The sequence below is a fragment of the Alosa pseudoharengus genome, unplaced genomic scaffold (genome assembly GCF_046254945.1).
Source record: "Alosa pseudoharengus isolate Yale_2024_CS ecotype anadromous, Long Island Sound unplaced genomic scaffold, YU_APseudo_1.1 YU_APseudo_1.1_scf_21, whole genome shotgun sequence".
Taxonomy (NCBI): domain Eukaryota; kingdom Metazoa; phylum Chordata; class Actinopteri; order Clupeiformes; family Clupeidae; genus Alosa; species Alosa pseudoharengus.
In genome coordinates, this window is record NW_027468674.1 from 2,932,974 (window position 1) to 3,221,331 (window position 288,358).

Here is a 288,358-nt window from a genome sequence, read left to right on the forward strand (position 1 = left end):
GCTACATACATAATCATGCAAGACTGGCTTTAATAGTGACTCTGGGTTTGAATTCTGTGATCTGCCTTTAGCAGAGACAGAGACTTCAGTACCACACATAGTGTCTGTATGGTACTGAAGCAAATTTATATTTACAACGTAGCCGGTTGTATATATCAATAAATGTATATTATGAGCGCCTGGTAAAAAAGAAAGTCTATTCCATGCATGTTAGGCAAATGACAAAGAAATAAAAATATATCACCAATGGCATCTATGCCTACCTCAAATTCATTCACTAACAGATTAACCTTCTTTTTGTAAAATTAGGTCCTTGGCTCCTTGCCCTATCACACTATATTAATGAAAGCATATAAAAACAAATCATATTGCTTAATGAAATATGAGCATTTCTACTTACAGAACCCCTTGTTTGGTCAAAAATGTTCAAAGTCCAGTTTAGATGCTGTTTAGAATATTACACGCTTACGTAACACTGTGTACGGCAGTTGCTCATACCTGTGTTCAATGGCAGGGAGATCATGCAAGCAGTCCGGCAGGCAAGCAAGATGTTAGGCAGGCAGACATGCAGGCAGGAGGGCAGGAAGGGCAGAGAGGCAGGGAGGGAAGTACAGCAGGCAGGCAAGCAGATGGTACGCAGTGATGTAGATCAAGCAGTTCAATAGTCCAAAGGGAAGGGGATATTCCAAAGGGTATTCCAAAAGGTGTTTTAAATTAAATGTTCTAAATGTTCAACTCTAAAGCTTCGAAAAGGTCAAGCGTTTAAATCATAATGCGTCAAGATTCAAACTATCAAGATACAAGTTTCAAGCTATAAGCTTACAAGCTACAAACTTCAAACTTCAAGCTGTAAAAAACTATTTGTGTCCAGCATCTTCCATTGTCTAACTAAGACTGACTAAACCACATGGAAGACGCCATCTTGAAGTGAACAGGACCATGTCAAAATAAAAGCTCCATACAAGCTAATGAATCTCAAGCAAACTAAGAGTCTTTCAGTTCAATAGGGTTTAAAATTCAAATTGGCTCCTACACCCCTAATGAAATATGTGCATTACAGAACCCCTAATGAAATATGAGCATTTCCACTTACAGAACCCCTAATAAAAAAATGTGCATTACAGAACCCCTAATGAAATATGAGCATTTCTACTTACAGAACCCCTAATGAAATATGTGCATTTCTACTTACAGAACCCCTAATGAAATATGAGCATTTCCACTTACAGAACCCCTCCCCCCCACTTCCTGTCCAGGGACAGTTTTTTGGTCATTACTTTTGTTTTTCCTTGAGATCTTGAGATAGCTGTGAAACAAGAGCTGCAGGTTTTGCGGTTCACCTGTGTTGGCATCAGATCCTCATCTGTGTTGGCATGAGATCCTCACCTGTGTTGGCATACCAAAGTGAGACATCAGATCCTCATCTGTGTTGGCATACCAAAGTGAGACATCAGATCCACAGTAGGGCTGGGCGATATGGCTGAAAACTGTATCACGATATAAGTATTTCATATCGGTCGATATCGATAATTATTGATTTTTTTTAAATCTATTTCAGATAAGGACCAGAAGGGGAAAAAAAGTTCAATTTAAACACTTTTATTTTAAACTGAACCTTCCTCTGATTTGAATCACCTCAGTTATCAATCAAAGCAAACAGGGAAAAGAAATAGCAACACAATCATGAAAAACACTCAAATAAATAATTGTGCACATAAGTCTGAATGAGCAGCACTGGTTGAAGCCTGGAAATATTGTAAACAAAGTAATTTGCTAGTTTATCATAGTAAGTCTACTGGTTAGACTGTTCAGTTTCCCCACGTGTGTTTAAGTTTCAAATGAATACTTTTTCTCTTTGGGACAGGCCCGTTTGAGTCTTGGAAAATACTTTTCCATTTGCATCGGGATTAAGTTGATTAGAATTTAGCAGTCGATTTGAATGCAACAGTTTTGAACAAATTCGTGCAGCGTGCTAATGATGCTAACCGGATTTAATAGCAATTCAGTCGTCTTGCACGATTGTGAATGTTTGGATTACATGCGCATGCTGAGGAGGGATGCACCTAGAGAGAGAGAGAGAGAGAGAGAGAGAGAGAGAGAGAGAGCACGGGGCAAGGACTCATTGATAGTCTGTGTTGAGGTAGGCCTACTTCTATCGTCTACTCTGGTAGAGTTGCACATACTAGCTACAATGCAAAATATATTTAGCCTATTTATTTATGGACAACGTAAGGCGGGAGGTATGTGTTGCTTTTAATTATCGAATGTTCTATCGAACGCATTTTTATTGATATCGATTACATGTCTATTGCGATACATATCGCTATCGTTTTATCGCCCAGCCCTATATGCAAATTAATTCACTGATACTAATTTTGCCCCCACTCTAAGGCATTTTGTTTACCAATATGAGTCCAATTGTCACATCCATAACGCTGGAACTGCCCAGTAATATATAATAAGCTATATACGAAGATGACCCACAGTAACCCAAAGTTGCTCTGAAGTCAAAGTAGAAAGTGTAATAGAATTGACATATGTAAGTCATAGTAGTCCCTTGTAATAGAATTGACATATGTAAGTCATAGTAGTCCCTGATAGAATTGGGCAGAGTGGGCAGAGCCAGCTTTCCTTACCAGCCTGTCTAGTCGCCCAGCATCCTTCTTCTTTGTGCTTCCTCCCCAGCATACCACAGCATAGAAGAGGACGCTGGCAACAACAGACTGGTAAAACATCCTGAGGAGCTTACTGCAGACATTGAAGGAACGCAGCCTCCTCAGGAAGTACAGCCTGCTCTGCCCTTTCTTGTAGAGTGCGTCAGTGTTGGCTGACCAGTCCAGTTCATTGTCCAGTTGTAAGCCCAGATACTTGTGTTACCACCTCCACATTGACCCCATCAATGGAGACTGGTAGCAGAGCGGGCTTTGACCTGCGGAAATCCACCACCATCTCCTTGGTGTTGGCGTTTATATCCTCGTCTCTCTTGATTCATTTGTTATAGAGGCTGGTATTGTTATCCCAGTCTCTCTACTGTATTGAAAACTGCAGGTGTCAGTCTACAGCTTCATTAGCATAGATCAATTGATATTCTTAGAAGCAGCTGCCATTGAAACTTTTGTGGTGGATTTCTATGACTTAACGGATGCATGTATGGTTTTTATAAACTTTGATAGTACTGCAATTATTATGAGACTTCAAGGCCTGTACACATCTTAAACAGACCAGACCAGCAGTCAAGGAGTGGGGTGAAGGAGTTCACAGTGACACCTGGCTAGATGGTCGAGGTGAAGGAGTTCACAGTGAACTAGATGGCCGAGAGCGAGAGGATGATGTAATTGGATGATGTAATGGTGGTAACAGCAAGGCCAAGTAACAGGTGGCAAGATAAGAAGCCCTGTTACAACTGGAAAAAAACAGAATCTGGGAAAAACCCAGAAGAAGACAGTTTTGCATATCATTTATGCATGATGAGACAATGGGTTCCACCAATAGTCGTAACCTTGGTGGATGCTGATAGGCCAACAGGTGTCTTTCGAGGGAGGCGAGAAGGCCCAACTTCAAGGTTAAGGAGTATAAAAGATAGGCCGCAGCCATTTTGATTTCAGATCTCATCGGGGGCGCCAGCTGATGACATCTCACATCACCCTATTGCTTGACACCTGGTCTGGACATCGTTTAGGCTGGACTATCATTGCAATACGGTGAATAAAGATCAACAGTCTTCAGAGATCTTCTGTCTGCATTGTCTCCTTCGGACGCTTTGTTCCAGAGTGCTAATTAGTAAGTAGTTAAGTGATAAATTGTTTATTGGATTCGGAAGTGGACCGGTTTTTCCACGACAGATCTGGAGGTTCCAACCGAGATTTGACACAGGATTCATCAGGAAAGCAGTTCTGCCCCGGGTGAAGCAGGTCACGGCAGCCGTTTCCCCAAGGGCCCACAGGTAGGCAATTTTGCTTACATTAGGGGGAGCCAGGCTGTTGTGACTTGTGGGTAGCCTGGGACTGAATTGTTTACTGAATCCTCAAAAGAATAGTGGAGACATAGGAGGGAGATTGAGTTACACTGTTGGTCTTTAAAAGCGCATGCGTTTTATGATGATATGGTATTTTTCTTTATGCGATAGATAAGTCAGAATAATGAGAGTATTCTGAAGCATTTGAAGGTCAAAGGGAACAGACTGATCTGTAAGGTATTTTTTTGTGATTTATGATATATGGTATTCCTCTATGCGATAGAGAAGTCAGAATAGGGTTATTCTGAAACCTTTGAAGGTCAAAGGGAACAGACAGTGCGACTGATCTGTAAGGGTTTTTGTGTTTATAATGTTATGGTATTCCTCTATATGGTAGAGAAGTCAGAATAGGGTTATTCTGAATCCCGTTTGAGGTTAACCCTCATGTTATCCTTGGGGTCAATTTGACCCCAAACAACGTTTAACATCATAAAATATATGGTTCACTTTTTTTTTTTTGCTTCATGTTTTATGACTTTTCCTCAATTGAAGGGTACAACAGAGTTAGCATGAAATTTGTACAATAATTTGTTTTCAATGTCCTGTACAAATATTTTGTACATTGATGTTCCTTGGGGTCAGTTTGACCCCAGCTGTATGAAACATGGGCTACATGAATATTTGACACATTATGGATATTATTATTTGAATAGTATGGGAACATATTGTTATTATCATTATTACATACACAAGTACATATTACATATAAGTCATTTTGGGAGGACTGTATAAGTCAAAAGGGGAAGCAACAGCAAGCCTTTGGGCTGCTGACACTGGATGGGCAATATTGCCAGCCAGGGTTCCAAGGTTCATAAAGGGGTGTAGGGGGGTGGGATTGTTTTGTAGGGCTTTTGATGGTGGTTATTACACTCTTGTTAAGTACCTGTCACAAAAAAACTGGGTAACAATATGAATTATAATCATTTTCTGAGGGTTTATTTAGCTGGGGTCAAATTGACCCCAAGGATCATGAGTGTCGGTAAGATTTGAGGATAACACAAGGGTTAAAGGGAGCAGATAGCACAGCTAAACTGTAAGTTTTTTTTTAGTGGTGTGTGTGTGTTTTTCTTTTTTTCTTCTGCTTTGTGCGTGTGATACTACTCCCTCTGCGCTGCAGAGTAGAGGGAGGAAAAGAGGCAACTAGGCCATAAATTAACCTGGCAGTAGTTAAGTTGGCTAGAGTGGGAAAAGGAACAATATATAATACATAATATACAAAAATATCAGACAGATAGATACACTTTAGAATAGACTGGAATGAGCTGCTATCACTGGACAAAGTATTAGCCAGTGATATGCAGACAGATAGAAACATTTTAGAAATAGACTGAAATGAGCTGATATCGCTGGACAAACAGATGAGCCAGAAAATATCAGACAGATAGAAACACTTTAGAATAGACTGGAATGAGCTGCTATCACTGGACAAAATATTAGCCAGTGATATGCAGACAGATAGAAACATTTTAGAAAATAGACTGAAATGAGCTGATATTGCTGGACAAACAGATGAGCCAGAAAATATCAGACAGATAGATACACTTTAGAATAGACTGGAATGAGCTGCTATCACTGGACAAAGTATTAGCCAGTGATATGCAGACAGATAGAAACATTTTAGAAATAGACTGAAATGAGCTGATATCGCTGGACAAAAAGATGAGCCAGAGATGTCAGAGAGATAGAAACATTTTAGAAAATAGAATGACATGAGCTGATATCGCTGGACAAACAGATGAGCCAGTGATATGCAGACAGATAGAAACATTTTAGAATAAACTGGAATGAGCTGATATCGCTGGACAAACACATGAGCCAGCGATGTTCAGACAGATAGAAACTATTTAGAAATAGAATGACATGAGCTGATATCGCTGGACAAAAACATGAGCCAGCGATATACAGACAGATAGAAACATTTTAGAATAGAATAACATGAGCTGAATATCACTTGGGCACAAAATCCGAGCCAGTGATAATCAGACAGATAGCACCCCTCAGAACAAGGTTTTAAAATGTTATTTGTTATGTGAAAAATACTGAGTGTGTGACAATCTCTGTTTGTTTTATTATGTGGGCACGGGCCTACAATAGATGCCAGGAGCACACAGACGTACACTTGTGATTGAGGAGACCGCCGCGGGACAGAGAGAAGTTCGGTTGAAGGAGATCGGAATAAAAGTGGATCATTACAGATAGCAATTGGGATACTGATCAAGGAATTGCACAGGATACATACGTTGGACATAAATGCTTTGATAAAAGTATTCACATGCCTCTCAATAGAGACGCCTGAGCCTCTGAGTAATGAGGAAGGCCTTTTCCCCTACAGTCCCTCTAAGTCCTCCTTACACCCAGAGAAGGACAGAGAAGAAGGTAAGGAGGCAGAGAAGAAGGTAAGGAGGCAGAGCAGAGTACAGAGGTTTTGGAAGACGAATCGGAGCTCACAGTGGGAAGTGATTGGGAGACATAGGTTTGTAAGAAATTCTCCCCCTGTAAGGAAACATGGAAGACTCATACTAGGTTAAAACTTAGAAGAAACATCACTATAAAATCTTACAGTGTGCCTTGCTATAATAAATGTTGTCACATATAAAACAAAATCAAAAGGTTGTGATGCACATGGCAAAATGTATACACTTTTGTAGAACAATATACTCACAACAATAAAGAAATATAGTTATAACACTGTTAGAAGATTCATGTATACACGTTAGTAGAGCAATATATTCACATCAATAAGAAAATAGTTAGAACACTGTTATAAGGTTTATGTATACACCTCAATAGAGCAATGCACCCACATTAATGAAGAACTAGAGAGTAACCTGTTAGAAGTTGATAACTTGTGTAAAACTGAAATAAGTAAATAAAATAAAGAAAGAGAAATAATTGTATGAAGTAATATTTGCACAGACATTAAGCCCACAGGTGGGGGCCAGACTCAGCAGAAGACCTTGGCTCAACGCCCAGATCTGGGCTTGCTGCCCAGATCTTGGCTCACTGCCCAGTAGAGATGCGCGGTTCGCGGTTACAGCCGCGGACTCCGCGGTTAAACCGCGGATCGGGCGGATGACGTGAAGAAATATAATATTTTAATTAAATTCGGGCGGGTGGCGGTTGAACCAATCAAATGAAAAAAATATAGCCTATACATTGTTAAATTGTGTTACCTACATCCGAAAAAAACAAGCACACTTTGAAATAGTCAAATTTTCATCAGGCAGTTTGGCCTAGTTGCTTCTATGCATGCTGCTTTGTTTATCTATCAGAGACGGTGTTGCGGAATTGGTGTATTCCGATGTTTCACTGAGCAACCCCTCACGCACGCACACACACACACACACACACACACACACACACACTAAAGGTAACAAAGTTTAAATTAAGTAGCCTATCGTAGCCTAACAGCATGTTTTTCTCTCCAGTGTGCAATAAGAAAGTAGAATAGGCTACAGTGCAAGTTGACCGATGATTCATCTCCCATGTCGTCTCGTTGCAGAGCCTTGGTAGGCCACTAAGCAAATCTGCAACCTATGAGCCCAGCTGCCAGTATTGGAGGAGGCCTAAACATCTCGTAGATGAGACTGACTGGGTTATTTTGTTTCGATATTATATATAAAACACATAGTCATTTTAGCCTACCATTCAGGGAATAGGCATTTAAAAGGGAGACAGATTATGGTGTGATATGACTCAGAACTGACATCGGGCAATGGCAGTGCGAGATGTTCAGAACGTAAGAGCTAAAACTTCTACAAGCTCAGTAACATCCACAGCTGAAAAAAGAAGGTAAGAAAAATAATCGGAAAACTTAGATGTGTAAGGCAAGCAAGCAAGTTGTTACTAAAAATGTAAACATGCACGTTGCACTGCTGTGCGGTGGGTTACAGTGCGTAAAGTAGCCTATTAATGTTAGTAGGCTAAATAGCAGCATGTTGAAATGATGTGCTAAATTGCGTTTTTTATTACAATGATACAATTGTAGGCTACAGGCTGCGTTTTATTTGGAGACTTTTGCGAGACAGAGACTGAGTTTGCTGCTGATATTCTGGGGATAGGCTACAACATAGCAAATGTAGGACTTTAGCCTTTTAATATATTTGCTGCATTGGATCAGTCTTTCTAGAACAGGCAAGAGCTTTCTAGCCTCACGTCGGCAGCACCGCATCACCCATATACATTAAAACAACCAGCGGATGGCGGGCGGGTGCGGATTTGAAAATTGGTCAAAAAACGTTGGTGCGGATGGATGGCGGATGGATGATAAGTTTTGCTATGCGGTTACGGTTGAAATAATAGCCCATCCGCGCATCTCTACTGCCCAGACCTGGCTGACTGCCCAGAAGAGACAAGAGATAAGAAGTCTTACACACACAGGTAGGCCAGAGCAACATTCTCACACACACAGGAACAGCAAAAAACTAGGATTAAGTGAAATAAGAAGTAAGAACAAAATTGTTTCTGTTAATTGTAAATTAGAAAAATAACAAACATCACCAGAGAACAGAGGATCAAGCTACTAACACAGGGTTGAGACAACAGTCAGAGTAGGGTACATCACATTGGAAGTAGATAGGTTAGGACTACTTAAGCACAGGGAAGAGAAAAGGAACAACCACATAGATTAAGATAGCAGTGGCCTATAACCGTTTCCCATATTAACACACAGAATAAGAAAAAGCCAAACATCTTATCCAACAAGCAAACTACAGGGATATATGGCACAAGGAGGACATGAAGTGATCTGGACCATAAACATTACCCAGCATAGAGAAGAGGGGTGTTATATAAACTTTGACACTGGACAACACATGGAATTCCAAGGCAAGAGGTTGCAACTCCCAACACACTGTAGAGAGTGGTGGGGCCTTGTTGAAGTAGTAATTGATACACTTGGTGACATAGACCCTGGCACGCATTTGCAGGAGAATCAGGAGTGGCCACAAACCTGAGCAATAGCCTGAGACGCACATAATAGTGAAAAGTCAGAGGAAGAGTGGGTGGTTAAAATCCAAAAGGAGGGCGTAAGCGCCACAGACAAATAGGGGGCAGCGGTTCCAGGACAGAGAGTGCTGCTTCCAGCTCACTGTGAAACTTGGGTAGACTTGAGGGACGCCATACTATACACAGTCGGTGACCTACGCCCATATACACCAGAAGATAACCAGCCAGTGTGCATCATACCTAGCTTCGACGAACAAGAGGCACACCTCCGAGACTGGGAACTGGGTTGGTACCTGGAGTGGGAACAATCTAGTAATATAGAAGACCAAAACCAACGCCAGGTGCACCGGGAAGACGACGACTCGGAAGAGGATCTGTTTTATATCAACGAGGAGGTTCAGAACATTCACTTGAAAGACCACAACTATTCAAAAGACTAAACCCACAGGAGGGAGAAGGGTTGTGAATAATGGCGACGGGAGAAGATGACACCATTGGAGGAAGTCTTGAAAGAGAACAGGATTGCCAGAGATAGAATCAAGGAGGTCAGCAAGAAATGGGAAGAAAGGACACGGACGCACCACACCCCCTGGGCATACAATGGAACATTTGATTTAAGCACAATAGCCAAATGCAGGAGAAGGTCCTGAACCATAAAAATCATGACAAGAGGCCCGCAAGACAAAAGAAAAGAGAAGAAGAACTATTGACCTTGGAAGCTTTCATGAAAATAGCCGAGCAGAAAAGGAAGGAGAAGGGTGACCGGGATAGGGTGTCGCCCCTAACAACAACCATAAAGAAAAAGCAAGAAGAGGGAAAAATGAAGACAAGTTAACAAAGGCAAGCATCCCCGAACCAGGCTCCAGATCCAAGGGCCCTGCCTATGGAGGAACTACGCCCACCTCCATATGGAGAAAGGGACAGACTGTATCCCGAGATACCATAACTGAAAGAAGATACAAAGGAAATGGGCCAACAGAAAGAAGGATAACCGGGCCCTGCAATCCAAGCGGCCCTAGTCACAATGGGAGGAGATCGCATGGAGGTGTGGGAAGAAATAAAGAAAATAATGGAGAGGCAACAGGACTCCCCATCAGGAGCATCACCAAGACCAACAGCGCCCCTCTTCAGCCCTGGGACCCCTGAGCTTGCCCCGAGGGGTGAAGAGACCGGAAGGGCATTGAGGGAAACAGAGATAGACCAAAGGAGTTCGGGAAGGATACAGAGGACCGAAACAGAAGTGGCCAAAAGGTGGGAAGAAGCACTTCAAAGTGAAGACGAGGTGGCAACAAACCATAGGTGTGCTCTGTAAAGGCTGCAGCATGATTGGGGAGAAGGGTTAACCCACACCAGTACTCCCAAAGGACAGGAACAGAATAAAAACACAGGGATAGAAAATAAGAGATCATGAACAAAACAGAGGGATGATCCAGGAGCATCAGAGAATGATGGAGGAAGAGCAGGTTGCAGCCATTCAAAGAGAAGCTGAGATACAACGTGAGCGCTGGAGCGAGAGGAAAGCACTTGAAGCAAAACGACTTATATATAAACTGACAAAGACAGAAGGCAATGAGTAAGGAAAAGAAGAACTGGTAGCCAGAGCTTGGGAGAAAATGGGAGAGGCTATGAAATGGATATAAGAAAGAGTAAGCATGTGGGAATCTGAAAAGCACCAGAAATACAAGGTCAACTTCTTGAAGCTCATGTAAGAACAGAGGGAGAAATTAGAAGGAGTCATAGAGGAGATGAGCCTTGAGGAGAAGCATGAAGAAGAAAGGGCGAAGGCAGAGCTTCTGGAACAAGAGAAGGAGAAGCATTGGAGGTGGACAAGAAGGGAAGAAATAGAGGAGGAAAGGCTAATTAGCCTAGCAGCTGAAAGGACTAAATTGGAAGAGCGGAAAGGGAGAACTAATGAAACTCTGGAGAAAATATATGAGTGTGTCCAAAATATTAGAAATGAAAGCCAAGAAGAGGAGTGCTTAGTAAAATTCCACATAGAAGAGTCCGAATCGGAGTGGGACACAAACGAAAGCGAAGGGCCCAGCGATGAGGAATGAGGAATACGATTTGGGAATAGATCAGGACATAGCCTATTACCCCGTGGAATCAATCCAGAGGCAACCACGAACGCCAGAGCAGGCCCAGACACAGACAACAGAACTAAATCTACTAGGCCGAGGGGCAATAGGTGGAGGGTACAACAGGCACTTCAAAGGTGCACAAGGAGTGCGATCCCACCAGGGCCGAAGGATGGAATGCCGCGGAAAAGGAATGACGATGCTCTCAGTAATGATCCCACCCAGTATGATCACCACAGGACTCTTGGGGCTAAGCAGAGTAAAGAAAGGCGTCGAGAAAGGCCTGGAGGAAATCCGGAGAGGAATGAAGAAAGGGCTAAATGAGATTGAAGGAGAAGTAAAAAAGAGTTTGAAAGAAAACAAAAGAGAGCTGGAGAAGATAGAGAAAGAAGAGAAAAAGAAAAAAGAACAGATGAGAAAGGAACGAGAGAATGCAAAAAGAGGCCCATGAAGATTCAGATGAAGAAGAAACACATGTCATGGCACCAATAAGAATAAAAGAGAAAAAATCATACTACCAGCCGTGAACTCACTCAGACGTGAGTGGTCTCTTGGCAAGGCTCCCAGTGTTACACGAGATGGATTTCAACGATAGAAAACCAGACACAAGGACGAACCTTGGCAGTAGGGGACATAAAATATGTGCTCAGTTGTTACTGGGAAAATCTGAGAAAAAATTAGGGTATCTGATGGCAGACAGCAGCCTGGACGCAAAGGACTTTGATAGCTATCGACCCCGAATATGGAGGGCCTTGAGGGCGGCCTACCCAAACCAGTACAGCCCCACGGCCGTCTACGTAAAGAAGCTTAAAGATGATGACAATCCCGCAGCTTTTGTGGAGAGGGCGGCCCAAGATTGGACAGCCAGCATGGAACAACGACCAGAGGAATCATATGCATCCACAATACAATTCAGACAGGCCGTTATGGACACCCTGCCGAGACCAGTAAAGGCACAGTTAGAAAATGACTGGCGCTTGGGTTGCATGACTAAAGATGAATTCAGACTAGCAGTGGCACACTATGTAACACTCCACAGGCAAGGAGAAGATAAAAAGGAACAACAAGAAAAGGAGGTCTTGCGAAAACTCACTCAAATGCAGTTCCAAGAGACAAAAAGCGCAAAAAAGGCCGCTACCCAAGCCCCAATGATGCTGGCCGCAGACCCGGTGCTAGGGGGGCAGGCTCTTGCCCCACAGCAACAATCAACACAAATGGTACAGCAGCCTGTGGCAACACCAGTGGTACAGCAACAGGGGATGATACAGCCACAACAAATGCCACCAGTGACATTTCAACCAGTGATGTATGGGCCTATACAACAACAGAGACAACAATGGTACCCACAGAACAAAGGCCGAGGTGGGCCCCACTGAGGGGGATTTGGGCCAGGAAGAGGAGGCTATGGAAGAGAACGACAACGTACTCAACAAATCAAGGACCAGGTAGCTTCCAGTGCTGGGTGTGCGGAGGAGTAAGACACATCTCCAGGGACTGCCTGACTAGAACTGGTAGACAAGGCAACCAAGGGGGACCAGCACCACCACCACAAGGGCAGATACGACAGAGTGGTCAGGCCCCTCAATATGGAGGAGCTCTGTCACAAGGCCAAGCCCAGTCTGGCAACCAGGTGACCCATTATAGGGGAGGCCCGCCGCAGGGTCAGACTAAGTCTGCCCAGGTCTCCCCCTATGAGGGAGCCTACAATTGACAAGGCCCGGAAAAACCAGGGGAGGGTCAGTTCCCCGCCCTGATGAGGGGAGCTGACGCAAAACCGATGCTGCAAGTTCTAATACAGGGCGGAGAGGTTAAATGTTTAGTGGACATGGGAGCAACGTACACTTATCTTCACCCAAAAGATGCCCAACACCTCCCCAGGTCTTCAGGAAAATTTAGGAAGACGGTGGGTTTCGCGGGAAAAACGCAGCTTATTCCAATAACAGCCCCAGTATCAATTCAAATAGAAGACAAGGAAATTAGGATACCAGTGTTAATAGCGGACACGCCTGTCAACCTGCTGGGGCGGGACGTGTTGTGCAATCTAAGACTCCAAATTGAATGCTCCCCGTCAAGAGTGCAGATGTTAGCAACCCAGATGGCTATGATGACACATGGCCCCCCACAAAACCACGTCCAGCAAGTTTACTGGATCAGTCAGTTGGAACCAGACCTGGAACAAGAGCTGTACAACAAACTGCAGACCAAATAAGCAACCTCCATGGCCATCTACGAGCACCATGATGTCCCTTTAACTGCACAATTAAGTTTGACCAGACGCCAAATGAAGAAAGAGAGGAAAATGTGGAACAGAAAAGTGGCTGGAAACACATTCCGCTGGACATACACCCAGTAATAGTGGCTGAAGAAGGAGTGGTTGCTGATGTAAAGTTCATGGAAGGAGGGAATATGGGAGCATTCTTTGACATGCCTGGAACAATGCCCCACATCACTTTAAGAGTGGCAGAAGGACACAGAACAAGAGAGATGGCTCAGTGATGCTCAAGCCTCGATGTGCCAAATGGAAGGGGACAACAAATGATTGGGTCCAAATAGCCACTGAGACAGAAGACGGTCCAATGTACAAAGTAAAGCTAAGCAACCCAATTACTGTATGGGGCATCCCACAAATAATCGAGCTCATAAATGCAGGACTCCAGGAACAGAGGGGCATACCTTATGCCAAAAGGATGCCCCTATGGAAATGCATTCGGTTATACAAGCTGTTCCCAGGAGCAGGACAACAATGCTGGGACAAAACGCGACACAAACCTTTTGACAGCAATGATATAGACTGGGACACATACATGCAGCACCTTTCATGATGTTTTAAAGAGACTGATGCACCACCTGACGGCACACGCCTCAGACTTAAACCCAGAAAAGACTGAAGAGAAGCAGAAAAGAGGCCAAAGTCAAGAAACAGCCCTGGAAGAAGCCCTCAATATACCGTATGTCAAACCCTGTCTATATGGCAATCCCTATTGCATGCATGGCCTGATGGCAGGAATAGGGTAGCGATGCTGGGACAAAAAGAATCATGTGCCCTTTAGCAGGTTTGACCCAGACGGGGACAGATATGTGATACAATGCATGGATCGTGAAGCAGAAGAGAGGCTTGTGGAGCCAAAACAAGCAGCCTGGAAAATGATGATGCTGCAGGAGGCAACGGAAACGGATGAGGAGCACGTGGAAAGAATATTAGCCATAGTACCATCCGTGGTGTGGAGATGGAGACATAGGACTGGTTAAGTCAGCAAGTCAGCAAGCCCCGTAGAAGTAAAATTGAAACCAGGAGAAACTTTGCCATTCCAGCCACAATACCCACTCTCAGCAGAAGCAGTTGAAGGAATTAAGGAAATGATTGAAGACCTTCTGCAAGTAGGAGTCCTAGAAGAAGTCCCAAGCGCAAGGTGCAACACGCCTATTTTCTCTATACGAAAGGCAGATTGAGTGAGATGGAGAATGATCCAAGATCTCAGGCCGGTGAATGCATGCATTGAGGACTATCCGGCGGACATACCACATGCTAACATGTTACTACATACATCCCGTCTGACGCTACCACGTTTTCCGTCATAGATTTAACGCAAGCTTACTTCTCCATTAGAGTGGCACCAGTGAGCGAGGAACTTTTTGCATTCCAATATTTTGGGGAAAACTTATCAATACAATCGTTTGCCTAAGGACCTCAAATTAAAAAGCTAATAACCTAAAGCGCATCACGTGTCAGAGCACGATCCTGCAATATTTCGATGACGTTTTGATATGTTCCCTGGATGGAGAAACTTGTGAAAAAAGGACACAGTCCATGTGTTAACCGTTCTGGGGGGTATAAAGTGTCAAGAAAAAACTGCAATTCGCCCAGTCCAAGGTGATCTATTTAGGTGGACACAAGGGAATTGCCCCAGAGCATATTGAGACCATCACAAAGGTACCAAGACCAACCACGGCAAAACAGATGATGTCGTTCAGTGGCCTCATAGGATTCAGTAGTGACTGGGTAGAGTGCTATGAACAGAACAGAACATAGCCCCACTCCGAGCTATGATCATGAATGCAGAAACCAACAATCTGAAGAACCGCCTCACCTGGACAATGGATAGAAATGAAGCATTTGAGCGCATCAAGGGAGAACTGCAGCAAGCACCTGCTCTTGCACTGCCGGACTATGGAAAACCATTCCACCTGTATGTGTCAGTGAAGAAAGGGGAGGGAAAGGACGCATACATGACAGCTATTTATTGCAGACACAGTGTCATGGGAGAAGCAAACAAGCAATTGCGTACTATAGCTCTTAACTGGAGGCAGTGGCTCAGGGTTATCCACCATGCTTTCAGGAACTTGAGGCAGTGTATTCAGCATATGTCAAGGCCTCAAGCATTATCATGGGATGGTCAGTGATCATACACACCAGTCATGCAATAGCCCAGTTAGTTGAACAAGGAAAGTTTTGCCTGACACCCCAGAGACAGCTCAGATATTACAATCTGTCCCTTTGCCCTGATGTCAGCTTAAGGACATGTGACACAGCAGGAAAACTAGCAGATCTTGTTACCCTCGACTATGAGGGTGTACCACACAACTGTGTAGCAGACTCAGTAGCCTTCTGTAAGCTTAGGAAGCATCAAGAGAGTGAGCTACTGGGGGATGGGATAACATACTTTGTAGATGCTGTAGTCATAATTATGACAAAACACACGCAGGGTTCAGTGTAGTGCAAACATTGTAATAAAAAAAAAAAAAAAAAAAATCATTACAGTCATGTGCGAGCCCGGTACACAACCGTGTTCAGCTCAACTAGCGGAGCTTAAAGCATTAACAGCAGCATGCTCACTAGCGGAAGGACAGGAGGCAACCATATATATTGACAGTGCATACGCCCACAATGTTTGCCATGTGCATGGCGCGCAATGGAAACAAAGAGGTTTCAAGAAATCGGATGGAAGCCCTATCCAACATTTGGAACAAATCCAACTATTGCTGGCTGCTATGATGCGACCAAAACAGCTAGCCATATGCAAATGCAAAGCACACTGTAAGGGGCAGGACCACATTACCGTAGGTAATGCTAAGGCAGATGAGGTAGCAAAGGAAGCTGCCTTAGAGGCAAGAAGGCTTAATACAATCCCAAAACCCCCTCAGGAGAATGAACCACATACAGTGCTGTTCAACAGGTCAAACTTGGATGGTGGCCCCAAAATTGGCTCCTCGATCTCCTAATAGATCAGCCATATTGTGTTTCTCACAGTGCAAGGGAGGATGTGAGGCAGCAGATTCTTGGCAGAGGATTCTGGGCACCATTGCTTCAGGATCGCATTGCTTATGTGTTGAGGTCACATTTGTGCAATAAGCAACTCAAGGAAAGGCATAAAAACAGGCATAGGGCCAAGACCCCTGGGACACATTCCACTCCCAGAAGGTCCATTCAAACATCTGGTAATGGATTACATTGACATGAGAAAAACAGTCAATTCATACAAACATGTTCCAGTGATAGTATATTGATACTCAAGGTGGGTGGAAGCCTGCCCAAGCAGGATGAAAAGACTGTGATTCGTTTTCTGGCAAGAGAAGTGATCCCCAGGTTCGGAATTCCAGAAATAATTAGCAGTAATAATGGTAGAGCTTGAGCGCAGATCCAAATTTGCCAAATCTAAATTGGGTAGATGCATTGCCAATTGCATTAATGATAATGTGAAAAAATCGCACCATGCACCTAACGCCGCATGAAATGGTGACTGGAAGAGTGATTCCTACTCTGTGAATTAGTGACGGAAACCCTTGCTAGAACTATTGGAGCAGAAAGTGAGCAGTTATACTAAACAACTTTCCCAAGTTCACAGGGCAATTTTCAATGAGCGGAAGAAGAGAAAGGAGATTGGAGAGGGGGTCAGAAGAAGGACCCATTCAGGGCAATGTCACAGAGAAGAACGGAGGAGCCAGACGATGATCAGGGGAACCAAGGACCGCCGGGACCCCCACCAGACTCCCCTGGGGTGGATGATGGTGGTGGGGAATCCGGGGGAGAATCAAGTACGAGTAGGGGTACGGCAAGGAGGATACTGCCAGCTCCTGATACTGGCCCTAGGTGTGATGTGCCTAGGGGGCATGGTGTTTTCTCTCCCCTATCTGTTCCTGCAGGTGCTGTTGATGATGGGGTCGAGCCAGGCCCAAACGGGAGGAGGCGGACACTTCCACCCAGAACTGAGGCCACTTCCGAACCCCAGGTATCTGAGACAATGCCAGCTGCCCTGAGAGACAGCCATCCCTGTAACGAGCCTAGAAGTCACTGCAGCTGGCTGTACAGTCGACTCCAAAAAACCCTACAATGATGGCTACACCAAAGAAGCGACGGGACCAGAAGAAGGAAGGAAAGTGACAACACCGCCGCTGTTGCACCAGTAGAGGGACGCAATCGACTGGGGAATCTGGTACTCTTTTGACCTTCCTAATGACAGACCAGCCGCTACAGAGGACTTCATAGGATGGTAATAGAGAACAAGACAATGGGGACAGAGTCATTTTGTACGTACATCCCTGGAACAGATGAAGACATTGAGGGTGTTATAAAGGCAATGGATAGACTTAAGATCCTGAACACTGAAGCTCATGGAAGTTCGGGAAAAGAATAGAAGAATATAACATTAGATGTAGGTGATGTGTCAGGTATTTTTTAGTCCAGTGACTCAGTGGCTGAAAAACAACTTTAAGTCAATGGGAGCACTGATTGTGGCTCACAAGACTGTGGCCAAACAATTGATGGTCGTGGAAAATGAGTATGAAGAAATGTACCCAAACACACGTGGACATGAAAATCAAATAATGTTGGAGGGGCTCCAGACTTGTTTGATCCACCGGTTTGGCAAGAATAGGGTGGGGCATGCGAGAAGCCCACAACTATCCACAATAATACATAGATGCTATGTCTACGCACACACACACACACACAATTACTGATAGGTAACTCACAAGACATGTACCTGCACGCCCAGGTGACAGAGAAAAGGATAGAAGTCATGGGCTGTGACCTGATACGAATAGTCGCCTCAAAAGAGCATAAAGGGATAAGGGAAAGGTAAGATGGATGTTGATGTATGGCTAATGAATACTTATTATGCGTAGATGAAACATAGAATTGTGGAGGATTAGCCCTCACCTGCAAGGCCATCCAGAAGAGTTGGATAGTACTGATTGCTTGAAATTTATATTACATGCTCTCACCCCAGCCTGCCCTATGCTAGCCCCGGCCCGCCAAAAGGCGTGGCGGAGTTTGTGGCTCAGGCAGTGCCCAATGACGGGTAAGACCCCATTTTGGTCAGCAGGGGCAACCTAAGGCAGGGGACTGACGGCCCGGCTCCATAAGTGTGGCGTACACTTGCGACCGGTGACGTCCACCCAGCCCGGAAGGGGCATGAGTGTGATATCTGGGAGATATCTAAGGGGGGGGGGTGATGCTACGGGAGAACAGGGGGGTGGGAAATGTAAGGAAAATAATCAACCTAAAACAATATATAATCAATATATATATATATATATACTTTACTTACAAATATGTGAGGAGAAAACGGATTGGCAGATTGGGGACAAATACGATCATGATGTTGTTATGTAACTCCGAATCGTCACGATGGCCGTTGCATGAAAATTATGTTTATGCTCAAAGTGACTGACATATTGGTCGGCTTTGGGGACAAATCCGTCTTGGGTCCTAGCCATTGTCATAACAAAAAAATTGGTCTTTCTGTCACCCGTTCTGGGCGTCCAGGTTTGATAATTTAGCAATAGTACACATATTTGAGAGTACTAGTGCATAATCATTTAAATAGATTAGGTAGTGATACATTACGGTTTGCATTTATATACAGTTTTTTTACAATTACACATATGATAATGAAAATTGTACAATCATCACTTATGAAGGGTGCTAACCATATACAAGGTTCCATAGCAAATGCTCACGCATGTCTGGATGAAGATGCCTTGACAATGTATTAGGTCACGACATATCATTTATGCTGGCTGTAGAGTGAGGCTAATTTAGCCTCAAAGGAGGGAATATGTGGTGGATTTCTATGACTTAACGGATGCATGTATGGTTTTTATAAACTTTGATAGTACTGCAATTATTATGAGACTTCAAGGCCTGTACACATCTTAAACAGACCAGACCAGCAGTCAAGGAGTGGGTTGAAGGAGTTCACATTGACACCTGGCTAGATGGTCGAGGTGAAGGAGTTCACAGTGAACTAGATGGCCGAGAGCGAGAGGATGATGTAATTGGATGATGTAATGGTGGTAACAGCAAGGCCAAGTAACAGGTGGCAAGATAAGAAGCCCTGTTACAACTGGAAAAAAACAGAATCTGGGAAAAACCCAGAAGAAGACAGTTTTGCATATAATTTATGCATGATGAGACAATGGGTTCCACCAATAGTCGTAACCTTGGTGGATGCTGATAGGCCAACAGGTGTCTTTCGAGGGAGGCGAGAAGGCCCAACTTCAAGGTTAAGGAGTATAAAAGATAGGCCGCAGCCATTTTGATTTCAGATCTCATCGGGGGCGCCAGCTGATGACATCTCACATCACCCTATTGCTTGACACCTGGTCTGGACATCGTTTAGGCTGGACTATCATTGCAATACGGTGAATAAAGATCAACAGTCTTCAGAGATCTTCTGTCTGCATTGTCTCCTTCGGACGCTTTGTTCCAGAGTGCTAATTAGTAAGTAGTTAAGTGATAAATTGTTCATTGGATTCGGAAGTGGACCGGTTTTTCCACGACACTTTCTTTCCCAACAGTGAGTTTTTAAATTATGGATCTACACACCTCAAGCACGTCTTGACTCTTTATAAACAAACCTCAAAGCAAAAGTGACATTTCGTAAGGGTCAATTTGTTGTTAGACTATGTGATGACACCATTTTATTGAAATTCCCCTTGGGGATCAATAAAGTATCTATCTATCTATCTTTTACTGTAGGCCTGTAGGAAATAAAGTTCAAACATGTGATCAACCCGGAAAAAGTTGTCAGGTAGCCTATGTTTCGGTTCCGGTGATTATTTGTGAAATTGTGCAAACGACAGCCTTTTCAAGGCATTTCAAGGAAGGAGTGGTAGCATGCAAGCTCCCTAATTGACCCAGTACAGAAGGCATCAATAAATTGTTGGGGAGGGTTATGCGTTTTTTCTCAATCACTTTGGAGGGTCATAGAAAAAAATTCTTGCTGGCGAGGGAGAGTCACGTCTTTTTTGACTAACGCTCCCAAAACTCCTCCGGTGGCCCCTTAAATAAATAACGAACAGTCCCTTCGCAGCAGGATTTTCAGACAACTTTTAAGGACAGCACAAAGATATTCAAAAGAGGCATAGTCACCATAGGATGACTGTTGACACTGAAAAGAAGCTTTGAAGGGTTCAATTAGGGTAGTGTTATAATTTACTGAGTCAAGCCAGTCAAAGTCAGTTAAAAGTAAGAAATCAAGTTTGTGTGTATGTAGAGATAAGATTGTTGATTAACAAAGACTTTTTTAGTGAGTGAGTGTGTGTGTGTGTGTGTGTCTGTGTGTGTGTGTGTGTCCACAGAGTCCATGTAGCACCATAAACACTAAGGGTGATGACTTTGTACCCAAGATTGTATTTTATTGGTGGGCTAATTATGGCAAGTTAAACATTATTTCAGGTTACATCGCAAACACTTTCTCAGATTGTATTTTATTGGTGGGCAAGTTAAACATTATTTCAGGTTACATCGCAAACACTTTCTCAGAAAGCAGTAACAGTGTACCTCATACTAAGGTTGCCAACCGTCCCAAAATGCCCGGGACATCCCATATTGTGGGTGATTTTGATTTGTCCCGACAGGGACAGCTCCAGTCCCCATTTTCAATAGCCTCGTTGGCCCTGTCAAGTTGTAAATGGCCAATAGAAGGCTACTGTAAATGCACCTGGAACAAAGTGTCCAGTGCCGCTGCTACGTGCATCTCACACATACACACGTAGCACCGTGATAGAGGGGACACCACAATTTAGCAAGAAAAGCTTTGCTGCAAACTGCTTTTCACTCTTTTTAAAAAACGATTACTATGTCAAAATGCAGCAAAATCTTACATAAGTATGATACTTTCTGGGTCCTCTCTCAGTCTCCATTATGCAGCAGGGCATCAATCAACTATCTATCTATCTATCTTTTACTGTAGGCCTTTACTATTCAGATTAGATTAGATTAGATTCAACTTTATTGTCATTGCACAAGGAAGGACACCAAGTACAATGAAATGCAGTTTAGCATCTAACCAGTAGTGCAACAGTGCTTATGACAGTGCTTAAAAGGACATAAAAACACAGAATGCAGTATGATCATGTTAGTCCATTATTAAGGTGTATTAGTAAATAATGTTCACAGAGTTCTGAGGGATCCCAGTCTATAGACAGAATGCAGTATGATCATATATAGTGCAATGTTGAGTTGCATTAATAAAGTGCATAGAGTTATGAGGAATTAGACAGTCCAGAGTCCATCATTAGGATACAAGGATATAAGGAAGTTTATTGTCACATGCATATAGTTACTGGAAGTAAGAAATGCAGTGAAATTATGTCTGGTGTCAGCCTGTTTGTGCATTTATGGGGGGGGGGGGGGGTTAGTAGATTAAGTGGCAAGGGCTGCATAAGAAAGGTGGGGGAGGATTGGGATTGGGGGGGCACCAACAAGGAGCACCCAAGAGCAGCAGGGGCAAGGAAAAACTCCCTTACCAAGGAAGAAACCTTGGGCAGATCCACGGCTCAAGGGGCTAACCCAACTGCCAAGGGTCTTGGTGTGTGTGTTGGGGGGATGACAGGGGAGATGGGATAGTGTGCTGTGTATGTGGGGAGAGGGCAGTGTGCAATATGTGTGTTGGAGAAGCTTCCTCATGAGACAATGTGCTGTGTATTGGGGGGGGGGGGCAGTGTGCTGTAATTATGTTGGGGATGTGTGTTGGAGAAGCTTCCTGATGAAATAATGTGCTGTGTATGTAGGGGAGAGGGGGGGGGCAGTGTACTGCAAGTATGGTGAAGGGACTTACTATTGCAAGCAGAGTAGTGGAGACAGAATGCAGTATGATCATATATAGTGCAATGTTGAGTTGCATTAATAAAGTGCATAGAGTTCTGAGGAATCAGACAGTCCATAGTCCATCATTAGTGGAGACAGAATGCAGTATGATCATATACTGTAAAGTGCATTGTTGAGTTTATTAATAAAGTGCAGAGTGGTCAGAGGTAGTCAGACAGACCAAAGTCCATGTGCAAAAGGAGACAGGACTGAGCGGGGTGGGGCAGGGGCTAGTGTTGAGTCTTGGTGTTGAGCAGCGTTATGGTGTTGAGCAGCGTTATGGTGTTGTGGTGTTGAGCAGTGTTATGGTGTTGTGGTGTTGAGCAGCGTTATGGTGTTGTGGTGTTGATCAGCGTTATGGTGCTATGGTGTTGAGCAGCGTTATGGTGTTATGGTGTCGAGCAGCGTTATGGTGTTGAGCAGCGTTATGGTGTGGAGCAGCGTTATGGTGTTATGGTGTTGAGCAGCGTTATGGTGTTGTGGTGTGGAGCAGTGTTATGGTGTTGAGCAGCGTTATGGTGTTGAGTAGCGTTATGGTGTTATGATGTTGAGCAGCGTTATGCAGCATTATGGTGTTGAGCAGCGTTATGGTGTTGAGCAGCGTTATGGTGTTATGGTGTTGAGCAGCGTTATGGTGTGGAGCAGCGTTATGGTGTTATGGTGTTGAGCAGCGTTATGGTGTTGTGGTGTGGAGCAGTGTTATGGTGTTGAGCAGCGTTATGGCGTTGAGCAGCGTTATGGTGTTATGGTGTTGAGCAGCGTTATGCAGTGTTATGGTGTTGAGCAGCGTTATGGTGTTGAGCAGCGTTATGGTGTTGTGTGGAGCAGCGTTATGGTGTTGAGCAGCATTATGGTGTGCTCCTTGATGATATTGTGTGCATGTCCATGACTGGGGTGTGTGTGCTCCTTGATGATATTGTGTGCACGTCACAGACACCGTGAGCGATGAAGGTCAGTGATGGCCGGGAGTGATGTGCCAAAGATTCTTTGAGCAGTTTTTTTTTTTTTTTTAAATCAGATCTGGGCAAAATTTGAAGTCTGACCTGGTCACTTGACCCCATACAGTGACTGCATCGTTAATGACTTGATTGGCCAACATATTTTAAACACACAGCAAATGACAGCAAATGCGCATTTCATATATCTTATATGGAATTTCCACACATGAATTTGGGCCCCCCTTGGTGTAGCGCCCCTATGCGCTGCATTAAGTTGCACCCTTTTTGCGCCACCGATTTTATCCACTAGTATCCCTAGTATAGTATTTTAGTATTTTATCCACTAATAGTTATCCACTGATGTGAGCTAATGAGCTGAATACTTCAGGTCTGAATGTCGATTTTCACTCGCCACAACATTTCACTCGCCACAACATTTTGATGACCCACATAGCACCTCTTAGGGCCGAGTGAGTGGGTGGGAATGAGTACGGTAAAGAAAATCGGGTAGCATATTATTGGCAATAAATGCTCCCGGTATGGGCCAAAACAAATTTTGTCCAAATTTATACACACTTCTTACTACTGAAATTGTAGACCTACGGTTCATCAATCAAATATGATTTTGAATTATTATGACCGCCGCGCAGCGAAGCGGCGGTCATATAGGTTTAGTCAGAATTTTTTTTTTTTTTTTCTTTTTTTTTTTCGCATGCCCAAATTTCCGTCAATGAGTCCCGGGACACTGAAAGACCGGGGTACACGAAACTTGGTGGGCATGTAACCCCACATGGATAGCATGGAACCATCGTTTTTCATTTTGATCTGTAGCCCCCCCGCTGGACTGGACCCCCCGAAAGGAGGGTAGGACAGACACAGTTTTCTGTGAATATCTCGAAAACCGTAGGGTTTAGGAGGACCATTTTTTTTTTGTATGTTGATCTCAAGGGGCCATGTCAACCCATTCCATAACCACTCATTTCATGTATAGCGCCACCTAGTTAAACACAAAAAAGTAAAAATGAGGTGTTGTAATTGAAGGTATCTGTGACCTAACATAGTCAAAACTGCACGAAATTGGAAGTGTAGGATCATTATGACACCCTCTGTATGCACGCCAAATTTTGTGGAATTCCGTTCATGGGGGGCCACACAATAAATTAATTTATGTTACTATACACCAACTGGCCTGTAGGTGGCCGGAGACAGTTTTCTGTGAATATCTCGAGAACCGTAGGGCCTAGGAGGTCCACCTTTTTTATGTATGTTGGTCTTAAGGGGGCATGTCAACCCATCCCATTACCACTTATTTCATGTATAGCGCCACCTAGTTAAAAATTAAAAAGCAAACAATTAGGTGTTTTCATCACAATATCTCTGGCTGACAAGGTCAAAACTGCACGAAATTAAGTGTAGGATCATTATGACACCCTCCGAATGCATGCCAAGTTTTGTGTACTTTCGTTCATGGGGGGCCTTACAATAAAATAATTTATGTGTACATTTAGTGACGTACACCAACAAGGATTCCCGGGACACTGAAAGACCGGGGTACACAAAACTTGGTGGGCATGTACCCCCACATGGATAGCATGGAACCGTCATTTTTCGTTTTGCTCTGTAGCCCCCCCGCTGGACTGGACCCCCCGAAAGGAGGGTAGGGCAGACACAGTTCTCTGTGAATATCTTGAGAATTGTAGGGCCTAGGATGACCATTTTTTTCCGTATGTTTGCCTCCAGGGGTCATGTTAACCCATTTCATGTGCACACATGTGCACAAACAGACACACACACACACACACACACACACATACATTCACAGTTATCATACGTATGACACACTCACACAGTAGACATATGTACGCTTGCATGCACAGGCACATACGCAGACACACACACAAACACACACACACACACACACACCCACACACACACTCACACACACTCACACACACCCACACACATAACATAAACATAACACAAACAATCAAGAATTTCTCAGAATTATGAACAGGCAAGATGGAGGTGGGGTTGTATAAAATTAATTTTACATGTGAAATCTATGAACTAATCATGTTTTGGTACTTGTTGTCTAGCAGATACCAGTGAGAATTGAGTGTGGATAATGCAATTTAGTGAGACAGTTAGAATAGGCCTTTCAGCGTGATTTATTTTTGTGGAAAAAATGTGCTGGACTGGGCGGCGGTCATATTTTGTACCGCTCTGCGGTACATCTAGTTAAGAAACATCTTAGTTTTCGAATTTTCCAGTTGGTCCTTTTATGATAATGACGTTTGGACATTAACCAACAGAGAGGAGTTAAACATTTAACAGCCTTGCAGTGAACATAAACTGCCTGTTGCTCTGCTTTGGTTGCACAACTGATCAGGAACTGGCAGGTGTAGGCTAGAGCAGAAAACATTGACACAGGACTGTAAACTCTCCTTTTGGATGGTAGAAGGTAGATTAAGGAACAATGGCATTTGGAGTCAAAAAATTCGCATCAATCCCTAAGAAGTTTTTTACGTATTCAACACCAAAAGAATTGCAAGTCCAAAGTAAGACAGTTGGAGCAGTCTATCGCATCATCCAGGCTGTAGTACTATTCTATGTATTCGGGTGAGTGCACCCGAATATCAGACAATCTCCACTGCATTGGCCTATATATTTTCACAATTATTTACATGTATTTTTCTTGGAGACGTTTAATCTAACTTGATATTGTATGTGTGTGTGTGCCTGAAACTGTTCCATCTGTTTTACGCATACTGCAGGTATGTCTGCATATGGGAGAAAGGTTACCAAGTCAAAGACTCCGTTCTCAGTTCAGTTGCCACCAAGGTGAAGGGAATTGCTAAGACGAACACAACTGACCTTGGCTTCCGGATTTGGGATGTTGCGGACTTCGTCATTCCTCCACAGGTAGGCTACTATCGAGATATTCCAAAGCACTGTAAGAACAGCCACATCCTTCACTTTGAAGACACCATCTGTCCCTGGTGTTCAGAGTCTAAGCTACATGTAACATCTAACCTAGAAAGTGGTTTTCAATAATACTGTAGGTCTATGCAATATCAATAATCATACTGTAAGTATATTTTTTTTAACTAATAGCTGTAGATGTTCTTAGCTGTACAGCGTAGCACTGTAAAATCTCTATATTCAACCAGACTCCATGTATATCTAGTCAGCACCAGTGAGTGACACAGGTCAACCAATCAATGAATCAATGTATTTACAAGTCCCATTAGTCATCATTGCTTTGCAATGGGCTAATTGTCAATACAATATCCTGCCCCGATCTATGGACTTCTATGGAAAGTAATGATTTTTGGAACATTATGTAGGCCATATATAGCTGACATTACAACAGTTGTCACAGCCATACGTTTAGGCTAAATCTTTCTTATAATTATTGTCTAATTGTCATGATAAGAGAGTAGTATTAAAAATGTCACAAGTATACAAATTTATATATTTAAGTAGGGGGGGGTGTTATTTCATGAAAATGTTCAGATTCAACTTTAGCCCAGATTTTCTAATGCTCCCATGTCTTGGGAATACATTGATGTGAAAAAATTTCAAATCAAGCCCGAAAACCCCCCCCTACCCTGAAAATTACTTTTTCAACCCTGAAAATTTGTGTTTTTTGCCAACTTTCAAAGTACATAGTGGATTTATGTTCATGCTGGGTCCTTTAAAGGTATTTCATGTGGCATGCAATGCCGTAAGAGCACTTTGCACTACAAAGGGTATAGTGTCAAGGTCATATTTTAGGTCAAAGGTCACAAAAATGGCTCAAAATGCCTATTTTTTTGCAAAAAAACACACAATATTCTAACATTTTGTTAAGTTCAATGTAGAGAAATGTTCATTATGGGCCCTTTGATGGTCTTTCATGTGGTATGTCATGCCATGAGAATAGTTTGCATTATAAAATATCCTATTACAAGGTCATATTAAAGGTCAAAGGTCACCCAAAATGATCCAGAATTACATTCAATAAGAAACATTAAGCAGAGATCATTACAATGCACAATGTAAAACAAAGTTGACCTCAGTCATAATGTTCTGCATGGTTCACTTCAGCTTGAGCAGTGGAGATGTTTTACGAGCAGATTTACGCAAATGCTGATAACTTCTCTATCACTGTCATTGCTGTCAGTGTCCGTGGCAACGTGTACTTTTCTCCTTTTGGACTGGAGTTGCTCAGTTGCAGGGTTGTATGTATCATAAAAGTCCTTTTAGGCAAGTCCCTCCACTCGGCGGCCATATTGCAACGCTTTTTGGGCACTCATTGGGCATCCTATTCGGCAGAAATGCGCGTGCGCAAGGCTTCATGACACCAACCTTGCTCCAGCGGCGAGTTCACAACACATGATTGGCTCAATGTATTCACATCACACCACATGATTGGCTCAATGTATTCACATGTCGACGTTTTGCCGAGGAAGGGGTGGGATATGTGTAGACAACAGCCATGTTGGCGTTACAAACTAGCCCCATGCATTTCTATGGAGGATTTTTTGAGTGCTGTGTCTCCTCATTAGAAAGTCTCTGGTATCATCTGCTGTATTTACCTGCTCTGAGATACTATCAGTAGATTCAGTGGTGGTCTCTATGGTTGTCTCCCCCATAGCTTCTTCGTATGTTGACCCAACCAATGCTGTATCAGCCTTCTTCCGTTCCTCTTCCTTGTTCTGCATGGCCTGCAGGGCCTTTTCCCTCGCATTCTTTCGTTCCATTGTTCGCTCCCACTTTCTATCAACCTGCTCCTCACAGTAACCTTTGCGACCATTACGCATGGAATGCAAGAACTGTAATTTCTCATCCCCCATCTTGATCCCAAAAAGGTTTTCTTGGGACACTCGTGCCGATTTGTTCTCACAAAAAATGTCAACAGATTTTCCATATCCCCATTGTACTCCTTCATGTCAGTTTTCCATTTCTCACTTTGTTTGGACTATGGCCAATTCATATTGGCGAGGAAGCGGGCATAACGGCTTCTACACACAGTTGCGTTCCATCAATTGGGTGTTCCGGACGGTAGCTATGCAAATTACTTGAAGTATAACCTTTTAAAACAGAGGCGAGAATCTTTGCCGCCATAGACCTGGTTCGCAGGACTTTACCGGCCCTTGCAGGGCGAAGAAGATACATCATGCATTCAATGATATCCTTCTTACGGGGCAAGACACCATGAGGGAGGTCAGATTCTTCCATATAGGCCACATCTTCAAGTTCCTTCTTGGATTTTGACCTTGTTCCATGAATACAAATCGCCATTGTTAATTTGTTCGTCAGTACTGGACATGCCAAACTTCAATTATGGTGAATGTGGGTTTTGTCACTGAATAAAAGCCACATCACATGAGACTGTTTTTTAGAAACAAAATATCTTAAGTTGTATGACACTTAACTTTTTCTGCCAGTACTGTGACACATTTCGACGAGAATCATGATTTGATAAAGTGTGGGAATGTTATTGATTTTTTGGGGGAAAAAGGCATTTCGGTGACCTTTCACCTACAATATGACCTTGACATTAGACTTTTCATTGTGCAAAGTACTCTTACGATATAACATGACACATGTGAGATCATTAAATGGTCCAACATGATAATATTTGTCGGTTGTAATAGGCCAGAAGTGGAAAAGTTGTGAAATATGGCAAAAAACACGCATTTTCAGGGTTAAAAAAGTAATTTTGGGGGTAGGGGGGGGGTTTTGGAAGAAAATTTCAAAAAAATTACACAGGAGTGCTTAAAACATCTTGTTGCATCAGGAAATCAGGGCTATTGTGGTATTTGGTATTAACACCCCCCCCTAATTTAAGGAAACTTATGTGTTATTGTTTTTTTTTAGCAATGTAGCAATGCATTCTGGGTAATTTATAGCCATGCATGGCACCCTTATAGCCTGGCGAGCCAGACCCACATTATAATGTAGAGTCTGGGCACTCACCGTTCGCAGTGCTCAGTCCGAGGGTCGGGATAATCAGTTGTCTTTCAAATTCCCTCTGCACGCAATAGGACGCAATAGGATATTTGTTTTCAAGTAGCAGGGAATTCAAGCCAACCCGTTGCAACTCTGCCATCAATCATTATGTTAAGCCCAACAAACGACTCTATACACGATTTCAATGCCAGATTTAGTTTCGATTTCTAGAGCTCACAAATCAACGGAGAGTTGCTAGACTAGCCCTGGCAGCAAATGTAATTTGTAGATTTCTAGGCTAGTGCCGTTAGTCAGTCGTTAGTCAACGTGACGTGACATTCGTTTGCTTGAAAGTTATCCAAGACACGGAGCTAACTCATAGGAGGCAGTATTTCTGTACTAACAAGTAAGTTCACAGTTTGTGGCTTTATATTTTGCCATCCCTAGCGAGAAATATGAACTTTTAAATCTAAAAAGTAACCAAAACATTTTTGTAACCAAAAAATACATCTAAAGTCTAGGGCTGTCAAAATAACTGATTAATTTCGATTAATTAATTTGAGAAAAAATAACTGATTAAAAAAATTTGTGCAGATTAATCGATTCCATATGACCTTTGACCCCGAGCCATTCTAGTCAGTAAAAATTAGACTGTAAAATGAAGGAGAGAGAAGAAAACGTGCTGCCTGGATCATTGATTGGAACATTTACTTTTAAAAAACGGCCTGATGGTGTTGATAAAAAATAAAGTGTTGAAAATAAAGTCCTCTGCAATGAAATGCCTTGTATGTGAAAAAAAACTTCCCGAAGCACTTTTGAATTTATTTCCTCAGCATATTAGGTCATATCATAGATTATTATGGCAATTATTTGAACAGTGAAAATAATAATAAAAGAGTTTTTGAACTTTAATGTCACTAATGCTGATTATTCAATGATTTATTTGAATTTAAATATTTAAAATACTTTCACTGCAAAAATTATATATGCGATTAATTTAGATTAATTAATCACAGAGTATGTAATTAATTAGATTAATTTTTTTAATCGATTGACAGCCCTAAAGTCATGTGCGAGCTATGAATGCTATAACAAACAGATTCAAACCCAGATATCAAAATTTGTCTGGCCCACCACCTTGTCTCAGTGTTGGCCCCAGGCGCGTAGCAAGCGTGGGGGATGTGGGTGTTATAACGTACACACTTTTGCTGGAGCACTATTCCATCCCCCACACTTTTTGTCAGATTAAAATGAAAGTAAAAATAAACGCTCCCGTAAAGAGTTGGAACCGTATCTACAACGCACACACAAAGAGACACAAATAGGTCTGTTGATTTTATTGAACGGTCATCCAGCCAATCACATCAAGTTAGCCAGTGAAGAACCTGACGGCTCTGATCAAATTCAAAGTGTGCATCTTTCAACATGTGCTGCTGCTGGGTCTGCATTATAACATCTGCAGTGAGCAGATTTCAGATTTACAATATTGAAATGATAATTGTTACCGCATTATGCTAATTTAGTAAACCAAAATTCACTGTCTGACTGACAGTTTTTGTCACAATGTATAAATGCAGGGAGTCAAAGTGAAAGCGGGGGTGCGCGCACCAAGGCACTTGTTTGTGCAGAAAGACCTTTGGCTACTGTACTCAGAGCATTATGCTTTCTCTGTCTATGATCTGCAGCTTTTCTCAAACTATGGGCCTCCTCAACAATTAACCTACTGGTCCACGTAGCCGAGAAATTAAGTTATGGTGCTTCACACGTCTGATCTGATTTCACTGTCAATGTGTGTGTCGTAGTGCTACGTCTTAAATACGATCGCGTTCCATTTAGAACATCTTATTTTGATCTTACAAACGGAGGCGTCAAGACACATTTGAGTTCTACATCTGAGAACTAAGATTTCCAGCATGTAGAACTCAAATAGAACGCTTAGAGCGCTCATGCAATGTGTGTGTCCCTGCAGCAAGTGAAACTGGAGGTAACGTGGGCAAGAAGCAACAATAGTTTAAACAACAACGTGGCTTCCTGTGGAATCAATGGAAAAAGCATATAGACTGCTAATCATGATCTTTAAATTGACATTAATTAAGCTGGCTATATGCAACACAATTTATTTATATTCCCTTTGTTTGGGTAGACTTCAAACGTTTTTGAATTTGAGCTTACAGTTCTGTCACTATTCTGTGTCCTTTACATTTATTTAATAGGTATTAGTGATACCTCGAAATTAGGCTGCTGTCTGTTAGGGCAATTTATTGTAGCCTGCTAACCCATATGCACAAAACATAATTTCTGAAATGATTTTTTGATTTATAACATGAGATATAGTGTCAAATAGTGAAGTGATAGCAGGTAGATCATGTAGGCCTACATGTCACATGAGCCACACATATGAGGGGCGCTGCTTCTTCTGTCCCTCCCAAACTGCATTTAAATGGTGTGTTTAGCAATCAGAAGCAACCCCTGGTTGGCCCAGTTCCCCGACCCAACAATGACCCAGTCACTGATAACTGACACAAGGAATTTGCTCTGGCCCAGGCCTGGCCCACACACTGTAAAATGCCTCTCATTGTTTCTGTTAGCCCAGATCTGGACCACGCACTATATAACTGTTTATCACCCGGAGAGAAGAAATACTCTTTTCTTAATGTGACCCTAGCAACCACCATAGCAACCAACACGATTACCCTTGCAGCCAGCTTAGCAACCACTTTATTTATGCGTTTTGGCCCATTGGATGTTGCGTTAATGCAGATAACTTTTGATCCGTGTGCCAGATTTTCAAAAATAAGGTACTGTTGCAATCCTTTTGGCAAACAGCACTTTATCAAGCCCACTCTTGCAGTTCCTTGGAGATGCTATTCTAGTTTACCTAATTCTTTTTATTTTCGGGAGTCAGTTAGTTATTAAACAACACAGTAAACTATGACCACACGTACGGGGGTTTAAAAACTGAGATTATTCCTTCGTATTGCAAAATAATTCCATCCACATGGATTCAACAGCTGTTTTTTCGCATGGATGAAAGGCCAAAATGCATAAACACATATATAAATACCCGGCTACCAATCGACGTGGCCCAGGTTATTATGTCAGAGACTTGTCTGGCCATAAACTGTAGGCTATATTTAATATGAACTTTGATTATAAAAACCAAAGGGTTCCACATTTCAAGTGGATTGCCAACACTGCATTTCATTCCTGATTTTATACTGCCACCTAGTGTCTAATCTTGCCCATATCATTGATTGATGTGTTCAGCCTTCAACAGCTGTTTTGGTGTACTGTGTGGATAGACTTATTTTGCAATACGAAGGAATCTGTTTATAAACACCTGTGTGGAATTATCAAATTTATGTGTTGTCACAAATACTTACTCCAATAAGAAAATCAAAACCAAAATCATGTAAGTAAAGACTGTTAAGTGTTGTTATCTCATTGACGCCTGTATAAGGGGGTGGAGGATGTGATTTTTTTGAGCTGATACATTTGCCTAAATAAAAGGCCTTAAATTGGAAGTATTTTAGCTTTGAGATTCTCTTTTAACGCTTCAAGGTAGATCTTGCCTTTGTTCAGGACGAGGTCAGTGATCTTAGGCTCAACAAGGTTGGTGACCACTGCTATACTGTAGATAGACCTCTGAAGTTCACCTACAATAAGGAACCATAGCTGTCATTTTTGCCCATATAAGGAGATTCCAGGTGTTATTTGGATCCAGGCCCGGGGTGGGTAATCGGGAGAATCGGGAGAATTCCCGGTGGGCCGCTTCACTTTTGGGCCGGTCGAGGAAAAAAATATTGACATTTGTCACGTTAGTCTAACTTCTCTTAAAGTAGGCTACACGTTCCTCATTCTGTGCATGGCACCGTTGCCTCTGCATGGGTTGTAGCCTACCGTGTGAGGGAGTTCTCCCCTCCCAAAGAGAGTTGGTTGGGTCCATATAGCCCGTCTTTTCCAAAAAAGTTTTCTCAGATACGGATAGCCGGGCCGGCCCTACAGTAGCCATAAGCGTCAGGAAGGATGGATGGTAGAAAGAGGCCAGGAGGGACTGAAACGGCCAGGTAGATGCTGCTAAATGTGCCAAGCTTCTAGATTAGGCCTACAGACAAAAGTGGCAACTGGTAAAGAGAGATAGCTATAGGCAATGATTATTAGCAGTTATTGGGCTAATATTGGACGTTTGTAACGTTGTCAAGCTATTTGCAAGCAACATATTACATTTCTTAAAATATTAGCCTTTTGTATCCGATTCATAGACTTTGCAGTATGCAAATATTAATAACAAAACTGAAGTTTGATCGATCTGTGTAGGCCTATGCGGTAAAAATTGTAGCCTCTGAGCAGCAGATCAACCAGTCGACCACTGAAAATGATGAGCCCGAAATTAGTGATAAGGAGGCCATGACTACAGGGACAAGTAGAGAGGATAAATTAAATTTATTTAATGTAAGAAAGAGCCAAATATGTATGCTACATGATGAACCTATATGCCTTGTTTGCTTAAAAGAGGGTGTAGTAAAGGAGTAGGCTAAATCACCAAACAACAATATAGCCTACCCATGCAAAAAACATGTAGCCTAAACATTAGTTCAATATGCGTCTTTGTGGAAGCGTGGAATAGGCTACATTTCAAAGGCTTTCTTTCTTTCTGTCTTTCTTTCTGTTTTTGTTAACTTGTGGAATAGTGGAATATTTTTGTTAACTTCTCAGTTGAAGTGAATTAATATAACCTTTACACATTTGTTTAACCATGGTACTAATAAAAACTACAGGATAGTAAGAGCTGAAATGTTGCTTCATTTATCCAATTTCCACCACTATGGAAAACGTGGGCCGGTCTTGGGCCTGAAACTCCCGGGCTGAAAAGTGGCCCCACTCCGGCCCTGTTTGGATCTAACCACCTATGGCAAGCTCTGGTGTAGCAAGAATCTAATCTTAACGTACGGAAAGTCACATTATCCACTTGAAGGTAGAGGGCAAAAGTGTGTAGCAAAATGTCTGCATTTCTGATTTGTTCGTCCCCACAAAAGTTTAACAGATAATTCAAAATCCCCATGTTATTTTCCCATTGGATCTCCTATGGGCAGATATGGCATCTTTGGTTCCTTTAGTAGGCAGACTTCAGAGGTCTATGACAAACCAGTGACAGGTGAATGTAACATGTCATACAGCAAGCCCACCACGGGCATAACACAGAAAATCCCCTGTGACAACTATATAGACAAAACCATAGACCATAGGCTTGTTAGCAACACAACAGCTGATCTCACTTTTTTTCCCCCTCAGGAGCAGAACTCATTCTTTGTGCTGACAAACCTGATTGTGACCCGGAACCAAACACAGACCCACTGTGCAGAGGTACTGTAATAGAACCAAACACAGACCCACTGTGCAGAGGTACTGTAATAGAACCAAACACAGACCCACTGTGCAGAGGTACTGTAATAGAACCAAACACAGACCCACTGTGCAGAGGTACTGTAAAGGCAGAGATGACTGTTTTTATGTAGTAAATATCCAAAAAGGCATGTGTACTACTGTGCTGTAAAAGCCATTGTGAAATAGACAATGAGCATGTAATGAAGGTTGATACATGTATGTTCTAAAAACACCGGAGAAGTTTCCAACCTGAGGGGTATTTCACAAAGGCAGAATTAAGACATCCAAGATACTGTAAGTGATAAAGCGAGGTTTGTCATAGCGTTGTCTGGTCATCCTAGCTCAACTCGTTTCACTAATACCAATCCAGGATGAGTAGGAGTGACTATGTCAAGCCAGGTGCAAGTAATTCAGGATGTGTGGGTGTTCTCGTTTCTGCTCTAAAGTGCCCACGGTTGGAATAGAAAAGACGCGGAAAATAGTGTAATTCACACAAAGTGAACAACTGCTTTTGATATAGACTAACAATGAAGTAAAGTTGTTCTTTTTGGAATGGGGAATGATGGCTATTTCTGTAAAACAGCAGTAGTAGGCGTGGTAGACCAACTGAATGCAAATGTACGTACGTATGCACCCACGTGTGAGTGCTTCCTTGGCTGCACATAGTATGATATACCTTAATATTATAGTTGAAAACACCTTTAAAAACTTGCCCCTCCACTTCCAATCAACTACAGGCTATTCTTCAAACGTCTATCAACAAAAGAAGCAAACAACGAGTACCTAGGCCTATGTTAATAATTATAAGGCTATCACAATTAAAATAATAACCATATGGTATTAGGCAGACAATCTGTTTTGTTTTGCGAACAAACACATTTAGCAAATAGTAAATAAATGGAATAAAGCTCCTTAAAAATTAGCACGGAGGTCTGATTTGAATGACAGCTAACTGAACTAATAACACAACATCAATACCATTAGAATTAACTTAGCTTGGCTGTTGCAGAGAATAAATCCCCATGGTAACTTATGTGCCATCTCTTTTGTGAACCCAAGTCAAGGCTAAATTCATCCAGGATAACCAAAAAATCCCAGCTTAATCCCTTATCCCTTTAAATGCCTGCTCAACCGTTTGGTAGAGCACACTTTAAGACACCATGGGCTGTATTTTGGGCACCAGCGCATGGCGTAAAGTTAGTTTTTCACCCGGGCAAAGTTGAATTCGGTATTTTGCATGTTTATTTTTTAAGCATTGCGCCCAGGGGTGTGGCAATTGGGTCATTCCACGCCAACTCAGCCACCCATGTACATGACACCTCTCAGATTTTGCTGAAAAGCGGTGAAAATATGCCTTATGTTACCAAACTGAGGAATCTGAAGTTTCAGGTCAATATCTCAAACGGTTTGCCCGTGGCGTCCATTTGAAATTCGGGTGCCACGGCCCTAATTGACACATTGGAATTTCACATTTCATCCTTTGCCATTTTTGGAAGCCCATAATGTATGTTCTAATAGTGAGGGCTGGAAACTGGTGTGGTAGGTCATTGTAGCCTGTACTACACAATTATGGAGGCAGAATCAACATTCCTTACTGTTTGGATGAGAGGTGGGTCACCAAAGTCCTAAAAAATGTTGACAGCATGTGTGATTTTTTACTTTTTGGGTGGCCGTAGCACCACGATTAATGATCATATTTATTCTAAACAGGATTATTTGTTATATTTGGGAACTTTGCTCTTGCCAAAATTAATTTGAGGGTTATGGTACCACTGATGGGGGTTTTATGGGGGTCCAAAAACCCTCTCCGGCAAAGGTGACTTTTTTGGAACCCCATATTTGGACCCCCAAATGACCATGTGGGCACTTGATGATCCTAATGGGATTTATACCAGATAAAGATACATATTTGTTCTTTCTTTTAATGAAATAACATTTTTGACTATGAAGCTCCATAATATGAATTTTATTCTTCATAATGCACCATTTTGGACATTGTTTCCAGAAGTCTGGAATGTAAATCAGGGAGAATTTAGTGATGATAAAGCATGAAAATAGTGGAAATAACTTAGTATTATGCTCAGTGATGGCAAACAATTAAATGCTGAGATACTGTCACAGATTAACCCCTTATCCCCCATGAAAGAGACCCTCCATCAAACTTTCAAACTAAATAACAAGAATGTTACATAGTGTAAGAACACTACAAATAAAAGAGTTTTTCCTTGCCCCTGTCACTCTCCAAATAAAATTAAATTGAAAATTAAATAGTGTCTATAGTATTATCCAAGAAATTGTGGAAGCAGTGGCATCATTTTGTCATGGTAATTTTGGTCAAGTTTGTAACAAATATGCTTGTAAGTAACTTAAAAGGCTGCTTATTATCACTTACAAGCTGCATGTTAACAGTTAGTTAATGTTATTAAAGGATAACAACAGTTAACTAACTGTTAGTAATGAATTGTTAACTGCTTATTATGCACTGTTAATACCTAATAAGCACATGTTATTCTAAAGCGTTACCCATTTTACCAGCCACTCTTCTCAAAAAAGTGTTTAGTGCTATAGGCCCTAGTCTGCTATCAATCTTAAATAATTCTCTTTCCTCAGGGTGTGTCCCTGACCTTTTCAAGACAGCCAGTGTCCAGCCCCTCCTAAAAAAACCTGGCCTTGATCCTTCCATTCTAAAAAACTTTCGTCCAATCTCTAAATTGCCCTTTATCTCCAAAATTCTGGAAAAGGTGGTCCTGATGCAACTTTCTGAAGTGTTAAAGGGCAATAGCATCCTGGAGAAATTTCAGTCAGGTTTTCATCCTATGCATAGCACTGAAACTGCTCTTATCAGGGTAACCAATGATCTACTAATGGCAGCTGATTCTGGTGAGCACTCTGTTTTGGTGTTGCTGGATCTCACCGCTGCTTTTGATACCATTGATCATGCTATTTTAATTAGAAGACTAAGAGAATGGGTTGGCATAACGGGTCCTGCTTTGGACTGGTTCATATCCTATTTATCCAACAGGACATTTTTTGTTTCAATAGGTAATTTGCTTCCTCTACCTCAGCTATTATTTGCGGTGTTCCCCAAGGTTCAATTTTAGGACCAATATTGTTTTCCCTGTATATGTTACCTCTAGGCAACATAATTTGCCGCCATAACATATCATTTCACTGCTATGCTGATAACACACAGCTGTACCTCTCAGTCAAACCAAACATGCTTAACAAGCTAACTGTACTGCAGGATTGCATAGCTGATGTGAAAGACTGGATGTCTCAGAATTTCCTACAGCTTAACTCTGACAAAACAGAAGTCCTTTTCATTGGCCCTGACAAAGTCTATAATCAAGCTAACACTTTTCTTGGAAATTTAGCCTCAAATAACAAGACTACTTCTAGAAACTTAGGGGGTTTATTTGATACAGATTTAAAATTTGACCAACATGTAAAACTCCTTGTGCAGTCCTGTTATTATCAACTGAGAAACATTTCCAAAATCAGATCAATGCTTTCTTTAAAGGACACAGAGAGAATTATACATGCATTTGTCTCATCTAGACTTGATTACTGCAACGCCTTATTCACCTGTTTAAATCGTCATTCCATCTCTCGTTTACAAACTGTTCAGAATTCAGCAGCCAGACTTGACAAAGTCTAAATTTAGGGAACACATCACCCCAGTTCTGGCCAATCTTCACTGGTTGCCAGTGAGTTTTAGGATTGATTTTAAAATCCTCCTTATAACCTATAAAGCATTACATGGTTTGGCACCTGACTATTTAACAGATTTATTAACCCCCTACTGTCCAGCTCAGCCCCTCAGATCCTCCAGCCTGGGACTTTTAGTTGTTCCAGAAAGTAAACTGTCAACTAGGGGTGACCGATCATTTGCAGTTAGAGCACCCAAGCTTTGGAACAGCCTCCCTTATAACATCAAATCTGCACCATTTGTGGCTGTTTTCAAATCTAGTCCAAAGACCCACTTATATAAAATTGCTTTCCTTAAATAGTGAATGATTCCACTCATGTCTCTGCTAATTTATTATCATTATTATCATTTCTGTTTGTTTATTTTGTCTTGGGTACTATACTGTTCGCTGCGCGGCGGTCATAATAATATGCACATGAATTGACACTAGTTAAACTCACTTCAACATGTTTTTTGCTATCATTTAACCCGCCATGGGCAATGCTAAAGGCACTGTTACAAACAGTGCAGCGTGCAAGACTAGGACCTGTCATTATTATGACCGCCGCGCAGCGAAGCGGCGGTCATATAGGTTTAGTCAGATTTTTTTTTTTTTTTTTTTTTTCGCATGCCCAAATTTCCGTCAATGATTCCCGGGACACTGAAAGACACGAAACTTGGTGGCCATGTAACCCCATATGGATAGCATGGAACCATCGTTTTTCGTTTTGATCTGTAGCCCCCCCGCTGGACTGGACCCCCCGAAAGGAGGGTAGGGCAGACACAGTTTTCTGTAAATATCTCGAAAACCGTAGGGTTTAGGAGGACCATTTTTTTTTTGTATGTTGATCTAAAGGGGCCATGTCAACCCATTTCATAACCACTCATTTCATGTATAGCGCCACCTAGTTAAACACAAAAAAGTAAAAATAAAGTGTTGTAATCGCAGGTATCTGTGACCTAACATAGTCAAAACTGCACGCAATTGGAAGTGTAGGATCATTATGACACCATCTGTATGCACGCCAAATTTCGTGGAATTCCGTTCATGGGGGGGCCACACAATAAATTAATTTATGTTACTATACACCAACTGGCCTGTAGGTGGCCGGACACAGTTTTCTGTGAATATCTCGAGAACCGTAGGGCCTAGGAGGTCCACCTTTTTAAGTGTGCTTGCTGCAAAGCAGCACACTTATTGTTCTTCTTAAGTTTTATTATTGCATTGCATATAAATGCAATGGACTATTATCACTGTTCTTCTTATTATCTGTTATTATTCTTCTTCCGACCAAATTTGACGTTTAATGACAATAAAACCACTGAACCGTTTGACGTCATTCAAACACTCCTACAAAGGTCTTGTAACGGACAATTGTACAATGACATTTTTACATTTGTGAACTTTATACTTTTTGAGATATTTACGATAAAAGAGCAATAAATTCCCATTGACTTAACATTGACCGCCTTGGCGGCAACTTTTAGCATTATGACATGACCTGCAGCTGAACGCAATTATCAACAGCTGAACGCGAGCTACCACTGGAGCTGTGAATCTTCTGAACGTCTTCGCCTGCTGTACCGTGGTCACTTTATTTGCTCGAGGCACATCTCTCTAATTACAGACAAGGTAAGTGTTTCGGTATTTATATCGTCAAACATTATGTAACGTTAGCGTTATATGCATGAAATGATGGGTCACAAATAACTAAACTAACGTTATAACGTTAGGTAACGTTAACGTTAGTGAAATAGTTGACGTTAGCACCTTGCTACGTTGATATGTATTATGTAAGGAAACCCACTGTTAATCAACGTTAATATGTCGTCAACTTTACAGTGACCTATTAGCTGTAGGTTTCGATAGCTAACGACAATCAAACGTAACGTTACATTTGTTCATTAGGCCTACTAACCAGCAGTGTTTTAACTAGAACGTTAACGCAAACCTAGATTATGAATGCATTGGTGCTTTATTAATACTCCTGTGGAAAGGGACCTTATGAAAGCCATGAATAGGCTACTGTTAGGAAATGGACAATACGACTAAAGTCTTGTTAAAACACACAACAGAAGTTGAGCTAATTTATAATGTTTGTGTTGTCAACACAGGCTACAATGTTTACTTGGCCTACTCATTTCTGCATTGTTCTGGTCTATAAATTAAAGTGTAGCCGGGCACGTGAATCAAACTTTTCAGTTGTAGTGCATTGTAATCTGTAGGGAAAAATGTGGCTGACAGACCTAGCAAGCTGTTTAAGTTATAGCAGTTGGTTATCAAGATACTTAGTATCAGAATGATCTGTCCTTACTCATATGATTATCAACAGCAACAACAGACCCTTTGCCTGCAAAGTTTTCTAAGCTGTTTACGTTTTATATTTAAAAAAATATGATTAGCTTCTATCACCTATACTAAAACTGAAAACAATAAAACACAGAATTCTGCTTTGTTTGCAATTTAATATTATAGGCTAGTATTTAAGTAGCTTGATGGTGCAACAATTGTATTGTAGGCCTACTCTACCTTTTTTTAATTGTCCTAGAATTGTTGAGAGAATTGTTTAAAAAGCTTAAACTGTTTACCATGTTAGTCGTTAGGTTATAATGTGTCAGCCTAATGTAATGTAACAACTTCACTTAAATACCTTAGTTGTATTGAACAATTGTACAATTGCAGACATTCCTTGTTTTGGTATAACTGTTAAACTTGTTTGCTTTTGCCTTTTAGGTTCCAGACCAGACCAGACCAGTGGTGATGACCGTGTATGACATTATGTGTGTGCCTGTCTGTGTGCACACCTGTCAACCATACATCTCTGACAATGTTGCTAGCAACATACCTACTAACATACATTCTTACAAACATGTGACCATATCTCAACATATCTGTGCACATACCATTTAACCATACTGAGACTTATCTGAGATCTACACTGAGACATTCTGAGAACTATATTGTTGTGTGAGTACTATACTCACTAACTATATGGAACATGTATACCTGTGAAATCATATTTGCCAACCATTCATACCTTTGAATCATACCTGTGCTGTAACATCTGTGGAACATAGCTGTGCTGTTAGACCTCTCTTTTTAGACCTGAGCTGTGCTGTGTGAAAAATAAGATTCTAACCTAAGTTCTGTTTAAAACTGATCATCTGAAGGGCTGACTCTTTTATTCTTCAGTGTATATATCACCATCAAATTTGACCTAATACCATTAACTGAGGCCTGTAGCTGTTGCTGCCAGTTCAGAGTTACCACTGATAAATAGATCTGTCTTAGGATAATATGATTGGCATTATCAAGTATATATATACACAACTGTGATTTTACTTCAAGCTTACATTGGTAAGTGTTCATTAGTGTATACTGAGTATCATTCTGCTGTATTAAAACAAAGAATGTTGATCAATATTGAATTGACCATTTATTTTTACTGACTGTCATATACTCTAAGCTAACATCTAACCAAGTAAGTGGTTTTCAAGAATACTGTAAGACTGTGTAATCTGAATAATCATACTGTAAGTAATATAATGTTATACGCAGCAGCTTTTTTGCATTTACATGCAATGGTAATTCCCTGGAATTGCATTTTCTAGTTATTATTATTATATTTCCCGTCTCCCTAATTTTTTGTCAGCTCTAGCGCCTAGGCCCTTTGAGGCAGAGACACCGTTCCAACTTTAAAACGTCCGGTCAGTACCGGTGTAAGTTGGTCGCGAAGATGACGTCAGGTGGGCGTGTCGTTCGTCCGCCATATTGGAGTGAACAGAAAGCGAAACTAAATTTTCACAGGTCACAAATTTGGTCCGAACGCCACGAAACTTGACGTACATTATCCTTGGACCAAGCCTAAATGTCATGATGGGAGAGTATTATTAAAAATGTTACAAGTATGCAAATTCATATGTTTACGGGAAATTAGGTTTTACTGGGTTGTTTTGTTGTAAAGACATGCAAGGCATTCTGGGCCATGTAATAGACAAACAGTGTTCGGCAGCGTTAACTTGATTTCCTGTATTAATATGAATAGGTGTTTCTGTAAACCTAGGGACAATACACAGCTATCTCTGTTACAAAAACGAGCTGGTAATCGCTCATTGAAAAGGGAACTATGATAAAAAGATTGTTTTCCTAAAAGCATGGAGTTGACGAAAGAATAAACAAGCAATGTCACCAGAGCCCGTCTACGGAGAGCCTTGGCACTTCCTATTAAGCCCCATTGCATCGAAGTTGGTTGCAGTTCCATTAAAATTCCACTGGGGGTGATCGCAGGCGAGTGCAGGTTGAATGGGGGTCTATGGAGCTAGACGGCTAAATGTATCTCTTTCACCTGCTTGTCGTGGAAGAATCGTAGATTTTATTGTAGTTTATGCAAGTTCAATATATATTTTAGATCTAAAGTTGAATGAACGAGTAGTTATGTCCTTTTCATTTCTTACAGGTTGGGTCGTTGTTGCCCATATCACGCTAGCATTGTGCTAATGAATGACGTCATCAACATAGTTGAAAGGCTTTTTAAAAGACTTACGTGACTTCAAAAAATATAACAATCAACAGTGTGTATTTTCTTTGCCTCTCCTAGCGAATGCAACATTCAAATTACTACTCAAAAAATTATATCCAGAGAAAAGTTGATATTGAGGGGTAAAGCTCCATAGACCTCCATGCATTCTGCACTCGCCTGCGAGCGCCCTCAAGTGGAATCTGAGGAGGAACTGCACCCAGTCCAGAAACCGGAAGTAACCAGACAGTGCCAATTCTCTTCCTATTAGACATTCTCTGATGTCACGTTAATGTTAAATAGCCTACCTATCTGAACGCTAGGTGGCAACGTTGTATTACATTTCACTAATGTAGCCTACTTGAAATATGGTGTGAGATTCACAAGTAAGGAAGGTGCAAATATTATGTAATTTATCATGGGAAATTATTGGAAATGTTATTTCTTGTTTATTCTAATTGCAAACCACACACATCCATTCGGAATCACACGTACACATTTAATACTGAAAGACTATCATTTCGTTTATTTGATGTTGCCTTAGCAACACAGCCTTCAGAGCAAAGATTCTAGAACAGGGCTTCAGAGTAGTGATGGGCAAATGAAGCTTTGGTGAACCACTAAACCACAGCAGTGTGAAGCTAGCAACACTAATGAAAAAATCCAATATGGCTGCCACATGTAGATTTTTCAACATAAAAGTCCTTACCCAAACCAGTATATGTAACCAAAAATGTTGGTTTGCTAAGGACTTTTATGTTTTTGCTTTTCAGCTAGTGTCCAGCTAGGTTCACACTGCTGTGGTTCAGTGGTTCACCAAAGCTTTATTTGCCCATCACTACTTCAGAGAGACACGTTTTGAGTTTGTGACCAAGAACCTAAAATATCGGTTTCCATGTGCTGGATGGTGTGCGTCCTTTATGAAAGTAAGTGTTTTATACAGTTAACATTACAGACATAATGAGTCATGTTGTAGTGGTCAACATAAATGTGCCCCTTCTGTTATTAGAATGCTAAGCGGAGAAGCAGAGATTTAGTATCATTAATTTCTTGTGTGGCTAGCTAGCTATAGGGAGGAGATGTAGTGCTATACTGCTAATTGGGATTTATGTTGTTTAGCGTAATGCCATGGTCATTTGATATGAGATGCTTGCACTCGTAACTTCGTCACGTGTAACTTTAGGACTGCTATTTTTTTTTTACTAAATTCACGAAGCACTTTAGCCCTAAAAGTAGGGATGGGTCGCTCGACTCACTGTCCCGACACACGTCCCGAGCTTTCGAAACACTACTGCTTCGAAACAGTGCTCCGGAGCCTAGCTTGAAATGAGGCCGTCACGTGACCTATGGAAACGAAGCTTCGTTACCTCACTGACACGTCATGCCGGTTTCAAAACACAGCGCGCGCTGTGGTCTATCTCGTTAATGCATTAAATAATTATAATGTATCAATGTCTATAACATTTTATGTGCATGTGTATTGTTGTTCATAATAATAACAATAATAAAACCATGATGACCATGTTGTTTGAGTGTCGATTAACACTTTGCGGACTCAACCATCACTCAATAAAGAATAATAGTCCTTCCTCAATCACAGTACTGTTTGCTGCTTGTAGACGCTGTCTGACTAGATTATTCACGCTAATAATTAATTATGGAAAATGCACGCAAGAGACCCCGTTCTCTGGTGTGGGAACATTTCAGTCTGGAAAGTCCCACAAAAGTAGTATGTGGTATATGTGATCAAAGTTTGTCTTATTCCAACAACACATCTTCAATGCTTCGCCATCTACGTGCAAAACATCCACAAACTGTGGCAGACGACGATAGGCCTACTCCAACTACAGAGGCCCAGTCTGTACCAACTGAAGGTAACATTTCTTTATCCATATTATTTAGTTAAAGTTATTAATGATGATAATTACACAAAATAAGTTAAACACTCTTAATAAAAGACAAATAAAATAGTTACTATAAAATAGTTTTTTGCATTTAGGACTGACCTCAAACAAACAATTTAGATTGAACATATTAGGCTATTGCCTATTATAGTCTACCTACTGTATCTGAACTCCATTGTATAGGCCACATATTTTGTATAGTACGCCTACACCGTGAACATGCACTGTGAGTACACACAATGTGAACTGAGTGTGAACTTCATTTATGAAAAGCTGACATGTTACTTTAGCTCACTTGGTTAAACACTGCTTGGGTTCTGCTAATATGTATGTGTATTGTGTATCTTTAGGACGGAAGAAAGAGCTTGATGATGCCCTACTCAACATGATAGTTAAAGATCTCCAGCCTTTCTCTATTGTTGAAGATGAGGGTTTCAGAGCATTAGTGAAGAAGCTGGATCCGACCTACACTCTGCCATCCAGGAAAACACTAAAGGCAATGATGAGTGAGAAGTATGCAGTGGAGAAAGAAAAGGCAGTGGCACAATTACACAACATCCCTGCTGTCTGTCTCACTGCAGACATGTGAACTTCTTTGATGATGGACTCATATCTGGGAGTCACCTGCCACTACACAGATGCCAACACAAATCTGGGATCAGTTCTCCTGGGAGTGGCAAAATTTCCTAAAGCCCACACCGCTGACAACATCAAAGAGGCTTTGTCCCATCTCATCACTGACTGGGGACTCACTGGAATGGTGACTACATTAGTGACCGACAATGCGGCCAACATGGTAGCAGCCACTGAAAAGCTGGGGCTACGCCATCTACCATGCTTTGCCCATACTCTTAACCTCATTGTGAAAAAGGCAGTTGAAGAACATGAGGCATTGACAGAAATTTGAACCAGAGCAAGGAGGGTGGTAACATATTTTAGGAGTAGTTCAAAGGCCAATGATAAACTTATCCTTGCACAGGAAAGGATGGGTAGGCAGCCCCTGAAGCTTGTGCAGGAAGTTGAAACTAGATGGAATAGCACCCATGACATGCTGCAAAGACTCCTTGACCTCCGAGAGCCTGTTGGTGCTGCCTTGGCCAGTCTATCTAGTGACATCATGCCACTTTCAAGTGTTGACTTTGAGGTCATCTCACAAAGCCTGGAAGTGCTGGCACCCTTTAAACATGCCACAACAGAGCTCTCTGAGGAGAAGAGGGTGTCAGCGTCCAAAGTTATTCCCATAATTAGAATGATTCAGCACAAAGTGGCTGAAAAAACAGGCCTGTCAACCAACCCAGCAGCTGTATCATTAGGGATGGCTCTGCAGCAGTACACCATCAGGCGATGTCGGAATGTGGAGTCAATCCGTATTTTGGCTCTAGCGATGTTGCTGGACCCCCGCTTCAAGACCCTTGGGTTTGGCAATCAAGACAATGCCCGTGAAGCTGAACGGCTGTTGACAGGTGAATGTACTACAATAATCCGGTCAATCAGTCAGTCTACATCACAAGCAGAACCATCAACCTCTCAGGGAGGCCAGAATCCAGCTTCCACAGGAAACCTTTGGGAGCTCTTGGACAGCCGGGTCAGTGAGACCCAGAAGACCCAGAGCTGCAATGCAAACGCCACTATAGAGGTCAAGAGGTATCTAAATGATGCATATCTCCTCCGAACAGACCCTCTAAAATACTGGCAAGCCCATAAGGCTGTGTATCCCCACCTGTATGCCCTGGCCAGTAAATATCTGTCTCTTACTGGCACATCTGTTCCATGTGAGCGCATATTTTCTAAGGCTGGGGATGTGATCAGTAAAAAAAGAAGCCGGTTGAGCCCCAGCACAGCAGAGCAAATTATATTCTTAAATAAAAATATGGCATAACAACATGTGTATTTGAGTATTTGTGAATTTCTGTTTCCAAACAATGTGTGTGTATAATGTTGTGTAGTCAGGAACCCAAACACTTTCATTCTTGTGCATTACTTTTTCACTATTTTTATCCATAGTGCAGGCCTAATTGAATAATATTAGACATGAAGAACAGCCAAGCAAACAGTGCAATGAAACCTCAACAAACTTGGTGTCAATAAAATGACACATAATGTAATATGTATGTATCTTTAAATGATGTGGCCATACAAAACATCTGGATGATGCTGGTTGTGTATGATTTTTATTGACCACCAGATGGCGATGTGGAGTAGAGTGTCAAAAGCATCGAAGCTTCAAACCAGTTTGGCAGTAGAAGCGTCACTGCTTCAAAAGCCTCGCTCGGCACATCTCTACCTAAAAGTAGCACCTACGTCTGTGACAGCTTAAAAGAAGTGGCAATGACTCCTAACGCGATGTTTTGAAATGCGTCTACTATTGTCTACAGGAGCTTCCAATCGCGAGGGAACTTGCATTGTAGGCATAACTAAGGGATGCAATAACACCACCAACAACCAAAACTAGCCTACTCATTGTCAACATGTACATGAAATGTAACGTTTCATGTGAATCAAATTAAAATGTTTTCTTTGCAAACGTAGGCATAGGCGTATGGTGACAGATTAATTTAATAATGCTGCTGTGTGAATCACGGTAAGCGTGAATGAAGTGGCCACTTCTTAATGGGACCCACTGTATGGAAGTGGGCTAAGTAAAATAAAGATGTTTTAAGATAAGGTTAATCAGAATTCTACGATATGCCCGCTTGACAACGGCAGAGATAGAACTGGCCTTTGGCCATAGCAACCATCTATTTAGAACGACTGGGCTTCATAGCAACCAAAGATCTGAGCTGTGTTGCAATGTGAGGCAAAGTATAGAAAGGTGATGAAACATACAGAGACAGGTCAAGAAATATAGTGCAGTGTAGACAGTAGTATACAGTTGATTTACAGATGGTGGTTTAGAGTAATATGAAGTATTCCTTTATTCTGAGATAGGCTACATCAATAGGCTCTCAAAACAACCCCAGTCTCACAAAACAATCCCAAACAGACATAAGGTCTTTATAGAGCAAATCTATATAGATTATTTGTCAAATAAACCAGTAAAACATAATTTGTGGGATGGAATATATAACATTCACACTCATAGCTCATATTTTTTTTTTAAATAAATCAGTGAAAAAGTATCCTGACAAACAAGCAGCTTTTTAATGCCTTGGTCATATTTCATAATTTCAATTCTTCTGTAGGTTACCTGATAGCCCAGTTTGAGAGGCGCAAGACGCGTGACATTATTTATTTTTGCAGCCAATCACTGCTGTCATTTTATTTTATTGATTTGATCTCAGTCATAGAACCTAAATTCAAAGGCAGGCCAAAGGTAAAATCCAACAAATCGCATTCAACCCGCAAGCCAATAGTTGAATAGCCCTCTCCTAGAGCTTTTGAGATATTGCCACTGCTCCAACATTGAAAGGCACTGTTACAATGCCTGGATCAAGCCAGGTTCAGCATAGCGTATGCCACTGTCCGCTCACGTTGCTGACCGGACCAGGGCAAGCACACTTTCGCAGTTCCCGCCGGAAATGCAGTCTAGTTTATGTATGTTGGTCTTAAGGGGGCATGTCAACCCATCCCATTACCACTTATTTCATGTATAGCGCCACCTAGTTAAAAATTAAAAAGCAAAAAATTAGGTGTTTTCATCACAATATCTCTGGCTGACAAGGTCAAAACTGCACGAAATTAAAAGTGTAGGATCATTATGACACCCTCTATGCCAAGTTTTGTGTACTTTCGTTCATGGGGGGCCTTACAATAAAATCATTTATGTGTACATTTAGTGACGTACACCAACAAGGATTCCCGGGACACTGAAAGACCGGGGTACACAAAACTTGGTGGGCATGTACCCCCACATGGATAGCATGGAACCGTCATTTTTCGTTTTGATCTGTAGCCCCCCCGCTGGACTGGACCCCCGAAAGGAGGGTAGGGCAGACACAGTTCACAGTTCCCTAGGATGACCATTTTTTTCCGTATGTTTGCCTCCAGGGGTTATGTTAACCCATTTCATGTGCACACATGTGCACAAACAGATACACACACACACACACACACACATACATTCACAGTAATCATACGTATGACACATACTCACACAGTAGACATATGTACGCTTGCATGCACAGGCACATTCGCAGGCACACACACAAGCACGCACACACACACACTCACACACACACACACCCACACACATAACATAAACATACTGTAACACAAACAATCAAGAATTTCTCAGAATTATGAACAGGCAAGAAGATGGAGGTGGGGTTGTATAAAATGAATTTTACATGTGAAAACTATGAACTAATCATGTTTTGGTACTTGTTGTCTAGCAGATACCAGTGAGAATTGAGTGTGGATAATGCTAGACAGTTAGAATCATATAGGCCTTTCAGCGTGATTTCTTTTTTGTGGAAAAAATGTGCTGGACTGGGCGGCGGTCATATTTTGTACCGCTCTGCGGTACATCTAGTTTTTTACTAGGGTACACTTTGAAATGGGTCTTACATTTTCCTTTTTTGGGGGCACTGACTCTGCCATGACGCTCCTGTTCCTAGATACACTAAACTGATTAGGTTCGGGAGAAAAGAGATAAAAAGCCCGCCTATACACTGAAAACTGATTCCGGTTTATTTAGCGAAACAGGCCAATCAGGATGCTCTCTGTCTTGGATGCGCCCAGGCACACACGCACCACCCCTCTCTCTCCCCCCTGTCGTGTGCGCGCTACACTCAGATGCACACGCACCACCCCTCTCTCTCCCCCCTGTCGTGTGCGCGCTACACTCAGATGCACACGCACCACCCCTCTCTCTCCCCCCTGTCGTGTGCGCGCTACACTCAGATGCACACGCCATTTCAAGTCTCGGTCTGGCGTGTGAGCTCTTGATCTAGATTCCGGGAGATTTGATCTAATTTGCGGGCATCAGGGAGGCGCCCCGCATCAATATGCGGGAGACTTCCCGAACTTCCGGGAGACTTGGGACGTCTGTAAATTTGAATAGACTTTTGACGAGTGACGATGCACTTTAGAATGTCATGATAGGGCCCATAATGTTATAGGCTTCATTGAATAGCCTAATGATCGTCAAATTTCAAGATTAATTTCGGTTTTTGTATTTTGATGTTTTGAAACGATTAGGAAAACGGAAAACAACTTGATTCTCGTTTTTCGATTTTGTATTTTAAAACGCAAATAAAAAAATCCTTTGTTTTTTGTTTTGTTCATTTTCATTTTCGAAACGGAATTCGATTGGCCAGAAGATCCACTGACCGTAGTGCTATCCAATTGTGTGTAGAAGTCCGGAATCATACAGAGTAAACATTGGTCTAGTGTTATCCAATTGCGTGCAGTGAGATTTTCAAATGCATGCTTGGTGCCGCCCCTCTAGTTGGGCCATTACATTGTTCGTGGCCAGACCCTTAATCTTTCTAGATTATCAGGGTCTGGATTTTCCAGACTACTTGTACTCTGCACAAAGACAATAAAGTTGAATCTAATCTAATCTAAATATAAGGTGACTACTCTGTCCACTCAGATCCCGAGCACAGCATCTATTTGCTCCTCAGACAAGGACTGCAATGAAGGAATAGAACATTCGAGAAGTAATGGTAAGCGAGAGTGTGTTTTTTTTTCTTTAATTTATGGCAGAATATTACTGTATTAATGTGCTTTTATCGTGTGTGGTATATGGTAGTAACCTCTACAGAGGCATTTGTTTTGGCTCCTTCACTTTCCACAGGTATGCAGACAGGTAAATGTGTGAACTTCAATCGCACAGTTAAAACATGTGAGATCTTTGCCTGGTGTCCCTTGGAAAGGGGCGATGAACCACCCAAGTAAGCTTGTTTGTGTCATATCATCTTTGAATGAGGGGAACAGATATGTATTCTTTTGTGTAGTCAGAACTGCAGGGGAAGTGAGAGGTTTGTTGTTGCTGTTGATGTCATGTTTGAAACCTGATGGCTATGTCTTCATGTTGCTCTAGACCTCCAGTGTTAGCAGCTGCAGGAAACTTCACAGTGCTGGTGAATAACAACATCCGATTTCCAAGGTTCCACTTTACCAAGTACGTCTTTTAACTCACTTTAAGTAGTGGAGCTTATTTCACAGAGCTAGGGGGAAATAAATGTTTCTCTTGCTCCGGATCAGGAAACCCCTTAGCAAAAATAAGTTTATGGAAGTGTCTTGTTAATCTACTTATTTTGAACTAAGTACATGCATATACTGTAGCTTACTTTTTGTTAACTGATCAGAGATACACTAAATTGAATTATACTTGGCTTATACTGATTAGTATACATAAAGGTTTAAGTATATCTAGCCTATACTTGGTACTTATACTTAAAAATACTTAATATACTTATACTGATGGAAAAGTCTAAGTATGTTTACTTGTATTTGTAATGAAATAGTTTTAGTAAGCCTAATATCTGTTTTGATTTGCATTGAGCTATTAGGCGAACTGAAATAAAACCATGATATATCTAGGTATAGTGAAGGGTATGTGATGATGTGGGGCTATTTTAATTCCAAAGGCCAAGGGAATTTTATCAGGATGCATAGTATTCTGGATCCATGAAGTAACTGGCCTTTAAAGGGACACCAGGCAACGTTTTCGTGTTAATTAATCATCTTCATAAGTCGGTATATGATTAAATGACTCATTGCCCGCCCCTACTGCCTGTAGGAAGAATATCCCGCTTACAAGTTCAGTGTATCGTACCCGCCGACCTTAAGTCTCACAAAGTCTTAGACATCGCGAGAAGCAGGATCAGTTTACGTCCTGCATCCACAGCACAGAGGCAGGCTAACGAAATGCTAGCTATTGTTGCAAAATGTGTGTATAATGGCAGAGCCGGCAAAGAAGCAGCGAAAACCCTTGATGGAAGATGCAAAGAAAAGGAAAAGAACTTCAGACCGAGCGAGGGCTCGCACACATATGGACACGTACAGACGCTAGGGGGAGTTTCGTTTAGCATCAGGTTTGCCTGGTGTCCCTTTGAAAATAAAAATCTGTCTTCCTCTATGGGAATTTAACATAGAGGGTTCCTTACTTATGCCCCCTGTATTTATTTGTGATACATGATTCATTCACAAAGATGGAATTGCAGCACTCAAAGTGTCCTTAACACTTTATGTGTTAAACAATATTGCGTTTTTAGCTTTTTTTAAAATTACGAAAATAGACTCTAACACAACTTATGTGCGATTTTGGGAACTCTATGATGAATAGAACTGAAATAGATGATGATCGAAAACTCATGAAAACGCACAATCTGCACATTTTGTATGGACATTTTATCATAACTCGGCTTTTAATGGTTGCGGCTTTGGGTCGAATCAGTGACGCATGCAAGTCAGGTCAAAACCAGGCCATTTATTTTTGTGGGTTTATCACTAGGTGGCAGCCTCGCCAGGTCTCGCTAGGCTCAAACAGCGCATATTTCATAAAAGACGCTATATCTTCATTTCTAGAAAAAAACAGGGATTTTGATGAAAACTAGCCACTGTTTAGCTTGGGATTTCTCAGGAACGGAGGCATGTATAAATAAACGGTTTACTTAAATGAGCGATTTGTAGGATTGTTACCGAACGTTCTGTAGGCAAAAAATCAAAACACTGGTGAACGTTCTCAAGACTACCAGACGCTAGCCTCTTCTGGGTTGCCAGATGTAGCCTAATAGTAAGTATAAGTATATACAGCGGAGAAAATAAGTATTGAACACGTCAACATTTTTTTCAGTAAGTATACTTCCAGAGAGGCTATTCGCATAAAATGTTCTACAGACATTAGTATTAACTTAGGTGATCCACACATATTAAAAAATCCAAACATTAATTTCCCTAAGTAGAGTTATGAGTAAAAAAGTGGAATGGCACAGGGAAAAAGTATTGAACACACTAAGAAAAAACAGTACACAAAGGCAAGGAATGGCAAGGAACGAGCTGGAATCTATACATAGTTAGAGAGTAATTATCCCTCCTATCTGTGCAAATTAATATAAGCTGGGTTAGTACATATTGATGAGCTATAAAAAGATTTTTCGTTACTAAGTTGTCACACAAGAAACATGTCATGATGGGTAAAAGCAAAGAGCTCTTCCAAGACCTTTGCAACATTATTGTTGCAAAACATATCAATGGAACTGGTTACAGATGCATTTCAAAACTTCAGAATCATCCAGTAAGCAGTATTGGAGCCATTATCTGAAAGTGGAAGGAACATCACTGCATCATCAATCGGCCATGCACAGGATCTCCTCAAAGATTTCTGACCAGAAAGTCAGAAGGATAGTCAGAAGTGTAGCCTAAGAGCCAAGGACCACTCCAGAAAGACTTGGAGGCAGCAGGTTCAATTGTTACAGAGCAAATCATAGGTAATGCACTCCACCGCCATGGCCTATGCAAACTCACCCCACATGACTGAAGAAAAACATGTCGAAGCTCATTGAAAGTTTGCTACACAACATTTGGACAAGCCTATGAAATACTGAGAGAATGTATTCTGGTCAGGTGAGAGCAAAATTTAACTCTTTGGATGTCATACTAGACAACATATTTGGAGGAGAAATGGCACTGTGCATCACCCTAAAAATACCATATCAACAGTCAAGTTTGGAGGTGGAGGCATCACGGTGTGGGGCTGTTTTTCATCTCATGGTACTGGCAGACTTCATACAGTTGAAGAAATGATGAATGGAGCCATTTTTTCTGGGAGAATCTTGCCATCCACCAGAACAATGAGGATGAGACATGGCTAGACCTTCCAGCAGGACAATGATCCAAAGCATTCAGCAAAGGAAACTCTCAATTGGTTTCAGAGAAAGGAAATTCAGGCCCTGACTTAAATCCAATTGAACAGTTTTGGAAGTTACCTAAAGATCAGGATTTACAAGAGGGACCCTTGGAATCTTCAATATTAAAAGACTATCTGTTTAAAAGAATGGGCCAAAATCACACCTCAATACTGCGACTGATTAGTTTCGTCATAGAGGAAATGCCTTGAAGCTCATTACAAATAAAGGGTTTTCCACAAAGTATTTAAGAAATTTCAGTAGGCCTGTTCAATACTTTTTTCCTGTGGCATTCCACTTTTTTACTCATAACTCTACTTATGAACATTAATGTTTGGATTTTTTTATATGTGTGGATTACCTAAGTTAATACTAATGTCGGGTGAAAATGTCATGCAAATAGCCTCACTGGAAGTATACTTACTGAAAAAAATGTTGACGTGTTCAATATTTATTTTCCCCGCTGTATACTCTTTTGATCCCGTGAGGGAAATTTGGTCTCTGCATTTATCTCAATCTGTGAATTAGTGAAACACACTGCACACAGTGAACACACAGTGAGGTGAAGCACACACTAATCCCGGCGCAATGAGCTGCCTGCAACAGCGGCGCTCGGGGAGCAGTGAGGGGTTAGGTGCCTTGCTCAAGGGCACTTGAGCCGTGGCCTACTGGTTGGGGTTCGAACCGGCAACCCTCCGGTTACAAGTCCGAAGCGCTAACCAGTGGGCCACGGCTGCCCTAATGAAGACTTAGCTAACGTTAGTTTGCTGGAACTCTGGGCCAAAGCTCCCAAAAACAACGCGGCACTCAAAGTGTTAAAGGTTGGATTTTCCTCATTAATTTTAATTAAGGCATTAAGATCAATTTCCAAAAGATGATTTTGTTATTCCTTTTTTTATTCAACTTTAGCATGGGTTCCTTAACTTATGCACTGCAGTGAACAAGTGTACCACAAGTACATTTATACTAATAAACTTATTACCTAAAGTAAACTTGGGAATTATGATCATACACTTCCTTGGGTATTTGTGGGGATGATATGAGCCAACAATAGTTACTGTTTTAGCTCTTGAAAATGAAGGTTAGTTGAAGTAGACTAAAATGTCCTGAATCTGATGATGCACCTAGAGACATTTGGTAAATACATTTTTCAATGTTTTATATTTAAGAAACCAGATAATTCAACTACAGGGTTGTTCACACAGTATTAAGCATGTGGAAAATAATGCATCATGTTGTCTTTGTGATTGCAGAAGGAATGTCCTTCCACATATAAACAGCTCCTACTTGAACCAGTGTGTCTTTAACCGCTCTACTGACCCAGAATGCCCGATCTTCAGGCTCAAAGACATTGTGGAAGAGGCAGGGGAGGACTTCCAGAAAATGGCGATTCATGTAACGTTATGAATTTAGACATTTTTATTCTATAAGAATAAGATTCTATAAGGGCAAGAAGGGAAGGAAGGGGGGCAATATAAATGGCTATTAAATTGCTTTGGACAAAAGCACCTGTCAAATATCATAAACTTACACATAGATGAATTGCCAGTGAACTGAATGGGAAGTCAGTGACTTGTTCTTTCATAACAAAAGTGATAGCCACCTATTAGAGATGTGCTGGTATCACTTCTGTCATTCATATCAAAATATTTTGTACAGAATATACACAATTGCAAGGACCTAACTACACCACCATATTAAGTACAATTTCAGTGAGTTTCAATCTATCACTGTCAGGATCCTGCAGGGACTGGCTGACTTTGTGCCACCCTAGTAGCCTGACGAGCCAGACCCACATTAAAATGTATGGTCTGGGAACTCACCGTTTGCAGTGCTCAGTCCGAGGGGCGGGATAATCGGTTGTCTTTCAAATTCCCTCTGCACGCAATAGACCTCTGAAGTTCGCCTACAAAAAAGAACCAAAACGGCCATCTTTGCTCATATAAGGAGATCTGGTTGTTAATTGAAGCTAACTACCTATGGCAAGTTGCATTGCAAGTTAGCTCTGGGGTAGCAAAAATCTAAGTGTGCCGCCTTCACGTACCGGAGATCACAGTATCCACTCGAAGGTAGAGGACAAAAGTGTGTTCAGGAAAACGTCTGCATTTCAGAGTTTTTCATCCCCGCGAGAGTTTAATAGGTGCGATAATTCAAAATCCCCATGTTATTTTCCCATAGGAAAAATCGCCTGGCTCTAAAAGAGGCCCAGAGACTCGGAGTATATCAGTAACCATAAATAGCTTAGTGCTGTGAACAACAGCATTCTACCTTAGTTGAATATTCCATTACAGTTAATCATATAGGCTACTGCAATTTAATACCATTGTTAGCTGTGTTTATATTGCCATCATGCCATATCAGTGTAAAATGTAGCTCAAATGATACTGATGATGATGATAATACTAATAAAAAGACTTTCCCAAAAGTATTAGCAGGGAGTCCCAAAAGTATATTTTGTTCAAAATGTGTGAACTCTGAACTCTGTGTTTTTGCATACAGAGCTCAAGTTGTGAACAAGCAATATACTATAAAGTTCTCAAACTATGAGAGTTTTCTGAAGTGCCGGCATCTGAAATGACACTTTCACTCACCTGATGAGAACTTTGTGAACTCTTTGTATGAACATTTGAACGAGTGAATAAAAAATAGAAATAATTATCTCAGAAAGTCCCAGAAATATGACTTGAATAGAAGTTAGTTAGTTATTAACAATTAATTGATAAACCTTTAGAATACTTTGAGTACTGATGCAGTCAGCATAGGCCTCTTACATTGTTTACAGGTAGGCCTACATTTCATTCCATTTTCGATGGCAAACGCAAAACAGCGCCAAAACAACCACCAGTGGACAAAAAGAATATTACATGTATACTGTTAAGACTCGCCATGGAGAATGAATGGGGGAAATTACAGAGGTTATAGTTTGACGATGTCGTACTCCCATGCGGGCCAGATGCTATATACCACGGACATGTTTTGGGGGGGCCACCCAAAATTAGGTGGCGGGCCGTAGTTTGGGGACCACTGGTCTAGATTTTTAGGCTACCACCCTAGTGGCCATTCTTAATTATATTGTTCTGTGTCATGTAGTCACTCAATGTTCTATAAAAACATTGAGTGACATGGGTTGGTTCCACAGGTGGGTCTCCTTGTATGTCTTACTGAGGTCTGCAATGTTCTAATATCAATTTGATTGAAATAATTATGATTAATTCACATGAAGGTCTTTTTCAGGAGCACATTATGAATGAATGCCTTTCACAAGTAACCTCTGTCTTGTTAGGGTGGAGTGATGGCATTTCATATCAAATGGGACTGTGATCTGGACTGGGCAGACAGATGGTGTGTGCCACGATACAAATTCCGGCGTATTGACACAGACAACACAGTTGTACCAGGATATAATTTCAGGTATGGGTTCCATAGTTTGTGAATTCAATGACAATAGGTGAGTTTCCATTAACCCTAATAAATGTGCAAATCCAAAATGCGAAAAGAAAAACGAGTAATGGAAACATGCGAATGGAAACCTTAAAAATATTGCAATAAAGTTTTTACATTCGCATGAGGTGGTTTTTCAGGCATATCAAGCAGGTTACACTTTACTTGACAGTGTCAACATAAGAGTGACATGACACTGTCATGAACGTGTCATAAACAAGTCAAAAAACAAGTCATAATTGTTTATGACATAACGATTCTGTTATTAAGTGACATTCGGTTTTTGTCATAACAAGTTAAAGTAAAATTCTGGTATTTAGCACTGAGTCCCTTTTCTGGTTTGTTTTAGATGAACTACAGTGGTGGACACAGTGGTGGACTTTTCTGACTAGTTTTGAATCGCCTTTACTGCTTCAGAGTGGCTGCAACAGGCATGCACAAACATGTCCTAAAACAACCCTTAACGTTCGTTTTCAAAAGTGCAACTCACCGAGTGGTTAGTGGTGTTCGTTGATTATTAAGATATATAGAAGAAATATATCAATGTATGATTTCCAGCCGTCTTATTTGCTATTGTGGAACTATTTTCTCAGACACCTCACAACCGCGTATAGAAAAGCTATAGCCTTTTTCACAACAGCGACACCTCTTTTCAGGAGAATATTGCAACTAGTGTCGCGACCACCACGTGCGAGTATAAATGGTTACGGCGCTCCCGTGACGTCACATTGTCGCGCTACAGGTCGGGAATGGCGACTATGCAGAGGCCTTAATGCATCCAGGGACTCTTCCTCTTGCCTGAAACGCCTCAGCTCTTTCCGAGCGACAAGAGATGGTGACGGTCATTAAGTAAATTAATGAGCCCTTTTGGTTGAGATGGTACATAGCAGCAGATCTGTCTGTCCACACAAGGACATGCTTGCCCTGTATAAAGGGGAAGAGAGCCCTAAGGGCGAAATGCACTGCCCACAGCTCCAGAACACTGATGTGCCTCATGTTCCTTCGGGGCTCGCAGAGACCACTCACGGTTCTGCCTTCCCAAACTGCTCCCCAGCCTGTCTGGGAGGTATCTATTGACACAAGTGTTCTAGGCTGCCCAAGAGAAGTTCTTGTACATGCATATGTAACCTGCGTTGTGTTGAACCTGCGCGATTCAGCCCTGCACACGCCCGGACTCGAACCCGCAAAACAGCAGCACGTCGGATCGGGAGGCGAGCGCGCTAACAATTGAGCCAATAGCCCAGGCTACTGGCTCGCATGCCAGCAGCACCCTTGAGGCGTCAGGGAGTGAGGTTTACCAACGTTCCATAAGCACAGGTAAGCTAGCTGGCATCCATTACACTCACCCCCCTACACCTCACTCCCGATCCGGGTCATGGCACCAATGTAACCTGCGTTGTGTTGAACCTGCGCAATTCAGCCCTGCACACGCCCGGACTCAAACCCGCGAAACAGCAGCACCTCGGATCGGGAGGCGAGCGCGCCAACAATTGAGCCAATAGCCCAGGCTACTGGCTCGCATGCCAGCAGCACTCTTGAGGCGTCGAGGAGTGAGGTTTACCAACGTTCCACAAGCACAGGTAAGCTAGCTGGCATCCGTTACACATCCTGGTCATGAGGGCAGAGCTTGCAGACATGACTTGCAGTGCTGCAGAGATCTGGCTCTGAAGAAACTGTGTGGGAACACCATCATTGCTGCAAGAGATCATCCCCAGGATTCTCTAAAAGCAAATCAAATCTAATGTTTATTGAGGCAAATAGCTTGTAGGACTGCCAGAACTCTTGCTACCCTTTAAGGGGTAAGAGTGGCCCTCCTTGTGAGGGGGTTCAGGTGGAGCCCTAAAAGACTGCCTCTTGAATCGGTTGAAGGTTTATTTTCTTCAAGTTCACCCTCTTAGCTGAAGGACTGAACATGGTACCGTCCAGTGTCTGTGTACTACATGACCTGTACCTAAAAAGTGTATTTTAAATGGGTAAGGCTATTTGTACCCCTGGTACAATTAGCAGTGTATGCTATTCGTACCCTGGTGCAATTAGAAGTGAATTCTATTCGTACCCCGGTGCATTTATTCTGGCATATTGATCACACAATGTAATAATAATAAAAAAAACAAGCAACATGTTTTTTGTTGTTACGTAACAGGGTGTGAATAGCTCAGCTGTGTAATAGACACTCTGAATAAGGTATGCTGTTTGAATCAATGTATAGTTAGAAATGGATGCTATTCGTACCCTGGTGTATATAGTACTGTATGCTATTTACACCCTGGTGCATGAACTAGCTAATTGTTGCAATCAAAACTTCCGTTTGAGAACTGATTTCTTGTTCAAATTGCGCGCCTTCTCTCCAGAGACGTTGGTACACATGCACACTCACTCTGCCAAAACACATTACACAGTAATCGAACCCCAGTCTCCCACATGCTAACCTATGTCTGTGACCACTGCACTATCTGTTTCCACAAGTGGACTGCGTTTGCTGAACGTCATATTGACGAAATTTCTGTTAACTAACAAAATTACGGTTGTATGTGTTCACTGAACCAAGATTATGAAAATAAAACACAACTTTTCAATCTAAAACTTAATCTGAACAGATATTAGTGCCGAAACCTTTCAGAATTCTTCACTTTCTGCTGACGAAAAAATGAATGTCCGCCATGTTTTTTGTGTACGTGAGCAACGTCTTTTTGTTGTTATGTCACAGGGTGTGAATAGCTCAGCTGTGTGGCCAAGGCTATTCGTACCAGGGGTGTAAATAGACACTCCGATTTTAAATTGGCAGTGGTGATCCACTTCCTTAGCATCTTGATGGGTAAGATTTGATGTACGTGCTGAAGCGCCGGAGGTCTTTACTTCAACAATGGTGCCCTTCTGAAATGGTGTTGCTATTTCCTCTGCCATAGCATTTGCCTGGACTGAGGGCCTTACTGTTATAGGGACCCTAAAACAATATTGAAGCTGAAATTGGAGCCTGTAACTCCAGTGGGTGGGGCTGTGGCAACGTAGGTGGGAGAAGGATCAGTCACTGCATGGGGATGTTCACCCATGCCCAGACCACTGAGCACACTCCTCAAACGGCAAGCCAACATCAGCATTCCACATCTCATGGACATGGGCATTCCACATCTTACGTTCTACAGTAAAGGCGAAAGTACTCCTCGCAAAGAACGAATGTCAAAGGAAAGACCACTTTGAATCCTCAGGGACCCAAGGCAACTGCACGATAACGTGGCGGATTACTGGCTTCTAAGGAAATCATACTCACCGGTCTCAGATGAGGCAAAGAGGAAGAGGCGTGTCCCCGGATGCATTCTATTGCTGCGGGACAGCCTCCAAGTCAGTCACATGACTGTGTTGATATAATGGTCACGAGGATAGATAGAAGGATGGCATCATTCAAGGTCACATTTGTGCTTTTACGAATTTCAGCAAATATCGCTTTTATTTTGTGCAACACTATAATGAAAGCTCAGTTAGTGTCGCCTACATTTCACACCTGATTAAGCTGTTCCTCTTCTCACAGGTTTGCAGAATATCAAAATACGAACCAAAGGACCAGAACTTTAATCAAAGGATATGGAATTCGCTTTAACATTATGGTATTTGGAATGGTAAGAGCGCTTTGCTGTTGTGGTGATCACTAAAGAGCAGAATCTTTTGGATGTTATATTCTATAATACAATTTAAACTTTAATTTTATGCAGGCTGGGCAAATTTATATCTTTTGGATGTTATATATTTTATAATACAATTTAAACTTTAATTTTATTCCAGGCTGGGAAATTTAGTATTATTCCAACACTGGTCCACATAGGGTCTGGTTTGGGTCTCCTCGGCTTGGTAAGTGTTGCAGTCAACACACACACACGCACACACACACACACACAAATTGTCTTTCACTCCGGGAAATGAAAACAGCTTCATCAAACCTGGTGACAGAGCCATCTAGAAGCTACCGCTCTGGCAGTGACAGTGTGGGTTTGGAATGATTTGTTACATTTTATAATTGTAACGAGGTACAATGCAGCACATAAAAAAATGTATCGGGGTAAAAGTATTAAACTCATCGAAAATATGTACTGAAGTAAAAGTCGAAGTAGGAAAAATAATACTCCAGTAGAGTACAGATACAGCCTTTTAGTACTTAAGTACAGTAGTTCTACTTCTATACATCTCTGCCTACAGACCTACATACTGTACGCAACGCAGACCAACAGACCTACATGCACAACGCCCACAGACTAACAGACCTATATACACAACACCTATAGACCTACATGCACAACGCCCACAGACTAACAGACCTACATGCACAACGCCCACAGACTAACAGACCTATATACACAACACCTATAGACCTACATACACAATGCCCACAGACCTACATGCACAACGCCCACAGACTAACAGACCTACATGCACAACGCCCACAGACTAACAGACCTATATACACAACACCTATAGACCTACATGCACAACGCCCACAGACCAACAGACCTACATGCACAACGCTCACAGACTAACAGACCTATATACACAACACCTATAGACCTACATACACAATGCCCACAGACCTACATGCACAACGCCCACAGACTAACAGACCTACATGCACAACGCCCACAGACTAACAGACCTACATGCACAACACCTATAGACCTACATGCACAACGCCCACAGACCAACAGACCTACATGCACAACGCTCACAGACTAACAGACCTATATACACAACACCTATAGACCTACATGCACAACGCCCACAGACTAACAGACCTATATACACAACACCTATAGACCTACATGCACAACGCCCACAAACTAACAGACCTACATACACAATGCCCACAGACCTACATACACAATGCCCACAGACCTACATGCACAATGCCCACAGACTAACAGACCTATATACACAACGCCCACATCACAAAATAATACACAATGTGGGAGACCTCACAAAATGAGTCCCCAACTCTGGGACCAAGCCTGCACAGTCTGGCTGGTCTCACCAGCAGGTGGCAGTATTGCTCTGCCACTGATGCAGTGTAAAGAGTCTACATGCCGCAAATTACAAAATATTCCCGCCAATCTGGCAGATGCAAATTTTTTGTTTAAGTGAGTTTATTTTAATTTCTTCTTATCTGCAGGGCACATTGGTTTGTGATTTGATTGTCTTTCGTTGCTTGGCAAAACGGAAACAATACAAAGAACAGATAACATCAATGGTAAGCTGACAACTTTGGGCTGGTGAATGTGTTGATCTGTAATAATACAATTAAATAAAATTATTTAAATGGAGGCCCAATTTCACACTGATTTGATGATCATTTTAACAGTGTATTGCACATCTTTGAAATCCTTCACATGTGTAATATCTACCCATTCACAGTTTCAGAAGGAGTCCACCTCTTACAAGGAGCAGGTTCCACTAGACGAGCCCACTGAAATGAAAGAAAATGAGTCTTAAATTCTTATGCATACGCCCCATTTCTGAACTGACCACATTTCAGCCCTCTAGGTCACTTGAGATGACTTTTTTACACAACTGAGCCCTAGCATCAGGTCTTGTGAAGCTGTGTGCAAAAGTAGATCAATATAGAATGAAAACTACTTACTTTAGACCAATATATGCCAATTTTGTAAAATGCCCTATGAAAACTCCCCATAGGACTTTGGTTATCCAAAATGCATACTGACAATCAAATGCTTACTGTATATATGAACCCCTTTGTGTAGAAGCATAATCTTGGTCTTGAATGAAAGGTAACACATTGACTTTTCATGCTTGTATTTGGATTATACTTTAGTGGTTCTGATATGGAATGACTACACTAAATATGGAATAATTCCAAAAAATTATAAATCTTTATAATTTCTATTTTTAATTAAATTGGTGGACTATACATCTGCATAACTAATATTGGATCAAATGACATGAATATTCAATTTCTATGGATTCTTCTGAATATTTCGAGACCCAATATTCAGGCATGCAAACTGGTCAGGGGTGAAAAAGGTGAGAAGGGCACGCGAAGTGACAATAGTGCATAGCTTCCACGGAGTATGAAATGGCCCAAAACCAGAGATTTACAAAGAAAACAAACTATAAAATCACTAAAAAAATTGTTGTGGCCAAAAATATCATATGTATAATAAAAATCAGTGAATATAAAAAAAGTGTCTTCTTCTCCTATTTCTCCTTAAGTGTGAGGGGCCCGTTGCACTGTTTGGCAGCATGCTTCAGCATGGCCCTCCTCTCCTCCTAAGCAATCTACATGAGTTTTCTTTCTTTCTTTTTTCTCTGTGCCTGAAGTTCAGACATTTCTGAAGATTTCAGGCCTATTGGACATGAAGACATAGTAGGCATAGTATTAGAATAAAGATGATAAGTTTGAATATTTGTTGAACCAAACCAGGTGAAACTTGCTTGAGACACACACTATTTCAGACTAACATTATATAAAATAGGGTAGACTAGACTAATTTGTAAAATCGATTTGAAATGTTTTAACTTCCTATGGAATGGGCATTTTTGTGTCTAGACCAGGTCTTGTGAAGCCGTGTGCAAAAGTAGATCAAAATAAAATGAAAAATGAGTCATTTAGACCATTATTTGCTAAGGTATGCTCATGCGTTTTGTAAAATGCCCAATGGAAACTCCCCATAGGACTTTTGGTTACCCAAAATGCATACTGACAATAAAAGCCTTACTGTGTGGTTTCTGGACTATTTGGATTGTTTGTCAGAGGTTCTGATGGAATGACTACACCAGTGTTTTTCAACCACTGTGCCAGGGCACACTAGTGTGCCGTGAGAGATCATCAGGTGTGCCGCAGAAAATTACCCAAATGTCACTCACTGGTGCAGAAAAGCAACTGTTGTATCAAAGAATTTATAACCACATGCTCTCATTGATTGTATGATTGCACTATTAGTGGTATGCAGGCATTGTACAACGGGGGCCCCATATCCAGTATTCACAGAATCATCACATATCCAGTTCATAACAACAATTAAATTAGATATAGTCACCTACAAATGAAACAGAGGGCGCTTGTTTTATTGAGCAGGTCTTGCATAGAAGCCATAATAAGGCCATATCTGTGTATTATTTGAAGTTTTAGGCTATGGTATGTTTATTTTTTTCTTCACAGGATGTTAGTGTGCCGTGGGACATTTTAAGTGTCAAAAGTGTGCCGTGGCACAAAAAAGGTTGAAAAACACTGGACTACACTATGGAATAATTACAGAAATGTCTTTGCATTTTCTTTGTTGGTTCAATGGGTGTGGATAAGATGGATTATACATCTGCACAACAAATATTGGATAAAATAATGGATAGAAATATGGATTCCTGTGACTATTTCAACATAGCAATATAGTGCAATTGATTTATAATGTTGGGGGAAAGGGGGGTGGGTGTGTTGTGGAGGGCACACTGTTTCATAACAAGTGTTATCCTGCAGCCTAGGTTACTTACAGATTGTGGCATTGTGCTAGTTAGTTTGTTTAACCAACCAATAAAGTTGTGTTGTGTGAATAGTGTTCACACTACATGTTAAACTGTAGTCTACCCTATAGGCACAGGCTACTTCAGATCAGGTCACTGAACGTTTCTTAAAGACATGTCAATCAACACTGATTTTGTCTCTGAGCAAGATCAGTATAGCAAAGATCAGTATAGCAAAGGCTAATGTGAATAATTAAAGAGTTAAATGTGAATAATTAAAGAGTTAAACGTTTTGCACAGCCCAGTTTAGGAGACATTTAACTTTTTAGGTTATTCACATTTATAATGTTGGGGGAAAGGGGGGTGGGTGTGTTGTGGACAGTGTTGGGGGTAATGCGTTACAAAAGTAATGTAATTACTGTAATATATTGCTGTTTGCGGTAACGCGGTAATGTAAGGCATTACAAAAAAAAAATTGGGTAATATTTACTCGGTACAAACTTCAGTAACGCGCGTTACAATGCAGTTTAACCCAAAATTAAGCGCTTGTTTTGTTTTGATACATATTCGCAAACACCACGCAAGAACAACAGAGGAGAAAAAATCCGCGCAAAATAGTAGAACGTTATCTCCTGATACTGGTTGAATATGACTGTGGCTGCAGCAGACTCGCAGGCGAACTCTATTTGCGGGATGGACATAAGCCTACGCTCATTATTTTCAGCTTGTCATAGACAAGGCTATGAAGAACATAATAGTTAGTGCACTTTGTGTGCGAAACTGAAACATCTCTCAGCTCGCGAAATAGCACAAGTAAATTAATGAAACATCTAAAGTAGTGCCACGCTAATCTTTTTGATTCTTGATAAAACACAAACTATGCTGTTGTGCATGTCAGCTTTGTGCTGTGAACTTAAATTGAAGAGAATAAAGGGATAGAAATGCAGAAAAAGATTGTGTAGCCTGGCAGTGCCACCGCTCCCACCACGCGCATCACGCACTTTGCGTTGGGCACCAAAGGACAGAGGGGGCACCCAAATGTAACCAATGAATAGTAGCTTTACTGCAAACTGCGTTTCACTCTTCATCAATAACGTTTACAATGTCAAAATGCACTAACACGATGTTACATGCAAGTTTGATACCTTTTGGGTTCCCTCAATCACCACCTAGTACTAGAATTGGAGGGTCTTCAATCATTCGTTTTCCAAGCATTTAGGCTACTGTACATGAAGCACATGATTCAATTTCCAAAGCAATGAAGGTTGCTTAAAACAACTTAACATTGTGCATATTATTGTTAATATTGTGCTATCAATGTAACTCAAACAAATAAGGCTTGTAAACAAGAGCTGGCAAAAGGGCATTATGACAACGTAAAGATCAATGCTCTTAAAGTGACAGTGCACCATTTATAAGTAAAACAGCATTTCTTCAGAAATTAATGTTTAAAAATACACAGTAATGGTCTGTAAATAATAGGCTTTACTTTAGGTGTTTGAGTTATCATTTAAATGTCACTCACTCAAAGCCACTCACTTAGGGCACCGAAATGGCCAGCAGGCCACCATCTTGACATGTCTTTATTAAAGGAACCGTATGTAAAAATTGTATTTCAATTAATCATAAAATTGCCATGATATGTCACTAGACATTAAGAAATCATGTTCATTTCAAATACTTATATCACTGACAACAGTAGTCTGGCCAGGATATTGTCATTTAAAAAGTGAAGTTGCAGCCCTCAACTGATGTTGATGTTGTCATGTTGTGTTTTGGCCTAATGCGCTACCCTCCACCAATCTACTAATCACAAAGTCAGTAGTGTTTCGTCATCCGGTTGCCAACTCTGCCAGTCAGAGGGGAGGGGAAGGGGATACACCGCTCTACAGTAATTTGAAAGTGATTGTAGTACCCGTTTTGGCCACAATCTTACATACGGTTCCTTTAAGCTTTGATTTACAATATAGTAGGCTCTCTATTGATTTTAATGAGTAGGCCTAGGCCTTAAAGTTACAGTATTTCTATCACAATTTACCAGACTTTGACCTTTTGTCGGTTTTTAACAAAATTCTGACTATGATTGTTCCTTGTATTGCATTATGAGCACTGCGCCTATTGCATTCTACTGTTGCCTTAAGCCTAGCTCAGTCATTATGCTATACCACATCTCCCTCCATTGGAAGAGCAAGCTGCATTGAGCATAATAAACTGCTTTTAGAATGGCAAATCCATATTTCTAGATATTTTGGTGAAAGTAACTTAAAAGTAATGCAATAGTAGTGTAATGCCTTACAATTCAGAGACAGTAATATTATAATGTAACAAATTACTTTGAAATGACAGTAATAAGTAATGCATAGTACATTACGTTTTTGAAGTAACTTGCCCAACACTGGTTGTGGAGGGCACACTGTTTCATAACAAGTGTTATCCTGCAGCCTAGGTTACTTACAGATTGTGGCATTGTGCTAGTTAGTTTGTTTAACCAACCAATAAAGTTGTGTTGTGTGAATAGTGTTCACACTACATGTTAAACTGTAGCCTACCCTATAGGCACAGGCTACTTCAGATCAGGTCACTGAACGTTTCTTAAAGACATGTCAATCAACACTGATTTAGTCTCTGAGCAAGATCAGTATAGCAAAGATCAGTATAGCAAAGGCTAATGTGAATAATTAAAGAGTTAAATGTGAATAATTAAAGAGTTAAACGTTTTGCACAGCCCAGTTTAGGAGACATTTAACTCTTTAGGTTATTCACATTAGCCTTTGCTCTGATAAGGTCTGTGTATTTGCTTCACCTTTTGCCGATCTAGACCAAGTCCAGCACGTAACCTATTCATCAAATTAACTCCTTGTGTCTATATTTCTGTCTCCTATCGCTAACTTTAACAACATTAAAACAAAACCGCCAATGCTACGTTGCTACACTAATCTCAACGTCTTTTGCTAACAGAAGTTGAAAGTTTCAACTAGCCCACCTGTGACATCTCTAGGCACCTCTCCTCGCCGTGCTCACATTCCAGCTGACACTTCAGACGCATCTAGGCCTATCTGCGCTCACAAAAGGAGGCTATACCTGCGCGAGTGTTCTGTTCACGTTGCCTCTGCAGCAACAAGCTTCCACTGATGTTTAGTAAACGCACATAGCCTAACATTCGTTGCTGACATTTTTAATGGCGCTCTGGCAACACCAAGATGTGTTTGCGTCTGCACAATAGTAAACTCAGCTCACGTTGACCCCCCCCCCCTAAATATTTTCTCATCGGTTCTGCACAAACCACATAAGTCAGTCATTTTGGATTCAAAATGGCGAATTTCGCCGAAAGGTGAGGAGTTTGCATGTCTGCAATATGCTATATCTAGCATATTGCTAAGGATATACACTGCAGCTAGAAGGTAGGGAAGCACCAAAAGCGGAGGGGGTGGGAAGATTAATCTGACAATGTAAAGCACTACACACATTTTACATGACAAAAATTGTCATGTATTGATTACCAAGAGTCCAAACTTTCAAATCATGTATAATAGGACTATACTACATAACAATCTGAAGCAGGGGTGGAGCCAGACATTTAAAACATTGGGGGCTTAGCCCAGTGTCACACACAGGAAGGCTAGGGGGTCCCCCCATCAGAACATTTTGAAAAATAACCTCTTAAATAATGACTTCTAGTGAATTCTGTGTAAACAAATGGACACATTGAGACTACAAATGTGAGACTCAAGGTATATCTGACTGGCACTTTGGGTCTTTCAAGGGGGGTCTATAGGCATAGCCTATCTGATCAGCATGCACTTAGTTAATTAAGCATTTTTTATGAGTTATGGTTTGTATATTATAATATTAAGTGACACATACACGTAAGATAGCTAAATTAAAATGGACAGATTTGTCACAATCACTGCACGGCCCGAGCCTGATATGGGCAACAAAGCCAAACGTCGAAAATATGGGGAATATATTGGGAACCCATGCACTAGAGAGTGAGAGTAGGCCTATATGCGCTCTGTGTCTGAACTGTCTGTACACGTCCGCAATTGATTACGTTCCTCAAATGGAGAACACATCAATCCCATGGTATTTTTCAGGAACTTTCCTGCCAGGTTTATGACGTAAACTGCTACATCTCGGCTCTGGCATTGCCTAAACTCATTGTGTGGGAAATCAGATTATCTGTCAATATTGGGCTTTGAAAATAAGGGATATTTGCTCAGTAATAGTAGCCTACATTTTGTAACATTTATAGAGAAACCAAGGGGAAGTTAAATTATAAATTAGAATCGTTGGAAATTGAAAACATATACAAAAAAAAGATTCGGGGCTTTTGAAAAAAGATTCGGCTCCGCCAATGATCTGAAGTATAAAAATTATTTTGAATGGTGGGGGGAAGTGGCGGAGGGGGGTAAATGACACGGTACTGGAACATGTGCTGCATAACAGGTTTTAAAGGTGCCATGTGTAAGAATTGAGGTAAAAAATCCAAAAATGAGCTACACGCATCAAAAGAATGAGAAGAAATAAGGGCAATGTCATCATTAAAAAAATGACAAGGTATAGTGCTGCAGAGATATCAATCTGAATTAGCATGCTAAATTACTAGCCACAGCCCGACAGGTGTCATAATACCAGCTTCGGCCATGGGAGGCGGTATGCGGGCAACATAACCGCCAGCCAAACTGCAATACACGTTTCTCGGTTGTTACTCTAGGGTAGACCAACTCACTTTCTGGAGGTATACTGCCCCCATCTTTTATGGAATGTGGAGTATGAATTGATTTTTTGGCGGACATTACACATGGCACCTTTAAGGAGTCCTCTTCCCAGGAGACTTTGTGCACATCCCTGGTGCTGAACAAAAAAGGTTGAGTTTTTTAGGTAAAAGGTTCGCACACTACTTGGTACTCTTCACTTGCAAACACAGGCTTGGTACATGATCAGGTGATTTAGATCATGTACCAAGCCTGTGTTTGCAAGTGAATCTGAGGAAGACTGCAAGGTCGAAACGTCATGTGCCAAATGAGAAAATAAACTCAACAAAAGAGTACCAAGGAGTGTGCGAATCTTTTTCCTAAAAAAACTCGACCTTTAAGGAGTCCACCTCTTACAAGGATCAGGTTCCACAACACAAGCCCACTGAGATGGAGTCTTAAGTATAACTGGGAAGGGGCCTAATCCTGCGCATGCTTTATATAAACACCTCAGATATGTTTCAACATATTAAATATTGATTGATATTAATTGATTTTGTTAATAGAGTGCTGCAGTTCACTGGGTGTTTGACTAGGACCACTATTACTGAGTTAAGTTGTTGGCTGACTAGGATAAAGCACTCAGGTTAAGTTGTTCACTAGGACACTATGAAACACTCAGGTTAAGTTGTTGACTAGGACAACTTTATATTATATTATATTATGTTTGTGACTATAGTCAGGTAGCCAACAGTAATCAGTGGCAGAACATGTGTGCGATTATGGTCAGGTAGCCAACAGTAATCAGTGGCAGATTATGTTTGCGATTATAGTCAGGTAGCCAACAGTAATCAGTGGCAGATTATGTTTGCGATTATAGTCAGTAATCAGTGGCAGGTTATGTTTGCGATTATAGTCAGGTAGCCAACAGTAATCAGTGGCAGATTATGTTTGCGATTATAGTCAGTAATCAGTGGCAGTTTATGTTTGCGATTATAGTCAGTAATCAGTGGCAGTTTATGTTTGCGATTATAGTCAGTAATCAGTGGCAGATTATGTGTGTGATTATAGTCAGGTAGGCAACAGTAATCAGGTCAAATGTAGTGGAATAAGAGCAGAGGTGTGAAGTAGGGGATGAATGATGGGAGGCGTCTGTTTCATATTGTTGCTGCCTCGCTACCCTTGAGCTAAAGCACTTTCATCAGCATCTTTATGTTCCTAGTACATATTAAGGGGTACAGCATCTTTATAGTCCTAGTACATATTAAGGGGTACAGTGTATTTATAGTCCTAGTACATATTGAGGGGTACAGGTTCTTTATATTCATATTAAGGGGTACAGGCCCTTTATACAGTAGTCCTAGTACATATTAAGGGGTACGGGCCCTTTATACAGTAGTCCTAGTACATATTAAGGGGTACAGGCCCTTTATACAGTAGTCCTAGTACATATTAAGGGGTACAGGCTCTTCATATTCATATTAAGGGGTACAGGCCCTTTATAGTCCTAGTACATATTGTAATTATGTTATTGGTAGTCGGAGGAGGAGTTAAACACACACAACTCGCGATTTTCTTTTCACAGTTTATTAACAAGAATTAATCAGTACACCACTACCTCCCACACACAGCCACCCCGCATTCATACAACCCGCTTAAACTAGCCCTCTCTATGGCTGAATTAAACTAGGAGAAGGGACTGACCATTAACCCCGGCCGGGGGCTAAACTCAAAGCGCACACACACACAGTAGGCTACAATAGACTGCGATAATGAGGCGATCAGTAGACTGAGCTAGATCACAGGGTCCTATGACCGGCTTCGAGAAAGCACTGGTTTAGTCCGTACAGCAGCTCCAGCCTGGAGTGTTATGAGACTGACCGTAAGTGTCCAGAGATAATCCAGAGTCCGCAAGTAATCCACAGAGTTTGCAAGTATCCACAGTGTTCGCAAGTAATCCACAGTTTCCGCAAGTAATCCACAATGTCTGGTGTGCTGCGGAGTGCCCCGTCCGGCCGCACTAATCAACACGCCGAGAGTCTCTTCGTGTCCAAATTCAGCCTCTATCAAATTCAGCCTCTATCTCCCCCTTTCCAGCAACAATCACATGCTCCCAACAAGCCACAGGTGTCCCGTCTCACCTGCAGCCTGCTGCCATTAATCCACATGGTGGGGGCGTAGCGGTCGTGGCCAGTAAACGCCATTCACTATATTAACTCATTGAATGCCAAGCTGTTTTCGGGAGCCAGCAATCTAGACCATTGTTGATGATTTTTGTACAGCCACAAATTCTGTGTTATAGCTATGAACACATACAATGGCTCGTTTAAAATGTGAGACTTTAAGCTCTCGGTGGGTGCAAACCGTGTATTTCTACACGCCTCTGTTCCTGAGAAATCCCAAGGTAAACAGTGGCTAGTTTTCATCAAAATCGCTGTTTTTTTCTAGAAATGGAGATATAACGTCTTTCATGAAATAGGAAGTGTTGCCTGTTACTTAAGCCCTCCTTACACTGACAGACTTTTGGAAAGATTTGCAAAGATTTGGAAAAGATTTGTGAAAGACTACAGTCTCAGACCCTCTCACATCTAAAGACAAGTAATAGAGTTTTAAGTCACAGACTATGATTTTGCAATGACTAGGGATCTTGCAGGGTCACTATTTACAAGACTGCAACTAGATTCCTTTAAATTATTACCCATTGTGCAATAGATAAACAGGAACTGAAATGATAGCATACTAAACTCAAAGTCGTATTTTCATGTTTCTGGAGCATTGTTTCATGCGTGACATCCCTAACAGATATGGAGTTGTTCTGTCACGTGGAAGAGCCGACTAAATATGTATAAGAAATGGCTGCATGGAATGGCATAAGAATAACAATTAATCATATAGGCTACAGCTGTCACCTACTTTGCCCCTTACTGTTTACTGTTGAGGTCACTATTGGTTTTTATAGTTCACGTCACTATTTGCATGAGCCACGACTAGAAAGACTTACGATAATATCAAACATGTTTGATATTGCGGTAACAACAAAACTAGAAAAGGACTGACTTAAAACCGCTAAGACTTAAGACTTAACAATCTAGTTGACGGGAGCACGCCGCGATTCCAGCACAACTCCCATGATTTCTGTCTGACTTTGGAAGTTGCCGACATCTTGGCCTGTCCCCTGCACTCCGAAATCTGGCGCTAGTTAGCCGATGCTACCAACAGGTTTTCATTGGGGTGCCTCGGGCATCGGGCTAGCGATGCAAATAAATCACTGTTTTACACCATTTATGAAGCTCAAAGTAGCTCCACACTTCATTGGTAGACTTCCGAGGGCCCTGACATTTAAAACGAGACATTAGGCTTGTTCGAGATGAACTGTGTCTGACTTTGTCTGACTTTCTACGTCAACGTGATCTTCAGAGGCTAGCCGGGAGGAGCTACAACAGAGGGCAGCTCATCCCAGACAGACAGGCTACAGTCTGCCTGACGTGACTCGCGAGAGATATCGCGGAATGTTCTTTGCAATAAATACAGCATAACTTTCATTCTTACTCATTAAAATGAGCATGATGATTGACGAAATAAATTCTCATGATGTAGTTTAAATAAACCACTGTTGTCATACAGTTAACAGGCCTGCATTGTAGCACATAAATTCAATATCCCTATATGTGTGTCTATCTATGTAACCAACCAACAGCAGAAAATAACAGAATATCCAAACGTTTCAGTTGGCTAGCCTACCATTGTTGCAGAAATCACATGTAAGAAGGTATCCCTTCGATTTCAGTTCATTTTTGCATATTCCAACATAAGGAAGCAGCATGAGACACCCGTCAAAATCGTCATGAGGAGATTCCTCCCAAATTGCCCTATCACGTCTTTGAACTGAGGTCATGAGGACGGGTTTCTGGTCGTGCAGACCGTGGAAGGCAACTGCAAGATCTGTCTGCAGGCTAAGACTCACGCGACATGGTGGTAAGTCCCTCCCCAGCTGACAGAAGTCGGACAGAATTTCTAACCAGCAAGAATTGCGTCCATCCCAGTATGCATTGTGTTCAACCCTGCATGCATCACATCAAGTCAGATCTGCACAGATCTGCATGAAGTCGAACAAGCCTATTGAGCACTTTGAAAAAGGACTGGTAGTTTATTTACAAGACGATTTATACAGACAGTACCTTCACAAAGTTTTCCGGGCGCCGCCATCTTGAAATCTCGCGTGTCACAGGAAGTTGATTGACGAGAAACTGAACTCACAATAGTAATGTTGACAGAAGACGTGCTGTACACGTGAAGGAGTGACCGGTACATGTGCATATAGCCTACGGACTGCAGCTTCAGCTGACATAATGGAGGATAAGACGAAGACAGGATGGTTCATGTGCATATAGCCTACGGACTGCAGCTTCAGCTGACATAATGGAGGATAAGACGAAGACAGGATGGTTCATGTCACGTATCAGCTGTAGTTTCGCTCTTTCTCGTCAATCAACTTCCCATGACAAGCGAGATTTCAAGGAAAACGTTGTGAAGGTACCGTCTGTATAAATCGTCTTGTAAAAACACTACCTGTGCTTTTTCAAAGTTCTCAATGTCTCGTTTTAAATGTCAGGGCCCTCGGAAGTCTACCAATGAAGTGTGGAGCTACTTTAAGCCTTGTAAATGGTGTAAAAAACAGTGATTTATTTGCATCGCTAGCCCGATGCCCGAGGCACCCCCATTGAAATCCTGTTGGTAGCATCGACTAACTAGCGCCAGATTTTGGAGTGCAGGGGTCAAGCCGAGATGAGCTATGAGACAAAAGTTCACCTTCGGTATCATGTTTCAACACACTTAGGTCAATCCTTCTCCTTTAAGAGAGCCATATTGTATGGTTAAAGACAGAGTAGGCCTAGATAGTTAAAAGTTGAATGTAGATAGTGTAATGGATGTTGACAGACATAAAGTTGAATGGGTGTTAAAAGGCAGCTTGTTTAATGGATGTTGATAGATAGTTTAGGAATTTGTATCGGTGTTATGTACAGCAGTCTCTGAGCATTCTTTAATATTCACGTGATCAACACAGTTGCGTACAGCTCACCTTTTTCAGCGAATGCAATGAATCATTTCCGGGTCAATAAAAAAACGTAAATACCTGTGGAAACCCTGAGTTGTCCTCTTTCTGCTGCACTTCGTTTGGAAGACTGTCGACGGAAAACGACTGCGCTAGAGAAGTAAGTATGGCGACATACTCTTTCTACATTGAACATTTAGTAAGGTTTTTTTGCATATTTTGCTAGTATTGAGTCTAAGGAACAAGATTTTTTTTGTCTTCAAATGTTCACGATCCATTTTCACACTTAGATGACATCATCCTTTATATAATGCATAATTAAGACTGGGACTACTATCACTTGGGGGTCAAATGTGAGAACTGGTAAAGGGAGTATTCTGCCTAATAAAATTTGGGTGCTGATTCTGAATATCATATTTACTTAGCTGATTTTTTAAACCTGCTAATTAGCATTTGCGGCCTAAAACTGGCCTCCATAGGCAACATAGAACGGGTGAATAGGGTAAACAATTTAACTCCTTGATATTCTTATGAAACTTTACTAGTTGATTATTTATGTAGAGACAATATTTTTTTGCATTACAAGTTTTCTGAAAATATATGTTTATGCATGTTATTTAACAATATCTCATATCAATATCAACTATGCACTAATTTGCATACATTTCAATTACAGACATCTGAATATTGGATAGTTAACATTGAATGTAGTCACGTTCAGGTTTGCCTTCAGAACTTTTTCTGGATTCAGAGCCTTAAAAGAATGGCTTGTTCAAGCACCAGTCCTAGGTTATGCCGATTTCAGTTGTCCCTTTATCTTAGAGATGGATGCCATGCAGGATTGCCATGCAGGATTGGGGGCAGTTCTGTCACAGGAGAAGGATGAGTTACAGCGACCAATAGCCTTTGCTAGCCGGGGCTTGCGGCCAAGTGAGAGGAACATGTCAAATTACAGTATAGTGCAATGAAACTCAAACTCCTTGCAGTCAAGTGGGCAATCGCAGAAAAGTATCTCCTGGGCAACACGTTCACCGTGTACACTGACAACAGTCCCCTCCAATACCTGCAGTCAGCGAAACTGGGCACTCTGGAACATTGCTGGGTTTCTCAGCTTGCCCTCCTTATTACAACATCAAATATTGTCCTGGGACACCTAATTGCAATGCCGATACCCTTTCTAGGATTCCCACAAGCCCCAGTAACACTTTGCGATCTGTGTCACATGGCCTGGACGCCCCCCTGCCGCTTGCCATAGCCAACATGCAAGCCTCGACTGCACCTATCCTAGACTCTTGGATGACCTGGTCGAACCAAAAGAGACCTGAAAGGGACTGATCCCTGTATTTCGAGATACCTCAAAACACGTCCCTGTGTTTTGGTGACAGGGACGACCACATACCCGTTAAGACAAGTGGAGTGGTCCCAGATACAGGAAGTGGATGGGACCTTGTACCGAGCGATTTAGACTCCTCCTTCCAGGGATCCAGTGTTGCAGCTTTTACTGCCAAAGGTGTTGTGAGTCGAAGTGCTCACTAGCCTACACAACAACCACGGCCATCTGGGGGTGGAAAGGACCACAGATTTGATATGACAGAGGTGCTACTGGCCCCAGATGTGGCATGAGGTGCAAAAGTGGTGTTCTGAGTGTGAGCACTGTGCTTGCTAAAGCAAGACAACCCAAGCCAGAACCTTCTTTGGAAATATGTTAGCCACTAAGCCTTTGTAGATAATCTCCACTGACTTTACTCTCTTGGATTGGGCTAGCACAGGACAAAAGAATGTTCTGGTAGTCACAAATGTTTTCTCAAAGTTTACCCAGGCCTTTCCCACCCCTGATCAGAGAGCTTCCACCGTAGCTAAGATTCTAACTGAGAGATGATTCTATTTGTATGGCGTGCCAAGGAGAATACACTCTGATCAGGAGTGCAGCTTTGAGGGGGAGCTGTTGAAGCACCTGTGTGACACCTACAGCATAACAAAGACTAGAACCACTACTTATCATCCAAAGGAGAATGGTTAATGTGAATGTTTCAACAGGACACTTCATGACTTGCTCAGGACCTTACCCCCTGAAAAGAAGCGTAAATGGCCCCAGTTGCTCCCTCAGCTCCTGTTCACCTATAATACCACCATGTACCAGTCCACACAGCACTCCCCATACGAACTGATGTTCGATCAGAAGCCACAGTTACCAGTCGACCACCTACTTGGAAATACTGGAGGTGACCACAGGGACAGTCCACCGACTGATTGGGTGGTGCAACATCAAGAGTACCTGACTTCTGTCTATGCTAGTGCTAGGAGACACTTAGAAGAGGCTGCGGCATATCGTAGGCATGGTGGTCCTAACACTGTAGTCCTCTTCAAAGTGGTTGTATGCACATCCCACCTCACTGAGGCCAGGTGCAGGACAAAAAAGCTTATCAAGGAAAGAAGAGTAGTTGTCCGCACACTGCAATCATAAAGCAACGTTTCAACCCACCAGGGTTATCATCAGGCCTGATGAAGACCCTGGTGGGTCGAAACGTTGCGTTATGTTTTTAACATTTAACATAAAATGTAGTTCTTCTGGGAGATTGCAGTGTGCAGTCCTGACACTGTACCCATATTACCACCTGGCACTCTAGTCTTTTTCTAGTGGGCAGTGGTAGTGTAGTGGTTAAGGAGCTGGGCTAGCGTGCAGTAGCCTGAAAGTTGTCGGTTCAATTCCCGACTTTCACTGTTATACCCTTGAGCAAGGCACTTAACCCCAAGTTGCTCCGGGGACAATGTGATCCCTTGTAATATAGCTGACATACAGTATGTAAGTGACTTTGGTCAAGAAGTGTCTGCTAAATATAATGTACATGTAAACTCTTTTGCAAGAACCATTTTCACGGTCGCCACAAAATCCAGGATGCATGGGTGTCTACCAAGTACGAAATTGTGGAGTGTCTTGATGGAATTGGCACACACTATAAGATCAGGCCGTATGGGGAAGAGGGCCCCCTTAAGACGTTCCACTCATAATACTGCCGGACAGCATTCAAACCCCTTCCACCTCCCACAGTCTGTTTCACATGAGTTCTCTGCCAGTGTAGCAGAAATAAATATTCTCCCCGTCCCCTTCAGGCCTTGACAGTAGATAGGTATGCTACCAGGATGGTGAACTTTAAAGCCAGGTGTGTATGCAGAAAGGCTGACCTGCAGCGCTGGCGCACACGCCCACCCATGGGTGTTTGTGGTTGTTGTTGTTGGAAGAACATGGCTTTATTCTGTCCTGTATGGACTAATAGGCTATATCTATATTTTCATGATGACAATTAATGGAAATGCAGTATAGCCATGACGTTAATAGCATAGAATGGTAGATTAGTAAAGTGCAGTGACTGAATATCTGTGTTTAAACATCTCTGATATCTTTGTGGCCCCAGACTGATTTAATGTTGTATTTATCATCAAAAAATGACCCTTTGGAAAGAAAAGGTTGCCGACCCCTGTTTTAAACCAAGTTTTCTAGGCTGTGAATAAATAAAAGTGCCAAGTTCTTCAAAAGGCAGCTTTGACATTTGCATCTATCATGCTGCTTTGTGCACTAATCAGTGAAAGGAAATAAACTACATACTTTGATATTTGTTTTTCATAATATATTTAATATAATCTATTAATAGTAATAAAATAACAAATGTTTGTTACACTGTATGTTCTTTATATAGAAAATGCCCCGTGCTCTGAACTACACAGAGGATGATTTATGGCTGGCCTTGCTGGCCCTGGAGGAGGGAGGGAGCCTCCGTAAGGTGGCGGCCGAATACGGCGTGCCCCACACCACCCTGCAAGACTGGAGGAAGGACAAGTATGCCCACCTCCCCCACCCCAACCGGGCATTGCTGCCCAGTGAGGAGGAGGCCCTGATCAGCTACATATTCTGGATGGCAGCACACGCCTTGTAAATAAATGTACATGAGCGCCTGGTCAAAAAGAAAGTCTATTTCTTTTGTTAGGCAAAAGACAAATAAATAAAAATATGTATTCGTTTGGAAGACTGTCAACGGAAAAATATATACCAATAGCATCTATGCCTACCTCAAATTCATTCAGTAACAGATTCATTCACTAACTTTCACTAACCCCTTGGGGATCAATAAAGTATCTATCTATCTATCTATCTATCTATCTATCTATCTATCTATTTAATCTTCTTTTTGTAAAATGAGATCTTTGGCTCCTTGCCACTATATTAATGAAAGTGAAACAAATCATATTGCTTAATGAAATATGAGCATTTCTACTTACAGAACCCCTAATGAAATATGAGCATTTCTACTTACAGAACACCCCCCCCCACACACACACACACACACACACTTCCTGTCCAGGGACAGTTTTTTGGTCATTACTTTTGTTTTTCCTTGAGATAGCTGTGAAACAAGAGCTGCAGGTTTTGTAGCTCACCTGTGTTGGCATGAGATCCTCATCTGTGTTGGCATACCAAAGTGAGACATCATACTGTATCCTCACCTGTGTTGGCATACCAAAGTGAGATATCAGATCCTCACCTGTGTTGGCATACCAAAGTGAGATATCAGATCCTCACCTGTGTTGGCATACCAAAGTGAGACATCATATCCTCACCTGTGTTGCCATGAGATCCTCACCTGCAGTGGTGGAATGTAACGAAGTACAAATACTTCGTTACTGTACTTAAGTACATATTCCACGTATTTGTACTTTACTTAAGTAGAATTTATAGTGCATACTTTTGACTTTTACTTCGTTACATTTTACAGCAATTATCTGTACTTTTACTCCGCTACATTTCTACAACACCATCGTTCCTTTTTACGATACATTTTATGATCAGATTTTTTTTCTCTCTGACAAACACGTTTGTTTTACCAGGGGGCGGGGTTGCTACCACAGATTCTGGAGCGCTACGTGCCCAGCTTCTAAATCTTTGAAACATAAGCTTCTAGTCTAGACCAGGCAAAGCGTGAGCTTGTAGCCATCTGCATTCGGTAGGCTATATTCACCAGACCCATGGCTACACTGGACATGCAACTGTGTTCTGTGCCTTTCTCTGTCTGTTATCTGCAGCGTTAGGGCCTCCTCTCCGATGAGATTGCTATCCGCGGATCAGCGAAGTTACAGGCTATGCCCATGCTTCTGTCACACGTCTGATCATTTGCGCCACAAATGAATGGTGGACTATAGAACCGCTGGCAGAAAAAAACGTAGCATTTTCCAGATTAGGAAATATTTCTTAATTGTGTGTGATCAAATAAAGAGGCATAGCCTACAATTGGGGGGGGTAGAAATGTGAGCGCTCATTCAATGTCTATGTGCGTCTGCGCAAGTGAAACTGAACCTAATCATAAAGACACCTTTCTCAGCAACTTTTCTGTTCAATCAGCAGAATTGGCATTACGATCCACCCGACGTTTCCCTGGTCTACCCCGTTAAACTTCAGGCTCTCGTGTTTTGCTGAATGATATATTCAGCAGATCACCCTAGTAGATAACCAGAATTACAGTCTCTAGAATTGTAGGTCAGAATGTAAACTGGGCCACAGATGGTAAGCACAATTGCATTAGCTTAAAACTATCTAGTCGAATATAGCCTAACCTAAAACTAGCTTAGGCCTAATTAAAATGCCACAGCCCATACTATTTTTTCTTTTAGAATATAGATATTAAGAGAATAAATCATTATGCAAATACTTTTACTTTTAATACTTAAAGTACATTTAAAAGCAGGTACTTCTTACTTTTACTTAAGTAGGGTTGTCATTGTGGTACTTTTACTTTTACTAAAGTAAATATTTCTCTGTGTATTTGTACTTTTACTTAAGTACTGAGATTCAGTACTTCCTCCACCACTGCTCACCTGTGTTGGCATCAGATCATCACCTGTGTTGGCATACCAAAGTGAGACATCAGATCATCACCTGTGTTGGCATACCAAAGTGAGACATCAGATCCTCACCTGTGTTGGCATACCAAAGTGAGACATGAGATCCTCACCTGTGTTGGCATGAGATCCTCACCTGTGTTGGCATATAGTGAGACACCAGATCCTCACCTGTGTTGGCATACCAAAGTGAGACATCAGATCCTCATCTGTGTTGGCATACCAAAGTGAGACATCAGATCCACAGTCACAGAGAAGAAGTACAATCAAGATACAGAGTTTAATTTGTCTGTATACAGGAGAGAGGCACACACAAAGCACAATGCAATTCAGAATAAGCGTCTCTGGATTGACACAGGATTATCCAGGGTTTAAGTGCACAACAGATTGTGGCAAAAGGATAATCATACAGTGAAAGAAGCAGAGGTAGGAGACACCCAGACCAGGGATGGATAACAGTACGGGGTCTACCAGGGAGAGAGTGATAGAGTGCGATCAGGGATGGATAACAGAACGAGGTCTACCGGGGAGAGAGTGATATAGTGAGATCAGGGATGGATAACAGAAAGAGGTCTACCGGGGAGAGAGTGATAGAGTGCGATCAGGGATGGATAACAGAACGAGGTCTACCGGGCCCAGGCTCAGGGGCCCAAGGGCTCAGGGGGCCCTGAAGTTCAAGCCTTTGTTCTGATGAATGAAAACATGTTCTATCATAGTAGCTCAAAATTGATCAGAAATGACTGCTTTGCTCTTTTTTTGGTTCTTCCCCTACCTCACTTACGCACTCATCCTCGTCCTCTAACAGAGTTTATTCTGTCCATTCTCAGACTTACGCACTCATCCTCATCCTCTAACAGAGTTTATTCTGTCCATTCTCAGACTTTCTCATATATAAGTATATATAAGTATATATACTTTTTTGATCCCGTGAGGGAAATTTGGTCTCTGCATTTAACCCAGTGTTTCTCAAACTTTTTTTCTGGGGACCCACTTTTTAAAAATGATAGACTATCACGACCCAACTCGTGACTGTGGTAGTTAACAAACTAGATCAGTGGTTCTCAAACTTTTTTTTTCATTCCCCACTTTGATCAAGGGGGCATTCTCGAGCCCCACCTGTCCCTCATCACTCTAAGAAAGTGGTAGGTCAAGCTTAAAATTGTCAAATTTATTGAAATAATGACAAGTTCTAAATATATCCTCTTCAACAGAGTTAAAATCAGCTGGTGCTGCAGATATAATAATAAATAAATACATAACACACATATTTCTGTTTTCCAGCAACATATTAGGAAGCATAGGCCATTTTACAGCATTGTAGCCTACAATATTCAATGAAATACCAACATGCTGCATTAAATGGATCTATAATCCAGTCATACTGAGCACTGCTGGTTGGGAAATATTTTTGAAATAAACTTTGCAGGGATGTGATGTAGGCCTACTGTTTAATACATTGGATCACAAGAGTGCCTCCCAATCAGACGTTTCAGCGATTTCGCTCAGAAATCTCAAAGGCATAATAGGCTACTGTCGTGATCGAGGCGCCTGTCCCATACTCAAGTTTTTTTGGTGAATGCAGTAATCTTATTTGCTAGGTGAGGTAGGTGTTTGTCTTTGCCTTGTAACTGGACATTTAACTCAAATGTATCGCTAAGATAGGCCTATATCAAATATATCGCTAAGATAGGCCAGCTTCGTCAAGAAATGTTCATTAGTGAACGTGCTTGCAGATTCAAACATGCGCCCTTCTTCCAAGAAGAGGCGACTCGGAGCTCAAACATGCACGACAGCACTTTACCTCGGGAAAGCCACCTTGCCTCGCTGTGAGTTCAGCTACCATCTCTTCGCAAAGTGCGGAGAATAGACGCGCTTTTAAGGGCCGGGTTTTGATGAAATTCACCACTCTCACAACAACGTTCAAAATCTCATGTAGGTCGGGACTAACTAAACTGCCTTGACACGAGCGCTTCCCTGTGAATAACACAGTGCGTCCATTGCGCATCGGGTGCTACCTGGGCCCAGATTATTATAAAAAAAAAAAAAAAAAAAAAAAAATCCTGTTTTTCACGTCAGTTCGCGCCCCACCTGGCATGTCTCCGCGACCCACAGTTTGAGAAACGCTGATTTAACCCAATCGGTGAATTAGTGAAACACAAACAGCACACAGTGAGGTGAAGCACACACTAATCCCGGCGCCTGCTACAATGGCGGCGCTCGGGGAGCAGTGAGGGGTTAGGTGCCTTGCTCAAGGGCACTTCAACCGCGGCCCACTGGTCGGGGCTCGAAACGGCAACCCTCCGGTAACAAGTCCAGAGTGCTAACCAGTGGGCCACGGCTGCCCTCATTCCCCCCTTTAACAACCTGTTTGCTCTCTGAATTGGCTTATATTGATTGTGTCACATAATTTGAAACATGCTTTTATGGTTTCAAAGTCACAAAGTTCTTTTTGTAATTAGCCTTACCAAAGAGGTTAGGTTTGCATTGCTTTTCAAAGTCAGCAGATTTTCAATCTGGAATATCTGTCAGTCAAGGTTTTGCCCATATCACTCCCTGCTTTGATGAACCTTTCTGCCCAGAGATTCTGTGCTCCTTGGGGCCCTTGTCTTAGTTTTTACTTACTCAACAAAATGTACATTGTACATTGGTTTATCATTCCCCTCATAATCCTGTGCAGGCTTATCGGAAGGACATGATACCCCCATAAAAGGCTACCTGTGAACATGTTAAAAATTACCAGGGAGAGAGTGATAGAGTGCGATCAGGGATGGATAACAGAACGAGGTCTACCGGGGAGAGAGTGATATAGTGAGATCAGGGATGGATAACAGAAAGAGGTCTACCGGGGAGAGAGTGATAGAATGCGATCAGGGATGGATAACAGAACGAGGTCTACCGGGCCCAGGCTCAGGGGCCCAAGGGCTCAGGGGGCCCTGAAGTTCAAGCCTTTGTTCTGATGAATGAAAACATGTTCTATCATAGTAGCTCAAAATTGATCAGAAATGACTGCTTTGCTCTTTTTTTGGTTCTTCCCCTACCTCACTTACGCACTCATCCTCGTCCTCTAACAGAGTTTATTCTGTCCATTCTCAGACTTACGCACTCATCCTCATCCTCTAACAGAGTTTATTCTGTCCATTCTCAGACTTTCTCATATATAAGTATATATAAGTATATATACTTTTTTGATCCCGTGAGGGAAATTTGGTCTCTGCATTTAACCCAGTGTTTCTCAAACTTTTTTTCTGGGGACCCACTTTTTAAAAATGATAGACTATCACGACCCAACTCGTGACTGTGGTAGTTAACAAACTAGATCAGTGGTTCTCAAACTTTTTTTTTCATTCCCCACTTTGATCAAGGGGGCATTCTCGAGCCCCACCTGTCCCTCATCACTCTAAGAAAGTGGTAGGTCAAGCTTAAAATTGTCAAATTTATTGAAATAATGACAAGTTCTAAATATATCCTCTTCAACAGAGTTAAAATCAGCTGGTGCTGCAGATATAATAATAAATAAATACATAACACACATATTTCTGTTTTCCAGCAAGATATTAGGAAGCATAGGCCATTTTACAGCATTGTAGCCTACAATATTCAATGAAATACCAACATGCTGCATTAAATGGATCTATAATCCAGTCATACTGAGCACTGCTGGTTGGGAAATATTTTTGAAATAAACTTTGCAGGGATGTGATGTAGGCCTACTGTTTAATACATTGGATCACAAGAGTGCCTCCCAATCAGACGTTTCAGCGATTTCGCTCAGAAATCTCAAAGGCATAATAGGCTACTGTCGTGATCGAGGCACCTGTCCCATACTCAAGTTTTTTTGGTGAATGCAGTAATCTTATTTGCTAGGTGAGGTAGGTGTTTGTCTGTTTTTCACATCAGTTCGCGCCCCACCTGGCATGTCTCCGCGACCCACAGTTTGAGAAACGCTGATTTAACCCAATCGGTGAATTAGTGAAACACAAACAGCACACAGTGAGGTGAAGCACACACTAATCCCGGCGCCTGCTACAATGGCGGCGCTCGGGGAGCAGTGAGGGGTTAGGTGCCTTGCTCAAGGGCACTTCAACCGCGGCCCACTGGTCGGGGCTCGAAACGGCAACCCTCCGGTTACAAGTCCAGAGTGCTAACCAGTGGGCCACGGCTGCCCTCATTCCCCCCTTTAACAACCTGTTTGCTCTCTGAATTGGCTTATATTGATTGTGTCACATAATTTGAAACATGCTTTTATGGTTTCAAAGTCACAAAGTTCTTTTTGTAATTAGCCTTACCAAAGAGGTTAGGTTTGCATTGCTTTTCAAAGTCAGCAGATTTTCAATCTGGAATATCTGTCAGTCAAGGTTTTGCCCATATCACTCCCTGCTTTGATGAACCTTTCTGCCCAGAGATTCTGTGCTCCTTGGGGCCCTTGTCTTAGTTTTTACTTACTCAACAAAATGTACATTGTACATTGGTTTATCATTCCCCTCATAATCCTGTGCAGGCTTATCGGAAGGACATGATACCCCCATAAAAGGCTACCTGTGAACATGTTAAAAATTAACAGTAATATATAATACGCTGTATACAGAGATGACCCACAGTAACCCAAAGTTGCTCTGAAGTCAAAGTAGAAAGTGTAAAAGAATTGACATATGTAAGTCAAAGTAGTCCCTTGTAATATAATTGGCATATGGAAGTCATAGTAGTCCCTAATAGAATTGGCATATGTAAGTCAAAGAAGTCCCCAATAAGTCATAGTAGTCCCTAATAGAATTGGCATATGTAAGTCACTGTATGAAAAGTGACTGCTACATGTAAATGTTCTAACTGTATGAGGTAAGCAGGGGGCCCTTTCCATGCCTGTGCCCAGTGGCTCATAATCCGTCCATGACCCAGGCATCATTCTGCCATGGCTTAAGCACCTTTCCATCTGCGCGTTCTGGAGGGCTGTATTACTGCAAGGTTGAGCGCCACTACAAGGTGAAACAGCATATTGCTCGATGTCGGCAGTAGTTCTTAATACATGTAGGTTACACAGAATGTCACAAATTAACATTACAGTATCAAATTTGGTGCTTAATATGCTGATACAGCTTCATGTTTTCCCCCATTGCAGTGTCACACAGTGGCATATTTCCCGACATTACCTTGTCCATGACGCTACGTTGTTAAATAGCCATGCCCTACTGGTTAGGGCTTGTAACCAAACCGTTCGATCCCTGACCCAATAGGGAAAATGTGGGCGGGGGAAGTGGTTGAGCACTGCTCTCCCATGCCCACATCCACGGCTGAAGTGCCCTTGAGCAAGGCACCTAACCCTTCACTGCTCCCCGAGCGCCGCTGTTGTTGCAGGCAGCTTACTGCGCCGGGATTAGTGTGTGCTTCACCTCACTGTGTGTACACTGTGTGCTGTGTGTGTTTGACTAATTCACGGATTGGGATAAATGCAGAGATCAAATTTCCCTCACAGGGTCAAAAGAGTATATACTTAAACCCCGTTATAATCACATACTTTGGATATTGGAGCTTACCGACTGTGCATCTTCAGTTTTAACTTAAAGGGAAACTTGGCAGGATTTCCCCCTCTGCTGGAAAAATTGTGCATTATGCTATTTCAAACTGTGGAAAAAGGTAACGATAAAGCACATGGATTTGTTTACAAGCTAGCAAAACGGTTAGCATAAGTTTGGCAGACAATGTGGATGTTACAAGGTAAGAAACACGATTTAAAACTAGTTTCTTGTTTCTCACTTATCTTTTCGGGACGGTAGTCTCAATGTTGCAAGGTTGGTTTTCCGCCTGGGGACGCTAGGGGCAGCGGGAAAAGTCACCATTTTCACCGGAACAGGTCATTTAACCATCCAAATGATTTCTAAACGGGTTTATTACGTTGAAATAGTTGCCAAGTTCCCCTTTAACGTGAAGTCATAATCCCATAGCCTACTTCCTTTGAATCTGTCCATTTCTTGTCTGCACTATTGTCGAGCAGCGTTTAAATAGATAGATAGATATGTTTAAGCATAACTGATGGATAGCAGGCCTATAGCCTATATTGTCGTTTACGTGGGTTCAATTTGTTCCTGCTGCTCATTGTCAAAACTCGAAATCGAAAGCATGACAGAGGAAGAGGGCACCAGACTAGGCCTACTTCAGTTGTTAGCCCACATTCAGAACCAAGAAACTGACATCTGGAGTCTTTCTCAGGTGTGTGTGCTCCTTTCGTGAGACAGAAAGAAAAGCTGAATAGGCTATCCCTCCTGCATGCAGGCTTTAGCGGGCGGGAGCGGGACATCATGTTACAGATGCGGGCGGGAGCGGGACTAAAAATGACACATTAATGCGGGAGCGTGACTAAAAATTACACATTAATGCGGGAGCGTGACTAAAAATGACACATTAATGCAGGAGCGGGACAGAATATTGCGGGAGCGGGACTGAAAAATCAGTAGCACTTCAGCCGTGCCTACTGGTCGGGGTTCGAACCGGCAACACTCCGGTTACAAGTCCGAAACACTAACCAGTAGGCCACGGCTGCCTAATATGGACATATAAGAGAATAATGTATAATGTAGACAAGGTAATATAAAAAACTATATCAGTGAAAGAATAGGTTGAGGTAATAGGGTCACAGCCATGGTCAAATATTGACTATAAGGTATTAAGCATCAATTACAGCCACAGTCCAGGAGGGAGGAAGGGGTTGTGCATATGTGCTAATATAGCATGTAAACAGTGTGGCAGTAAAACAGTAGACTAGTGGACAGTACATACGGAGAAGGTGGAGAGGCAGACAGAAGAAGTCTTCAGTATCTCTCCTCTACGCTTAATTGAAGCATTGAACAGTTTAATGGCCCTGGGGACAAATGACTTCCTCAGTCTGTCAGTTGTGCATGACAGTGAGCGAAGTCTCCAGCTGATCAAGCTCTTCTGTTTTGTAATAGTGCTGTGGAGTGGATGACATCCATTGTCCAAGAGGTTGATCAGTTTGTACAGGGTCCTTTTTATCTGATATTGAAGTGATGCACTCCAGTTCAGCTCCCACTACAGAGCCAGCTTTCCTTACCAGCCTGTCTAGTCGCCCAGCATCCTTCTTCTTTGTGCTTCCTCCACAGCATACCACAACATAGAAGAGGATGCTGGTATCAACAGACTGGTAGAACATCCTGAGGAGCTTACTGCAGACATTGAAGGACCACAGCCTCCTCAGGAAGTACAGCCTGCTCTGCCCTTTCTTGTAGAGTGCATCAGTATTGGCTGACCAGTCCAGTTGATTGTCCAGTTGTAAGCCCAGATACTTGTAGGTATTTACCACCTCCACATTGACCCCATCAATGGAGACTGGTAGCAGAGCGGGCTTTGACCTGCGGAAATCCACCACCATCTCCTTGGTGTTGGAGTTTATATCCTCCTCTCTCTTGATTCATTTGTTATAGAGGCTGGTATTGTTATCCCAGTCTCTCTGCTGTATTGAAAACTGCAGGTGTCAGTCTACAGCTTCATTAGCATAGATCAATTGATATTCTGAGAAGCAGCTGCCATTGAAACTTTCTTTCTCAACAGTGAGTTTTTAAATTATGGATCTACACACCTCAAGCACGTCTTGACTCTTTATAAACAAACCTCAAAGCAAAAGTGACATTTCGTAAGGGTAAATTTGTTGTTAGACTATGTGATGACACCATTTTATTGAAATTCCCCTTGGGGATCAATAAAGTATCTATCTATCTATCTATCTATCTATCTTTTACTGTAGGCCATCACTATTCAGATTAGATTAGATTAGATTCAACTTTATTGTCATTGCACAAGGACACCAAGTACAACGAAATGCAGTTAAGCATCTAACCAGTAGTGCAATCATAAAAGTGCTTAAAAAGACATAAAAACACAGAATGCAGTATGAACATGTTAGTCCATTATTAAGGTGTATTAGAATGTTCACAGAGTTTTGAGGAATCAGACAGTCTATAGACAGAATGCAGTATGGTCATATATAGTGCATTATTGAGTGCATTAATAAAGTGCATAGTGGTCAGAGGTAGACAGACAGACCAAAGTCCATGTGCAAAAGGAGACAGGACTGAGCGGGGTGGGGCAGGGGCTAGAGACAGGTCTTGGTGTTGAGCAGCGTTATGGTGTTGTGAACAAAACTGTTTCTGAGCCTGCTGGTGCGACTCCTCAGGCTCCTGTAACGTCCCCTGGATGAGAGGATGGAGAATAGTCCATGACTGGGGTGTGTGTGCTCCTTGATGATATTGTGTGCACGTCACAGACAGCGTGAGTGATGAAGGTCAGTGCACTGCAAAAACTGCTTATCTAACAAAATCTCACCAAGTGTTATTAATCTTATATCAAGATAAAAAAAACTAGTTGGTATTGTTTTCAGTATAAAGAGACTTACCTAGCGCTTCCTTGTGAAAACATTTGACTTAATTTAAAAAAAGTTTGACTTATTTTAAGACATCTCACCCTGAAAACAAGCAAATTTGGCTGCCAGTGCGTTAAGCAAATGTGTCCTAAAAACAAGCAAATTTGGCGGCCAGTGCGTTGAGCAAATTTGTCTTGATAAGACTCCTTAAAATAAGTCAAAATCTTCTTAAATTAAGTCAAAATGTTCTTTTGAGAGGGCGCTAGGTAAGTCTTTTCATACTAAAAACAATACCAAATAGATTTTTTAATCTTAATATAAGATTAATAACACTTGGTTAGATTTCATTTTTTGCAGTGTGATGGCCGGAAGTGATGTGCCAATGATTCTTTGAGCAGTTGTTTTTTTGTTGAAAAAATGAGATCTGGGCAAAATTTGATGTCTGACCTGGTCACTTGACCCCAAAAAAATCAGTCATACATACTGCATCATTGATGACTTGATTGGTCAACATGTTTTAAACACAGCAAATGACAGCAAATGCGCACTTTCATCACTGATTCTTGAGATAAGGGACAAAAGTACTTTTGAAAAGTGACAAACAAAAAATCAATACTACATTAATTTGAATTGGATATCATCATAAACATAGATCTCATCTATCATGCCTGAAAAGGAACAGGTTTTTTATTAACCACTTTTTATAAAAATTGACATTTACTGACTTAGTAACTTGTCATTTGTCAACTCCGTCGGACACATGAAAATATGTTTTTTGTGTGTTTGATCAATTCAACAACACTCTAAAGTCTTTAAGTGTGTAGAAATGGTGTGCCTTAGCAAGGTTTAGTGATAAATTGCATTATATACACTTTTAATATCATTTTACATTGTTTTGAAATAAGCCATTTTAAATTATCATAATTTAGTTTACTATTTTTTAATTTTTAATATATACAATTAGTGGTTTTGTGCACACAAGACACTGATGTACAATTGTACATTAGTAAAGCAGTACTCTGATGTGCATGCTTTCACAAACTTTTGTGAACAATCTTAGCACTTTAAACATTGACTGTTTTGAAGTGCATGTAGGCAATATTGTATAAAAATAATAATAATTGTGATATCATTACAATTTGATGGGGGGGTGGGTTCATGTAGGTGGGCCCTATGACCCCAAAGTATGCTTTGACTGGGCCTCAGGTCAAAGAAGTTTGAGAAAGGCTGATGTAGACGACAAAGCAGCAAGGAGGCGTCGTGTTATCATTTAAACAAGTTTTATAACAAGGTCGATGAGGGTGGGAAAAATCGTACATTTCTGTGCAAACTTTGCCCACACTTCAGTCACATTGTCTTTTAAGAAAATGCAGTCCATTTTTCGGTTCCAGCAGCCAACAACCTCAGAACTGACCCTTCAGGCCTCTCAGGAGGCGCTGGCCTTTAACCGCAGCCAGAAGAGAGTCAGCAGAAATTTGATTGCCTTTAAAAAATCTGACTTCTTAAAAAATCTTAAACTGGCTGCAATACGTGATTATTTCTGAGATTCTGATACGTTTTTAACCATGACCTATACACAGTTCTGGTTTGAAAATGTATCTCTTAAAATAATCACTTTATGCCGTCAGCTTAAGATGGCTTACTAGCAACTAACTAATTACCCTAGCAACAACCTAGAAACCACCCCTGTAATGTCAACCTAGCGACCACCATAGCAACCAGCATAGCAACCACGTTATTTATGCGTTTTAGCTTATTGGATGTTGCGTTAATGCAGATAACTTTTGATCCGTGTGCCCGATTTTCATAAATGAGGTACGGTCGGAATCCTTGGATGAGGCCGAGTTCCATGCCACTGATCAAACCCACTCTTGCAGTTCCTCGGAACCGCAATTCTAGTTAGTGGGTTTGATCCAGCAAGCCCACAGCAGTGGGTTTGATCCAGCAAGCCATGCTGTGGGCTTGCGGAGCAAGCCCACTATTGTTCTTCTTAAGTTTTCTTATTATTATTAGTGGGTTTGATCCAGCAAGACCACAGCATGGCTGAAATGGCTATTGTTCTTCTTAAGTTTTCTTATTAGTGGGTTTGATCCAGCAAGCCCACTATTGTTCTTCTTAAGTTTACTTATTATTAGTGGGTTTGATCCAGCAAGCCCACTATTGTTCTTCTTAAGTTTACTTTATTAGTGGGTTTGATCCAGCAAGACCACAGCATGGCTTTGCCATGCTGTGGGCTTGCGGAGCAAGCCCACTATTGTTCTTCTTAAGTTTTCTTATTATTAGTGGGTTTGATCCAGCAAGCCCATGCTGTGGGCTTGCGGAGCAAGCCCACTATTGTTCTTCTTAAGTTTACTTTATTAGTGGGTTTGATCCAGCAAGCCCACTATTGTTCTTCTTAAGTTTACTTATTAGTGGGTTTGATCCAGCAAGACCACAGCATGGCTGAAATGGCTATTGTTCTTCTTAAGTTTTCTTATTAGTGGGTTTGATCCAGCAAGCCCACTATTGTTCTTCTTAAGTTTACTTATTATTAGTGGGTTTGATCCAGCAAGCCCACTATTGTTCTTCTTAAGTTTACTTTATTAGTGGGTTTGATCCAGCAAGACCACAGCATGGCTTTGCCATGCTGTGGGCTTGCGGAGCAAGCCCACTATTGTTCTTCTTAAGTTTTCTTATTATTAGTGGGTTTGATCCAGCAAGCCCATGCTGTGGGCTTGCGGAGCAAGCCCACTATTGTTCTTCTTAAGTTTACTTTATTAGTGGGTTTGATCCAGCAAGCCCACTATTGTTCTTCTTAAGTTTACTTATTATTATTATATCTTCCTATTCACCCACTTTTTGGCCGAACTACTGCTCCTAGACCGTTTGAGCTATCGACGCGGTTCGAACTCCAAAAATTCAGGCCCGAACCGGTGTAACTTGCTTGTTGATTTCGTGTCGCTGGCCCTTGTCGTTTTCGCGGTATTCACGTTTTTCTGCGTTTTTTGGGCCCATTGAAATGAATGGCGGAATGTTCAGAATTCAAATTTCGATTGTGACATCACAGCTCTAATTGCTTAAGCTTGCACCTGGAAGAGTTCTAAGCCACCTGGCAGAGCTCTAATGGGCTGGGCTGGGCTGTCTGTGTATATGAAGGTGTGTGCATGTAACTTTTGACCAGTATGTCCGATTTTCATGAATGAGGTACCGTTGGAATCCTTGAATGAAGCCCAGTTTAATGCCTTGCCAGCACTAAGTGTAAAGGTAATGTAAAAAAAGATGAGACAGCGCGAAGCGCTGTCTCATCTTTTTTTTAAAGCCAAACCATGTTGATACAGGTCATTAAAAAAAATATATATATATATTTTCCAAATCCATTCAGCCCAGTTCAATGCCTTGCCAGCACCAGTTGTAAAGGTCATGTAAAAAAAGATGAGACAGCGCTTCGCTGTAAAGGTGTAAAGGTCATGTAAAAAAAGCCAAACCATGTTCATATAGGTCATTAAAAAAATAAATAAAGTATTTCACCAATCCATTCAGCCCAGTCCTATACCCAGCTAGCTCTATTTGAACTTAGTCATGTGTACAGTTGTATAGATTATTACATTGAGAAACACACTTACATATAGATATCATGCATATCCACGCAGCATTACTAATCAAGTTACTCATCGTTGCCCAGCAAGAAGTCCACAATCAATTCAATTGTCTTGCCACGATCTGTGGAGCTTACAGACAACGTTATATTACTATAGGTTCTGTATGCTATTTAAAGCCCACCTAACGCTGAGTCCCTTCTAGACGGTGTGTTGCAATGCATTCTGGGTGCTGTGCTGTGATTCGACGGCTCGTCACCTGACCCACCAAACAACAACTCTCTGGGATGTGGCAAATATCGCGTAAAAACCTTGTTGCCAGAACAACAGGGAAAAGGCAACAGGATAGCAGCAGGAAAGATACACAGGATACACACGGAATTTTGATGGACGTCCTTATCAGTCTATGGTCTAACTTATAAACGTGTCGGGTCAACGTCAACGATAAGTAAGTTAGGCTAACGTAAACGTTAGCTATTTGCTGTTGTCATATGCTAGTGCTATATGCTTTAGGCTACGTGATGGCCATTTATCACACTAATTTTAGGTACTACTTTTACAAGGTCTGTAGTTCTGTCAAAATGTATCTTATCGTTGAACAGACTACAAGGTTATCTTCCTTAGACTTCGTAGATGTAGTTACTACAATTTGGAAGCGAATTTCGAAGTGTAAATATGGTTTTAGTGTGTAAACAGACCAACCGCGATTTTGCAATGAAGTTAATGGAGCCTTTTATGTAGGGCTTCTAGGCTACTTTCACGAAGTCTGTAGTTCTGTCAAAATGTATCGTATCGTTGAACAGACTACAAGGTTATCTTCCTTAGACTTCGTAGATGTAGTTACTACAATTTGGAAGCGAATTTCGAAGTGTAAATATGGTTTTAGTGTGTAAACAGACCAACCGCGATTTTGCAATGAAGTGAATATGGAGCCTTTTATGTAGGACTACTAGGCTACTTTCACGAAGTCTGTAGTTCTGTCAAAATTGATCTTATCTATGAACAGACTACATGGTTATCTTCTTTAGACTTTGTAGATGTAGTTATTACAGTTTGGAAGCGACATTCGAAGTGCAAATATGGTTTAAATGTGTAAACAAGACGCCTGATGTTTAATATATGTTAATGAATGGGCACAGTATTATTGTGTACAGTATTGGGCTATCAGTAGTATGTAAACAGTTCATGTGTTATGTGATTTACATAAACTAACAACAGAAATGTTAAAAGCTGGTATTGTGTTTCCTGAATTCTTACATTCAGGCATTCAAATGAAATGTAATTAAATAGCATATCAATCATGCAACAATGCAAAAACAATGAAACTAGTGTAGGCCTAATTATATTTTACATTAGTAAAGCAGTACTCTGATGTGCATGCTTTCACAAACTGTTGTAAACAATCTTAGCACTTTAAACATTGACTGTTTTGAAGTGCATGTAGGCAATATAGTATAAAAATAATAATTGTGATATCATTACAATTTGATAGGGGTTGGGAGGAGGGGGTGGGTTCATGTAGGTGGGCCCTATGACCCCAAAGTATGCCTTGACTGGGCCTCAGGTCAAAGAAGTTTGAGAAATGCTGATGTAGACAACAAAGCAGCAAGGAGGTGTCGTGTGATCATTTAAACAAGTTTTATGACAAGGTCGATGAGGGTGGGAAAAATCGTACATTTCTGTGCAAACTTTGCCCGCACTTCAGTCACATTGTCTTTTAAGAAAATGCAGTCCTTTTTTCGGTTCCAGCAGCCAACAACCTCAGAACTGACCCTTCAGGCCTCTCAGCAGGCGCTGGCCTTTAACCGCAGCCAGAAGAGAGTCAGCAGAAATTTGATTGCCTTTAAAAAATCTGACTTCTTAAAAAATCTTAAACTGGCTGCATTGCGTGATTATTTCTGAGATTCTGATACGTTTTTAACCATGACCTATACACAGTTCTGGTTTGAAAATGTATCTCTTAAAATAATCACTTTATGCAGTCAGCTTAAGATGGCTTACTAGCAACTAACTAATTACCCTAGCAACAACCTAGAAACCACCCCTGTAATGTCAACCTAGCGACCACCATAGCAACCGGCATAGCAACCATGTTATTTATGCGTTTTAGCTTATTGGATGTTGCGTTAATGCAGACAACTTTTGATCCGTGTGCCCGATTTTCATAAATGAGGTACCGTTGGAATCCTTGGATGAGGCCGAGTTCCGTGCCACTGATCAAACCCACTCTTGCAGTTCCTCGGAACCGCAATTCTAGTTATTATTATTATTATATCTTCCTATTCACCCACTTTTTGGCCGAACTACTGCTCCTAGACCGTTTGAGCTATCGACGCGGTTCGAACTCCAAAAATTCAGGCCCGAACCGGTGTAACTTGCTTGTTGATTTCGTGTCGCTGGCCCTTGTCGTTTTCGCGGTATTCACGTTTTTCTGCGTTTTTTGGGCCCATTGAAATGAATGGCGGAATGTTCAGAATTCAAATTTCGATTGTGACATCACAGCTCTAATTGCTTAAGCTTGCACCTGGAAGAGTTCTAAGCCACCTGGCAGAGCTCTAATGGGCTGGGCTGGGCTGTCTGTGTATATGAAGGTGTGTGCATGTAACTTTTGACACGTATGTCCGATTTTCATAAATGAGGTACCGTTGGAATCCTTGGACGAGGCCGAGTTCCATGCCCCTGATCAAACCCACTCTTGCAGTTCCTCGGAACCGCAATTCTAGTTTATTTATTATTCCTGTTCACCCACTTTTTGGCCGAACTACTGCTCCTAGACCGTTTGAGCTATCGACGCGGTTCGAACTCCAAAAATTCAGGCCCGAACCGGTGTAACTTGCTTGTTGATTTCGTGTCGCTGGCACTTGTCGTTTTCGCGGTATTCCCGTTTTTCTGCGTTTTTGGGCCCCATTGAAATGAATGGCGGAATGTTCAAGGATTCTAATTCGATTGTGACATCACAGCTCTAATTGCTTAAGCTTGCACCTGGAAGAGTTCTAAGCCACCTGGCAGAGCTCTAATGGGCTGGGCTGGGCTGTCTGTGTATATGAAGGTGTGTGCATGTAACTTTTGACCCGTATGTCCGATTTTCATGAATGAGGTACCGTTGGAATCCTTGAATGAAGCCCAGTTCAATGCCTTGCCAGCACTAAGTGTAAAGGTAATGTAAAAAAAGATGAGACAGCGCGAAGCGCTGTCTCATCTTTTTTTTAAAGCCAAACCATGTTGATACAGGTCATTAAAAAATATATATATATATTTTCCAAATCCATTCAGCCCAGTTCAATGCCTTGCCAGCACTTCGCGCTGTCTCCTCTTTTTTTTAAAGCCAAACCATGTTCATATAGGTCATTAAAAAAATAAATAAATAAAGTATTTCACCAATCCATTCAGCCCAGTCCTATACCCAGCTAACTCCATTTGAACTTAGTCATGTGTACAGTTGTATAGATTATTACATTGAGAAACACACTTTCATACAGATATCATGCATATCCACGCAGCATTACTAATCATGTTACTCATCGTTGCCCAGCAAGAAGTCCACAATCAATTCAATTGTCTTGCCACGATCTGTGGAGCTTACAGACAACGTTATATTACTATAGGTTCTGTATGCTATTTAAAGCCGACCTAACGCTGAGTCCCTTCTAGACGGTGTGTTGCAATGCATTCTGGGTGCTGTGCTGTGATTCGACGGCTCGTCACCTGACCCACCAAACAACAACTCTCTGGGATGTGGCAAATATCGCGTAAAAACCTTGTTGCCGGAACAACAGGGAAAAGGCAACAGGATAGCAGCACGAAAGATACACAGGATACACACGGAATTTTGATGGACGTCCTTATCAGTCTATGGTCTAACTTATAAACGTGTCGGGTCAACGTCAACGATAAGTAAGTTAGGCTAACGTAAACGTTAGCTATTTGCTGTTGCAGGGCTGCCAACTTTTCAAAAAACCTTGGAGTGAGATTTGGTGGGGCCAACCAAAATTTTGGTGCGTAAATTTTTGTTTGGCTCATTCAGCATTATACCGTACAGTTAAAAAAAACGTATACATCAGTGGTTCTCAGGTGTAGGGACCAGGCATGGACAGATTATGAGCTTTCGGGCCCCTGGGCCCAGATGTATTAAGGGCTCCCCACTAATTGTCGCATATGTGGAAGGGGGGTTTGGGGGTACTCCCCCAGAATTTTTTAAATTTGTTTAACTCATTGAATGCCAAGCTGTTTTCGGGAGCTTTGTCCTAGAGTGCCAGCAATCTAGACCATTGCTGATGATTTGTGTACAGCCACAGCATATTCTGTGTTATAGCTATGAACACGTACAATAGCTCGATTAAAAGGTGAGACTTTAAGCTCTCAGTGCGTGCAAACCGTGTATTTCTACACGCCTCCGTTCCTGAGAAATCCCAAGCTAAACAGTGGCTAGTTTTCATCAAAATCGCTGTTTTTTTCTAGAAATGGAGATAAACGTCTTTCATGAAATATGAAGTGTTGCCTGTTACTTACTCGTGTAAACATTCCAGGAAGTGATCAGTGAGACCTGGCGAGACTGCCACCTCGTGATAGACCCACGAAAATGGCCTGGTTTTGACCTGACGTGCATGCGTCACTGATTCGACCCAAAGCGGCAACCGAGTTATGATAAAATGTCCAGATAAAATGTCCAGATTGTCCGTTTTCATGAGTTTCACGATCGTCATATAGTTCATTTCTATTCATCACAGAGTTCCCAAAATCACATATAAGGTGTATTAGAGTGTCTAGTTTCGTAATTAAAAAAAAAAGCTAAAAACGTAATATTACGTTTTTGGCACTCAACGCATGGGAAGGAAAAACGTAATATTACGTTTTTGGCACTCAATGAGTTAATGTGATTTCCTGTATTCTGGTGCATTTTGGGGATGGGCAATACTAAATTCAATCAGATTCATAGCCTACATCCTGATGTGTTGATATTGAGGCAATGATTCCATGCAAAGGCTTGGGCTTCAGGGCCCCCTGACACCTTGGGCCCCTGGGTCTGGGCCCGGAAGGCCCGTGCAGTAATCCATCCCTGGGACCAGGGTCCCAGAGTTATATGAACATTGGTATCAAAGGGATCTAGCCTACTACTAGGACCATGGGCGTCGGAGGCATTGTGAAAGTGGGTTGGACATTTCAATGTGGGGTATGGGGGTCCTCCCCCAGAATTTTTTTTTTGGACTAGATGCAATTTCCTGAATTTTGGTACATTTTAACAGGTTATTTAGATACTTCTATATAACAAAATAAAGCCAGCCTACGAAATTAATAAAAAGTAAATCATGCATAATTTAAAAATAACTCAATAGGCTACTTGGCTACGCAATAAGGTTTCCATTACAGCACCGCGGACGTTCAATGAACGCATGAAAGCGGATGGTTTGTTTGAAATCCCGACACTCTTTCAACTACATGGAACGTAATAGTGATCATCAAATACCTCCCCAGATTTCAGTGCCCATCAGTCCCAACATTTAACAATAAAATCAAACAGTCCAAAAGTAAATTAAATATCAAACTAAACCGAAAATGTCATGCTTTTGAAGGCCTACCAGTATGCCGCTCCAAAAAACGCATGTCTCAAAATAAAACTCGCATAAGAAATAAAGGGCTATCTCGAATACAATCCTGCTCTTAAAGGCCTGTACTTTGTCTTAAGACCCCGGCCATAATTTTGAGGATTTACAGTATCTAAGTAGACAAACTGGCTTCAGATATCCAACAGAGTGAATAGAGATTGTGCAGTCTTAGCTGTGGTTAGTGACGTGATGCTGTTAATGGGGAGTTTTACATAGCCTAGCGTAAACCTATAGGTTATTATTTATTTGGCGTACCTATAAGGCTTTTTACCTTATCAAAAGTGAGGGGGACGACTGATCTCTTCAACACTGCGGGAGATTTGGCGCTTGTCACTGTGTGTGTGACAGAAGCGGAATGGGAGAATGCGTGTAACAAAAAAAGTTTATGATCGATTTACGCGCAAATGGGAGAATCCAATGAAAATGACAATGAAGCACTAAACAGATGCTGAAAACAGCACTGGTATTTCGCACGGCAAAAGTGTGTGTGTGTGTGTGTGTGGGGGGGGGTCCAAACTAACAATTTTAAAAAGTGGGTGGGTGTTTTGTAAGAATTTAAGAAGTGTTTGTATATTTTAACTTTTAAATGCATCAATCAGGTGCACTTTCAAAATAAATTCAGAGGTCAGACTTGCTTATTTTTATGGAAATATTTGTGCTGTAGCCTAAGCTATTTTGCACTTCAGAATTATAACCATGCACACACAGGTGGAATAGTTATAGTGATATTGCAATAAGTTCACAACCACAAAAACATGCTACATTTCACAGTTCAGAAATGTTCAAAAATGTGTGTACATTTCAGCACTCCATGAAATTATGCAGAAGTGGTCCCCTGTTATTCAGCTAGTTTATTTAAGATAATATATTGGTCATTGTAATGGCCATAGCCTATAGCCTACATGCTATTCCTTTTTCAGGATGTACCCATATCTGCATGATGTGAATGTTTGCATATGGCTTATGTCAGGCTCTATATCAATATTTGTGTCTCATTATTTGATTTTCTTCATATTTTTGTATTAATGTCACTAGGAAGCATGCCAATATAAATATATTCATTTATCTGTAATGGGATTGTCTGGAACCTGACAATATAAGAACCATGATAGTGGGATAATCTATGGCTGAGCAATTTACAAAAATGTATGTAGGCCTACTGACAAATAGTTTACATTAGAATACATTATAATTTCGCCCCAATGAGGCTATGTAGAAATATGTTGCAATTTCAAAACCGGATTACTCAGGAACCACTTATTGCACAGAGGCATGCTTTATATCCTCGTATTCGGTAAGTTTGCTGTTTATTGTGAAATAGGGGTTTCCACGTGTTGTGTGAAGGGTTAGTGAAATATTAAACCGAGAGTAATGGGTAAATGCAAATATGATTAGCCTAAATTGCACGTCGGTTCAATGTTAATTCTCTCGCGAACCTTTTATCACAGCAACTTGGCGCTAATATCATTGGAAAGCTTAGATTCCGCACGTTCACATGATGTGTGATATCATATGTATTAGTTTAGTTTAGTTGAACCTCATCTGCCAGGTATTTGACCTACCAGGTTGACACTTCAGCGTGAAAAATACTCAATAATACTTAAAGCATACCTGAAGCCGGGGAAATGCGGGGGGGATGCGCCTGGGATGGCTTCTAAAGTAGCATCGCAAATGAGAGAACATTTTGAAAATTCCACAGACAGGGGGTGCTCTTGAACCCTCTCACCGTCTCTGAAACCATAACCGTGGCTCAAAAGGTAGATCTACAGATAGGCTAAAGTCATTTTTCAGGCATCTGACCGACCGGGTTGACACTTCAGCGTGAGAAATCGGGGGTGTGGCGTGTGAGCGTGTGAAACTAATCAAATGCGTGTGTCTCACGGCCAATGCGTGAGAGTTGGCACCTATGCTGTTGTCATATGCTAGTGCTATATGCTTTAGGCTACGTGATGGCCATTTATCACACTAATTTTAGGTACTACTTTTACGAGGTCTGTAGTTCTGTCAAAATGTATCTTATCGTTGAACAGACTACAAGGTTATCTTCCTTAGACTTCGTAGATGTAGTTACTACAATTTGAAAGCGAATTTCGAAGTGTAAATATGGTTTTAGTGTGTAAACAGACCAACCGCGATTTTGCAATGAAGTTAATGGAGCCTTTTATGTAGGGCTTCTAGGCTACTTTCACGAAGTCTGTAGTTCTGTAGTTCTGTCAAAATGTATCTTATCTATGAACAGACTACAAGGTTATCTTCCTTAGACTTCGTAGATGTAGTTACTACAATTTGGAAGCGAATTTCGAAGTGTAAATATGGTTTTAGTGTGTAAACAGACCAACCGCGATTTTGCAATGAAGTTAATGGAGCCTTTTATGTAGGACTACTAGGCTACTTTCACGAAGTCTGTAGTTCTGTCAAAATTGATCTTATCTATGAACAGACTACATGGTTATCTTCTTTAGACTTTGTAGATGTAGTTATTACAGTTTGGAAGCGAAATTCGAAGTGCAAATATGGTTTAAATGTGTAAACAAGACGCCTGATGTTTAATATATGTTAATGAATGGGCACAGTATTATTGTGTACAGTAATGGGCTATCAGTAGTATGTAAACAGTTCATGTGTTATGTGATTTACATAAACTAACAACAGAAATGTTAAAAGCTGGTATTGTGTTTCCTGAATTCTTACATTCAGGCATTCAAATGAAATGTAATTAAATAGCATATCAATCATGCAACAATGCAAAAACAATGAAACTAGTGTAGGCCTAATTATATTTTACATTAGTAAAGCAGTACTCTGATGTGCATGCTTTCACAAACTTTTGTAAACAATCTTAGCACTTTAAACATTGACTGTTTTGAAGTGCATGTAGGCAATATAGTATAAAAATAATAATTGTGATATCATTACAATTTGATAGGGGTTGGGAGGAGGGGGTGGGTTCATGTAGGTGGGCCCTATGACCCCAAAGTATGCCTTGACTGGGCCTCAGGTCAAAGAAGTTTGAGAAATGCTGATGTAGACGACAAAGCAGCAAGGAGTCGTCGTGTGATCATTTAAACAAGTTTTATGACAAGGTCGATGAGGGTGGGAAAAATCGTACATTTCTGTGCAAACTTTGCCCGCACTTCAGTCACATTGTCTTTTAAGAAAATGCAGTCCATTTTTCGGTTCCAGCAGCCAACAACCTCAGAACTGACCCTTCAGGCCTCTCAGGAGGCGCTGGCCTTTAACCGCAGCCAGAAGAGAGTCAGCAGAAATTTGATTGCCTTTAAAAAATCTGACTTCTTAAAAAATCTTAAACTGGCTGCATTACGTGATTATTTCTGAGATTCTGATACGTTTTTAACCATGACCTATACACAGTTCTGGTTTGAAAATGTATCTCTTAAAATAATCACTTTATGCAGTCAGCTTAAGATGGCTTACTAGCAACTAACTAATTACCCTAGCAACAACCTAGAAACCACCCCTGTAATGTCAACCTAGCGACCACCATAGCAACCAGCATAGCAACCATGTTATTTGCGTTTTAGCTTATTCCTTGCAATCCTTGGATGAGGCCGAGTTCCATGCCACTAATCAAACCCACTCTTGCAGTTCCTCGGAACCGCAATTCTAGTTTGTGTTGCTCTTTTGTTAATTTCTTAACCTTTTCTTTCAATGCTTTTATCTCCCTTGCGTGTCTTTTCCTGGTTTTTCTCCTCTCTCTCTCTCAGCTGCAAGGGCACGCTGGGTTGAAGTAGGCTCCTCAACAGCCTGGTCCAGAGGACATTCTGGTGGGGTGTCTATTTCATTTAGCCATCTATTCTGCATAGCTCTGGACCTTTTCTTTGCTTTCCTCCAATACTAATTGCGGTGCCTTTTTGCTCTGGGTCCTAATTCTACTACTTGTTTTACTTTTTTGTTTTGGACCCTGTCCTTCCATCTCTGTCTCTCCTTTTCTAACTGCTGTTAACTGTCCCTTCTGCTTTCTGGGTCACTGTTAATTCTTCCTCTCCCTTTTCTCTGGTCCTGTTTCTTTGTTTTTGCTCCTGTCTGCCTAGATTACAGATAAAATCAATACTTTTTCTGAGTTATTATTATAAGTTATTTGGCATTTGGGTATATTAAGATGTTTTAAGTCAATCAACATGCATACTTAGATCATATTATCATGTTATGTAGTCGTTATACATTACTTAATGAGTATTTGGGAGCACTTTTCCACTCCGTCAGCTTACATGTCAACACCGTCAGACAAAATATCTGACAGAGTTGACGTCTGACGGAGTTGACAGAACAACATGTTTTTTTTAACTTAATCATGTGTAGTAGATGGTAGCCATTTTGATTTTCCTCAGTTGCCACTAAACTAAGCCAAAATACCAACTTTTATTTCAAACTTCTTGATTGAATTCAGCTCTACTTTGAAGACAGTGTTGACACATAAAAGCTGTGATCACAGGGATTTCAACTTTCAACGCTGAATATTTATTTTTTTAAAAAACACTTATGAGACCATGTGTTGGACTGCTGCATCCATCAACAGAAAGAAGTCAAAGGGGGTCCTCAGGGTTAAAGGTGACCAAAATATGCCTGATTTATTTCAAATTTGAAAAATATCTGACGGAGTTGACATGAATTGAGGACAGATTTTGAAAGGCTGTTGTTAATGTATAAAATAATGCAATGTTCACGTTAAGTATTTTGTGATTGTGATTTTAAGCCATCCAATTAACCTCATAATCATATTTGTGCATTTTGGGCATTTTAAAACACTTTATTTTTGCAGTTTGATACTGTAGCCTCTGCGGAGGACGAGTTCATTTGCATGGGCTTTCATAGTACAGTGCCGGTATTTTATGAAATTACTATGAAATAATATAAATATAGCCAAAACTAAAAGTCTAAACATACACAATTATTTTATATCCAACTTTTAAAGCATTTTTAAATGAAATAATTAATTGTTTTTTTAAAGGAAATTGCAACATTTTGATGGGGGACATGTTTTGTCCCTTATATGGAATTTCCCACATGACTTTGGGCCCCCTGGTGTAGCACCCCTATGCGCTGCAGTAAGTTGCACACTGATTTTCTGTAATAGTTATCCACTAATCTGAGCTAATGAGCTGTAAATTGCACACTGATTTTCTGTAATAGTTATCCACTAATCTGAGCTAATGAGCTGTAAGTTCCACACTGATTTTCTGTAATAGTTATCCACTAATCTGAGCTAATGAGCTGTAAGTTGCACACTGATTTTCTGTAATAGTTATCCACTAATCTGAGCTAATGAGCTGAATACTTCAGGAGAATAAAGATGAGAATGTCGTTTTTCAACTCACCACAACATTTTAATGACCCACATAGCACCACTTAGGGCCGAGTGAGTGGGTGGGAATAGGGCACACACCAGCCCAGTACTACTAAACTCTGAGCACGTAAAGAAAACCGGGTAGCCTATTCTTGGCAATAAATGCTCCCGGTATGGGCCAAAACAAATTTTGTCCAAATGTATACACACTTCTTACTACTGAAATTGTAGACCTACAGTTCATCAATCAAATATGATTTTGAATTATTAAGAAACATCTTAGTTTTTGAATTTTCCAATTGGTCCTTTTATGATAATGACGTTTGGACATTAACCAACAGATAGGAGGAGTTAAACATTTAACAGCCTTGCAGTGAACATAAACTGCCTGTTGCTCTGCTTCGGTTGCACAACTGATCAGGCACTGGCAGGTGTAGGCTAGAGCAGAAAACATTGACACAGGACTGTAAACTCTCCTTTTGGATGGTAGAAGGTAGATGAAGGAACAATGGCATGTGGAGTCAAAAAAGTCGCTATGCAGTTTTTTACGTATTCAACACCAAAAAAATTGCAAATCCAAAGTAAGAGAGTTGGAGCAGTCTATCGCATCATCCAGGCTGGAGTACTCTTCTATGTATTGGGGTGAGTGTTTCTTGGGTATTAGACACTCCATTCCATTGGCCTATATATTTTCACAATTATTTACATGTATTTACTAGGGATCGACCGATATATCGGCCGGCCGATATATCGGGCCGATATTTGCGTTTTTTACGTGTAGCCTATCGGCATCAGCCGATAAGCAGCTTTGTTCACCGATAGTTTTTCCCCCAGCATTATTTACATACAGGCGTCCACAGGCAGCTCTGTGTTGCTGGAGACGCTGCAATTCACGTGCAGACTGCCCCTCCCCCACGAGCAGAGAGCTGAAAGCCTGCTCTTCAAGACAACAGTAAACTTTAAACTTTCAAAGCATCTTTTAACTGTTTGACTTGAAAGCTGAAATATTGCCATATACTTTGAAGGTGGAAGCAAGTTTGTGGGTCCAAATGGAAAATGCGAATAATATAGGCAGCCTACTTTATTTAATGCTTAATGCCTCGTTTATAAAACTACTTGCCATTGTATTTAGGTAGCTGCAAATAGCTAAGTTGTAGGCTAGGTTATCCATATGCATGTAGCTAGCTGTTACAAACACTGATCATATGTAATGCCAACGTTATTCCGTGGTATTTGTGGGAGTTTTATTCAGCGAGGCTGAGTGTTGGACGCGTGTGGTGTGTGTGTGTGTGTGTCTTCCTCCCTGAATGCCCCTCTTCTATAAAACTGCTTGCCATTGTATTTAGGGAGCTGCAAATAGCTAAGTTGTAGGCTATCCGTATGCATGGGGTAGCGGTGGTCAATCATATGATTAAGTAATGCCTACGTTGTTCCGAGATATTTGTGGGAGTTTTGGACGCGTGTGGTGTGTGCGTCTCCCTCCCCCTCTCCCTACGAGCGGGGCGGAGTTGCCATCGCAGTGATATCAGAGCTTTAACTAGAAAATGCAATTCCAGGGAATTACCATTGCATGTAAATGCAAAAAAACTGCTGTGTATAACATTATATTACTTACAGTATGATTATTCAGATTACACAGTCTTACAGTCTTCTTGAAAACCACTTACTTGGTTAGATGTTAGTTTAGAGTATATGACAGTCAGTAAAAATAAATGGTCAATTCAATATTGATCAACATTCTTTGTTTTAATACAGCAGAATGATACTCAGAATACACTAATGAACACTTACCAATGTAAGCTTGAAGTAAAAATCACAGTTGTGTGTATATACTGTATATATATATATATACAGAACTTGATAATGCCAATCATATTATCCTAAGACAGATCTATTTATCAGTGGTAACTCTGAACTGGCAGCAACAGCTAGAGGCCTCAGTTAATGGTATTAGGTCAAATTTGATGATGATATATACACTGAAGAATAAAAGAGTCAGCCCTTCAGATGATCAGTTTTAGACAAAACTTAGGTTAGAATCTTATTTTTCACACAGCACAGCTCAGGTCTAAAAAGAGAGGTCTAACAGCACAGCTATGTTTCACAGATGTTACAGCACAGGAATGATTCAAAGGTATGAATGGTTGACATATGATTCACGTACATGTTCCATATAGTTAGTGAGTATAGTCCTCACACAACAATATAGTTCTCAGAATGTCTCAGTGTAGATCTCATATAAGTCTCAGTATGGTTAAATGGTATGTGCACAGATATGGTTACATGTTTGTAAGAATGTATGTTAGTATGTTGCTAGTAACATTGTCAGAGATGTATGGTTGACAGGTGTGCACACAGACAGGCACACACGTAGTGTCATACACGGTTATCACCACTGGTCTGGTCTGGAACCTAAAAGACAAAAGCAAACAAGTTTAACAGTTATGCCAAAACAATACAAGGAATGTCTGCAATTGTCCTAACAGTAGCCTATTCATGGCTTTCATAAGGTCCCTTTCCACAGGAGTATAATCAAGCACCAAATGCATTCATAATATAGGTGCTTGATTGTATACACCTGTGGAAAGGGACCTGATGAAACCCATCAATAGACGAACTATGATAGCATACCGTGATAGTGTTTACTTAGGCTACAGTGCGTAAGAATCAGGAGCATAGAATGAAAACGTAGTCATGGCCTATTTGATACACAAACAAGCGGTGTACAACGTTAAAAATTTGGTAAAATTAAAACAGTAACATATTTGTTAGCTTTAACTAAATGTGAACGGTAGAAGCTAACGTTATGACCATCAACAATGAGTAACGTTATTCATGCCATGAATGAAACATCAGGTCCCTTCACACAATATAGCCTAATCAAGCACCATGTAGTCTGCATTCATAATCTATTCTAGGTGCTTGATTCTATAAACCTGTGGAAAGTGACCTGATGTTGAATAGAACCAGAGCCATTAGTATGCCTATCTGTAATCCTACGTTAACGTTCTAGCAGAGAAGACAGACGGGCTCTGGTTATAGTTAAAACGCTACTGGTTAGCCTAATAACAAATGTAACGTTAGTGCGTTACATTTGATTGTCGTTAGCTATCGAAGCCTACAGCTAACCGGTCACTGTAAAGTTGACAACATATTTACGTTGATTAACAGTGGGTTTCCTTAAATAACATCAACATAGGTGCTAACGTTAACTATTTCACTAACGTTAACGTTACATAACGTTAACGTGACCTAACGTTATAACGTTAGTTTAGCTATTTGTGACCCATCATTTCATACAACTTAACGTTACATAACATAATATTTGACGACATAAATGACTCCAATACCAAAAACCAGAACACTTACCTTGTCTATAATTAGAGAAATGTGCCTCTGAATGAGAGTTTTACGAGCAAATAAAGTGACCACGGCACAGCAGGCGAAGACGTTCAGAAGATTCACAGCTCCTCCAGTGGTAGTAGGCCTAGTAGCTCGCGTTCAGCTGTTGATTTTCTTCAGCTGCAGGACACGTCATAATGCTAAAAGTTGCCGCCAAGGCGGTCAATGTTAACTCTATGAGAATTTCTTGCTCTTTTATCATAAATATCTAAAAAAGTATAAAGTTCACAAATGTGAAAAAACATAGAACAAATCTCCGTTACAAGAGCTTTGTAGGAGTGGTTGAATGACGTCGAACGGTTCAGTGGTTTTAGAGCCTTTGAACGTCAAATTTAGTCGGAAGAAGAATAACAATAATATTAAGAAGGACAGCGATAATAGTCCATTGCATTTACATGCAATGCAATAATGAGAGTCGTGTTATATGTAGTTGAATATAATTCGTGTTAACGTTTATCATGTACCAGACATAGGCCTACCGTGTATGCCTTGCTTGTTTAGAGCCGTTTGCTAACGTTATCATTATCAATCCAGTTCAATGGTGGTTCGTCAGCTACCAAACAGAAGTTTGTGTGTGCGTCTGGTCTGTCACTCAGTGGGACACACGCATCACAGCGATATGAGAGTGCTGCGCTACCTGAAGGAGAGATTTTAAAACTGAGAGATATGTTTTTATACCTTTTGACGTTGATGCCGTTTAGAACAGAAAAATTTGACACCACGTTATTTTCCTCTGCTGATTTATGTTCTGTGGTTGACAAATCTGGCAGCTTTTTTTAAAAATATAGACATAGAAAAATTGAAACCATGCAGTCTTAAATTACAAATCAAGCACTTTATTTCAATAGCTAATTTTCAGGCTTATTGTTTTCTTAAATTATTTAAATGTGTTGACAAAGGACATTTTGTGATGACCTGAATTATGTCTTATAATATGTCAGCAAGCAATGCATCATCAAGACTGTGTTGTAAGATGTTGATGAAAGCATTTTGCACAGTTAACCATATTCAGTGCACCCATCCATAAGTTCAATGTTCCTTTTTTAAATTGAGACTTATAACATTTGTTATCATCATTTGTGTAATTATGTGTCATTTGTATGATGTAAATTGAGGGAGCAAAATAAAAGCAGTATCGGCTCCAAATATCGGCTCAAGAAAATCGGCAGCCTGTATCGGTCATCGGCTTAGGCTGATGGAAAAAAATCGGTACCGGTATCAGCACTAAAAAATCCATATCGGTCGATCCCTAGTATTTACCTTGGAGACATTAAATCTAACTTGATATTGTGTGTGTGTGTGTGTGTGTGTGTGCCTTGAAACTGTTCCATCTGTTTTACGCATACTGCAGGTATGTCTGCATATGGAAGAAAGGTTACCAAGTCAAAGACTCCGTTCTCAGTTCAGTTGCAACCAAGGTGAAGGGAATTGCTGATACAAACACAACTGACCTTGGCTTCCGGGTTTGGGACGTCGCTGACTTCGTAATTCCACCACAGGTAGGCTACCATCAATATAATAATAATAATAATAATAATAATAATAATAATAATAATAATAGCTTTATTGTCCTCAAGAGTGGAAATTTGTCTTTGACTCCACAGGTGGGTTTCTAAAATACAGACACAATAAATAGACAATACATACAAGAAATAACACAATGACCCTTAAAAACAACAATAAATGACACTTTCACAACAGACCGGTATCAAGAAGATGAATATGGATATCTTGCATGGACTATTGTGAATTGAGTAGTGATATTGCACTTGGTATGAATGACTTTTTGTAAATGTTTTTGGTTGCTATTGCAGCTGTGTACCTCCTTCCTGATGGCAATTTCCTGAATTCTGTAAACAGAGGATGCACTGGGTCAGACACAATGTGCTGGACCTTACGTCTTATGTGTGTAGCATATGTCTGCCAATTGTCTCTGGCCTTTACCAACTATTTTACTGCCCAGCTTAACAATTCTGGATAGCTTGTTTCTGTTCTTAACCCCCAGGTTTCCAAACCAAGTATACATATCAAATGTCAGCACACTCTCAATCAGACTCCTACACACAGTCTCTAAAATGTCCTTGCTGACCCCATATGAGTTCAACTTCCTAAGTAGATATAAACGCTGCATTGCCTTTTTAAAAATGTACTCAGTGTTTTTAGTAAAACTTAGAGTGGAGTCAAAGAATGTTCCTAAATATTTGAACTCCTTGGAAGATATTCCGAAGCATCGTAAGAACAGCCACATCCTTCACTCGGAACACCAGGACCAGATGGTGTCTTAAGCCATTCAAAATGTTACAAGTACACAAGTATGCAATGATGTAATGATGATGAAAATGATGTATTATTGTTTCTTTTTGTGGTGTAGCAATGCATTCTGGGTAATTTATAGCCATGCGTGGCGCCGTTAGTCAAGATACGGAGCTAACTAATAGAAGGCAGTATTTCTGTACTACAAGTAAGTTCAAAGTTTGTGGCTTTATATTTTGCCATCCCTAGTGAGAAATATGAACTTTTAAATCTAAAAAGTAACCAAAAAATGTTTGTAACCAAAAAATACATCTGAAGATTCGAATGAAAAATAATTCTGTGGAAATGCCTGGATTCCAGTTGCTTTCAGTAGTAAAACCTGTTGGTAGCATCGGCTAACTAGCGCCAGATTTCGGAGTGCAGGGGACAAGCCGAGATGAGCTATGAGACATACGTTCATAGGAAAGGTAACATGTTTCAACACAATTTAGGTCAATATCAAATTCTCCATTAACAAATCTTTGTAGATCCACAGTAGGGTTTAATATTTTTCCCGAAAATGACATGTATCAAATCCTGGGAAAAGACGACGCATTTCCCGGGAATCCCGGGAAATAGCTGTTTTTTGTAGTTGTTGTTTTTAGCCCAAGTAATGTATGATATCACTCAAATACGCGTTCCCAAATCGCAAACATTTTTATATTATTTGTATCATTATTAGGCCAAAAGAACACAGTTTATGTCCATCGACAAAGTTTGCAATTATCATTTCTGCTGCGTGCGTGATAGGCCTATCTGCCGCAGCACTAACTATGAAATGCCAAGTGGATTGTCTAGGCAACCCTTATAAAACCAATATATTACAGAACTCCATTAAAGAAACTGACGAAATCTCCTAAAGTAAACCATGGAATGATTCCTAAACCATTCTGATAAACGAAATCCATGATGTGGCTATTGAGATTTGTTAACGGCTGCAAACGGGAATAATCACTCGAAGTTAACCAAATGTTTCTTTATTAAGGCAGGACAGGCTAAAGTAGCCATCTAGCGTTTTCAGACGTTTTGTTGATGGGCTTTCTTCATGAACTTTACTATGCTGAGATTCTAAATGTCTGCGCAATCCACTTGTCGACCCCCCAGAACACCTGACAATCCGGTCACACAACATGCACTTTGCGTTTTCATTTTCAAGTCTTTTAAAATGCTCCCATACAAAGCTGGCAGTAGACATCCTTAGGCGGTAGATACTGCTGCGTAGGAGCAATAGGAGCGCACTGGAATTTTTTTAACTTTCATTTCCAGTTTCCCGTCATAACATTTCCCGGGAATCGGGAAATAGTTTTGATCAGATTTCCCGGGAATCCCGTCTCCCGGGATTAAACCCTAATCCACAGTAGACCATATACATGACCTGTACTCATGGTTTGGCTTTAACTCTAGCAAACAACATAACAACCGCATTACTTAGTATAGCAACCAACATATGTACCCTAGCAACACCCTAGGAACCATCTTAATTACCCTAGCAACATCCTAGCAACCACCTCTAAAATGTCAACCTAGTAACCACCATAGCAACAAACATGATTACCCTAGCAACCAACCATAGCACCAGCGTTATTTTGCATAGCAACCACCATATGTACCCTAGCAATGCCCTAGCAACACCTAGCCATAGCACAACCTAGCAAATACCACTATAATGTGACACTAGCAACCACCATAGCAACCAATATGTTCACCATAGCAGCCACTTTATTTATGTGTTTTGTCTCATTGGATGTTGCGTTAATGCAGATCATTTTTTATCCGTGTGCCAGATTTTCAAAAATAGGGTACTGTTGCAATCCTTTTGGCACCTGCCCCTGATCAAGCCCACTCCTCAGAGATGCAATTCTAGTTTACCCAATTCTCTTTGTTTTCGGGAGTCAGTTAGTTATTAAACAACACAGTAAACTATGTATATACATACAGGAGTTTAAAAACTGAGATTGTTCCTTCGTATTGCAAAATAACTCCACAGCTGTTTTTTCGCGTAGATGAAAGGCCAAAATGCATAAACACCTTTATAAATACTCGGCTTCTTATAGACATGGCCCAGGTTATTATGTTATTATGTATGTGAGACTTGTCTGGCCATAACTGTAGGCTATATTCAATATGAACATTGATTATGTTAACCGTAGGGTTTCACATTTCAAGTGGATTGCCAACACTGCATTTCATTCCTGATTTTATACTGCCACCTAGTGGATAATATTGCCCATATCGTTGATTGACGTGTTCAGCTTTCAATAGCTGTTTTGGCTTATTGTGCATAGACTTATTTTGCAATACGAAGGAACAATCTCTGTTTATAAACACCCGTACATGTGGACATAGTTATTAAACAACATTGGATCAGTAAACTAACTGACTCCCGAAAATAAAGAGAATTGGGCAAATTTGCATTGTAGGCTATGCTTTCTATATGAGGACAACGGTGACTTGTGACACGCCAATTGTGTTCTGGCAAGCAAACAAAATGAATGAAAAAATGTGAGAGCAAGTATTGTTATCTGATTTGTCCATTTTCGTTTTGGGGGGCTGAAGTATGATGTATTGCGACATCAGAAACAAGTCAAATTTGTAGTTTCTTATGTTTCATTCCGTTGAACTACAGATCCGCTACCCGAACGGGCAAACTTACATAGTGCAGTTATAGCCGATAGAGGGCAGAGAAGTGAATGCAGAAGTGCTTCACCCTGTTACGAGTTGATGAACCACTGAAACGATTTAGGAAACATTACATTAAGGTACAAAAAACTCTTTGATGTTGCTTTAATTGGATCTAACCACCTATGGCAAGCTCTGGGGTAGCAAAAATCTAATTTGGCTGTCTTAACGTACGGAAAGTCACATTATCCACTCGAAGGTAGAGGGCAAAAGTGTGTAGCAAAACATCTGCATTTCCGATTTCTTCATCCCCACAAAAGTTTAACAGATCATTCAAAATCCCCATGTTATTTTTCTGTTGGATCTCCTATGGGCAGATATGGCAGCTTTGGTTCCTTTAGTAGGCAGACTTCAGATGTCTATGACAAACCAGTGACAGGTGAATGTAGCATGTCATACAGCAAGCCAACCACCAGGACACGTAGACACAGTGTTGCCAGATTAGAAGTGTCGAAGTATCGTACCAAAACCTCAAAATTATCGTTTTTTTGAGAAAAATTATCGTACACGAACTAAACGCATAAAATATAGCTATTTTCCAAAAGTTTTTTTTTTCTTTTTCCCACTCTGTCCTATATGTTTGTGGCCTATATGCTTACTTTTCCGCAGCTCTTCAGACTCTGCCTTCCTCTTCGCCCCTCCACTATCCTCACCTTCCCTCTCTGAACTCTCTTAGCACTTCACCAGGGCCGTTTCAAGGAATTTGGGGGCCCCAAGCAAAATGGACATGGAGGCCCCCCCCCCGCACGCAAAGCCTACAGGAACCACCGCATAGCCATACAGTTTAAGTTCACCCACAGTTTATATAAATACAAAATTTTGACAGTGCAATACTGCAGTTGCATAATACTGTGCATTAGTTTTGAACATTTGCAAAAACACCACCGTACCATAAAATCCAATATAAATGTAAAAAAGTGCACAATAACTAAATCCAACATACTTAAACACAAACACACACACACACATTAACATTTTTCAGTTCTCACAAATAGAGTTGGATGTCTCGAGACCGGTCTTGGTCTCGAGACCACTTTTACGTGGTCTCGGTCTTGTCACAGTCTCGACCGTCTTTGGTCTTGGTCTTGTCTTGGTCTCGGATCCCTCGGTCTTGTCTTGGTCTCATTGTCTTGGTCTTGCGGTCTCGGGTCGACATAGTGGTCGGGAGATTTGCAACAAATATGTCCATGATACAAAACATAACATTCGATAATGCAACATTAAATTATTTCGCCTTTCACGACCTTCAAATGCAACCTTTCAAATGCAACCAATCAATGGCATACATGTATTTTGTTGTGATTAAGAAACTGGCGCTCATCCAATCAAAAGACGCAAGTGTAGCCAGCGCGAAACGTTAGGTTTACGTCGTAGCTGTCAGTCTCAGTCAGACCTAGTAGGCTAATAATGTCAGCGAATTCCGCCATCATTAAATTTGCATTCACGGAACATAAAGAAATTTGCAGTCCAGAGGCAAGAAAGAAGCATTCTGCAAAATGCAAGTTTTGCAAAGTCTCTCTCTCTCATCATTGTCATGCAATTGCTATAGCCTACATAGTTTATCTCACCCAGTCTACGAAAACATTTACAGTGAGTGAGCTCACAGTCACACACATTCATGACATGCTCTGTCTCTGCATTGTTCTGTCTGTAGTTGAAATAATACCTTCTTAAATTTAATTTAAACTGGGACTGAACCTCTTACCCAGCAGGGTTCTCAAGTCTCACGCAATGGGCGTGAGACACACGCAATTCAACAAGTTCACACGCTCACACACCACACCTTGCATTTCTCACGCAGAAATATTACTAGGGATGTCAAGGTATCTGCATAATTATTAGAGGAGGCGCAGGGATACAAGAGGATTTCTCGCAGGGTTCAGAACTAGCGCACCACTCACCAGCAAAATCAAAAAAATAAATAGCCACACATCCAATCAAAAAATAGTAGGCTATTCGTTGTATCCGGGTAAAATTCCAAAATAGCACATCCCCTCCCTACAACCACGTTATGCTTGTGTGGGATTACACGTTTAGGATTTCAAAACTGCACCAACATTCTTTTTATTCAGAAATTCAACTGTGTCATTTGGTAAACCAGCCTACTTATGGTACTTTACAGGGTGTGTAAATTAAGCCTTTTCACGAACATTTGGCCTAGCCTACTTTATGGCAAAATTATTTCTTATCTATAAACTAAACTAAACTGTCGGTCATTAAGAAAACCTAATGATTGTGTCGTTATAGCTTTGTGTAAGCCAGACATCAGCAACGTTCATTTTACATGACCAATCACTCTCGTGGCTGCCTGCACTTTCCCTGTCGTCACGGCTGCAACTTTCGCACTCGTTTGTGCTTTTTAGCGCCGTGTTCATCAGGTCCCGGGACACCCATCTGATCCTCCATGGACCATGTCAACAATGAATGAAAATTAGCTTATTATTAACGAGTGTTATCAATTTGAGCGAGTATGCTACACATAGGCCTACATTTTTTTCTAAACATACAGGACTGCTGCAGACAATGACCTGCCAACCACCATAATGTATAATGAACTTGCTGTCCTCGGTTTCGGCATGCACATGCATAGTCTAATGATTCAGTGACAATATAGGCTACTCAAGTGATTAAAGTAATTAGCCTAATAAATAAAATATTTGTCTCACTCAGTACATATAGGCCTACATCTCGTAAATTGGTGAGCCATAGAATATCCCAGCGTCACGATTATTATATTTCAAGATTCCAATCTATCCCACCTAAATATGAAAAGTTATTTCTACTGACATGCTTCCTGGTGACATAAAAAAACAAATGGTTTCCCTTGATAAGGCTGAAATAAGAGACATAGGCTATGCATTATACTTTCCCAGACAAAAAGAAGATATAGGATGTATAGATTACAATGACAAATTCAAGGTCTCAAAGGGTTAATGCTTCTTTCCAATTTTTTTTTATAATTAGTGAGTGAGGGCACCCCCCCCCCCCCCCCCCAATCTCACTCCAAGCTGAGCTCAAAACTTGAGAACCCTGCCCCAGTATGCTGCTCTTATTCAATTGATGCAAGTTATGGTGTAACACCAGAGACTTTCTAATGTGGAGACACAGCACTCAAAAAATCCTCCATAGAAATGCATGGGGCTAGTTTGCAACGCCAATATGGCCGTTGTCTACACATATCCCACCCCTTCTTCGCCAAAATGTCGACATGTGCATTGAGCGAATCGTGTGGTGTGAGTTGACTACTTTGAGCCAATTATGTGCTGTGTTGTGCAGACATTGTGCCAATCATGTGTTGTGAACTCGACACTGGAGCACGGTTGGTGTGGTGAAGCCTTGCGCACGTGCATTTCTGCTGAATAGGATGCCCAATGAGTACCCAAAAAGCGTTGCAATATGGCCGCCGAGTGGAGGGACATGCCTAAAAGGACTTTGGTAACACTAGCTCGCTAGCTGTTTCTTTTTTTTTTTTTTTTGGTCTCGGTCTTGGTCTCGGTCTCGTCTCGACTTTGTCTTGGTCTTGACTCAGTCTGTCTTGGCCTTGGTCTCGTCTTGGTCTCGGTCTTGATACCCTCTGGTCTTGGTAGTGTCTTGGTCTCGGTTTAGGCGGTCTTGACTACAAGTCTACTCACAAAGTGAGAAAATAAAACACTGCCATCTTATGCAGAAAAAGGATGCATTGTTCAAACTATAAAGAGTGCAGGTTGTATAGCAATTTGAAAATCCAACATAAATACAAGTACACACACACACACACACACACACACACACACACACACAAGATTAACCTTTCAGGCCATCTTCATCAGTGGAGGTATCCTTAGGAGGGCTGAGAAATTTAAGCAAAGCACCTTGAGGGAGAAAGAAAAGATATGTTAGCATTTCCATATTTTGATATTTAGAAGGGATGCAGCTGCTTTCACAACTACCAATGCTTACTGTAAAAACATCCCAAGCTAATGTTATACATTGACCTAGGCCTACTTGTAGCTTAACATAGCATTTACACATTCTGCTGCTTGAGAATTAGACAGACGCACCTGATGCTTTAAAGACAGTAAACAGCTGGCATGCATGAATACTACTAGACATGAATGTTCCAGTCTGCTTTGATGCACAAAATTTATCGTGTGGTTTTCCTAACCCTCATTTGGTAAATAGATTATCACGGTCGAATAGTTAGTATAGCAGAGAAGCTATGCCACTTTCATCAAAACCTATTACAAAGCTATAGCAATGTTATGTCATTAAATACGATAAACAGTGATTCTGGAACAGATCTGCGTCTTCCTTATCCTGTTAATAAACATATTACAGTATGTAACCATATTCCGTCCGTTCGGGAAAAAAAGTTGCGCTAACTTCTAGTTTGTTACAAGCAGCATGGGCCGTCAGGCAGGTAGTTAACATAAACATTTTTTGCTAGGCTAGCCTTCCTGCTGCGACATTACACCATTTGTACAAGACAAGTAGAGCTATTTTATCCAGTGTAATTTATCACTTACCACTATCTTGTTTTTTCTTGTCATCCTCTTCCTTTCTCTTCTGGCTTCCGGACGCATAACTCCGCTTCATCATGACTGCCTGTTTTATATTTTCGCGGCAGCAGCAGAGACCACAAACCTGGCTGGCTGGCTGCTGTCAGCGACTACTGAGAGGGGCCCCCTTGAGGGGGATCCCGGTATTGCCGGTAACAGTGTCGTTGCACTTTACTGCATTGACTATCAAAGGGGCGCTCACAGTTTGTCGTTGCATTTTATTTTTAACCAGTCGTTGTCTTGGGGCCCCTGGCCAGCTCGGGGCCCCAAGCAATTGCTTGGTTTGCTTGCCTTCTAGCGACGGGCCTGCACTTCACTGCTTTGTTTTGTTAAACTGAGCCTTAGCAGTAGCCCTTTGTAGCCTAGTGTTGACGTGCGTGCGACACCGTGTGATCCCTGTGTGTATACGTGCTTGCGTGCAGGCAGGCGAGCCTGCGAAATGATTCGGGGTCAGAGAGAGAAGCGGTACGATGTGTGTTTGGACGAACGACTGAAAACTTTGAAATTATCGTACATTATGGGATTTTTTTCATTACATCGTACACAGGTCAAAATGATCGTACAAATACGATAATTATCGTACATCTGGCAACACTGCGTAGACATAACACAGAAAATCTCCCGTGACAATTATATAGACAAAACCATAAACCATAGGCTTGTTAGCAACACAACAACTGATCTCACTTTTTTTCTCCCCCCTCAGGAGCAGAACTCCTTCTTTGTGCTGACAAACCTGATTGTGACCAAGAACCAAACACAGACCCACTGTGCAGAGGTACTGTAACAGAACCAAACACAGACCCACTGTGCAGAGGTACTGTAACAGAACCAAACACAGACCCACTGTGCAGAGGTACTGTAACAGAACCAAACACAGACCCACTGTGCAGAGGTACTGTAATAGAACCAAACACAAACCTACTGTGCAGAGGTACATTGTGAAATAGACACTGAGCATGAAGTGTGAAAGCTGATACATGTATGTTCTAAAAACACCAGGAGAGGTTTCCAACCTGTCGTGGACATTTGTCTTAATTAGTATTATAGCTTAAAATTAATATACAGAGGACACAAAAGGACAAGATGGTACTCTCTGGAGAGAAGGGCCTTCTGAACACAGCAAGTGTTTGCAGTCAGAGAAACAATAGTCTGTCCATCAGCTATTTATTGGGCGGATTATGAACTTTCGGGCCCCTGGGCCCAGATGTATTAAGGGCCCCCCACTAATTGTCGCAAATTTTTTTAATTTGTTTGATGTGATTTCCTGTATTCTGGTGCATTTTGGGGATGGCCAATACTAAATTCAATCAGATTCATAGCCTACATCCTGATTTGTTGATATTGAGGCAATGATTCCATGCAAAAGCTTGGGCTTCAGGGCCCTCTGACCCCATGGGCCCGGTAGGCCCATGCAGTAATCCATCCCTGAGTGCAACCACTTTAACTCATTGAGTGCCAAAATGCGTTGAGTGCCAAAAACGTAATATTACGTTTTTAGCTTTTTTTTAAAAAATTACGAAACTAGACACTCTAACACACCTTATATGTGATTTTGGGAACTCTGTGATGAATGGAAATGAAATATAGAGGTGTATATATATGTAATATATAAAGGTGAGACTTTAAGCTCTCGGTGGGTGCAAACCGTGTATTTCTACACGTCTCTGTTCCTGAGAAATCCCAAGCTAAACAGTGGCTAGTTTTCATCAAAATCACAGTTTTTTTTCTAGAAATGGAGATATAACGTCTTTCATGAAATATGAAGTGTTGCCTGTTACTTACTTGTGTAAACATTCAGGAAGTGATCAGCGAGACCTGGCGAGACTGCCACCTAGTGATAGACCCACGAAAATGGCCTGGTTTTGACCTGACGTGCATGCGTCACTGATTCGACCCAACGTGCATGCGTCACTGATTCGACCCAAAGCGGCAACCGAGTTATGATAAAATGTCCAGATAAAATGTCCAGATTGTGCGTTTTCATGAGTTTCACGATCGTCATATATTTCATTTCCATTCATCACAGAGTTCCCAAAATCACATATAAGGTGTATTAGAGTGTCTAGTTTCGTAATTTAAAAAAAAAAGCTAAAAACGTAATATTACGTTTTTGGCACTCAATGAGTTAATGGGGACAAATGTTGACATTTTCCTGTATTTTGGGTGAGAAACCCTGGAAATCTCCCTTATTTTCAATGTTCAATGTTGACAGCTATGGAACGAAAGAGAATGTTATATGGCGCCAGAAATCACATTGGCTCTAGAATCTTTGCTAGTGCCTATGACCCTCAGTCTCTACTGAGTCTCTTCGAAAGCCACAGCGCGAGGCCTTTATTTTACTCCCTAGTCTGCAAGAAAGAAGGAAATGAGGGGTAAACGTGGTGTGCAGAGGGATGCCTGAAATTTTGCTGTTTTCATGAATCCAAAAGCCCCCCCTCCTAGACAAAAAAGAGTTGGGTGACCCTCCCCTGAACAAAGAATAAAAAGCCATGACCCTCCTCACATTTTCCTCTGATGGCCCCTTCTATAAATAACGAACTGTCCCTAAGTGAGTGAGTAAGCGTGTGTGCACGTGGGTCCACAAAGTCCAAGTGAGTCAAGTCAGGTTTTATTGATATAGCCCATTTCGTACACAGAACGGTAGCCCAATGTGCTTCACATAGCCATAACAATCACATATAAAAAAGCAAAATAAACTAGAATGTAATGCCAGAGGAATTACAATAGTGGATGGAAAGCTGCTGGGTTAATGTTGGTGGGGAGATTCCTGAAAAAAAAACATTGAAGCACTTAATCTTTGAGTTTATACAAACCCTTGTACCAAAACACCTTGTGCGTCAGGCATTCTTGAGATATCACACTCAAGGTGGGTTTGGCCTTGACATTGACTTAATCATTGAGTCCATACAAATGTTCACACCAAATTTGAAGCATGTGCGTCAAGCCGTTCTGAAGTTGTGACACAAGCATGAAAGCTGGCCTTTGGAAAATCTAATTCAGAGTATGCAATGCAAGACTACTGTACCTGCAAAACGGGGCTTTCAGTTGGTGTTGATGACTGCTCATTCTGCAGCCAGCTAACAATTACTTTGTCAACGTTAAAATAATTGAATCAACGTCACACTGCCACATTTATTCTACATCACTTTTGCACCCTTCATTAATATTAAAGCAACGTTGAAATTCTAACTACAGATCAATGGGATTTCAATGGTATTTCCATTTAAATGAATATTGAAACAATGTTGAAATTACAACCAAACTAAAGATCAATGTGATTTCAGTGGTATTTCAATTGATATTAAACCTCAGTAAACCACTATTAGCCTAATCTGGCAAAATATTGGGAAATTCATATCCTGCTTTATCTACAGCCAGGATAAATTTGGCTAGGCCTAGGTATGTCTTGTTTAGGCTACACAAGCTTGCATAAATAACCATTGACAACTTGTTATCAGTTAAGCAAGTGCATTTATTCACTCTTCATCTAGAAATTCGTGTGTACTGTGTTTTCCTGCCATCCATAGCAGTTGCAGTCAGCCTGATCCTTCAGTGGCAGAGTGAAGCGGCACCTAACAGAAATAGAAGAGGGGGGGGGGGACAGCTGTTAGATAAATATGTTCAACTGAGCAACAAACTAACAGCTAAGCCTACAATCAAGTTATTTTACGCCAGTGGTTCTCAAACTTTTTCTTTTATTCCCCACTTAGATCAAGGGGGCATTTTTAAACCCCACCTGTCCCTCATCGCTCTGTGGTCAAAATTAATCCAAGACAACTGGTGTGAGACTGCAGCTTTATTCACGACGCCGGGAGCATGTTACCCACATGAAATGTCAAAGTAACAAGCCCACACATCTGTGGGTGAAGCCAATTCTTATACCTTACCCCACACCCATGGAAAATCACAAGTTGTCACCCTCCATTAATCACTTAACCTTCTGGTATTTTAACAGAGATAAGAAATGTTTACAACCCCACTTAACCATCTGGTGTTTTGACAAAGATAAGAAATGTTCATGACCCCGCATCCTGGGGTTACCCATAATTCGCTGACACAAGGGTTAAGTTAAGTAAACATTCTAACCTAGGAGTTGCAAAAAACACAAAGGTCAGAGTAAGGAGATGGCAATTAGATTTCACTACATGTATATAAGGTATACTAGACATTCTATGAGAAAAATAAAAATTATCCCACATATTCCCCCCTGTGGAGCTGTAAAGCTACATGTTTAATACATGTGTATATACTAACACAACTAGTCTAATCAACCTTATATTTTAGACCTACCAAACAATGGTTAAAAGTTACTTCCTACAATTAAGATTATTGAAGTTCTCAATCTAAATTACAAAGGGAAAACAGAAAATGAAAAACAAAGTTACATCATCATCATTTAAACCAGGTACATATGGTCAGACTCTTTTGTACACTTCTTTTACTAACATGTTTCCTCTATCGCATTATCTGGTGTTTCCCTGAATGGGAAGATGTCTTCATACATTCCAGTCGCAGTAACCGATACATAACTTGTCACTGTAGCCTGTCTTTTTAGAGCTCTAAATATACAAGCTAAGGTGAACTTCCCTATAAGAAGTACTATAAGGACAACCACCACAGGGACAAGGAATGGTAATCCAATTCTTAACATTACCATCAGGATGTTTGAGGCAGTTGTACCAAATCTTTTTTCAAAGTCCTCCAAAAACATATCAAAAGCAGTAAGTGGTGGTGGATCTGGCACAGCTTTTCGGATGTCTTCAATATATTGGGTGATATTGTTGTACTCATCTGGCACTAAGAAGCAACATGAGGTCTCAACAACCTGACACAGACCCCCTTGTTCTGCTAACAACATATCTAGGGCCATTCTATGGGCTACTAGCTCAGTTCGCATATATTTTACTTCCTCATTCAGCATCGAAAGAGCTGCTGCTGTTTCATTCGCTACACTTTGCAGGTGATAAGCTAGTCCGTTAATTTTTTGTAAAGCTGCTACTACACCACCCCAGAGAGAAAAAGTCCACCCCACAGTAGCTCCCTGTCCTGTCCATGGGTCTGCTATAACATATCCTTTCCAGTTACTCATACCTCCTGATGTATAAGTCATCTCTCTTTTCTCTCTATGGGTAAATCTAGTAGATTGTTTTTGATTAGAATATTTTCCATGTAAAATCCACATTGTAGGAGCAATAGCAGCTATGTAACAAGTTCCTACAGAATTAGGAGGCCAGTATGAGTATGCCGTTTTACCACACACCCAATACATGCCCATGGGAAGCGCAAAATTGAAGTTTGGACTTGGAACACTGCTATACCTTATGAGAGGAAAATAGTTCCCTCCCAGCCAAATTCCAGGTTCATTTTTGCTATCAGCAGAATCAAGTTGATCATAATTTGCTTTGAGATAATATTGGCATTTACTATGTCCTAATTGTTTCCTTATCATGTTATCTTTGCCAGAGGACCTAACAGACAAACACACAAAACCTTTAGTAGCAGGCACCTGCATAGTTTCTAAGTTCCATCCAGATACTCTCAAAGGAAATCCACTATTATTACAAACGGTATAAGGTTTTGCTGCTTGAGGTATTGCTTGTCCCTTTGTGATTGACACAGGCCAATAGTCTTTATACTTTGCATTTGCCTCAGAGTTAATCCACCCTAATTTTCTTTTTGACCACTCTCCTGTTTCATTTAACCACACTGAATCCATTAAGGTCAACATAACATTCAAGGATGAGCCATGCAAGAATTTCTCTATGTTTTCTAACCCTACTTCTGAAAGACATTGAGGGCTAGTACATAGTCTGGCGGCTGCACATACAGAGTCTTGAAAAGTTCGATATGGAAATACACGCACTTGAAAAGATTTGTCTTGGCATACCCAACATGTGTCATTATTTCCTGTTAATGTTGTTTTGGCACGAAAGGCTAACTCACACACTTTATTGTTACCACACACTTCATCCTTAAGGGAGGAAGTTATAACTCTTAGATGAATGATAAGCAAAACAATCACCAACATCTTGTCTTCTCAGTTATTCAAAACCAAAATAAAACCTATCCTAGTCTTCAACAGCAGAGCTGACTTGGGTGGTTTAGTCCCTCCTCAGGTTACTGTCCAAATAAAATTAAACCAAAACAACAAACTTGTAACGTTTATCTAGCTAAACTGAGAAAGAATATTCTTATATGATGCTAGTGATGTTTTATTAATCCTCTTCAAAGTATGTATTCTTCAGCCTATTGCAAAAATGTTTGTCAATCCTCTCGTGCAACCACGTGTTGGTTATGATACTCAGTTCAGTCCATGTATTGTTCCGGATTCTTCACCACTCTACAGTGTGACAAATGGACCCAAGTGTCTCTTTCCGCAATCCTTACGGCTGTAGGTGTAGATAATATTACTTCAAACGGCCCTCTCCATCGTTCTTCATTCCAGTGTCTTCTCCTTAAATCCTTTATGAGTACCCAGGCGCCTGGCTCCACTGGGTGTGTCCTTTGGAAACTTTGTGGTAGTGCCGACGCCACCTGTTGGGAAACAGAAGACAGAGCAGCAATCAGTTCTCCCATGTAACCTGTCATTGTCCTATCTACATCCTCTAGGTTAGGTGGGTGTGGTAACCCTGGAGCCGGCAAGGGACGTCCGGTCAAAATCTCAAAGGGGCTAAACCCTGTAGATCTTGATAAACGGCCTCTGAGGTAGAGAAGAGCTAAAGGAAGAGCTGTCACCCAATCCATCCCTGTTGACACAGTGATTTTAGTCAGTTTAGCTTTCAACATTGAATTCATTCTCTCTACAGCACCCGCACTCTGTGGGTGGTATGCACAATGGGTTCTGAAGTCAATTTGCAATTTCTCTGACAACATTTTAATGATTTTATTCACAAAATGTGCTCCATTGTCCGAAGTTAGTTTCTTGGGTACTCCCCATCTTGGCACAACATCTCTCATTAAAGCCTTAGCTACTGATAAGGCATTTGCATGCTTGACTGGGTAACATTCAGGCCATTTTGAGAACATGTCAACTATCACCAAACAATATTCATATCCTCTACATTTGTCCAATTGAATGAAATCCATCATAATGTGTTCAAATGGGCCTTCAGGTGGTGGGTGATGTCCTTCCTTGACTCTCATTGTAGGTGCAACATTATATTTTAGGCATGTAATACACCTCACACAAAACATGGTTGCTACTGTAGTGAATCCTGGTGCAAAATAGATTTTCTCTACTGTCTGAGTCATAGCATTAGCATTTGCATGATCTAACCCATGTGATAGTTTAGCAATAATGTGAAAACAAGACTTTGGAAGGACTGGTCTGCCTGTCGGGGTATGTACCCACAGACCATGTGTATTTTCCTTACAATTTTTCCATTTCCGTCGTTCCTTATTATCTGATGATTTCTGTGCTTCCTTTAAAGCTTCTTCAGATGTAACTACATCTGGTATTTGTAAGTTTACGAAAGAATTCATTGTGTTTAGTGGTTTCAAAAATTCAGGTGGTATTCTCTGTACTCCCCCCTGCGCGGCTCTCTTAGCTGCCGCGTCTGCCCTTTTATTGCCCAAGCTGATAGCATCTTTACTTGCAGAGTGGGCTGCACATTTTACGACAGCCACAGCAGCAGGAAGTTGAATGGCATCCAACAGTATAGCTATCAGATCTTTGTGTTGTAATGGTTTGCCTGCAGCTGTGAGAAAACCTCTTTCTTTCCAAATTGCCCCATGGTCATGTACAATTCCCCAGGAATACCGACTATCAGTATAAATGCAAACAGATTTACCTTTTGCCAAAATACATGCTCTATATAGGGCTACCAATTCAGCTGCTTGGGCAGAAAAAATACCTGGGAGGGAGTGAGATTCAACCACTTCAAATTGATTCACTACAGAGTAACCAGTCCCTACCTCTCCGGACTCCAAACGCATAGATGAGCCATCAACAAACAGTATTAGGTCAGGATTTGACAGAGGTGTTTCAGAAATGTCAGGGCGCGGTTTAGTGCATATAGAGACAACTTCACAGCAATCATGCAAATCTCCATCATCTGCTGTTGGCAGTAATGTTGCTGGGTTAAGTGTTGTACACCGTGCAAGAGTTACATGACTCAGGGTTAATAACACATGCTGATATGTCAGGAGATGGGCAGGTGTAAGATGTGAAGTTTTTGCTTGTAGAAGCAATGAGTGTACTTCATGTGGGACATATACAGTGAGTGGATGCAACAACACAATGTCAGCACAAGCTAACACCCCACTGGCAGCTGCTGCTACAGACTTCAGGCAAGGAATCATTCCTCTTGCTACTGGATCTAATTGCTTAGATAAATAAGCCACTGGTCTGTGCTGACCCCCATGTTGCTGACATAACACCCCCGACATGTACCCTGCTTTTTCACACACATACAACTGGAATGGTAGATCATAATTAGGCAACCCCAGAGCTGGAGCTGACACTAATGCTTGTTTCAGATCTACAAAGGCTTTATCACAATCGTCAGTCCAAGTTAGTTCGTCAGTCAAGTTTTTACATGTATTTGCACATGCTTGGAGAGGCTGTGCCCTCTCTGCATAATTTAAAATCCAAGCACGGCAGTAACCAACCATTCCTAGGAATCGCAACATTTGCTGCTTTGTCCTGGGTCTGGGACAAGCAGTTATTGCTGAGATGCGAGATGCATCTAGGGCCCGGCAGCCAGGAGTGAGTATATGACCCAAATACTTCACTCTCTCCTGGCAGAGTTGCAACTTTTGTTTGGAGACTTTCAGTCCCACGCTGGCCAGAAATGTTAATATTGCCACAGTGTCAATTTGACACACCTCTCTAGACGGACTTGCTAATAGCACATCATCCACATAAGAGATAACAGTACTACCAGCTGGCGGAATAAATTGTGAGAGGCAAGATACCAGAGCTTCATTGAAAACGGATGGCGACTCTGTGTACCCTTGTGGCAATCTCGTCCATGTTTATCTTTGTCCTTTGAAAGTAAACGCAAACCAAAATTGACAAGATGGATCTACTCTGATTGTAAAGTATGCATTTTTTATATCAATGACAGTGAAACAAGTTGCATTTGCAGGCAAAGTCGAGAGAATAGTACATGGGTTTGGCACTATTGGATGTCTTGGCTGAACAGCCTCATTAACAATTCGCAAATCTTGAACAAATCTCCAAGTATTGTCAGGTTTCTTTATAGGAAGTATAGGTGTATTACATGGGGAAGAGGGGCATGGCACAATGGCCCCTCTCTTAAGTAATGCTTTAAATGTTGGTTCTATGCCCTGCTCAGCTTCTTTTGATAATGGGTACTGAGTTTTTGATGGATAATGTCCTGTGGTTTTAGCGTGTACAATCAATGGCTGAGCAGTAGACAATGTCCCAAAATCATAACTATCTTTTGCCCATAATGAATCAGGTACTGCTGATAAAACATTTGCTTTTTCCTCAGCCGAAAGAGCCACATACTCCTCCTGTTGTGATGAGGAAGATTCTGGCTTTACAAAAACATGTCTCTGTACTGGGGTGACTGTTAAGGAGCTCCAATTTTGGAAAAAATATGCCTTCATGGATGATGAATAAAAGACATTAGGGGTGTGTTGGACAGGCACCCAATCCTGTGCATTTACACACGCCTTAACTAATGGTCCACAATCACACCATTCCCCTTGTGTTTTTTGCAAAGGCACATGGGGATAAGAATTTGAGTTTGCAAACAAAGATGTCAGACCAGGTGACAGGTCTACTACAGCTGCAGCGTAGCTTTTAGTTGTAACAATGCCGGCTATCTCAATAGTCTTAACAGACTGTCCTACTTGGTACCATTTTTCTATGTATTCCGGATCCGGGATATCATGAAAAGAAATCATCACACATTGTAAGTACTCTGGTGTTTCTTTATCTCCTTGGACCAAGACCGGTGAAGTTAATACTACACTAGGCTGTGTGCATTCGTACCCTATCCAGGTTGGGCAAGTTATCTGACAAAACAAAGATGTAGGTCCTTCTAAACCCACCCCATTATGTGTGAGTGAAATTGTAAGTTGTAATTTACACATTAGGTCCCGGCCCAGTAAATTTTCCGGGCAAACACTGCTGAGGAGGAATGGATGTTCTAATGCATGATCTTCATATTGAACTACCAATGGACTAGAAACTGGCTCTGCTATTAACTGACCTGACGCTCCTGTAACATGCACTATTCTTGTACTTTTCATTGTCATAAACTTACAACTATCCTTCTTTCCTATTGTACTAATATCTGCTCCTGTATCAATCAAAAAAGAAAAAATATCTCCGTTCACAGAGAGAGAGAGTTTAGGCTGTGCTGTAGCATTCAGAGTGAGCTGAGGAAACAGTCCAAGTTGTAAATCAGAAGTGTCACCACAGGGTCCCGGCGCCCCCTGTTCTTTTAAGTCCGCCCTGTCCTATTCAGCCTTTTCATGCTGAGACCAGACAGGGTGTTGAGAGCGCTGCTGTGATTGACTCCAGTGCTGTCTCTGTGCCTGTCTGCAGTTGCGTGCTCGATGGCCCAATCTTCCACATTCCCAACACTCCTTGCCATTATCCCGTTGATTAATCCCACGGCCACGTCCATATCCTCCACCTCCTCCTTTTCCTCCTCTGCCCTCATTGCCTCTTCCCTCATTGCCTCCCCCCCTTCGCGCACTGCTTTGGTAGAAACTAAGAGCCGCCTCATGAAATTCATCCTGCTTTTTCTGTTCACTTTTCTCCTTAAGTCTCTCACAATTTTCAGCATACTGTAACAGTTCATTAGGAGCTGCAGTGCTCCAAGTAACAAGATGACTCTTAACATAGTCCATGATGTCCTTTCTCCCTCCTAGGATGAAATACTGTCTGGTCAATGCTTCTTTCTGTTGTGCGTTAGTGGTTCCTCCCCCATGCTTATTCACTGCTTGTGCTACTCTTCCCAAGAACTCTCTAGCTGTTTCTTTTGAACCTTGAGAAATGGCCATTTTAGTCCAGTCTTCCGTGGCTGTATAACAATTTCTCAGTTCAGTAAACAAATCAGCTAATGCTTGTTGATATCTGTCTTCACCTGATGGCTGAGCTGCCACTACTGGATTCTGTTGGGCAGCAACGGCAGGGGCGGTACGGTCTAGATCAAGGGGCAATCGCTCTCTTAACTGTAACCAATGTGGGGCACACTTTTTTGACAATATAGCAGCCATTTCAGCTGTGGTAGGTCTGTAAATTCTGTCCATACGCCTGACTGCTTCTACGAATGCCTCTATGCCCTCTTCTGGTTTTGGGAGAGCTGTTGCCACTGATTTCATTTCTTCAGGAAGCCAAGGCCTCACCACACTAACTAATTCTCCATTATGGCCAGGCATGTGGATAATTGGGGCTTGGAAGGCTATAGCAGGGGACTCTGAACTAGCTGAGAGATACACTTCCGCCTCCTCATCTGTATCCTCAAGTGACAATACCCGTTTTCCCCACTTCACTCCATCCAGCTCATAACGCAGTCTATCCACTCCTGTTCCCTTACCCTGTCTTACTGGACGTTTGACAGGAGCTTGCGCTGGTCTGGGGACAGTGGCTACTGCAACAGGAGCTGGCTGTACAAGTGGTAGAGCTGGCAACCCTGGGGGTGGCTGAAATTGTGGTTGTGGTGGAGGTGGCTGAGGGAGAGGTGGATACACAAGGGCCCAGGTATCATCATAGTTGGGAGGTCTAGGCCGCGTAGCTGGCGGGGCTGATGGCTCTGGCTCACTCTTCTGCACATATACTTCTGCTGTGATGTCTGCAGTCATCTGGTCAGCCTTTACCCCTCTCTCTTCTGTACAAACCTGTCTTTCCCTCTGCTCTTTAGCTTGCTTTCTTTTCTCTTCTCTATCCATCGCTTCCTTTTCCCATTTACCATAAACCTCTGGTTTAAAAGGCCTAACCCTACTTTCCATCATAGCCCTACATTCACTTAGCTTTTCTATACTCAACACTCCAGATAAAGGAAATTTTCCTTCAGTCCACCTATACCATTTACCCAATAATTTCTCATCTACACATTCAGGTCCATATTTTCTATACATATCCCTCAAACACCCAGAAGTCTCTACCCCTCTAGGAAGGTTAATAGCTTTACTCTTACTACTCCCAATAGCAGTGTCCCCTTGATATTTTTATTTCCAATTACCTTACGCCTAAAATCAGAGCAAACCCAACAAAATGTGATGACAATCTTATCAGATACCCAATGTTCTCAGGCCTATTTTATCAATGCGCATAACCAAAAAAAAAACCAGAGCACTCAGTTTACTACCTACGCATAGGCAGTAAGGCCACTACCACTATCACTGGCAGGAAATAGTGCACTCTTCCGCCTCAGCCTTAGGCAGGAAAACCCTCTACCTCCATTCCAGGTAGGAAAACCCTCTACCTCTATTATAGGTAGGAAAACCCTCCGCCTCACCCTTAGGCAGGAAAACCCTCTACCTCCATCACAGGTAGGAAAACCGTGTACACAACCACTACCCCTCTCATGGGTAGGACAGGCCTTCCCTATTTTACCAGCTTAAAAAGTGTAAAATCAGGGACTCACCACCAAGTTGTCTGTGACCACCAAATCCAGTCATTACCGTATCTGAGACACAGGAGGATTCCCTCTAGCCAGGCTGGGTGCCGCAAAGCAGTGTTTGTTGCCGATGACGGCCTTCTCCCAAGATCACAAAGAGATCTCCCTCCAGTCGACATGGTTGGGGTCCTGCGCCTTTGGTCCTCCTCACTGTGCCTCATAGATAGGTAATCCCATCCTCGTCGCCATTAATGTGGTCAAAATTAATGCAAGACAACTGGTGTGAGACTGCAGCTTTATTCACGACGCCGGGAGCATGTTACCCACATGAAATGTCAAAGTAACAAGCCCACACATCTGTGGGTGAAGCCAATTCTTATACCTTACCCCACACCCATGGAAAATCACAAGTTGTCACCCTCCATTAATCACTTAACCTTCTGGTATTTTAACAGAGATAAGAAATGTTTACAACCCCACTTAACCATCTGGTGTTTTGACAAAGATAAGAAATGTTCATGACCCCGCATCCTGGGGTTACCCATAATTCGCTGACACAAGGGTTAAGTTAAGTAAACATTCTAACCTAGGAGTTGCAAAAAACACAAAGGTCAGAGTAAGGAGATGGCAATTAGATTTCACTACATGTATATAAGGTATACTAGACATTCTATGAGAAAAATAAAAATTATCCCACAGCTCTAAATCAGACGTTTCAGCGATTTCACTCAAATTCTCAAAGGCATAATACTGTCGCGATCGAGGCGCCTGTCCCATACCTCTAGTTTTTTTGGTGAATGCAGTAATCTTAGATCTGCTAGGTGAGGTAGGTGCTTGTCTTAGCCTTGTAACTGGAGATTTAACTCATTGAGCCACTCATACAAACGTAGTTCAAAACGAAGGCCAAGTTTCAGCCAGTGATTGTTTGCCATTTCCCTCGTCAGCTGGCAATTTGAGTGCTTAGCTAGCTGCTACCGCCTCCACTGCACACAACCGCGAACCTAGAAACATGAACTTACTATGTTGCTAAGCTACAAGTTTGAAGCTAACGCCAGCTTGCTTACTTGATTAGCCGAGTCGTTTTAAACAGACTTCACACACTCCATTCAAATACAAAACACAAATAATTAACTTACATTGGGTTTGGTAGGAAAACGTCCGTTTCGTCGTCGTTTGTTGGACGAACCAGACAACAAGAACGTAAACTTTCTTCAAGAGGATGCTTGACAGCAGCAGTGCCTGTAGAATCGGTAGGAATCAGAGGCAAGGAGAACGCTACTGCGCATGCGCACAAGTTCATTACGGGATGTGTAGTTTTAGGGAGCACCAGATTGTATGCATTAGGAGCTGAGACCGTTGAATTCACAGGTGACACCTGTGTCAGTGTTCTAATTAGCCCGGGAAATTCTCTGGGAGCTTAACAAGTCCATTATGACATCACAGCCTTTGAAGTTTAAGGGGGAAAAATTAGCTTTTTACCATTTTTAATCCCCTATTTCTCAAAAAGTATAAACTTTATAAAAAATCTGAAATAATAACTCTCTTGCCCCACTCCAGACCTTCAGAACGGTTATTTCAACATGTCTGTACGTTAAGCGGTTAGAGTCGCATTAATTCTTGAAAAGGTAAAAAGAAATGGTTATAATAACTAGAAAAGCATTTCCTGAAGGAAATACAGTGCATGAAAATGCAAAAATATGATGAGTTCATATGGTTAAATTATTTGCTAGGTAGATGAGGTTTAATGTAGTTGGAATGACTGAACTAGGTAGATGAGGTTTAATATAGTTGGAATGACTGAACAGTTAAATAGGTGGATAGTTTATATAGTTAAATGATTTGCTTGGTAGATAAGGTTTAATATTGTTGGAATGATTGAACGGTTAAATAGGTGGATAATTTAAATGGTTAAATTATTTAGGTAGATAATTGACGATAACTGACAGTTGGAATGGCTCTAATGTTTGCTAGCAGTTATGCTAACTATGTTATCAAAGATAATAATGTTAACCAAGTTACTTAACTTAGCTAATGTTTAAATGTTTAGTAGTTATGCTAACTATGCTAACTAACATGCTAACTATGCTAACCATGTGACTTAGCTAATCATTTTTAGCAGTTTTGTTAAAAATGCTAACTAGCATGTTAGCATGCTAACTATGCTAACCATGTTACTTAGCTAACTTAGCTAATCATTTTTAGAAGTTTTGCTAAAAATGCTAACTAGCATGCTAACATGCTAGCATGCTAACTATGCTAACCATGTGACTTAGCTAACTTAGCTAATCATTTTTAGCAGTTTTGCTAAAAATGCTAACTAGCATGCTAGCATGCTAACTATGCTAACCATGTGACTTAGCTAGGGTTAGGGAAATGTCCTAATTAAGACCTACGCGTCAATGTTTGAATGAAGTTTCTACGTTAAACGGTTGAAGCTGCATTAACTGCGTTAGAAGACATGGAATAATAAGAACTAGAAAAGCATTTCCTGAAGGAAATACAGTGCATGAAAATGCAAAAAATATGATGTAAAATATACAGAGTAAAAACAAACTATATTGGTTGCTAGGTAGATGAGGTTTAATATAGTTGGAGTGCCTGAACAGTTAAATAGGTGGATAGTTTATATGGTTAAATGATTTGTATGGTAGATAAGGTTTAATATAGTTGGAATGATTGAACGGTTAAATAGGTGGATAATACATAACTTAGTTAACTTAGCTAATGTTTTCATTTTTAGTAGTTATGCTAACTAGCAGGCTAACAATGTTAAAATGTTAACTATGCTAACCATATTACTTATCTAACCTAGTTAATCATTTTTAGTAGTTATGATAAATATGCTAATTAGCATGCTAACATGCTAACTATGCTAACCACATTACTTAGCTAACTTAGCTAATCATTTTTAGCAGTTTTGCTAAAAATGCTAACTAGCATGTTAACATGTTAGCATGCTAACTATGCTAACCACGTGACTTAGCTAACTTAGCTAATTATTTTTAGCAGTTTTGCTAAAAATGCTAACTAGCATGCTAACTATGCTAACCATGTGACTTAGCTAACTTAGCTAATAATTTTTAGCAGTTTTGCTAAAAATGCTAACTAGCATGTTAACATGCTAGCATGCTAACTATGCTAACCATGTGACTTAGCTAACTTAGCTAATCGTTTTTAGTAGTTTTGCTAAAAATGCTAACTAGCATGCTAACATGTTAGCATGCTAACTATGCTAACCACGTGACTTAGCTAACTTAGCTAATTATTTTTAGCAGTTTTGCTAAAAATGCTAACTAGCATGCTAGCATGCTAACTATGTTAACCATGCTAACTAGCTACAGTAGGTAGGAGTCATAGTTGATGACAAGTAACAGTTACAATGGCTGAACAGTTAAAAAGTTCAGTAGTTTAAAGGGTTAAATTGTTTAACAGTGAAATATTGTAGTGAGGACTTTTATTTTGAAACAGTTTTTGGCAGAGGAAGCAGTTGAACAGGATGTGTAGTCTTAATAGGGCCAGTTTGTATGCTTAAAGCCTGAGAATGGCAGTTGGTCCAGGTGGCCCGAACACCTGCCATAGGATTCTAATTGCTGTGATGTCATAAAGGGCAATGTTAAGTCAATGGGGAAATTTTGATAGTTTTTAATTAATAGTTTAAAAAGTATAAAAGTTACAAAAATGAAAAATACATAGCACCCATGTCATAAGTAAGACCTACGTAACATAGTTTGAATGAAGTTTCTACGTTAAACGGTTGAAGCTGCATTAAACGCGTTAGAAGAAGAAGTATAACTAGAAAAGCATTTCCTGAAGGAAATACAGTGCATGAAAATGCAAAAATATGATGAGTTCATATGGTTAAATTATTTGCTTGGTAGATAAGGTTTAATATAGTTGGAATGACTAAACAGTTAAATAGGTTGATAATTGAAATGGTTAAATTATTTAGGCAGATAGTTGATGATAACTAATAATTGGAATGGCTCCAATGTTTGCTAGTAGTTATGCTAACTATGTTAAAGATAATAATGCTAACCAAGTAACTACGCTAACTAGCATGCTAACAATATTAAAATGTTAACTATGCTAACCATATGACTTAGCTAACCTAGCTAATAATTTGTATTAGTTATGATAACTATGCTAATTAGCATGCTAACATGCTAATTATGTTAACCATGTGACTTAGCTAACTTCGCTAATCATTTTTAATAGTAATGCTAACTAGCATGCTAACATGCTAGCATGCTAACTATGCTAACCATGTGACTTAGCTAACTTAGCTAACTTAGCTAATCATTTTTAGCAGTTTTGTTAAAAATGCTAACTAACATGCTAACATGCTAGCATGCTAACCATGTGACTTAGCTAACTTAGCTAATCATTTTTAGCAGTTTTGTAAAAAATGCTAACTAGCATGTTAACATGCTAGCATGCTAACTATGCTAACCATGTGACTTAGCTAACTTAGCTAATCATTTTTAGCAGTTTTATAAAAATGCTAACTAGCATGCTAACATGCTAGCATGCTAACTATGCTAACCATGTGACTTAGCTAACTTAGCTAATCATTTTTAGCAGTTTTGCAAAAAATGCTAACTAGCATGCTAACATGCTAGCATGCTAACATGCTAACTAGCTACAGTGGGTAGGAGTCATAGTTGATGACAAGTAACAGTTACAATGGCTGAACAGTTAAAAAGTTCAGTAGTTTAAAGGGTTAAATTGTTTAACAGTGAAATATTGTAGTGAGGACTTTTATTTTGAAACAGTTTTTGGCAGAGGAAGCAGTTGAACAGGATGTGTAGTCTTAATAGGGCCAGTTTGTATGCTTAAAGCCTGAGACTGGCAGTTGATGCAGCTGGCCCGAACACCTGCCATAGGATTCTAATTGCTTAACGGCCGTATTGTGATGTCATAATCATAATGTTAAGTCAATGGGGAAATTTTGATTAGTTTTTAATTAATAGTTTAAAAAGTATAAAAGTTACAAAGTTGAAAAATACAAAGCTCACATGTCCTAAGTAAGACCTACGTAACATAGTTTGAATGAAGTTTCTACGTTAAACGGTTGAAGCTGCATTAGCTGCGTTAGAAGAAGAATAATAATAACTAGAAAAGCATTTCCTGAAGGAAATACAGTGCATGAAAATGCAAAAATAGCATGCTAATAATGTTAAAATGCTAACAATGTTAACCATGAGACTTAGCTTACCTAGCTAATCATTTTTAGTAGTTTTGCAAAAAATGCTAACTAGCATGCTAACATGCTAGCATGCTAACTATGTGACTTAGCTAACTTAGCTAATCATTTTTAGGAGTTTTGCAAAAAATGCTAACTAGCATGCTAACATGCTAGCATGCTAACTATGCTAACCATGTGACTTAGCTAACTTAGCTAATCATTTTTAGCAATTTTGTAAAAAATGCTAACTAGCATGCTAACATGCTAGCATGCTAACTATGCTAACCATGTGACTTAGCTAACTTAGCTAATCATTTTTAGCAGTTTTGCAAACAATGCTAACTAGCATGTTAACATGCTAACATGCTAACTATGCTAACTATGCTAACCATGCTAACTAGCTACAGTGGGTAGGAGTCATAGTTGATGACAAGTAACAGTTACAATGGCTGAACAGTTAAAAAGTTCAGTAGTTTAAAGGGTTAAATTGTTTAACAGTGAAATATTGTAGTGAGGACTTTTATTTTGAAACAGTTTTTGGCAGAGGAAGCAGTTGAACAGGATGTGTAGTCTTAATAGGGCCAGTTTGTATGCTTAAAGCCTGAGACTGGCAGTTGAAACAGGTGGCCCGAACACCTGCCATAGGATTCTAATTGCTTAACGGCCGTATTGTGATGTCATAATCATAATGTTAAGTCAATGGGGAAATTTTGATTAGTTTTTAATTAATAGTTTAAAAAGTATAAAAGTTACAAAGTTGAAAAATACAAAGCTCACATGTCCTAAGTAAGACCTACGTAACATAGTTTGAATGAAGTTTCTACGTTAAACGGTTGAAGCTGCATTAAGTGCGTTAGAAGAAGAATAATAATAATAATAATAAAATGCCTTGGAATAACAGTACAGTGCATTTTCATGCACTGTAATAACTAGAAAAGCATTTCCTGAAGGAAATACAGTGCATGAAAATGCAAAAATATGATGAGTTCATATGGTTAAATTATTTGCTTGGTAGATAAGGTTTAATATAGTTAGAATGACTGAACAGTTAAATAGGTTGATAATTGAAATGGTTAAATTATTTAGGCAGATAGTTGATGATAACTAACAGTTGGAATGGCTCCAATGTTTTCTAGTAGTTATGCTAACTATGTTAACAAAGATAACAATGTTAACCAAGTTACTATGCTAACTAGCATGTTACCAATGTTAAAATGTTAACTATGCTAATCATATGACTTAGCTAACCTAGCTAATCATTTTTATTAGTTATGATAACTATGCTAATTAGCATGCTAACATGCTAACTCTGCTAACCATGTGACTTAGCTAACTTAGCTAATCATTTTTAGCAGTTTTGCTAATAATGCTAACTAGCATGCTAACATGCTAGCATGCTAACTATGCTAACCATGTGACTTAGCTAATAATTTTTAGTAGTTTTGCTAAAAATGCTAACTAACATGCTAACATGCTAGCATGCTAACTATGCTAACCATGTGACTTAGCTAACTTAGCTAATCATTTTTAGCAGTTTTACAAAAAATGCTAACTAGCATGTTAACATGTTAGCATGCTAACTATGCTAACCATGTGACTTAGCTAACTTAGCTAATCATTTTTAGCAGTTTTGCAAAAAATGCTAACTAGCATGTTAACATGTTAGCATGCTAACTATGCTAACCATGTGACTTAGCTAACTTAGCTAATCATTTTTAGCAGTTTTGCAAAAAATGCTAACTAGCATGCTAACATGTTAGCATGCTAACTATGCTAACCATGTGACTTAGCTAACTTAGCTAATCATTTTTAGCAGTTTTGTAAAAAATGCTAACTAGCATGCTAACATGTTAGCATGCTAACTATGCTAACCATGTGACTTAGCTAACTTAGCTAATCATTTTTAGCAGTTTTGCTAAAAAAGCTAACTAGCATGCTAACATGCTAGCATGCTAACATGTTAGCATGCTAACTATGCTAACCATGCTAACTAGCTACAGTGGGTAGGAGTCATAGTTGATGACAAGTAACAGTTACAATGGCTGAACAGTTAAAAAGTTCAGTAGTTTAAAGGGTTAAATTGTTTAACAGTGAAATATTGTAGTGAGGACTTTTATTTTGAAACAGTTTCTGGCAGAGGAAGCAGTTGAACAGGATGTGTAGTCTTAATAGGGCCAGTTTGTATGCTTTAAAGCCTGAGAATGGCAGTTGGTCCAGGTGGCCCGAACACCTGCCATAGGATTCTAATTGCTGTGATGTCATAAAGGGCAATGTTAAGTCAATGGGGAAATTTTGATAGTTTTTAATTAATAGTTTAAAAAGTATAAAAGTTACAAAAATGAAAAATACATAGCACCCATGTCATAAGTAAGACCTACGTAACATAGTTTGAATGAAGTTTCTACGTTAAACGGTTGAAGCTGCATTAAACGCGTTAGAAGAAGAATAAGAACTAGAAAAGCATTTCCTGAAGGAAATACAGTGCATGAAAATGCAAAGAATATGATGTAAAATATCATACAGAGTAAAAACAAATAATGCAGATATAGTTGCAATAGTGTTGCTAGGGTAAATATGTTGGTTGTTATGCCAAATTAAGTAGTTGCTATGCTGGTTGCTTAGGTAATCCTGTTGGTTGCTATGGTGGTTGCTAGGTTGAAGTTGTGGTGGTTGCTAGGCTGTTGCTAGGGTATTTGACATGGTTGCTAGGCTGTTGCTAGGATATTTGACATGGTTGCTAGGCTGTTGCTGGGTTAGTTGTGGTGGTTGCTATGCTGGTTGCTAGGTTAAACTCATTGGTTGCTATGTTGGTTGCTAGGTTGTTACTGTGGAAGTGGTTGCTAGGTTGTTGCTAGGGTATTTGACATGTTTGCTAAGCTGTTGCTAGGGTACATGGGGGGGTTGCTATGCTTTTGCTAGGTTAGTTGTGGTGGTTGCTATGCTGGTTGCTAGGTTAAACTTATTGGTTGCTATATTGGTTGCTAGGTTGTAACTGTGGAAGTGGTTGCTAGGCTGTTGCTAGGGTACTTGAGGTGGTTGGTATAGTGGTTGCTAGGTAGATGAGGTTTAATATAGTTGGAATGACTGAACAGTTAAATAGGTGGATAGTTTAAATGGTTAAATTATTTGTGAGGTAGATGATGTTTCATATAGTTGGAATGACTCAACTAGGTAGATGAGGTTTAATATAGTTGGAATGACTGAACAGTTAAATAGGTGGATAGTTTAAAAGGTTAAATTATTTGCTAGGCAGATGAGGTTTAATATAGTTGGATTGACTGAACTAGGTATCCTAGATGAGGTTTAATATAGTTGGAATGACTGAACAGTTAAATAGGTGGATAGTTTAAAAGGTTAAATTATTTGCTAGGCAGATGAGGTTTAATATAGTTGGATTGACTGAACTAGGTAGCCTAGATGAGGTTTAATATAGTTGGAATGACTGAACAGTTAAATAGGTGGATAGTTTAAAAGGTTAAATTATTTGCTAGGCAGATGAGGTTTAATATAGTTGGATTGCCTGAACTAGGTAGCCTAGATGATGTTTAATATAGTTGGAATGACTGAACAGTTAAATAGGTGGATAGTTTAAAAGGTTAAATTATTTGCTAGGCAGATGAGGTTTAATATAGTTGGATTGCCTGAACTAGGTAGCCTAGATGATGCTTAATATAGTTGGAATGACTGAACAGTTAAATAGGTGGATAGTTTAAATTATTTGCTAGGTAGATGAGGTTTAATGTAGTTCGAATGACTGAACTAGGTAGATGAGGTTTAATATAGTTGGAATGACTGAACAGTTAAATAGGTGGAAAGTTTAAAAGGATAAATTATTTGCTAGGTAGATGATGTTTAATATAGTTGGAATGACTGAACTAGGTAGATGAGTTTTAATATAGTTGGAATGACTGAACAGTTAAATAGGTGGATGGTTTAAAAGGTTAAATTATTTGCTAGGTAGATGAGGTTTAATATAGTTGGAATGACTGAACTTGGTAGATGAGGTTTAACGGAATGACTGAACAGTTAAATAGGTGGATGGTTTAAAAGGTTAAATTATTTGCTAGGTAGATGAAGTTTTATATAGTTGGAATGATTCAACAGTTAAATAGGTGGATATTTGCAAGATAGATGAGGTTTAATATAGTTGGAATGACTGAATAGTTAAATAGGTAGATAGTTTAAATGGTTAAATTATTTGCTAGGTAGATGAGGTTTAATATAGTTGGTATGACTGAACTAGGTAGATGAGGTTTAATATAGTTGGAATGACTGAACAGTTAAATAGGTGGATAGTTTAAAAGGTTTAACTATTTGCTAGACATATTAGTAATGTCTAACAATCAATCTTTAGTAGTGAGTCTGAGACACTCAAGAAGATATTTGCAAGTAAAAAGGCTTTATTGAGCTTTATCAATTAAAATCATGGCAGTATGTTTTGGCCAAAGAACAATCAATCTAGCAATCAATATTCAAATTTATTTTATTTTAGTTAACTCTGCATAATATACGTTTTGTAACTTGTTTAATGTTGATCTGTATTTGTCAGCTCCACTATTCTTCCTTCTTTCATGAATTCCTCTCCTTGTGCTTTTGACAACCTCACACACCGTATTCTTCTCTTAATTGTAGTTTAAATTTTGTTTTAATGCTGCAGTTATAACTGCTGTTTAAAAGTTTAAATGTTACAATTCTTGAATGTTAATAGCTTAAAAGTTATTATATTGTTGTAGTTATAGCTCTGTATCTTAAATGTTTAAATGCTTTAATGTTAATAGCTTAAATGTTATTCTATTGCTATAAGTTGCTTTGGACTAACGCATCTGACAAATTAATGTTATGTTATCATACTTCTTGACACACCATGCACATCGATATTTCACACATTGTGTCTAAGCTAATTCTGAAGCTGATATAATGGATTGGAGGAATGTAAAATTAGCTGATGTATTTAAATTAATGAAGTATACAGAAAACAGGATCATGATAACTGTAATATGTCTGTAGAACACCTGAATGGGCACAGTGCTGAGGATCAGAGATGAAGATGTTATCCAACAATGTGTTCTTCTCAGTGGTGGAGGTAGTAATGAGATTTGTGAATCCTTTTGACTGGAACAACTCATAGATTGGCTTCCTTCCATTGGTCAACATGTCCTCATTAAAATCCCCACAGACTATAACTGGACTATCAGCAATAACATGTAAAGACTCCAGTAGATGGCAGAGATTTGGCAAAAATAGGTTTATGTTGTAATCCGGCGGTCTGTAAATCACTGCAATTAATAGTGGAACTGGAGCAACAACTTTCAATACCAGGAATTCGAGATCAGTCACATCCTGTATGTATGGCACGTGATGGGCTAGAACATGGCTTTTTACAAACATAGCAACTCCCCCACCATTTTTCTGTGCAAAATGTGAAAGAGTAGTGTATGACACATGTCTATTGCGCTTATACATTTGATAGTTCTCCAAGTGGATATTTTCTGGGACAAATGTGCCAAAAAGGTGTGTTTCAGTAAAGCACAAAATATCTGCGAGGCACAGTTCATGATGTCTCTTCACGTCATCGATGTGGGCTGACAGTCCTTCAGTGTTGTGATGGATCAGTGTTAAAGATGGTGATCTCAGAGTGGGGAGGCAGTGAAGAAGGGGCATGGCGTTTCCAAAGTCAAATTTTCGCATACTGTCCACGGAAACTGTGACTTCTGGATCAGCATATATTTGGTTTTCATCAAAATGAACTATGCGTAGACCATGTAGTGAGGTCGTTCTGCTGAGAGCAACGTATGCCATACCAGGTTCAAATATACGCTGCAATGAGACCACTGCAGAAACGGTCGTCATGCCTTGACATTTGTGTATGGTACAACCAAAGGCTAGAGTCATTGGAAATTGGTGACGAACCACACCCTTTTTACTAAGAGGTTCCTCTACTCTTTCAATGTACACCAAATTGTTCGGTCCTTCTGGTCCTTTATTGCGATGTCTTTGACCTGCATTGGGACTGTCCAATTCAACACCAAGCATTTTTACAAGTGATCTGCCATCTTGGTCGTGATAAACAATTTTACCAATCTTTCCAAATGAACCATTCACCAGTCCATCTTCCACATCTATGTTTCTCATGAGCATCACACGTGCACCGTTAGCAACTTGTAGTCTGTCTGGTAAATCCCCTTTACGTCCTTCAAAAGGTGTTCTCTGCCTTTCCATCCGACCAGTTCGTAGATCTTTCTTATAGTCATGTGCATCAATGTTGACCAGTTCAGAGTATAGAGCAGATATTGTGTTTGCATTGTGTTGGTTTACTTGTTTATTTGTAGCAAAAACATGCAGAATGTCTTTGGGACAGTCATCAGCTTGACATATGGCCTGGCCAAGTAGAGCTCTGTCTGCCTCAGATAATGCCTCTCCTTTACGTTTCACCCTTATCCTGTTGAGCAGCTCAGCAAATGGCACATCGTCTTTCTGGCGCATGATTTCTGTGAGAGTGACTACTTGGAATCGATCCTTCCAGATATCAAGAACATGATCCTCAAACACACAGAGAGGTTTGGCTTTACCGGGGGGACTTATCTGGTTGAAATCACCACAGGCCAGGATTGAGACTCCGCCAAAGGGTTTCTTACTGCCTTTGATTTCTTGCAGTCTCCAATTGACATAAGCAAAGAGTGATTTTGATATCATGGACACTTCATCAATGACAATTATTTCAACATTGGACAAGGTTGCTCTCACTTCATCTAGACGGTTTCCAAGACACTGGTAAGGTGGTTTAAGGCTTCTTGGCAGTTTCAGGACAGAATGCAGTGTCTTGCCAGATATGTTAAAAGCTGCTGTGCCGGTAAATGCTGTGAGAAGGACAGTGGGCATGGACATGTCTCTTTCCTCTGTGATGCGGGGTAACTTGCGGAGTATCTTTGATGCCTCTGTGTAGATGCATTTGATAAGGTGAGATTTGCCAGTTCCAGCTCCACCAGTGACAAAGTAAAAAAACTGATCGGCACTCTGTCCACACACTCGTCTCATGCACCACTTACGCACTGTATAGAATATAGATGCCTGCGTTTGATTTAGATTTTGATACATGTTACGGACTACAGTAGGGTCTATTTGAGGAGCCTCAAACATTGGTGCTGCACTTCCTCTGTCTGTGGTACTTGAGCTATATTCAGGAATGTCATCCCTTTCATTCATTTCGTCTGGATTTATTTCCTCACGCTCAGAAATGCACTCAAGCCGAAGAAGCTCTGTCTCAGGTGCAAGTGTTGTCCATGCATCCTCCATAGGTCCATTTTCTTCTATGTTCTCAATAGCTTTCTCTATTGCATCACTGTTCTTTTCAAATTGTGACCTGTTCTCCTTGACAACAGAAACTACTCTCTCATTATAGTCTCTTCCAGGAAGACGTATAGAACCCAATGTGTAAAATGACTCATATGTTGGAAAACCTCTGGGTTTCAGCTGTGAATCTGAACGATAAGGGAGGTACAGTTTGAGCAATGTGCCATAGAATTTCTCTGGAGCTTTTTGCTCAGAAAATCGGGCGTATCTGATAATGGCAGGCTTTCCTTTTGTTCGCTTCTGAATGAAGCCCATCTCATTTTGAAGTGGCAAAACCTTTTTTCCTTGTTTCTGCCTTCCATACACAACTCTATAAGTGGAAGCAAACTCTGCCATAAACATTGTCGCAAACTCTGGTGTATCTGGTCTGTTTTTGTATTTGTCTGCCATTCCGGACATCCAAACATTCTCTGAATCAGGGATTCTGTCATTCAGGTACCTTAAAGGGACGCTCATTTTCAAAGCATTGTCATCAGTGGGTATAAATATCACGTTTCGAGAGCAAGACTTCAGTTTCAAGCTACAGACTCGTGCAACAGCCTCTTGAACACTAACCTCTCTGTTTTTGGAGTATGCTTGCATGATTTGTTTCATTTCCTCACAGTCAGAGGTATTGGATTGAGAAGTATCAGAGACAACTCTTTTCAAATACTCACTCATCTCATGTTCAGCTTTGGAAATGTATGACAAGATGTACATCAGACAGGAATAAGGGTTCAGGATGAACTGAATATCAATGTTTGCATTCCAGGCCCTTAACAAATGTTCATTATAGCCATTAATCCAGCAGTCCTTTGGTTGGCGCTTCATTACTAGCACACTGGATGTTGTTAATGAACTGACACAGTTTAAGTATTCCTCATAGCTTAAGTTGCATTGGGCAAGTAGCTGTGGGATGCCTTCAAATGATGTTGTTGGATTATTCAGCAATTCCCATAAAGGCCTCAGCTTAGTTTTGGCGTCTTCAGGAGACATTGAAGAGCGGTCATGATCAGATTCATCGTCAGATTCGTCCATGAGCTCTGCTGGCATTGGGCGTGTTATAAATGTGCTCTCGACAGGCTGTTTCGGAAATCCAAACCGACAGTGCTTATTTCCTTTCTTACATGACTTGGAGTGCCTTTTGCTGTGGGTTTGCACCTCTGTCACTATTTTGAAAAGCTCAGGGTCTGTATTTGGGTCAGGCAGCTGGCATGTTATGTACCTGTCCACAAATTCACACACTTTCTCATCTGGGTCCTCCTCAAATACAGGTGCGTTCTTACACCAAACCAACATATGTATATGAGGCGAACCTCTAGCTTGATACTCCACTCGAAAAAAGTAGTCAATGACCTCACCGATGGGCTGTGCTGGTGACAAAAGTAGGTGTCTGAGAAGTGCATCAACACGCTTGTCAAACATGCGCATGGTGGTAACAGGGTTACTACGTAAAATCTCACATTTTGATGCCCAGTCGAGCTCAGAAAAGTCAACCTGCTCTCCTTGCTGTGCCTTTATTGTTTGTATGACCTCTGGCCATCTCATTTCAGCAGCACTAAATGTACAGAAGAATGTTGGGGTACCCAGCTGGCGAAGCATTGCAAAGAGGTCTCTGAGGGTTTTTTCCCAGTAGGCAGGTGTTCCTCTCAAAGGTTGCATGAATCGAGTGGCATCTCTGTTGCGTACCAGTTTTTCCACTTCACGTTTGTCTTGGAGCATTTTTGCAGTGATTTTGCGTCCATCTCTGGTCATAGGTTTTCCTTTACGCAGTTGAATAGACATAGAAGACTTTGCCAAATGCATTTCCGTGATAAATTGTGAGAAAAAAATGTAATTGGAGTCGAGAGCAAATCGATTGTCAACACAAAATAGACGTGCATTGAAATATCTGCTTGGCGATAATTTCATTGGTCTTTGTGTTTCATCCAAAGTGTTCATTCCAGTGGGGAACTGCACAGGGTAAGCCATTGCCTCTAGTTTAGGAACTCTGAAAAAACTCACTGGTCTGTTTCCTTCCGCTGGTGCCACAGTGAATATACCTTCACCAAATGTTATCATTTCCTGTGCAATATCAGCTGGCTGTAAGCATGAATCTATAGAGCATCCACCATTTTGCTGACTTGTGTCCTGCTCAGTGTCAAGTGAATCTTGGTTATCATGTAACTCATGGGTTTCATTATTAAGCTGATTGCCTTCACTATTTATTTCTGAATGTCCTGGGTCAGTAATGTCACACTCATCCACTGCATCAGTCTCCATTAGATCAACCTCCCCTGCAGCACTGACATCATTTTCATCTGTCAAGCTACTCATTCCATCCTCAAAAGCTTGTGTTTCATTAGTTATGGTTAAGTCCTTGTACTCTGAATGCATATCTTTCAGTTTTGATAAGGCACGTAATACTTTGGTCATGTCTACAGTTTGGAACTGGTAATGCCCTGTATAATTAATTCTTCTTTTCAACTTCACTTTCAAAAGCTGCGACTGGCTGCTAGGTCTAGGCAAAGCATTGACTGTTGATTCAATGTCTGAAGGTACGCAAACAATTCCACCATGTATTAATTTCTGCTGGCCTTTGGGAAGACTGATTATTTTTGCAAATGGTATGTACCGTGCTATGATGTGCCTTTCAAGTATATTAAGATTACTGAGCTCTGGAGGAATTGGTGATAGCTCTAACATATTGTTTACAGCAATGGCCGGCATTTTCCCCATCTTCAAGTTTTCATGACAGCTGTAACAAATCCACTCTGTCTTTTCATCTGGTGCACAACATGATTCAAGTGCACTGCACTGCTCGCTGCATGTATGTACATATTTGCCTGTTAAGCATTGATCAACCATGGCTCGATTCTTTTTATAACTTTCATGATTGCACTCTTTTACCTGATTATAAAACAAAGCTCTGTGACACACTGTGCAAACAAAAGTAGGGCCGTTCTGTACATCCATTCGAAAAGATGCGATGGCATCATGCAAAAGGGTGGTTTCTGTTGGTGTTGACTGTTGTTCAACCTCATGCTCTGATTGATGTCTAGACAGGCGTGTAAGATTGCGGTATTTACGTTGTATATGTACAGCACAACGCATTTTGTGAATCATTCTCTGAAAACTGTTATTTAGGCCCACACCTGCATTCTTCTTTTTTTGTAGAGAACGATAATGCCTGAATAAAGGGTCATTTCTGTATCTGTCAGTGAAGGTTTCCTTTTTTTTCTGCCTGTATGTTGGATCATTTGCATAGTGATGTTTCATGGTCAACTTTTGTCTTGAACGATAGGTCGGATCATTTGCATAGTGATGTTTTATGGTAAACTTCTTTCTTGAACGATAGGTCGGATCATTTGCATAGTGATGTTTCATGGTCAACTTCTTTCTTGAACGATAGGTCGGATCATTTGCATAGTGATGTTTCATGGTCAACTTCTGTCTTGAACGATAGGTCGGATCATTTGCATAGTGATGTTTTATGGTCAACTTCTTTCTTGAACGATAGGTTGGATTATTTGCATAGTGATGTTTCATGGTCAACTTCTGTCTTGAACGATAGGTCGGATCATTTGCATAGTGATGTTTTATGGTCAACTTCTTTCTTGAACGATAGGTTGGATCATTTGCATAATGTTTCTGCATGTAAGCCTGTTTTCTCAATCTGAAACTCATATCTCTGAAATCTGAAACTGCATATTTCTGTCTTTCATATTCAATTTTTTTCATTCTATTCTGTTCATAATATTTTCGCTGTCTGATTCTGTTGTTCTCACTGCAGGATATATCCTTTTGTGCTTTGGCAGCTTTTCTGCGCCTGCGATCCTTATTATGTTTAGTAAGTGAATTCTCAGAAATGGCTGGAGCTGGGAACTCTGCAGTCTGAGCAGGTTGCACATTGTCAGTGTGGCTTCCCTGTTCATTATTACACTCAGATGTAAATAACACTGGCATTAACTCATAAATCCATGCATCAGATGATTCAAGTAATGTCCAGAATGCAAGCAGATGATCAATCACGTCACTCAAGCTGACAAAGGTCAACATCACAGCAGTGCCATTGTTTGCTGGAAATCCATAAGGTGTTCTTGAATGTGGATCAAAAACTCCATATTTATCATCATCTCTAAACAAAGCTATTGTTGAGCTACCTACAGTTAGCAGTGCAAACTTTACATCATTTGACAAACAATGCAGTCTTTCAGAGAGCTGTAGGAAGTCCACACCATCAGGTCCTTCTTGCCTCAGATAACCAAACCGTGACGGGCACTTTTCAATATGATACACCTGTCCATAGATCTCAACACTATCAGGTAATTCATCAAGAGCCAAGTGGTCGGGTGCTTCATTGCCTCTCGCGCTCAACCTTACCAGTGCTTCACTGTACATCAAGTTACCTTTTTGCAAAACGTAGTCAAGATCATCACTGTTGAGCTCAGTTCTGTAATGGAGAGTTGCCAAAAATACCAGGGAATTGCAGGTGCACTGCTTGTTACTGTTGTTCCCATACTTTACATCACGTTGGCTATGAGTTGCTTGAACACATGTGATGGCTCTCTGCTCCATGTTCATGCGGAAAACACTAGTTACCTCATTTACCTGTTCTCTCTCATTCAAGTCACTTTGGTCTAATGAAGACTGATGTGGTTCAACTTCAGAGAGGTCCAACTTACGCCAACGTCTCTTTTGAGCCTCTGAGCGACGGCCTTTCCTTGGCATGTTTCAAAATGCTACAATCTTCGCTTAATATAGTCTACTGGTCAAGTTTAGTTAAGTCTAATATGGGTTGTACAAATTATTGTTTATCAGATTATACAATAGCACTTACTGTTCTACTCACAGGTTACTTAATCAACTTAATCTGAGTATACAAAAACAGTTAGATAAGATTGAATGTTAATAAACTCAATATCCAAACACTAGTATATATTTCAGTGGTTTATTACAATAAATAGTAGGCCCAAAAATGAAATGTTGCTAAGCAAAGAATTAAAACAAAATGATTAGAATATGTTTGGCACCCAATAAATAACAAGCTGGCTGTCAAAAGTACAAAATGACAATTTTCACCTTCACACACAATATTTACTTTAGTTTAATTATCGATTAAATTCTGAAATTATCCTCAATTTTATGTTAATGCGTATTTTGTTTATCAGTGGCAATTCTGAATATGGCACTGGAATGGCTACGTAGAGGTAACACTTGATGACACTGATGAAGAATGAGAGGAAGCTCTTGAGATCAGTTTCATGCAGAACTAGGATGGAATCTCAAAGTCCTCACACAGCTCAGGTTCAGTCTTGCAGCACAGCCCAGGTCTAAAAGTACGTAGGTATATAACAGCAAAGACAACTTTGACAGGTATTATTGAAATATATCAACGTTTCACAGGTATGTATAGTTCACAGTAATAGTTTTATCAGTATGGTTTAGAGTCTTTATATAGTGCTTTCACAAAGTGGTCAATTCTTGTAGCAAAGTCTCAATATGATTCAAAGTAGTATTCAGCAAAGGATTCAGTTTCAAAATGGTTCAGAATATGATTCAAAGGGGGTTTCAGTCTCAAAATGGTTCAGAATTCAAAGGAGGTTTCAGTCTCAAAATGGTTCAGAAGAGGATTCAAAGGAGGTTTCAGTCTCAAAATGGTTCAGAATTCAAAGGCGTTTTCAGTTTCAAAGGCGGTTTCAATCTTTAAGGCGGTTTCAATATCAAAGGCGGTTTCAATCAAAAGGGTTCAGAGTATAGTATGTGCAGTCAGATATGTTCTCAGCAAGTGTTTGGTTCTTGTCGTAGATATGTTTGCAGGTAGGCGTTAGTGGGTTCTGTTGTATATGAGTGCAGTGCAGTGTAGTGCAGGGTGTGCAGACAATGACAGGCAGCGTCACAAGTGACACGCAGACACCGCTCTGACAGGGCTGGTCTGGAACAAGCCTAAAAGGCAAACAAAGAAGAAAAAAACACACGTTACACACATCCAAAAATAAGCAGCAACACACACGGCAACATTGTCGCTTTCTCGGTTCGATCAATTTCAGCAATAGGTCGGTTTTAGTGATGTAGGATGAATTAAGTGAAGTGAGCAAAGAAAACTAATACAAAATTCAGCACAGCAGTATATTATGCAGAGCAGGAGCAGATTTTGTAGGCAGTTTAACATTCAATTGTAGTCATCTTTTATGGGTTAAAGAAAAAAACAGGACATATGTGATGGTTGATTGTTATGGTTATGTGATATGATGGTTACTTTTAATAAAAAGAAAAAGTTTGGACACATTTGCAGTTGTCAATGCCGATATGGTAGGCATTCTGCCATCAAGACAAGCAACCTGCAAGTCAACTATTTTAACTAGCTTGCTAGTTCTGTCAGTCACCTGGCCTCCATAAGTTACAGTAGGTAACAGTACTACACCAAATCAGTGAAGTAGCTATTTTTCTTCAAAGTCAATAAAAACACAATTTACATGTTTGTGTAACCAAAAAAGTGTAAGCAAGCAGCATAGCTGGTCTAGCAGTAAAAATAATTAAGATGACATACCTGAAAAGTCTGCAGCACAGCAAGGGAAGACAGGATGGGAGATGGGAGTCTTGGGAGTATTTCTGTGGCAAAGACTGCCGCACCACAAGGGAAGGTGGAGATGGAAAAAGTCTTTAAAAAGACTATTGCTTGCTGTTGAATAAAGAAACTTGTGTGAAATCATGACAACTGCTATAACATTACAATGCAACACAAGTATGTTAATTTAACAAAAAGCAGCACTACTTCTCACATGTGTGACCAAAAGTGCTTGACACAAGTATTAGGGGCACACTTAGAAATAAGTTTGTTTGCTGTAACATTAGCCTGGCTTAATTGCCTTCCTACGTACTTCCGCTCGATTTTCATCTCCCTCCACCACTTACCAAGGGGATGGCAAATTGCCAGGCTACTGTAACATAAGAATCAGAAAATAATTGTACTAGTAGGTTGCTAGGCTAGATATTTCTATATGATTTTCTAGATATGTCTTTTCTCGCCACCATAAAGTTAGAAAATATGTGATTGCATTGGATTCAGGGTAGATTTTTGTGCTTTATCATGCTGTTGTCCATTGCCCATATGGAGGTTACAGGCATGTTGGCAACATCTAGCCTACGTTATGTGCTGGTCTAACGTTAACGTACTATTTCAAGGCATACCGTCAAACGCCTCGTTGGCCAATTGTTTCTCTATGGAGACGCCTTCATTTCGGTCTCGGGTTCACGTTGTGGCCGGCGTTTTTAATGTGACGCTCAAAGTTTAAATTTGTTTAACTTTAACCCCACTGGCGCTGACCTTTCAATGTTGCTGCAATGTTTTAAGCTTACTACCGACAGTTTCCAAATGTCAGACTTCACCAATCAATTACTATGACAGACTTTGAGTCAGCTAACGTTATGGTACTACTACCCTACGAATTGTCGGAAACAATTCGTAAACATTGTTTTTGACAACATGAGTCGAATAAAAGTGATATGATTAGAGTAATTTACGTGGTCGTTAGCGTTAACCGTAGTGCTAGCTATAAAGTTAAGTTAGCAGCTAACGTTAACGTTAGCTAGCCGCTTAGGTACCAGCAGAGGCTCATTTAAGATAGCTATCGATACAAAGAACGCTGTTAACCTTACCAAAATACCTCTAGTGTTAACGTTAAGAGAATAAAACTTACTTTTGTGGTAATGTGAAGTCCCGGTAACTTCAGGGCGAAGTTTTTGAAGGCTGCAAACTTGACAGAGGCGACGACACCACTCAGTCAGCTCAGGTACAACGAGAGTGAAGCTAAGGAGTAGACGATGGATTGATTCCGAGTAAATGTGTCAAGCGCGAGACTAAGCGACGTCATTGACTGAAGGGCATGGGCAGGTTTGGTCAAGTCAGGTCACTTAACCTCCTGAGACCCGGGGTATAAATTTGAATGCATTTTTTATTTCTCTCATTTATTTTGGTTTATTAGGGCTTCATGAGTATACAAAATAAATTTCACCTCTGTACATCAAGTAGTTTTTGAGAAAAGTGATGTCCTCATTTGAGGACATTGGGTCTATTTTACCATAAAACACAACTAAATCGCCATTGTGTAACAAAGTGTAACTCTGTTTATTTCATCAGAATAGAATAGAGTTAAGAGTAAAACAAAAGTATAAAGTGTGTGTGTGTTTGTTAGTGTGTGTGTGTGTGTGTGTGTGTGTGTGCGTGTGCACGCGCGCGCATGCGTGCGTGTATACAAAGGTACATGTGAAAGAGTGCACCTATGTATTTCAATTGATTTTTTTTTTTTTTTTTAAAGTAACAAAAACATAAACAATGAAACACTAAATTCAAGGATGTGCAAAATAATGCAAACTGTGTGTGTGTGTGTGTGTGTGTGATAGTATGGCACCCTGGAGGTGTCATTGCAAGATATTTTGTGTGTATATCAAGATAATGTGCACTCATTTTACTAAAAATGTGTGTAATTTAGCTAAATGCAAGTACAATTTAGCTATGAGCCCACAATTTAGTAAAATGAGCACACTATTTATGAAACTGAGCACATCATTTGCTAAATTCAGTGCACATTCTAGTACAATGAGAGCATGATTTAGCAAAATTAGCTATTTTTGTCAAATGAGCTCACAGTTTAGTAAAATGAGTGAACTATTTACTAAAAAGAGTGGACAATTTAGTAAAATGAGCACACTATGTACTAGAATGAGTGCACAACTCAGTAAAATGAGCGCATGATTTAGTAAAACGAGTGCATATTCATTAGAACATATAATTTAAAAAATCAATTTTAAGTTTAGTTGACAAAACTGTGTGAAAACAGTGCAAAATGCAAAAAACAATGTGTGTGCATGTGTGTATTGGAAACTGCTAAACTTTTAGAACTAGCACCATAGGTCTATTATGTGGAATCAATCTGGAAGCGGCTGGAATGAGGACATAAAAGATAAAAGCTTCCTGATGTGTTACAATAAAAAATAAATGTAAAAAATGTATGCCATATCATACTAGAACTGTTAATAAGCATGAATAAACAAGTTTCAACCCCATAAATTACAATGGCACTTTACTATGACGACAGTTGTCATGTGCCCGCTGATAAAACATTTAGGTTGATATCGACGCCATCTTGTTTTTTCCCAACACAGTGTAATGTGCTTTTATTACCACTAACTGGTGCAAAAAACTGTCATGATATGAGGGCAACAGAAATGTATTCAGAATATTGAAGTAGAAAGTCCTGCAAAGCCTAAATGTTATGTCCTCATACGAGGACGCAGGGTCTCAGGAGGTTTGCAGAGTTGATCCAAAGTGCTTTAAAATAAACAAAATAGTAAAAATAAACAAAATAATAAACAACAATAATAATGAGATTAAAATAAAGTCAAACAAAATAAAACAATTGTCAGCAATCAAATTGATGGTGGTTTAAATAGACAAAAAGAAAATGATATAGGCCTAGTGTATTAATAAAAAAAAAATTGAAGGCTGGGCAGTTAAAATAAACGAGGAACATTATCAGAGAATATTAAAGGCTAAGGAAAAAAGTGTAATCACACTTCTTAGTTCCAGTGAGTAAACTACAGGCGCATGCAGCCTGCAATGCAATTTAGGTCACATGACCTTGAGTTATTGCGGGAAGTGGTTGCAGAGCTGTGCACGAGTCTCGACACAACCGTCATGATGTCACATACTGTAATTTCTGACACAAATCGTACTGAAAGATTTGTTCAACTTCTTCTGCTGTGGTCTTATGCTCCTTCAATTTGAACCGGCAGATCTTGTCAGTCAGATGGACTCAGTCAGAGTTCATCTTGAATGCGCCTATTGATACTATGTTCGAACAAGCAGAAGACAAAAATAAAATAGTAAAAGATCAAATTATAGCATTTCAAACGACTATCTTCTCCAATTTCACCAGTGCTACAATTTCTTTTTTCCTTTCCTAGTTCACTTAAAATGCTGCAGATGGTGTGTAAATTGAAGTTTCCTTCTTTTAATTTTACCTTAATTTTACAACAGTAAATCAGGTCTTCCTAAATCACCTATACAGCTCTAGTGTTGAACTCATGCACAAGCAGATATTAACTCATGCTCAAGCTGATTTAAGTCTGGTTTAAGTGAACAAGAAGCAGATGCGGCTAACTCAGGTTAGTAGAATAGCTTCAGCCTCATGTTAAAGTTGATGCTACTTCAGACAGGCTTACCGTATAACTTCAAATAATCGCCAAGTCCCTAAGAGACGCCTGTCTCTTTTAAACGCCTGGTGTGGCTACAGGTTTGGGTTAAAGGCCGGTCTCTAGTAGAGGCCTGGTCTGTTTTTTAGTTTCGGGTTGTATTTAATCTTCTAAAACCCGTCAGATCGTTTGTTTAAGGATTCGCAATGACACGAAACCGTTACAGAAAGGAGGTTACAGCAGTGTGAATTAGATGTTGCACGTCGTTCCAAGCCGTCGCAAAGCATTCACATGTCTGGTCACAGTTGCAAGGTTTTAGAATGTTGCATCAAGTTGCTGCTCACCTCGTTTCGAATCTTGGGTGTGATTTGGGCTTAAGTATGGCACAGATTGGGCACGTTATGATTAGATGGCATTAAAAGACTGCGGTGGGGAGAAGAGTTCCAAATTGTATAACTTTTTTTCCAATATGAACTATGCCTATATGTCCGACTTCGTCATCGTTCAATTCATCCCTTGTGTTTAAAACTTGTGGATAGGCCGATGGTAAGCTTGTTTTTATGCTGGCAACAAAACCAGAACGGTTCGCGAACGTTATTCTTTATTCTAAATACCATGGCGATAAAGAGAAAGAAGTCAGAAAAGGAATTTACCTTAGACTAGGCTATATCAGAGCCCGTCTACGGACATTCTCTGGTTATATAACCTACTGAAATAGGTTAATGATGTAAAGTCAAGTGCGCTTCTATGGGACTGGTGTGTGCGCGCACAGTTTTTATTGATGAGTCGCAAGTGCTGCGCATAGTTGCAGTGGAATGTGGCTGCCCAGGGCATTATACAACTTCTCACTCTTAGACCTACTCATACACGGCGGTGAAATGGCGTATTTAGCTGTCTAAATTCGAATCATATGCTGGGGAAGAAATCGTTGGACATCCATGATTATTTTGTTATTCAGCACCCCTGGTCAAAAATATGTTCCCGCGCGCCTGGAAGTAGGCTATGATTTGAATGTAGACTGTTGTCAAATTTGGCAAATACAAAACGGGAGAAACAATATGGTTCATGCTCTCTCATGCTGTTTCATTCGTGCTGAAAAGGAGGGAGAATGAAACATTAAGCACGTTCCACTTTTGCATAAATAATTCCTGAACGGTTTGGGTCAGGGCTGATAATGCAACTGTATTTGACAAAGGACCGATATAGGCTATTTGCTAGTGACAAAATATGAGCTTTCAGTGTGATACGATCTCTTTGTAGATTATGTTTAATTAAAACGTGTTCCATCTGTTCTGGCTATCCCTGCTATTTGGATCTTACTGTATCTCACTCAATGAACAACATCTCAACACTAAATGAATGATGATCCATAATTGTCAACAGATAGCCTAGTCATATAGGTAGACATTCAGTGTGTTTGAAATAATTAATTCGATAATATTTTCCATCTTTGCAGAGGAAAAGTTTTGTGTAAAGGGAATTAAAGGCCTGTCTCATATAGACGCCTGTCTCTAATACTAGCCGGTGCAGTTCGGCGATTTGGGAAAATAAAAGCCCGGGCTATTATTTGGAGTTTTACGGTAATCATGTTGGTTGTTATGTTGGTTGCTAGGTTGTCATTTTGAGAATGGTTGCTAGGCTTTTGCTTGGGTACTTTAGGTGGTTGCTAGGTTGTTGCTAGGGTACTTGTGATGGTTGTTATGCTGGTTGCTAGGTTAATCATGTTGGTTGCTAAGTAGGTGGTGGTTTAATATAGCTGTCTGTAGACATAGCTGATGACAACTGACAGTTGGAATGGCTGAAGTTGTTATGGTGGTTACTAGGTTGACATTATAGTGGTGGTTGCCATGTTGTTGCTAGGGTAATTAAGTGGTTGCTAGGCTGGTTGCTAGGGTATTCATGTTGGTTGCTATGTTGGTTGCTGGGTTGTCATTGTGGGAGAGGTTGAAGTGTTGTTGCTAGGATACTTGAAGTGGTTCCCGGGCTGTTGCTAGGTTAGTTGTAGTGGTTGCTAGGTTAATCTCATTGGTTGCTATATTGGTTGCTAGGTTGCAACTGTGGGAGTGGTTACTATGCTGTTGCTAGGGTATTTGACATGGTTGCTAAGCTGTTGCTAGGTTAGTTGTGGTGGTTGCTATGCTGGTTGCTACGTTAATCTCATTGGTTGCTAGGTTGTAATTGTGGAAGTGGTTGCTAGGCTGTTGCTAGGGTACTTGAGGTGGTTGCTAGGCTGTTGCTAGGGTATTTGACATGGGTGCTAGGCTGTTGCTAGGTTAGTTGTGGTGGCTGCTAGGTTAATCTCATTGGTTACAATATTGACTGCAAGGTTGTAAATGTGGAAGTGGTTGCTAGGCTGTTGCTAGGGTATTTCACATGGTTGCTAGGCTGTTGCTAGGGTACTGGAGGTGGTTGCTAGGCTGTTGCTAGGGTAGTTATGGTGGTTGCTATGCTGTTGCTAGGGTACTTGAGGTGGTTGCTAGGCTATTGCTAGGATAGTTGTGGTGGTTGGTATGCTCGTTGCTAGGTTAAACTCATTGGTCGTTATATTGGTTGCTAGGTTGTAACTGTGGAAGTGGTTGCTAGGCTGTTGCTAGGGTATTTGACATGGTTGCTAGGGTGTTGCTATGGTACTTGAGGTGGTTGGTAGGCTGTTGCTAGGTTAGTTGTGGTGGTTGCTATGCTGGTTGCTAGGTAAAACTCATTGGTTGTTATACTGGTTGCTAGGCTTAACTGCGAAAGTGGTTGCAAGGCTGTTTAATATAGTTGGAATGACTGAACAGTTAAATAGGTGGATAGTTTAAATGGTTAAATTATGTTGTGGACAGAGGAAACAGTTGAACAGGATGTGTACTCTTAAGAGAATGAGACTATATGCTTAAAGCCTGAGAAACTGACAGTTGATGCAGGTGGCCGGAACACCTGGCAGAAGATTCTAATTGCTATGATGTCATAAAGGGCCAATGTTAAGTCTATGGGGAAATTTAGCTAACTTCGCTAATCATTTTTAACAGTTATGCTAACTAGCATGCTAACATGCTAGCATGCTAACTATGGTCACCATGTGACTTAGCTAACTTCGCTAATCATTTTTAATAGTTATGCTAACTAGCATGCTAACATGCTAGCATGCTAACTATGGTCACCATGTGACTTAGCTAACTTCGCTAATCATTTTTAGCAGTTATGCTAACTATGCTAACTAGCATGCTAACATGCTAGCATGCTAACTATGGTCACCATGTGACTTAGCTAACTTCGCTAATCATTTTTAGCAGTTATGCTAACTATGCTAACTAGCATGCTAATATGTTAGCATGCTAACTATGCTAACCATGTTACTTAGCTAACTTAGCTAACTAGCTACAGTGGGTAGGAGTCATAGTTGATGACAAGTAACAGTTACAATGGCTGAACAGTTAAAAAGTCCAGTAGTTTAAAGGGTTAAATTGTTTAACAGTGAAATATTGTAGTGAGGACTTTTATTTTGAAAGTTTTTGGCAGAGGAAGCAGTTGAACAGGATGTGTAGTCTTAATAGGGCCAGTTTGTATGCTTAAAGCCTGAGACTGGCAGTTGATCCAGGTGGCCCGAACACCTGCCATAGGATTCTAATTGCTTAACGGCCGTATTGTGATGTCATAATCATAATGTTAAGTCAATGGGGAAATTTTGATTAGTTTTTAATTAATAGTTTAAAAAGTATAAAAGTTACAAAGCTGAAAAATACATAGCACCCATGTCCTAAGTAAGACCTACGTAACATAGTTTGAATGAAGTTTCTACGTTAAACGGTTGAAGCTGCATTAAGCGCGTTAGAAGAAGAATAAGAATAAGAAGAACTAGAAAAGCATTTCCTGAAGGAAATACAGTGCATGAAAATGCAAAAATATGATGAGTTCATATGGTTAAATTATTTGCTTGGTAGATAAGGTTTAATATAGTTGGAAACAGTTAAATAGGTTGATAATTGAAATGGTTAAATTATTTAGGCAGATAGTTGACGAAAACTAACAGTTGGAATGGCTCCAATTTTTGCTAGCAGTTATGCTAACTATGTTAACAAAGATAATAATGTTAACCAAGTTACTATGCTAACTAGCATGTTAACAATGTTCAAATGTTAACTATGCTAACCATATGACTTAGCTAACTTCACTAATCATTTTTAGCAGTTATGCTAACATGCTAGCATGCTAACTATGCTAACCATGTGACTTAGCTAACTTAGCTAATCATTTTTAGCAGTTTTGCAAAAATGCTAACTAGCATGCTAACATGCTAGCATGCTAACTATGCTAACCATGTGACTTAGCTAACTTAGCTAATCATTTTTAGCAGTTTTACAAAAAATGCTAACTAGCATGCTAACATGCTAGCATGCTAACTATGCTAACCATGTGACTTAGCTAACTTAGCTAATCATTTTTTGCAGTTTTACTAAAAATGCTAACTAGCATGCTAACATGCTAGCATCCTAACTATGCTAACCATTTGACTTAGCTAACTTAGCTAATCATTTTTAGCAGTTTTGCAAAAAATGCTAACTAGCATGCTAACATGCTAGCATGCTAACTATGCTAACCATGTGACTTAGCTAACTTAGCCAATCATTTTTAGCAGTTTTGTAAAAAATGCTAACTAGCATGCTAACATGCTAGCATGCTAACTATGCTAACCATGTGACTTAGCTAACTTAGCTAATCATTTTTAGCAGTTTTGTAAAAAATGCTAACTAGCATGCTAACATGCTAGCATGCTAACATGCTATCATGCTAACTATGCTAACCATGCTAACTAGCTACAGTGGGTAGGAGTCATAGTTGATGACAAGTAACAGTTACAATGGCTGAACAGTTAAAAAGTTCAGTAGTTTAAAGGGTTAAATTGTTTAACAGTGAAATATTGTAGTGAGGACTTTTATTTTGAAACAGTTTTTGGCAGAGGAAGCAGTTGAACAGGATGTGTAGTCTTAATAGGGCCAGTTTGTATGCTTAAAGCCTTGTCACTCCCCGATGTGAGTCGCTACCGGATGTGAGTCGCGCATGCGTCACTTTGCTACTTTGGACTACCTGTGCTGTTAGCCACAGAATAATGACATTAGCCTACACAGCAGTAATGTATTATTTAGCGTAAGGCATCACATTTTCACGGCATGATCTCTAATGTCAGTTCTAGATTAGAGGCTGAAGTAGCCTGCTAGCGAGAGACTTCTGTAATATCAATAAAAATTGACCTACATAACAAAGTTTGTTAACTGCTGGCAAGTAAGTAAGCAATCAAGCACAACAAAGGCTGTCACTTGAATGGCGTTTGCTAACGTTAGCAATCAAACAATCTTAGATAGCTAAAACGTTTTTGAAACAGAAAAGTGAATTATTTTATGGATTTCAGTCGGATCCCTTGGCGTTATGCCGTAAAACCTATCAATCTGAGCATGCGTGACTCACATCGGGTAGCGACTCACATCGGGGAGTGACAGCCTGAGACTGGCAGTTGAAACAGGTGGCCCGAACACCTGCCATAGGATTCTAATTGCTTAACGGCCGTATTGTGATGTCATAATCATAATGTTAAGTCAATGGGGAAATTTTGATTAGTTTTTAATTAATAGTTTAAAAAGTATAAAAGTTACAAAGTTGAAAAATACAAAGCTCACATGTCCTAAGTAAGACCTACGTAACATAGTTTGAATGAAGTTTCTACGTTAAACGGTTGAAGCTGCATTAAGTGCGTTAGAAGAAGAACTAGATAAGCATTTCCTGAAGGAAATACAGTGCATGAAAATGCAAAAATATGATGAGTTCATATGGTTAAATTATTTGCTTGGTAGATAAGGTTTACTATAGTTGGAATGACTGAACAGTTAAATAGGTTGATAATTGAAATGGTTAAATTATTTAGGCAGATAGTTGACGATAACTAACAATTGGAATGGCTCCAATGTTTGCTAGTAGTTATGCTAACTATGTTAAAGATAATAATGTTAACCAAGTAACTACGCTAACTAGCATGCTAACAATATTAAAATGTTAACTATGCTAACCATATGACTTAGCTAACCTAGCTAATAATTTGTATTAGTTATGATAACTATGCTAATTAGCATGCTAACATGTTAATTATGTTAACCATGTGACTTAGTTAACTTCGCTAATCATTTTTAACAGTAATGCTAACTAGCATGCTAACATGCTAGCATGCTAACTATGCTAACCATGTGACTTAGCTAACTTAGCTAATCATTTTTAGCAGTTTTGCTAAAAAATGCTAACTAGCATGTTAACATGCTAGCATGCTAACTATGTTAACCATGTGACTTAGCTAACTTAGCTAATCATTTTTAGCAGTTTTGCAAAAAATGCTAACTAGCATGCTAACATGCTAGCATGCTAACTATGCTAACCATGTGACTTAGCTAACTTAGCTAATCATTTTTAGCAGTTTTATAAAAAATGCTAACTAGCATGCTAACATGTTAGCATGCTAACTATGCTAACCATGTGACTTAGCTAACTTAGCTAATCATTTTTAGCAATTTTGCAAAAAATGCTAACTAGCATGCTAACATGCTAGCATGCTAACTATGCTAACCATGTGACTTAGCTAACTTAGCTAATCGTTTTTAGCAGTTTTGCTAAAAATGCTAACTAGCATGCTAACTAGCTTGCTAACATGCTAGCATGCTAACTATGCTAACCAAGTTACTTAGCTAACTTAGCTAACTAGCTACAGTGGGTAGGAGTCATAGTTGATGACAAGTAACAGTTACAATGGCTGAACAGTTAAAAAGTTCAGTAGTTTAAAGGGTTAAATTGTTTAACAGTGAAATATTGTAGTGAGGACTTTTATTTTGAAACAGTGTTTGGCAGAGGAAGCAGTTGAACAGGATGTGTAGTCTTAATAGGTCCAGTTTGTATGCTTAAAGCCTGAGACTGGCAGTTGATGCAGCTGGCCCGAACACCTGCCATAGGATTCTAATTGCTTAACGGCTCTATTGTGATGTCATCAGCCCATGTTAAGTCTATGGGGAAATTTTGATTAGTTTTTAATTAATAGTTTAAAAAGTATAAAAGTTACAAAGCTGAAAAATACATAGCACCCATGTCCTAAGTAAGACCTACGTAACATAGTTTGAATGAAGTTTTTACGTTAAACGGTTGAAGCTGCATTAAGCGCGTTAGAAGAAGAATAAGAATAAGAAGAATAAGAAGCCTAGGAAGAACAGTACAGTGCATTTTCATGCACTGTAATAAGAAGCCTAGGAAGAACAGTACAGTGCATTTTCATGCACTGTAATAAGAAGAAGCCTAGGAAGAACAGTACAGTGCATTTTCATGCACTGTAACTAGAAAAGCATTTCCTGAAGGAAATACAGTGCATGAAAATGCAAAAATATGATGAGTTCATATGGTTAAATTATTTGATTGGTAAATAAGGTTTAATATAGTTGGAATGACTGAACAGTTAAATAGGTTGATAATTGAAATCGTTAAATTATTTAGGCAGATATTTGACGATAACTAACAGTTGGAATGGCTCCAATGTTTGCTGGCAGTTATGCTAACTATGTTAACAAAGATAATAATGTTAACCAAGTTACTATGCTAACTAGCATGTTAACAATGCTAAAATGCTAACTATGTTAACCATATGACTTAGCTAACCTAGCTAATCATTTACTATGCTAACCATGTGACTTAGCTAACTTAGCTAATCATTTTTAGCAGTTTTGCAAAAAATGCTAACTAGCATGCTAACATGCTAACTATGCTAACCATGTGACTTAGCTAACTTAGCTAATCATTTTTAGCAGTTTTGTAAAAAATGCTAACTAGCATGCTAACATGCTAGCATGCTAACTATGCTAACCATGTGACTTAGCTGACTTAGCTAATCATTTTTAGCAGTTTTGCAAAAAATGCTAACTAGCATGCTAGCATGCTAACTATGTTAACCATGCTAACTAGCTACAGTAGGTAGGAGTCATAGTTGATGACAAGTAACAGTTACAGTGGCTGAACAGTTAAAAAGTTCAGTAGTTTAAAGGGTTAAATTGTTTAACAGTGAAATATTGTAGTGATGACTTTTATTTTGAAACAGTTTTTGGCAGAGGAAGCAGTTGGACAGGATGTGTAGTCTTAATAGGGCCAGTTTGTATGCTTAAAGCCTGAGACTGGCAGTTGATCCAGGTGGCCCGAACACCTGCCATAGGATTCTAATTGCTTAACGGCCGTATTGTGATGTCATAATCATAATGTTAAGTCAATGGGGAAATTTTGATTAGTTTTTAATTAATAGTTTAAAAAGTATAAAAGTTACAAAGTTGAAAAATACAAAGCTCACATGTCCTAAGTAAGACCTACGTAACATAGTTTGAATGAAGTTTCTACGTTAAACGGTTGAAGCTGCATTAAGTGCGTTAGAAGAAGAATAATAACTAGAAAAGCATTTCCTGAAGGAAATACAGTGCATGAAAACGCAAAAATATGATGAGTTCATATGGTTAAATTATTTGCTTGGTAGATAAGGTTTACTATAGTTGGAATGACTGAACAGTTAAATAGGTTGATAATTGAAATGGTTAAATTATTTAGGCAGATAGTTGACGATAACTAACAGTTGGAATGGCTCCAATGTTTGCTAGTAGTTATGCTAACTATGTTAACAAAGATAATAATGTTAACCAAGTAACCATGCTAACTAGCATGCTAACAATGTTAAAATGTTAACTATGCTAACCATATGACTTAGCTAACCTAGCTAATCATTGTTATTAGTTATGATAACTATGTTAATTAGCATGCTAACATGCTAATTATATTAACCATGTGACTTAGCTAACTTCACTAAACATTTTTAACAGTTATGCTAACTAGCATGCTAACATGCTAACATGCTAACCATGTGACTTAGCTAACTTAGCTAATTATTTTTAGCAGTTTTGCAAAAAATGCTAACTAGCATGCTAAAATGTTAGCATGCTAACTATGCTAACCATGTGACTTAGCTAACTTAGCTAATCATTTCTAGCAGTTTTGCAAAACATGCTAACTAGCATGCTAACATGTTAGCATGCTAACTATGCTAACCATGTGACTTAGCTAACTTAGCTAATCATTTTTAGCAGTTTTGCTAAAAATGCTAACTAGCATGCTAACATGCTAGCATGCTAACTATGCTAACCATGTTACTTAGCTAACTTAGCTAACTAGCTACAGTGGGTAGGAGTCATAGTTGATGACAAGTAACAGTTACAATGGCTGAACAGTTAAAAAGTTCAGTAGTTTAAAGGGTTAAATTGTTTAACAGTGAAATATTGTAGTGAGGACTTTTATTTTGAAACAGTTTTTGGCAGAGGAAGCAGTTGAACAGGATGTGTAGTCTTAATAGGGCCAGTTTGTATGCTTAAAGCCTGAGAATGGCAGTTGGTCCAGGTGGCCCGAACACCTGCCATAGGATTCTAATTGCTGTGATGTCATAAAGGGCAATGTTAAGTCAATGGGGAAATTTTGATAGTTTTTAATTAATAGTTTAAAAAGTATAAAAGTTACAAAAATGAAAAATACATAGCACCCATGTCATAAGTAAGACCTACGTAACATAGTTTGAATGAAGTTTCTACGTTAAACGGTTGAAGCTGCATTAAACGCGTTAGAAGAAGAATAAGAACTAGAAAAGCATTTCCTGAAGGAAATACAGTGCATGAAAATGCAAAAATATGATGAGTTCATATGGTTAAATTATTTGCTTGGTAGATAAGGTTCACTATAGTTGGAATGACTGAACAGTTAAATAGGTTGATAATTGAAATGGTTCAATTATTTAGGCAGATAGTTGACGATAACTAACAGTTGGAATGGCTCCAATGTTTGCTAGTAGTTATGCTAACTATGTTAACAAAGATAATAATGTTAACCAAGTAACTATGCTAACTAGCATGTTAACAATGTTAAAATGTTAACTATGCTAACCATATGACTTAGCTAACCTAGCTAATAATTTTTATTAGTTATGATAACTATGTTAATTAGCATGCTAAAATGCTAATTATGCTAACCATGTGACTTAGCTAACTTCGCTAATCTTTTTTAACAGTTATGCTAACTATGCTAACTAGCATGCTAATATGCTAGCATGCTAACTATGTTCACCACGTGACTTAGCTAACTTTGCTAATCATTTTTAGCAATAATGTTAACTATGCTAATTAGCATGCTAACATGTTAGCATGCTAACTATGCTAACCATATGACTTAGCTAACTTAGCTAATCATTTTTAGCAGTTTTGTAAAAAATGCTAACTAGCATGCTAACATGCTAGCATGCTAACTATGCTAACCATGTTACTTAGCTAACTTAGCTAATCATTTTTAGCAGTTTTGTAAAAAATGCTAACTAGCATGCTAACATGTTAGCATGCTAACTATGCTAACCATATGACTTAGCTAACTTGGCTAAACATTTTTAGCAGTTTTGCTTAAAATGCTAATTAGCATGCTAACATGTTAGCATGCTAACATGCTAGTATGCTAAACTATGCTAACCATGCTAACTAGTTACAGTGGGTAGGAGTCATAGTTGATGACAAGTAACAGTTACAATGGCTGAACAGTTAAAAAGTTCAGTAGTTTAAAGGGTTAAATTGTTTAACAGTGAAATATTGTAGTGAGGACTTTTATTTTGAAACAGTTTTTGGCAGAGGAAGCAGTTGGACAGGATGTGTAGTCTTAATAGGGCCAGTTTGTATGCTTAAAGCCTGAGACTGGCAGTTGATGCAGCTGGCCCGAACACCTGCCATAGGATTCTAATTGCTTAACGGCAGTCTTAATAGAGCCATATTGTATGCTTAAAGCCTGAGACAGAGTATATAGTTTAAAAGTTAAATGTAGATAGTGTAATGGATGTTGATAGACAGAAAGTTGAATGGATGTTGATAGACAGAAAGTTGAATGGATGTTGATAGGCAGATTGTTTAATGGATGTTGATGGATAGTTTAATGGGTGGATGAGTGAATGGTTTGAAGAGGATAAATTGATAGAAAGTTGGAGGAAATGTGTGTTATATCCTTGTAGAATGGAGAGACAGAGAGAGTTGGTCTAGTTCAGTAGAAAGCAGTTGATACAGGTGCAATCAGTTGAACTGATTCTTTGATGGGGCCTAGATGAGCAGCTGGAAGATTATACCAGGTGCAAATCAAGTTAATTAGTCCATTGTGATGTCATCAGCCCATGTTAAGTCTATGGGGAAATTTTGAGCAGTTTTTAATTAATAGTTTAAAAAGTATAAAAGTTACAAAGATGAAAAATACAAAGCCCACATGTCATAAGTAAGACCTACGCAACGCAGTTTGAATGAAGTTTCTACGTTAAACGGTTGAAGCTGCATTAACTGCGTTAGAAGAAGAAGAATAACTAGAAAAGCATTTCCTGAAGGAAATACAGTGCATGAAAATGCAAAAAATATGATGTAAAATATCATACAGAGTAAAAACAAACTATATTGGTTGCTAGGTAGATGAGATTTAATATAGTTGGAGTGACTGAACAGTTAAATAGGTGGATAGTTTATATGGTTAAATGATTTGCTTGGTAGATAAGGTTTAATATAGTTGGAATGATTGAACGGTTAAATAGGTGGATAATACTTAACTTAGTTAACTTAGCTAATGTTTTCATTTTTAGTAGTTATGCTAACTAGCATGTTAGCCATGCTAACATGCTAACTATGTTAACCATGTTACTTAGCTAATCATTTTTACTTAACTTAGTTAACTTACTTAACTTAGCTAATCATTTTTAATAGTTTTGCTAAAAATGCTAACTAGCATGCTAATGTGTTAGCATGCTAACTATGCTAACCATGTGACTTAGCTAACTTAGCTAATCATTTTTAGTAGTTTTGCTAAAAATGCTAACTAGCATGCTAACATGCTAGCATGCTAACTATGCTAACCATGTGACTTAGTGAACTTAGCTGATCATTTTTAGCAGTTTTGCTAAAAATGCTAATTAGCATGCTAACTAGCATGCTAACATGCTAGCATGCTAACTATGCTAACCATGTGACTTAGCTAACTTAGCTAATCATTTTTAACAGTTTTGCTAAAAATGCTAACTAGCATGCTAACATGCTAACTATGCTAACCAAGTTACTTAGCTAACTTAGCTAACTAGCTACAGTGGGTAGGAGTCATAGTTGATGACAAGTAACAGTTACAATGGCTGAACAGTTAAAAAGTTCAGTAGTTTAAAGGGTTAAATTGTTTAACAGTGAAATATTGTAGTGAGGACTTTTATTTTGAAACAGTTTTTGGCAGAGGAAGCAGTTGAACAGGATGTGTAGTCTTAATAGGGCCAGTTTGTATGCTTAAAGCCTGAGACTGGCAGTTGATGCTGGTGGCCTGGCCACCTGGCCTAGGATTCTAATTGCTTAACGGCAGTCTTAATAGAGCCATATTTATTGTATGCTTAAAGCCTCAGACAGAGTATATAGTTTAAAAGTTAAATGTAGATAGTGTAATGGATGTTGATAGACAGAAAGTTGAATGGATGTTGATAGGCAGATTGTTTAATGGATGTTGATGAATAGTTTAATGGGTGGATGAGTGAATGGTTTGAAGAGGATGAATGGATAGAAAGTTGGATGAAATGTGTCTTATATCCTTGTAGAATGTAGAGACACAGAGAGAGTTGGTCTAGTTCAGTAGAAAGCAGTTGATACAGGTGCAATCAGTTGAACTGATTCTTTGATGCGGCCTAGATGAGCAGCTGGAAGAAGATACAGGTGCAAATCAAGTTAATTAGTCCATTGTGATGTCATCAGCCCATGTTAAGTCTATGGGGATTTTATAAAAGTTAATAATTAATAGTTTAAAAAGTATAAAAGTTACAAAGATGAAAAATACAAAGCCTACATGTCCTAAGTAAGACCTACGTAACATAGTTTGAATGAAGTTTCTACGTTAAATGGTTGAAGCTGCATTAGCTACGTTAGAAGAAGAATAATAAGAACTAGAAAAGCATTTCCTGAAGGAAATACAGTGCATGAAAATGCAAAAATATGATGAGTTCATATGGTTAAATTATTTGCTTGGTAGATAAGGTTTACTATAGTTGGAATGACTGAACAGTTAAATAGGTTGATAATTGAAATGGTTAAATTATTTAGGCAGATAGTTGACGATAACTAACAGTTGGAATGGCTCCAATGTTTGCTAGTAGTTATGCTAACTATGTTAAAGATAATAATGGTAACCAAGTAACTATGCTAACTAGCATGCTAACAATATTAAAATGTTAACTATGCTAACCATATGACTTAGCTAACCTAGCTAATAATTTTTATTAGTTATGATAACTATGCTAATTAACATGCTAACATGCTAATTATGTTAACCATGTGACTTAGCTAACTTCGCTTATCATTTTTAACAGTAATGCTAACTAGCATGCTAACATGCTAACCATGTGACTTAGCTAACTTAGCTAATCATTTTTAGCAGTTTTGCTAAAAAATGCTAACTAGCATGCTAACATGCTAGCATGCTAACTATGCTAACCATATGACTTAGCTAACTTAGCTAATCATTTTTAGCAGTTTTGCAAAAAATGCTAACTAGCATGTTAACATGTTAGCATGCTAACTATGCTAACCATGTGACTTAGCTAACTTAGCTAATCATTTTTAGCAGTTTTGCAAAAAATGCTAACTAGCATGCTAACATGTTAGCATGCTAACTATGCTAACCATGTGACTTAGCTAACTTAGCTAATCGTTTTTAACAGTTTTGCTAAAAATGCTAACTAGCATGCTAACTAGCATGCTAACATGCTAGCATGCTAACTATGCTAACCAAGTTACTTAGCTATCTTAGCTAACTAGCTACAGTGGGTAGGAGTCATAGTTGATGACAAGTAACAGTTACAATGGCTGAACAGATAAAAGTTCAGTAGTTTAAAGGGTTAAATTGTTTAACAGTGAAATATTGTAGTGAGGACTTTTATTTTGAAACAGTTTTTGGCAGAGGAAGCAGTTGAACAGGATGTGTAGTCTTAATAGGGCCAGTTTGTATGCTTAAAGCCTGAGACTGGCAGTTGATGCAGCTGGCCCGAACACCTGCCATAGGATTCTAATTGCTTAACGGCTCTATTGTGATGTCATCAGCCCATGTTAAGTCTATGGGGAAATTTTGAACAGTTTTTAATTAATAGTTTAAAAAGTATAAAAGTTACAAAGCTGAAAAATACAAAGCACCCATGTCCTAAGTAAGACCTACGTAACATAGTTTGAATGAAGTTTCTACGTTAAGCGGTTGAAGCTGCATTAATTGCGTTAGAAGAAGAATAAGAAGCCTAGGAAGAACAGTACAGTGCATTTTCATGCACTGTAATAAGAAGAAGCCTAGGAAGAACAGTAGAGTACATTTTCATGCACTCTAATAAAATGCCTTGGAATAACAGTACAGTGCATTTTCATGCACTGTAATAATAATAATAATAAAATGCCTTGGAATAACAGTACAGTGCATTTTCATGCACTGTAATAAGAAGCCTAGGAAGAACAGTACAGTGCATTTTCATGCACTGTAATAAGAAGAAGAAGCCTAGGAAGAACAGTACAGTGCATTTTCATGCACTGTAATAATAAGAAGCCAGGAGATTTCAAGATAGTGGATTCCATCCACTATAATAATTACAAGACGAAATAAAAAAATGAATAAAACCAAGCTCAGATAAAAACATGAAAGCTAACAAACCACAGGTACAAGGGTGGGTTAGTGGAAGGCATCGTAGAAAAGTTTGGTTTTCAGTCTGGATTTAAAAATGGAGATGGTGGGAGAGCTCTTGATGTCTATAGGAAGACGTTTCCAGAGACGGACCGCATAGCAGCTAAAGGCTGCCTCTCCCTGCTTGGTGCGGGTGCTGGGTTGTACCAGTTGGAGTTTTTCCGCTGATCTGAGTGATCTTGAGGGGCTATATGTTTCAAACATCTCTGCTATATAGAGAGGCCCTTGGCCATTTAGTGATTTAAAAGCTAGTAAAAGGATTTTAAAATCAATTCTTCAGGTCACTGGTAGCCAGTGTAGAGATTTTAAAATTGGTGTGATATGATCTCTTCTTTTGGTTCTGGTCGATAGCCTTGCTGATGCATTTTGGATCATTTGAAGAGGTTTTATTGTTTTTTTAGGGAGACCAGTGAAAAGACCATTACAGTAATCCACCCTGCTGGTGATGAAAGCATGAATAAGCTTTTCTAGGTCTATATGATATGAAGTTTTTAACCTTCGCAATGTTTTTTAAGTGATAAAAAGCCGATTTTGTGACTGCCTTCATGTGGCTATTGAAGCTTAGGTCATTGTCAATAATGACCCCGAGGTTCTTTACAGTTTCCGCTACCTCAAAACCTTTAATTTCTAATAGTGTGGCAGTCTTTAGTCTCTGATCCTTTTTCCCAAAGATAATTACTTCAGTTTTGTCCGCATTTAGTTTAAGAAGATTTTTAGACATCCAGTCTTGAACTTGATTACTGTAAGGCAATGGTAAAGGGATTCAAGGGGAGTAAACTCATTGTGAGACAGGGATAGGTATAACTGTGTGTCGTCTGCGTAACTATGGTAATTGATGGAATGGTTCTTTATGATTTGGCCAAGAGGGAGCATGTTCCTGTTTAAACAAAAGAGGGCCAAGGATTGAACCCTGAGGGACACCACATGTTAGGGGCATAGGAGCTGAGGCATGATGACCAATAGATGCATAAAAACTCCTGTGCTCTAAGTAGGACCTAAGCCAGCAGATGACTGAGCCAGTGAGACCCACACAGCATTCAAGTCAAAGTCAACAGGGTTGAAGTTTGACAGAGTGCTGAGCTCATCTCTCAGAATAGCTGGTGGCTCAAAATGAGAGATGTTATGCGACGTAGATGAGTTATAATGTCTTATGTTCTCTACCTTGCTTTTAAAGAAAGAGGCAAATTCATTGCATTTGTCGACTGAGAGTAGCTCAGGTGCCAGATGAGAGGAGGGATTTGTTAGCTTCTCAATAGTGGAGAATAGCGCACGAGTGTTATTTGCTTTACTGTTAATGATGGTGGAGAAATAAGATTGTCTTGCTTTACAAATTACAGAGTTGTATTTGTAAAGTGTCTCTTTATGAATCAGATAGTCTGAGTTAAGTTTGGATTTGCTGCATTTCCTTTCTGTTCTCCTACATTCTTTTTTTTTGCAATTTAACTGATGGGTCGTTCGTCCATGGAGCCTTCTGTTTACCGATGGATTTTTTCCATTTTAGAGGAGCAATGTCATCCATTATATTTGTCATTCTTAACTCATTGAATGCCAAGCCGTTTTCGGGAGCTTTGTCCTAGAGTGCCAGCAATCTAGACCATTGATGTTTATTTTTGTACAGCCACAGCATTTTCTGTGTTATAGCTATGAACACGTACAATAGCTCGATTAAAAGGTCAGACTTTGAGCTCTCAGTGGGTGCAAACCGTGTATTTCTACACGCCTCTGTTCCTGAGAAATCCCAAGCTAAACAGTGGCTAGTTTTCATCAAAATCGCTGTTTTTTTCTAGAAATGGAGATATAACGTCTTTCATGAAATATGAAGTGTTGCCTGTTACTTACTCGTGTAAACATTCCGGGAAGTGATCGGTGAGACCTGGCGAGACTGCCACCTCGTGATAGACCCACGAAAATGCCTGGTTTTGACCTGACGTGCATGCGTCACTGATTCGACCCAAAGCGGCAACCGAGTTATGATAAAATGTCCAGATAAAATGTTCAGATTGTGCGTTTTCATGAGTTTCACGATCGTCATATATATCATTTCTATTCATCACAGAGTTCCCAAAATCACATATAAGGTGTATTAGAGTGTCTAGTTTCGTAATTTAAAAAAAAAGCTAAAAACGTAATATTACGTTTTTGGCACTCAACGCATGGGAAGGGCACTCAATGAGTTAAGTTAAAATCTTCCCGCAAGTTATCAGCACTCTTTGGGACTGGGGTTGTGGACTCGAAGAGTGCTTGCTCAAAAAGAACACAAGTGTTGTCATTTATAGCGCTCTTTCTGATCATCATGGAGTTATTCTGACGATAGGGGGACATGCAGACTTCCATGAAGATACAGCAGTGATCAGATAAGGCTAAATCCACAACAGATGTAGAGACAGTTACACCTTTTGTGATGACAAGATTGAGTGTGTGGCCCTGAGAGTGAGTGGGGGGCCTGTATGTGTTGTGTGCATGTTTTTTTTTTAAAGATTATCGACATGGATGTTGAAATCACCTCATATAACAATGCTGTCAAAGTGAACACAGATTTCAGAGAGCAATTCACAGAATTCTTCAAAGAAGACTGCAACTGGCAAATTGGGAGGTCTATGTACAGTTAGGGACCGTTCGGTATTTATGGAATGAACCACCGGAGGAAAATAGGGGAGGGTCATGTCTTTTTATTCTTTGTAGAGGGGAGGGTCACCCATTTTTTTTATTCTAGGAGGGAGGGTCACCCAACTTTTGTATTCATGAAAACAGCAATATTTGGGCCGTCACCCATGGCTTCGCGTCTGATGGGCCTCACACCTGGCCAATAATAATAATAATAATAATAATAATAATAATAACATTTCTCTCATATTGTTCCTCATAATCACTAAGAACCTTCAGGGTAGGCCTACCTGACGTGACAGCATGTTTCTTCTACCTCCTTCACTGACACATATGGAAAAGGCTTAAGGTCCCAAAACAACGATAAATGATCATCAAATTTCTTTATCATATTGCTCCTCATAACCTCTTTTGGAGCACGTCCGAATCCCAGGACATAAACGCACTGTAGCTAATAGACTCGAGATATAATTCAAAAGGGGACAGATAGGCCTAGGCTACTGCACTTAAAACTTAAAAAGATGAACCTTCCCGAACTTTTAAATTGCGATCAGTGACTGGCATCGGGTGAACGAAGCTTTTCGAAGTTGAACATGCAGGCTTTTAAAAACTATTTGCACACCTCCATGTCACAGGAGAGACAGTGGGCTCGCCCTTCTATGAATTCAAAAAGACGTTAGGCTATACCTTGAAGCTGGCCTATGATTTCATGGCTGAGTTTGTGGCAAAGTAAGCAAGAAAATGTTTTTTATTCTGAGTCAGGATATGGCAAGTCAATGTCATTTATTTGTCCAATGTTAGCCTTTACAGACCAGTTTCCGTAGTGCACATATTATCAATAGCCTAGTTTGAATGTCGAGTGTGTTTCTGCTCATTGACAAATAGCGTTCAGCACAATGATTCATACCCAATTAATTCCCCCTGTTAAAGTGCTTTGTCACACTAGTTTGGTTTCGTGATGTAGCCTATGATAAACGGCTTATGGCCAAATAGCCTATGTGACTCAGCAAAGTTATAGGCGCTATACAATTCCCCCTCTTAGACAAGCTGGTGTAGCTCATTAGCCTGCTATTAAAATGCACCGACAGGTAGGCCAGGTGTAAAGTAGGCTATCGCATGATTTCATGCATGTAAGTGAAAAGGGCCTCGCACAAGTTTGCAACGGCCCTGCAGCTCCTCCTAAGACAGCGGAAAAAAGTTAAAATATGTGATAAACGCGGAAAAAGTTGACAGGTATGTTTTGGTCCCGGTGATTATTTGTGAAATTGCACAAACGACAGCCTTTTCAAGGCATTTCAAGGAAGGAGTGGTAGCATGCAAGCTCTCTAATTGACCCAGTACAGAAGGCATCAATAAATTGTTGGGGAGGGTTATGCATTTTTTTCTCAATCACTTTGGAGGGTCATAGAAAAAATCGGCGAGGGAGAGTCACGTCTTTTTTGACTAACGCTCCCAAAACTCCTCCGGTGGCCCCTTAAATAAATAACGAACAGTCCCTTAGCAGCAGGATTTTCGGACAACTTTTAAGGACAGCACAAAGATATTCAAAAGAGGCATAGTCACCATAGGATGACTGTTGACACTGAAAAGAAGCTTTGAAGGGTTCAATTAGGGTAGTGTTATAATTTACTGAGTCAAGCCAGTCAAAGTCAGTTAAAAGTAAGAAATCAAGTTTGTGTGTATGTAGAGATAAGATTTATGATTAAAAAAGACTTTTTTAGTGAGTGAGTGAGTGTGTGTGTGTCCACAAAGTCCATGTAGCATCATAAACACTAAGGGTGATGACTTTGTACCCAAGATTGTATTTTATTGGTGGGCTAATTATGGCAAGTTCAGGTTTCAGGTTACATCGCAAACACTTTCTCAGAAAGCAGTAACAGTGTACCTCATACTAAGGTTGCCAACCGTCCCAAATTCCCCGGGACATCCCGTATTGTGGGTGATTTTGATTTGTCCCGACAGGGACGGCTCCAGTCCCTAATTTCAATAGCCTCAACAATGTTAAATTGAGCAAACAACAAGGGGCAGTGCAACCATGGGCGGATTATGAACTTTCGGGCCCCTGGACCCAGATGTATTAAGGGCCCCCCACTAATTGTCGCACATTTTTTTAATTTGTTTGATGTGATTTCCTGTATTCTGGTGCATTTTGGGGATGGCCAATACTAAATTCAATCAGATTCATAGCCTACATGATGATACAATGATTCCATGGAAAAGCTTGGGCTTCAGGGCCGCCTGACCCCATGGGGGCCTGGGCCCGGTAGGCCCGTGCAGTAATCCATGCCTGATTCTTCATAACTCAGGGAATTACTAACCAGCAGCATGGCCATCGGATCCATTATATGAGGATGGGACAGGACCCACTTACTTTTTAATGTTATTAGTTGGACCCCCCATTTTTACATTAGTAGTCCATGCCTATTTGTTTACTGATTTACAGGCTATAGTCAACAAAGAAACGCTAACGTTATTAATCTAAATGTCATTTTTTGCTTAACTGTGTCATGTCTGGATAGTACCCAGCTCACCTAGATCAGGGGGGACATATGGGCTCATGTGTAGGTTTAACGGGCCATGACAGAAGTGATTCATCTATTGTATTAGTGGGTGAAACGAGTGGGTAGGCCTACTTCAGTTAATAGCATCTATTAGGGGGTGAAACGAGTGAGTAGGCCTAAGGGCCAGCTCTCGGCAGGGGCCAGGGTGGGCTAAGCCTTACCCACCCAAACAAAGTCAAGAAGTAAAAGGGTTTTTTTCCTGTTTTTTTTTTCAGTGTGCAGTCTCAAACCTAGCTTGGGTGTAGATGAGTTGGTGTTAAGTGTAATGGCAGCTAGCTGGTAGCCTACACAGCTGTGCAGTAGGCTTATGCGTGTGTGTTAGGTCTGGTACACAGGTGTGCAGTAGGCTTATGTGTGTGTGTTAGGTCTGGTACGCAGGTGTGCAGTAGGCTTATGTGTGTGTGTTAGGCCTGGTACACAGGTGTGCAGTAGGCTTATGTGTGTGTGTTAGGTCTGGTACACAGGTGTGCAGTAGGCTTATGCGTGTGTGTTAGGTAGGCTAACCCCCCTCCTGATGCCTTGAAGAAAAACTGGCCATTTTTCACATAGATCTCTGTTTCTTAAAGTCACTGAGTGCTGTCGGTACGAGAACCCCCCCCCCCAAAAGAGTTGCTGCAGCTAACAGTTAGAGGCTAGGAGGCTCCAGTGGGGGGCATGATTTTAAATATGCCCCCAAAGTGTAGCACTATAGATGCCTGGCTGCTCTAACTGTTGGCAAGGATGGGCAAAAATACATCAAAATGTATTTTATAATTAAATATCAAATACCCTATCATTTTAAGTGTATCAAAATAATCTACAAAATGCATATAAATAGGCAAAACACTGTTTTTTTTGTATTTTGAAAGTAATACAAATACTCTATGAAAGGAGCATGATATGACGCATGACACTTTGCAAACCTTTATCTTTCCATTTAGTCTATTCCTTCATCAGTACACTGACTTGATTAAGTGATTAAAGTTCTCAAGAAACTTGAGGTTGGTGTGTGTGTGAGCAATGCGCATTCTTGCACTGAATCATCTTCCTGAATCTCAATGTTCTGGGCCCAGTTCCCCGAAAGCATCTTAAGCCTAAGAGCGTCGTAAAGTCCCTCTCACGAACGTCTTAAGATTTGCCGACTGTTTCCCGAAACCATCGTAGCTTAAGAGCGTAGTGAAAACACTCGTAGATCTGCGAGTGCTCCAGAGTTCTCGTTACCGGCTAAGAGCATCTTAACAGTACTTCTCACTGAGATCACCAACAGGACATACAGAGGAATTGCAACTTAAATTACATAATCCAACTTACGTTCCCATTCTTTATTGTGTTTACCTGTGATGAATTAGATTTTAGCGTGCAAAATAGCATAGCCTACATTTAATTGTCATAATAATGTGATTAAAAGCGGACAAAAATGCAATCAAGTTATGAAACGAGACGTTGCCAGAATAGTTTGCCATTATCTTTGCTAAGTGAGGGCTATATTTTATTAGGCCTAAAAGGGTACAAGCAGAGAAAGGAACGTGGTTTAGTCTGTAGGCCTACTGCATCAAACTCTAAGCCTACACATTTCCTCACTTTCTTACTCGACTTCTTTCTTATCTTCAAACGTGTTCTTAAGTGACACAGCGAAAAAGTATTGCATGGTGCAACAATTTAATCTTAAACTAGATGAACCGCATAGCGTTACAAAATATGACCGCCGCTCAGTCCTGCACATCCATTCCGCGAAAATAAATCATATTAATGAATTTGTCTCCATCTTCTACTCCATCCCCCACTCTTGAAACTTTTGTGTATGCTTGTTTGGAATGTGTGTTTGCACACATTCCGCACACAAAGTAGCCTACTGGCGCTGCAAAGGTGAATAGATTTGTTTCTGGGCCAAAAAATCTGTAACATTGTTATAAAACCTTTAAAATCTAAACAATCAAGTAGGGCAGTTCATCACAGTCCATCCATTGCAACTGGACTGATGAAAGGTACACCTGTAGGCTACATTGTATTTGGGAAAAGCAGAAGGTAGCAGCATAATGTATTTATTTATTTATTATTAAACAAAACAATCCCTGTCAGTTCCATGCAGTTTTCAACAGCTATCAAGAAGAGAGGTCATGTCATGGATTTTTGTGAATGTTTCTTCTTCTACATATGCATAAGTTTAGTCATCTAGTTCAAATGATATTCAGCTTTATTGTCAATGCACAAATTAAATACCAGTAGTCTAAAACAAAATGCCGTTTTACCCAGTGGTGCAAATAACTGACATGTCCTAAAGGGCCTTCATGAAATGCGTTGCGAGACTGTTCATACACATTTTAACGGGCAAAGTTGAAGAGCTACTGTCCGTACTGTTTGTGCAAATAATATGCTGATTCATGTTCCCTTGCATTTTGCAACCATGAGGTCCATGGTTAAGCTCAATCTTTTGACGCAATCTTTTGATTTTCACCCAGCCTAGTCCATGGTAGGCGCCCGATAGAAATATTGTTTAATTTTGCGATTGAGATATCCACGCACTGGCGCCCCCCCTGCGACGTGTTCGCCCCCCGGTTTCAGAGCTATTCTAAATGCAAAAATGCATAGAGGGAGTTATGACAAAACCGTGACTGTTAACAAACTACATGCTATATAAGGTAGGCCCTATGCTAGGCCTATTACACAACACAAATTGTCAGTAGGCTATGCTGGCGACCCAAATAAAATCTCCTTTGGAACCAATGGCTTACACCTTACAGTATCAAGCTGCCACCTCTTGGCGAAAAGTTAATAGTTTTGCATATCAGTAGTAATACATTTCACGTAGCTGTGTGAATCACAGAAAGGGCGAATGAAGTGGACACTTCTAAATGGAACCCAACCCACTGTACAGTAGCTCAAGGTCTGTGGCTAAAGCAGCCATAATGAAAGTTATCATTGTTTGGATACTTCACACACACATGTTTTTTAATCGCATAGACTACAACTACCAAGCTGGAATCAAAGCACATCGACTCCCCTCTCACACCCTAAACACACACTTCGAACAAACAAAAAGCGCCTCAGTCTCACGGAATAGCCATAGGCAAAACTGTATCTGACCGGTGTAACATTGGTACTAAATCATCCATCGCAAAGAATGATTTTTGTAGCACGTGCAACAAATATGTGTAGGTACAGCCCTGCCCTGAATACATCTCAACGTGCGCTCTAAAACATCTGGTTTAAATGGAGATGTAGATCATCACGGGTGCGTTAATAAATCTACATTGCGGCGAGTTGACACAAATTATTCACTTTGACGAATTTATGTAGTTTCAGTTACTTTACTTTGAGCCATGCTCTTCCTTACTTGAATCACCCTTGAAACTAGAGAATTGAAGTAGCCTATATGGGTGTTTAGGAATGAACGTTGACTCAGATGCTTTTTGAGACCTTGAGCAGAAATGTCCCAGCCCGGTGTTTAGGATGCATCATAGACAGGTTATCTTTCAGGTAGCCTATATATTTTCCATTAAAAAACCATCACGTAGCGAACGTGTTGTGGCTAACTCACTTAGCTCCTGTTAGTAGCCTAGGTTATGGTCATAAGCAAATGAGATGACAGTCGAAAGATACAATTAGTGCTGTTATCGATTTGCTTGGTAGCCTATAAACGCATTTATGGTTTTCTACAAATACATCAATAATCAAATTGGCCTCCATCACTCAACCATGCTAACGGTAACATTATTTTACCTACGTTCTGCTATTGATAGGATTAACGTAGCCTACCTGCAGTAAAAAACAAGCATATCCGATAAACATTCTCAGATTTATTTCGGCTTCAAGAGGAAATGGGAATTACATGTCATGCAGAAATCATCCTACCCTTAGACGTTCTCTGCGATAAACTACTTTAGCCTACAGTCTTGTCCTTGAAGGAAGCGTAGTGTCTTTCCAACCCACTTTAGATTAACTTTAGAGATGTCCGATAATATCGACCCACCGATATTATCGGCCCGATATTAGCATAAAAATGTAATATCTGTTAATATCGTTATCGGATTTTTTTTGCCTTAAAACCGATAAAATAATGCTTGCGTTCCTGAAGCGTTTACCGGCGCACAGATGATGACCTCATCAAGCTGCGTCTTGAAGCATACAAACAAGCGTGGATGGCTCCTTTTACTGTCTATGGGATGGCTGCAGTAACAAAGTTTCTCGCTCTGTTTCAACATTATGTCTGTGGTTTGGAATTGGCCATGGCCGTCGTAGCCCCTTGAGTTGGCCGTGATGCCCCTTTGAAAATCAGAGGTTTACAGGCCACGGTGCCCCCTTCTTTAAATATTCTGCTTTGCGTCCTACTAATAGCGATATATATTTAGCCTATGGCCAAATTACGCAGTGGAGAAAGTGACAGCGCAAGAAAGTGCGTCCAAATTAACCCATTCTTCTCAGTTGAACTACTCGCGAAGTAGCCTACTCATCACACAGACATCACAAGTATCACATGAAAGAGCTTTTTCTCAGCTTTTAAACGATGTTAGCCGCTAATTGCTGTGGTGAACGGTTCGCGAGAAAAGTAAATAATATCATTCAATCATAAATTCTACTGAAGGTTTTGCGTCCATCTCCCTACCCATTCATCTCGGTGGAATACTTCAGAACCCTTCGTTTAAAATATGACAAACCATATATCAGAATAAACAGCAGACCTTACCGAACAGAAAGGTGTAAATCAGTCCCCTGTACAGTTAGCCGTTCCAGACTAATCCCGTTTTGAATTTGCAGTAAATTTAAACATACATGGATGTCTCCAAATTTGGGATTTAAGTTTTACACTGTGTTTAAATTGTTCCACATTATTTCATAACGGGCCAAATACAAAACAAATATTACAAATGTCGCCTAGATATCGGTAAATCAGGGGACAGCTGACTGTAAGAGTTTGTGAAAGTAGCCCTAAAGCAACACCAAAGAGTTTTTTGTACCTTAAAATAATGTTTCCAAAATTGTTTCCGTGGTTCATCAACTCGTAACAGGGTGAACGGCACTTCTGCATTCGCTTCGCGGCCCTCTATCGGCTGTAACCGCACTATGCAAGTTTGCCAGATCGGGTAGCGGGTTTGTAGTTCGATGGAATGAGACATAAGAAACTACAAATTTGACTTGCATGATGTCGCAATACATCGTACTTTCATAAAATCATGCAACATATTCTACCTTGTCTATGGACATCGTTATTTGCAAAGCCGTTGCTGGATAAACAAATAGCGTGCGTGCAACAGAGGAAAAGTTCTTTGGTGTTGCTTTAATGATCACAAAATGCTAAGCATGCATCTAGGCTATTTGAGTTTCTTAAAGCTGAGCTGTGCTTAAATTGTTCAATACATGATTTCATAACAGGCCAAATATAAAATAAATGTTAAATATAGCCTAGATATCTGAAAATATTAGATGATCAGATGATTTACAGTTATATGTAATATGTCATGTTTTATGTTTTTGTATACAGTGATGCAGGTCTACTGCAGTGAATACAACTTTGATCATTTTTATAGCCTACTACTGTATAGTTAACTTTGGCCTTGGTGCCCTGACATGTGGCCTTTGTGCCCCCCACCAAATATGCCCAACTGAAGGCCAAGTGGCCTTGCCCCTAAAATGGTGAAATTCCAAGCCTGATTGTGGGTATTGCCCGTTATGTACTTCACCTCAAGCCTGAAGTATTTTTTGTAGCTCAAACAAATGTTTTCAAAATTGTGCAGTATAGTTGCTTGCCACAGTGTAATTGACTCATATTTGTGCATTCATTCAATTAAGGTGATTGAGTTTTAGTTAAAGAAACAGTTCATGAAGCATCCTACAAATGCAGGCTCATTTAACACAGAAAAAGGGTAGCCTGTCATACACTATGCCTGTTATTTTAGTTGGCTTTACATTCTGCTATGTTGCACATAGTTGTTCAGGTACAATGTTTTATCATTTGTGAAGAAGTCAAATTTGCCCTATTTGTTGTGGGCATTGTCAAGATTATCTCAGGGAGAGTGTAATCCAAACTGTTGTTTGAGACAATTAAAAAATAAACATGGCACTTTTTCCCTAAATTAAGTTGAAGTATTTTTCTTATTTTGCACAGACAATGTTAACATTTGGAAAGCCTTGTTGCATTCAAGAATGCATCCAGTGGGGCATCACAATAACATTAAGCATGTTGTGTTAATTCCACAACAGGAGATATGTGATGTTACCTAAATTAGTTTTGAGGAAAAATAACCCACATATCGACATCGGTATCGGCTGATATCGGAATCGAAATTTGAGAGTTGGACAATATCGGCATATCGGATATCGGCAAAAAAGCCAATATCGGACATCCCTAATTAACTTCCAACAAAATTACGTCTCACTGCAACGATGCACCATCTAGTGGACAAACGACTACTTATCGCCGATACTGGAAATGCAGCCATGATGATGATTTCTTTTAATCCTACTGAATTTGTAATTATGTATTGGCCGTTCTAATACCGATAGTATGTGGGTGCCTGTGTGTGTGTGTGCATGTGTATATGTGTGCACCACCATCTACAGGCCAATGAGTGTACAGTCACTAAATGTACACATAACTTAATTTTTTAGACCCCCCCATGGATGAAATTCTACGAAACTTGGCATACCCCCAGAGAATGTCAGGTTAATCATACACATAAAATTTGGTGCAGTTCTGAACGTCTTTACTGAAGAGAGGGGCGATTAAAATAGAATGATATTGCATTTTCATTTTTTACCGGGGGGGTGCAAATCACAAATGAGTGATTATGGGCTAGGTTGATGTGGGCCCTTGAGACCAACATACCATAAAAATGTCTTCATCCTCGGTGCCACGGTTCAGGTAGTTATTTAGGAAAAACTGCATTTTTGGGGTTTGGGGGGGCCCAGGGGGAGTGGCCCCCGGGGACCAAACAAAAACCCGGTGTTTCGGTGACCCAGTGTCCCGGGTATCGTTGACCAAAATTTCAGGAAGTAGATGACGGGAAAAAAAAAAAAGAAAAAAAAAAAACTTTGACAATCCCTATATGACCGCTGCGGCGGTCATAATAATTACTTATGAATTATTTATGTCTGTGTGTGGTATATAACCTACTTGGGATGCTTACATGCAGATGTCAAAGTGTTTCTATTTTCGTATTGATGTGAATTAATGTGTAGATCCGAAGCTTAAACGGTAGGCCTATAGCTGTGACGTGCAGTCACCTGACATCACCATCAAATCAGAGGATATTTCAGAACTATTAACGTGGACAGCTCCCCTTAAGAGCATCTTAACCCTTAGAACCCGATTGACGCAAAGTGCGTCAAAAAACACACCCTTTCTTCTCTGTTACATTGCTCCGGAACGGTTCATTGCAGCGAGATGAAACCTTTATTGCATGACAGAGCAGAAGTGGGGCTTTCCAACGAGACTACACACTTGTCTGTACGATCAAGTATGAAAATTTAAAAAAATCATGAAATTAAATCAAATTGCATCATATTTACAGTCTATACTTCTCTGCGTTCACCTGCACACACATTACTCTAGTTTGAATTACTCGCGAACCCGTGATCGCATCGATATGGCAAGCATATCAGATGAAAGAGGAGGCACAGGGCTATCCATTGGTACCATGTTTATCGACCCTTCTGGCTTATAAAACCAGTCGAAGTGACTGCAAAATAATAACGTCATGTACACAAACCAACGCTGCACACTCATTACTCTCGTTTAAATTACTCGCGGACCCGTGATCGCATAGATATGCCACGCATGTCAGATGAAAGAGGAGACTCGGAGCTATCATTTGATACCAAGTACATCCTTCTGGGTTATAAAACAGACGAAGTGACAGCAAAATAATAACTTCATATAGCTGGACTTACCCCACGTTTTTGTCTGTTCTTGTGGCAAAGCATGTTTATAATCCAATGCTATCATGTGTTTCTCTATGGCAAAGCATGTTCATATTCCGGTTTTGAGATCCTAGCAAATTCCTGCATGGCATCCAATTCAAGGCTCACATTGCATCCCAATTTGTTCAACAAATAAACACCTTTTTTGCCTTTACTTTGTTCATGGCAATGCAGTAAAAAGTTGAGAATTATTATGACTGCATACACACAGGCACGCAGGCTAACACGCAACCTCGCCCCGCCCCAGAGTATCCCTCCAACATGGCAATTATATTGCCCGATTCAGGACAGTCTGCCCTACACACACATGAAATGCATGTAGAGCTGTGAGCTTGCTGTGGTGAGATACATGTCGAAATATAAGAATTTTTATAATACACTTTTTATATTTTAATTCTTTAAAAATCAAAATAAAATCAATGCTAGTATTAATACATGAAATGATTGCAGATCTGAATAGCCTAGACTCTCCTGAAAAAAACAATATATAATATATGTGTGTGGCACTTACAATGACCAGAATAAATCCTTATGAATAAAGGTAGTGAAAATGCCCTAAAAACAGCTTAGGGTTCTAAGGGTTAAGAGCAGTACATGCGTGACGTGTTCACGCTACGAGCATGTTCGGGAAACAGTCGGAAAAACCAAATGAACGATCGTAAGATGAATCATAGAAAACCCTCTTATCGGGAAACCAAAATGTATAGGGATTTATATGTTTTAGTTTTAAAGATCATCGGCTTATAGTTTGTGTGCATATAAGGTGGCTACTCTGTCCACTCAGATCCCGAGCGCAGCATCTAATTGCTCCTCAGACAAGGACTGCAAAGTTGGAATAAAAAGTTCGCGAAGCAATGGTAAGCGAGACAGTGTTTTTTTTCTTCTTTAATTTATGGCAGAATATTATTAATGTGCTTTAATCGTGTGTGTGGTATATGGTAGTAAGCTCTACAGTCATTTGTTTTGGCTTCTTCACTTTCCGCAGGTCGGCAGACAGGTAAATGTGTGAACTTCAATCAGACAGTAAAAACATGTGAGATCTCTGCCTGGTGTCCCTTGGAAAGGGGCGATAAACCACCCAAGTAAGTCTGTTTGTGTCATGGAGGGTATCTTTGAATGAGGGGAACAGATACGTTAAAGTGAATTCTTTTGTGTAGTCAGAACTGCAGGGGAAGTGAGAGGTTTGTTGTTGTTGATGTTGATGTCATGTTTGAAACCTGAGGGGTATTTCACAAAACCTAGATAAGGGATTAAGCTGGGATTTTTAGGTTATCCTGGATGAATTTAGCCTTGACTTGGTTTCACAAAAGAGATGGCACATAAGTTACCATAGGGATTTATTCTCTGCACCTAGCCTGGTCCCGACCAGGCTAACAGCCAAGCTAAGTTAATTCTAATGGTAATTATGTTGTCTTATTGGTTCAGCTAGCTGTCATTCACATCAGACCTCCGTGCTAATTTTTAAGGAGCTTTATTACATTTATAAACTATTTGATAAATGTATTTGTTCGCAAAACAAAACAGATTGTCTGCCTACTACCATAACTATGGTTATTATTTTAATTGTGATAGCCTTATAATTATTAACATAGGCCTAGGTAGCCTACTCATTGTTTGCTTATTTTATTGATAGACGTTTGATGAATGAATGAGCCTACTGTAGTTGATTGGAAGTAGAGGGGCAAGTTTTCGAAGGTATTTTCAACTATAATATTAAGGTAAATTATACTATGTGCATTGGCGAGCGCTTTCTTAATGATGTTGCGTGCCGAGACAAGGAAGCACTCACACGTGGGTGCATACGTAAATTTGCATTCAGTTGGTCTACCACGCCTACTTCTGCTGTTTTACAGAAATAGCCATGATTCCCCATTCCAAAAAGGATAACTTTACTTCATTGTTAGTCTATATCAAAAGCGGTTTTTCACTTTGTGTGAATGACGCTATTTTCCGCGTCTTTTTTATTCCAACCGTGGGCACTTTGGAGCAGAAACGAGAACGCGCACACACCCTGAATTACATACACCTGGCTTGACATAGTCGCTCCTACTCATCCTGGATTGGCATTAGTGAAACGAGTTGAGCTAGGATGACCAGACAACGCTATGTCAAACCTCGCTTTATCACTTATCTTGGATGTCTTAATTCTGCCTTTGTGAAATACCCCTCAGATGGCTATGTCTTCATGTTGTGAGAGGTTTGTTGTGGTTGTGCTGATGTCATGTTATAAACCTGATGGCTATGTCTTCATGTTGCTCTAGACCTGCAGTGTTAGCAGCTGCAGAAAACTTCACAGTGCTGGTGAATAACAACATCCGATTTCCAAAGTTCAGCTTTACCAAGTACGTCATTTAACTCACTTTAAGAAGTGGAGCTTACAGAGCTAGGGGGAAATAATGTTTCTCTTGCTCCGGATCAGGAAGCCCCTTAGCAAAAATAAGTTTATGGAAGTGTCTTGTTAATCTACTTATTTTGAACTAAGTATACATGCATATACTGTAGCTTACTTTTTGTGAACTGATCACTAAATTGAATTATACTTGGCTTATACTGATTAGTATACAAGGTTTAAGTATATCTAGCCTATACTTGGTACTTATATTTAAATATACTTAATATACTTAGTCTAAGTATACAGTACCCTCCAGAATTATTTGCACCTCTGCTAAACTGCTGAAAAAAACTCAGATTCCAGAATTACCTGTTGTATCCAGGGTGCGATTTGTAGGGGGGGATGGTGAGGATTTCCCCCCCTCTGGTTTTCCTATCCCTACCTCTGCTAAATTATTTTTATCGTCGAGGGGGACAACATTTATCCCCCTCTGCCTCTCATATTGATTAATGCTACTTCATATAAGTAAAGCGCTGCAACGTGAGAACAGTCTAGTAGGCTAGCCTACATAATAATCTGACATCAGAAACGCACGGTCACCGTCAGCACTGATGCTGCTGACACAGTGGCTGCATGATAACTAAATTTGGCCTTGATCGTGCAGGACATTTCAGAATGTCGAGTGTGTAATCCATCATAAATGGCTAGATTCAATGGAAAAGTTAGCTGGACAAATGAAAGAAAACGAGAAGGATTCAGTGAAGCATAATAATGTTTTAGAACCTTCAAAATTAGAAAACTGATGCAACTGAGATGGAGGACAACTGCACGTAGAGTAGAACGTAGGCCTATTGTCCGAAGGAACTTACATTAAATGAGGAGATATTTGCTGAATGTCACAAAAAGTGTTACAGAAATTGCTTGGCATCGCTTATTCAATGGCTCTCTACCGAAACACCTGTAGTTTGCGGAGGACGAACGAGAAAACACTCGTTTGATAAATCAGCCAGTAGTAGACAAATAACTTTTAGAAATAATCTGTACTGCAAAAAGGAATGTTGGTGGGTTTTTAAACTATCTAGCGGGTGTTTTAACAGCTGCAAGAAATAGAAACTGTTATGTTCTGGTTCGTAAATTATTTTCATAAAACTTCAAGTTGCCCTATAACTTTACTCTCCAAACTCTTAACTGCACTGTAGGCAATTAACTGACAGTATGATATGCTATTTATTTTCTGTAGGCTACAATAAACACATTTATTTTTTCAACTTTTGCAATATTACGCACTTGGCTACTGAACGCAAATCAGCAGGAGAGAGAATGCACGTAGCCTACGCAGCGTGTAGCGCAATGTGTAGGCTATTTGGTTACCAACTAACACTGTTAGCCAATTCACTAACTTAAGACTTCAGTGCCATCATATACAACGTTTTTTTACACAACAAATACAGAAAGGATGGAGGCAGCAAAAGTAGAGAAGTCATTTCAGATGGGGCAAGAACAAGGTGAATTTGTATGCTTGTCAAAACGTAGTCCTACCCTGCATTAGAGGAGCTGAACATCATACCAAGCACGCTGTTTAAAGTCATACACCACGGTAAACCAAAACTAAAATGTTACAAAGGTGGCAAAAATAATATAGGGTATTACTAGCCATGACATTACTAGGCTATGAATCGGGGGTTTACAAACTTATTCAAAATCATCCCCCCCTCTGGTTTTTACACAAATCGCACCCTGGTTGTATCCAATATTCACCTGTAAGTAGTGATATTCAGAAAGACATAAGTAAACATTGGCATGTTATGGAAACAGATCCCGCATTGAAAGATGTGTACACGGGTAGTGTTTAAGAGACCACCTAATCTCCGGAATATGTTGGTCAGGGCAGATTTGCCTCCTATCTCCCCACCTTCTCCAACACATTTTTTCAGCCACATTCCTTCTGGCAATTACAAATGTGGAAATTGCCAGCAGTGCAACTACACACACACACACAACTCAAACATTCAACCACCCCCATTCAGGAAAGAGTTACAAAATTAGAGGTGTGATATCCTGCAACACTAGAAATGTAATTTAGCTATTGAAATGTCCTTGCGGATTGGCATACGTGGGAAAAACATCAAGAGCACTAAAAACCAGAACTGAACATCGCTGTACCATCTGTAACCAGGACAAAAAAAAAGCCCAGTTGCTATACACAAGAGGCCAAGCATAATGTAGCTTCATTAAGATACATTGGTATAGAAGCTGTGAAATGCCCAAGAAGAGGTGGGGATATGGACAACTTGCTCCTTAAACGGGAATTATGGTGGATACACTCATTACATTACATTGCATTACATTACATTTGGCTGACACATTTTTAGCCAAAGCGACTAACAACATGGTAAACAGTGTAAGTTTTAAAGCAATTATCAACAATTTTAGGACAATTTAAAAAACGGTAGAGTACAGTAAGAATAAGTGCATCAGTGAGTGCTGTTTTTACAGTTACGTGTCAGTTCAAGACGGCTGGTGAGAGCTAGGATCAGCAAGACTTGTTGTAAGTGGTGCTATGAGAGGAGATGTTCTCTAAAGAGCTGGGTCTTCAGGAGTTTTTTGAAAATGGAGAGGGATGTCCCTGCCCTTGGGGACTCAATGAAGAGTTCAATATAAGACCATACTTGTGATAATTTGAGATACTAATTGTAATTCTGTTGTGGGAGTAAGGACGGTTAATGTTGATGTTGATGTTTCTGAGAGATGTGAAAAAGACATGCGTCATAGCCTGTAATACTGGTACCATAATGTCTAAGGTCTAGAGATCATCCTTTTATTTGGAGTTTGTGCAACGTTCTGCTTATGTATATGATAAAAAGAAACCCTTGTAAGACTTGATAAGATCACTTTCTAGCTAATTATATATCTTGTTAGTGTGTCTGTCTAGATGATTGTATGCTATGTAGGTCCCTGTTAAAACTGTATGTCAAGTATATATATTTTTCTATTTTTCTATATAGCTATATATTTTTCTACAGATATATTTTTCTACAGAGACTTGATATACAGGATGTTTTATATATTTTGCTGTTATACAACGTAATTTTCTAAATATGTGTTCACTTTTGGGGGTGGACGATGTTTGATGTATGTATTGTGCACTCCGGTACATACGGGTCAGGTGACCTATGACCTATTTAAAATGGTGATGGTCTTTTGTCTGTTCAAGTCTGATCAAGTCTGGGGATTGAAGTCAAATAAAATAAAATAAACCCAAGTGCGAGCAAGTGTGCGGACCTTCTCTGTTACTGGTTCTTTTCAGTATAGCCATTCTTCTATGTAAAGTGTTTCTAGCCAAAGAACGCAATTTTCATTTCATCTGGCAATAAACCACAGTTCCAGACAAAGTCACTGTATCATTCAGTAACTCCTGCCATTTACATTGATAATTAAATGACTGGACAGGCTTTTACCTGGCATTCCCTCTAAATTATCTATTAGAAGTGATGTCACTTTTGAAGATTTTTTGGGGGGCTTTAGTGACCCCAAGATGATTGTAACTGTAACTCTCCAACAGTGGTCCTTATGGAATGTTTCCCTATCTTACCATCCTCCATACTGTACGTGGGAGCAAGATAACCATGGGTCTTTGTCCAAGCATGTTTGTCACATTTCTAGATAATTAGAACCTTTCAATCATTGTTTTAACTGTAAATATAGCCATTTTCAACAAAGTACCTAGGTGTCATAGACATTCTTTGACTTACAAATATCAACACACTTTCTTTTTATTTAAGTGTAGTGTTTTCTCTTGTCTTTTCGATGTTGAAAAATGACTAGATTATTTAGCCTCTGTGTGACTTTATTTTCATACCATAGTGTACAAGAAAGTCATGAACTACTTCTGAATGTTCACAGACACTCTAATTAACTTAAATAAATTGAAATTAGATAGGAAAATGCTTCTGTTAGGTTTTGTATATACGATTTTTCAGGGGTGCCAATAATTGTGAGCAATGTGCTTTTGTGAGATTACAATAAATCACCAACAGATTGTTTTTTATACCGGTTTTTAATCACCTTTAGCAGAGGTGCCAATAATTCTGGAGGGTACTGTATTTACTTATATTTGTAATGAAATGGTTTTATTTCAGTAAGCCTAATAGGTGATTTGATTTGCATTGAGCTATTAGGCTAACTGAAATAAAACCATGATATCTCTAGGTATGGTGAAGGGTATGTGATGATGTGGGGCTATTTTAATTCCAAAAGTCAAGGGAATTTTATCAGGATGCATAGTATTCTGGATCCATGAAATAACTAGCCTGGCTAACGTCAGACCTCATCTCATTGAGATGGGGTCTGGGAACTAGGCATTAATTTGTGGTTTATGAATGCCCAGAGACGTTTAGTGGGCGCTACGAATGTCTATCAAATGCGTCTGTACGTAACTCATAACGGCTTCGGTGTGTCGTCATCGTCTTGCTGCCCTCCCTCCGTTCTGTGATTGGTCCCCTAACTGAGGCGAAAATTTGCTCCATGGAGTCCATACAGTTATTTCATAGCCTGGGTTTTCCCAGGCTGCCTAGCAGCGTGAATAAAATTGTGCGCGTAAGGCAGCATGGGAAAACCCAGGCTATGAAATAACTGTATTTTAAGGAATAACATGTATTTATTTATGATACATGATTAATTCACAGAGAAAGTCGGTGTCCTTAAAGGAGAATTCCGGTGTGATTTTGACCTAAAGTGTTTTGAAACATGATACCGAGTGTGAACGTATGTCTCATAGCCCATCTCGGCTTGTCCCCTGCACTCCGAAATCTGGCGCTAGTTAGCCGATGCTACCAACAAGGCGGTCAATGGTGATTCCAATCAGATTCCAAAAATAATTCAGTGGAAATGCATGGATTCCAGTTGCTGCTACTGGAAGAAACTGTAATCCATGCATTTCCACAGAATTATTTTTGGAATCTGATCCCTTATCATACCTGTTCATTCTTACTCGTTGCTCGACTTATCGTGACTAAATTCAAGATGGCTGCAAACGCTAAACTTCGAGAAGATACTGTCTGTATAAATCGTCTTGTAAGTAAACTACCAGTGCTTTTTCAAAGTTCTCAATGTCTCGTTTTAAATGTCAGGGCCCTCGGAAGTCTACCAATGAAGTGTGGAGATACATTGAGCCTCGTAAATGGTGTAAAACAGTGATTTATTTGCATGGCTATGCCGATGCCGAGGCACCACCATTGACCGCCTTGTTGGTAGCATCGGCTAACTAGCGCCAGATTTCGGAGTGCAGGGGACAAGCCGAGATGGGCTATGAGACATACGTTTACACTCGGTATCATGTTTCAAAACACTTTAGGTCAAAATCACACCGGAATTCTCCTTTAACACTTTGAGTGCCAAAAACGCAATATTGCGCTTTTAGCCTTTTTTTAATTACGAAAATAGACTCGAACACAACTTATGTGCAATTTTGGGAACTCTATGATGAATAGAACTGAAATAGATGACAATCAAAAACTCATGAAAATGCACAATCTGCACATTTTATCTGGACATTTTATCATAACTTGGCTTTTGATGGTTGCCGCTTTGGGCCGAATGAGTGACGCATGCACATCAGGTCAAAACCAGGCCATTTTTGTGGGTTTATCACTAGGTGGCAGTCTCGCCAGGTCTCACTAGGTCACAAATATAAGTGTCAGAAGAGTGACAGGCTCAAACAGCGCATATTCCATAAAAGACGGTATATCTTCTTCATTTCTAGAAAAAAAACAGGGATTTTGATGAAAACTAGCCACTGTTTAGCTTGGGATTTCTCAGGAACGGAGGCATGTATAAATACACGGTTTGCTTAAAGTCTGACCTTTCAAACGAGCCATAGTATGTGTCCATAGCTATAACATACAATGTTGTGAATACGCTGTGGCTCTACAAAAATCGTCAACAATGATCTAGATTGCTGGCACTCTGGGCCAAAGCTCCCAAAAACAGTGCGGCATTCATAGTGTTAAAGGTTGGATTTTCCTCATTATTTTTAATTAAGGCATTAAGATCAATTTCCAAAAGATGATTTTGTTATTCCTCTTTTTATTCAACTTTAGCATGGGTTCCTTAACTTATGCACTGAAGTGTACAAGTGTATAAACTTATTACCTAATGTAACTTGGGAAGTATACTTCAACTGCACTTCAAGTAGAACTTTTTGGTAAGGGAGGGTATGATCATCCACTTCCTTGGGTGTTTGTGGGGATGATATGAGCCAACAATAGTTACTGTTTTAGCTCATGAAAATGAACTTAGGTTAGTTAAAGCAGACTGAAATGTCCTGAATCTGATGATGCACCTAGAGACATTATTTGGTAAATACATTTTTCAATGTTTTTTTATTTATGGAACCAGATAATTCAACTAAAGAGTCATTCACACTTTATTAATCATGTGGTAAATAATGCATCATGTTGTCTTTGTGATTGCAGAAGGAACATCCATCCAGATGTAAACTACTCCTATGTGAACCACTGTGTCTTTAACCGCTCTACTTCTGACAAAGATTGCCCGATCTTCAGGCTCAAAGACATTGTGGAAGAGGCAGGGGAGGACTTCCAGAAAATGGCGATTGATGTAACGTTATGAATTTAGACATTTTTATTCTATAGGGCAGGGGTGGGCAAACTTTTTGGCTCAAGGGGCACATTGGGTTTTGAATATTAATTGCTTTAAAATACTGCTAATTTTATGCTGTTTAACAAATGTATAACACTGTCGCTTTAAGACAGTGGCTTTAATTCACGTTTATTTCTCAATGATCTTCTGCCTGCTCCGCTATGGCTAGTGCTGTACCTACGGCTGGGCCCTTTCACATTTTTTAAATGGTCAGTAGTGGGAACTACTGTTGCCTTCATGATTTCCTTTTAAAGGTTTTTTATAAGAAGGAGATATCAATTATCAACAAAGACAAGCCAGCTGGAACCTGCGGCTTTCTCTCTCTCCCTCTCGTGAGTGCAGACGCGTTCCCAATTAAATAGATCGCATAATGTTCACATTAGATCTGCTGCAAAGGAGATAACTATGAGTTAACTTAGTTTAACATGATGCTATCTCTATTTAACATGATGTTTTGACATTGACATTGTAAACGTTCTCTAAGGAGAGTGAAAAGCAGTTTGCAGTAATGCTAACCAACGTCGTCTCTATATCAGGAAAAAAATAGCGAACAGTCTGATAACCAAATGAAATGCTAGGCGGGCCAGAAGAAAGTGCTTGGCGGGCCGGATCCGGCCCGCGTGCCGCAGTTTGCCCACCCCTGCTCTAGAGCAAGAAGGGAGAGAGTAATTCACTTTTTTTTTGGGGGGGGGGGGGGGGCAATATAAATGGGTATTAAATTGCTTTGGACAAAAGCATCTGCCAAATATCATAAACTATACCCACCTACTGTATTAGAAATGTGTGGTATCACTTCTGTCATTCATATAAAAATATTTTGTACAGAATATACACAATTGCAAGGACCTAACTACACCACTCTCATACCAAGGACAATTTCAGTGAGTTTCAACCTATCACTGTCAGGATCCTGCAGGGACTGACTGACTTTGTGCCACCCTAGTGGCCAGTCTGTGTATTGTTCTGTGTCATGTGCTCTGTGTTTACCTGTCTGGTCGTCTGTCTTTATCTCCGCCCATCCCCTTATATGGTCTGCACTTCCTGTCTTGTTAGTTTCCCTCTGTTTCTGCTCACACCTGTTCCGTTAATGTCTTGTTGGTCTCGTCCAGTCCTCTGTCTTGCTGTTAAGTGGTTTGTGTATTGGTTTCTGTATTTCTACACCCCTCTGTTCCTTTGTCTCTTGTCGGTTTGTCGCTCTCGTTTTGTCGGAACTGTAAGTCTGTAAGTAAGTCTGCATGTCTGTAAGTCTGTAAGTAAGTCTGCATCAGGCACGGCGCCAGGATTCCAGTTTTGGATGGGCCAGACCAATTGTGGGTGGGCCTTAAAAAAAACTTTATCAAATCACTGTTTAACCTAATAAAAATGACTGACTAGTATACTGTTATATTATTTGTGCTTACATAATAGAGATTTGAATAGCTTGATGCTCTTTAAATAGTTTGTTGCATTGTAAAAAGGACGGACGGACCTATCCTCGATCACTGTCCTTGGTTCTGACCAAATAAGAGCGCTTTGGAATCTCCATTACGCACCATACCTGCTGGCTGTGCTTTAGCGCATCTCTCGAATAGACCTAAGGCCTATAGGCTGTAAAAGTGGGAATCTAATATTTCCCCCAAACATAGTTTAGTTCTGCTTGTATAACATGAGGTCGAATATTTCATTTGTTTTAGGTTTTCAACAATACAGATCAATCACACTGCCCGACAGTTTCAATCAATATGCAGGGCAGTTGAAAACATTCGGGGCTTAGCCCGTAGAATCTAAACGGTTTTCATAATTCCCATTTTGCCTGACTTGCTGCTCACTTCTCATAAATTAATCCTCTGACTCAAGCCTCATTTGCACCACATTTATTGAATATTATGGACAATAATATTTTGACAATTAGAGGATGTAATGACATTTAGCTATCTTGACATTTTCTGTTTGCTATTAGAAACGAACTATATAGCCACCTAGCAGAGTGGCTTTTAAATAGCATTATGCATTATATGGTTTGTTATGCTTAGCTTAGGGAGAAGGGAACATTGAAGACTCACTAATTCGATTTTACAACTATGCAAAGTAGGCCAGCTCCAGACTGTAGGCTAGAGGCTGATAACAAACCTGAACTTGTAGGCTCTAAATAACGGGATACAGGATAACTCCATCACCACCTTGTTATTGAGGACTTCATGATTTCCTTGTAACGTAGGCCTATACCAAATATTAAATGCAAACAATGACATGCCCAACCTCGCGCGCGCACGTAGCCTACGTTCCAAATTATGTGTTATGGAAGGTAACGTTCATGTTAAATCTGCTGCATGAAGAAGAGTGAGTTCACCCGTGTCCGCTTGTATGTTAAATACGTCCATCTCATCTCAAAGTTTCAATGCGCGATCGGAATAATGGTTTCATATTTGTTAGCTGTACAAAATACATACGGGGCTGAAGCCCTGGCAAAATCAGCTGTCGACTACCCCTCGGGCACAGAACTTGTTCATTGACAACGTCATCTGTCATGTAAAACATGCTCCAAGAGAGCTCATAAAGATCAATCACACCCATTAGGCCCTTTAATGCAAATCGGATCAACGATCAAAATATCAACGTTTGCTGCATTGCAAAAAAAAGCATTTCAGAAGCCATTATTAAGCCATAGAGATGTGCTAGGTGTTAGGAACTCAGTTCTCCTTCATTTCCTGGTTGCAGCGATACAACGAGACTGTTTGTGCACGTTTAAGGTACATAAACAACGACTGTTGCAGCACTGTCCTTTACTGGAAATTATTTTCACACTTTCAGATCACTTGGAGCTAGCCTAGCATACCGACAAGCTAGATCCGACCCAGAACCTCACGTATCTGGCACTGCTGAACTTGCACAGAAACATCACCAGCTTTTTAAAATAGTTTTTAAAACTAAACATTTAGACTATTTTAGCACAGATTATGAGATTATTTGCCGTTTTTTAATAATTCTTGACAAAATTAAAATATATTAAAAGTTTTTTTTTTTTTTAAGAAAAGTTTTGGGTGGGCCTGTTGAAAAGTGGGTGGGCCTAGGCCCGTCCAGGCCCACCTGTAGCGCCGTGCCTGGTCTGCATGTCTCTAGGTCTGTATGTAAGTCTGTATGTCTACATGTCTGCATGTCTGTATGTCTGTAAGTAAGTCTGTATGTCTGTAAGTCTGTAAGTAAGTTTGTGAGTCTATGGGTGTGTTCGAAACGGGTAAAGTTGCTCCCTTTTAAGATATCTAACTGGGGAGCAAGGCAGCAAGTGCGGTTCGAAACCGAAAAAACTAATTCTGCTGCCTTTTAAGATATCTTAGAATTCCCAAATAACGGTCATTTTTGAAGGCAGCATCGATGCACACTTCATGCTCCCTCCTACCCATAATCCCCTGCGGCAACGTCTGAAACAGCTGTGAAAGGTAAACAAACATGGCGGATGACATCGGTAATGGCTGCTGAATCTGTTTAAAATGTGTGACCTTATTTTGCTTAGATTTGTAGATTACAGATTAGAAATAAACAATTTACTATCTGATTATGCCATTGTTGTAACCATTAATAGCGTCTGGTCTGATATATCTGCCAGCTGTAAAACTAATTTATACCGTTAGCCTGCTAGCTTACGTAAGCTAATTTAGTTTAACGTCAGGCCTTTGCTAACGTCATACCAAAGTTAACCAAAGATTCTAGAGTGCTATGCTCATTTTTAAAAGATGCATTTAATCCAAAGTCATGTTTAGTGAGACAGCTCTCTATGTAGGGAGGGAGGCAGTAGGCAGCTGTCTCCCGTTTCAAACACACCCTATATGTCTGTAAGTGTTTGTCTGAAGATTCTGCCAGTAACAAGTCTTGCGCTTGGGTCCTCCTTCCATATCCTGCCAATCCCTACTTTTCTCCAGTCTGTCTGTCTTTTCGGCAATGTTCTATAAAAACATTGAGTGACATGGGTTGGTTCCACAGGTGGGTCTCCTTATGTAGTACTGAGGTCTGCAACGTTCTAATATCAATTATTCACATGAAGGTCTTTTGCAGGAGCAGATTATAAATTAATGCCTTTCACAAGTAACCTCTGGCTTGTTAGGGTGGAGTGATGGCAATTCATATCGAATGGGACTGTAATCTGGACCTGGCAGAAAAATGGTGTGAGCCACAATACAAATTTCTGCGTATTGACACGGACAACACAGTTCTACCAGGATATAATTTCAGGTATGGGTTCCATAGTTTGTGAATTCAATGACAATGGGTGAGTTTCCATTAAACCTAGCCTAGAAATCTAGACGCACCCTAGCGGCAGCAAATGTAATTTGCTGCCAGGGTAGTCTAGCAATTCATTATTGACTTGGGAGCTGGAACAATTAAACTTTGATAAGGCCAATCACATTGTGTATAGAGTCGGTAGGCGGGCTTAACATAACAATTGATGGCAGAGTTGCTCCGGCTCGGCGTGAATTCCCCGGGACTCAAACAAGATGGATGTTGCTGTTGGCGAACAGTGTGACACAAGTTTTTTGTAAGTTGGCAAAAGTTTGAACTAGCCAACTAGCTCTGCTGGTGGGAAAACGCATGGGACTCATGAATAGTAGTGCTATCCTATTGCGTGCAGAGGGAATTTGAAAGACAACCGATTATCCCGCCCCTTGGACTGAGCAGTGCCAATGGTGAGTCCCCAGACCCTACATGTTGATGTGGGTCTGGCTCGTCAGGCTACATTAACCCTAATAAATGAGCAAATCCAAAATGCAAAAAGAAAAACGAGTAATGGAAACCTCACAAATATCGCAATAAAGTTTTTACATTCGCATAAGGTGGTTTTTCAGGCGTATCGAAATAGCATTATATCGCAAAAGTGCAGCGGAAACACTTTTTTCACATTTAGGTGAGTCGCATGATGCAATACATTCAAAAAGGTGGTGCGTTTTGTGCAAATGTTATTATTATTATTAATATTATTATTAATAATGACAGGATTATATTTAGAGTTGGTTAGAGGTGAGGAAATCAGTGTGCAATATCAAAATGCGCACACACGCGCACACACACCCACACCACACACAAGACACCACACACACCACGCTCACACACACAAAGACACCACACACACACACACACACACACATTACTCTAAGCAATAACAAAATACACACACACACACATTACTCTAAGCAATAACAAAATACACACACACACACACACACACATACACTCACACTATTCTAAGCAATAACAAAATGCAAGCAAGTTAAATGTGGGCTATGCATTCATAATATTAAACTATGGACTATGCCCTCCCAGAATTGTCACACGTCGCTGCCCAGTTTATTTATTTTTTTTTTGGATGCAATTGAAGATAAACTGTCAAAACTTGTTCGATTTTGGAAGATCCGTTGTCACATTCATCTATGACTATTGTAACATATGACTATTGTAAGATAACATGCATATTTTATCGCATTGCATCACTTAATGGAAACGTAAGCTATGTCAATAACTATGGATCTATGAGACTGACATAGATCACCACGTCACCACGGTCTACACCTTAAATGATGCCTGAATGAAGAAAAATATGCCTGTCGTTTTCATGTAGCTGAGGCTGACTATAGTGTTATTACAGTAGTTACAGTCAGCCTCAGCTACATGAAAACGACAGGCATATTTCTCCCAAAATTTTTGACAGTTTATCTTCAATTGCATCCAAAAAATATGTGCCGATATGTGCAATGTAGTAGCAGTAACATTATAATAGTAAGAATAATGTAGATATATGCAGTGTATTAACAGAATATAAGAAAACAGAATAAATATGGATATTCAGTATGAAAAATATAGACAGATATGTACAGTATGTACAGCTATGTGCAGTGTGGTAACAGCACCATTGTAGTGCAGAAACAGTACCATTATAAGAGTAGTAAGAATAAGTGTATGTGCAGGCCATGTGCTATGCCATATTCTACTGCTCTTCATTCTATTCATCCTGCACATACACTTCTTACTGAATATCCATATAATCGGGAACTTTGGGAGGATTCCGTTAACGTTTTGGGCCAGTCTGAATGTCGTGAGCTTAAAGATATTGTTTCTGAAGTTAATTTGGTCGCAGCCCCTTAGACTACCCTCAGTTTTCCTAAAATATTAACAAAGTAGTACTCACAAAACCTGTTCAAACACAGATTTAACGTTAGCTTACCTAGCACTGCTGTAATCAAATATTAACAAAGTAGTACTCACAAAACCTGTTCAAACACAGATTTAACGTTAGCTTACCTAGCACTGCTGTAATCAAATATTAACAAAGTAGTACTCACAAAACCTGTTCAAACACAGATGTAACGTTAGCTTACCTAGCAATGCTGTAATCAAATATTAACAAAGTAGCACTCACAAAACCTGTTCAAACACAGATTTAACGTTAGCTTACCTAGCACTGCTGTAATCAAATATTAAACGAGGCTGAAGTTAGCACCACTTTCAGATCGCGGGGGAGTTAAGTTTCGATTCCACCTTAAATATTGCAATTTTCTACCACAAGGGGGCAGGGTTGACCGCAAATCCGCGATAACACAGGCATGTGCCTGTTGCAGATGAACAGGCATTGTTCTCAGACGTTCAAAAGCCTGTATATCTTTTTGCTCCATTGCCGAATGTTTTGATAAATGTTGCCTTTTGTGTTCTATTAAATAATTTGGTAATTTAGAGAGGGGGGGGGGGGGGTGTAGAGGGTGGCAGATTATGTAGTTTTTTCTTTATTTTCTGTGCTGGATCTTTTGATACATGTTGTCATTTTTTCTATTAAATAATTTTGTACATATTGCAGTGGGGGTGTGGGGGGTGTTATGTAGTTGGTAGCAAATTTTAACATTTTTCTACAGTAAATGTATTCCCTACGGCCTATATGTCATTTTGCATCGGAATTTTCAACACATTCTATAACTACACTCTCTCCTCTTTCCAATGACACCCCACTTGTGAAATTCTATGGTGGAAAATGGCGTTTTTAGCCCTTTGAAAATATAGTATGTATTTGTGAAATTGCAGAATTTAAGCACTAAAACAGCCACAATCATCTCAAGAAGGATTTTGCAAGGGATATTTCACCACATTCTACAAGTACACTCTCTCCTCTTTCCAATGACACCCCACTGGTGAAATTCTCTGGTGGAAAATGGCATATTTAGCCAAAGATATACAGGCTTTTGAACGTCTGTGAACAATGCCTGTTCATCTGCAACAGGCACATGCCTGTGTTATCGCGGATTTGCGGTCAACCCTGCCCCCTTGTGGTAGAAAATTGCAATATTTATGGTGGAATCGAAACTTAACTCCCCCGCGATCCGAAAGTGGTGCTAACTTCAGCCTCGTAATATTAACAAAGTAGTACTCACAAAACCTGTTCAAACACAGATTTAACGTTAGCTTACCTAGCACTGCTGTAATCAAATATTAACAAAGTAGCACTCACAAAACATGTTCGCTAGCAGTGTTTTATTGACTTAAACACGGATTTAACGTTAGCCTACCTAGCACTGCTGTAACACAGTTTCCCAAATATGAACAAAGTAGCACTTACAAAAAGTCGCAAGTGTTTTTGAGGGGTGTGTATAATCTTCCAATTGCAACCTCAGCTAGAATGTGAACGGTAATTTGTTTGTGTGTGTGCTGTGAGGATCAGGTAGCAATGAAAACTCATCTAATTCTCAGGTTTCAATGTAGCATTTGTAATCAAGTGGAATGGATTCGACATGGACATTGGATAGGCTACTATACGTACAGAAATAGAGAAGCAGTGCCCGTCTTCTGTCTGAACATTGCCTACCTGCAATAAGCTATCAGTTCACGGCTTGACACTACCCCACATGGAGAAATGTTGTCTGTTAACAACAGTGTTGTAATGTAACAGAGTACAAATACTTCGTTACTGTACTTAAGGAGAGATTTCTGTACTTTACTTCGCTATATAAATTTATGTCAACTTTCACTTTTACTCCACTACATTTCCTAGATAAAATGTATACTTTTACGCCGTTATATTTCCACTAAGCATCTTCGTTACTCGTTACTAAAACATCAAATTAGAAGAAATGTGTGCGACTGCAATAAGGGTGGTTTGGCGAATCACTGCTCCTAGATTGCGTTACGCACGCTCCGCACGCTGCACGCTCTATTTTAGCGCTTGTTTTTTTGCTAAAGGAGGAGAACGCACAACTGAAACCGCCATGAGCACGAGCATCTACTGGAGGACCTCCCGTTATCATAGACGACCACCCCGACGATAGTGGTGAACTCGGTGAACAGGGTACTGGTGAAGATAACGTCATACACCCGTGGCCGTATTTGCAAGAAATTTTTCTGTACATTGGCAGCTTTCTGTGAAGCTGAACACTCCGCTATCTGCCTCAGCGGCCTGTGAAAGGCTATTTAGCATCGCAGGACTTGTCTTCAGTCCAAGAAAAGTAAGACTGAATCAGGCCCGGGGTGGGAATTCCCGGTGTGGGCCGCTTCACTTTTGGGCCGGTCGAGGAAAAAAATATTGACATTTGTCACGTTAGTCTATCTTTTCTTAAAGTAGGACACATTCCGCATTCTGTGCATGAAGCCAATGCAATGCCTCTGCATGAGTTGTAGTGAGGTTGTTTTGGAACTCCCAAAAATTGTTGGTTGGGTCCATATAGTCTTTTGCAAAAAGTTTTCTCAGATACGGATAGCCGAGCCGGCCCTATAGACACAAGCATCAGGAAGGATGGATGGTAGAAAGAGGCTAGGAGAGACTGAGCAGCAGATCAACCAGTCGACCACTGAAAAATGATGAGCCCGAAATTAGTGATGAGGAGGCCATGACTACAGGGACAAGCATGCGCGGATCTACGGGGAGGCAAAAGGTGGCAACTGCCACCCCTGGGACACAGTCTTGCCACCCCTCTTGCCACCCCATTTAGAAATCAGATAATATTTTTTTAAGTATATTTTATGTTCATACATGTTGGACTGTGAGAAGGTGTGAAACCCGCACCAAACTCCTCTCAAACAGAAAACGCCGATTTAGAATCCCCCGCCCCCTCACAATGGTTTCACCCATCACCATCAGCGCAGTGATCCCCGCAAAATTTCACCATTGGCAGCAGATTGCACAGTGCATGCAACTATGTGTCAACTGTCTGTAGGCCTACAACGAAGTGGTAAGTTTGACCACCAAGTCGAAAAAGTCCATAATCAGACCCATAGTCAGTCCATAAATCAGTTAACCCGGCAACAACCTCACTGTTAGTCTACGTTACATCCGCAAGACTGTCTCATCGAATTTTTCGATGATGGTCAGGTCAGATAATAAGGGCATGCTCATGCGTAGCGTAACGTTTAAAGTCTATTTGTGTGTTTCGCTAGTTTATAACCTTAAAACCTTTGATTGTAAATACTGCTGTCGATGTCAACCCATTAATACACGTGATAATTCAACACAGGTTCTCAAAATTGTCATGCATCCACTTTCCCTGCATCTATGACTATCTAAATTTGGTCGACATGTCAAATCAAACTAGAATATCTAATCGGTGTCAAGCTGGTGGCGGTTGCATTTTTCTTTTTCCTTTCTTTTCATACACGGTGTAAATCAATCTACACAAGTAAAAGTACAGTTACATGACTGAAATTCTACTCAATCACAATAAGTAAAAGTAGCCTACTATTTTCAAATAAACCCTACTCAGAGTAGGCTAGACTAGACGTTTGATGATGTCAAAGCACATCACATAAGCTTTGTGCATGAGTGAATTGCTTAGATTCCAGTTAAATCGTCCAGTTTCATTGGGTGATAGATTTCATTTGCTGGTAGATGAACCAACAAGCTGAGGCCAGCACAGGAGTTTGTGTCCTCAAGAAATTAACATGTTGCTTGTTCACTCGTGTTTGAGGTCGTTTCTTAATAGGATATTTATAAAGGTACTTTAATACAGTATACATGTACTTTATTATTCACCACTTTGTGAGTGAGTGAGTAGCCTAAATTGTGAATGGCAAAACATAATTTGGCACTAAAGATCAGGGACTGAGGGGGACTGATTTCCATTTAGGTTCATTCTGAGCAAAGACATTATTTGATATCATAATATTATAATACCTATATAATATTAGGTCTTATAAAATTATAAGACCTAGGGCAATTCCACGGAAAATTGACTTTTTGTCACATCCATAAAGCCAGTGAAATGCCTTGGCATTTGTATGATGTGAATGTTACTATTCATTTTATGTGCATTTTTTCTCATGTGCATTCTTCAGCAAAAAATAGCAAATGCTCAAATGTCATGTAATCATTCACATCATACCATACCATCACATTTTATTGCCGTTATGGATGTTACAAAAAACATAATTTTCCATGGAATTGCCCCCTAATAATAGCCTAATTTAAAGGCACAGAAAATGTCCTTGCTTTAATCCTTGCAATAGCTTAACCTATGTATGGTGCTACCAGCATGACAGGCCTATAAATATTTACCTAGTGTCTCTGGTATCCTATTTCACAAATTGTTTCAGTAATTTAGACTACATACATAGTGTTGGATATTAATATCAACTAGTAGTTCTAGCCAATTATGCAGGGGAGATACCGATTCTGACTAAATTTATCTTATAAGGGGTCTGGGGAACACTGTGTGGGCAGGTGACTTTCCAAGCCTATGGAGTTTTGAATAATATTCAAACAAAGGTTAATCAGAATGATAAATACCGTTATTAACCAGTTATCTAAAATTGAAAATTACGTTTTCACTCCGGAACAATTGGTTTTGCTCCCGTTTTCAGTTACGTCCTTCCAAAAACTGTGTTCGTTTCCGGTTTTCATTTTCATTCTTTGAACCGTTTCTAATCCCTGCTAAAGATATTTGGCCTTTAATTGTAGTGGGGGTTGAAGTAAAAACCTTCCAAAGAATTAAATAATTGAATTAGATACCCATACCCAGTACTTAGTTACTGTCCACCAGTGTGTGTGTTTGCATGTTTATTAGTGAGGTGGTAGATTAATAATTACATTCTTGTTATGTACATTTAAATTGTTGTATTATAATAAATCCAAAAAGAATGTTTTGACTAAGAAGGTACTTACTTGACTAAGTCTTTATTGAATCAGATGGAAATGTTTTGAAAGTCACAGTCATGGTTATCATTGCAAGAATCCTGCATTAGAATCTTGTTTCAATTCAGATACCTAAATCTACTGATGGCTTATTTTGTATGACTAAATTTGTCCATATTCTCTCAAAACTCACTAGAAGACATCATTTGAGGGGTCATGTTTTAAAAATACCCCCAAATCATCAGAATCTTGTCTCAATCCATATAACCTAAATCTAGGTTAGGTAGGTATAACCTAAATCTATTGATGGCTTATTTTATAAATGTATCCATATTCCCTCAAAACTAACTAGAAGAAATCATTTGAGGGGTCATTTTTTAAAAGAATTCTCTGGGGAACATACCTTCAACCCCCCCTAGAATTGCTTTTTGACACTGTACAATTTAAGTACAGATGACACAGACTGTATAGTGATTACACAGAGAAAGAAATTCACATATTAAGACACACATCATCCAAAACGCCAGCTACATCTCCGATTTGCCTCCCACCTCGTGTAATGTAGTGTAGAGAACAAAACATATTCAATGAAATTTTAAGTTTTGAATCATGTCCATGGCCCCCCTCCTGGAACCTCATGCCACCGCTTCGCCACCCCAGGAGAAAATCTCTAGATCCGCCCCTGGGGACAAGTATAGAGGATAAATTAAAGTTATGTAATGTAAGAAAGAGCATTTACCCTGCATGATAAACATATATGCCTTGTTTGCTCAGAAGAGGGTGTAGAAAAAGAGTAGGCTAAAAATCACCAAACAACAATATAGCCTACCCATGCAAAAAACATGTAGCCTAAACATTAGTTCAATATGCCTCTTTGTGGAAGCGTGGGATAGGCTACATTTCAAAGGCTTTCTTTCTTTCTTTCTGTTTTTGTTAACTTGTGGAATAGTGGAATATTTTTTGTTAACTTCTCAGTTGAAGTGAATTATTATATAACCTTTACACATTTGTTGAACCATGGTAATAATAAAAACTACTGGATAGTAAGAGCTGGAATGTTGCTTAATTTATCCAATTTCCACCACTATGGAAAACGTGGGCACTGAATTCTGGCAACTTTGAAAACCAGCTTCTTTTGAAGATGAACAGACACCTTTTCAGTTTCAACTAATGACTGAAATTTCTGTTTCTGTTTTTTTCTTTGATGTCAGCTCTAAAAATATGCTGTTTGTTCTTTGAACTGAGGAGAATTGTGCCTGAAAAGTCCTAGAAAAGAATGTGATTTTGATTTGATGAGTGAGATTAAGAAGATATGGGAACCCTGAATATGCTTTATGCTTTACTATCAGAAAGCCAAAATAACGTTTACAATAAAAGTTCAAAATAAAAGTTCAAATAAAACCGCTTTTTACTTTTACTTCAAATACTTAAGTACATTAAATATCAGAAAATTACTTTTGATACTTAAGTACAGTATATATCAGATACTATAAGACTTTTACTTGAGTAATATTCTAAAAGGTAACTTTCACTTCTACCAAAGTCTTTTTCTAGTACGATATTTGTACTTTTACTCAAGTATTGCTCTACTTTATACAACACTGGTTAACAATGAAGAGAACCTTTCAGAAACTAGATGTACCGCATAGCGGTACAAAATATGACCGCCGCTCAGTCCTGTACATCCGTTCCGCGAAAATAAATCACACTTCAATTTGTCTCCATATTTTACTCTATCCCCCACTCTTGAAACTTTTGTGTATGCTTGTTTGGCATGCCTGAGTGTGTGTGTGCGGCTGCATAGAAAGTAGCCTACTGGTGCTGAAAAGGTGAATAGATTGTAGAATAGCCAAAGAAGATGTAGCATTGTTATAAAACCTTTAAAATCTCTAAACAATCACAAGTAGGGCAGTTCATCACAGTTCATCCATTGCAACTGGATTGATGAAAGGTCACTTACACCTGTAGGCTACATTGTATTTGGGAAAAGCAAAAGGTATCAGCATAATTTTATTTATTTATTTACTTATTTACTTATTTATAAATAAACAAAAACATTTTTGTCAGTTCCATGCCGTTTTCAACAGCTATCAAAAACAAAGGTCATTTTTGGATGGATGGATTTTTTGTGAATGTTTCTTCTTCTACATAAGATTTTAGTCATCTTTAGTTCATGTAATACTTTATTGTCAATGCACAAATTAAGTAACAGTAGTCTGAAACGAAATGCTGTTTTACATCTAACCAGTGGTGCAAATAACTGACATGTCCAAATGGGCCTTGATGAAATGCGTCGCTAGACTGTTCATACACATTTTAACGGGCCAAAGTTGAAGAGCTGTTGTCCGTTATTGTTCGTGCAAATATAGGCTGATTCATGTTCCCTTGCATTGTGTAACAGAGGTCCATGCTAGTCTGGCTTTCACCAGACCAAGGTCAATCTTTTAAGAAATCAAAAAATAAATAGCGGGCAGATCAGGCTGGGTTCACCCTGCCAAGTCCATAGGCACCCGATATTGTTTAATTTTCCGATTGAGATATCCACGCTCTGGCTATTCTAAATGCAAAAATGCATCAGGGAGTTATGACAAAACTGTAACTAACAAACTAGATCCTAATAGAAAGCTGTTAGCTTCCCTAAGCTACAGGTAGGCTTATAAGGTAGGCCTATTTAGGCTACACCATAAATTGTCAATAGGCTATGCTGGCGACACAAATAAAATCTCCTTTGGAAACCAATGGCTTACGCCTTACAGTATCAAGCGGACTTAACCTGCCATATCGTGGCGAAAAGTTGTAATAAAATTCACGCAGCTCCATGAGTCAAGGAAAGCGCGAATGAAGTAGCCACTTCTAAATGGGACCCACTACACAGTAGCTTAAGGTGTGTTGCTAAATCAGCCATAATGATTGTTTGGATACTTCACACACACGTTCTCTTTAATTTCACAGACTACAACTACCAAGCTGGAATCAAAGCACATCGATTCCCCTCTCACACCACACCCTGCACGCACTTAAAACAAAATAAACAGACGTCTCAGTCTCACGCATGTATAGGCAAAACTGTATCAGACCGATGTAACGTTGGTAAATCTTCCATTGCACAGAATGATTTTTGTAGCACGTGCAACAAATGACAGTCGAAAGATACAATTACAGTGCTGCTATCAATTTGCTTGGTATAACCGCATTTATAGTTTTCTATAAATGCAATCAATCAAATTGGCCTCCATCACTCAACCAACGCTAACGGTAACATTAGGCTACCTAGGTCCTTACTGATATTATAAGATTAACGTACCTGCAGTAAAAACCAAGCATGTCCGATAAACATCCTCAGATTTATTTCGGCTTCAAGAAGAAATGGGAATTATATTTCATGTGAACATTGTCCTATCCTTATTAGACGTTCTCTGCGGTAAACAGTCCTTGTAGGAAGCGTCATTGTTTTTCCAACTTCCAACAAAATTACGTCTCACTGCAACGATGCGCCATTTAGTGGACAAACGACTACTTATTGCCAATAGCCTACTGGAAATGCAGCCATGATGATGATGATGAATATTTATTTTGGCTTTTCTTTTAACCCAACCGAATTTGTAATTATGTATCGGCCGTTCTAATACCGATAGTATGTGGGTGCCTGTGTGTGTGTGCATGTGTATATGTGTGCACCGCCATCTACAGGCCAATGAGTGTACAGTCACTAAATGTACACATAACCTAATTTTTTTAGGACCCCCCCATGGATGAAATTCTACGAAACTTGGCATACCCCCAGAGAATGCCAGGTCAATCATACACATAAAATTTGGTGCAGTTCTGAACATCTTAACTGAAGATAGGGGCGATTAAAGCAGAATAATATTGCATTTCCATTTTTTACCGGGGGGGTGCAAATCACAAATGAGTGATTATGGGCCAGGTTGATGTGGGCCCTTGAGACCAACATACCATAAAAGATTCTTTATCCTCAGTTCCATGGTTCAGGTAGTTATTTAGGAAAAACTGCTTTTTTTGCGGTTCGGGGGGCCCAGCACGGGGGGGGGAGTGGCCCCCGGGGACGAAACGAAATTTTTCCGTAAAAGTCTAGTGGGGCTACATACCCACCAAATTTCATGTGCCCCGGTGGTTCGGTGTCCCGGGTATCGTTGACCAAAAATTCAGGAAGTAGATGACGGGGGAAAAAAAAAAAAAAAAACAACTTTGACAATCCCTATATCATAATTATTTATTGTGTGAATAGGTTAGCAAAACCATAGCTTTTGGTGAACAGAGATGCAGATCATCAACTTAATTCATTTGTTTGCTCCAGCGAGAGTGAAATAAATATTTTAAAAGCTGTGTCATCACCAGGCTATTTGCTATGATATTTGGTAAAAGGCCTACAACAGTCTAATTTTGTGTGTCAATTCAAAGACCTGTTATTTCTATTTTTGATTAGATTAGCAAGTCTCTATGCTGCTTTCATGGACAGCAAGGATCCTCTTCATTCGTTTTAAATAATGTTGTTTGTTGCTTCTATACATGTCATCTTCAGTGGTTCAGTTTTATTTGCACAGGCGCACACATACATTGAAACAGCGCTGACACCACTACCCCCTAATTGTATGTCTCTTTATTTGATTAACACTAAATTAAGAAATATTTTCTAATCAGAAAATGTTTAGTTTCTTTCTCTTTCGGTCTGTGGTTCCAGACTGAGAAGGCATGCTCTGGGAACAGAACACAGTTGCCTGTCTAGTGTAGCCATGATCTGTCTAGAAGGAAAATTAAGTGTCTTAGTGCGCTTTGGGGGTGGGGGTGCGGCCAAAATCTTGCCTATTTGTCTGGGGCTATCTATAGTTTTAGTAAGGGCTGTACCGTGAGACAAACAGCAAGATCAGAATAGGTTGATCTATTTCACTTGTGAGGACCAGGCGTGGGTGATACATGCTACGTCACCAATTTTGATGAAATTTGGCCAGTTTGAAGGGTCAACCTTAAAGGGAAACTTGGCAGGATTTCCCCCTCTGCTGGAGAAATTGTGCATTATGCTATTTCAAACTGTGGAAAAAGGTAACGATAAAGCACATGGATTTGTTTACAAGCTAGCAAAACGGTTAGCATAAGTTTGGCAGACAATGTGGATGTTACAAGGTAAGAAACACGATTTAAAACTAGTTTCTTGTTTCTCACTTATCTTTTCGGGACGGTAGTCTCAATGTTGCAAGGTTGGTTTTCCGCCTGGGGACGCTAGGGGCAGCGGGAAAAGTCACCATTTTCACCGGAACAGGTCATTTAACCATCCAAATGATTTCTAAACGGGTTTATTACGTTGAAATAGTTGCCAAATCCCCTTTAAAACTCAAAAAGCCAAAATAGTACAAAATTTGAAACAACCCAGGGGGAGAGTTAGGACCCAGGGGGAGTTAGGACCCCCTCCTTGTTTTAGGCCAAAAAAGGCCCCAAGTTGCATAAAATGTTGACATCCCTCTTACTGTCAGATTTACATGTAAACACAGAAAAGTAACAATGCATGCCATCAAAGGCGCATCCAAGGTTAGTTTAAAACTGGAGTTACTGGTGTGACTGGTGGCAGTCCAGGACTGCACGTATCCACTATGTCACATGCCTTTTGGCAATTACCCAAAAAATAGTAATATTCAGACCTGAATATCTCCGATGGGCAACCTCCTTTTTTGAAAACTCTTTCTGCACATGAAAGGGCCATCTGAGGACTTTATAAATCAAAAGAAAAATGCTCAGCCTTTTTATTATTGTTGTTGCTGTAACCGCCTAAACAATGTGATCCAGCCAGTGATTTCAAAATGAAATACATATCTACTTCAATGATTGGTTAAACGATAACGTGGCAGATTACTGGCTTCTAATGAAATCATACTCACCGGTCTCAGATGAGGCAAGAAAGGCAAAGAGAAAGAGGCACGTCCCATGATGCATTATATTGCTGTGGGACAGCCTCCATATGGCTGTGTTGGTATAATGGTCTAGATAGAAGGATGGCATCCTTCAAGGTCGCATTTGTGCTCGATTTTATTTTGTGCAACACTACAATGAAAGCTCAGTTAGTGTCGCCTACATTTCACACCTGATTAAGCTGTTCCTCTCACAGGTTTGCAGAAAATCAAAATACGAACCCGAGGACCAGAACTTTAATAAAGGGATTTGGAATTCGCTTTAACATTTTGGTATTTGGAAAGGTAAGAGGGCTTTGCTGTTGTGGTGATCACTAAAGATCAGAATCTTTTGGATGTTTTATTCTATAATACAATTTAAACTTTAATTTTATTCCAGGCTGGGCAATTTAGTATTATTCCAACACTGGTCCACATAGGGTCTGGTTTGGGTCTTCTCGGCTTGGTAAGTGTTGCAGTCAACGCGCACACACACACACACACACACAGAGAGTAGAAAGTAGTCTACAGCAATCATTAGAAATCTCTGCTGTGCATATAACTTATATGGTACAATATCACTGTTTTGATTCGCCAATGATTTTATATAAGTAGGCTAATTAAGAAAATAGTTTCTGGAAATGTTTTGACACAAATAATAAAATGTGCACAAAATAATTAAATATTTAAAAAAAAATTAAAAGCGTTATTCTCTTATTTCTTACTTTTTCCCCCAACCATCTTCTACAATGTTTTATGTTAAAAGCATTATTCTCTTATTTCTTACTTTCCCCCCCACCATCTTCTACAATGTTTAATGTTTTATGTTAAATGTTAACCCAGAGGTTCCCAAACTGTGAGGCGCGCCTCTTTTGATTCAAAAGAGAAGGAAAAACGTTTATTTCATTTTAGAACTATCTATGTTTTTTTTAATGATTATGTAATCGTCAACATTATAAAATCGAAATAAATCATAGAAGAGATGTATACTAAATATTTGGGATAGTTGATCCCTATCCTGTGTGAGAATGTATTGTGCTAAACTTCATAACGCAACTTAGCAACAGTGCCGCCAGCCAAGTTAGCTGCAAGTTACTGTTAGCAAGTTAGCCTGATATGGGCAACAAAGCCAAACATCGAAAATATAATGAATACTCATTGCATTGCATGGTATAACATAGTATACTGTAGCACCGATTTAAGTGGCTTGACTGAAGTGAATATCATTATTTGAAAATGATTGTCAGGGAGGAGCATACACAACGCCCACAGACTAACAGACCTACACGCACAACGCCCACAGACTAACAGACCTACACGCACAACGCCTACAGACTAACAGACCTACACGCACAACGCCTACAGACTAACAGACCTACAAGTCTCACCAGCAGGTGGCAGTATTGCTCTGCCACTGATGCAGTGTAAACAGTCTATATGCCGCAAATAACAAAATATTCCCGCCAATCTGTCGGATGCAAATGTTTTGTTTTTGTGAGTTTATTTTAATTTCTTCTTATTGCAGGTCAAATTGGTTTGTGATTTCATTGTCCTTAAGTGCTTGAGGAGACGGAAACAATACAAAAAACAGAAGATTTCAATGGTAAGCTGACAACTTTGGGCTGGTGAATGTTTTGATCTGTAATAATAAAAATGAAATCAAATTATTTCAATGGAGGCTCAATTGCACACTGATTTGATCATCATGTTTAACAGTGAAATCTTTGAAATACTTCACATGTGTAATATCTACCCATTCACCTCTTCCCGTTCCCCAGTTTCAAAAGGAGTCTTACAAGGATTCCACAGTTCCACAAGAAGAGCTCAAAGAAATAAAGTCTTAAGTTGGGTTGGGTATCGTTTGGGTTTTATCCGATACCGGTGCTAAATCGATACTTTTAAAATGGTGCCGGTGCCAAAACTGTGCCTGAACCGGTACTTTGTTTTTAAATTAAAATGGTCTGAAGCATGAATTGCTTTTTTTATTGATGAGACAAATTTGAACATGAAATTGAACTGCTATATTCAGTTTACTATTGATATCTCATTGCTCACGCATAATACATTTAAATGTTAAAACAACTTGCCATGGATGCACAATGGTAAGCTCTGCTTTCAAGTTTACCCAGTGTGACTGCCAGGTCATGGACAACGGCATTTGCAAGCAAGCTAATCTAACATGGACTCAACTTTCCAGTTAATTCAGTGTGTTCCCAAATGCTTCAAGAAATGTCATGTCTTCCCCCTTAACAAGCAATAGTTTTGAACATGTTAGGTTACATTATGTCTGTGTTGAAGTGTTATAGATTCCCAGCGCTAGTAGGCATTTTAACAGCAACTATGGCTATGTGCTAACACCAGTCAGCTGAGTTTAATTAGCGATAACGTACGGAGATGGTTCATTTGACAGCTCAGTGACATCAGGTATGTAACCTACATATTTATGTTTTTGCCAGTTAACTTTTGATCTGAACATGATCTTCATATTCATTGTGATGCTATATGGGCCTCATGCACATGAAAGATTAATATCATGCCATTATGTTGTTTAGAACACACCGTAAAAATAACGTTTTCACCTTACAACTTTGCTGATATCATTTCAAATAAGTAAGGGATAATGTATAGAACGCCGGTCATTATCGAGAAATAGGTCCCGACAGCACGAACCGGACCCCGACGCGCAGCTGAGGGGTCTTGATCCGCCCTGAAGGGACCGATTTCCCGATAATGACCGGCATTCTATACATTATCACGCTAATTAGATTCAGATTTTATTTGTCACATACATACAATGCAGTGAAATGTTAGTCTGCTCCATGCCAAGAAAAAAACACACAAACTGACACAGAACAACCTAAAACAGTAACAGACAAGAAACAACACATTCAAGATGTCAGGGGGTTATTTCAGATAGGGAAGAAGTGGTATTCTCTACAGGGGAACAGTGGTACACAATAAAAAGTGCTTAAACAGTGCCATTTAGGTACCGGACGGCTTGGGGGAAGATTGCTTAAACTTATTATCTGGCTACTTAACGAAACAATAAACTCTCCCACGATATGACTCTTTAGCCCACATAGCCTAGGATATAGCCGCGTAAACTAGTTAGCCGATGCTACCAACAGGTTTTCAATGGGGGTGCCTCGGGCATCGGGCTAGCGATGCAAATAAATCACTGTTTTACACCATTTAAGGCTCAAAGTAGCTCCACACTTCATTGGTAGACTGCCGTCACTCCCTCCACCTCAGCATCCAGCGATGACACCTCCTAGACGATGGTTACTCTAGAGAGGGAGGTGCAGGGTAGAGGGAGGTGCTGCTACCCCAAACACAACCGCTGTGGCCACCGCCACCGGACAGTGCCCGACCTGCCCCTGCTGCCGCTTCCCCAACCCCCTGGTCCTTGCACTGGCTTCCAGTAAGTCACAGAATTGACTTTAAAGCACTATTGCTTGTTTATAAATCAGTAAATGGAGCAGGACCGAAATACTTGTCAGACATGCTTCAGCAGTACACACCTTCTCGTCCTCTCAGGTCCCAGGTGAAAAACCTGCTAGTAAAACCTACAGTTAGAACTAAACATGGTGAAGCAGCTTTTAGCTGCTATGCGGCTCAGCTGTGGAACCAACTTTCGGATGACATCAAAAAGGCCCCAACTGTAGCCAGTTTTAAATCTAGACTTAAGACCAAACTGTTCTCAGATGCTTTTTGCTAACTGTGCCGAGTAACAAATTCTGAATCTGCCTTGATAATTATTCTACTTTGTCTTTTATTACTTTTTTTACTACTTTTGCCTTTGTTTTGCTTACTAATTATTCTTTATTTTTAAATTATTTTACCTTGTTTTATGTTTCCTTTTTATTATGATCTTTACCTTTTAACTATTCTTTGACTATATTGCCCTTCTATGCTTTTATTTGTTATTATTGTTTGGTTTTGTTTATGTAAAGCACATTGAATGACCTCTGTGTATGAAATGCGCTATATAAATAAACTTGACTTGACTTGACTGGTAAGGGCCGGTGTCATCCCAGCAGCATTGGCCGAAATCCTCATGCCGCCACAATTCGACCGGCCGTCCAGGGGGCGGGGAAGAAGGATGCCTCTGCCCGCGAGAGTGATAACCAGCGACGCTCACGCTGCATTACTCGCAAAGAAGAGGGGAAAGGAAGCCAGAAAAGAACAGGCCCGGACAAACCAGCGCGTCGTCCGGCAGCAGCAGCAGGCTGCACAGCATTGTACTGTGACGTGTGCCATGCAGAGGCAGCAATGGAGGCGGCGACACTTTTCGAAATGTAAAACAAACCCTTAAAAAAAAAAAAACATAAAAAAAACAGTGGCGTAACAAGCCAATGGTGGGCCCAGGTGCGAGAGCGCTGCGCGGGCCCCATACCGACGAACTTTGGCCCAGGATGAGTTAGCTCTGATACATGCAATACACATTAAGGGTGACTTCAATTGTTTATGCAAAGGGCCTGAGGCACCGAAGTAGTTTAGTAGTTACAGATTACAATTTCAAATAAAAAACACATGACTACATATCCATTACATGTGAAAACATTAAAAAATAATTTTATTAACAGCCTGCAGGCCAGGGTAATCTAGTATTACTGCATTAACATCAACTCGCATGGAATTATAGGAACACTCAATGCGCCTCTTCAACCCTCTGCTGAAACTGCAAGCGTAGATTGCTTGCTTATAAACTCGCACTGCGCAGAAACAAAACTTAATGTAGCCTAACTTATTTAACCGTCCAGAAACCAAATAAAATCATTCATATGCATACAATCCCCAATATGCGTGAATTAGGCCATTAGAAGAAGGCCATCTTACGAGCCTTTCGTTGTGCAAAATCGTCAACGGTGTTCCCAATATTTAATGCTCTGGCTCTCGTATTTTCAATGGACAGGATAGCTAACCCACGGAGCCTCTCCTGCCCCATATTAGGTATAGGTCTTAATAAGTTTGAGTTTGGAAAAAGATCGCTTAGCTGTTGCCACAATCACAGGCAATGTCAGAAACAACATGAGTACACACTTCCCCGAATGTGGATGTTACACTGTCATAATCTACCACCAGCATTTTGGCAAGTTGAAAAATAGATGACTTGATAGATGACCTGAATGAGAGGAGTTGTGTTGGGAATGTCGGTGCAATGTCCCTGCTATAATGGTCTGACAAACGTCTTGCCTTTTCAAGCAGTTCATCATCACCTGCGAGTTGAAGGGTCATAGGACGTAAGACTCAAACACATGACAAGTTTCCCGCATACTTGCAAATCTTTGGGAGAGCTGACTGATTATGATGTCCAGAGTTGCATTAAATACCTGCACTTTGAAGTATCTCTCTGCATCGGTTAAGCGCTCATCTTCCGATAGAATCGTCAAAGTGACGCTTCACTCTCCGTGCTCTAACATTCTAAGGTTCTAAAAAAAAAAAAAAAAAGGAGGCAGGGCGGGGGTAGCGACGGGCCCCGGGAGGTCACGGGCCCTGGTGCAACTGCACTTGCTGCACCTACTATAGTTACGCCACTGAAAAAAACCCATAAAAAAGATTTTTGATTTTTGTGATTTAAACTTTAAAGAGTTCTTTTTAAATTCCTTTGTGTGTGATTTTCATAATATTTGTAAATATGATTTTAAATTATTTTCTATTCTCTATGTCCTGGTCTTTCAAGGGCCTCTGCACTGTTCTTCATGCCCAGGTCAAGGGCCGCATTCAATTAATCACTTGTGCCTGTATCTTACAAGGTCTTCTTGTAATTGCACTTTAATCATTAAAGGTGTCATGTTTCTGGTCTTGGTCTTGTTGTAATATTGCACTTCAATATCTAAGTGTTGTGTCCATGGTGCTTACAAGTATAGAAGTAGCCTACTTCAAATGTTGTGTTTCTGACACAAAGCCTTCATGAAATTGCACGTTTTAATGCTATATGTGGTGTTAAAAGAGTTGGTTCCCAAATATAATGCATTTTGCAGTTTGTTTTTAACAGTAACACAATGAATGTAGTTGCTGGGTAAGGCTATTTGCACCCCTGGTACAATTAGCAGTGTATGCTATTCGTACCCTGGTGCAATTAGAACTGAATTCTATTCATACCCCGGTGCACAGCAATGTGTCCTATTAGTACCCCGTCTTAAATATCAATGTATGCTACTCGTACCCCAGTGCACACAGCAATTTGTCCTATTAGTACCCCATGTGGTACAAATATCAGTGTATGCTATTCGTACTTGTATGCTATTCAAATATCAGGGTATGCTATTTACTACATGAAAAGCGTTTACGGTGTGAAATGTTTGTTTAAATTGTATTACAACGGCATTGTACGCAACTGTGAGGGTACTTCACTAACGTCAAGCAGAAATCTCTCGCTCTGTCAAAATCAGAAAAAGCCAGCACAAAGCTCAAATAATCGAAGGATTGGCCACAATGTTCAGAGGTAAGCGAATTTTTTTTTTTTTTTTTAAAAAGACTCCTCTTTTGAACGAGGTATACAGGAAGTGTACTGATTACCGTGCCACTCAATCGTCTTAAGAAAACTGCAAAAAACTCCACTCCACTAGGGGGCAGACTGTACGTAACACCGATACAAATTCCTAATGGGTGGATGAGTGAATGGTTTGAAGAGGATGAATGGATAGATAGTTGAATGGAATGTGCCTGAATGGAGAGACACAGAGAGAGTTGGCCTAGTTCAGTGGTTCTCAAACTGTTTCTTTCATTCCCCACTTTGATCAAGGGGGCATTTTCGAGCCCCACCGTCCCTCATCGCTCTAAGAAAGTGGTAGTAGGTCAAGCTTAACATTGTCAAATTTATCCTCTTCAGCAGAGTTAAAATCAGCTGGTGCTGCAGATATAACAATAAATAAATACATAATGTGTCATTGTAAATTAAACACACATGTTTCTGTTTTCCAGCAACATATAAGGAAGCATAGGCCAATATTTTACAGCATTGTACAATATATTCAATGAAATACTAACATGCTGCATTAAATGGATCCATAATCCAGTCATTGTTTAATTTTCCGATTGAGATATCCACGCTCTGGCTATTCTAAATGCAAAAATGCATCAGGGAGTTATGACAAAACTGTAACTAACAAACTAGATCCTAATAGAAAGCTGTTAGCTTCCCTAAGCTACAGGTAGGCTTATAAGGTAGGCCTACAACATAAATTGTCAATAGGCTATGCTGGCGACACAAATAAAATCTCCTTTGGAAACCAATGGCTTACGCCTTACAGTATCAAGCAGACTTAAACTGCCATATCGTGGCGAAAAGTTGTAATAAAATTCACGCAGCTCCATGAGTCAAGGAAAGCGCGAATGAAGTAGCCACTTCTAAATGGGACCCACTACACAGTAGCTTAAGGTGTGTTGCTAAATCAGCCATAATGATTGTTTGGATACTTCACACACACATGCTCTTTAATTTCACAGACTACAACTACCAAGCTGGAATCAAAGCACATCGATTCCCCTCTCACACCCTGCACGCACTTAAAACAGTGTTGCTTGTAATCATGTGGCAGCATTTCTACCTTCTAAACAAATATTTTTTAAATGTAGGCTATAGCCGTTTAAATGTGTTTTAAGTGCTAGAAAGCAGTTTAGCCGAGTAATACAAATTTCCTGTCAGGTGTGATAGTAAGAATCCGTTCCTGTGGTAGTTTTGGGTCGTTTAAGAGGGGTCTAAAGACATTCCTGTTCAACATGTCTTAGTTGTTTAATCGCTTCTTATGTGTTATAGATATAATATTGTTTTATTTTCATTAGGCTGTTGTTTAATTTGACATTCTTGTTTATTATTGATATTCTCCTTATTATAGTTTGACCAACATTCTAATCTGTTCCCTGTTCAATTTTAAATATTATGTTGTTTTGTATTTGTGTGTCGCTTTGGACAAAGGCGTCTGCCAAATCCATAACCAAAACAAAATAAACAGGCGTCTCAGTCTCACGCATGTATAGGCAAAACTGTATCAGACCGGTGTAACGTTGGTAAATCTTCCATTGCACAGAATGATTTTTGTAGCACGTGCAACAAATGACAGTCGAAAGATACAATTACAGTGCTGCTATCAATTTGCTTGGTATAACCGCATTTATAGTTTTCTATAAATGCAATCAATCAAATTGGCCCTCATCACTCAACCAACGCTAACGGTAACATTACCTAGGTCCTTATTGATATTATAAGATTAACGTACTTGCAGTAAAAACCAAGCATGTCCGATAAACATCCTCAGATTTATTTCGGCTTCAAGAAGAAATGGGAATTACATTTCATGTGAACATTGTCCTATCCTTATTAGACGTTCTCTGCGGTAAACAGTCCTTGTAGGAAGCGTCCATTGTTTTTCCAACTTCCAACAAAATTACGTCTCACTGCAACGATGCGCCATCTAAACGACTACTTATTGCCAATACTGGAAATGCAGCCATGATGATGATGATGAATATTTATTTTGGCTTTTCTTTTAATCCTACTGAATTTGTAATTATGTATCGGCCGTTCTAATACCGATAGTATGTGGGCGCCTGTGTGTATGTGCATGTGTATATGTGTGCACCTCCATCTACAGGCCAATGAGTGTACAGTCACTAAATGTAGACATAACCTCATTTTTTTAGGACACCCCCATGGATGAAATTCTACGAAACTTGGCATACCCCCAAAGAATGCCAGGTCAATCATACACATAAAATTTGGTGCAGTTCTGAACATCTTAACTGAAGATAGGGGCGATTAAAGCAGAATAATATTGCATTTTCATTTTTTACCGGGGGGGTGCAAATCACAAATGAGTGATTATGGGCCAGGTTGATGTGGGCCCTTGAGACCAACATACCATAAAAGATTCTTCATCCTCAGTGCCACGGTTCAGGTAGTTATTTAGGAAAAACTGCTTTTTTTGCGGTTCGGGGGGCTAGTCTAGTGGGGCTACATACCCACCAAATTTCATGTGCCCCGGTGGTTCGGTGTCCCGGGTATCGTTGACCAAAAATTCAGGAAGTAGATGACGGGAAAAAAAAAAAAACTTTGACAATCCCTATATGACCGCTTCGCTAGCGGCGGTCATAATAAACTTTGCAGGGATGTGATGTAGGCCTACTGTTTAATACATGGGATCACAAGAGTGGCTCCCGAATCAGATGTTTCAGCGATTTCACTCAAAGGCATAATTCTCAAATTATGCCTTCACTCAAAGGCATAAAGGCATTTGATTCTCAAAGGCATAATACTGTCGCAATCGAGGCACCTGTCCCATAGCCTTCCTCAAGTTTTTTGGTGAATGCAGTAATCTTATCTGCTAGGTGAGGTAGGTGCTTGTCTTTGCCTTGTAACTGGAGATTTAACTCATTGAGCTTTCCAAATATATCGCTAAGATAGGCCAGCTTCGTCAAGAAATGTTCATTAGTGAACGTGCTTGCAGATTCAAACATGCGCTCTTCCTCCAAGAAGAGGCGACTCGGAGCTCAAACACGCGCAACAGCACTTTACCTCAGGAAAGCCACCTTGCCTCGCTGTGAAACAGTACAGCCTTTTGGTCAGCTCCCATCTCCTCGCAAAGTGCGGAGAATAGACGCGCTTTTAAGGGCCGGGTCTTGATGAAATTCACCACTCACAACCTCGTTCAAAATCTCATTCAGGTCGGGACTAACTAAGCTGCCTTGACACGAGCGCTTTCTTATGAATAACACAGTGCGTCCATTGCACATCGGGTGCTACCTGGGCCTATGCTACAGATAAAAAAAAATAATAAAAAAAACTCCTGTTTTTCACGTCAGTTTGCGGCCCACCTGGCATGAGAAACGCTGGCCTAGTTGAACAGAAAGCAGTTGATACAGGTGCAATCAGTTGAACTGGCTCTTTGATGGGGCCCAGAGCCATAGAAAAAGAGTTGCGACACCGCCACTCACAGTGAAGTCGCCGCCACGCGGTCACGTGGTTCACGTACGCTTCAACAGTTCCAAACAGCTCTTTGCGTGTCATGTTATTTCAATGGGATAGACAGCAGCGAGTGCGTTATTGAACGTGAAACATTACAACAAGCCAAAAACTAGTGTTATTACGTGTTAGCATGCTTGCATTATAGCGTCAATTATATATATTGCGAGTATAATTAGTTTACAACATCAATCTAAAATATGTTCTTTGGTAGTTCTAACATTGAACGTTTGTTTCCTTGCTGGACATGAGCTGTTATTGGATTCCTACATTTGCCTGTATCACGCTACATATACTTTACTTACATTGTCAAAACGTAGGCTATGCATTTTGTATCCTTTTTGTGTGTGGACATTAGATCCAGTGTCCTTTTCAGTTCATTTGGTGAGATGAAGATGAAGGTGCCCCCCCCCCAATCTACCACACAGCTTTGATCATTGTAAAACTAGCAATAAACGTCTATCAAATATATAAATATTGGCATTCAGTAGCCTAATAGCCTAAAAGTTTGATCAATGCATTAAATCTGTTCAGTTCTTTTAGAGAAATGGCATAAAGGTGGCCACCACACAGCCTTGGTAACATTTTAAGACTAAGCCATAAACATGTCAAAAACAGGCTAAATAAGAATCAATAACAACTTAAATGTGAAAAATTTGATTAATACTGCAAGATAAGACACCCACTGTTTCAATAACACATTTGTAACTCAATAAGCAATCAACTATTTCAATAAAATACTTATAACTTATATTTCAGCCGGCTAGTGAGACTATGAAAAGAATGACTGATGCATGTTTTCAATAGAATTCAATAGAAGTTTTCAATGTGTGTTTAAAACAAGAACAGGAACAAATGCAAAAAAGACTGGGAGAAAGGTATGGTGACACTGCAACATAAAATGGAGGTCTGACACTCATTTAGGTTTCCAAAAAATAACAAGATTTCAGTTTCAAGTTTGAACAACACTTGTGTGTGAACTACACAAAAGACACAATGTGGAAGGGATGGGTAGCCCTCCGTGTACTCTGTACACCTATAAGAGGGACATGGTAAGGAGGATGCAACATTTGGCTGGAGTCGGGAGTGTTATGGGAGGTGTGGAAGATGCTTTCAGAGTGATCTATGCCCTATTAACCTGACTACACTTTTCAGTTATCCAAAAAAATACATTTGTCCTACTTACAAAGATCACTGACCTAATGAAAGGCAATGCCCTCTTGTCACGTCAGTCTCTTCAATGCAAACTTCGCTATGTATTTGACAAATTACTTGGCAGATAAAGCAATCAAAATTATTACACCAAGAACACCAACACGAAATGTAAAATTACTGAAAACTAAATGAACTGAAACCGATCATCAGTTGGAGCAAAAACTCCTACTGTGGAGTACTATACAGACGCTATACTGTCCCACGACCAGTTTATAAGCAAGCAATCTACGCTTGCAGTTTCAGCAGAGGGTTGAAGAAGCGCATTGAGTGTTCCCATAATTCCATGCGAGTTGATGTTAATGCAGTAATATTAGATTACCCTGGCCTGCAGGCTGTTAATAAAATAATTTTTTAATGTTTTTACATGTAATGGATATGTAGTCATGTGTTTTTTATTTGAAATTGTAATCTGTAACTACTAAACTACTTCGGTGCCTCAGGCCCTTTGCATAAACAATTGAAGTCACCCTTAATGTGTATTGCATGTATCAGAGCTAATTCATCCTGGGCCAAAGTTCGTCGGTATGGGGCCCGCTTAGCGCTCTCGCACCTGGGCCCACCATTGACTTGTTACGCCACTGCAATAATCACATTCATTTCATCCATTTTTCACCTGAAGAGCGTTAATCACAAACCCATTGATAACTAGCACATCTGAATATAAAGTTACCATGCTGTATGAAATGTATTTTACCAAGATAGAGTTTGTGTTCCCCCTCATAGCATGTCTAACGTTAACACTATGTATGTGAATGAGCTGACTGCTACCCAGATAGCAAGCACACGTTGTCACAACGTTACCATTGGTTGGCAGTGTCGGAGGTGGAATTTCAACGTTGAAACAATGTCACAACAACCGCAGCGCCTCAAGCAATTGTATATAGAATGTTGGTTTATAGAATGTTGGATTGTTCTGCGACAAGCTGCGTCAAACAAAAATATTTAGAGGATCGATCTACAACGTTGAAACACAGTCACGCCAACGGCAGTCCACCGACTGGCTGCAACTGCAGCGAATGTCAACAACGCAAGATTTCGGGTTTTATTATTTATTATTATTATTTATTGCATTTGTGAGATAATTTTAGAAGTTTGTAAGACCTCTTAAAGGCCTCTTAAAACAAGAGGATTTACAACGTTGAAACACAGTCACGCCAACGGCAGTCCACCGACCGGCTGTTTGCAACTGCAGTGATTATCTTAAACGTGCTAATTACGTGATAAATTATAAAACAATCTTTTTTAATACTACAAAATAACATTTGCTAAATGAACCTTAACTTTTTCAGCCATAGGTGTGTAGATTATACATACCTGCTTCTGTTTGTAAGACTAGGATATTTGTTTTCCCACATGCAATCAAGAAAAGCAGTAGCCAACTTATTCCTATGACCAATAAGTAACTAAGTATACCCACAGAAGTCACTGAAAAAGAGTGCATTTCCCAAATAGGTCAAGCTATCGCAACTCCAACAAAAAGTATACTATAGCTCACCCATTAGAAGTTCCACTCTAATGGGTATAACTGTTAAGCAGTTAGGCTATTCATGGTGGAACTGATGTCCAACTTTCTGGTTATAGGCTAGATGAGATCCAAGCACTAATCATGTAACATCAGATATTTCAGTTGGAGTTGCCCGTGACCTCACCATAAAATATGACTGCCATGGTCCAATAAAGTTTTTCTGATAGAAAATTCCTTATGTCTGACTGGGCATTATTTAAATGTGTATCATAATGTGCCACTGCAATTACACCTAATACAAACAAGTAAATCTTTGTATTAGACAAAGTTAATTTGTCAAATGATTTCAGCCTTCCCCCTAATAACTCACAATTTAAGTGAATGTCATCTTACAGTTTCATGTAAAGTATGTTTGTTGCTGAAAACCATGACACAAACCCAATGTTTACAAGCCCATCATTTATTTAATACTGGCATTTCACAGTATACGAGATCACTATTTCACTCATGAGTGAGTAATCACTTTCCCAGTAGCGTGCCATTAAGTCCCAGCCAATCTCATTCTGAGCTGCAGAGAGCACCTGAATGGACCAGATAGAAACAAAAAAATATACATTAGACAGAGAAATAGATAGCATGGATTTTAAAAACAAACAAAAAAGTTGCATTACATGTTTGTCACACTCATTTTACAATGTACAGTGGTGCTATTTAGTCAATCACCCTCTAACACACACACACAGCAACACAGCTGAAGGTGTGTGTATTTGCAAGCATGGATCAAATAGGCCAAAGGCACATTTACAGTGGTTTCTGTACTTACTTGGTGTACTTAAATAAAAATATTCAATGGAAATAACAATTGACCAATTTCAATATATGAATTTATCTTGTCTAGGTTCTTATTGAATTGAATTTCCCCTTGGGGATCAATAAAGTATCTATCTGTCGATCTATATTGAAAACTATATTTTGAACTTTTTTCACTGTTGTGTAATGATTGATTGGAAGCATACTCTGACTTCACCACAAGTTGTGTTGTTTGAAAGAAATATTCATGCTTTTCATGTTTTTAATGTTTATCACTGTTATAAAAAATGCCCAGCAAGAAACAAGTCAGTGATTGGTCAGTGTACATGTGGATAATGCAGAGCGACATACATGGCATGGTGCTGGTAACAACAGGAAATGGATGCTTCTGAAACAGAGAAATGATATTAGATTAGTAAACAGAGTGTGCTTTTAGAACATTGGATAAATGGTTGCTGATAATGGGCAATGTAGATATTGCATTAAAAATAAGCCATTTCTTTCTACAACAGTAGAGAACAGTTTTGCAATTATGTAAGTGCATACTGTGTGTGTAAGGCGGTCATACTGGTTTACTAGAATGACCAACATAACCTGGCATGGCCAGATAAATCAGCAATGTAGACCGGCAACACCAGCTAAAATGACTTGAGATGATACGACAAGCAAAACCAGCTGAATTACCATCGCAAGCTGGGTAAACCAGCCGAAGCTATGTTGTCGCATGAGTTTTGCTGGTCTAGCAGGTCAACCATCATAGGGTGGTCAAACAAGCTGGTCAACCAGCAAACCACCTTAAGCTGGTCAGGCTGTTTTTTTTCAGCAGGGTAGCCCTGACTGTAGCCTATAGCCCTGGTCCCTTGTCGGACCTCATAGTTCAGCAGTTAGCCTACACATCAGATGTATGGAATAATGAACACAGTATGCCAGGCTGTGACAAGTAAATACAAACGTTGTTGACATGTCACGCAGTTTCTAAGCTAAAACATCGCCTCACTATCCGCTAGCTGCCTGTGCCCTGAATACACGGCAGAAAAACAGTCTGTGTTGTGTTACGCTGGTAACAGGAAACAGATGCTACTGAAACAGAGAAATTATATATTAGTAAACAGAATGTGCCTTTGGAACATTGGATGAATGGTTGCTGATAATGGGCAATGTAAATATTGCATTAGAGATAAGACATGTCTTTCTACAATAGTAGAGAACACTTTTGCAATTATGTAAGCGCATACTGTGTAACCTGAAAACTGTTGCACTGATTAAAAAAACAAAAAAACAATGTAATTGATCTCAGCTGGTATTTTGTCTATAATGGAGTGGAATGGAAATTTCTAAGTGATCCCAAACTTTGGTAGCCTAGAAATCTAGACGCACCCTAGCGGCCAAGGTGATGTAATTTGCTGCCAGGGTAGTCTAGCAACTCTCCGTTGGCTTGCGAGTTGGAAAAATTCAACTTCAGTCAGGCCAATCACATCGTGTATAGAATCAGTAAGCGGACTTAACATAATGATGGCATAGTTGCGACTGTTCTGCGTGAATTCCCTGCTACTTGAAAACAAAGAAGATGGATGCTGCTGCTGGCGAACAGCGTGACACGAGTTAAGCTTTGTTTAAATTGGCAAAAGTTTGAACAACTAGCTCCGCTGGTGGGAAAATGCATGGTTGTAGCACTATCCTATTGCGTGCAGAGGGAATTTGAAAGACAACCGTTTATCCCACCCCTTGGACTGAGCACTGCGAATGGTCCTACATCAAGATGTGAGGTCTGGCTCATCAGGCTAAAACTTTGGTAGTGCATGTTTACAAGAATTCCCCTCACAACTCCAAGCATACAGACAGTGTCTTCATCATCCTCAGCCTCCATTGAAGAACATAAGACAGGTGAGTGTGCCTCCAGTGTCAACACACACAATCTGACATCTCATAGCTCATAGGACTACTGATGTGTGTGTGTCTGGGGGTGTAATATAGTTACCTTCAAGGAAATAAAGCCCTCATAAGTACATTTTTCCAGAGTCTGAAAGCACACACACACACACACACACACACACAGAGAGAGTAGGAGAAAAAAACTGTAGGCTACACTACACATTACAGGTTAAAAGGTCCACTGTGTTCATCAACAATATAGAACATATAGGTTGCTCTCGTGCTTATGATGTAACACACACACCTGCGCGCGTATGAATAAAAGTTAACTGAAATCAACTGATTTTCAATTCACCTGGGATCGCCAACGACAGACTTTGGTCTAACATTAGACACTGTGGTGTTTTGGTCAACATTCAGGTAAAGTAGTGGTTATAAGGTCACTTTCAAGACCGCAACACCATAAACCAAGAACGATAACTGTGTAAATTAGCGTTAGTCGGATTCGCTCGCTAAAGTTAGCTGAAAACGGTTACGTTAACGTTAGCTATATCGCTAGCTGCTATAGCTTGCTTGATGCTAACAGTTATCTAGTAAACTTTACGCTATTGTCTGTCACAATAATGGCAGAGAGCAACAAATTGCTATCAAAAAGGTCTTTAAGACGGCATACAAAAAAAAATACAGAGGCCATTGTCTCTATGCTACAATCACTTAATGTGGAAAAAGTTAGCGTTACTCACGACTCCGACTGCTCCGACCATGGCTCCGACTCCTACATGTCAGGGACGGAAACGTTAGACAGCTGTGATGGAGGAGACTGGTGTAACGTTAGTACTAGCTCTAGTTTAGAGGACATAAGCGCCACCTGTGGTCTGGAGGAAATCCAAAATATCGATTACTGTATGCAAGACGAGGACTTTGACATTGACATTGACAGTCCTGATGAGGAATATGACAACATTAAATTACGTGACGATTTAAAGGCGTGGGCAGTGGAAACAAACACACCAATCAGCCATCTTTCAAGTCTTCTTGCTGTCCTTAACAAACACCTGCCCGATGCAGATCTCCCAAAAGATGGTCGGACACTTTTGTCAACTCCTAAAAGCATAGAGGTGGAAGAAAAAGCAGGGGGCTCCATGCACTATTTTGGATTAGCTAAAGGTGTATTGGTGAGGATGCAGGACAGTCCCACCCTAACAATCGCTCAAACACTCCACCTGCAAATCAATATTGATGGCATGCCACTTTTTAAAAGTAGCAATAACCAATTCTGGCCAATATTGGCATTAATTGAAGAAGACCCAGACCAAATTCCCTTCGTTGTGGCATTATACTCTGGGTTTAAAAAACCATCAAATTTGGCAGAGTATCTCTCCGATTTTGTGGAGGAGATGTCAGTCATCTCCTCAAGTGGTGTTAGGTACCAACAAAATCACAAAATAATCATTTCGGCCTTTGTATGCGATGCACCAGCAAGAGCATTCCTCAAAAACATAAAATATCATAATTCGTATTACGGCTGCGAGAGGTGTGTTCAGGAGGGTGTTTGGTGCAATAACAGATTAAACTTCCCTGAGACAATGGCGGCACCACGTACAGACGAGAGCTTTAAGGCCAAATTACAAAGTGATCACCACAAGGATGGTGAAAGTCCCCTCACTGACATCAACATTGGCATGGTCTCCCAATTTGTGCTCGATTACATGCACTTAGTGTGTTTGGGAGTAGTGAGAAAGCTCATTTGGTTGTGGATGCGAGGCCCACTACCCACAAGAATTGGCAACCGAACAATAACATCAATATCACAAAAAATAGTGGAACTTGGAAAAAGCTTGCCAAAAGAGTTCAATAGAAGAGGGAGATCCCTAACAGAGGTGGACCGTTGGAAAGCAACTGAATTTCGGACATTTCTTTTGTATACGGGTCCCATTGCTCTCAAAAACGAACTGCCTGATGTTATGTACGATCACTTCCTCCTTCTGCATGTGGGCATAACCATTCTATGCAGCCCACAGCTGTCAAAAACATACTGTGATTACGCCGAGAAGGTGATCAGAGTCTTTGTCCAAAACTTCTCTGTGATTTATGGCGATTTCATTGTGTACAATGTCCATAGCTTAATCCACCTGGCAGACGATGTCAGAAAATTTGGCCCCTTGCAGAGAATTTCTGCCTTTCCTTTCGAAAACTTTCTGCATCAACTGAAAAGAAAGATCAGAAAGCCAAACCAACCTTTGCAGCAAATTGTAAAACGCATCGCTGAACAAAAACTAAACAGCAGTGTCAGTCAGTCAGTCAATGTCAGTCCAGTGTTGCACAGTCTACTCTCTCACTACACCTGTCCCAAATTCTTTTTATCAGTCCATGCGCCTAACAACATAGTTTTGAGTGGGCACAGCATATTCAGAATTGAAAAAATGTTCAATGCTGATGGCTGCACACAGTTTTTGGGACGGAAATTTTTAAACAGACAGTCGTTTTTCACATCCCCAGTTGACTCCCTCAATTTGAATATTGCTTTTGTTCAAGGACTGTCTGTAGAGGTGGTGGCTTTGTCAGAGAAAACCATTGATGCCAAAATGGTTGCAATGCCTGTCAAACATGGCTTTGCAATATACCGACTGAACCATACATAATAAATAAATAAATAAATAAATAAATAAATGAGTTAGTTAGTAATAAATAAATAAATAAATAAATAAATAAATAAATAATTTAGTTAGTAATAAATAAATAAATGAATAAATAAGTTAGTTAGTTAGTAATAAATAAATAAATAAATAAATAAATAAATAAGTTAGTTAGTTAAAGCTAAGTTCATCTGTTCATCATTTCAGTTTACAGATCATGTTCGCAATTGTACTATTTACGGAAAAGAATGAGGTTGAAGTGGTGCCCACAAGCTGGCTGAGTGTCGACCAAAAAGTGTCGTTCTGGCCACCATACAAAAGTATGCAACGGGGTAAGGTGGCTGTCCAGAATCAGGAGGATCCTGATGAGACATGGGGGGAGTTCTTTGTCAGGGTACTGAAGAAATATGGTGAGACCCTCCTGTAAACAAACACAGAGAGAAAGAAAGAGAGAGAGAGAGAGAGAGAGAGAGAGAGAGAGATAACATGATTCATCATAATGCAACTTCATTTCATTTCTATACATGCTGCAATATGGTTCCTTGTTTAACAAATGTTTCCCTCAAATACAGATTCTTATGAAGCGGCCAGGAAGAAACTGGTGAGGGCCACCAAGAAAGACTCCCTCACTTCTGAGGATGAAAGTTTCAGAAGGCCTAGAATGTAAGAACCGTACAGTACACAAATTAACAAAAGTCTAAGATTCACTGATGTTTTAATACCTGTGGTGTTGTCCTGTTGTCATACTGCAGGCCCTCTGCCAAAGTGGTGGAGCAGTTTGAAGCTCTACCTCAGCCACGCCATTCCATCGCCAACCAGCAACCAGCAAAACAACCAGCGAAACAACCAGTGAAACCACCTGCGAAACCAGGCTCCTCCAAACAGCTACCTGTACTCCAGCCTGTACTCCAGCCACCACCGGTGTTTTCATCGGTCTTGAGTGCTCCCACTACCTCCTACTCACAGCCTGTGACAAACACATTCGGTACAAAACATTTTGCTGGTCTGCAACATGACTCATGATATCATTTGTGTAACATAATCATTTAAGTCACAACACTTTCTAAAGCAATGTGAAATGTTTCTGTTTTTCTATTAAACCTTTCTTACCTATAGAGCGTGACCAGCTAATTTTCAGGGCCTTGGAGGAGATAAAGGCGCAAGTGCGCCAGAACACCCTCCTTCTCCAGGCCCTGGCTAAGAAGCAGCCAGCACAAGCAGCGCCCTCTCTACCAGAGGAATTCACATTCCCAATTCAGACACAAGAACATCTGAGGAGAGTGGAGAATGTGTTATTAGAGAAAGCACAGGAGAAAGCTATGGTATGTATTTGACTACATTGATGACCACAACATGGTGAAAAATTTCACGTTGGTTGAATACTTTGGAACCAACTGCATTATGTTTTGTCAACAGTACACATTCTATACAGTTAAGAACAAAAGTATTCATACCCCTGGCAAATATTGATTTAATGTTAATTTTCTCTTGACCAATATGTTTGAAAATGACACTTCTACATGGCTAAATGTTGTAAGATAATGTGGTAGAATCAGTTTTCATATTTTTTGAACATTTTTATGAAAAATGGCATGTCCAAAATTATTCATACCCTTTTTAAATAATCACTGGAAGCATGTTTATTTGTCATCACAGCTCTCAAAATGGTTCTCATAATACATACCAAGCCTCTCAATGTCTTCACAATGATTCTAGACAGCTAGCCTAGCCCCGCCCACCTAGATCTTATTTCAGGGAGATCTAGTCTGGAAACCTAGTTCATAACCATTTAAAAATCAAGCAAAAGCTATATTCTTTGTTCAGGTGTGTCCTTATAAAAGGTTAAGCAGAGTTGTGCATTTTAAGAAGAGTGATCCATGATCAGCATCCATGATGACCAAGTGGTCCATTTTGGGATGTGCTGCAAATGTCAACCATCAAAACACCATATCCACAGTGCAGAATAGCTATTATAGAAATGTATTAGCTTGGGGTGTTTTTTTCCAGACAATGGGACCTGGTGACCTTCTCAAAGTAAATGGTAACACTAAAACAAGGGGCTACAGTAAGATTTTTGGAGGAAAAAAAATCAGGCAGTCTGCCGAGAAACCCGTCCCAATAGGCGGCATCGGGCCATTAAACCACACAATGATCCAAAACATACAGCCAAACAAGGCTTTCCAGTCATTATCTAAAAAAAGGTATGAAGGCCCCAGCCGTGGCGCAACTGGCTGGGGCACCTGCACCGTACGCCGGCGACCCGGGTTCGATTCCCGCCCCGTGGTCCTTTCCGGATCCCACCCTGACTCTCTCTCCCACTCACTTCCTGTCAATCTCCACTGTCCTATCCAATTAAAGGCATAAAAAAGCCCAAAAAAATATTTAAAAAAAAAAAAAAAAAAAAAAAAAGGTATGAATAATTTTGGACACAAAATTCATACATATGTAAAAAAAAAGATGAAAATGCTTCTATTTCCATGTTTCTACCACATTGTCAAGCAACCTTTTGACATGTGGCAGTTTCATTTTCAGTCAGAACAAACATATTGGTCGAGAGAAAATCAACATTAAATTAATATTTGCCAGGGGTATGAATAATTTTGTTCTTAACTGTATAAAATCTATATACATCTGTACATTTCTGTTCTTATCTGTAGACAACACACCTTACAGCACTTGGTGGGATGAATGCTGGGGACGCGGTCAGGAGAATAATGCGTCACCTCATCACAGACACACTGGCAACCCAATACAATTGGCTTGGCCGAGGAGGCCAAAAGAAGGCTTTTGCAGCTTTAAAAATCACTGCAGCTATAAGAGGTGTCTGAATGCCACTGCATTGCTGTCATTGTAAAAGAAAAATTAAATACAGTGTGCTTAATAGACACTTTTTGATTCTCCTGGAAATAGTGCATTGTATTTTCAATGATCAAGAACTGTTACCTGTTCAGGTGCTGCGGCAGCGCAAAATATCACTGCCAGCGAGTGCGACAGCCACATTAAGAACTGGCTTAAGTATAGCAGTGACCGCAGTGGAGGAAGGAAGAGGAGAGCTGAAGAACCGCAGAGCCCTGTAATCGGTATGTTACAGACCTGAATAAGAAGAGGGAAATCCAAAGACATAGTGGCAGACATTTAAGTATATGCAATGGGTCATTCCAGGTTAAATCATCTAAGGTTCTTGCTGCACCATCTCATATTTTGTTAAAACATTGTCTTAATCAAGAATGGGTCCCAAAACCAAAAGCCTGTAAAATATTTCTGTTCAAATCCTGTCTTTATCACATTCATATAATTGTCAGTCCTTAGAATTACTTCAGTTTTGTAGCTTGGAATTCACATTATCTAGGAAGCAATGTTTGAGCATTTATGATAAGTATTATTCATGGGCACTACTATTTCGATATATGATGGCGTCAAAATAGCTATTTAGAATCATCAGTGTCTCTACACATGAACTCGAGCATTGAGAACATTGTTCGTGTACACAGTTTACTAAAAAGAAAGGTTTTGGACAACTCACTCCTTGGCTGGCATGATGGCGGCGAGCAGAAAAACTAAGTTTTTAAAAACCTTTCTTTTAGTAAACTCTGTGTACACAAACAATGCTCAAGTTCATGTGTAGAGACACAGATGACTTCGATCAAAGTTTCATGTTGTGTCGAGCCTTCTTGGTGTTTTAAAAATAGCTATTTTGATGCCATCATGTATCAAAATAGTAGTGCCCCTACGATTTCCATTAAAAAAGCCATTTGACCCGAAAACGACGACAAGCTAAAAGTGGCGCTTCGGACGTAGGCTATAATTATGCTTTTAAACTAAAGTTTGACTAGGGTACATTCACAAAAACACCCTAGGATGCATTCTGGCCAGTTACGCTTTAACAGCCCCACTGATTTTCGTGTTCCTAGCCTAGGCTACTCCACCAATTACCAAAAAATACAACCTCGTTTAATCTTAATGCGCATTTGTTGCAGAGACACCGTGATTTTATATCATCCAAAGCCCAGCTACATTTCTTTGAAAGACAACGATCTTTAAACAAAGCAGGCTACCTACAGTACATAGATGGCAATATCAGTTGTGCTTTAGACTGACAGAAAATACTGAGGCAAAAAGTCCTACCCAAAATAGAAATCTCTCCGATTTTCTATTAGCCTATACATTTTTTTAAAAATAATTAAAAAAAAACATTCTTACCTCCTAGGCCTAGTTTCAGTGATAACCTCCTAAATGGGCAATCTGTCACTGATGGTTGTCTCCTTTTCTCCACAGCTACTCAGCGCCAGCGTCTGCGTCAATTGGAATTCAGTGATTCGGATTCCAGCGATTCTGACTCCGAGTAAGTAGCACATATGGCAAACCCCACATACTTTGCATTGTTTTGATAAATGGATCGATGAGCAAACTCTTTTGTTTTTCCAGAATAGTTCCATGATCTGGAGGAACCGGAGCAGCCCACCCCCCAATTCCTTGTTGGTGTTTTTTTTTTAACATTTTTTATTAATTTATTTCTTTGTTATTTTTGTTATTGTCAATAAATATTATAAATAATATTAACATTTATAACATATTGCCTGCCTGTCTTGAATTAAGCAACAAGCCCCGAGAGGCCACTGGTTTTAGAACAGCTGTTAGGCATGATGCGCAATTGCGGAAGCAATCATTTCCATATAGGCTTGTAGGCTACTGGAGAACAAGTCATTGCTCATGATAATAAAAGTATAATGTTCATTCATTTTCACGGTATGGACTAGCAATGGAAAATAAAAACAAAATGTTGGCAATTGGTTATAAGCCAACGTTTTGCAATAAACGGATTTTTGTAGGCCTATTGTGACGCACGACGATTTTCTCCGTGCCAACGTCAAAACAACGTTACCCCACCGGACAAAATGAAGTTGGCACAACGTCAGTAAACAACGTCATGCCAACGGATGATATGCCGTTGTGCCAACGTTGTGCCAACGTATGCTTGCTATCTGGGTAGCTAACATAAGCTAGTAAGCTAACGCAATCAGGTTTGAAAAATATAGCATTATAAACATAATAAAAACGTGTTGACAACCAACCTATCATCTAAAGTTGCCCTACAATAGGCTAACCAAATGTGTTTTGTCTGAAATTCATTATTGACGTAGGAACATTATCTTTAAGCTAGCCTCTCCACATCAAGGTTTGCAGGCTAACTTTTGGCTTTAAAATTTCGGTCAACATTTAAGCAATAAATATCAATTAAACAAGCAGCACAAAAACCTCAAAGAACAATACCAGTATCTACTAGTGCAGTTGGTATAGGAAATGCATATGCCAATTGAAAAAACGTCGAACCTTCGTCTATTTACCACTGACAACAGCAGGCAGAAAGCAATGGAAGTGAATGGGGCTAAAGCCGTGAATGTCAAAGTTAGGAACTTCTGAGCTCTGCATAGAATGTCCCAGTGACTTCCGTTTTACTTCCGCTACAAGGGACCTATCTTTCACAAAAATATGAACGGGAGTTAATGGAGAGATAACAATTATTTTTTGGTCCAGTTTGAATTGTGCCACGAATTTCACATATGATGTGTGTGAATTTAAAAGATCATTTTTCACGTCAAGAAAGTACTGTTGTTCGATAGACTTCAAAAGTTATGTTGGTTTTGTGCGAATCCGCTCAGTGGACTACATCTCTCGTCTCGAACGATGTACGTCACCAACGTAATTAACGATAAGATTAGCTGTTATGCTAGTTACCGGCTGCATCTTGCTGCCTGCTATGTCACTTAACAGTATCTAATGTACTATGGACGAATACAACTTACCTGATGTGTTTAATCCTCTGACTCATGGTATTTTCATCGGCAAGGAAAGCCCAATTAAGACCTGTTGCTGGTATGCTTGTACACTCTAGTGTGGCTGTGAATGAGCTAACGTCACTAGCACGACTGATGGGTTTGTAGTCGTTGGAATTACGATCTTTCACAATGTTGTAATTCAATAGTTACGAAACAAACTGCAAATGTCTTTACATGAAAATTTGTCTTTAAAATTGACAAACATCATATGGGTAATTCAAGGCACAAGTCAACCGGGACCAGAAAATAATTTATTTTTTCGCCATAGACTGGCGTTCAAAGTTTTTTGAAAGATAGGTCCCATGGAGGCAAATGGAAGTGGCGTCACTGGGACACTCTATAACGCCGAAGTAGCCCTGAAAAAGCGCCGCCATTGTTTCCTTATGGAAGTCTATGGGAGTGTCGCCATTCTGTTTTTCTACCGCTCTGATGGGGCCTAGTTGAGCAGCTGGCCGCTGATACAGGTGCAAATCAATTTAATAAGCCCATTGTTATGTTATAGTGCAAATGCAAAGTCTATGGGGGAAAATAAGCTTGATTTATGTTGATATCTCAAAAAGTATAAAGTATAAAATTAGACACAGAAATTTGGTGGGAAGAATAATAACTAGAAAATGTAATTCTGAGGAATTACCAGTGCATGAAAATGTAAAAGTTGTTATTTAAAATATCGTGTATAGTTAAAATAGATAATGCAGAGATGGTTATGGTGATGCTAGGATAGACATGGTGGTTGCAAAGCTTAATACAAGTTGATAGTTTAAAAGTAGACAGTTTAAAAGTTTAATGTAGATAAAGTGGTTGATAGACTGATTGTTAAATGCATGTTGATGGGCAAATAGTTTAATAGATGTTGATTGGCAGATAGTTTAATGAATGTTGATAGACAGATAGTTTAATGGCAGTGTATAGGCAGCTAACAAGCCAGACAAGCTAAGTTACAAACTGTCAAAAGTAGCTTAGGCTACATTAGTAGCTACTTTCAGTTAATCAAACTGCATGCCAAGTCAATGCAATGTTAGTGATCAACACAACTGTCAGTCAATATTATTTATTCATTTTACAATAGCCCAATACACAAAAATAAATACAAATCAGAGCATGAACGTGTGTTCGTGTTGGATGTTGTTGACGTCGACAGGAACTTTTTCTTTGGATTACACAGAAGGCATCTGAAAATATATTTATTTTCTCTGGTCTCGACTGAAGTGACATACTTTTGAAGGTATGGCCACGGTGTAACATGTTCATGCTCTTCAACAGATCTTGGGCTCTCTGCCATTCTGTCTTTTCCCTCCAGTGTCTGTATGTGTGTGTGTGTGTCACTTACTGTCTATGGTGTCGTCACAGTGAACATTAGTCTGTAGGCCTACGCATGCGCTTGTACCCGGCGTGTTGTTAACACAGAAACATCTTGTTTTCCTAATTTATGTGTTTGATGGCTGCAGGGAAACGCTGTTATGTGTGAAATGTCAGAAATGTTCATGAGAAATTAGCTTTCGAGACGCTACTGTGCTACTTGATCAATAAAAGAGCTTAGATACTGAAAAGTTACTAGGTTTTGTAAACAGAGATGTTACTGCCAAGCTACTGACAAATGTAGTTAAGCTAGTAGCGTCGTCTTAACCATGTTACTTAACTAACTTAGCTAATGTTTGCTAGCAGTTATGCTAACAATGTTAACGAGCTAGTGAGGCCCTGTTTTCAGGTACCCAGATATTTCTACAGACAAACATTTGTCCCTCTCCGCTTGTAGAAATATACGTGTTTACATAAAAACGATCTCGAAAATAATTGCCTTTAGACGACACCGCATAAATACGACGCTAGACACTATTCAGGCATTTCCATGTAAGTACTGAACCAAGCCTGATAAGCAATGTTGTTTATAATCTTTGAATAATGGAATTCCAACACACAATGACCATACACATTATATGAGCTACAGTCTCAATGATTACTTGGAGCACCACTTAGTGACAAGTTAATGCAAGTCATTATGTAAGGGATAACGGCTGCCGAGGTGTCCTGTTATACGGAATTAACGGGCGTGGGGCAAAAAACTCCCCGACGCGCAGCGGAGTTAGCTTGTTTACAGTTGATTTCATTGTTGCGAAGCCTGCATCCAGGCTCAACCATCGTCCTACTATCGTTATTATAGTTACCATTTATAATCGTTGATATGTAACGGCGATTAAACTTTCTTCATAGCTGTCCCGTTATTCAGAATTAAAAGCCACCCCACCAGCCAATCAGAAAAGAGTATTTCCTCTCTCCGGGTGATAATAGTTTAGTCCTTTCGTAGATACCTGCATAGTTTTCCATCATTCACCTTCTGACCATAACCTCAATCCAACATGGCAATCATCATGGCAACATTAACAGATCCCTTCACTCAAGTATAGGATACAAAGTGCTCATTTTATTACAAATAAATGTTTAATAATACATCTAATAATAATCAATATGATACATTTGCAAATAAACTGGCAAACATACAGAAAACAGCCAAATCACAATGGCAAATATATACAGCAATAACAGCTGTTACAGAAATGGAAGTGTGTGCATGCTGAGTCCTGCTAGGCTGTGTTCTAAGTGTATGCAGTGTATGATAGTGTTCTGGGATGGAGTTTTTTCCGTTCAGCCAACAAATAAGATGTAAACACAAACAATCCACTTGAGAACCCCACTTCCCACCCTCTGCCATGCAGCAGCTACCCAGGGAAGGCAACGATCAGGGGCAGCCGTGGCCTACTGGTTACCTAACCCCTCACTGTTCCCTGAGCGCCGCTGTATATATACAATAAATGTTGATGTCCATCGCCCTTCTGAGGCATCCAAAACGTGCTTTCAGCCTTTCAAATGAGCACTCTATAACCTTCCGTGCTTGGCACAACGAAAGCCCGAAGTCCTGTTCTTGGACACCGGTTCCTCCCACAGCATACTTTTTCATCAGGTACAGTATGGGAGCAGCGGATATGCTGGGTCGCCAAGAATGTAGACTGGGATGGTATCTTTGTCTTGGAAGAATTTGCCTTGGGCAGGTTGGGATAAGTCCAGTTTTTGTAATGGGTATTTAATGTCGAGTTGGCAAAAACACGCGCGTCGTGAAACACTTCCTGGCCATTTCACAACCACATCCATGAAGGTATATTTATAATCACAGGTCGCTTGGATATTGAGGGTAAACGTTCCTTTCCTGTTAATGTAATCACTGAATTTACTGCGTGGTTGCCGTACCTCTACATGAGTCCCATCCACTGCACCCAAACATTGAGGGAGGCCGTGCGTAATTTCGAAGTTCCTCACAAGGCATTGGATGCCATGTTCGGATGTCGGCAGCTGTATACAAATAGGCCCCAGATGAACAGCTATTACCTCACACACTTGCCTATCTAACTATCACAGAGACGGTGGGTCTGGAAAGCCCAAACGCGTTGGCAGTTTTGCATAGTCTTCCCTCATCAGCCAGGTCAGTATGTGGTGAGCGCACCTTTCTTCAACACACTTACGGGCGATCGCATTACAATATGCTGACCCTCGATGTATAGACAGAGACAGTGAAAGTAAAAGATGCCCTGGACATTCTGAAGTTCTCAAGCCATTCCTCCAGAACTACAATCTCATTTACAGTAAGCTGCAAAGCTGATCTCTGCGCACTTTTGGTCCTCTCATCCTCGTTGTAACAGAAGCTGAATGTACATTCGCAAACAGGCCAACAAACTTTGCACCAACACAAAAACGAAGACTGCTTTTCAATCCATGTTGCCTGATGGCGTTTTGAGCAGGTGTGAGTCAGGTCAGAGAGCAGTAATACAAGATATTTGGTCAGGTTGTTTACATAGGATAGTTTACTTTTGAAATTGTATGACGTAAGGAATTGTCGCAGTAACAAAATCTCCGTTTGTACCTTTTTATACGTAAATAATACCTTCATTAGCTGTGCTGCTGTCCCCCTCACTCAATTGTAGTTTAGTTGATCTATTCGAAGAAAACAAATGACAAAGAAAAAAACCCATTAGCGATTAAATAAAATGATCGTGTGTAAGGGTCTGCAGTGAGGAGTGACAATGTAAGTGTTATAAGGGATAGCACTCGTCATGCTTAAATGAGTTTGGAATACATACCACCAATTTGGTCAAGGGATTTCCCCTGAAGGCTTGCCGTACGCCCCTTTTCCAATGCCATTAGCAACTTTGACAGTTTGGCCACTTGTGTTGTGGAGAGAGGTAGTCTACAGATGGACTCTTATATTGTGTCCAAGAAAATCTGCGAGCTGGTCAAGCTCATTTTCCTCCAGATTGAGGACTTGGCTCAGTTGGCTGATGGTTGCAATGTGTGTTGAAGTAAGTAGCGTTGGGTTTTCAGCACCACACATGTTGGCGAAAGTTTTAAAACAATCAGTGCCTCTATAAGAGCCGTCACGGTGTGGTATTGCAAAAAGGTATGTGTTGTCATCAGTCACACCACACTCAGCGCCTCTAGTCACGGTGTGGTATTCTGACAAAGTGAGAGTCTTGCCACTGCTGCATAACTTGCCGCACACGGCTGGTCTTCAAGTTGTGTAATGGCAGTGTCCAATTGCTCTGCAAGATAAAAGCCAAAGCTGAGTGTGAAACACATTCTGACCATTTAGTTTCATACAGTGTTTGAAATCTGCCATCAAGGCACTGCACAGGATTAGGTCCTGATTCTCTGCCATCAAGGCACTGCACAGGATTAGGTCATTGACCCTTCTCAGTGAATGACTGTGACAAAGGGCTCTGTCCCAGTTGGCGAACGGCATCTGTACCTCACACGCTCATTCATACCACAACGGCACCTGTAGCTCACACACTCATTCATACCACGATGGCACATGTAGCTCACACACTCATTCATACCACAACGGCACATGTAGCTCACACACTCATTCATACCACGATGGCACATGTAGCTCACACACTCATTCATACCACGACGGCACACAAGCTAACCAGTTCCGTTCCATTCATATAATGAAACAGTTTAACACGATAGCTTTCTAGCATAACAAACACAACATTTTTACATACTTAGCATTATTAGATCGCTTGGTGTCTAACTGTCTATGTAATGTTGGTGTCTAACTGTCTATGTAATGTTGGTGTCTAACTGTCATACTTAGCATTATTGGATCGCTTGGTGTCTAACTGTCTATGTAATGTTGGTGTCTAACTGTCTATGTAATGTTTGTGTCTAACTGTCTATGTAATGTTGGTGTCTAACTGTCATACTTAGCATTATTGGATCGCTTGGTGTCTAACTGTCTATGTAATGTTGGTGTCTAACTGTCTATGTAATGTTGGTGTCTAACTGTCTATGTAATGTTTGTGTCTAACTGTCTATGTAATGTTTGCTGGTCCCCGTGGCTGTGCTTGTTTCTCATTATTCCCTAGTGTTTGTTTGTTTTAATAGTTCGCTGGCTGCCATAGCAGAGGGGGGACGAAACCGAGGCAATGGTAGCTTGGGCTACTTCATTAGCGTCTTGCCTGCGCAATGCTGCATGGGATTGGGTAGTACTACCGGAAAAGGGGGTGTGATATGAATTATAGCTAAATTGTGTAAATGGTGGGCAGAGGTGCAATGATTTTTCTGTGCAGTGTTATGAAGAATGTGTGATTTATCCTGTACATTTAATATATTGCAACCTGGGTAACCTTGATTGATTATTGTTGTGGGTTAGTATGGCCCGGGGAGGGGCGTAGGGCCTAAAAGGGAACATTGTTCATTCTAAGGGAGAGAAACAGAGGGAGACTAGAAGGTAATGATGCTCTTGTTATCTTGTCTGGGCAATAACAAGTTTGAGATAAACTGCAAATTTCCGACAGTAGTCCCCCCCCCCCTTTGAAGTGTTTGATTTTGTTTTGTTTTGAAAAATATTTTTCTCTGCAATTTTTTTTTTTGTGCAACTTTTGCCTGTGACTGCTGGGTGCTGTAAAATAAACAGTCAAAAAGTAAAAAAAGACAGTGCTATTTCAGGCAGAGTACGTTTTTCCAGTAGTGGAGTTAAACCCACGGCCTGTTCTACGACAATGACCAATCTTTGATGCCAAGCTTGGGGCTTTGTAGGAATTACTTTTGGGATCAAAACCAGAAACATTTTTGACAGCTTCAGTTACTTTCATGAAATTGCATGGCTCAATGGCCTCTTCTAGGTTGTGTATCTGAGTTGATTGCCGTAGAACAATGAGCAGCCTTCCAAGTTCCCTCAACTTCTGTCTTATATTCGTGCTGCTTCTTGTCATGCCCAATCATATTTGTTAAATAATGCCTGGGCAAGTTTAAGTGAGAAATGGTCATTCCTTACTGCTACACTTATCTCATCCTCATGCATTTTCCAAGTAATGTCCACACTCCATCTGAAATTGGCTAAGAGTGGTGGCGTTGAGAGGCTGGCTGAGAGAGGTGGCGTTGAGAGGCTGCCATATTTGCAACTCTGTCCCCCCTCACATGGCATTTCTGAATCTCCTGGCTTGAGGAAGCACCTTTTCATGTGACATCATAATTCTTTTTTTAGCAAACATTCCTTTGCAGTACAGGCAAAAGTCATAATTCTGTGTATTTTTTGAGGATCTTTTAACCTTCAGATTCGCAGAACCGCCAAGGACTTTCATGTTGTGTTGGAAGTTTCCAGTGTTTTTTCATTTCTCCAATTGCATTTTTCTTTCTTTTGAAGATTTTGGAAAACTAAGAGCTCGGGCAATTTCTGCATTCTTCTTTGCATGGGTTTCACAGTGCCGAGAAATTTTTGTTTGTGGCTGCTGACATACGAAGCAATAATTGACATCACTTTTCATTTATTTTTCCTGTAACAGTCTCATCTAAAGACTCACTGTTGGTCTGACTTTCTGTTTCAGCACAGGCCATCAACTCTGTGTCCTTTGAAATTGCACTTGTGCTTTTTCTACTTTTTCAGGCTGCACATTATTGAGACCACTGCTCAATTTTATTATTTCAAATTCTTCCGACTCTGCTGAGCTTTCTGATGTATCTTGATGAGCCATCAGTCTGAAGAAACAGGAAAGAAATAACAAGAATATTAAAAGTTAAATGATATGTTGACATGAATGAATGACATTTCGCTCAATCAATTAAAATAGTTTTAGTAAACTTACATCAGGCAGATTCCAATCTTCAGAAGAATGTTTTAGGCATTTATCATGCCAAAATACCATGGCAAACTGTAATAAACAAACAATAAGTAAATCACCATCACTTTCATTCAATCATTTCATTCCACAAAACAACCTCACATGTATGATGTTCCTCACATGAGAACAAACCTTATGGATGCTCCAATACTGCTTAAAGTGATACACTATCAAAAATGTTGGGTTAAAAATAACCAAAATATAACCCAGCCGCTGGTTAACTATTGAACCAACACCACATTGAGTTATCCTAACCCAATGGTCTGGGTACATTATTAAACCCAGCAGGTTGGGTATGATTCTAACCCAAAATGCTGGGTTATATCAACACAACGTTAGTTAAATTGGCACAATAGACTGGGTAAAAGTAACCAATGTGCTTGCTGGGTTATAACTATATAAATGTTGAGTAAAATTCACACAGTATATTGGGTATAGATTCAACCCAAACCATAGGGTTACATCAACAGAACTGCTAGTTAAAATTGCCAGTTGTCAGGTTTTCCAAACCCAGTTTTTGGGCTGCATTGAGAGAAAATGGGCAACAAATAGCCATGCAATGAAATAAAACAGTTTGACATAATTCACCCTTCGCTAAGCCCCGCCCTCCTTGACTACTGTTGCTACACTGGACAAGCTTTCGTACCCGGCATGTCAAAATCAATAGATTCTAATGATGTACATTCCGGTATCCGAATTCCCAAGAAAAATAAAATTAGTAGTTTCTGGACTTCTGCAAACATTTCCAATGGAATGAGACAGAAGGGCCTTCAATATACATTTGAAGGTTACATCCACGACATCAGGTAGGTTAGAAAATGATGCATTACAAATAGAGGCCAAATCGTACAGGTCACAAGCAAAGACAGACCCACCTCACCATATTAGCATTAGGACTACCCCCGGCGGCGAGATCAGGGAGCAGCAATGTTCTTGCACAGCAGGGTAAGTGATCTTCTTTACATATGCTTTATATATGCTAATACTTAATCAAACCGCTTATACTGTACCTATGCGTTTGTGGAATAGCTTGCACCGAGACGTCTGACCACTCCCACTCCATTTTTTTAGTGCGCCAGGCTGCTCTCATGTAGTAGGACTAGTGTATGCCTTGGACCTGGCAATTACAAAAGCAAGAGATGAAGAGCCATGCACGTCCTCTTGCACAAGCCAAACCCAGCAATGGCACAAGCCAAGGGGTAATAAGATCAGGGCTGTGCCCATTTCCACTGTAGTTGTGGCTAAAGGTCTATAGGTCTACAGTAAGCAGGTGAGTTGAAAATTAGGGGTAGCCTATGAGGTTTCCAAGTAGAATGCACAGCAGACTTCTGCACATGAAAGCCCTACCTTTGTATTGATAGGGTATTGTTTTTCAGAACCTCAGTTACAGAGGAGAAACTTTCATTATTAAATAGGCAGACAGGAACACCTACAGTATCAGCTACCTGGTGAACAGACCCCCTATTGAGATTACTGTAGGAGAAGAGAAATACTCTCTAGGAAGTGGTCTAAGCCATCAGGTAAATTGATGAGATCAGGCAGTGTATGAGTATATATATTCTTTATTGGATCTACAGGATGTTGCAGGTTGGCACAAGTCAACATGACCTCTCAGCACGACTCCTTCGCTCATCTCCACACATATACCTTAATATTTGATGTGTGGCTGGAAGTTGGACAACAAACTGACAACATACCATATTGTATCGTACCACCAGACTCTGAAGTAGTTTCTTTAACCAAGCAATTAGATTGCTGAACTCATGCTAAAGACAACAAGGCAATTTTTTTTTCTACACACACACACACACACCTTTCATTTATTTATTTTTTGAGGAGAAAAAAACAACGAATTTTACACAACGAAATTATAAACCTATAATTAGATGTAATAAAATAAATCTTGAATCTTATTGGATTAATGTTCCTAAGCCGGGTGTGAGGCACCGAGGCGACCACCCCACGTTTAGGGAGGTGCGGCACTGGATTAGGTGGTGTTGAGGGGGGAGGTGCGGCACTGGATTAGGTGGTGTTGAGGGGGAGGTGCGGCACTGGATTAGGTGTCGAGGGGGGAGGTGCGGCACTGGATTAGGTGGTGTTGAGGGGGGAGGTGCGGCACTGGATTAGGTGTCGAGGAGAGGCAGGAGACAGCAGTTCCATACAAAAATATCATTTATTTAGTCCATAGACAAGCAGGCAGATCCAGGAAGCACAATTTAGAGTCCAAACATGGAATCCGAGGATCTTCAGTAGACAAACAAACATGTACCGTGCCATTAAACTAGGCACCAGGAACCTTTCTAGGCTCCCTGTCCAAGCAAGGCAACCTTGCAACTTTGGACCTACTTTCCCCTTGCCTCACAAGTTTCAAGCCAATCTCCTCAACTTCCTTTTCTATTAAAAAACCCTTGTCAACCATCAAACCATCTCCTACATTTAGGTAGCCACACTGAACACACCCCTTCAAAACGTCAATGATGTTGCACCTATTGAAGAGCTCTTTGTCTGAGATGGATCCGGTGAAGAGGGCAGACACATAAATGACTGCACCTCGTGGATCACATTGCCACTAGAGGCTTAAGAGTGTTTGTAGACTTGTAGGTGGAGTAAGTCTACTAGTGATTTTGGCTTCTCAATCTTAAGTTCTGTGCCATCCAGAATGGCAAAGGTGTTAGGAAATTGTTCCTTAAATTTAGCTGGCATGTTCTCTGAAATGATGTCCCTGTGTGGCCAAACAGACAATTTGCCTAGGCTTTCAAACATGTGTAGTCAGGCCAGCGCAATTCAGTATACGATTGATTACATACACCTGTGGTTGCGGTGTGAAGTAATGGCTGCGTAACTTCCTCCCGGATACATTAAAGGAACACGCCACCCAATGTCAGTAGTAATATATGTTCTTACCTTAACTTTCACGAGTTGAGTCATACCTCTCCCGTGTCGGTACGTGCACTCCAACGCTCTGGTGCGCGGCTGGACTGTGTTAGCATGTTGCTATGCTAGCGGGCTTTGACGGTAACTAAGCGTAGAAGTAATCAGAAACATCCACGTTTTCCCGACTTAAATACAGTTGCACTAGTAGTTGATAGAAATGCTACGGCCACGCAACATGAAACGTGGCGATTTTCCAAGCGAATAAACCGGAGAACTACAATGTGTGGCGCAATAGCACTTGGGAGTACTTCGACCTAGCGTAGTAGTATTGTTAACACCTAATTGTAGATCCTATCCACCACAGAGTTTAGAATCCATGCTGGATCGACCCTCAGCCTCTCCCTCCCCTCTGAGCGAGAGAGAGGCACACACACTAGAGATGCGCTGATGGGCTATTATTTCAACCATAACTGCATAGCAAAACTTATCATCCATCAGCACCAAAGTTTTTTGACCAATTTTCGAAACCACACCCGCCCACCATCCGCTGGTTGTTTTAATGTAGGCTATGGGTGATGCAGCGCTGCTGACGTGAGGCTAGAAAGCCCATGCCTGTTCTAGAAAGACTGATCTAATGCAGCAAATATATTAAAAGGCTAAAGTCCTACATTGGCTATGTTGTAGCCTATCCCCAGAATATCAGCAGCAAACTCAGTCTCTGTCTCGCAAAACAGTCTCCAAATAAAACGCACATCGGCCTGTTGCCTATTCTGCCAGCTTATGTCAATATATCTTCCAAAATGCTTGATTGCATTGCATTCTCCACATTTTTAACTACATTTTCATGTACCACATCAGCCTTTTTGTTCAGTGAATCTTTTGTAAATTGCTTTACAATAGCGTCGGGCCCTTGTCAGCAGCCTTCGGCTTGCCTCTTGTCACTATTCACTCCTTCGTCTTCAACACAATAGCCTAATGTAACTTTGCTGTTCTGTGGACCAGAAGTCTCCTCATCAAGGATGCTCTAATACTGCAGATCATAGACAGAGAAAGTATATGCTCTGGGAACAGCACACAGTTGCATGTCCAGTGTAACCATGGGTCTGTCTACATGGAGTGAAGATACAATAATACAATAATAGTACAATAGAAGTGTCTTGGTCCGGTTCGGGGGTGAGGGCGGCCACACCGCCACTTCCAACGTCGATATTAAACTCGATATTTTGAGAATGAAGTTGAAATATCATGTCGACTTTAATCTCAATGTGTCGATTCAAAGTAGCTGCCACGGCATCTGCCACTGTTAGCAACACAACAGCTGATCTCACTATTTTTCCCCCCCTCAGGAGCCGAACTCATTCTTTGTGCTGACAAACCTGATTATGACCCAGAACCAAACAGAGACCCACTGTGCAGAGGTACTGTAATAGAACCAAACAGAACCAAACAGAGACCCACTGTGCAGAGGTACTGTAACAGCAGAACCAAACACAGACCCACTGTGCAGAGGTACTGTAATAGAACCAAACACAGACCACCTGTGCAGAGGTACTGTAACAGCAGAGCTGACCGTTTGAGTAAATCATTGTCCAACTAGCTTGATGGACATGTAATCAAGAAAAATAGAAACAATTGTTCATGGATGGAGGCCAGTTGCCAGTCATGTGGACCGTCATACTCTGCATTCCAAATCAATTAGCTCTTTCTCAGCCAGAGCATGAATCTCTTCAATGAATAGGCTATGCAATCTCTTGAAGTTAACTTAATTGTGTGTATACATTTATTTGTTTGAATTTTAAAGACCATCGGCTTATAGTTTGTGGGCATCTTTGTGCAAGATTGTTACTTTGTCCACTTAGATCCCGAGCGAAGATTCTATTTGCTCCTCAGACAAGGACTGCAAACATGGAATACGTAGTTCGCGAAGCAATGGTGAGCAAGACAGTGCATTTCCATTTATGGCAGAATATTATGAATGTGCTTTTATCATGTCTGGTATATAGTAAGTTTTGTTTTGGCCCTCTCACTTTCTGTAGGTTTGCAGACAGGTAAATGTGTGGACTTCAATCACACAGTTAAAACATGTGAGATCTTTGCCTGGTGTCCCTTAGAAAGAGACGATAAACCACCCAAGTAAGTCTGTTTGTGTGACCGAGGCTATACATTGTATGTGGAGGACAGATAAGTTAAGGTGAATTATTTTGTTTAGTCAGAAGTGCAGGGGAAGTGAAAGATTTGTTGTGGTTGGGTTGATGTCATGTTTTAAACCTGCTATATTTTCATGTTGCTCTAGTCCTCCGCTTTTAACAGGTACAGAAAATCTCACAGTGCTGGTGAAGAATAACATCCAATTTCCAAAGTTCAACTTTATCAAGTAGGTAATTTAACTCACTTTAAAGGCTCCTATGCAATATTTTCAACTTAATAATACAGTTTAGAAATTATTGTGATGGTTAAGTTACCTGTTTGTGGTGAAAATGGCGGCTTTCCCTGTTCCCCCTTAACCTGGCCCTAGCCAGATGAATTTCGCTCCGCCTAGCTCCACTCATCCATCTGGAACCGATCCATTGAAGTGTTGCTTCAGAAGGCTGGACCTAATCAAAAAATGCTTGCATATGATTGAATAAGCCACTTGTCCGTCATCTATTGACGTGCTACTTCAACCACTCACATCGAAGCCAACCCGTGACGCTGATAACAGTCTCACAGTCGCTTCTACGCTATGTCACGTCTATGAAACTCCCGCCCTGCGTCCTGATTGGCTAAACCATAAAGTTGGTTGGAGAAATCACTCTCAATGGAAGAGGTTCCAGATGGATGTGAGTGAAGCTAGGCGGAGCTAAGCGGAACGGCATTCATCTGGCTAGGGCCAGGTTAGTTCCCCCTGCCGTCTCCTAGCGAAAAACCAGCATTGCAAAATCGTTCAGTTAAGTTGTAACCTTTGTTCTCTGAGTGAAGAGACTATCTCTCCACTCCGTTACATATTCCATATGTACAGGGAATCGATCTACCGGATCGAGTAACGTGGATACTCTTTAAAGGGACACCAGGCAAGCCAGATGCTTTTTCTCTACGAAACTCCCCCTCGCTCGGTCTGAAGCTCTTTTCCTTTTCTTTGCATCTTTCGTCAAGGGTTTTCTCTGCTTCTTTGCCGGCTCTGCCATTATACACACGTTTGCAACAATCGCTAGTGTTTCATTCGCCTGCCTCTGTGCTGTGGATGCAGGATGTAAACTGATCATGCTTCGGTCGGCGGGTACGATACACTGAACTTGCAAGCAGGATATTCTTCCTACAGGCAGTAGGGGCGGGCGAGAGAGTTTTCATTCGCCCTTTAATGAGTCATTTAACCATATACCGACTTGCGAAGATGAGTAATTAACACGAAAACGTTGTCTGGTGTCCCTTTAAGACACATCGGTTGTACCGGCCACGCCATTGATTAGTGTTCCAAAGCAGCTGTCCGCAGATTCCAACATATATAATTTGTTAAATAAATGCAGATGACACAAATTTACTTAGCTCTGTCACCAAACGACTATGGTCCTCTTGAACCCATGTGTCTGTATAGAACAAATCAACACCTGGATGTCTCAACATTTTCTTCAGCTGAACAAAGAAAAAACTGAAGTACCGGTAATTATATTTGGTAAAAAGGAGGAAAGATTTAGGGTTGCCACTCTCCTTGACACAAAAGGGTTGAAGGCAAAGGATACTGTTAAAAATCTTGGTGTATTAATTGACAGTGATCTAAATTTCAACAGCCACATGAAAGCGATAACTAAATCAGCTTTTTACCTCCTCAAAAATATTGCCAAACTCAGAGGGCTGATGTCAAAACATGACTTAGAAAAACTCATTCATGCATTTATCTCCAGCAGGGTTGATTACTGCAATGGACTGTTCACAGGCCTTCCTAAAAAGACTATTAAACAGCTTCAGGTGATACAAAATGCAGCAGCTAGGATTCTAACAAAAACTAAAAGAACTGACCACATTACTCCAATTCTTAATTCTTCAGTCCTTGCACTGGCTTCCACTAAGTCACAGAATTGACTTTAAAGCACAATTGCTTGTTTATAAATCAGTAAATGGAGCAGGACCCAAATACCTATCAGACATGCTTCAGTAGTACACACCTTCTCGTCCTCTCAGGTCCCAGTTGAAAAACCTGTTAGTAAAACCTACTGTTAGAACTAAACATGGTAAAGCAGCTTTTAGCTGCTATGCGGCTCAGCTCTGGAACCAACTTTCGGATGACATCAAAAAGGCCCCAACTGTAGCCAGTTTTAAATGTAGACTTTCTGAGAAACTGTTCTCAGATGCTTTCTGCTAACTGCACCGAGTTACAAATTCTGAATCTGCCTTGATAATTATTCTACCTCGTCTTTTATTACTTTTTTACTACTTTTGCCTTTGTTTTTGTTTACTAATTATTCTTTATTTTTAAATGATTTTACCTTGTTTTATGTTTTCTTTTTATTATGATCTTTACCTTTTGAACTTTTCTTTGACTATATTGCCCTTCTATGCTTTTATTTGTTATTACTGTTTAGTTTTGTTTATGTAAAGCACATTGAATGACCTCTGTGTATGAAATGCGCTATATAAATAAACTTGACTTGACTTTGTTGGGATGATATGAGCCAACAGTCATTGTTTTAGCTCTTGAAAATGAAGATAATTTTAGTTAAAGCAGTATGATATGTCCTGAATTTGATGATGTACCTAGACAGTTTAGTTTGGTAAATACATTTTTCAATGTTTTTTTATTTAAGGAACCAGATAATTCAACTACAGAGTCGTTCGCACAGTATTAAGCATGTGGTAAATAATGCATCATGTTGTCTTTGTGATTGCAGAAGGAATATCGATTCACATATAACCAGCTCCTACTTGAACCAGTGTGTCTTTAACCGCTCTACCGACCCAGAATGCCCGATCTTCAGGCTCAAAGACATCATAGAAGAGGCAGAGGAGGACTTCCAGAAAATGGCGATTCATGTAACGTTATGAATTTAGGCAGTTTGAATCTCTAGAGCAAGAAGGGAGGGAGGGGGTAGAAATGGCTATTAAATTTGCTTTGGACAAAAGCATCTGCCAAATATAATTTACATTTAGCAGACACTATTAATCCAAAGTGATTTACACATGTCAACTACAGTATATTACAAGGGCTCACATTGTCCCCGAAGCAACTTTGGGGTTAAGTGCCTTGTTCAAGGGCACAATAGGTGCACTAAAGACTCTTCCTGTACGCTCATTATTTACGGTGGAGCAGGGCCGGTTCTCCCTATACGCACGCTACGCAAGTTGCGTAAGGCCCCGCAAGTAAATGAAGGCCCCCTCCCCCATCTCCCCTTGAGTCAAGCTAGTGACAGACAAGTATACAGTTATAGCGACAGTGTCTTATAGCTAGGTAACATTAAGAACTTGAACATGAAACCGAATTACCATTCAGGGCATGAAAAACGGAAGAAGAAACTTCACGAGAATGAACAGCGGGAACATCGGGTAAACTTGTGTTCGTTCCATGGTTATGTCAACTACAGCAGCCTATATCTCTCCAGCACGTGTTGCTGTCCTAGCCTAGGCCTATCTACTGTAACGGCAGTGAATCCCCTGATCTGTCTGTGGCTTGCTTGCCAGCCTTTCCCAGTCACAGTACATAGCAAAGTTGGGAAATATAATCGCATATTCTGTTTTTTAAATGCGGGCGACTGGCTATATAACCGCATCTTTAAATGCTTTCATAATAACGTGCAGCTCGGGATGAAATTAGCAGTTTTTCAGCAGGACCCGTCGAAACTAATCGGTGATTTCACTCTTCCCATACATTTTTTAAAAAAGTAAATGGTTTTACAATATTTCAGTTAAGCTTTAGTTGGTTTAGATAGCCTACAACTGAACGTATGCAAAATGGATAGCCTAAGGTACTGTAGGCCTATTAACTTTGATTTGCTGTGCTGCATACTGGACAATAGATGCACAACGTAAATTAGGCCCATATGAAGTATTAAAATGATAGTTTAAAATAGTCTATGTTTGAAAAAAATATTGAAGGGAATCAGGGGGAACCAGTTCAGGAGCCTATTTGACAAGTAGCCTACTACAGACACAGGGAGAACAGCCAGCCTCAGCCAGTAAGCTATAAGCACAATCAGACCCTTACAAAAAATAACTGCATTACTTTAAGTGTCAAACTGCAGATTTCTGAGTATCAAAACCACAGTTTTGGAGGAAATATTTGCAGTTTTGTGCAGTATTTTGAACATAACAAAACTGCATTGTACTGCATAGTACTGTACTTTACTGCAAAATAGTGTTGCACGGTGTATCGATACTAAAAAGGTATCACGATGCCTTCACGCAAAAAACGATGCGATTTCCGACGTTTTTAGAATCGATACTTTAATAAAATAATAACGTTCTGTGTCTGTGTGAACTGCTGCTCTCACTGCTCCTTGCACGCATCTAGACAAGTGGGCGTGTCAAGCAGGCAGCTCTGAGTGAGTGAGTGCGCAGCAACGTCAACATAGTTATTTGCCGACAGTCCTCGGCCTTGTGGATAAAACAAAAGGTGATGTGAAATCTGGAACTATTTAGGATACATCGCGAATAGTGAAGGCAAGCCATCAGGTAGACCTACACAGTGGCCCGTTTGTAAAATATGTTTCAAAGTCATTTAAAAGTAGTAGACTACGCATGGAACTTGGCTAAACACCTCGCAGACATATCCCAACATTTTTAAAGAGTTCAAAGAACGACAGGTTAACAAATATGCTATAGAAAACACAACTACATGGTTAGTGCCAAGTTCTTCTCTTCTGTTTTAGTCTAGCCTAAGTGAAACGAGTATGGTTCTCTGGGATAAAGCGAACCTTCATTAATCAATGAATTTTGACGAGACATAACGAGCTGTAATCATAGGGTGCTAACGTGATGAAAGTGCAATGTTCACGCCAGAATAACAGTACCAACACTACCAAACAATCTATTTCATGTTTGGTCAGTACTACTGGTAATATTTGTCATGGCATGTAGACTGCAATTTGTTCAATAATTATTGCCCAGATGTAGGATAGGCTACCCGAAATGCGCTAATTAAAGCCCACAGCATATATTACCACCAAAGCGTGTTGAGTCCTAATAATAATGGCATCTTATTGTTACGTGGTAGCAAATCATGTTATCAAAGAAATAGACGTAATGTAGGAATGCACACAGATATATTGCAACAGGTAATGGTGTAGGCCTATCTGACGAAGACCTGAGTGGTTGGAACGTCGTACTTGTACACTGGGCGCAAAGAAGACTATCCTCACATTTTTCCTTTTGCAACTGTCAAAGAAATCCCATGAACACGGGAAGGCCTAGGGTAGCCTATACTGTACATCAGATGGCTTAAAGATTAGGCCCCTCTGCATAGCATTCAGTGATTTGCAAGCAGTAATTTCAACACTGACCTTGATCTAGCCTAGTTTGGCTACTTTATTGCCAAAACACAACACAATGTAAATTAACTATAACAAACAATAAAGGACTTAATCACACAAAGTAGGCCTACTATTTTACTGACTATAAAAAATAATAGTTATGTAGGAAGTTTAGAACCCAGAATTGACCTGCACACTACAAAAGTGCACCGAATTCAACACAAATGACTCAATACACTTGGAGGAGGTTGAGTCCTTTCTTTTCCAGATATCTTAGGATTTCGCCGCAGTATCGTTTCAGTATCGAGCATCGTGATATTTATGGCAGGTATCGTATCGAAGTCATAATTTTGGTATCGTGACAACACTACTGCAAAAATGCAGTATTTTGGACATGAAAATACTAGGCTACTGCACTATAGCCTACTGTAGTATAACTGAACTGTTCTTAGACTACTGAAAAAACTGCAGTTATTTTTTGTAATGGGATATGTACAGCAAGCATCAAAAGCAAGCAGCCCAGACCCTAAAACTGGGCATTTATATCTGTGAAGGTGATTTACACACAATTATTTTTCTTTCTCCTAGTCCTTTATGGGGAAAAACACTATATTTGGTCATTTCCGTAGACATCCAAAATGGGGCGGGATGATTGTATTGGGAGCGCTAAGGTGTCAGATGCGACTAAAAATATGGGTACAATTTGGGTACCAGGATTTTGCTTAGGGCACCATGGAGGTCTGAACCGGCACTGCGGTGGAGCGTTAACTGTGTTGTAACGGCATCTTCAGTTATATTCTGCTCCTTACATCTTCACTGCGACACTGAATATCTTGTTTGCCCATTAATAACAATTTTAACACACCCATAAATCCTTCTTTGTCGTAACATGCTCGTAACATGCTGATTCCCTAGTGCAACACCCAACCGGGTCTGTGTAGTACGGTGGCCGACAGGTGCAAACGACGTGCAACTTATGACAACAGATGCATATCACCAAAACACATGCAAATAGATAAAACACAACCAACTTAAGAAAACCTCTTAATTGGACAACATGTGCACATCATTTAGAAAACGCGCTGCAAATTCAGACATTTACATTTCAAAAACGCACTACGAAATTCACAACACAACGGAAGTGTTTTCGGGGGACACTTAAAAGTGATGAACACCTCTGAACAGGAGGCGAACGGGTGTGACAATGACAGCTCCTGTTTAAAGGGACACCAGGCAACGTTTTCGTGTTAATTAATCATCTTCGTAAGTCGGTATATGGTTAAATGACTCATTACGGGGCGAATGAAGGCTCTCTCGCCCGCCCCTACTGCCTGTAGGAAGAATATCCCACTTGCAAGTTCGGTGTATCCTACCCTGCCGACCTTCAGTCTCACAAAGTCTCAGACATAGCGAGAAGCAGGATCAGTTTACATCCTCCATCCCCAGCACAGAGGCAGGCTAACGAAACGCTAGCGATTGTTGCAAACGTGTGTATAATGGCAGAGCCGGCGAATAAGCAGCGAAAACCCTTGATGGAAGATGCAAAGAAAAGGAAAGCGCTTCAGACCAAGCGAGGGCTCGCACACGTATCGACATGTACAGACGGTAGGAGGAGCTTCATAGAGAAAAAGCATCAGGCTTGCCTGGTATCCCTTTAAAGAAATCTGGCTTGAAATGTAAGTATTTGGGTTTATTTTAACATTTTAATGGCACTTAAAAGTGATGAACACCTCTCCTTTACTGTCTGTACGTATGTAGTTCGCCACCTATTCAGAGGTGTTCATCACTTTTAAGTGCCCCGGGAAACACTTGTGTTGTGATTTTTTTGTAGCACGTTTCTGAATTGCATGTTGTGAATTGGCAGCTCGTTTCAGAAATGTAAATGTTTTCTGAATTTGCAACGCGTTTTCTAAATGATGTGCACGTGTTGTCAAATGAAGATGAAAATGTTTTCTTAAGTTGGTTGTGTTTTGTCTACTTGCATGTGTTTTGTTGATTTGCATCAGTTGTCATAAATTGCACGTCGTTTGGACCTGTCGGCCACCGTAGTGTAGACACTAATTAACTAGTCTTATTGCATTAACAATAGCAGCAGGTTTACACACACCTGGCTCCACCAGAAACAAACGAGTGCCCAGAGAGCCTTTCGTGCACGTAGCCTATGGTGGAATTGTTCCTGTCATGACAAAAGTGATACCCACCTAAAAGAGATGTATTATTATATTATATATGAAATAATTGCGGTCAATTCACATGAAGGTCTTTTTCAGGAGCACAAGAGATGTATTATTATATTATATATGAAATAATTGCGGTCAATTCACATGAAGGTCTTTTTCAGGAGCACATTATAAGTTAATGCCTTTCACAAGTGACCTCTGTCTTGTTAGGGTGGCGTGATGGCGCTCCAGATCAGATGGGACTGTGACCTGGACTGGGCAGACAGATGGTGTGTGCCACAATACAAATTCCAGCGTATGGACAAAAACAGAGCAAACCCAGTTACAACAGGATATAATTTCAGGTATGAGTTCCATAGTTTGTGAATTCAATGACAATGTCGCCTACATTCAACACCTGACTAAGCTGTTGCTCTTCTCACAGGTATGCAAAATATCAGAATAAGTTCCATATAAACAGAACTTTAATCAAGGGATATGGAATTCGCTTTGACATTATAGTATTTGGACAGGTAAGAGCACTTTGCTGTTCTGGTGATCACTAAAGATTAGAATCATTTGGATTATATGTTGTATAACACAATTTAAGCTCTAATTTTATTCCAGGCTGGCAAATTTGACTTTGTTCCGACACTGGTCAATTTAGGATCTGGTTTGGGTCTCTTCGGCTTGGTAAGTGTTGAAGTCAAATGCATGGATGTGCGCATTGAGATTCTCAACATCTTAGTTAGTTTTATTTAGTTTTTATAGTATATTTAGTATTTAGTATGTTAGTATCATGTTTATCTTCTACTGTCTCTATCGTGCAGTGGAATTTTCTTATATGTATATTACCTTTTCTGCTGTAAGTGCATGTTGTGTGTGATGTCTGTATGCTACTGAGACCTTGAATTTCCCCTTGGCGATCAATAAAGTATCTATCTATCTACATTATGTTAGACTCAGACCAATGATTAGGTAATACATAGAAGGAAGAAGTTGTCAATGCCAAACAGTGATGCCGAGGGCACCAGTACTTGTTTGTTGAATTGGCCCACAGACAATTCGTCCCCTGAGGTGTGGACTCACTACTTTGCGTTGTGCATGTGGGTCTGTTAGTCTGACCGATAATTTAATGGATGGATGAATGACCGAATCTGGACAGTCTGGTTGGCTTCACCACTGCCACTGTGTAAACAGTCTAAATTACAAAATATTCCCAGCAATCTGACAGATGCAAATTAGTTTAGTTTATTTTTTTCTTATTTGCAGGCCACATCTATTTTTGATTTCATGATCAAGCCTTGCTTGACCAAATGGACCCATTGCAGAGAACGGAAGTATTCATATGTAAGCTGACAACTTGTGGGCGGGTGAATGTGTTGACCTGTAATAATACAAATTAAGTAAAATTATTTAAATGGAGGCTCAATTTCACACTGATTTGATGATCATTTTAACAGTGTATTGCATATCTTTGAAATCCTTCACATGTGTAATATCTACCCATTCACCTCCCCCAGCTTGAACAGGATTCAGAATACGAGCCCATCTCTCCCCATCTTGAACAGGATCCACAACAGGTGCTCGATGAAACAGAGGAAGGGATCTAAAATTTAGTAAACTATTTCTAGGTGTTTCCCTACTGTTTCCATCAGCAACTGTTAGTTGCAGTTGGTAATTCAGTTAAGATATAGATGGGTTGGGGGCTGCACCATTAGAGATTTAGAGGGGTTGGGGGCTGCACCATTAGAGATTTTTTTTTAAAAATGACACCTTATATTATGAGTTCTCTGGCAACATTTTTGGAAAGAAATGGACAGAGTGAGACTTACAAATATGACAATCATCAACAGAAAAAACAAGGCAAATACAAAGCATGATTATTGTAGCAAATACCTTCACAAACAAAACCTTAGTATCCTTTTGGACAGGATTATTCATGTTTCACATCAACATGAAAACAAAAAAACATAAATGTTTCCCCTTATGGCCTTATCAATTCAGCTGTGCTTTGGAGGTGGTAATGAGGACAACGTGCACAAGATTTGGGAAAGATTCTTGAAAGATTGTAGTCTTTTAACTAATGCCCCCTATTCAAGCTTTACTCAAAAGACTCCAATCTTTCAAGAATCTTTCCCAAATCTTGTCAAAGTTGTTGGTGTAAGGAGGCCATTAATCTTTAGATATGGATTAGTTTTACAGTTTTTCTCAATTGCTTTTTCCTGCTTAATGGCACTGGGATGCACGTTGTCCTCATTACCACCTCCAAAGCAACAATCTGCAATCAGTCTGTATCTGTGCCACCTTTGTGTTGTGTAAGGAGAAAATGACAAAACTGGACTTTAACCTTGTGTTGTTTTTAATTTGCTGCTTGTGTTTCTGTAAGATCTTACACTTTTGAATGGACTCTTCTGTTAAACCTTAACCTAGTTTGTAATGTTCCTTATAATTGATACTTCTATTGTCTAGTGGATTCATTCTTCGTTTGGAGACTAACCTAGTTCTTAAAGTTCTTCTTATTTGATACTTCTGTTCCGATAACTGGTGTGTAGATGGCAAATCATGTGTTGTATGTTGATAGAAATGTTCTTAACCCAGTTTTAATGTCCTTGGTTCTTAATTAACTCATTGTATTGACAAAGGCATGTGTGTGTGTGCAGGGAGGTGTAATGATACAATGATATTATGATATGATGCGAGGTATAAATGTGTGTGTGAGAAACAACTGATTGTATCTTTGGTGCACAGACTTTGTCTCTATACCCTGATTGCCTGATGCTTATTATGAGACCTCTCTGCAGAGATTAATAAACTACTAACGAGAAAGACAACACTATATCTCAGACTCTCAGTATTTATAGATCTTTAAAGGTGCTCTAGGCGATGCTGGGTAACGTCACTTCTGTTGACTTTTAAACAAAACAGAGAGCTAGCTCACTACTTCCTCACCCCCGTGCTGCTCCCGTGCAATTGAAACTCTCCTAAACGCGCATCTCGTCTGTGATTTGCTGGAACAGTTTGTTATGTTTTTATCGGCTAGGTTTGCCCAGGTTGTTTTTGTTGTCGTTTTTGGAGCCTGGGCTGTCCACAGAGATCATTATTGGCACCTCTGCTAAAGTTGACTAAAAACCAGTATAAAAAATCATTTATCATGCCAATTTATTTTGAGAAAAAGGAAAATCTCATAGAGAAATAAATATTTTTCACAAAAACACTCACAATTATTGGCACCCCTGCTTGTAATACCTTCTTTAGCCTCCCTTTGCCAATAAAATAGCTCATAATATTCCCCCTTGACACCCCATAAAGTTTGAGAATACAAAGCAAGGGATTTAAGACCATTTGTCTTTACAAAATCACTCCCAGATCGTCCAGATTCCTAGGTCCACACTTGTGCATTCTCTTCTTTGACTAACCCCACTGTTTTTCTATGGACTTCAGATCAGGGGACTGAGATGGCAATGTCCGAAGCTTGATTTTGTGTTCAGCAAACAATATTTGTTTTGATCTGGATGTTTGTTTTGGTTCATTGACCTGATGAATGATCCAATCATGACCAACTTTTAGTGTCTTGGCAGAGATTGACAGATTTCAGGTTCAGGTTTTTCTTGGTGTTTATGATACCATGTACCTTAATTAGGTTCCCAAGGCCTTTGGGAATAAAAACAGCCCCACAATAGCACAACCCCTCCACCATAATTCTCATTAGGCATGGGGTTCTTTTCAGTATAGTCATTCTTCTATGTACACCAAACACACCTAAATTAGAAGTGAGGTCACTTTTGAAGATTTGTTTTGGGGGACTTGTAGACCCCAAGATGATACCTTTGTCTGTAACTCTCCAACAGTGGTCCTTATGTATTTGTTTGCCTATCTTACCACCCTCCATACTGTACGTGGGGGCAAGATAACCATGGGTCCTTGTCCAAGCATGTTCAGATAATTAGAATCTTTTAATCATTGTTTTAACTGTAAATATAGGCATTTTCAACAAAGTACCTAGTTGTCATGGACATTCTCTGACTTACAAATGTCAACACACTTTCTTTTAATTTAAATTTAGTGCATTATCTTGTCTTTACGGCGTGCGTGGCTCTGGCGGGGCCGGGTAGCGGTGGTGCGCGGCGGCGACTCTGGACGTGCGCCGGGCCCTTCTCGCGCATCTCCCCAGCTACGGCGCGTGCTGGGCCTCGGCCCGGGCGGACGGGGATTCACCCGGCGCGTGGCCTCGGCCGGCGCCTAGCAGCCGACTCAGAACTGGTGCGGACCAGGGGAATCCGACTGTTTAATTAAAACAAAGCATCGCGAAGGCCCCAGCGGGTGTTGACGCAATGTGATTTCTGCCCAGTTCTCTGAATGTCAAAGTGAAGAAATTCAATGAAGCGCGGATAAACGGCGGGAGTAACTATGACTCTCTTAACCCTCTAGGCGCCACAGGCGACTATAGTCGACAAGGTGCGGTACTGAATAAAACGGCCGATTTAGTCAAATAGGGTGTCATATTTCGTTCGACTTCCACTCCACTAGATGGCAGACATGTCATACGTCATCCCCGAGTCCGAAAAAGGTCACGCTTTAAACAAAACTTTTGAGCTACAGAGCATTGAATCAATGCGTGAAATACCGGAGCTAGTGTGCGTGTGAGCCACTTTGTCAGAGCGATATTGTCAACGTCAGTGAGTATTTGCATTAGATTATCGTCTAATGGCATCAAAAAAGTTTACCTGAAATGAAGTGTTGGGTCTTCTATTCGCGGACCCTGATTCTGAAGGGGAATATCTGCCTTCAGAAAATGACGGTGAATTGTTTAGCGAGGCTTCAGATGCGTCCCTGCCTTGCAATGATGCAGCTGGACAAAGTGAGAGTTTACTCCATAGTTTCGCTTACACCAAGCACAAACGTTGAATCGTTTGCCCAATGTCACTGGTGGGAATAATGTTTCACGGGTTCGGAGTGTTCATCAGGAAGTTAGCAGGGTGTTAGTGGTGTGGCGAACGAGGCTGGAGGTAGCATAGTGGAGGTAGCATAATGTCCATAGCGCTAGCTTCTGTCTCCTGAACGTGTGCCTCTCCACAATCGCGGCGACAGTAACGTGGTGGAGCCTTTGTCTAATGCCACTGGGTATGTTAGACGAGGTCGAAGTGCTCATAGGACAGTTAGGGGGGAACGTAGTGGCAGTGTGGGGAGTCGCAATGAGAATGACAGTAGGCCTAGTCCGAGCTGCGCAAATTCTCTCCACTCGGCGCGCGTGAGGCAGATCTGGCCATGCTGCTCGCATGGTGGAGGTGGTGACACGCTCTCTCCCTCTCCCTCTCCCACACACACACACACACACACACACACACACACATTAGGTCATGCATAGTCTATCACAAGATGATGGAAATGCCGGCCCTGTATGGATAGGGATAGGGAGTCATTATCTCTACAGCAAAAGGCCTGCTACATAAAAAAAAAAATGTCAGCCATTTATTAGTAATGATTTACACTGTTGATTTGCTATCTACTTCCCTGATCATTTAGGACATACAGTACACTATGTGTTACTTTTTGTGTGTTCATGTCCTTGTGATGTGTGTGTCTTTGTCAGCTAAGAAAAAAAACTAAAAAACATAAACAAAAACAACAAAAAGAAAAAAAATACTAACATTGTCTCTTGTCTTGTCTCGTCCTCTCACTCCTGATCTGTGCCTTGCCGTGGCAAATGAGCTTTTGAACTAAACAGGTCTTGTCTACTTGTGTTTGTGTCATCTGAATAATATATATGTGCCCCATACATGGAATCAGAGTGCCTACTGTATGTAGTAAATGGAAAATCTCTACAGCAAAAGGCCAGTCTACCGCTACATGCATTTGGTTTGTTTCTGCAATTTATTAGTAATGATTTACACAGTTTGTTCACTACTTACTATTTACCTGAGCATTCAGTATTGTGCAATATAGCATACAGAAGGTGAGGGACATTTTGGGGGGAAAGAAGTGGTGCATTTTATCATTCAAACATGCGACTTTTCATGAAAATTCTATAATCCAAGATGGCCGCCACCATATGATGTCATAATATGCAAATTAGATATAAACATTTAATCTCTACATAAACTTTGGGTCATCCTTAATATTTCTCTAATTTACAGAAAGTCTCTATCTCTTATCACTTAACATGTAGCCTTTTGAAATGAAGGAAAAAAACCTCTGGCGCCTAAAGGGTTAAGACGCGAGTGCAATGGGATACTTGCTTACGGATAAGCGGTTTGGGTGGCTGCGGAATCAGGCGCGTTGAGCCTCAGCTCCTGCCTCTCGGGGGCTGGCAAGGAGTTGGTGGGTACTCCGCTAGTGGATCAAGGGGTGAAGCCCAGCTCCCCTGGGTAGTTCTACCCAAACGAGCGTGGAAAGGGTGAGATCACCCTTGTGGCTGGGGGGATAGAAGCCCCAAAGTAGTGAAGGATGATGGTCATCCCCTAGCAGGAGCCCTAAGTTAGAAGAATGGGGTGAGAGGGCACCCCGGGTGAAGTGGTGCACCCAAAACAGGCCGCTGAGGGAGTGATCCGCAAGATGGGAAACTTCCCGGTCTAATATTAAGAGAATGAGGGTTGGGGTAAGTGACATCCTGTTACACTCCAGTAGCCACATGTAGGCCGGTCTGTCCACATGGTTATGAAGCCACTCCGAGCTGCCTCTGGGGGAGGGGAGGGGGCAGGACTGTGCTTTGGCTCGGTGGTACCTGGTCCCGTGGATCCGGGGCGCTTACCCCTTGAGAAGCTCCACTGGAGCTTTGTTTTACTCACACTAAGGGCAACTTACAGAGATAAACGGTAGAGGATCCCAAGTCCTTATCCCAACTTGCACTTCCCGTGGGACAGTGGGCCGTTCCCAAGACGACTGGTCATTAAGGTGCCGGAGGGTTGGCTCAAAGGGCAGTCCTTGTCCGCTGACTCAGAAGGTACTGACCGACAGCCAGACCGTGATCGGAGGAAACCTTGTATCGGTCTGGCCTTGACGCCTTAGCGACCCGTTCCCGAGGGTGTGTTGGAGATGAGATATACGCCTTGAACCTGTGTTGCAACTGTGCACAGGGGGGGACCCCTTCCACTTTCCTCCCTCCCCCCCCCTCCGCCCCGGCGATGCAACTGCTCAATGGTGCAGGGTGATCCACCTTGTCATATCCGCCCCTCTCCATAACCTTGGGCAGGTGCACGGCGGTCCCCAGTTGTGGATGGATGGAGAACGAATCAGTGCTTGGCATTGCTAGGTCTGAGGTAGTTCTCCTGTTCCCGTCTACAGCAGGGCATGCTGTCCAGGATAGGAGCTTCCCAACCTTCCCCCGCCCCTCGGTAGTCCTCTAACACTCCTTTCCCCCTAGGCGGTACTCGCGGGCGGTCTAGTCAGATGGTTGGAACTCCTTTCAGGGTGATGCCTAGCGATGAGCAGCAGCGCACTGTTGAGTGTCAATTTGATGAGCGGCTGTAACTCTCCGGAAGTAACCAAGGGATCCTATGGGCATGGTTGGAAGTTGGGTGGTCAGTAAGTCAGTTCTTGTTCATGCCGTCCGACGACCGATAGCTGTCCTTGCGTCCCATCATGAGGGGGATGGCTGGCCTGTATCAACTTGTTGGTGCGGGCTGGCTGTTCCTCCTTTGTGCCTTCTAGGGGGAAGGACGGTCCCTGAATCGGTCTGGCCACGTATGCCTGAGCGGACTGAATCCAAGAGCGAGTTGAGAAAAGGGATTAACACCTTCCCCGTAGCCAACTGGCACAGGTGCCGAGTGGCAACTGTAACTTGGCTCTATCCTCCCTTGACTACTCCCAACCTACCTCTCTGGGTGGGGATGCGCGGTGGACCTCAGGTGTGGATGATGGGCCGGCGGTTGGCAACAACACTGTCACCCATCCTGTCAGCACCTGGGCACCCTCATCTTGGGGGGTCCCACTCCCACCCCATCTCTCCTCCCTAGGTGGTTCCCCTAAACCCTCATTAATCTCTTGGCAGTACCCGCAGGTCAGATGCTGGCTTGGACAATACCTCCCCCGGGCGGGAAGGCGCGGCGGCTGATCTGAGTTCAGTTGGGGGATGTGACTGATTAAGGCGAGACACGGCAGGTGAAAACATCGTTTTTTCATGCACTGGTCAATTTCGAGATTTTGAGCTAGTCTGTTACCTTAGCATGTATTCTATCACACTACTACAACAAAAAAGTCCGATTTACACATTTAGGTGATTATTTCATTATATTGTGTCTACTCGCGCCTATATATTTATCCTAAATTCAGCAAAAGTTAGCATTCTAACCTTGCATGAACTCCCGCGACTGTGACCCAAAACATATCGTGTGTAGTACCGTTGGAAAGCTCTGTTTTTCCTGTATCACGCTATGTGATCCATGTATGGACACTTCCTTTGTATCAGTAACCAATCGCGAAAGTTCAAAGACGAGTCTAGGCTGAGAACGGAATCTCATTGGCTGTCTTTCAAGGCTGTTTTCTCAAAACGAGTTTCCTCTCCCACTCTGAGCAAGGAAACTCCACTTCAGAAGCACTTACATACACCAAACTTTCTAGACTTATGCCTAACTATATTTCGAAGATATTTACAGAGGGGTTTGTTGATATATTATTCCTAGCCTGACTTACATGACATTTTATGCCTAAAAACATGGCAAAAATCGATTTTTTAGGGCTATTGACATTATATTCTGATTTACAGGATAACTAAAGTAGATATTCATAAATCCCTCTGTAAATTTTTAAACATCTATTATCTGAACACAATGAAAACATAATTTTGAACCTGGCTGTATCCAATGCTCAGGTTTCTTGTTTTAAAATGTATGCAAATTAGCGCATATTTAATTAGATAATGCCTAATTTGCATATGTAAACATTAAATTACAGAAAACTTGTAATACATTTTTTTCTCATATTAATGTAAGTAATCAACTGGGTAAGTTTCATAGTGATATCTGCTTGTTAAAAATTTTACCCTATTCACCTGTAGTGTCTCGCCTTAAGGCCATACCTGTATAATCCCGCTGTCGCTGGGAATCTCAGGGTGGGGGTTCCACCACCAGATGCTGCTATCACGGTGCGTTGAGCATCCCGCCGCGGCCAAACACCGGTAGGGCGAGTTGGAACCCGAGGGCCTGCCTCGTTAAAAACGCAGGTCGGGTGCAGTGGATCACCACCATATCCGTGTTACATGCCCAGTGCAAGTGAATGTCAAAGTGAAGAAATGTGTGGAGGGGTCACAGGAGGGGTCACAGGCACACAAGCAGGGGAGAGAGAGGGAGGGGACTTTGAGTGTGTGAGTGCTGTGTTGGGGCTCACAGAGGTGTGTGCGTGCTCCCAGGGTCAGAGGAGAGAGAGGAGTGCGTGTGTGTGTGTGTGCTGTGTTGGGCCTAACAGAGGTGTGTGTGGCTGCAGAGAGGAGTGTGTGTGACCCAAGGGTCACACACACACACTGGGGTGGGAGAGGAGTGTGTCTACTCCCAGTGTGTGTGTGTGTGTGCTGGGGTGGGAGAGGAGTGTGTGTGCTCCATTGGGCCTTCAACTGCTGTGTGTGTGTGTGTGTGTGTGCTGGGGTGGGAGAGGAGTGTGTGTGTGCTCCATTGGGCCTTCAACTGCTGTGTGTGTGTGTGTGTGTGTGTGTGTGTGCTGTGCTGGGCCTTCAACAGGCCTGTCTGCTCCCAGTGTGTGTGTGTGTGTTGGGGTGGGAGAGGAGTGTGTCTGCTCTCAGTGTGTGTGTGTGTGTGCTGGGGTGGGAGAGGAGTGTGTGTGCTCCCAGTGTGTGTGTGTGCTGGGGTGGGAGATGAGTGTGTCTGCTCCCAGTGTGTGTGTGTGCTGGGGTGGGAGAGGAGAGTGTGTGCTGGGGTGGGAGAGGAGAGTGTGTGCTCCCAGTGTGTGTGTGTGTTCTGGGGTGGGAGAGGAGTGTGTGTGCTCCATTGGGCCTTCAACTGCTGTGTGTGTGTGGGCTGTGCTGGGCCTTCAACAGGCCTCTCTGGCTGCACAGTGGTGTGTGTCTGCTCCCAGTGTGTGTGTGTGTGTGTGTGCTCCTTGGGTCACACACACACACACTGGGGTGGGAGAGGAGTGTGTGTGCTCCATTGGGCCTTCAACTGTTGTGTGTGTGTGCTGGGGTGGGAGAGGAGTGTGTCTGCTCCCAGTGTGTGTGTGTGTGTGTTTGTGCTGGGGTGGGAGAGGATTGTGTGTGTGCTCCATTGGGCCTTCAACTGCTGTGTGTGTGTGCTGGGGTGGGAGAGGAGTGTGTCTGCTCCCAGTGTGTGTGTGTGCTCCTTGGGTCACACACACACACTGGGGTGGGAGAGGAGTGTGTCTGCTCCCAGTGTGTGTGTGTGTGTGTGCTGGGGTGGGAGAGGAGTGTGTCTGCTCCCAGTGTGTGTGTGTGTGTGTGTGTGCTGGGGTGGGAGAGGAGAGTGTGTGCTCCCAGTGTGTGTGTGTGGGTAGTGTGTGAGCTGTGTTGGGCCTTCAACAGGCCTCTCTGGCTGCACAGTGGTGTGTGTGTGTGCTCCCAGGTAGTGTGTGAGCTGTGTTGGGCCTTCAACAGGCCTCTCTGGCTGCACAGTGGTGTGTGTGTGTGTGTGTGCTCTAAGGGTGTTTGTGTGCTGTCTTGGGCCTAACAGAGGTGTGTGTGCCTGCACAGTGGTGTGTGTGTGTGCTCTCAGGGTGTTTGTGTGCTGTCTTGGGCCTAACAGAGGTGTGTGTGTGGCTGCAGGGTGTTGTGTGTGTGCTCCCAGAGTGTGTGTGTTTGTGTGTGTGCTGTCTTGGGCCTAACAGAGGTGTGTGTGTGGCTGCAGGGTGTTGTGTGTGTGCTCCCAGAGTGTGTGTGTTTGTGTGTGTGCTGTCTTGGGCCTAACAGAGGTGTGTGTGGCTGCAGGGTGGTGTGTGTGTGCTCCTAGAGTGTGTGTGTGTGTGTGCTGTCTTGGGCCTCATTGGGGTGTGTGTGGCTGCACAGTGGTGTGTGTGTGTGCTCCCTGGTAGTGTGTGTGTGCTGTGTTGGGGCTCATAGTGGTGTGTGTGGGCTCCCAGTGTGTGTGTGTGTGTGTGCTCCTTGGGTCACAGACACACACACACTGGGGTGGGAGAGGAGTGTGTGTGCTATAAGTGTGTGTGTGTTTGCTTCTAGGGTCACACACACACACGCTGGGGTGGGAGAGGAGTGTGCCTGCTCCCAGTGTGTGTGTGTGTGCTCCTTGGGTCACACACACACTGGGGTGAGAGAGGTGTGTGTCCTGCTCTTAGTGTGTGTGTGTGTGTGCTCCATTGGGCCTTCAACTGCTGTGTGTGTGTGCGTGTGCTGCAAGGGTCACACACACACACACACTGGGGTGGGAGAGGAGTGTGTGTGCTCCATTGGGCCTTCAACTGCTGTGAGTGTGTGTGTGTGGACTGTGCTGGGCCTTCAACAGGCCTGTCTGCTCCCAGTGTGTGTGTGTGTGGGCTGTGCTGGGCCTTCAACAGGCCTGTCTGCTCCCTGTGTGTGTGTGTGTGGACTGTGCTGGGGTGGGAGAGGAGTGTGTCTGCTCCTATGGGCCTTCAACTGCTGTGTGTGTGTGTGTGGACTGTGCTGGGGTGGGAGAGGAGTGTGTCTGCTCCTATGGGCCTTCAACTGCTGTGTGTGCTCCCAGTGTGTGTGTGTGTGTGTGTGTGTGTGCTGTGCCTTCAACAGGCCTGTCTGCTCCCAGTGTGTGTGTGCTCCCAGGTAGTGTGTGAGCTGTGTTGGGCCTTCAACAGGCCTCTCTGGCTGCACAGTGGTGTGTGTGTGTGCGTGTGCTCTCAGGGTGTTTGTGTGCTGTCTTGGGCCTAACAGAGGTGTGTGTGCCTGCAGAGTGGTGTGTGTGTGCTCCTTGGGTCACACACACACACGCTGGGGTGGGAGAGGAGTGTGTCTGCTCCCAGTGTGTGTGTGTGTGTGCTCCTTGGGTCTTTCACACACACACACACTGGGGTGAGAGAGGAGTGTGTGTGCTCCTATGGGCCTTAGACTGCTGTGTGTGTGTGTGTGTGCTGTGCTGGGCCTTCAACAGGCCTGTCTGCTCCCAGTGTGTGTGTGTGTGTGTGTGTGGACTGTGCTGGGCCTTCAACAGGCCTGTCTGCTCCCTGTGTGTGTGTGTGTGTGTGTGCTCCTTGGGTCACACACACTGGGGTGGGAGAGGAGTGTGTCTGCTCCTAGTGTGTGTGTGTGTGTGTGTGTGGGGTGGGAGAGGAGTGGAGTGTGTGTGCTCCATTGGGCCTTCAACTGCTGTGTGTGTGTGTGTGTGTGTGTGTGTGCTGTGCTGGGCCTTCAACAGGCCTGTCTGCTCCCTGTGTGTGTGTGTGCTCCTTGGGTCACACACACTGGGGTGGGAGAGGAGTGTGTCTGCTCCTAGTGTGTGTGTGTGTGTGTGTGGGGTGGGAGAGGAGTGGAGTGTGTGTGCTCCATTGGGCCTTCAACTGCTGTGTGTGTGTGTGTGTGTGTGTGTGTGTGTGTGTGTGTGTGTGTGTGTGTGCTGTGCTGGGCCTTCAACAGGCCTGTCTGCTCCCTGTGTGTGTGTGTGCTCCTTGGGTCACACACACTGGGGTGGGAGAGGAGAGTGTGTGCTCCCACCCCAGTGTGTGTGACCCAAGGAGTGTGCTCCCAGTGTGTGTGTGTGTGTGTGTGCTGGGGTGGGAGAGGAGTGTGTCTGCTCTCAGTGTGTGTGTGTGTGTGTATGTGTGCTGGGGTGGGAGAGGAGTGTTTGTGTGCTCCATTGGGCCTTCAACTGCTGTGTGTGTGTGTGTGTGTGTGTGTGCTGGGCCTTCAGCAGGCCTGTCTGCTCCCACTGTGTGTGTGTGTGTGTGGACTGTGCTGGGGTGGGAGAGGAGTGTGTCTGCTCCTATGGGCCTTCAACTGCTGTGTGTGTGTGTGTGTGTGTGTGCTGGGCCTTCAGCAGGCCTGTCTGCTCCCACTGTGTGTGTGTGTGTGTGGACTGTGCTGGGGTGGGAGAGGAGTGTGTCTGCTCCTATGGGCCTTCAACTGCTGTGTGTGTGTGTGTGTGTGCTGGGGTGGGAGAGGAGTGTGTCTGCCCCTATGGGCCTTCAACTGCTGTGTGTGTGTGTGTGTGTGTGTGTGTGCTGGGCCTTCAGCAGGCCTGTCTGCTCCCACTGTGTGTGTGTGTGTGTGTGGACTGTGCTGGGGTGGGAGAGGAGTGTGTCAGCTCCTATGGCCCTTCAACTGCTGTGTGTGTGTGTGTGTGTGTGTGTGTGTGTGTGTGTGTGTGTGTGCTGGGGTGGGAGAGGAGTGTGTCTGCTCTCAGTGTGTGGTGTGTGTGTGTGTGGGCTGTGCTGGGCCTTAAACAGGCCTCTCTGGCTGCACAGTGGTGTGTGCTCCTTGGGTCACACACACACACTGGGGTGGGAGAGGAGAGTGTGTGCTCCCAGTGTGTGTGTGTGTGTGTGTATGGGCTGTGCTGGGCCTTCAACAGGCCTGTCTGCTCCCTGTGTGTGTGTGTGTGGGCTGTGCTGGGCCTTCAACAGGCCTGTCTGCTCCCAGTGTGTGTGTGTGTGTGTGTGTGTGGGCTGTGCTGGGCCTTCAACAGGCCTGTCTGCTCCCAGTGTGTGTGTGTTAGAGGGTGACACGGGAAGCAATTTTCACTCCCGTCCCATCCCGAGCCCGCACAAATACTCCCGTCATATCCCGATCACGTGACAGCCCCCCCAAAAAAATTCTGTCCCGCAAAATCCCGAGAGAAAGACTCCCGAATCCCGTCCCGCTCCCTATGTTGATGTCTAAAGTTATCCGACTGTTAGGCTACAGTAGCGTGCGGTGACCATACATTTTGGTAGGGCAGAAAGCCTTGTCTAACTTTTCTTTAATAGCCGATCATTTTGGGCTATATTAAAATTACATATTTTACAGTACTTTGCTGTAGGCTATGCTTAAATCATTTCATAGTTAGATCTCATCCCATCAGTTAAGTTTGCACCGTTCTCACGTTAAACCAGCGAAGCATAGCAACGTTGCTATGAGTAAACAAAAAAAAATTTTGTGTTCCGCCAGGGTTATGCGATAAATATATTGAGGAATGCGATCGTCAAGGTGTCATGCCCCAACATTGCATGACACATTAAACTCAACGAGAATCGCTTTCCCGGACAGCTCGTGCAATTGAATAGAGTTGTCCTTTGCTGATACTTTCGCCTGTAACTGTTTCTTTGCATCCATTTTGCCTTAGGGCCTATCGCTGAAGCTGATTGATTGTGAACAGGGCAGCTGCTTGTCTTGCTCTGATAGGCTACCAATCAACAACAAACGTATTGTGGGTTGTAATTGGTTCTCTTTTCTAAAACGAAATGCCTCACGTCTTTGGGCGCACTCACTGCATTGCAGCGTCATTTTTTAAGTTAATAATCTCTGGCTTCCCGCCAGCTCCCGTTTATTATTTCCTGTCCCGTCCCAATCACGTTACCAACAGTGAAATTTACTCCCGTACTGCGGGAAACCCGCGGGAATACCGTGACCCGCGGGAGTCCCGAAAAATTGTCACCCTCTAGTGTGTGTGTGTGTGGGGGGGGGGCTGTGCTGGGCCTTCAACAGGCCTGTCTGCTCCCAGTGTGTGTGGGGGGGGGGGGGCTGTGCTGGGCCTTCAACAGGCCTCTCTGGCTGCACAGATGTGTGTGTGTGCTCTTAGGGTCACACACGCGCGCAGGGGAGAAAGAGGAGTGTGTGTGCTCCCAGTGTGTGTGCTCCCAGTGTGTGTGTGTGCTCCCAGGCTGTGTGTGAGCTGTGCTGGGCCTTCAACAGGCCTCTCTGTCTGCACAGTGGTGTGTGCGTGCTCTAGAGAGGAGTCTTTGGAGCATCTGTGAGCAGCTGCAGCCTGTGTGAGAACATGCACTGTCTCCTAGGCCTCTCTGTGCCTCTCCAATCGTCAGGGGTCAAACCAGAGGTCAAGCTGTAGCTAGTAGGCCTCTGACAAGGCCTCGGCCTAAGTTGGAGCCTCTGTGAGTAGCTGCAGCCTGTGTGAGCACAAGCACTCTTCCCCAAGCCTCTCCAAGCATCAGGGGTCAAGTCAGAGGTCAGCAGTAGCTAGTAGGCCTCTCACAAGGCCTCAGCCTGAGTTGGAGCCTATGTGAGCAACAGGGGCCTGTGTGTGTGTGTGTGTGTGTGTGTAGGTGGGTGGGGGTGTGAGGGGTTTGCAGTGGGTCTAGCACAGCTCTCTGTGTCTCCCCAAGCATCTAGGCGCAAGTTGACTGGACAGGCTTTTACCTGGCATGCCCTCTAAATAATCTATTAGAAGTGAGGTCACTTTTGAAGATTTGTTTTGGGGGACTTGTAGACCCCAAGATGATACCTTTGTCTGTAACTCTCCAACAGTGGTCCTTATGTATTTGTTTGCCTATCTTACCATCCTCCATACTGTACGTGGGGGCAAGATAACCATGGGTCCTTGTCCAAGCATGTTCAGATAATTAGAATCTTTTAATCATTGTTTTAACTGTAAATATAGGCATTTTCAACAAAGTACCTAGTTGTCATGGACATTCTCTGACTTACAAATGTCAACACACTTTCTTTTAATTAAAATTTAGTGCATTCTCGTCTTTCCGATGCTGAAAATTGACTAGAGGATTTAGCCTCTGCGTGACTTTATTTCCATACCATAGTGAAAAGAAAGTCATGAACTACTTCTGAAGTTCACAGACACTCTGATTAACTTAAATAAATTGAGATTAGATAGGAAAATGCTTCTGTTTTGTATATAACCGTGCTTTCTATTTGTCTCGTAAATCCGCCGCCCGAGTTGGAAAGTGTAAATTACCCAGCTTTCTTGCGGCATTTTGGGCAGGCACGCCCACTTTACCTCGTACTTGAGAGTACCCCGAGGTGGACGTACGACCTTACAAGACACATGGCTGCGCCCATAGTTGAGATGAGATGACATGTATTTTTTTTTGCATATGTACTGTGTTGGTCATGTTAATGTTGATGTAATGCTCTTACACACTAGATTACATTGCTGCTTCAATCCGGTCACCAATTCATGCTTTGCATGGTTTTGCTGTGCCTGCAATACAATGTAACAATTTCTTTTCCAGCCGTTTAGCTAGAGGTTACATGTAGCACAAAACAATAACAATGACTAGCCTCCTGCTAATGCCCCTCATGGCTCGAGAGAAACGCGTTCCTATAGCCAGTCATTCCTACAGGTTGTACGAGTGGGTGTACGATGATTTACAAGACAAATAAAAAGCAGCATTAGATTCTTAAGGGGTGCCAATAATTGTGAGCAACGTCTTAGTTAAAAATATTTATTTATGAGATTTTCCTTTTTCTCTAAATTTTCTTCCCTTCAAGGTTGGATTTTTCCAAATTTTTTCATTGTGAGATTACAATAAATCACCAACAGATTGTTTTTTATACCGGTTTTTAGTCAACTTTAGCAGAGGTGCCAATAATTCTGGAGGGTACTGTACCTGTTTAAAGAGCTCACAGTTTATACAAAATGCAGCTGCTTGCACACTCACTAGGACTAAAGAATATGAACATATTTCCCCTATCCTGGCATCCCTACACTGGCTGCCTGTTAAAAGTTGCATTGACTTCAAAATATTACATTTAACATACACCACAATATATTAAAGATCTCCTAGTCCCATATAACCCACCCAGACCACTACGATCACAGAATACTGGCCTTCTTATAATCCCAAGAATCTCAAAAACTACAGTAGGAGGCAGAGCTTTCTGCTACCGCGCACCCCTCCTCTGGAATAATCCCCCCCCCCCCCCTCAATTTGATTAGCAGACAACCAGGGGCGTAGCCAGGATTATTTTATAGGGGGGGCCAGCTGGGTCCAGACTTTTTATTGGGGTGGCACTTGGGAATCAAAACTACTATTTAAAAACTACTCAAAAAGTTTTGAAGATTAGGATAGCCTATTTTAATAATGGTAATAAATTGTGTAAAGCCAACACTGATACACAGGTCAGTTTGTTGTCCACTCCAAATCATTTTCCATAAGCCAATGCTATAAAAAAGTACATTATGATAATGCACCTTACTTAATCAGTCTTATTCAAATGATGTTAAAGAACAATAATAAATACTACAAATATTGTATTCAGATATTTAATCGTATACTGATGGCCAAACTATATTTCTTTCTGATATCCACTCTAAGTACTTGGCTGTAAGTAACATGGCTCTGAATTAAGAAATGTACCCTTAGAACCCTAGACTGAAATAAATGCCATTTTTATTTAGTAATGAAAAATGCCCTTTCTGCGCTCCATATCTGTGACACGCACTGATCTGACCTGACTGAACCCGAGTTTGCGTGTTCTGTGTGTACACTCATGATGATTCTAAAACAACTTTTTACTGCATTGTCATGAACAAAGTGAAGGCAAAAAGGTGTTTTTTTGTCGAATAAATTGGGATGCAATGTGAGTCTCGAATTGGATGCCATGCAGGAATATGCTGGGATCTCAAAACCGCATTATGAACATACTTTGCCATAGAGAAACACATGATAGCGTTGGATTATGAACATGCCTTGCCACTACAACACACAAAAACGTGGGGTAAGTGGAGCTATATGAAGTTATTATTTTGATGTCATTTCGTCTGTTTTATAACCCAGAAGTATCAAATGATAGCTCTGTATCTCCTCTTTCATCTGACATGCGTGGCATATCTATCCGATCACGGGTTCGTGAATAGGGCCTAATTCAAACGATAGTTGGTTTTTGTACATGATGTTATTTTGCAGTCACGTTGTCTGTTTTTATAGCCCAGAAGCATCTATATACTTGGTACCAATAGATAGCCCTGTCTCTCCTCTTTCTTCTGATATGCTTGCCATATCTATGCGATCACGGGTTCGCGAGTAATTCAAACGAGAGTAGCCTAATGGGTGCGCAGGTAAACTATGAATCAATTTGATTTAATTTCATGATTTTTTTTTTGTTTTCATACTTGATCGCACAGGCAAGAGTTTAGTCTCGTTGGAAAGCCCAACTTCTGCTGTCACGCAATTAAAGTTTCATCTCACTGCGATGAACAGTTCTGGAGCAATGTAACAAAGAACTCAGGCAAAGCAGCCTCTGCCTGACCAGCTATGGCAAGAACAACACGCAGTCAGCAAATTATGTTTTTTATATAAAGTAGCCTAGCCTAGGCCCCATTAGCCTACTTTTATTGGAGCCATGATATGTGCCTAATATGCTTGCATTTCACCCGAATTTTATCGAAATATTTTTGTAACAGCGTTACCGCAGGCATCCGATTATTTCTGATCAGCCCCACACGTCAATGTCAGAGCCTACCTAAGGACAGCCCAAGGCAGCTCACTTGGCTATGATTCGTGACACATTCTAACATCTTATTAGCATTAATGTTCCAACTCATCATCAACTCATGTTGTTACTGCATGAGGTTAAGTAGTAGTCAGTGTTTTTAACAGATGACTTGAATTGTCCCGCTGCTGCTGCACTAGCCTACTCACGATTTGATCACAGCCGTGGGCTACACTTCCTGACTGGGCCAATGGTCGTAGATAGAGTGCAGTAATTGGTTCAGTCCCTGCTTTGCAAAGTGTTGGCAAAGTGCCGTCGAAAACGGCAGCAATTATTTTTTTCTTTTTTACTTTTCACTGAACGGAGCTGGGGGGGCCAGCAGGGTGGCCAAGCTTTGACCAGTGGTGGCCGTGGCCCCCCCTGGCCACCACGTAGCTCCGCCCCTGCAGACAACCTCCCTATTTTTAAGGTCTAGACTTAAAACATACCTCTTTACTGCCTCCCACAGTACAACCCCCTCCTCTCTTCTCTCTCCCCTCTCTCTCTCAACTCTCCCTCTCTTGCCTATTCTCACTATGGAATAACACTACATAGTACCATTGATTTACTTATTGATATTAACCATTTTATGACACAGTCGTGGCGTCAGCTATTTTTTATGCTGTAGTCTGTTGGGGTAGTGGGTTTTCTGAGGGGGACAGGAAGAGAATAAATAAGCTGGTGAAAAGGGCCGGCTCTGTCCTGGGCTGCCAACTAGAGCCTGTTTAGGTGGTTGGGGAGAGGAGGATGTTGGACAAATTGGCATCCATCATGGCCAATTCCTCTCATCCGCTCCCTGGGACAGTGGCTGCGCAAAGCAGTTCTTTTAGTAACAGACTACTTCACCCATCATGTAAGAAGGAGCGCTTTCGCAGGTCTTTTATTCCATCTGCCATCAGAATGTATAACACCCATACCTGTCAACACTCCCGTTTTTCCCAGGTTCTCCCGTATTTCAAGGTCATCTCCCAGCACCCCCCCGTTTTGTTATTTCTCCCGGAAAACTCCCGTAATTTGCATGGCCATCAAACTTAATTTTAAAATTATTGATCCATTCATTTTTTCTGTTAGTCTGACATCTCCCAGGTTGTCAGATTATGTATGAACTACACCCTACACATACACGATCACTTAGGCTACTTTCAATTTCAACCGTTTTGTCATAGGCTAAAACCTGGCAACCCAAAACCCAAATAAGGAAGCGGGTGCCGACTGCGCAGCCTGAGTCTCGCAAGCAAGCAGGCTAGTTGAATAGCCTACTCCAGAACTAGCTGAATTTAATCGATTAAAGGAACCATATGTAAGATTGTGGCCAAAACTGGTACTGCAATCACTTTCAAATTACTGTAGAGCGGTGTATCCCCTCCCCCCTGACTCGAAGTTGCCAACCCGGATGCCGAAACACTACTGACTTTGTGACTAGTAGATAGGTGGAGGGTGGCGCATCAGGCCAAAACACAACACAACATGACATGACAAAACACAACATCAACATCAGTTGAGGGCTGCAACTTTTTAAATGACAATATCCTGGCCGGACTACTGTTGTCAGTGATATAAGTTAGAGTTCTCAACGGGTCGGGTCGGCCCGACAAACCCGACGGGACCCGCAGGTTCGGGCCGGGTTCGGGTCGAAAATATAAGCAAATGACTCGGGTCGGGTCGGACCTCGGGCTTAATCTTTTCTGCTCAGTGAAAAAAAAAAACATTTATTAATCATCGCAGCTGTTCACCGTAAAGAAAGTCTGCTGCTGCGTGCAACGTGCGTCATGGAGAGGGGCAGGGGCAGACGCTGCGTGCACGCCTTTAGCCTGGAGAAGAAGATGGAGTTGGTGAAAAGTAGGCTAAACTTGCCGCAGGTGAATTCACCGTCGCTACTACAGGAGTGGGAAAATCAGAGGTCTGGAAAGTGTTTGGAGTGGTGCTGGATTCTGATGGAAATTCTACAGGTTATGTGCAATGCTCAAAATGCAAGGTGCTGATGAAATATGTGACCCTGCAAGGCGAAACCAGTCGCTTTGGTACAATTTACAAAATTAGGTTATTGTGCTCACATGAACGGTCATAAACTAAGCTTTCCAACGATATGTAGAGGGTAGGCCTATTGAAAAAAGTATCGCATAACCGCATCCAAAGTTGGCATGGTTCTTCCGTCACGATACGCCAGAAGCTAATGTGTTGATTCTTCACCTAAATAAAGTCAGGGTTTAACAGTCAAAACGTAGCCTATGTTTTACGTCGGGCCGCGGGCAGGGTTCGGGCAGATAATTCATGTTGATGTGTCGGGTTACATCGGGTCCGGGCTTTAAAAGCCACGGGCCGGGTCGGGTTGTAATTTTCTGGCCCGTTGAGAACTCTAATATAAGTATTTGAAATTAACATGATTTCTTAATGTCTAGTGACATATCAGGGCCATTTTATGATTAATTACATTTCTTACATACGGTTCCTTTAACACATCACATAAACTGTTATTGAGCGTTGTTGATACACAATTGACAACTTGTGTCCTCGGAACCGAATCCGACAGCAAGCAGCTTTGGAGTTTTGGAAGTAGGCCTAGGCTGCAGGCAGGCAGCAGCTGGTGGATACATTCTGGCTTGCATAGGCTTTCGGTAAGGTAAAAGCAACGACCGAAATGCAGTGTTGAAACACGTGTATGAAACATGTTAAATATGCAAACACTGATCCGGTACAAACACTGACCCCCCCCGGAAAAAAAAATTCTCCCGTTTTTGGAAAGCTAAATGTTGACAGGTATGATAACACCACTGTTATGAACATTTGTAATGTTAATGTAGTGTCTGAACTTCATTATTAATATGTGCATTTTCCACTGTACATGTGATGTGAAAAAAGCTTTTTTTATTCACCATATATATAGGTTCACTCTGCCTCAAAGTATTGGTGAAACCCTAAGGCGTGTTGCAATCACTGTGTGATTTCTGTTTTTAGGTGTGCTTGTATGCTGGGCATACTGTATACAACTTTCCTACTCTTTATTTAAATACTACTGGGCTGTTGTGACAAGTGAATTTCCCAGCTGTGGGATCAATAAAGTCTTATCTTATCTTATTATGACCGCCGCATGTTCAAATTCCCGGGACACTGAAAGACCGGGGTACACGAAAATTGGTGGGCATGTAACCCCACATGGATAGCATGGAACCATCGTTTTCCGTTTTGATCTGTAGCCCCCCCGCTGGACTGGACCCCCCGAAAGGAGAGTAGGGCAGACACAGTTTTCTGTGAATATCTCGAGAACCGTAGGGTTTAGGAGGACCATTTTTTTTGTATGTTGATCTCAAGGGGCCATGTCAACCCATTCCATAACCACTCATTTCATGTATAGCGCCACCTAGTTAAACACAAAAAAGTAAAAATGAGGTGTAATCACAGGTATCTGTGACCTAACATAGTCAAAACTGCACGAAATTGTTTGTTTATTGGTTTATTTGATAGGGACAATGCATATTAATGAACATTGTGTAATAAACACCATGTAAATATGCCAGAATTAGTAATAAGAACTACTTTTCATCTGCAGTCCCTAGGCAGGTGACATAGGACAACACACTGTAAAATTAAATACATAATGGTGACATATGCATGAACAGAATAAACAGAACACAACAGACAAACAGAAACAAAACAGAAATACATGAAGACAAGGAGGACATAAGGGTGACATATACAGTACATTGACAGGGTAAACAAACAAAATGAAACAGAAATACATGAAGACAAGGACATAATTCATCCACCTCTATACATTCAATTGATAGTAAAATTGAGTGGGTGATGAAATTACATGTGTGGCAGTTAAAAGTGAGTGCATCTCTGGTTTTCTAGGAGCCACTGTTTTAAGTGAGTTTTAAAGGTGTTATATGTAGGACACTCTTATTGGGAGGGGCAAGCTATTCCATAGTTTACCTCCTACTACTGACAATACGTTTTGGCCAAAAACGGTGCGTCTGAATGGTATTATACAGTCCCCTTTTACAGAGGCCCGTGTACTACCTCCACTTCCAAGTCTTTGGAAAAAGCCATGCAGCGGAGGGGGGGCAAGATTGTGCAGCACTTTGTATACCAAACACGCATACTTAAAGTCTCTAAAATTGTCAAAGCTTAAAAATGTATGTCTCTCTAAGATATCGCAATGGTGAAATGACAATGCCTTTTTATCAAAAGTTTTTATGGCTTTCTTAAATAGCGATTCAATGATTTTAAGAGTAGTTATGCTGGTAAATGACCAGTTTATAAAACAATACTCAAAATGTGAAAATATCATGGTATATAAAAACAGCTTGGCAGCCTTGGTGTCAAGAAATGGCCTAACTTGCTTAAAATTTAGCAAATTGAATTTGACTTTATTTGCCACCTTTTTTACATGACTTTAAAAGGTTAAGGTGGAATCATATATGACCCCAAGGTATTTAAATTCACTAACTAAATCAAGCTCCTGTCCTCTAAGGAACACATTGGAATGTGACACCTTAATATTTTGTTTGGTGAACGCCATGCAGACTGTTTTTTTAGTGTTTAGGTAGAGACATGACTTGGTGAGCCAGTCATCAATGTGAGCCATTGCAGCTGTAAGTGTGGATGCTATCTCTTGGTAGTTATTAGCATGTGCAAAAATCACAGCATCATCTGCATACATCTGGACATCAACATTTTTGCATGCCTCTGGCAGATCATTTATATAAAGTGTAAACAGGATTGGGCCAAGTATAGAGCCCTGGGGGACCCCTACTGGACAATCACAGAGTGGAGACTTTGAATCATTAATACAAACGCATTGCTTTCTGCTGGACAGGTATGATTTCATCCAGTTGAGAGCTTGCCCAGAGAAATTAAAATAAGTGAGTTTAGATAGGAGAACTTCATGGTTAACAGTATCAAAAGCTCGCTTGAGGTCTAGGAAGACAGCACCAACATAAGAACTCCTATCTAGGTAGCCTTTAACCTTTTCCAAAAACAAACAATTGGCTGTTTCTGTTGAGTGATGGGCCCTAAAACCAAATTGCATAGGGTGAAGTGAGTTATTGCTTTTATTGAGATGTTGAATCAGTAATTTAGCCACCCATTTTTCAACTATTTTGGAAACTACAGGCAAAATGCTGATTGGCCAATAATTGGCCATATCTGACCTTTCACCTGATTTAAAAACGGGTGTGACCAGGGCCATCTTCCATGCAGATGGCACAATGGATATACTTAAGGACTGATTAATCAGATATGTAATAGGCTGTATAAGGGTCTCTTTGTGCCGTTTTAAGAAATTAGTATCAAGGCCATAGATATCCATGGCCTTTGAATTTTTTAAGCCACTGATGATATTTGTTACTTCTGTTTCAGTTATTTGTTGTAGGTGAAAAATCGGCTGTGTATAATTAATGGGGCAAGTAGAGTAGCTGGATGAATTAAAAAGTTGGGTTATTTCATAAACAGAGTCGAGAAAGAAGATGTTCAGTTGTGTAGATAAAATGGTTGGATCTGTGACTAGTTCACTGTGAATTTTCAACTGTAGTTCTTTATTGTTATGATTCTGTTTTCTGCCAATCAGCTTGTTGATGGTTTGCCATATCTTCTTCCCATTTCCTCTTGCCTCTTCAATAGTGTTAATGAAGAAGTTGGCTTTAGTTTGTCTCAGCCTTTTTATCACTTTGTTTCTTAATGAGGTACATTTTTGTCTGTCTGTTGTAAGACCTGATTTTAAAGATTGTTTCAGTAATTGATCTCTTTCCTTCATAAGTTTCCTACATTCTTCATTAAGCCAGGGCAGTGTTTCCCTGCGTTTCTTTTGGCTCTGCTTTCTGAGGTAGGGCCCCATAACTTTCCTAATTGTTGAGGTGAATTGGTCACAGTCACCTTTAGAGAGGACCCCGTCCCATTCAAATTGTAAGTGCAGGATCATTATGACACCCTCTGAATGCACGCCAAGTTTCGTGGAATTCCGTTCATGGGGGTCCACACAATAAATTAATTTATGTTACTATATACCAACTGGCCTGTAGGTGGCCGGGGACAGTTTTCTGTGAATATCTAGAGAACCGTAGGGCCTAGGAGGACCACCTTTTTTTTGTATGTTGGTCTTAAAGCTACCTTGTGTAAGAACTTCTCCCATCTAGCGGTGAAATTCTATATGACAACCAACTGAATATTACTTTCTAGCCCCTCCCATTCCGAGCGCATTTTAACTCCTACGGTGGCCGTTTCATGCCTAAGTTAACATTGCTTCCAGTACTACGACTTCGTCCGGTGTTCCTTCCAGTTATAAGGTTACTTTAGAAAACAATTACACATTGCATTTAGTTATATAGCCAGTAAACATGTTGGTTATGACCTCTATGTAAAGTGAATAGCCTAGTTTTACGTTTTCATTATTTTGGTAGGCTACTATTTCATTGCTAGCATCAGCTATCAGGTTCCCAAACGAATGCATGCTAATGTTATAGTATTCAGTGCTATCGTTATTCTGTATGTGCGAGATTAATAGTGTAAAGGCAATGTTTACAGCGTAGCCTACTATTTTTCTCAGTGAGCAGAGTCAGAGATCAGTCGATGCAACGGAGGTGCAAGGGAAAGGTAAAGGAAGAGGGAAAGGTAAAGAAAAGCCAAGAGCCGGTGGCAGAGGATCGATGAGACCTCCTAGGCAAAGAAAAAGTAAGACTCCAAAAGATGACGAGGAGAGACTGGAAGAACTTCAAAGACAAAGGAGAGAAGCAACGGAGGTTTGTGTTTTTAATATATTTCTCTGAACAGTATCAATGTCAATGACACCGAAATTAGCTCGGAAGCTGCACCAGGCACGTTCGTTTGCGTTGCGTCTGCTGCCACTACACCAGAAAAAAAATAGACCATTCATCTAAAATTGATTTTACGCGTTGTGAACGGAACGCTTCAGTTACGCGCTTGGTGTAGCTTCCCTGCCTGTTTGTATCTCAATTGTTTGTAGCAATTTCTAGCTGTTGCCAGTCAACTGCATGATGCGAGTTGTCTCCCAGTGAAATCACGACACACAATTACGTTATGGTCTATAGAAAATGTTACACAACATTTTCACCTTTTCATTGTCCATACACATACATAGTATTCATCATTTTGTGTGAACACTTGAAAAATGACACAGAGTAGGCTACTATTACTACTACTCTGCTAACAATCTAACTTTGCTACCTAAACAAGCCTATCTGATCTTATTTCTTGTGTCTTATTTCTTCAGACTTGTGGATGGAATGAGCCTGCAAGAGCACAGGAACCTCACCACACAGTTGCTATAGTGAGGCAGCCAGGTCTGGTGTTTGATGCATCAGTGCAGACATGTCGTCCCCCCACCTGTGCCAGGGATGCCTTGGTGTAGTTGTACACACTGCAGAGACATGCCAATCGATCAGAAGAGAAAATGCTGTGGACAAAACCCTGCCACCTGTGTGAGCCTTCTGCCTCACTACACACAGCACTGCCTAGATGAAGGTTTTCTCCAGATTCACAGGCAGTACATCACAGACATCACAGCATTAGGCCATGTAAGAGAGCCAGGTGATGACAATAGAGTTCAGATATGCTACCTACAGACATTTCATTTTCTGGCAGCATGGGTCTCTAGGACAGGGTAATAGAAGAGTGATCCCAAGCTGTGTGTGTAGGATAAGGGATAAATTCCCTGACCCTCAGGGACATCTTTGGAATTTATTTCACCTTCCTATAATGTTGTAATGTTGTGTTGTTGTAAATAGTTTTGTATTAGTGTTCTTGTACTGCCGGTTCCTTTTAAAACTGTATTTAATTTATTTTACACCGGTACATCGCTATATTTTGCTTTCATGAAAATAAAAACTTTTAGAATTGATAAGAGACTGTTCATGCTGTACCTCATACATTACATCCACAAACTTATAATTAAAAAAGGAGTTGTGGTAATTTACCATTTTGAAACACCAAATGACAGTAACATGGTCAACAATGTTATTTGCAATATATTTATTTACAGAAATTAACTAATTATGGTATTTACACATGAACCCTTCCTTTTTGTATGGTGCCTTTGAAGCAACGTGGGCCATCATTCTAAATTTGCAGTCTCCTGGAAAGCTGATCCTGTGGAAGACATGCAGTGTCGTTAGACATACACGCCATTTTATATAGTTCAACATATTGTTACTAATCTGTATAGTGCTATTTTGCCTAGACTGAGTTACAGGCAAGGTTACAATGAAGGCATGCACGTGCATCACATAACAAAACCATTGAATTTCGTCCACATCCTCCTCCACAATGCTCATGTCATGTAGGCTTTGTAAAAAATATATATAAATGCTTATATCATGAAAATATACAATAGAGAATGTCATTGGGTATAGACATTATGAGCATTGATGGGTTACCTCTGTTCAAGGTTCTCAATTTCAGGGGCTTCTGCAATTGCGCCAAGATGCTCATCTGAAATGAATAAGCAGAGCGTTTCACAACATATAACAGTACATAAAATGGTAAACACCAAGATATTAAAAATATACTTTCAGTTATCAAACAACAATCACATAGAATCAACAATTGTTTTCATGCAGTGAAAAACGTTCAGACAATTTAGTAGGCTACGTCTACAATTAATAAGACTACAGGACAGGCCTCAGGATGTGAACGTCACCCTTGGAATTGGCTACACTAGCATTATCAGATTAGGATATATTTAGGCTACAAAGCAAAAGCAATGAAAAATAACTACAATTTAGTGCCCTTTGCCTGTGATCCGTCATAGCAGATTTATGTTACAATCCTTTTTCATCGACGCGAGGAAAAGTATCCCAGACGTCATTCTAGCGTTATGGACAACCATGCTATACTAAGCCAAGCAACTATAAAATTCGAATTTACACCATAGACTGTATGTTTACACGAATAGGCCGAATTACCTGTCGAGGAGAAAGCAGGCAATTTCGGCGTCCCTTTTAAAATCCTTGCTCCTCCTCACGAGCTCTTTCCATCTTAGAAAAGCCACTCCAATATTGACTTTGGTCTGTTGTTTTTCCGGTCGCGTTGGCGTTTTAATTATCTTTTTCGCTTCCTTGGCGACTCCTTTTCATGTCCTCGAGAATAGGTGTAATCCTCCATTTTCAACAGACTTTCAAATCTGCCGGCAGTCGCGAGTAGACTGATCATGCAATGAGTGTTGCCTACAAGCGCGAAAGGCGGAGCTGAATTTCCAGGAATGTCCCTCGTTGGCGAATGTATTTCAAAGATGGAGGCGCAACATGGATTCAGCCATTTGCGCGACTCGCGCGTATGTATTTGGAATAGCAGATTCTACACTTACGAGAATACTTTGATTAGTAAGTGGAAATAATTACACATGAATGAGCACGTATTTTTGAAAGAACAAATGGGTTTTTGCTAAGAATTAACTCAAAAAAGTACACAATGTAGCTTTAAGGGGCCATGTCAACCCATCCCATTACCACTTATTTCATGTATAGCGCCACCTAGTTAAAAATTAAAAAGCAAAAAATTAGGTGTTTTCATCACAATATCTCTGGCTGACACGGTCAAAACTGCACGAAATTGAAAGTGTAGGATCATTATGACACCCTCCGAATGCATGCCAAGTTTCGTGAACTTTCGTTCATGGGGGGCCTTACAATAACAAAATGTATGTGTACATTTAGTGACCGTACACCAACAGAGTTTTCTGTGAATATCTTGAGAACCGTAGGGCCTAGGATGACCAATTTTTTCCGTATGTTTGTCATGTTAACCCATTCCATTTGCACACATGTGCATAAACAGATACACACGCACACACATACATTCACAGTAATCATACGTATGACACATACTCACACAGTAGACATATGTAAGCATGCATGCACATGCACAAACACAGGCACATACGCAGGCACACACACAAGCACGCACACACACACACACACACACACATAAACATAAACATGTACACGCACACATGCACACAATTCAAGAATTTCTCAGAATTATCAACAGGCAAGATGGGGGTGGCGTTGTATAAAATGAATTTTACATGTGAAATCTATGAACTAATCATGTTTTGGTACTTGTTGTCGGGCACAGTGTTTTTCAACCACTGTGCCGGGGCACAGTAGTGTGCCGTGAGAGATCATCAGGTGTGCCACAGAAAATTACCCAAATGTCACTCACTGGTCCAGAAAAGCAACTGTTGCATCAAAGAATTTATAACCACATGCTCTCATTGATTGTATGATTGCACTATTTGTGGTATGCACTCATTTTGTACAACGGGGGTCCCATATCCAGTATTCACAGAATCATCACATATCCAGTTCATAACAACAATTAAATTAGATATAGTCACCTACAAATGAAACAGAGGGCGCTTGTTTTATTGAGCAGGTCTTGCATAGAAGCCATAATAAGGATATATCTGTGTATTATTTGAAATTTTAGGCTATGGTATGTTTATTTTTTCTTTACACAGGATGTTAGTATGCCGTGGGACATTAAGTGTCAAAAGTGTGCTGTGGCACAAAAAAAAGGTTGAAAAACACTGGTCTAGCAGATACCAGTGAGAATTGAGTGTGGATAATGCAATTTAGTGAGACAGTTAGAATCATATGCCTTTCAGCGTGATTTATTTTTGTGGAAACAATGTGCTGGATTGGGCGGCGGTCATATTTTGTACCGCTCTGCGGTACATCTAGTTTTGATTTATAGTAATACTAATCCACTCTACATCTCTCTTTCTAACCCCCTTACCTCACTTGTGAGGTATACCATCACCAGTCATCAGCAATCTGTGTGTTTGGTCCTCATCTCACCTGAAGTCCCATCCCTACGACTGCCCTATCATCGCCTGTTGCTGTCCCCCCTGTCCGGATTCCTGGCCCGTACAGCCTAGCGACCCACTACTTGCCCTATGACAACTCCTAATCCCCCTGGACAATTCCATTTCCTACACTGGACTATTTGAACTTTCTTCTGACACTGAATAGGATTAATGCATTATTATACCGGATATGTAACCATCCCACCTCTTGTAACATACATCTCAGATGGCCTTAAACATCATGTTCTATTCCCTACATCTGAATAACTTATGCATTTATCATGTAAACAGACCTTACTGTTCTGTAACTGACCCTAGGCAGATGGGTCAGGCCCTTGAGTCGTGGATCTGCTCGAGGTTTCTTCCTATATGTATCTCCAATTCTAGGGAGTTTTTCCTCGCCCCTGTTACTCATGGGCCTTCTTTTCTTTTCTCTGATTGTCTAACATTCTGTAAAGCGCAATGAGACATGTGTAATATTTTGGCACTCTATAAGTGAAATTAAATTGAAATTGAATTGAATTGACACTCCCCCGACGTTTACACTAGATTGTAGGCTAATTAAGTTTAGTTTAATTAGTCTATAGCATGGACTAATATTGTGTAGCCAAAATCATCCCGGTCTTCTTATTTTTTTGTGGTTGCGTTTTAGGAGTGTTTTCTCTAAGTTGCAGTCGGCAGCACTTAGGACAGGTTACACCATCGAAACTTATGTGATGGTCAGCAAGAAGAGTAATATCGGCATTATACTTTTGTTAAGGCATGTGTTTGAGAGTGGGCGCGCGCGCGCCTGTGTGTGTGTGTGTGTGAGAGAGAGAGAAAGAGGTGAAGGGTCACTTAGGCTAGGCTACTTTGTTTAGTCCAGACGTTTCCCATTTTAATAGGCAGTTTAACATAGCCTAGACTGTTTTAGACAGGGATACATTGACTGCATTTATTAATTTGTTAGCCTACATGAATGTCTTGTGAAGTAAAGTGACATTATCATGGCTACATGATATTGATGCAACCACGTTAAGCCTACTTATCGTTAAAGTTAGAAATTCGCGGATTGGGTCGGGTTCGGGTGGATGTTAGACACATTGTCGGGGCAGGGCGGATTGGATCTCCAAAATGGAGATTGGAATGGAGTACCTTCCACCACTGGGCCCTTGAGCAAGGCACTTAACCACGAGTTGCTCTGGGGAATGGCCCTTGTCCAACCACAAATCAGAAAAGGCTCTGTAATATGAACAATGTATGAACAACATGTACAGATATTGTGAGTATTTGGCTCCATGCCTAAGGACTCTGGTTGCCCTGCTGGACACTTGTGGCATTGCATGCCATGTACTTGTTTTTGACTCCATGTGCCTTTGTTTTGAGTTTGAACTCCGCCCCTCGTTTGAGTCTCACCTGCCTTGCTCATTGTTGTTGCAATTGATTTCTCCCTGTCCCTAGTTTGCTGTTCATTCAATCAGAGGCCTCCCTTCTGCTATTTAAGCTCAGCCTGTTTTGTGACCTATGTCAGATCGTAGACTTGCAGCCATCTTGTGGAGAGTCTTACTATAATAATATAATGGTTTTAGCAATTCTGCAGCGTAATGCCTGGAGTCTCTGCTCTAATGGGCAGGAATTTAAAAAGTACATTGAGGAAAGGAGTGAAAAACCTAGTGTCATCTGTGTGCAAGAAACATGGCTTTAGGCCTCACTTAGATATTATACTTCATGGACATGTGGCTATATGCAGGGACAGGGAAAGTGGCACTGGAGGTGGTGTATCTATGTTTATTCAACATGGAATAGGCTACAGAATTATAAATATTAGCAAAGACTCTGAGGCGATTGCAGATGAAGTATGGATAGGAAATACAAGCATAAGGATAGTGAACTATTATAATCCATGTGGGAAGCTAAATAAAGAGGCACTTGGAAAGATAATTGGTGGAGAAACACACAAGGCAGTTTGGTGTGGGGATTTTAATGCTCACAGCACACTTTGGGGTGAAGAAACACACAAGGCAGTTTGGTGTGGGGACTTTAATGCTCACAGCACACTTTGGGGTGAAGAAACACACAAGGCAGTTTGGTGTGGGGATTTTAATGCTCACAGCACACTTTGGGGTGAAGAAACACACAAGTAGGGTTGGGCACCGAAACACGGTTCTAATATGGCACCGGTGCCGACACAAACGGTAGTAACTGCATCGAATAACAACATGGATTTCGGTGCCTCATTTCGGTGCTTAAATAGCGTTATTAATTTATTTATTATTAATTTATTATTAGCGTTTTTAATTAATTTTTTTTATAGGAGGCATGACTGCATGTCATGCGCCATCTCTAACGTCTTGCTCTGATAGTAACACATCCAGATACAGTTAGCTGACATATGATAAACACTGGATGTATAAACCAGAGGGGTGCACCACACAGGCGAGTGGACAGTGTTTGACAGCTTGCGTGAGCCCAAGTAGCTTACTTTAAAGCGATATCGCAAGCTCCTGTCAAAATCTAGCAGTGGGCCTAACTACACACAAGCAAAAGGCTATGAAACAACATCAACAGTAGGCTAGCCTATACGTTACACAATATCCTTGCTAATGCGCTGACATTTATTTGAAATGTTATCAGCAAAGTTGTAAGGTGACAACTTTATTTCACGGTGTGTTAAACAACATAATGGCATAATATTAATCTTTCATGTGCATGAGGCCCATAGCATCACAATGAATATGAAGATCATGTTAAAAGTTAGCTGGCAAAAACATAAATATGTAGGTTACATACCTGATGTCACTGAGCTGTCAAAGAGGCTACGAAACCATCTCCGTACGTTATCGCTAATTAAACTCAGCTGACTGGTGTTAGCGCATAGCCATAGTTGCTGTTAAAATGCCTACTAGCCTAGCGCTGGGAATCTAAACACTTCAACACCGACATGTAGACTAACATGTTCAAAACTACTGCGTGTTATGGGTTAAGACGTGACTATTTCTTGAAGCATTTGGGAACACACTGAATTAACTGGAAAGTAGAGTCCCTGTTAGATTAGCTTGCTTGCGTCGTTGTCCATGGCCTGGCAGTTTTATGGCAAGCGGTTTTAACATTTAACGTTATGGCAAACCGCCTACACTGGGTAAACTTGAAAGCAGAGCTTACTATTGTGTGTGCATGCATGGCAAGCTGTTTTAACATTTAAATATATTATTAATGAGATATTGATAGTAAATTGAATATAACAGTTCAATTTCATGTTCAAATTTGTCTTATCAATAAAAAAAAGCAATTCATGCTTTAGACCATTTTAATTTAAAACATTTTTAAAAAAAAGTACCGGTTCAGGCACCGTTTCGGCACTGGCACCGTTTTAAAAGTATCGATTTAGCACCGGTATCGGATAAAACCCAAACGATACCCAACCCTACACACAAGGCAGTTTGGTGTGGGGATTTTAATGCTCACAGCACACTTTGGGGTGGAGAAACACACGAGGCAGTTTGGTGTGGGGATTTTAATGCTCACAGCACACTTTGGGGTGGAGAAACACACAAGGCAGTTTGGTGTGTGGACTTTAATGCTCACAGCACACTTTGGGGTGGTTCACACACTGATAGTAATGGGAGTGTGGTGGAAGCATTTCTAGAGGACCAAGAGCTAGTCGGTCTGAATGAGGGAAGGGGAACCAGAGCAGATGTAGCAAGAGGGTTGAAACATGATACCGAGTGTGAACGTATGTCTCATAGCCCATCTTGGCTTGTCCCCTGCACTCCAAAATCTGGCGCTAGTTAGCCGATGCTACCAACAGCTTTTTCAATGGTGGTGCTTCGGCATCGGGCTAGCCATGCAAATAAATCACTGTTTTACACCATGTATCTATCTCCACACTTCATTGGTAGACTTTGAGGGCCCTGACATTTAAAACGAGACATTGAGAACTTTGAAAAAGCACTGGTAGTTTACTTACAAGACGATTTATACAGACAGTACCTTCAGGAAGTTTACCGTTTGCAGCCATCTTGAATTTAGTCACGACAAGTCGAGCGACGAGTAAGAATGAACAGGTATGATAAGGGATCAGATTCCAAAAATAATTCCGTGGAAATGCATACATTCCAGTTGCTGCTACTGGAAGAAACTGGAATCCATGCATTTCCACGGAATTATTTTTCCCTTTTGATCCCTTATCATACCTGTTCATTCTTACTCGTCGCTCGACTTATCGTGACTAAATTCAAGATGGCTGCAAACGCTAAACTTCGTTACGCTAAAGGTTGTCAAATGGCGGACCACAGTCCGAGTCCGGACCCTGACATTATCCTATCCGGACCCGGACCATAATAATTTAGATTTTCACAGAAGATTTCAAAGCTGTGCTAAATGTTGTAGGTTAGGATTTACAGCATTTACTTAAGTAGCTTCAGGAACCATCATCTCGCTTGCTGCTACTCAGCCAGTGAAATGTGTGCATTCTGATAAAGTCGAGTAAAGTTACTATGGTGAAGAGACTCACTCAGTGCCTGACAGGAAAACGAGCGAGGAGAGGAGACGGGAGGAATAAGGGGTAGAGGTGGATTTTGTCGTTCGTTCTCATGACACAGTTTGCGTCGTTCAGTTCGCCAAGATGATTCGTTCCTAATCGTTCGTTCGTTCATTCAGTCGCATTTCCTACATGCCTACAACATAGTTCAGCGGTGAATCATGGAATGCAGGTTCTCAGCTCCTCGTTTGTGCAAACGGTCAACACAACACTGTAATTGTAGCGGCAAATATATAGCTGCAACTTCATGATTTATGTGTACTTTTAGACAAAACAGCAGTAGCTAATGTGTTCATTCACCTTGACATTAAATTGACATATTGAAGGTAAATAGAGTAGACTACGGCTAGATCAGCTAATTTCTTTTCTAAAAATGTGTTCATTCATAAAGGAACAAAGACCCAGTAGGCTATGCCGACAAACATGTTTAAAGGCTTGGCAGAAAGATTATATTGTTAGTAAGTCCCCATTTTGCCTAGGCTACAGAGCCATAATCACTCTGCTTCTAGCCAAGAATGAGTGACTGACTTAACGAGAACGACAGGCCGAAGTGAAACAGGTGGGGGGGTCTTGGCGTGAGAACGAACAAACGAACGAGACAGATTGAAGAGACATTTATTAACCTGGCATGACACAGAAAATACAAAGACAGCATTTAGACAGATATTTAAATGTAAATGCCAATATTGAAAATGCAAAATGGAATTGTTAATGTAAACCATTATCGTTATTTTTTATCGTATGCTCTCCAACTAGTCTCATTGTTTTTTTTCATGGAAACGGTTGGTATGCTTTCATGCCCCTCATTGGCTAATTCGATGAAAAAGTTTTAGAAACAATACAGACAACAGCATACGATTGGTTTGGCGCTCGCCTTAGGAAGCTGGGTCATAGGCATTCACAGCAGCACTAGGTCAGTGTGATTCAGCGACGAACGAAAGAACGAACAAGAACTGGAAAGGCGAACCAGTTCAGGTTGTTCATTTTAAAGACCCGTTCGAACGAACTAGTTCGTTCACGACCGACCCACCTCTAATAAGGGGTTTGCATGGTGTGTAATCAGATCGGACGTCGCCATATTGGCGGTACTCGCACCATAAGAAAGCATTAGGCACTGAAGTATATCCCGAACGTCATCAAAGAAAATGGCTAATTAGTGCCGTGTTTTAGGTTGTACCAATAGGTCAGACCGAGAAAAACATCTGGAGTATTATCAACTTCCAAAAGTTATTAAAAACCAGGGAGAATAATGGCAGAAGTAATCAGAGGAAAGGAGGCGCTTGCGGTTGGACTTGGGTACTGCGTCTCCCTCGCCCATCTGCACCACCAATAAACCGTAATTTCTCGAAATATCGCGCCTTTTTGTGGTCCAAGTCTTGCCCTTTATGCCTTTGCATCTAATGGCTGCCTTACATTGTACGATTTTGGTCTGTTTTCAAAGTCGGACAGAAATCATGAGAGTTCTACTGGAATCGCCCTATGCAACAATTTTAGCAAAAATTACCTTAAAGAGGCCCTATGCAACAATTTTAGCAAAGATTACCTTAATTATGCAGGTTGAGAGTTGTTCTGATGGTTCTACAACACTTTTTGGGTCGTTTGGTGGGTGCTTCGTCTCCCCCTAGTGCTTCTCCGCGGAAAAAACGAATATGCAACTTTCTGGTCACGGTCGGAACACATCCGGATGTAACTCGGCGGAAATACTCGAAAATGTAGTCAGATTTAGTCAGATTGTAGTTTCTAAGAAGACTGCAAAACGGACTCTGACTTGGCTTTGTTGCTGTTGAAATTGTAAGTAGCCTACCTTTGGGTGAACTTCGTTTTTGTAATGTGATTTTTGCTCGACGGTTTTATTGTGAGCCCTATGTGTTTAGCTTGGTTTATTGATGCTAGCTCGCTAGCTATTGGGGGTTTAGCGTAGCAGTCACTTGCTACCGAAGCTGCAGGGGGAGCTATGTCGTGAATAATGCGAGCCCAAATCAGGCGAAAACCCAGAAACAGCGAAGGAATAACCAGACCTGCATAGGGCTTCTTTAATTATGCAGGTTGAGAGTCGTTCTGATGGTTCTGCAACACTTTTTGGGTCGTTTGGAGGGTGCTTCGTCTTCCCCTAGTGCTTCTCCGCAGAAAAAACGAATATGCAACTTTCTGGTCGCGGACCGAACACATCCGGATGTAACGCGCCTCGAAAATGTAGTCAGATTGTAATTTCTAAGAAGACCGCAAAACGGACTCCGACTTGGCTTTGTTGCTGTTGAAATTGTAAGTAGCCTACCCTTGGGTGAACTTTGTTTTTGTAATGTGATTTGATAGTCTCTTGAACAATGTGTTTGCTCGACCGTTTTATTGCGAGTCCTGTATGTGTTTAGCTTGGTTTCTTGATGGCTAGCTCGCTAGCTAGTGGGGGTTTAGCGTAGCAGTTACTTGCTACGTAGCGTAGGTGGCAGTCCCGCCAGGTCTCGCTAGGTCACTTCCCGGAAACTTTACAGGATTTCATCAAAGACGCTACATCTCCATTTCTAGAAATAAAACAGGGATTTTGATGAAAACTAGCCACTGTTTAGCTTGGGATTTCTTAGGAACAGAGGCATGTAGACAAACGGTCTGTACCCACTGAGAGCTTAAAGTCTCACCTTTCAAACAAGCCATAGTATGTGTCCATAGCTATAACATAGAATACGCTGTGGCTCTACAAAAATCATCAACAATGATCAAGATTGCTGTCACTCTGGGCCAAAGCTTCCGAAAACAGCGCGGCATTCAATGAGTTAACTTTATAACTACCCAGATAATGTGTATTTGTAGCCTATGTGATGTAGGCTACTTTCCCATCGATAATGTGTGAATTGCCATGAACACAATCATCTACGATGTAGGCCTACTAGAATAAAGCTGGGTTAACTCGCAGAGAACCTATACCATTTGATAACATTTATTAGGGTGTTACCAGATATATATACGGTTTCTGAGATTCTGAGTTTCCATGGGTGGAGTCGGGTGGAGTTTAGTGTGAATATTTATTAATGTTGGTTGTCGTGCAGAGATGTTATAAGACCACAGCGTTTTAACATCGTGTTTTTTCCGAAATAAACCGTCATTTCCACCACAACTGCTGGTCAAGTAAGTGTAAGTATTGTAACGTAACGTTTTGAGGTTTCAGGACACAGAGCTTCGTTCAATGCAAGCTTTATTCGTGAGCGAGAGCAGGGACACAGACCCAGAACACAATACACACGGAGCAGGTCAAGCAGACACACACACTACACATACAGGGGAGGACGCAGCCCCCCACACAAAAAGGATCACACACGAGGGAGAACTAAAAAGGAAACATGTCACAATAAAGACGCTAACATTAGACTTATAACTTAGGAGAAATACCGACATAAACCCCAAATGTTCGCTCCCGCATCCCAGCATGCCCTGCGTGGGAGAACACTACGCAATGTCTCGTACACCGACGTTACACAGCTCCCCCAACAAGCCACATGCTAACGTCGGCACGCGTCACCCGCCACTCAGTCCAGTGCGACAGTACCGCCAACTCACGTGAGGTGCACACCAGTACGGGCGTGCTAGCAGCCACGTGGCCGTCCCCGCTCGTCACCAGCTCCCTCTCAGCAGCCGCCCTCAGGCTGCACTTTCCGCGGTGTGTCACCGCGGCACTCCTCCTCTCCTGGCGGGGCCCTAGGTGGCCTTTCCAACCGTCGACACTGTACCAAGCACCGGGGTTCGAGGGGGGTCAGATGTAGCTGTACCAACGCCACTCCGCTCCGTCGATTCACCGACCAGGACAGACAGGCACCGACTCCGCAGCAACCGGACCGTGCTGAGCTCTCCCGCTGCAGCTACCGTCTTCGGCGTCCCTCCTCGTGTTGCCTCCTCGCAGAGCCGTCCTGCTCTGCTCCCGGCCCGTTCCACTCCCTCGCGGCCTCAGCGAAAGCACGACCCCCGAGATGGCCATGCTATCGAACTCAGCACAACAAACCTTTTTTTTTTTTTTTTTTTTTTTTAAAGGCGCCGGCCAACAGGCCCACTAGAACTGGCGCCCACACAGCACGGTGCCTCTCACACGCACCCAAAAGTCACAACCCACACAAAACAAACACACTAGAGGGCCCCCACCCTCTTTCCCACCCAAAAGTCCGCGCACTGCTCCCAGTTCCAGTATGGAGCGAACCAGGCGCGGCCGCCCAGGCTCCCGCTTCGCCTCGCCGCCTCCAATTCTCCGGCGACGAAAGGGCCCCGTCTCGGGCAGACCAATAGCCGGGCCGTCGAGGAGGGCCGGAGGTGAGCCGCCAACTCACGCACGTGTTCCGCCGGTGGGGGCAGCCGCTCTGGGCCCTCCCCGACTGGCGTTGTTGGTTGCACGGCTCCTGCACTGTTGCCGCCTTCACTGCCGTCCTCACTGCTGCTGAGTTCGCTCTCGCCCGTCGCCGGCCCAAACTCCACTGTTGCAAGTGCTCCCGAACTCGTGCTCCTCTAGTAGTCGAACCTCCTCCCCAGTGCAGAGGTCACCCGGCGATTCCTGTGCTGCGCGGAGCCAAGCTTTTATGACCGCGCCTCGTCTCCTCTCCCTCCTCCGGCGAGCTTTGGTGCGTAGCTTAGGAGCCCTTACAAAGGCTGGCGGGAGCTCGAACAGCCCCCGCCCTGGGGTCAGGTCGCCTGCCCCCAGGATAACTCCCGGGGCAGGGGCAGCTCCGCCGCACGCTCCCACATCAGAGGCCTCCATTGCTTTCACTTCTGACGCCACTGTAACGTTTTGTGGTTTCAGGACACAGAGCTTCGTTCAATGCAAGCTTTATTCGTGAGCGAGAGCAGGGACACAGACCCAGAACACAATACACACGGAGCAGGTCAAGCAGACACACACACTACACATACAGGGGTGGACGCAGCCCCCCACACAAAAAGGATCACACACGAGGGAGAACTAAAAGGGAAACATGTTACAATAAAGACGCTAACATTAGACTTATAACTTAGGAGAAATACCGACATAAACCCCAAATGTTCGCCCCCGCATCCCAGCATGCCCTGCGTGGGAGAACGCTACGCAATGTCTCGTGTGCCGACGTTACAGTATTATGCAATTTGGTGTTTATGTTGTAGCCTACAGCCAGTCAAGCAAAACGTAATTTTGCCTAGGCCTACTGTCAAACAAAAGCGGTGTAACCTAAACTAACTTTGGTCTTTTGACCATTTCACTAACTACTTCAACTTAGCAAATCTCTAGAAAATAAAGACAAAAAAATACAAATATCACAAAACAGATACACTGATGAAACTCTGTACAAATTAAAAGTATCTATCAAGATATCTCTAAACTGAACTCATTTACTGTTCCCCCCAAATAGGCAACCACACAAAAAATGCACATGTGAATAAAACACCTATTTTTTGATGCACTCTCGACTTCCACTTCAAACGATCTCCACCTCAAACGACTTCCACTTCAGCAAATTTTGAATAATCTCTAGAAAATAGACATAAAATACAACTGTCATAAAACATACACTCTGATAAAATGCTGTACAACTGACTTACTTTCCCCCCAAATACCACACACAAATGCATATGTAGGCTACTACAGATCGAGTATTAGGGCAACACATGAAGAAAAGAAAACAATATATATTCAATATGACAACATTAAACTCGACATTTCGTGTTCAACATTCAGAATAAGTTAGTATAGTTGTTGCTAACCCAAATTCTTAAGTAGCACCAAATCATCTAATCCAGTGTTTCCCAAACTTTTTTTCTGGCGACCCACTTTTTAAAAATGACAGACCATCGCGACCCATTACCCTGCAACCACCAATATTGTTTTAGGCCACAGGTTCTCCAACTTTTCTATGCCTCCCCCAACCATACATTGCTATAGGATCCCTGCTTTGAACACGGTTGTGTTGCATTTTGAGCACCATCAGCGTGAAAAGTTGGAAATGACTACTGAAAAGATACGTTTTAATGCGCATCCGAGAGTAGGGGAAATTCTCGCATGTTGCGCAGTCCTCATTCGTCAGCATAGTAAGCTGTTCCTGTATTTCTAAAACAAATGTTGTAGGCTACGTTGCGTTGCAGACAAATGGGTCCATAACACTGTGGACGTCAATTCCAATGTAAACAGCAAATAACTCAAGTCGTTATATTGTATTGTTGTATTATATTATATTGTATAGTCGTTATATCAGAACAAGAGGCGGTTGCGCAATAGCCGGAAGAATGCGCCTTTACTTTGGAGTTAGCGAGGTAGAAAACGAGAGGAATAGTGTTTAAAATGTCCATTTAAATTGTAGCCTAATATAATGCATTGTTGTGCATTTTAAATCAGAAATAAGAATGTGAGGAGGTTGCTATTAACTTTAAAGATTGCATCTGCAATCGAAACTGTATGCAAATTGAATGGCCTTATGTCCGGTCTATGGATGTCTGCTTTAGTTGACAGCGCGGTCACTAGATTTTAATCGGTAAAGTTGAGGAGCTGGTATCTGTTAATGTTCGTGCAAATAGGCGGATTCATGTCCCTTGTAGTTTGCAACTGTGAGGTACATGGCAGGCGCCCCACAGAACGGTTTCATTTTGAGAGGTAGATATCCATGCTCTGGCACCCCCTCTGCGATGCGTTCGTCCC

The 288,358-nt window shown here is 40.9% G+C and overlaps 2 protein-coding genes, 3 long non-coding RNA genes and 1 pseudogene across 5 annotated transcripts; 4 read left to right on the forward strand and 2 right to left on the reverse strand.

Annotated features, from left to right (window-relative positions):
• The first annotated feature begins 25,546 nt into the window (after positions 1-25,546).
• Positions 25,547-62,209, forward strand: LOC143138675 (P2X purinoceptor 4a-like; annotated as a pseudogene).
• A 40,975-nt stretch (positions 62,210-103,184) lies between these two features.
• Positions 103,185-206,239, forward strand: LOC143138676 (P2X purinoceptor 4a-like). The gene is made up of 11 exons (XM_076299096.1): positions 103,185-103,318; positions 107,430-107,577; positions 116,294-116,365; positions 179,449-179,521; positions 179,650-179,746; positions 180,926-181,006; positions 187,470-187,614; positions 191,735-191,876; positions 204,854-204,933; positions 205,028-205,093; positions 206,153-206,239. The coding sequence occupies exons 1-11, from the start codon at positions 103,185-103,187 to the stop codon at positions 206,237-206,239; spliced, it is 1,125 nt and encodes a 374-aa protein (XP_076155211.1).
• Positions 145,605-148,434, reverse strand: LOC143137462 (uncharacterized). The gene is made up of 3 exons (XR_012989967.1): positions 148,326-148,434; positions 147,176-147,307; positions 145,605-146,571 (listed from the first exon to the last, which is right to left on the reverse strand). It is a non-coding gene; the product is annotated as an uncharacterized LOC143137462 (long non-coding RNA).
• Positions 206,240-240,463: 34,224 nt separating the features above from the next.
• On the forward strand, positions 240,464-243,500 carry LOC143138637 (P2X purinoceptor 4a-like). The gene is made up of 4 exons (XM_076299062.1): positions 240,464-240,470; positions 240,512-240,608; positions 240,769-240,849; positions 243,338-243,500. Exons 1-4 carry the CDS (start codon positions 240,464-240,466, stop codon positions 243,489-243,491), a joined length of 339 nt encoding a protein of 112 aa, XP_076155177.1. The 3' UTR covers positions 243,492-243,500.
• A 4,848-nt stretch (positions 243,501-248,348) lies between these two features.
• Positions 248,349-248,789, forward strand: LOC143137461 (uncharacterized). Its single transcript, XR_012989966.1, has 3 exons — positions 248,349-248,435; positions 248,516-248,603; positions 248,698-248,789. It is a non-coding gene; the product is annotated as an uncharacterized LOC143137461 (long non-coding RNA).
• A 25,552-nt stretch (positions 248,790-274,341) lies between these two features.
• On the reverse strand, positions 274,342-275,559 carry LOC143138367 (uncharacterized). Its single transcript, XR_012990177.1, has 3 exons — positions 275,299-275,559; positions 274,771-274,825; positions 274,342-274,483 (listed from the first exon to the last, which is right to left on the reverse strand). It is a non-coding gene; the product is annotated as an uncharacterized LOC143138367 (long non-coding RNA).
• Positions 275,560-288,358: the final 12,799 nt, after the last annotated feature.

Bases quoted from the DNA above. Each gene is read 5' to 3' on its own strand.
- LOC143138637 (XM_076299062.1), top strand. The intron at 240,609-240,768 runs GTAAGTCTGTTT...ATGTTGCTCTAG, and splicing joins AGAGACGATAAACCACCCAA to TCCTCCGCTTTTAACAGGTA. The intron at 240,850-243,337 runs GTAGGTAATTTA...TTGTGATTGCAG, and splicing joins CCAAAGTTCAACTTTATCAA to AAGGAATATCGATTCACATA.
- LOC143138676 (XM_076299096.1), top strand. From the start codon at position 103,185: ATGGCATGTGGAGTCAAAAAAGTCGCTATGCAGTTTTTTACGTATTCA. The intron at 107,578-116,293 runs GTAGGCTACCAT...CTCCCCCCTCAG, and splicing joins ACTTCGTAATTCCACCACAG to GAGCAGAACTCCTTCTTTGT. The intron at 205,094-206,152 runs GTAAGTGTTGCA...TTCTTATTGCAG, and splicing joins GTTTGGGTCTTCTCGGCTTG to GTCAAATTGGTTTGTGATTT.